The sequence below is a fragment of the Rana temporaria genome, chromosome 9 (genome assembly GCF_905171775.1).
Source record: "Rana temporaria chromosome 9, aRanTem1.1, whole genome shotgun sequence".
NCBI classification, from domain to species: domain Eukaryota; kingdom Metazoa; phylum Chordata; class Amphibia; order Anura; family Ranidae; genus Rana; species Rana temporaria.
Genome location: NC_053497.1, coordinates 2,207,078 through 2,469,424, shown reverse-complemented (window position 1 = coordinate 2,469,424; position 262,347 = coordinate 2,207,078). Strand labels below are relative to the sequence as shown.

Sequence of the window (262,347 nt, the reverse complement as noted above, 5' to 3'; positions counted from 1 at the left end):
TCATTTAGGGTTTCAATTAAAATAATTGTATATAATATAACAATATAATATCATATAGCATTGTATAACATATAATATTATATTTTTTACAGGGATACAGATAATATAAAATAATATAATATCATATAGGATAATATTAGTATAATATGATATCAGGTTACAATTAATATAATGTAATTAATTATAACAAAATAATATCATATGGCATAATATTATCATAATAATATAATATAATATAATCTCATATCATACAGGGTCACAATGAATATAATTTAATATAATATAACAATACAATATCATATACTGTAGCATAGTGATATAAAATAATGATACAAATTAAATAGTATATTATAATAATGTTATATCATATCATATAGGGAATAATTAGAAGCAGGGTACCATGGTGACCCCCCCCCCATCCCCCCTCAGGGGGCTCCTATGACACCCAGCACTCACATACCTCTGAGGTTGGGCTTCACAGGAATGTACTTGGAACGCTGAGGACATCTTGTGGTAAGAAGTGAGTACTGCAGACAGAAGAATATTGAAATGACGATAAAATGTTCCGTATTGGGTGAGATTTTGGCGATTGGGGTCACATATAATAAGAGAAGACGGTATTCTGGTAACCGGTTAAGCCCCAGGTAGGCGGAGCCGCGGTGAGAAGGCCGGATTGTATAAGATTTCACCGGCTGCGCTCATTCTTGCAGCCGCCATTCATGTTGGGCTTTCTTATGGCGCGCCGCGCACATTGATACACGATCAGGAGGATTATTTCTCCTATAAATTCCCGGGAATGATAATTATTTCCATGGTAATGAATCCTCGGAGGCGGCTCTCCATCTCTGGGGGGGGGGGCTGAGGAACTTTCTATAGAAGAGCTTTGGGGGGGGGGGGGGCAGAGGACACTATAGAGTGCAAGAGACTGCATGGGGGACACAGGAGGCACTGGGGTCACTACATGAGTCAGGATGTTTGGGGGTGCACTGGAGTCGAGGGACGCACTGGGGTCACTAGATGACACTGGATGCTCTGGGGTGCACTGGAGTTATGGGGTGCACCGGGGTCACTAGATGACTCAGTGATCTGGGGTGAATTGGGGTCACTAGATGACTCAGAATGTTTTGGGGTGCCCTGGGTCACTAGACAACTCAGGGTGATCTGGGGTGCACTGGAGTCATGGGGTGCACTGGAGTCACTAAATGACCTAGGATGTTTTGGGGTGCCCTGGAGTCGAGGGACGCACTGGGGTCACTAGATGACCCAAGATGCTCTGGTGTGTTCTGGAGTCATGGGGTGCACTAGGGTCCTTAGATGACTCAGGGTGATCTGGGGTGCACTGGGGTCACTAGATGAGTGAGAATGTTTTGGGGTGCATAGGGGTCGAGGGATGATCTGGGGTCACTAGATGACACTGGATGCTCTGGGGTGCATTGGAGTCATGGGGTGCACTGGGGTCACTAGATAATTCAGGGTGATCTGGGGTGCACTGGGGTCACTAGATGACTCAAGATGATCTGGGGTGCACTGGAGTCATGGGGTGCACTGGGGTCACTAGATAATTCAGGGTGATCTGGGGTGCACTGGGGTCACTAGATGACTCAAGATGATCTGGGGTGCACTGGAGTCATGGGGTGCACTGGGGTCACTAGATGAGTGAGGATGTTTTGGGGTGCACTGGGGTCACTAGATGAGTAAGGATGTTTTGGGGTGCACTGGAGCCGAGGGACGCACTGGGGTCACTAGATGACTCCGGGTGATCTGGGATGCATTGGGGTCACTAGATGACTCAGAATGTTTTGGGGTGCCCTGGGGTCACTAGATGACCCAGGATGATCTGTGGTACACTGGAGTTGAGGGACGCACTGGGGTCACTAGATGATTTAGGATGATCTGGGGTGCACTGAGGTCACTAGATAACTCAGGATGATCTTGAGTGAGGGACGCACTGGGGTCACTAGATGACCCTTGATGCTCTGGGGTGTTCTGGAGTCATGGGGTGCACTGGGGTCACTAGATGACTCAGGGTGATCTGGGGTGCACTAGAGTCATGGGGTGCACTGGGGTCACTAGATGATTTAGGATGTTTTGGGGTGCACTGGGGTCACTAGACGACTCAGGGTGATCTGGGGTGCACTGGAGTCAACAAGGGATGCACTGGGGTCACTAGATGACTCAGGATGTTTTGGCGTGCACTGGGGTCACTAGATGATTCAGGGTGATCTGGTGGTGCATTGGGGTTACTAGATGACACTGGAGTCATGGGGTGCATTGGGGTCACTACATGAGTGAGGATGTTTGGGGTGCACTGGAGTCGAGGGACGCACTGAGGTCACTAGATGACTCAGGATGATCTTGAGTGAGGGACGCACTGGGGTGCACTGGGGTCACTAGATGACCCTTGATGCTCTGGGGTGTTCTGGAGTGATGGGGTGCACTGGGGTCAGTAGATGATTTAAGATGTTTTGGGGTGCACTGGGGTCACTAGACGACTCAGGGTGATCTGGGATGCACTGGGGTCACTAGATGATTTAGGGTGATCTGGGGTTGCATTGGGGTCACTAGATGAGTGAGAATGTTTTGGGGTGCATAGGGGTCAAGGGACGATCTGGGGTCACTAGATGACACTGGATGCTCTGGGGTGCACTGGAGTCATGGGGTGCACTGGGGTCACTAGATGATTCAGGGTGATCTGGGGTGCACTGGGGCCACTAGATGAGTGAGAATGTTTTGGGGTGCATAGGGGTCAAGGGACAATCTGGGGTCACTAGATGACACTGGATGCTCTGGGGTGCACTGGAGTCATGGGGTGCACTGGAGTTGAGGGACACACTGGGGTCACTAGGTGACTTAGGATGATCTGGGGTGCACTGAAGTCACTAAATGACCTAGGATGTTTTGGGGTGCATTGGAGTCATGGGGTGCACTGGGGTCACTAGATGAGTGAGGATGTTTTGGGGTGCACTGGAGCCGAGGGACGCACTGGGGTCACTAGATGAGTGAGGATGTTTTTGGGGTGCACAGGGGTCATGAGATGCACTGGGGTCACTTTATACAATGTAAAGCGCTGTGTAAACTGCTGGCGTTCTATAAATCCGTATAATAATAATAATAATAATATGTCCTGGGTGGAGAGGGGGGTTTTTCTTCCCTTAATAAAGGTTCAGAGTGAAGAGTCTCAGAGATCACCCATCCCCCTTCCCCGATCGCAGTGAAATATTACCCCCCCCCCTTCTCGGGGGTCCCCGGGCTCCGCACTGTACATGACCCAGGCCGTCTCTGTAATTAGATATTCTCGGTGTCCATCCTCCACATCTGGTGCTCCGATGACATCACACGGGGCGCAGGTCCGTGAAATCTGCGTGTTCTCCGCGTGAATCCCCCGTACACCGCGTGCGCCGGGGGAGGGGGGGTAGGATCAAGTCACGAACATTGCAGATGGAACCCCCCCCCCCCGTGTGACATGGGGGGGTTTTCTCGGGGCTCTGAGGATCTTTTGGGGAAAAATAAATAAAAATAGGAAATGTTTTCACCTTGAATTCTCCTGCAGCCTCTTTGCAGCCACTTCCTGTCTCCGGCGGCGTTTCTCAGGCGGGGATTCCTGATGGTGACACCGGAGGGGCGTGTCTGTGGAATTTGTTTAACCCCTTCAATCCCGGGGGACACTTTCACCCCCCCCCCTTCCTGCCCAGGACAATTCTCAGCTTCCAGCGCTCTCACACTTTGCATGACAATCACTCTGTCATGTGACACAAAGGACATTGTTATCATTCTTTTCACACAAGTAGAGATTCTTTGGGGGTATTTAGTCACCTCCGGGGGAAGGGCCGGGGGGTTTTATTTTTTGCTAAACAAACAAAATAGGCTGCACTGATGAAGCTGATAGGCTGCACTAATAGGCAGCACTGATGGGCACTGATAGGCATTGATAGGCTGCACTGATAGGCAGCGCTGATTTTCCACACAAATATATTTTAACAATAATGTCACCACCCAGGACTGCGCCCGAAGTTCCGTTTATTAGAGGTTCTCCATCATCGGCGCTCAGCATCTGTGAGGAACCAATCATATCGCTGGAATCCCCGAGATTCACAACAAATCTTCTCCTTCCCGAGAGAAGAAAAATACAAACCGCACTCCATGTCCAATCCGACCGATATTCATAGCAACAGCAGAAATCCCGAGGACATTCATTTCTAGCAACATTGGGAGCCGGAGATACATTCCATCATAGATAGAGAGAGATAGAGAGAGAGATAGATAGATAGATAGATAGATAGATAGATAGATAGATAGATAGATAGATAGATAGATAGATAGATAGATAGATAGATAGATAGAGAGATAGATAGATAGATAGATAGATAGATAGATAGATAGATAGATAGATAGATAGATAGATAGAGAGATAGATAGATAGATAGATAGATAGATAGATAGATAGATAGATAGATAGATAGATAGATAGATAGATAGATAGATAGATAGAGAGAGAGAGAGATAGATAGATAGATAGATAGATAGATAGATAGATAGATAGATAGATAGAGAGATAGATAGATAGATAGATAGATAGATAGATAGATAGATAGATAGATAGATAGATAGAGAGATAGATAGATAGATAGATAGATAGATAGATAGATAGATAGATAGATAGATAGATAGATAGATAGATAGATAGAGAGATAGATAGAGAGATAGATAGATAGATAGATAGATAGATAGATAGATAGATAGATAGATAGATAGATAGATAGATAGATAGATAGATAGAGAGAGATAGATAGATAGATAGATAGAGATAGAGAGAGATAGACAGACAGACAGACAGACATAGAGATAGATAGACAGACAGACAGACAGATAAGATAGATAGATAGATAGATAGATAGATAGATAGATAGATAGATAGATAGATAGATAGATAGATAGATAGATAGATAGATAGATAGATAGAGAGATAGATAGATAGATAGATAGATAGATAGATAGATAGAGAGATAGATAGATAGATAGATAGATAGATAGATAGAGAGATAGATAGATAGATAGATAGATAGATAGATAGATAGATAGATAGATAGATAGAGATAGATAGATAGATAGATAGATAGATAGAGATAGAGAGAGATAGACAGACAGACAGACAGACATAGAGATAGATAGACAGACAGATAAGATAGATAGATAGATAGATAGACAGATAGAGAGAGATAGATCAGTCTTTCTCTGGTCTCTCTAAGACCCCTCACATGTCGTTCTGAGGAGAGACTGATGTAGCAACCAGTGTGTTGTTGTGGATTTGTACTGTCCTCAGTTGTCAGAGAGAGACTGATGTAGTAGCCAGTGAGTGTTGTGGATATAGACTGTCCTCAGTTGTTGGAGAGAGACTGATGTAGCAGCCGGTGTGTGTTATTGTGGATTTGGACTGTCCTCAGTTGTTGGAGAGAGACTGATGTAGTAGCCGGTGTGTGTTATTGTGGATTTGGACTGTGCTCAGTGGTCGGAGAGAAACTTATGTAGTAGTGGGTGTGTGTGTTGTGGATTTGGACTGAGTTCAGTTGTTGGAGAGAGACTGATGTAGTAGCTGGTGTGTTGTTGTGGATTAAGACTGTACTTAGTGGTTGGAGAGAGACTGATGTAGTAGCCAGTGTGTGTTGTCTATTAGGACTGTGCTCAGTGGTCAGAGAGAGACTGATGTAGTAGCTGGTGTGTTGTCTATTAGGACTGTACTTAGTGGTTGGAGAGAGACTGATGTAGTAGCCAGTGTGTGTTGTCTATTAGGACTGTGCTCAGTGGTCAGAGAGAGACTTATGTAGTAGCCACTCCTGCTTGAGTGGGTATAGCGTACCTGGACAGGCCTCTCTCACTGACGTGGCAGCCAGAGTATCGCTCGAACCTTTGAGGATAAGTCTCTGCCACAGACTCTCCTGGAATGGACTCAGGGAGAAACCTCTGCCACAGGCCCTCCTGATTGTGATTACGGAGATAAACCTCCTTGGTAGAATTACGCCTGGATCTCCTTCAAGTTGCTTTCAGGTTCCGACTGACAGGTGACCAGCCTCCCAGTGTCCAGATACCTCGATCCCCGGTGGTTTGTCGAGACCCTATTGGATTGTCAGCCTCTCATTGGCTCTCCTCAGATGGACTCCCCACCGAACAGCTATACCGCTTGGGATCTTCAGGATTGGGAACCTAGTCGACCACTGGGCTCCCTGCCACGGCTCAAATGTTCTGGACCAACATGTTCCCAGGAACCAGGAACTCCGCGTGGCACGTACGCCCCGGCCAGGTAGGCCATAACGCTAAGGGGCCGTGGTGCAGACACCCTAAAGGTTGGTGCCGCACTTGAAGGAGAAGACCCAGAACTAATGGCGTCTGCCCCATAAATACCCTCCCCCAGCATGCACAGCGAGGCTCAACCCTCCTGATTGGCTGCTGGGGAAGAGCACCAAAACCTTGGAACACCCCAGTACAACAGAATGAGCCCACAGCACAGGCAAGCTGAGACATAGACCCAATTTGAACATATCAAATAGCACCAGTACTTTGAAGTAACCAGGCGATACATGGATATAGACCGGCCTCAGTTGTCGGAGAGAGACTGATGTAGTAGCCGTGTGTGTTGTGTATTTGGACTGTGCTCAGTGGTCAGAGAGAGACTTATGTAGTAGCCGGTGTGTGTTGTGGGTATAGGCTGAGCTCAGTTGTCAAAGAGAGACTGATGTAGTAGCTGGTGTGTTGTTGTGGATTTGGGCTTTACTCAGTGGTTGGAGAAAGACTGATGTAGTAGCTGATGTGTGTTGTGGATTTGGACTGTGCTCAATGGTTGGAGAGAAACTGATATAGTAGTCAGGTGGGTGTTGTGGATTTTGGCTGGGCTCACTGGTTGGAGAGAGACTGGTGTAGTAGTCGGTGTGTGTTGTGGATTTGGACTGGGCTCAGTGGTCGGAGAGAGAGACTGATATAGTAGCCGGTGAGTGTTGTGGATATAGACTGTCCTGGTCTGGGAGAGACTGATTTAGTAGCCAGGTGGGTGTTGTGGGTATAGGCTGTCCTCAGTGGTCTGAGAGAGACTGATGTAGTAGCTGGTGAGTGTTGTGGATATAGACTGTCCTCAGTGGTCTGAGAGAGACTGATGTAGTAGCCGGTGAGTGTTGTGGATGTTGACTGGGCTCAATGGTCTGAGAGAGACTGATGTAGTAGCTGGTGGGTGTTGTGGGTATAGGCTGAGCTCAGTGGTCAGAGAGAGACTGATGTAGTAGCCGGTGAGTGTTGTGGATATAGACTGTCCTCAGTGGTCTGAGAGAGACTAATGTAGTAGCCAGGTGGGTGTTGTGGGTATAGGCAGAGCTCAGTGGTCAGAGAGAGACTGATGTAGTAGCCGGTGTGTGTTGTGGATTTGGACTGTGCTCAGTGGTGGTCAGAGAGAGACTGATGTAGTAGCCGGTGTGTGTTGTGGATTTTGGCTGGGCTCAGTGGTCAGAGAGAGACTGATGTAGTAGCCGGTGTGTGTTGTGGATTTTGGCTGGGCTCAGTGGTCAGAGAGAGACTGATGTAGTAGCCGGTGAGTGTTGTGGATGTTGACTGGGCTCAGTGGTTGAAGAGAGAGTGATGTAGTAACCAGGTGGGTGTTGTGGGTATAGGCAGAGCTCAGTGGTCAGAGAGAGACTGATGTAGTAGCCGGTGAGTGTTGTGGATTTGGACTGTGCTCAGTGGTGGTCGGAGAGAGACTGATGTAGTAGTGGGTGTGTGTTGTGGATTTTGGCTGGGCTCAGTGGTCAGAGAGAGACTGATGTAGTAGCCGGTGAGTGTTGTGGATTTGGACTGTGCTCAGTGGTGGTCGGAGAGAGACTGATGTAGTAGCCAGTGTGTGTTGTTGTGGACTGTGCTCAGTGGTGGTCAGAGAGAGACTGATATAGTAGCCAGGTGGGTGTTGTGGGTATAGGCTGAGCTCAGTGGTCAGAGAGAGACTGATGTAGTAGCCGGTGAGTGTTGTGGATTTGGACTGTGCTCAGTGGTGGTCGGAGAGAGACTGATGTAGTAGTGGGTGTGCGGCTCCGCCACATGTCCCCCACCCCCCCACTTCCCAGCTGGCAGTGCACAGGAGGGCGGAGCCTAATGAAACCAGTGAAATAAGGAAGTGCAGACCAGCCATGGTTATCATCAATTGGTAACATTTTATTTCTTTACTGGGATAAACAGGGGACAGAAGTCGTCTGCCCAAAGTACAACAGAACAGAAAGCATTACATGTACAGAGAAGGACTATTGAAACACAGACATTATTAGTATTATATTCTTTTTTTCATGTTTTTTTTTTTAAATACAACTCAATTATAGCGTCATTTTTTTTTTTTTTTTAAACCATCTCATAAAATAAAAAGAAGGATCTAGTGCAAAAAGGTTCTAGAACATTGAGCACAGTGTATAAAACGACATAAGGAGGAGGTCCTCAGGAGGAGGAAACGTCCACCTCATCCTTATGGCAGAGTCTGAACTGATAAGAAAAGAAGAGGGGAAGAGGGGGTGGGGTGGGGAGGGGAGGGGAGGGGGGGGCACAGGTCAGGACCAAGGGGGGGGGGAGAAAAAAGTAGAAAGACTGTTAACCCTTCCCCCGCTGGACGGGGGGCTCCTCACCGCCACGCACGCTTGTCTCCAGCGGGGAAATGGTCAACAGAAGAGCGTTTTTTTGTGTTTTTTTTATCGTGTTTATTTTTTCATATCAATATATTTTTTTTTTTTTAAAACTTCTCACTTTGTGAAAAGATTATCCCCCCCCCCCTCCCCCCCCGTTTTGTCTGACTGTAAAAGACACCTAAAATCCTCACAACATCTTGAGAAGGGTTCAGGCACAAATCAGCCTTCAAGACAGCGCTGGGCAATGTGCAATGGACCATGCCTGGATCTACGGAACCGTTCTTAGCTCCCCAGCAACCCTCTGCCCTTATTAACAAAGCTCGTACTACCAAACTGATCTTAGCTCTCCAACAACCCTCAGCTCGTACTACCAAACTGATCTTAGCTTCCCAACAACCCTCAGCTCGTACTACCAAACTGATCTTAGCTCCCCAACAACCCTCAGCTTGTACTACCAAACTGATCTTAGCTCCCCAACAACCCTCAGCTCGTACTACCAAACTGATCTTAGCTTCCCAACAACCCTCAGCTTGTACTACCAAACTGATCTTAGCTCTCCAACAACCCTCAGCTCGTACTACCAAACTGATCTTAGCCTCCCAACAACCCTCAGCTTGTACTACCAAACTGATCTTAGCTCCCCAACAACCCTCAGCTCGTACTACCAAACTGATCTTAGCTCCCCAACAACCCTCAGCTCGTACTACCAAATGGATCTTAGCTCCCCAGCAATCCTCAGCCCCTACTACCAAGCTGATCTTAGCTCCCCAACAACCCTCAGAACCTACTACCAAACTGATCTTAGCTCCCCAACAACCCTCAGAACCTACTACCAAACTGATCTTAGCTCCCCAACACCCTTCAGCCCTTACTACCAAGCTGATCTTAGCTCCCCAACAACCCTCAGCCCTTACTACCAAACTGCTCCTAGCTCTCCAACAGCCCACAGCCCCTACATTTTTTTTGGCCAAGGATGATGGGATTTGTCCGCCCTTTCCCCCCTGGCAGAATAGTTTTTTGCAATGATTCCGAGTATCACTACACACTTGTAGACTCTAAAAACATCTTAAGGAACACAGGTAAAGTGGATGTAAACCCAAAGTCACCATGTTTGTTTTTTGGCATCTTAGTGCATCTTAGTGTTTGCCTAATTCACAACCATAACCGGCGGCACACAACGTACAGTCCGGTGTGAAGTAATACTCGGTATTGCTCAGTATTTGTCCTCTCGGCGGGAGAAAATGACGGCATGGGCTAACGTGTAAGTTCCACATACAAAGCAGAGGAAGATACTTTGGAGGCTTCCAGATAATGTCTATGGCTGGAATGCATCAGTTGACCTTGGTAACGGGTGTGGATGTCTAGAACTCAACCCTCAACCATGGCGAAGATCCAGAAGAACGGCAGGTTGGATGCTGGTTTAGACAATGCCACCCAATGTGTTATCTGGAGAAACGAGAGGGAGCTTCACACCCAAAAGAAGAAGACCAAGCATTTGTTTATTCTATCAAACTAGTCCAATAAAATTCCGCAGGAGTAGATCGCTGATTTTAAGGACCGGTTACAAATTGTATTGGAATAAACATAATGCTTGGACTCTTTTATGTCTTTTTGGTTCCAATCGGAAGCTTTTCTGTAGAACCTACATGAGCAACCCAATGCATTCAACTTCACAGTAACCCATCTGGGCGGACCTTCTTTGGGGATCCAACACCTCACCGTCTCACTATTTTGTCTACCCAACGTTACAGGATTGTTCTAAATCATCTTAAATTCATCCAATCCAATCCATTTTGGGCCACTTTCATCCCAATCCACACAATCAGAACAATTTTGGACCACTTTCATCCCAAATCCACCCAATCTAACCAATTCTGGGCCACTTCCAAAATCCACCCAATTCTGGGCCACTTTCATCCTAACCCCACCCAATTTTGGACCACTTTCATCCCAAATCCACACAATTAGAACAATTTTGGACCACTTTCATCCCAAATCCACCCAATCTACCCAATTTTGGACCACTTTCATCCCAAATCCACCCAATCTACCCAATTTTGGACCACTTTCATCCAAAATCCATCCAAACTAACCAATTCTGGGCCACTTCCAAAATCCACCCAATTCTGGGCCACTTTCATCCTAACCCCACCCAATTTTGGACCACTTTCATCCCAAATCCACACAATTAGAACAATTTTGGACCACTTTCATCCCAAATCCACCCAATCTAACCAATTCTGGGCCACTTCCAAAATCCACCCAATTCTGGGCCACTTTCATCCTAACCCCACCCAATTTTGGACCACTTTCATCCCAAATCCACACAATTAGAACAATTTTGGACCACTTTCATCCCAAATCCACCCAATCTACCCAATTTTGGACCACTTTCATCCCAAATCCACCCAATCTAACCAATTTTGGGCCACTTCCATCCAAAATCCATCCAAACCAACCAATTTTGGGCCACTTTCATCCAAAATCCATCCACACCAACCCATTTTGGGCCACTTCCATCCAAACCAACCAATTTTGGGCCACTTTCATCCCAAATCCACCCAAATTTGGACCACTTTAATCCCAACCAATTTTGGATCACTTCCATCCCAAATCCACCCAATCTAACCAATTGTGAGCCACCTTCATCCCAAATCCACACAATCAGAACAATTTTGGACCACTTTCATCCCAAATCCACCCAATCTAACCAATTTTAGGCCACTTTTATCCCAAATCCATCCAATTTGGGGCCACTTTCATCCCGAATTCACCCAATCCAACCAATTTTAGACCACTTTATCTCAAATCCACCCAATCTAACCAATTTTGGCCCACTTTCATCCCAAATTCACCAAATCCAACCAATTTCAATCCCAAATCCACCCAATCCCATCCCAAATCCACCCAATCTAACCAATTTTGGGCCACTTTCATCTCAAAACCACCCAATTTTGGGCCCATTTCATCCCAAATCCCCCCAATCTAACCAATTTTGGGCCACTTTCATCCCAAATTCACCCAATCTAGCCAATTTTGGGCCACTTTCATCCCAAATTCACCCCATCTAGCCAATTTTGGACCACTTTCATCCCAAATTCACCCAAACTAATCAATTTTGAGCCACTTTTATCCCAAATCCACCCAATCCAATAAAATTCTGGGCCACTTCCATCCAAAATCCATCCAAACCAACCAATTTTGGGCCGCTTTCTTCCCAAATCCACCCAATTCAACCAATTTTGGGCCACTTTTATAAAACATTGTTGTTAAGAAGGCCTTAAATTGATGGCTGCCCAACCAAAAGTAACATAATCGGGAAGCTACAGAATGATCACCTCTGCTGTGTAGTATCTCTTGCACTTTAGGCATCCGTACCCTTATGCCGCGTACACACCATCACTTTATGTGATGAAAAAAAATGACGTTTTTAAAAACGTCACTTTAATTGACTGTGTGTGGGGGAAAACGTCGTTTTATGTCTTGTAAAAAACGACCAAAAAAAATTGAAGCATGCTTCAATTTTATGTGTCGTTTTTCAAAAGTGCACTTTTTACTTCACAGAAATTGACCGTGTGTAGCAAAAAACGTCGTTTTCTAAGACGTTTTTTCATCCACGCATGCCCAGAAGCTACTTATGAAGCAAGCTTCAATGGAAAAAGTGGTGAGAACGTAACCTCGCTTTGCAAGATCATTGTGAGAAAACGATGGTGTGTAGGCAACTTCGTCTTTGAAAATTGAAGTTTCAAAAACGTCATTTTTTACTTCACAGAAAGTGTCGTTTTTTTTCATCACATAAAGTGATGGTGTGTACGCGGCATTAGACCTTTGCCCTGACACGGCAGGGGACATGACTACACATGTGCAAAGCCACATTTACACCAAAATGACTTTGGTTTACTTCGTATATCCTTTGTGCACACTGATGGCTCGAGAGGCCTTTTTTTTTCAGTTTTTGTTTTGCATACGTTAAAATATATACATAATACGTCTCTCTGACAATACAAGATGCATCGTTCCTATTATGAAATAGCTTTCAGTAGTAACTGACTACTTGTGATCAGATTCTTCCCAATCGTGAAGGAAAACAGACTAGGGAAGATGTAGCATTGTACGGTAATGGCACAGGCTGGCCTTTTGTAAGCACTTGAAAGTTCAACACATCTACCTAGAGCTGAAACGTGGGTAGGCAATACTTTACGAGACAAGGGCAATGTCCTGATGTCAAGTGGTACCTGACCCTGTATAGAGAACCCTCTAGAACAGGGGTCTCAATCTGGCGGCCCTCCAGCTGTTGCGAAGCGTGACTCCCACAGGTAGAGGCATGGTGGGACTTGTAGTTTCACCACAGCTGGAGGGCCGCCAGTTTGAGACCCCTGCTCTAGAACCACCACTTTTCTGTTACTCAGTTGTGTCCATCTCTTTATTTTCAAACAACGCCAACTCTAGAAGCTCCATAAGTGCATCTTAATTATTACTGAGGGTGAAACTGTTGGGTTTGTATTAGTTGGAACTGGAGCCATGGATGCAACGTGTCCCGGTAGACTAGTCTGTGAAGGTTCTCAGTGATCCAGGTCATGGTGTAGCTAGTTTAGTTCATTGCATTCAACTGGACATGTTCTGTATTGTTGAAGATGTTTTGCCACTTATTAAGAAGCTTCCTCAGGTCAAATGTTAAAATGGTCTTCAACATTGCAGAAGAAGTCCAGATGATGGCGACACGCTACTTCTAGCTGGCAGTACGGCATTGAGGTCATATTGATGAAGCCTGGAGATGATAACATTACCTCCAAAAAAAAAATGACGTTGTAGAATTCAGAACTTTTCTTTTTTTCATTTTTGGATACAGTGAAGAAGCGGTAGACCCTTCATCAGCTTTTTGTTGCCCCCGTTAGGACAATATCCTCTCACTTCCAGCCTCCAAGGCAACCAACGAGAACTTCACAGACGATAAGAACATGGTGGAGACTCCACCCCTTTCCGATGATGTACCTCGGCACCGCAGATGTTTTGGAACTACATTTCCCATGATGCACTCTGCAGTGTAGTTGAGCATCATGGGAAATGTAGTTCCAAAACATCTGAAGTGCCAAGGTTCTCCACCACTGGGTTAGGGAAACCTTTGGCATTTTCACCTTGGGTGCTGAAGGACCTCATCCCGGACCAGCCCCCGAGGAGCCGCCGGCTCCCGTCCAATGAAGACAAGCGTGAGGTTAGGCTGAATACAAGGTTCTTCCAGACCAGGGGTCTCCAAACCTTCTAAACAAAGGGCCAGATTACTGTCCTTCAGCATTTAGGAGGGCCGAAACTGCGGGCAGTGGGAGGAAAAAAATAATACCCCATTGTTTATTTGACTGAGAGTAATTGCTCCCCATCATTGGCGTAACTGGGAGGAATTGTGCCCCATTACTGGTGCTATTGGACCCCATTGTTTGTGTCATTCAGGAGAATTGTACCCCATCAATAATGGTTTTGGGCCCCAATTGTTGGTGTCATTGGGAGGAATTGTGCCCCATTGTTGGTGTCATTGGGAGGAATTGTGCCCGATTGTTGGTGTCAGTGGAGGAATTGTGCCCCCTTCATTGTTGTCAGTGGGAAGAATTGTGCCCCATTGTTGGTGTCAGTGGAGGAATTGTGCTCCATTGTTCATGTCATTGGGAGGAATTGTGCCCCATCATTGTTGTCAGTGGGAGGAATGGTGCCTCATTGTTGGTGTCAGTGGAGGAATTGTGCCCTCTTCATTGGTGTCAGTGGGAGGAATTGTGCCCCCTTCATTGGTGCCAGTGGGGGGAATTAGGCCCCATTGTTGGTGTCAGTAGGAGGAATTGTGTCCCATTGTTGGTGTCAGTGGAGGAATTGTGTCCCATTGTTCATGTCATTGGGAGGAATTGTGCCCCTTCATTGGTGCCAGTGGGAAGAATTGTGCCCCATTGTTGGTGTCAGTTTTCCCCAATCACTGATGTGTTTGGGCCCCATTATTTGTGTCATCCAGAGGAATTGTACACCATCACTAATGGCTTTGGGCCCCAATTGTTGGTGTCAGTTGGAGGAATTGTGCCCCATTGTTGGTATCAGTGGATGAAATAGTGCCAAGGGCCGGATAAAAGCAAGCAAAGGGCCGCATCTGGCCCGCGGGCCGCAGTTTGGAGGGCGCTGTTCCGGACTAAACATTGTAGCGGAGTCATTTCCTCCTCGGATCGCTCTGTTTACGGGGAGTCTCTGCGTCTTCCCCCCTCTAACGGGGACATTCGGAGTTTATTTCCCAGATGTTGGGGGTCACCGGGACACACAGCTGGGGGGTCACAGCCTCTAACGGAGAGTCCTGGTGATATCGGCAACGGCTACAAAATGTACAACCCGGGGAGGAACCGCACACCAGGGAGCCGGCCCAGGGTCGGATGTTATTCTGGATTGTTCCTGGGATTTTCCCTTCCTGTCTGACATGACACTCGGGGGACGAACGCGCGCTGCCAATAACATCAGCTGTAGATTGTAGCCGCTCTTCTCGCCTTACATCATTACATCTGTTCCGTCTCTTACTAACGTTTCCTCATTTATTTCATCCGTCCTCCTCCAAACAAATCATACAATCCAGCCAACAAATACTCATCATGTGCGAAAGCAGGGCTTGTGTCCTTCCCCTCCCCCCCTCATTACACACCTTATTGTATACATAGTGATGTCATCACTGGGTCTCTGTGCTTCTCTATGCAATTCAGGATATATAGCATAAGAGAGTACTGTTCCTGTCTTATATCAACGTCTGCTGTTCCCTGAGCTCCCATAGCTTGACTGCCACTCCCACCAGATCCACCCTTCCATAGTTTGACTGCCACTCCCACCAGATCCACCCTTCCATAGATTGACTGCCACTCCCACCAGATCCACCCTTCCATAGCATGACTACCACTCCCACCAGAGCCACCCTTCCATAGCGTGACTACCACTCCCACCAGATCCACCCTTCCATAGCATGACTACCACTCCCACCAGATCCACCCTTCCATAGCTTCATTGCCACTCCCACCAGACCCACCCTTCCATAGCTTGACTGCCACTCCCACCAGGTCCACCCTTCCATAGCTTGACTTCCACTCCCACCAGATCCACCCTTCCATATCATGACTGCCACTCCCACCAGATCCACCCTTCCATAGCATGACTACCACTCCCACCGAGTCCACCCATTCATATCATGACTGCCACTCCCACCATATCCACCCTTCCATAGCGTGACTACCACTCCCACCAGATCCACCCTTCCATAGCGTGACTACCAGTGCCACCAGATCCACCCTTCCATAGCATGACTACCACTCCCACCAGATCCACCCTTCCATAGCATGACTGCCAGTGCCACCAGATCCACCCTTCCTTAGCATGACTGGCACTCCCACCAGGCCCTACCTATCCTTAGATCAAATGCCAGTCCCACCCTTCCTTAGCTTGACTGCCAGTGACATCAGGTTCCATCGTTCCTTAGACTGACTGCCAGTCCAACCAGGTTCCTCCCTTCCTTAGCTTGACTCCAGTACCACCGGCTTCCACTCTTCCTTGGCTTGACTCCAGCCTAACCAGGTCCCTCCCTTCGTTAGCTTTACTGTCAATGCCATCAGGTCCCATCCTTCCTTAGACTGATTGCCAGTTCCACCACAGTTCACCCTTCCTTGGCTTTACTGCCAGTGCCCCCAGGTCCCATCCTTTCTTAGATTGACTGCTAGTGCCACCAGATCCCATCCTTCATTGGCTTTACTGCCAGTGCCACCAGATCCCATCCTTCCTTAGATTGATTGGCAGTCCCATCACAGTCCACCCTTCCTTAGCTTGACTGCCAGTGCCACCAGACCCTATTCTTTCTTAACTTGACTGCCAGTGCCACCAGGTCCCATCCTTTCTTAGATTGACTGCCAATGCCAACAGGTCCCATTTTTTCTTAGACTGACTGCCAGTGCCACCAGATCCTATCTTTTCTTAACTTGACTGCCAGTGCCACCAGGTCCCATGGTTTCTTAGATTAACTGCCAGTGCCACCAGGTCCCATGCTTTCTTAGATTGACTGCCAGTGCCACCAGGTCCCATCCTTTCTTAGATTGACTGCCAGTGCCCCCAGGTCCAATCCTTTCTTAGATTGACTGCCAGTGAAACCAGGTCCCATCCTTTCTTAGATTGACTGCCAATGCCCCCAGGTCCCATCCTTTCTTAGATTGACTGCCAATGCCACCAGGTCCCATCCTTTCTTAGATTGACTGCCAGTGCCACCAGGTCCAATCCTTTCTTAGATTGACTGCCAGTGCCACCAGGTCCCATCCTTTCCTAGATTGACTGCCAGTGCCACCAGGTCCCATCCTTTCTTAGATTGACTGCCAGTGCCACCAGGTCCCATCCTTTCTTAGATTGACTGCCAGTGCCACCAGGTCCAATCCTTTCTTAGATTGACTGCCAGTGCCACCAGGTCCCATCCTTTCTTAGATTGACTGCCAGTGCCACCACATTCCACCCTTCCTTAGCTTGACTCCAGTCTATCCAGGTCCTTGGCTTTACTGCCAGTGCCACCAGATCTCATTCTTCCTTAGATTGGTTGCCAGACCCATCAGGTCCCATGCCGCCTACATGCACTCACTCAAACCTAGCTCCTGGTAACATTAGTCGACCACGCTTAGCACGACTGTTCTATAGATGCCACTGAAAGCCTATGTGACAGGGTGACAACACAAGAACCCAAATGGCCGACAATCATCACCTTAAAAAAGAGGAAGTGCCTAAACAAGCCCCTTCAAGGCAGGATCCCCAGTTATTGCTACAAAGAAAACGCACATTTCTAATCTGAAATGATAGGAACGTGTAATGCTTCCAAAGGGTTTGACGGGTTAGGTTTCCATCCATAATGTAAACTTTACTAGAGGACCCCTATAGAGAAGTAGGCCGGTTTCCATATGGGCGGAATTCCCCTGAAACCAACACAGATGTACGACTGCTATCCAACTTCGTGCTGCTGAGGCAATCCAAGAATGCATTCCTATTCGTCACCGGAGGGCCGTAACACCACCGCGTGAGATACAGGTTAAAGGGGCTGTAAAGGTTTGTTTTTTATTTTCGAAATGGGTTCCTTTAATCTCTCATTTTCTTTGTCTGAATTTCTCACTTCCTCAGTAAGCTTGCCCCCATTCGAGTCGTTCTGGCTGGGGGGGGTTAGTCAGCGTGCTCGCTCCCTCCCTTGGGACTACATCCACTTCCTGTTCCTCCTCGGTAAGCTTGCTCTCATCATCCGAGCCGTTCTGGCTGGGGGGGTTAGTCAGCGTGCTCGCCCCCTCCCTTGGGACTGCATCCACTTCCTGTTCCTCCTCAGTAAGCTTGCCCCCATCATCCGAGTCGTTCTGGCTGGGTGGGTTAGTCAGCGTGCTCGCCCCCTCCCTTGGGACTACATCCACTTCCTGTTCCTCCTCGGTAAGCTTGCCCCATCATCCAAGCCGTTCTGGCTGGGGGGTTAGTCAGCGTGCTCGCCCCCTCCCTTGGGACTACATCCACTTCCTGTTCCTCCTCGGTAAGCTTGCCCCCATCATCCAAGCCGTTCTGGCTGGGGGGGTTAGTCACCGTGCTCGCCTCCTCCCTTGGGACTACATCCATGAACACAGAGTCTCCCTGCAGGGATGTAGTCCCAGGGGAGGGGACCAGCACGCTGACTAACCCCCCAGCCAGAACGGCTCTGATGATGGGGGCAAGCTTACTGAGGAGGGACAGGAAGTGGATGTAGTCCCAAGGGAGGGGACGAGCACGCTGACTAACCCCCCAGTTATACAGGTCATTGGTCCCTGATCGTTAATTGTACCACCACAAGTCCAATTATCGACCCCATAGAGTAATGACTTGACTGGCTGGTCAACCTATAACAGTAGGTGGCTAACTAAAGGCGGGATCACCGGGGATTCTTTAATAAAAAGGACTTTTAGGTGAAATTAGAGATTATATAAGATTTGAGTGTTTGGGCTTACATCTACTTCAAATGAAATTCGTCATGAGACAGAAATATGGCGGCCTGGTCTCCTCCTGCAAACGCTGGTTGCTCAGCTCTCATGCTGACCCTTTAGGTTTTTAATGTTTTCTAGATCTCCGCCGATCAGGTAAATTGGAGACAAGTCAGAGAAGTCCCGATCTACATGAGTGAAGTGAAACCAGAGGGTCAGCAGGCCGGCCTTTTCAGAAGAGACCTCAACTATAGCAGCTCCCATATTTCTCTCATGACAGTTGTCCTTCAACCCCCCCCCCCCCGGAACTCCAAACCACATCCCTTTAACGTCTACTGTTTGCACTTAAGGTCCCTTCAGAAGTGACTTGTAGTTCCTTAATTGGCGAGTAGAAGTGGATGTACCTCCTGCCTCATGGTTCTGGAACCGTTGCCACTTGGCAAAGCCAAAGGCGTGAGACCAGTGGAGCTTCTCCTCTTGTTCTCTCTTAGGTGACCACTAACACTGAATGACCACCAATGTAAGGAGCATCCATCTCATTGACCATCAATGTAAGGAACATTCTTCCCACTGATCACCAATGTAAGGAACATTCTTCCCACTGATCACCAATGTAAGGAACATTATTCCCACTGATCACCAATGTAAGGAACATTCTTCTCACTGATCACCAATGTAAGGGACATTCTTCCCACTGATCACCAATGTAAGGGACATTCTTCTCACTGATCACCAATGTAAGGGACATTCTTCTCACTGATCACCAATGTAAGGGACATTCTTCTCACTGATCACCAATGTAAGGGACATTCTTCTCACTGATCACCAATGTAAGGGACATTCTTCTCACTGATCACCAATGTAAGGAACATTCTTCTCACTGATCACCAATGTAAGGGACATTCTTCCCACTGATCACCAATGTAAGGGACATTCTTCTCACTGATCACCAATGTAAGGAACATTCTTCCTACTGATCACCAATGTAAGGGACATTCTTCTCACTGATCACCAATGTAAGGGACATTCTTCCCACTGATCACCAATGTAAGGAACATTCTTCTCACTGATCACCAATGTAAGGGACATTCTTCTCACTGATCACCAATGTAAGGGACATTCTTCTCACTGATCACCAATGTAAGGAACATTCTTCTCACTGATCACCAATGTAAGGGACATTCTTCTCACCGATCACCAATGTAAGGGACATTCTTCCCACTGATCACCAATGTAAGGGACATTCTTCCCACTGATCACCAATGTAAGGGATATTCTTCTCACTGATCACCAATGTAAGGAACATTCTTCTCACTGATCACCAATGTAAGGAACATTCTTCTCACTGATCACCAATGTAAGGGACATTCTTCTCACTGATCACCAATGTAAGGGACATTCTTCCCACTGATCACCAATGTAAGGAACATTCTTCCCACTGATCACCAATGTAAGGGACATTCTTCCCACTGATCACCAATGTAAAGGACATTCTTCCCACTGATCACCAATGTAAGGGACATTCTTCTCACTGATCACCAATGTAAGGAACATTCTTCTCACTGATCACCAATGTAAGGAACATTCTTCCCACTGATCACCAATGTAAGGACATTCTTCCCACTGATCACCAATGTAAGGGACATTCTTCTCACTGATCACCAATGTAAGGGACATTCTTCTCACTGATCACCAATGTAAGGGACATTCTTCCCACTGATCACCAATGTAAGGAACATTCTTCCCACTGATCACCAATGTAAGGGACATTCTTCTCACTGATTACCAATGTAAGGGACATTCTTCCCACTGATCACCAATGTAAGGAACATTCTTCCCACTGATCACCAATGTAAGGGACATTCTTCCCACTGATCACCAATGTAAGGGACATTCTTCTCACTGATCACCAATGTAAGGAACATTCTTCCCACTGATCACCAATGTAAGGGACATTCTTCCCACTGATCACCAATGTAAGGGACATTCTTCCCACTGATCACCAATGTAAGGGACATTCTTCCCACTGATCACCAATGTAAGGAACATTCTTCTCACTGATCACCAATGTAAGGGACATTCTTCTCACTGATCACCAATGTAAGGGACATTCTTCTCACTGATCACCAATGTAAGGAGCATCATTTTCATTGACCATCAATGGAAAGAGCCTTCTTCCCACTAACCTCCAATGTTTTGAGGCTCTACACTGACCACCATTGCAGCTGACATTCCTTTCAATGACAGCCCGTTTAGGGGGGCTTCTCTTGCTGACCAGCATTGTGTTGTGGATAATATACCCAGAGCTGTCAATATAATCATTTTTTATGAGGGGTTCACTGAGACTTGGCAAGGGTTCCTCCTGGGTTTGAAGGCTGATAAAGACTGATATCCCTGTGCTCAAAATGGTAGCCTCCAATGGGGCCAGCCAGATTATATAATAGTAAAACCCAAGTTTGCTCATTTTAGCCCTACTATGCACAAAATAAAACAGGCCTTGTGGAGCATAGAGAGCATATGAATGAAAATACACCATTCCATGTGGATCAATGGACACAACTTAAATACTTATTTTCCATTTTTGACCATTTGAAAAATTCCACCAAAATAGATATTTTGCATTTGGGTAGATAATGAGAGGACTGAATCACACACCAGCTTTTTATATCTCACAGAGACGGGAAAGTATTTCTACTTGAGGTCCCAGGTCTGCCCACTTCCTGATCTTTTCAATAATGGAGACTAATTTGGAAGAAAAACTTATTTCAATTTGACTCTAAGGAAGGGCCTTCAAGACCAGGAACCGGGCATGGGGATCTACCAACCTGAGACCCATATTGACCTAAGAAGCAAGTGTGTAATTAAGCCCACCAAAATGCCCCCCTCATTTTAGGTGGAAAGCCCACCAATATGCCCTTTTCGATTTAGGTGGAAAGCCCATAAACATGCCCTTCTCATTTTAGGTGGAAAGCCCACCAGCATGCCCTTCTCATTTTAGGTGGAAAGCCCACCAGCATGCCCTTCTCATTTTAGATGGAAAGCCCACCAACATGCCTTTCTCGATTTAGGTGGAAAGCCCATAAAGATGCCCTTCTCATTTTAGGCGGACAACCCACCAACATTCCCTCCTCATTTAAGGTGGACAACCCACCAACATGCCCTTCTCGTTTTAGGCGGACAACCCACCAACATTCCCTCCTCATTTAAGGTGGACAGTCCACCAACATGCCCTTCTCGTTTTAGGTGGACAACCCACCAACATGCCCTTCTCGTTTTAGGTGGACAACCAACCAACATTCCCTCCTCATTTAAGGTGGACAGCCCACCAACATGCCCTTCTCGTTTTAGGTGGACAACCCACCAACATGCCCTTCTCGTTTTAGGTGGAAAGCCCATCAACATTCGCTCCTCATTTAAGGTGGACAGTCCACCAACATTCTCCTCTCATTTTAGGTGGAAAGCTCACCAACATTCCCTTCATATTTTAGACAGCCCATCAACATCCCCTCCTCATTTTAGGTGGAAAGCTCACCAACATTCCCTCCATATTTTTAGGTGGACAACCCACCAACATCCCCTCCTCATTTTAGGTGGACAGTCCACCAACATTCCCTCCTCATTGTAGGTGGACAATCCATCAACATGCCCTTCTCGTTTTAGGTGGACAACCAACCAACATTCCCTCCTCATTTAAGGTGGACAGCCCACCAACATGCCCTTCTCGTTTTAGGTGGACAACCCACCAACATGCCCTTCTCGTTTTAGGTGGAAAGCCCATCAACATTCGCTCCTCATTTAAGGTGGACTGTCCACCAACATTCTCCTCTCATTTTAGGTGGAAAGCTCACCAACATTCCCTTCATATTTTAGACAGCCCATCAACATCCCCTCCTCATTTTAGGTGGAAAGCTCACCAACATTCCCTCCATATTTTTAGGTGGACAACCCACCAACATCCCCTCCTCATTTTAGGTGGACAGTCCACCAACATTCCCTCCTCATTGTAGGTGGACAATCCATCAACACGCCCTTCTCATTTTAGGTGGACAACCCACAAACATCCCCTCATTTTAGGTGGACAACCCACAAACATTCCCTCCTCATTAAAGGTGGACAGTCCACCAACATTCCCCTCTCATTTTAGGTGGAAAGCTCACCAACACTCCCTTTGTATTTTAGACAGCCCACCAACATCCCCTTCTCATTTTAGGTGGACAACCCACCAACATCCCCTCCTCATTTTAGGTGGACAGTCCACCAACATGCCCTTCTCGTTTTAGGCGGACAACCCATCAACACGCCCTTCTCGTTTTAGGTGGAAAGCCCATTAACATCCTCTTTTCATTTTAGGTGGACAGTCCACCAATATGACCTCCTCATTTTAGGTGGACTGACCCTTAAAACCATATTTGGACAGCATAGAGCTCCTCGTCTTAGCTTCCCTTTAGCATCCTCTAGCTGTTCAATTTGAGTTTTGGGGGTCACCCACAGCCTAGGTCTACCATGGTGGTCCTGGGTTCTGTAGATATTCGTAAAAAGCAACATTCTGTATAAGATCTGAGTTTCAAACGTCCCCTGACACACAGACGTTACGCTGTATGACGGTACCTAAAATGTTGATTATCTCAAACAGAATTAATAAATAGAATCCCATAAAATAGATTTTTTTTTTATACATGTGTGATATATTTATTTTTGAAATTTTTTGCACATTCTGATTTTGTGGCTCGTGATGCCTGTCGATTTTGTAACCAGCGATTACTGGAACTTTCCCGCTGCTAGATGTATGGTCATAACATCTACACAGGAAACCTTTTTTTTTTCGGCACATCTCCTTTTTGCTTGTAAACCTGCCGTGACCATGTTAGAATTTCATTTTCGTTGTTCATGTTAGAACGCTGCCGCCACTTGGCCAGACTCTGCTTAATAAAAACGGGCCGGCTTTTCAAACAGCGTGACCAAGAATACATTCAGGGCAGCGATAAAGCACTTAGCGTCTACTATAAGTAAGGCTCACTGGTAGTTACCGTAGTTACCAGCGGGCTCTTCCTACTGTGAATTTCACTAACCACGGAGTGCCGCGTATTAGCTGGCCAGGCGTTTTTTTTTCTCCACACTTTGTCTTAACGATACCGGACCACCCCAATCTTACTCTGCCTCACATTTCGCAACTGTTTTAACACAAGCATCATTTCAAGGCCACTGACACAGAACCCTTCTCAAAGTTGTGTCTCACCGGCCCTCTAACCCGCAGGACTCGTCGTGTTTTCACCATGCTGTGTCATGGTTGACTGCTCCTGCCGAGGGCGATCTTTCCCTTTTGCCTTCAGGTCGCAGGAAAAGGGCCAAACCCTTTTTTTTTTATAGAAAGACTTATTCCAACCTTCTGAGTTCTCAGAAAGCACTTCTGCTCGTTCACTCTTCACGTGCCGATGTTTCATCCATGCCTTGCATGGCCTCCAAGCTCGGCATGGCCTCCAAGCCCACCCCGTTTTGCACAGCCGAGAAAGAGGCCATGGTGTGGAGCAGCATCAGCACCAACACGCACAGCTTTAGTCTGGTGTTTCCGAGACGAGATCCCGCTGAGACCGGCAGCAGAGACGGTTTATGATGGTGATGGTACGGATGCAAGTGATGGTGTCTATGGTGGGGGTGCTGGTAGTGGCGACTGCGGTGTTGGTAGTACATGGATTGGGGGTTCGAAGATTTGGATGTGTTGTGGGCACCGCTTCCCGTATTCTTGCAGGAATTCCATCGGACATCACAACAAACCGCATCTGTGTTAGACATATGGTTTTCTAGCAGATCTGCTGCAAATAGAAAAGATAAATAAAAAAAATATTCAGTAAACATCAAGATATCATCAGAGATATTTTCTAAAGTAATGTTCAGAAAAATATGCTATACGGCCAAATATTCTGTGAACACCCGTCCATCTCACTTATATGACTTCCATAAAAAAAAATATATGGGTATTATTTTGGATCCCCCCCCCCCTATTGTAGTTATAACATCCCCCACTCTACTGCTCATTTGTGGGTCAGGCACCGGTGCTGAATGAGACAACCTGGCTCACATGTTGGGCCTCACGTTGGGCGCCAAAAAAAGAAAAAGAGACCTGGCTCACAATCGGCATCCCAATTCACCCCTGAGGTATTCAGGGCTCTGTGCAGGACACTCATGTTCCTCCAAACAAAACCGGTCACACCATGTCTTTATGGAGCTAGCTTTGTACACAGGGGGGCACAGTCATGATGGAACAGAAAAAGGGTCTTCACCAAACTGTTACCACAAGGTTGGAAGAGCACAATTGTCTTTGTATGATGGAGTATTACCAGGACCCTTTACTGGACTGCTAAGAATGTCTGCTCTGATTAACATCTATAACTCAAACTTGCTGAACACCTTTGGGATGAGAAGGTACGGATGTTGGATGAGAAGACCTTATACCAAAGGTCTTCCAAAAGTACGGTTGAGGTCACGGCTTTCTGCATGACATGCAAGTTCCTCTATGACCTCAAACATATTTAACACCTTTGGGATGAGACAGCCTCCAAGTCCCTTATAAATACATCCATAATAGAAGCCAACTATAAAGTGTTGCTTAGATGCTATATGGTGCCGGCTAGACTAGCCACATTTGTTCATGGGGCCGCCCCTACCTGTTTCCGGGGATGTGGTCTGGTGGGGACTGCCTATCACATCTGGTGGTCATGCCCCAAGGTCAGGAGATTTTGGATTCGGGTATATAATTTCATCTACTCATTGACCCAGTTGAACATGACTAAATCTGCAAAACAGGCTCTATTGGGCGACAGGGTGGTGGGGGCCTCTAAAGCCCAAAGGCGATTGCTTATGTTTATTTTTATATCAGCTAAAATTACGATAGCTAGAAATTGGCGCTCCGCCTCCTTGCCGCTCGAACAACTTAAAAGGAAACTGTCATGGTTAATGTTAAATGAGAGATTGACAGCACTGATTCAGGACAAGCTGGAGATTTTCAATAAGGTTTGGGATCCATGGCTGGCTTATTTAACTAACGATCTCAGATCGCTGGAGATGTGAGCCGCGGCTGTGGTTTCGTTTGGCGGACTCCTGGGGGCTGGCCGGTCGCTCTCTACTCTACTCTCTCTTTTCTCTTCTCTTTCTTTTCTTTTTCTTATACGCTTTTGCCCATTTCTTTACACTTCCACCTTTCTCACGGAAGATTTTCAACACGGGTCTTCCCGTCCGGATAGCAAAACTGGTGGTTGGTTGGAAGTGGGGTCTCCAGGTCTGGGATCCTTGACGGGAGGGTCGTGGACTTACTAAGGTTGGGTCATTGAATAATTGGGGGGGATTATATTCTGTGTTATACCCTGGAGTATTTTGTTATGTATTCTTTTTATTTGTCATGACAATGATGCCAAACATTGTATGGTGTTCTGTACTATGATTGAGACCTCTCAGGGGTTCATTGATACTTTCAGGATTTGTGGCGATGCTTCTGTATTGTTGTAGTATTCTTTCTTTCAATAAAAACTATTGAAATATAACACCTTTGGGATGGGAAGACATCCCAAATATGTTCCGTAGCGTTAAGGGCAGGTACTGATGCTAGATGAGAAGACTTTATACCAAAGGAATTCCAAAAGTAGGGTTGAGGTCAGGGCTTTCTGCAGAACTGTCAAGTTCCTCCATGACCTCAAACCTACTAAACACCAAATCCCAAAGCTGTAGGGCAGGTACTAATGTTGGATAAGAAGATTGGATCCCAAAGGGCTACCAAAAGTAGGGTTGTGGCTGAGGCTCTGTGCAGGACACTTGAGTTGCTCCACACCAAACTACCCTGAAGTTAAGCTATATGTATACTCTGTCCCATGATGCTGAGCTGTATACTCTGTCCTGTGGTTCTGAGCTGTATACTCTGTCCCATGATGCTGAGCTGTATACTCTGTCCCATGATGCTGAGCTGTATACTCTGTCCTGTGATGCTGGGGCTGTATACTCTGTCCCGTGATGCTGAGGCTGTATACTCTGTCCTGTGATGCTGAGCTGTATACTCTGTCCTGTGATGCTGAGGCTGTATACTCTGTCCTGTGATGCTGAGCTGTATACTCTGTCCCGTGATACTGAGCTGTATACTCTGTCCCATGATGCTGAGCTGTATACTCTGTCCTGTGATACTGAGCTGTATACTCTGTCCCATGATGCTGAGCTGTATACTCTGTCCCGTGATACTGAGCTGTATACTCTGTCCCATGATGCTGAGCTGTATACTCTGTCCTGTGATACTGAGCTGTATACTCTGTCCCATGATGCTGAGCTGTATACTCTGTCCTGTGATGCTGAGCTGTATACTCTGTCCTGTGATGCTGAGGCTGTATACTCTGTCCTGTGATGCTGAGCTGTATACTCTGTCCTGTGATGCTGAGCTGTATACTCTGTCCCGTGATACTGAGCTGTATACTCTGTCCCGTGATACTGAGCTGTATACTCTGTCCTGTGATGCTGAGGCTGTATACTCTGTCCTGTGATGCTGAGCTGTATACTCTGTCCCGTGATACTGAGCTGTATACTCTGTCCCATGATGCTGAGCTGTATACTCTGTCCTGTGATACTGAGCTGTATACTCTGTCCCATGATGCTGAGCTGTATACTCTGTCCCGTGATACTGAGCTGTATACTCTGTCCCATGATGCTGAGCTGTATACTCTGTCCTGTGATGCTGGGGCTGTATACTCTGTCCCGTGATGCTGAGGCTGTATACTCTGTCCTGTGATGCTGAGCTGTATACTCTGTCCTGTGATGCTGAGGCTGTATACTCTGTCCTGTGATGCTGAGCTGTATACTCTGTCCTGTGATGCTGAGCTGTATACTCTGTCCCGTGATACTGAGCTGTATACTCTGTCCCGTGATACTGAGCTGTATACTCTGTCCCATGATGCTGAGCTGTATACTCTGTCCTGTGATACTGAGCTGTATACTCTGTCCCATGATGCTGAGCTGTATACTCTGTCCTGTGATGCTGAGCTGTATACTCTGGCCCGTGATGCTGAGGCTGTATACTCTGTCCTGTGATGCTGAGCTGTATACTCTGTCCCGTGATGCTGAGCTGTATACTCTGTCCTGTGATGCTGAGGCTGTATACTCTGTCCTGTGATGCTGAGCTGTATACTCTGTCCCATGATGCTGAGCTGTATACTCTGTCCCATGATGCTGAGCTGTATACTCTGTCCTGTGATGCTGAGCTGTATACTCTGTCCCATGATGCTGAGGCTGTATACTCTGTCCTGTGATGCTGAGCTGTATACTCTGTCCTGTGATGCTGAGGCTGTATACTCTGTCCTGTGATGCTGAGCTGTATACTCTGTCCCATGGTGCTGAGCTGTATCATCTGTCCCATGATGCTGAGCTGTATACTCTGTCCCATGATGCTGAGCTGTATACTCTGTCCCGTGATGCTGAGGCTGTATACTCTGTCCTGTGATGCTGAGCTGTATACTCTGTCCTGTGATGCTGAGGCTGTATACTCTGTCCTGTGATGCTGAGCTGTATACTCTGTCCTGTGATGCTGAGGCTGTATACTCTGTCCTGTGATGCTGAGCTGTATACTCTGTCCCGTGATACTGAGCTGTATACTCTGTCCTGTGATGCTGGGGCTATATACTCTGTCATTTGATTCTGAGCTGTATACTCTGTCCCGTGATTACTTAGCTGTATACTCTGTCCTATGATGCTGAGCTGTACACTCTGGGCCAGATTCACATAGATTAGCGGATCTTTAGATCCGTGTAATCTATGTGATTTACGATCCGCTGGTGCACTTTTGCGAGGCTAGTGCTGTATTCACAAAGCACTTACCTCGAAACTTGCACCGGCGGATCGTAACTCCCCCGGCGGAATTCAAATTCCGCGGCCAGGGGGAGTGTAGTATTTAAATCAGGCGCGTCCCCGCGCCAATTTAAATGCGCATGCGCCGCCGGCTAAATTTCCCGGCGTGCATTGCTCACACTGACGTCGCTAGGACGTCAGTGCTTTCGGCGTGAGCGTCAGGAAGAATTCTGAATCGGCGTACGCAAACGACGTTAAAATGTAAAACTCGGCGCGGGAACAACGGCCATACTACATAGGAATCGCTGCAGTTACCCCTGTTATAGCAGGGGTAACTATCCGCCGGAAAAAGCTGAACGCAAACAACGTAAAAAAAAACGACGGGCGGGCGTTCGTTACTGAATCGGCGGTTCTCCTCATTTGCATATCCGACGCATAAAAAACTGAGGCGACACCTAGCGGCCGGCGGGAGATTGCAGCCTAAGATCCGACGGTATAAGTCACTTACACCAGTCGGATCTTAGGGAGATCTATGCGGAACTGATTCTTATGAATCAGTTGCATAGATCCGACCGTCGGATCTCAGAGATACGACGGCGGATCAGGAGATCCGCCGTCGTATCTCTTTGTGAATCTGGCCCTCTGTCCTGTGATGCTGAGCTGTATACTCTGTCCCGTGATGCTGAGCTGTATACTCTGTCCTGTGATGCTAAACTGTATACTCTGTCCCGTGATGCTGAGCTGTATACTCTGTCCCGTGATGCTGAGCTGTATACTCTGTCCTGTGATGCTAAACTGTATACTCTGTCCCGTGATGCTGAGCTGTATACTCTGTCCCGTGATGCTGAGCTGTATACTCTGTCCCATGATGCTGAGCTGTATACTCTGTCCTGTGATGCTGAGCTGTATACTCTGTCCCGTGATGCTGAGCTGTATACTCTGTCCTGTGATGCTGAACTGTATACTCTGTCCTTTGATTCTGAGCTGTATACTATGTCCTGTGATGCTGAGCTGTATACTCTGTCCCGTGATGCTGGGGCTGTATAATCTGTCCTGTGATGCTGAGCTGTATAATCTGTCCTGTGATGCTGAGCTGTATACTCTGTCCTGTGATACTGAGCTGTATACTCTGTCCTGTGATGCTGAGCTGTATACTCTGTCCTGTGATGCTGAGCTGTATACTCTGTCCTGTGATACTGAGCTGTATACTCTGTCCTGTGATGCTGGGGCTGTATACTCTGTCCTGTGATACTGAGCTGTATACTCTGTCCCGTGATACTGAGCTGTATACTCTGTCCCGTGATGCTGGGGCTGTATACTCTGTCCTGCGATGCTGAGCTGTATACTCTGTCCTGTGATGCTGGGGCTGTATACTCTGTCCTGCGATGCTGAGCTGTATACTCTGTCCTGTGATGCTGAGCTGTATACTCTGTCCTGTGATACTGAGCTGTATACTCTGTCCTGTGATGCTGAGCTGTATACTCTGTCCTGTGATACTGAGCTGTATACTCTGTCCTGTGATACTGAGCTCTATACTCTGTCATGTGATGCTAAGCTTTATACTCCTGACACTATGATTGAAAGTTAGTGGAATAGAAGGGACGGAGTGGGTGGATTCTATAAGGGGTGTGGCTTATGAGAAGTGGGATGGGTCAAAGGGGAGGGGCGGGGTCTGGCGCCCCCATGCTAAAACTTCACCAGCCGCCACTGTGTTTGACAAATACAAACTGAGAACCCCCCCCCCCCCCCCCCGAATAAAAACCCTCTAACTGATCTTTGAAGCCCCTCCATCAACACGGCCAAATGGTCCGCTCCACCCTGTACCCAGACAAGCCTGGAAGCAGAAGATGGATGTCTATGTGGGTTCTGCTGATAAAAATACAAGTTCGGTATTCTGTTCTAGTAGCCAATTTATTTATTTTTGATAAACGATAGAATCTGTGGGCTCGGAATCTGTGGGCTCGGAATCTGTTCCCCTCTGGGAATCTGTGGGCTCAGAATCTGTGGGCTCGGAATCTGTGGGCTCAGAATATGTTCCCCTCTGGGAATCTGTGGGCTCGAAATCTGTGGGCTCGGAATCTGTAGGCTCGGAATCTGTTCCCCTCTGGGAATCTGTGGGCTCAGAATCTGTGGGCTCGGAATCTGTGGGCTCGGAATCTGTGGGCTCGGAATCTGTGGGCTCGAAATCTGTGGGCTCGAAATCTGTGGGCTCGGGATCTGTGGGCTCGGAATCTGTTCCCCTCTGGGAATCTGTGGGCTCGGAATCTGTGCCTCTGAATCTGTTCCCCTCTGGGAATCTGTGGGCTCGGAATCTGTGGGCTCGGAATCTGTTCCCCTCTGGGAATCTGTGGGCTCGGAATCTGTTCCCCTCTAGAAATCTGTGGGCTCGGAATCTGTGGGCTCGGAATCTGTTCCCCTCTGGGAATCTGTGGGCTCGGAATCTGTGGGCTCGGAATCTGTTCCCCTCTGGGAATCTGTGGCCTCGGAATCTGTGGGCTCGGAATCTGTGGGCTCGGAATCTGTGGGCTCGGAATCTGTTCCCCTCTGGGAATCTGTGGGCTCGGAATCTGTGGGCTCGGAATCTGTTCCCCTCTGGGAATCTGTGGGCTCAGAATCTGTGGGCTCGGAATCTGTTCCCCTCTGGGAATCTGTGGGCTCGGAATCTGTTCCCCTCTCGGAATCTGTGGGCTCGGAATCTGTTCCCCTCTGGGAACCTTCCCTCGTATACTCTTACCTGAACAGATGAAGCCAGGTAACCCTCCATAGATCAGGTCGTCATTGTCAGGTAGTATGAAGGGACAGCGGGTTTGCACCTCCAGGCAGTACTGCTTGCACGGTATGCCGTTGCGACACTGCCGTTGTGTGACGTTGAAATACTCTGAGCACAGCCAGGCTTTGTAGACGGCCTAAGGAGAAAGGAGAACAGAGGGGGTGTCATGAGGACCGAATAATAATTATTTCCACTTTTGACAAATGATAATGTTGTAAGCATCAATGAGTCTTTTCTGTAAGCAGAATTCATACACGTTATGGCCAAACCCTTGTGGACCCCTGACCATCACACCATGTGACCTGACTGGGCATTCCATTGAAAAACCATTGTCTCGAATATCTTCCCTCACCCATTGCTATGCAGTTTTGCCCGTGGTGGAATTACCATTCTTCACACTTCTGGGAAGACTTTACACAAGGTTTTGGAGGGTGTGGGAATTTGTCAGGCCAGGTACTGATTTTGGATGAGAAGACTTGGCTCAAAATTTGCATTCCAATTCACCCCAAAGGTGTTCAGTAGGGTTGAGGTCGGGGGGCTCTGTGCAGGAGACTTGAGTTCCTCTATGATCCCAAACCTACTGAACACCTCGGTGGTCCTCATCCCAAAGGTGTTCCGTAGGGTTAAGGCCGTAGGGTTAAGGGCGTGGTCAGTGTTGCCAACCGTCCGTAAAAACAGGCACTTTTTTCCCCGTACGTAAATGTCCGTGGTTGCGGGAACGTGCCAGTAAAAATAGCCGAGATCGGTTCGGCTTGGAACTACGCATGGAGATTGGAGGCAGGGGGCGATGGTGGCTGCAGTTGCACCGCAGAGGGGGATGGAGGCAGGAGCCAATGGAGGCAGGGGGAGATTGGAGGCAGGGGGTGTTAGTGGCAGGGGGAGATTGGAGGCAGGGGGTGTTAGTGGCACCGCAGAGGGGGATGGTGGCACCGCAGAGGGTGGGGGATGAAGACAGGGGTTGTTGGTGGCACCGCAGATGGGGATGGTGGCACCGCAGAGGGTGGGGGATGAAGACAGGGGTTGTTGGTGGCACCGCAGATGGGGATGGAGGCAGGGGATGATGGAGGCAGGGGAGATTGGAGGCAGGGGGAGATTGTGGCATCGCAGGGGGGGGGGTGAAGGCAGAGGGTGTTGGTGGCAGAGGGGGGTGAAGGCAGGGGGTGTTGGTGGCACCGCAGGTGGGGATGGAGGCAGGGGATGATGGAGGCAGGGGGTGATTGGCGGCAGGGAGAGATTGGAGGCAGGGGAGATTAGAGGCAGGGGGAGATTGTGGCATCGCAGAGGGGGGGGGGGGGGGTGGAGGCAGGGGGTGATGTGACTAAATAATTTGCACTTATTATATCGAAAATAACAAAAATATGTTTTTTTACCTTAATATCTCCCTAAAATCACTTTTCTATTTGCCCAGCGCACTTGTTTGTACCTAAATACTGAAATTTGCACCTAAAAATGTAATTTAGTAACTTTTGTGAAATGTCAGTAAAAATGTGGCTGCGCCAGTAAATTTTCGGGTGTCGTGCCAGTACATTTCAATCTGGTAGGTTGGCAACACTGGGCGTGGTCCTCACCTCGGTGGTCCTCATCCCAAAGGTGTTCCGTAGGGTTAATTAAGGGCATGTACTGTTGGATGTTTGATGAGAAGACTTTATACCAAGGGTCGTCCAAAAGTAAGGTTGAGGTCGGGGCTCTGTGAGGGACACTTGAGTTCCTCTATGATTTATCCAAAACCTACTGAACACCTCGGGATGAGTGGTCCTCATCTTGGTGGTCACCCAAGAGAAGGGTTGAGGTCGGGGCTCTGTGAGGGACACTTGAGTTCCTCTATGATCCCAAACCTACTGAACACCTCAGGGATGAGTGGTCCTCATTCCAAAGGTGTTCTGTAGGGTTAAGGGCGTGTCCTGTTGGATGTTTGATGAGAAGACTTTATACCAAAGGTCGTCCAAAAGTATGGTTGAGGTCAGGGCTCTGTGCAGGACGCCCAAGTTCCTCCACCCAGGTCACACCATGTCTTCATAGAGTTGGCTTTGTACACAGAGGGGGGGGGGGGGGCACAGTCATGATGGAACAGAAAAGGGTCTTCACCAAACTGTTACCACAAGGTTGGAAGAGTATAATTGTCTCCAATGTCTTTGTATGATGGAGGATCACCGGGACCCTTCACTGGAGCGCAAAGAATGTCCGCTGTGATCGACATCTATAATATCCTCTGAGCCGCGAATCCATTATCTCCGGGCGCAATTCCCGGCGCCATCCAAAGATTTTTTATGGCATATAAAACCACAATAGAGCCCCGCGGTGGTTGCGGTGTGATGGGAACTCTCTATCCACTCGCAGTGCGAAGGTTCTATGGACTCGACCATCATTCTGTGGCAGTTCATTGAATTTTAAAGGTCCGTATCTCTTCCTAAGTATCCAAAGTATCAGTCATGGCCGATCATTATCACCGTATCCGAGCGTCACAAATCAGAGACAATCATATTACATCCTCAAAGCAAACTCCTCCATACATCCATCCATCCTTCCCCTCACCCATCCTTCCCCTCCTCCATCCATCCATCCTTCCCCTCCCCCATCCTTCCCCTCCTCCATCCATCCATCCTTCCACTCCCCCATCCATCCATCCTTCCTTCCCCTCACCCGTCCATCCATCCTTACTTCCCCTCACCCATCCATCCATCCTTCCCCTCCCCCATCCATCCATGCACTCCCCTATCCATCCATCCTTCCACTCCCCCATCCATCCTTCTCCTCACCCATCCATCCATCCTTCCCCTCCCCCATCCTTCCCCTCCTCCATCCATCCATCCTTCCCCTCACCCATCCTTCCCCTCCTCCATCCATCCATCCTTCCCCTCCCCCGTCCATCCATCCTTCCTTCCCCTCACCCGTCCATCCATCCTTACTTCCCCTCACCCATCCATCCATCCTTCCCCTCCCCCATCCATCCATGCACTCCCCTATCCATCCATCCTTCCACTCCCCCATCCATCCTTCTCCTCACCCATCCATCCATCCTTCCCCTCACCCATCCTTCCCCTCCTCCATCCATCCATCCTTCCCCTCCCCCGTCCATCCATCCTTCCTTCCCCTCACCCATCCATCCATCCTTCCCCCATCCATCCCTCCACTCCCCCATCCATCCTTCCACTCCCCCATCCATCCTTCCACTCTCCCATCCATTCTTCCACTCTCCCATCCATCCATCCTTCCCCCATCCATCCATTCTTCCACTCCCCCAACCATCCTTCCACTCTCCCATCCATCCTTCCACTCCCCCATCCATCCATCCTTCCCCCATCCATCCCTCCACTCCCCCATCCACCCTTCCACTCCCCCATCCATCCTTCCACTCCCCCATCCATCCCTCCACTCCCCCATCCATCCTTCCCCTCTCCCATCCATCCATCCATCCACTCCCCCATCCATCCTTCCACTCCCCCAACCATCCTTCCACTCCCCCATCCATCCTTCCACTCCCCCAACCATCCTTCCACTCCCCCATCCATCCTTCCACTCCCCCATCCATCCATCCTTCCCCCATCCATCCTCCACTCCCCCATCCACCCTTCCACTCTCCCATCCATCCTTCCACTCCCCCATCCATCCTTCCACTCCCCCATCCATCCATCCTTCCCCTCCCCCATCCATCCTTCCACTCCCCATCCATCCATCATTCCCCTCACCCATCCTTCCCCTCCTCCATCCATACATCCTTCCCCTCACCCATCCTTCCCCTCCTCCATCCATCCATCCTTCCACTCCCCCATCCCTCCCTCCACTCCCCTATCCATCCATCCCCCCCATCCATCCTTCCCCTCCCCCATCCACCCTTCCACTCCCCCATCCATCCTTCCACTCCCCCATCCATCCTTCCACTCCCCCATCCATCCTTCCACTCCCCCATCCATCCATCATTCCCCTCACCCATCCTTCCCCTCCTCCATCCATACATCCTTCCCCTCACCCATCCTTCCCCTCCTCCATCCATCCATCCTTCCACTCCCCCATCCCTCCCTCCACTCCCCTATCCATCCATCCCCCCCATCCATCCTTCCCCTCCCCCATCCACCCTTCCACTCCCCCATCCATCCTTCCACTCCCCCATCCATCCTTCCACTCCCCCATCCCTCCCTCCACTCCCCTATCCATCCATCCCCCCCATCCATCCTTCCCCTCCCCCATCCACCCTTCCACTCCCCCAACCATCCTTCCACTCCCCCATCCATCCTTCCACTCCCCCATCCATCCATCCTTCCCCTCCCCCATCCATCCTTCCACTCCCCCATCCATCCTTCCACTCCCCCATCCATCCATCCTTCCCCTCACCCATCCTTCCCCTCCTCCATCCATCCATCCTTCCACTCCCCCATCCCTCCCTCCACTCCCCCATCCATCCACTCCCCCATCCATCCCTCCACTCCTCCATCCATCCTTCCACTCCCCCATCCATCCATCCTTCCACTCCCCCATCCATCCATCCCCTCCCCCATCCATCCTTCCACTCCCCCATCCATCCATTCCCCCATCCATCCATTCCCCCATCCATCCCTCCACTCCCCCATCCATCCCTCCACTCCCCCATCCATCCACTCCCCCATCCATCCTTCCACTCCCCCATCCATCCATCCTTCCACTCCCCCATCCATCCACTTCCCCATCCATCCCTCCACTCCCCCATCCATCCTTCCACTCCCCCATCCATCCTTCCACTCCCCCATCCATCCTCCCCCCATCCATCCATCCCTCCACTCCCCCATCCATCCATCCTTCCCCCATCCATCCTTCTACTCCCCCATCCATCCCTCCACTCCCCCATCCATCCATCCCTCCACTCCTCTATCCATCCTTCCCCCATCCATCCATCCATCATTCCACTCCTCCATCCATTCTTCTAATCCCCATCCATCCATCCTTCCCCTCCCCCATCCATTCATCCTTCCACTCACCCACCCATCCTTCTCCTTCCCTTATCCATCCTTCCCCTCCCCCATCCATCCATCCTTCCCCTCCACCATCCATCCCTCCTTCCACTCCCCTATCCATCCATCTTTCCACTCTCCGATCCATCTGTCCTTCCCCTCCCCCACACAGTACAGAGCCCCCCTCAGCACAGGCCTTTCCCCCAGTGCAGGACCCCCCTCAGTACAAAGCCCCTCCCCCCACACAGTACAGAGCCCCCCTCAGCACAGGGCCCTTTTCAGTACAGGGCCCCCCAAAGCACAGCCCCCCCCCCTTAGCACAGAGCCCCCCTCAGTACAGAGCCCCTCAATGCACAGCCCCCCCCCCCCACACAGAGCACCTCTCAGTACAGAGTCATTCAGGACAGAGTCAATAACCCAGAACAAGCATGTAGCCAGTGAGGTCACCAGTGATTTGTTGTGGAAGTGAATAGATCAGTTGGAAGGTCAGGCAGCTAGCATGTTTCCAGGTAGTTGTAAGTATATAGAGGTCATCCCCGGCCAGTTTATGGATTCCCCTCCCCCTCCCATAGAAAAAAAACAAAACAACAGAAAATAATAATTCCATCCTCCATCACTGTGATAAAAAGAGATGTATAGCGACACCTAATGGACATGTTACTAACTGCACCCCCAGATCTATTTCACACGACATTTCATCCTGACATGAATTAGAACCCCCCAAGAGGACTTCAGTACCAGGCCGACGTGGACCCGCCCCCGAGGAGTATGACATCACATAGGTGGGGGCCTAATGACAAGTACCTCTTTCTAACCAGCGGGGGGTCTCTGTCCCATCCACACAACACCTCCCAACTTTCTGAGATGGGAACAAGGGACACCTATTGGCAAAAGTATTTAGGCATAGGACACACCCCCTGCCACGCCCCCTTAAAGGGGAAAAAATAGTTAAACCCACAAGTGTTATTTTTTTTATTAACACTATTATTCCTTTATATTGGCAAGTTTGGCACATTGGCAAGTTTAAAGCACCACCTCCCCCCCGCCATGCTCAGTGGCGAACGCATACGTAGGTTGCGCACACGCAGGGTTGGACTGGGACAAAAATTTGGCCCTGGACTTCATCCCGAACTGGCCCACTTTAATTTTGCAAACGCGCACAAAAACGTGTGAAGAGGTGAAGTGGGAGGGCTAATGTCATGCAGGAACATTGCTACAGCCTCATTGGCTGGAATTTTAGAAGCCGCATTGCTGTACAGCCATTGGCTGCCTTTCAGCAATGCAACAGTGCTGAGGCTGAGTTGGGTTGTGCATTACGAAGTGATGTGATGGGCAGTGCAGATGACAGATCTCTCCCATGCTTGCCGGACATGGCCAACCCTGATGGCCACCTAGGTCCCCCCCCTCACTGTCCATTAGCCGCTCTGCTTTATTTCTATTATAGGCAGTACACAGTGGTGACTCTAGGAACAATATATATGGGAGACACATGAGATACCACAGTCAAAGAAGAAAAACCTTGGACAAAAATGTGGCCACACACAAGGACAAAACGGGGCTAAACTTTAACTATAGCAAGCCATTCTAGATCTAAGCTAAATTAATAAGGCCCTCACCATTACAAATTGTCAGCATTGTCAAACTGAACTCCCTATAATGTGTGGACCCCTCATTCAGCTGCTATAAATCTCAATGTATATACAGTACCTTCAATAATGATACATTAAATATCATGAATAGAAGTCTCCCTGAAAAGCTCCACAGAAATATCCTTCCACATCCACCAAGAATCAGTTTAGCAGTATCCCATCAATAAAATGTACACATCACCCAGCACCGGGCATATAAGGTGCTCTCATGTCAGTGTACATATCACCCAGCACTGTGCATATATGGTGCTCTCATGTCAGTGTACATATCACCCAGCACTGGGCATATATGGTGCTCTCATGTCAGTGTACATATCACCCAGCACTGGGCATATATGGTGCTCTCATGTCAGTGTACATATCACCCAGCACTGGGCATATATGGTGCTCTCATGTCAGTGTACATATCACCCAGCACTGGGCATATATGGTGCTCTCATGTCAGTGTACACATCACCCAGCACTGGGCATATATGGTGCTCTCATGTCAGTGTACATATCACCCAGCACTGGGCATATATGGTGCTCTCATGTCAGTGTACATATCACCCAGCACTGGGCATATATGGTGCTCTCATGTCAGTGTACATATCACCCAGCACTGGGCATATATGGTGCTCTCATGTCAGTGTACATATCACCCAGCACTGGGCATATATGGTGCTCTCATGTCAGTGTACATATCACCCAGCACTGGGCATATATGGTGCTCTCATGTCAGTGTACACATCACCCAGCACTGGGCATATATGGTGCTCTCATGTCAGTGTACATATCACCCAGCACTGGGCATATATGGTGCTCTCATGTCAGTGTACATATCACCCAGCACTGGGCATATATGGTGCTCTCATGTCAGTGTACATATCACCCAGCACTGGGCATATAAGGTGCTCTCATGTCAGTGTACATATCACCCAGCACTGGGCATATATGGTGCTCTCATGTCAGTGTACATATCACCCAGCACTGGGCATATATGGTGCTCTCATGTCAGTGTACACATCACCCAGCACCGGGCATATAAGGTGCTCTCATGTCAGTGTACATATCACCCAGCACTGGGCATATATGGTGCTCTCATGTCAGTGTACATATCACCCAGCACCGGGCATATATGGTGCTCTCATGTCAGTGTACATATCACCCAGCACTGGGCATATATGGTGCTCTCATGTCAGTGTACACATCACCCAGCACTGGGCATATATGGTGCTCTCATGTCAGTGTACATATCACCCAGCACTGGGCATATAAGGTGCTCTCATGTCAGTGTACATATCACCCAGCACTGGGCATATAAGGTGCTCTCATGTCAGTGTACATATCACCCAGCACTGGGCATATATGGTGCTCTCATGTCAGTGTACATATCACCCAGCACTGGGCATATAAGGTGCTCTCATGTCAGTGTACATATCACCCAGCACTGGGCATACAAGGTGCTCTCATGTCAGTGTACATATCACCCAGCACTGGGCATATATGGTGCTCTCATGTCAGTGTACATATCACCCAGCACTGGGCATATATGGTGCTCTCATGTCAGTGTACACATCACCCAGCACTGGGCATATATGGTGCTCTCATGTCAGTGTACATATCACCCAGCACTGGGCATACAAGGTGCTCTCATGTCAGTGTACATATCACCCAGCACTGGGCATATATGGTGCTCTCATGTCAGTGTACATATCACCCAGCACTGGGCATATAAGGTGCTCTCATGTCAGTGTACATATCACCCAGCACTGGGCATATATGGTGCTCTCATGTCAGTGTACATATCACCCAGCACTGGGCATATATGGTGCTCTCATGTCAGTGTACATATCACCCAGCACTGGGCATATATGGTGCTCTCATGTCAGTGTACATATCACCCAGCACTGGGCATATATGGTGCTCTCATGTCAGTGTACATATCACCCAGCACTGGGCATATAAGGTGCTCTCATGTCAGTGTACATGAGGAAAATAAAATGAGTACATACTAATACCGCTCTTATTAGACTTGTCAGTAGAAAGCAGATACTTTATTCCTGTTCTTATATCAATTTACTGCAACCTAACATGACAGCATGGAGTAATAGATCATTGGAGAAATAAATAGCTTAAACATATAGCACATCCATAGATAGCCAGGCAATGCTGTTTGTGACTTGACTAAAGTCCCGATGTGTTTCTTATCAATGGCATAAGATACTGTGGCTCTACTATAGTGATAAAATAATGTTATCTCTCCACATTCTGAATACTGACCCCCAGGTAATGACTCTGGACCCTCAGATCAGCCACACCAGAGGGGCAATACAGCAAAACGTGCAAACTAAGAGAAGGGGAGAGAGAAGCTGCCAAAGACTCTAATCGTAAATCAGAAGTACAAATTAACCCCTTCAGTCACTATGGAGGGTAACTGACTGCACTTTTACTAAGTTAACCCCCTAAGGCAGTGATGGCGAACCTTGGCACCCCAGATGTTTTGGAACTACATTTCCCATGATACTCAGCTACTCTGAAGAGTGCATGAGCATCATGGGAAATGTAGTTCCAAAACATCTGGGGTGCCAAGGTTCGCCATCACTGCCCTAAGGAATCACAGCTTTCAGAACTAGTTTTGTTTAATATTACAGAGCTTACCACCAAAGCCGATCCTCACACTCTTCAGTGATCTATTACCTTGTACATTGATGTCCCCTCCGGCTCACTTGTCATATTTCCCGCTGCTTTCCGTTTGTTTCCCCATTGGCCAATACCGTGCTGTAGTTTGGGAGCCAGTATGGGCATGCCTGAAGTCACCTGACATAGTGACAGCTTCCTGCAGATCCCGAACAGCAACAGGGAGCAGGGAAAACAGCAGTGGGGACACAACAGGCATAGGAAGTTCTGCTCTCCTCTCGGCTCACTCAGTCAGCACTCAGGCAGTGCGGAAAAGTCGGGCGCGGGCAGCAGAAGAAGAGGATCACACACAGCACTCCCTCTCTGAGAGCATGTCACCGAACCAAGAGGAGCAGGTGGGTGGAGCTAAGCACTCGGCGCGGAGGAGGAGAAAGTTAAGTCCTGCTCTGCTGTGAATGCTGGGCCGCCTCAGCCTCCTTCTGTGTCTGACGTCACTGGTTGTCAGACGCCAGGCGGCAGGTGTGGCTAGCAACCAGCTAGGAAATCTAGCTTGAGACACCCAATTTGTGCCTGTATCAGCTCCACGGTGGCCGGGTGAAGATGCGGGGCTGTGGGTATCCGTTACACAAAAAAATAAAAATAAATAAGAGGCATTTCTGTTACTGAAACTGGCCCACAGAGCCATCGGCCCACCGGGAATCTCCCGGTAGTCCCGATGGCCAGTCCATCACTGCGCACACGTATGTAAAACGGTGTTCCAACCACACATGTGAGGCATCGCCGCGAACGTTAGAGCGAGAGCGATAATTCTACCACTAGACCTCCTCTGTAACTCTAAACTGGAAACAGTGACAGTCAGGTGTAGTTCCCTTTGTGGCCAGTAGAGGGGGCACTGTGCACATGCTGAGTAGTACTGGAGTGACAGTCAGCTGTAGTTCCCTTTGTGGCCAGTAGAGGGGGCACTGTGCACATGCTGAGTAGTACTGGAGTGACAGGTGTAGTTCCCTATGTGGCCAGTAGAGGGGGCACTGTGCACATGCTGAGTAGTACTGGAGTGACAGTCAGGTGTAGTTCCCTTTGTGGCCAGTAGAGGGGGGCACTGTGCACATGCTGAGTAGTACTGGAGTGACAGTCAGCTGTAGTTCCCTTTGTGGCCAGTAGAGGGGGCACTGTGCACATGCTGAGTAGTACTGCAGTGACAGTTAGTTGTAGTTCCCTTTGTGGCCAATAGAGGGGGCACTGTGCACATGCTGAGTAGTACTGGAGTGACAGTCAGTTGTAGTTCCCTTTGTGGCCAATAGAGGGGGCACTGTGCACATGCTGAGTAGTACTGGAGTGACAGTCAGCTGTAGTTCCCTAAGTGGCCAGTAGAGGGGGGCACTGTGCACATGCTGAGTAGTACTGGAGTGACAGTCAGCTGTAGTTCCCTATGTGGCCAGTAGAGGGGTCACTGCACATGCTGAGTAGTACTGGAGTGACAGTCAGGTGTAGTTCCCTTTGTGGCCAGTAGATGGGGCACTGTGCACATGCTGAGTAGTACTGGAGTGACAGTCAGGTGTAGTTCCCTTTGTGGACAGTAGAGGGGGCACTGTGCACATGCTGAGTAGTACTGGAGTGACAGGTGTAGTTCCCTATGTGGCCAGTAGAGGGGGCGCTGTGCACATGCTGAGTAGTACTGGAGTGACAGTCAGGTGCAGTTCCCTTTGTGGCCAGTAGAGGGGGCACTGTGCACATGCTGAGTAGTACTGGAGTGACAGTCAGGTGTAGTTCCCTATGTGGCCAGTAGAGGGGGCACTGTGCACATGCTGAGTAGTACTGGAGTGACAGTCAGGTGTAGTTCCCTTTGTGGCCAGTAGAGGGGGCACTGTGCACATGCTGAGTAGTACTGGAGTGACAGTCAGGTGTAGTTCCCTTTGTGGCCAGTAGAGGGGGCACTGTGCACATGCTGAGTAGTACTGGAGTGACAGTCAGGTGTAGTTCCCTTTGTGGACAGTAGAGGGGGCACTGTGCACATGCTGAGTAGTACTGGAGTGACAGTCAGGTGTAGTTCCCTATGTGGCCAGTAGAGGGGGCGCTGTGCACATGCTGAGTAGTACTGGAGTGACAGTCAGGTGCAGTTCCCTTTGTGGCCAGTAGAGGGGGCACTGTGCACATGCTGAGTAGTACTGGAGTGACAGTCAGGTGTAGTTCCCTATGTGGCCAGTAGAGGGGGCACTGTGCACATGCTGAGTAGTACTGGAGTGACAGTCAGGTGTAGTTCCCTTTGTGGCCAGTAGAGGGGGCACTGTGCACATGCTGAGTAGTACTGGAGTGACAGTCAGGTGTAGTTCCCTATGTGGCCACTATAGGGGGCACTGTGCACATGCTGAGTAGTACTGGAGTGACAGGTGTAGTTCCCTATGTGGCCAGTAGAGGGGGCACTGTGCACACAGTCAGTGATCTCCCTCATACAATCTTCTACCATTGTGGGAACATTTGGGAATCGGCAACACATGTTAACCCTTTCACTGCCAGAGCCGTGTTTAGGCCTGAGAATTACCCCCCTCCCCCCCCCCCAACATTATTTATGTTTCCTGAAAGCAGACACCCTGGAGAATAAAATAGCCGCAGGTCCAATTTTTTTTTACGTCACGCGATTTTCACGCCAACGGATTATGAAACACGAAATTTCACAAGAAATACATTGAGAGTTAACCACTTGACGTCCGCACTACAGCCGATTAAAGGGCCAATCACAGAGGTCCCTTCCCAGGGGATCAACCGGCTTCTGTCTCCTAAGTGACAACCGGTGCCACCCATCAGTGCTGCCAATTAGTGCCCATAAGTGCCTCATCATCAGTGCCACCTGTCAGTGCCGCCTCATCAGTGCCCGCTATCACTGCCTATCAGTGCCACCTCTCTATGCCACCTATCAGGTCCATCAGTGCCGCCACATTAGTGACCATCAGTACCACCCGTCAGTTCCGTCTACAAGTGCCAGCTATCACTGCCCCTCAGTGCCGCCTATCAGTGCCACCTCATTAGTGGCCATCAGCGCCACCCATCAGTTCCGTCTATTAATGCCTGTCAGTGCCAGCTATCACTGCCCATCAGTGCTGCCAATTAGTGCCCATAAGTGCCTCATCAGTGCCACCTGTCAGTGCCGCCTCATCAGTGCCCGCTATCACTGCCTATCAGTGCCACCTCTCTATGCCACCTATTGGGTCCATCTCATCAGTGCCGCCACATTAGTGACCATCAGTACCACCCGTCAGTTCCGTCTATAAGTGCCAGCTATCACTGCCCCTCAGTGCCACCTATCAGTGCCACCACATCAGTGCCACCCATCAGTGTCGCCTCATTAGTGGCCATCAGCGCCACCCATCAGTTCCGTCTATTAATGCCTGTCAGTGCCAGCTATCAATGCCCATCAGTGCTGCCAATTAGTGCCCATAAGTGCCTCATCAGTGCCACCTGTCAGTTCCGCCTCATCAGTGCCCGCTATCACTGCCCATCAGTGCTGCCTATCAGTGCCACCTCTCTATGCCACCTATCAGGTCCATCTCATCAGTGCCCGCTATCACTGCCCCTCATTGCCGCCTCATCAGTGCCACCCATCAGTGTCGCCTCATTAGTGGCCATCAGCGCCACCCATCAGTTCCGTCTATTAATGCCTGTCAGTGCCAGCTATCAATGCCTATCAGTGCTGCCAATTAGTGCCCATAAGTGCCTCATCAGTGCCACCTGTCAGTGCCGCCTCATCAGTGCCCGCTATCACTGCCTATCAGTGCCACCTCTCTATGCCACCTATTGGGTCCATCTCATCAGTGCCGCCACATTAGTGACCATCAGTACCACCCGTCAGTTCCGTCTATAAGTGCCAGCTATCACTGCCCCTCAGTGCCACCTATCAGTGCCACCACATCAGTGCCACCCATCAGTGTCGCCTCATTAGTGGCCATCAGCGCCACCCATCAGTTCTGTCTATTAATGCCTGTCCGTGCCAGCTATCACTGCCCATCAGTGCCGCCTATCAGTGCCCATTATTGCCAGCTATCACAGCCACAGTGCCCCCTAATCAGTGCCCATCAGTGAAGGAGAAAAATAACCTGTTTGCTAAATTTCCCATTTGTTTAGCTAAAAATAACCCCCCTCCCCCCTCGAAAGTCCCGCGCCGCGAATGCGCTGGCTTCTCACCCGGCTTCTCGGCTCATTCATTGGTTGATTGAAAGCAGCGCAGCCGTTGGCTGGCGCTGCCTGTCAATCACATCCAATGACGCGGCGCGCCAGGGGGCGGGGCCGAGTGATACAGCGAGCGGCTATGGCCGCCGGCTGTATCGCGTTAGTGCGCCTGCAAGAACTCATCACCAGGCGAGCTCCTATGAAGGTGGGGGGAGGAGCCGAGACAGCCGCCGAGGGACCCCAGAAGAGGAGGATCGGGGGGCCACTCTGTGCAAAACGAGCCGCACAGCGGAGGTAAGTATAACAGTGCAGTGTCACATGACCGAGTAATTGTCATTCAAAGTGTAACAGCGCTGAAAGCTGAAAACTGGCCTGGGCAGGACGGGGGGCGACACAAATGCAATATATTACCCAATTTATATAAAAGATGAGGTTGTGCCCATTTATATATATATAGAGGCCCAGATTCTCAAAGGGCTTACGACGGCGCAGCGCCATGTACGCGGTCGTAAGTCCTAATCTGGGGCGTCGTATCTATGCGCCCGATTCTTAGAATCAGTTACGCATAGCATAGATATCCCTTAGATCTGACAGGCGCCGCTAGGTGTCGCCTCCGTCGTTTTCCCCGTCGTCTATGCAAATTAGCTATTTACGCGAGATTCCCGAACGTACGCGCGGCAGACGCAGTGAAGTTACAACGTTTCCGTAGCTTCTGCGACACGTAAAGTTGCCCCTGCTATATGAGGCGCAACCAATGTTAAGCATGGCCGTCGTTCCCGCGTCGAAATTTTAAAATTTACGTCGTTTGCGTAAGTCGTCCGTGAATAGGGCTGGACGCCATTTACGTTCACGTCGAAACCAATGACGTCCTTGCGACGTCATTTAGCGCAATGCACGTCGGGAAATTTTAAGGACGGCGCATGCGCAGTACGATCGGCGCGGGAACGCGCCTAATTTAAATGCTCCACGCCCCCTACCCGGATCCTTTGAATTAGGCGGGAGGATTTACGCTACGCCGCCGCAACTTTACAGGCAAGTGCTTTGTGAATCAAGCACTTGCCCGTAAAACTTGCGGCGGCGTGACGTAAACGAGATACGTTACGCCCGCCAAGTTTTACGCCCATCTACGAGAATCTGGCCCATAGTTTTTTTTTATATTGTGTTTAAAAAATTGCTGCGCAAATAAAGTGCGACAAAAAAAAAAATCGCCGCGACCGCCATTTTATTCTCTGGGGTCTCTGCTAAAAAAATATAAAAAAAAAAGAACGCTTTGTACATTCGACCCGTTCAGAGTAAATCTGCTGGAGGAAATCGGCGTCACCTTTTACAGATCGCGTCGAATGTAACCAAAACGTAAAAAAAAACGACTCCTTTTACCAAACCGGCGCGATATCCGCGATCTATAGGAGAGAACGCGCGTGATCGGTAATTAGATTTATGAGTTGTATGCGGCGCACATGGCGGGATGTATATCATTATGCCGTCACTCTGACATGTAATTAACGTCCGCCGCCAATGTGAGGCCGTTACACGCTAATGTAGATGAGACGACGCGTGATGGCGGGGGAGGGGAGTTGTACGTTCAGGTTTCTTAATCACAGCAACTCTCTGGGGGGGGGGGGGGGGGGGGGGGGCCTCGGAGAGGGACGGGGGAGGGAGACAGGACAAGCGCCGTCAGTAACATGAAGGTCCCGCCTCCTGGGCCGGCATTGGACCCGTGTTCTGTCTATCATAGAAGCCGGTCCAGGAGGCGGGACTTTGTATTAAAGAGGGCGCCGAGTAAAGAGGAGATTCTCGCTGAGTGTAATCTGACGGCGCTCGTCCCTGAAATGGGCATTGATCAGGCTGCATTGATGGGAATGGGGAGGCTACAGATGGGCATTGATCAGGCTGCATTGATGGGAATGGGGAGGCTACAGATGGGCATTGATCGGGCTGCATTGATGGGCACTGACCCTTATTTTGCTTCAAAGTTCTTTATTTAAAATAAATTAAAAAAAATCCTGAAACGTTCCTCTTAAAATGAAATGTTATATGCCGATAAATACGGTAATTGTCATTATTATTACTAAAAAGGTATTATTATCAATATTATTATTTTTAGATAAACTTATTATTAAAATATATATTACACACACAGACACCACATTATTATTATTATTATTATTATTAATAATATATTATTATTGGTATTATTATTATTGATACTATTAATATGTATTTTTAATAATAATAATAATAATTAATATATTATTAAATTAATATATTATGAAAAATACATATTATTAATACCAATAGAAATATATTTTTAATAATAATAATAATAATAATAATAACAACAACAACAATAATATATATTTAATAATTATAATATTATTACTATAACCTTTTTAATAATAACAATAATATATTTTTAATAATAATAATAATAATAATAATAATAATGTATACATATAATTTAATCTAAAAATAATAATATTGATAGTAATACTTTTTAAGTAATAACATATATATATATATATATATATATATATATATATATATATATATATATATATATATATATATATATATATATATATATAATTGTCATTATTACTACTTAAAAGGTATTATTGTCAATAATACTATTTTTAGATAAACGTATTATTAAAAAAAAAAAAAAAAAAAAACAATATATATATATATATATATACACACACATACACCACATTATTATTATTATTATTATTATTATTATTATTATTATTACAAATATATTATTATTGTTATTAATATTAAAAAGGTATTACTAATAATATTATAATTATTAAATATATATTATTATTATTATTATTAAAAATATATTTTTATTGGTATTATTATTATTGATATTATTAATATGTATTTTAAATAATATTAATAATTAATATATTATTAAATTAATATATTATGAAAAATACATATTATTAATACCAATACAATATATTTTTAATAATAATAATAATAATAATAATAATAATAATAATAATAATAATATTATATATTTAATAATTATATTATTAGTAATACCTTTTTAATAATAACAATAATATATTTTTAATTTTAATAATAATGTGTGTGTATATATATATTTTTATTGGTATTATTATTATTGATATTATTAGTATGTATTTTTAATAATATTAATAATTAATATATTATTAAATTAATATATTATGAAAAATACATATTATTAATACCAATACAAATATATTTTTAATAATAATAATAATAATAATAATAATAATAATAATAATATATATTTAATAATTATAATATTATTAGTAATACCTTTTTAATAATAACAATAATATATTTTTAATAATAATAATAATAATAATAATAATGTGTATATATATAATTATATATTTTAATAATAATTTTATCTAAAAATAATAATATTGATAAAAATAGTTTTTTAGTGTTAGGCCCCATACACACGATAGAATCCATCCGCAGATAAATCCCAGCAAATGGGTTTCTGCGCATAGATTCTATGGTGTGTACACGCCAGCGGATCTTTTTCCGCGGATAAATCTCCCCTGGGATGGATTCCAGCAGATCGGATATTTGCTGAGCTGCACAACAAATCCATCTGCTGGAATCCATTCCAACGGATGGATCCGCTCGTCTGTACAGACTCACCGGATCCATCCGTCCAAAGGGATCCCCCGCATGCGTCGCAATGATTCAACGCATGCGTGGAATTCCTTATATGACAGCGTCGCGCCCGTCGCCGCGTCATAATCGCGGCGACGGCGTGACACGTCATCGCCAGAGGATTTCGGCGCGGATTTCAATGCGATGGTGAGTACACTCCATCGCATGAGAAATCCGCTGAAATCCTCTCGTGTGTATGGGGCCTAAGTGTCATGTGTGATGGAATGTCCTCTTGTGGTCTCCATCCGAAGCCCATGTGACGGGGTGACAACACAGGAGGACAATTGGGGGATGGGGACAGAGCGTTGTCACCTGATAACAGGAACACAAAGATTATCAGGGAGATAAAATGAAAATAAAAAAATGTAAATGAATAAAAATGGATTTTGAAATAAATGAGAGTTTGTATGAGATTTTACTGATTGGTTGTACCGCATAATGTACAGGGCTGCATGCGCGTGCGTTGTACGTGGAGACGCGGCGCTGGAGCGGTTTATTCCTTAGCATTAAATGCGTCTAAACCACAATAAAATAACAAAAAAATAATAAAATCCTGCCGTGGAGTTCGGGTTTCACCTGGTAATTTCGGAAATCACACCGGCAGACTTTGGCAGCGCGATCCGGAGGGCACTAATTACACCGGCTGCGGGGTGCCGCAGGGGGATTCACCGCCGGGACGCTCCTCGGGGAGCCGCAGATCGCTGACTAATGAGAGGGGAGCCCAGACGAAGAAAAAAAAAAAAAACGAACAACCTCACCACGTAAATTACAGGCCGCGTTAGCCAGGAACGGTCACCATGGCAACCACGGACCCAGTCAGGATACGCAGAAAAAAAAAAAAAGTTATAACCGCATTGAGATCCGCGGGAAACGCACAGTGTCCAGGTGATGGGCGCAAAGCCAGACCTGCCAATCAGCAATTAGACTTGGTTGACCCTTACAGGTGCGAAAAGCGTAGAGGGCAGGCCATTCATTTCAATGGGGGAGGGCTACCATACGCAACGCGGAACGCAGAAAATTAATCGGCGCATTTGCAGGTGCGCAGGGCGATTCCGTTAACCATTAACCGCACCACCGTCCATCTGCTACACGGCAGCACGTTTCTCTACGAGTTGAGAACATTTCCAGCACACAGTAATGTGAACCTAGCCCTAGCGTAACGACAAACAATACATAAGAAAAAAAACATTAAATCAGAAAGAGTTCAGCATGGCGCCTGGTCTTCGTTAGGGATGGCTAAAATTAAAAAAAAAAAGGTTTTAATGTCCCCAAAATTTGGGGAAATAGAATGAGATTTTAATTTTGACGAAACGCGTTGGGCTCATGGGTGAAGGCAAAATCGAGGTGGTTTTTGGTGGTTTGTAAGGCTGCAATGGGCTTTAAACGGCATCTGGGAGTTATGGAGGCTCCTTTTTACACCTTTTTATGGAAGACACCTTTTCGTGTCCTCCATGGCATGAAGGTTTGCCCCACCTCTTCACACCAAGTTGGGGGGGGGGGGGGGGGTCTTTCCTGGATCCCTTGTCCAAAGTGCCTGAGGAACAAAAAAGACGCTTGCTCACAGAAAAAGAAGGTCCGTGTTTGCGCCGCGGTTCTTTGCTCTTCTTAGAGGACCTTCTTTTTCTGCATATAATCTTCTTCATTGCTTCAGAACCTTGGACAAGGGAACCAAGGCCTCTGGTGGTCCCAAACTTTATTGGCAGCACAAGATCAAGAGGACCTTATTTTTCTGCCCATAAGTGTCTTTTTCAATCTTCAGGAACCTTGGACAAGGGATGCAAGCCCTCCAAGGCCTCCTCTGGTGGTCGCAAACTTTCTTGGCAGCCCAAGACCTCTAGACCCACAGACAAGTCCTCCACGGCATGAAGGTTTTCCCAAACTGTTAACACCAAGGTGGATGGCTTCTCTTTGCCAGATCCCTTGTCCAAGAGGACCTTCTTTTTCTGCACATAAGTGTCTTTCTCAATCTCCAGGAACCTTGGACAAGGGATCCAAGCCCGCCAAGGCCTCCTCCTCAGCACAAGACCTCTATACCCACAGACAAGTCCTCCATGGCATGAAGATTTGCCCCCCACATGTTCACAGCAAGATGGGGGGTCATCTTCGTTGGATCCCTTCTCCAAGGTGCCTGAGGAATGCAAAAGGCGCAGAAACGAAAGTCTTTGATTGGGCTGCGTTTTTTTTCGCCCTTCCTAGATTGCGGGAGGAAGGTGCTTTTACCACCCATGAGATATTTAATATTGGCACCAAGAGGGGGCATCAAAAAGCTGGTGATCCTAAAAAGTCTTCTCCATCAGGGTCTTCTTCTATGTCTGGTCCACCGAACAACACTTTAAGCGAGAAAACGCTGTACAGAACCACTACAGTCACGATTCTTGCCGCGCCGTGTCCTCCAATGAACATATGAACATTTCTGTTTTATTCTTTTCCAAGCAAATTTCACTCCCAACAGCTCAATGTGCAAATTTGCATCTCCATTTCAGCAAAATTTTCATTAAATTAGCAATTATGGTCACTTTTTGAAAATAATCTCCTCCCCCCAGAGATTGAACCCTATGAAACCTCCTCCTATGTGGACACGACCATGCTCGGATTCCAAAGACCAAACACCGGAGGAGCGCCTTCTCCTGGTAACATTAATGAAAGTTTTTCATTCCACAGGCACCTTGGACAAGAGGGTTTCAAACCGTCCAAGGTGGTCCCAAACTTTCTTGGCAGCCCAAGACCTCTAGGGCCACAATCAAGTCCTCCATGAAGGTTTTCCCCACCTGTTCTCACCAAGGTGGGTGGGTTCTATTTGCCAGATCCCTTAGGACCTTCTTTTTCTGCACATAAGTGTCTTTTTCAATCTTCAGGAACCTTGGACAAGGGATCCAAGCCCACCAAGGCGTCCTCTGGTGATCCCAAACTTTCTTGGCAGCCCAAGACCTCTAGGGCCACAATCAAGTCCTCCATGAAGGTTTTCCCCACCTGTTCTCACCAAGGTGGGTGGGTTCTATTTGCCAGATCCCTTAGGACCTTCTTTTTCTGCACATAAGTGTCTTTTTCAATCTTCAGGAACCTTGGACAAGGGATCCAAGCCCACCAAGGCGTCCTCTGGTGATCTCAAACTTTCTTGGCAGCCCAAGACCTCTAGACCCACAGACAAGTCCTCCAGGGCATGAAGGTTTTCCCTGCCTGTTCACACCAAGGTGGGGGTCATCTTTGTCAGATCCCTTGTCCAAAGTACTTGAGAAACGAAAAAAAAAAAAAAAAACGCTTACTCACAGAAAAAAGAAGGTACGTGCTTGCCCCACGGTTCTTTGCTCTTCTTTGAGGACCTTCTTTTTCTGCATATGTGTCTTTTTTATTGTTTCGGAACCTTGGACAAGGCCTCCTCTGGTGGTCCCAAACTTTCTTGGCAACCTCTAGGCCCACAGACAAGTCCTCCATGGCATGAAGGTTTTCCCCTCACCTGTTCACACCAAGGTGGGTGGGTTCTCTTTGCCAGATCCCTTGTCCAAGAGGACCTTCTTTTTCAATCTTCAGGAACCTTGGACAAGGGATCCAAGCCCGCCAAGGCATCCTCTGGTGATCCCAAACTTTCTTGGCAGCCCAAGACCTCTAGGCCCTCAGACAAGTCCTCCACAACATAAAGGTTTGCCCCACCAGTTCACACCAAGGTGGAGGGTCGTCTTTGTTGGATCCCTTGTTCAAAGTGCCTGAGGAACGAAAAAAGATGCGTATTCACAGAAAAAGAAGGTACGTGCTTGCCCAACGGTTCTTTGATCTTCTTAGATAGCCTTGTTTTTTCAGCACATAAGCGTCTTTTTCATTCCTTTGGAACCTTGGACAAACGATCCAAGTCCTCTTTTGGTGGTCCCAAACTTTCTTGGCAGCCCAAGACCTCTAGGCCCTCAGACAAGTCCTCCACGGCATGAAGGTTTTGCCCCACCTGTTCACACCAAGGTGGAGGGTCGTCTTTGTTGGATCCCTTGTTCAAAGTGCCTGAGGAACAAAAAAGACGCGTATTCACAGAAACAGAAGGTCTATGATTGCGCCTTGCTTTTTGTTCTTCCTAGAGGACCTTCTTTTTCTGCACATAAGTGTCTTTTTCATTCCTTAGGAACTTTGGAAAAGGGATCCAAGGCCTCCTCTGGTGGTCCAAAACTTTATTGGCAGAATAATACCTCTAAGCCCACAGACGAGTCCTCCACTCATGAAGGTTTGCCCCTCCACTGTTCATACCAGGGTGGGGGGGTCGTCTTTGCTGGATCCCTTCTCCAAGGTGCCTGAGGAATGTAAAACACGCAGAAAAGGATAGTCCGTGCTTGGGCTGCCGTTCCTCGCAGTTATTTTTGTCACTTTTTGAATAAATCTACTCCCTACCTGAGACTGAACCTTGTGAAATCTCTTCCGATGTGGAGGCGGTCAGTGCCATCTAAATAGCTTCATGGGCCCCAGGGCAAAGTAACGCACCTGGGCCCCTACCAGCCTACATCATGTTCCCCTTTCACAGTGCCCATATACTGTACTACTGTACATCAGGTTCCCCATCACAGTACCCCCTTACATCAGGTGTCCCCCATCACAGTGTCCCCATACATCAGGTGTCCCCCATCACAGTGTTCCCATACATCAGTGGTCCCCATAACAGTGTCCCCATACATCAGTTGTCCCCATACCAGTGTCCCCCATACATCAGTTTTCCCCATCACATTGTCCCCTTACATCAGTTTTCCCCATAACAGTCTCCCCATACATCAGTTGTCCCCCATACATCAGGTTTCCCCATCACATTATCCCCATACAGCAGTGGTCCCCATAACAGTGTCCCCATACATCAGGTGTCCCCATAACATCAGGATCCCCATCACAGTGTCCCCATACATCAGGTGTCCCCATAACATCAGGATCCCCATCACAGTGTCCCCATACATCAGGTGCCCACATTCATGTCCCCATTCATCAGTTGCCCCTATAACAGTGTCCCCATACATCAGGTGTCCACATACATCAGGTGCTCACAGCATCCCCATACATCAAGTGCCCACATTACAGTTGTCCCCATACATCAGGTGCTCACAGCAATGTCCCCATACATCAGGTGTCCACATACATCAGGTGCTCACAGCATCCCCATACATCAGTGGTCCCCATACATTAGTTTTCCCCATACATCAGTGGTCCCCATACATCAGTGGTTCCCATACATCAGGTGCCCACATCACAGTGTCCCCATACATCAGTGGTCCCCATACATCAGTGGTTCCCATACATCAGGTGCCCACTTCACAGTGTCACCATACATCAGTGGTCCCCATACATCAGGTGCTCACAGCAGTGTCCCCATACATAAGTTGTCCCCATAACATCAGGTTCCCCCTCACAGTGTCCCCATACATCAGGCGCCCACATCCATGTCCCCATACATCAGTGGTCCCCATAACAGTGTCCCCATACATGAGGTGCCCACAACACAGTGTCCCCTACATCAGTGGTCCCCATAACAGTGTCCCCATAACATTATCCCCATACATCAGTGGTCCCCATACATCAGTTATCCCCATAACAGTGTCCCCATACATCAAGTTCCCCCATCACAGTGTCCCCTACATCAGGTTCCCTGCCCCTTACAGCAGAGTTGTCCCCCCCCCCCCCATCCTTCCCCCTTGTACTCACAGTTCACAAATGCTGTTCCCACCTGCAATGAAGGCAGCTCCTCCTTTTTCTGCCACACTGAGACTGAGGTGAGTTCTCAGTCTCAGCGCCGGGCCTCTTCTGCCTCCTGCAGGAGGGAGGAGAAAGTTGAACCCTCTCTTCAGCCGAAGCCAGCCGCTGCTCCTTACATCGTAGTTACCCCTGTCAAAGAAGAGCGGCACCAGTGCACCTTCCCAACAAAAACCCCCCTTTTTTCCCCGGCCCTTATCATACCCCCCCCCCCCATGAACCAGGGGCCCCCGGGCAGTGCCCATTCATTAATATGGCCCCGGACATGGCCACGCATGGATTCCACAGACCAAACCCTGGAGGAGCGCCTTCTCCTGGTAACATTCATGAAGGTTTCCTTATTATTCATGGCTCCAGTGACAGATAAATGGACTATGAAGGACTTAAATATCTGAGTAATAAACCCATCACTGCCATACTGTAGTAAAAAAAAAGCGCGGTCTCATAGCAACGATACTGCTGGAGCCTTTAAAACCACCAAATGGACCAATGGGAGTCGTGAATAAATAGATGTCCTAGCAAAAAAAAACATTGATGATGGCATAACGAGGCGTTTCTCACTCTGAGGGGCACTAAGAATCGGAGGTAATGGAGCCCTAATTAAATATTAAACTGAAGGAAGATGGATTGCCGAGAGGTTTGGTCCGCAACTTTTCTTAGAGAGACGTAAACCCGATCCGACCCACCCACCAGTACAGATCCCCTCGAGTACAGGCTTCCCCCCAGTATAGATTTCCCTGTACAGAGCTCCAGATCTCCCACCCAGTATATATATATATCCCCCTCTCCCACTACAAATTACTCCTGCAACCAGTACAGTTTCCCCCAGTACAGATCTCTCCCCAGCACAGATCTCCATCCACCAGTACAGATATCCCCCCAGTACACCTCCCACCTCAGTACAGCTCCCTCCAGTAGATTTCCCACCACAAATCTCCCACCCAGTATATATATCCCCCTCCCCGCAACCAATATAGCTCCCCCAGTACAGATCTCCCCCTGTAGGCATCCCACCTCAGTACAGATATACCCCCAGTACAGCGCCCCCAGTAGAGATCTCCCCCCTGTACACTTCCCACCTCAGTACAGATCTTCCCCCAGTACAGATCTCCCCCCGTATGCCTCCCACCTCAGTACAGTTATACCCCCAGTACAGATCTCCCCCCTGTACACTTCCCACCTCAGTACAGATCTCCCCTATTACAGATCTTCCGCCAGTACCGATCTCCCCCTGTATGCATCCCACCTCAGTACAGATATACCCCCAGTACAGCGCCCCCAGTACAGATCTCCCCCCTGTGCACTTCCCACCTCGGTACAGATCTCCCCCCAGTACAGATCTCCCCCTGTATGCCTCCCACCTCAGTACAGTTATACCCCCAGTACAGATCTCCCCCTGTATGCCTCCCACCACAGTACAGATATACCCCCAGCACAGCTCCCCCCAGTACAGATCTCCCCCTGTACACTTCCCACCTCAGTACAGATATACCCCCAGTACAGATCTCCCCCTGTACACTTCCCACCTCAGTACAGATCTCCCCCCAGTACAAATCTTCCCCCAGTACAGATCTCCCCCTGTATGCCTCCCACCTCAGTACAGATATACCCCCAGTACAGCTCCCCCTTGTACACTTCCCACCTCAGTACAGCGCCCCCCAGTACAGATCTCCCCCTGTACACTTCCCACCTCAGTACAGATCTCCCCCAGTACAGATCTCCCCCTGTATGTCTCCCACCTCAGTACAGTTATACCCCCAGTACAGATCTCCTCCCTGTATGTCTCCCACCTAAGTACAGTTATACCCCCAGTACAGATCTCCCCCTGTATGTCTCCCACCTCAGTACAGTTATACCCCCAGTACAGATCTCCCCCCCTGTACACTTCGCACCTCAGTACAGATCTTCCCCCAGTACAGATCTTCCCCCGTATGCCTCCCACCTCAGTACAGATATACCCCCAGTACAGATCTCCCCCCTGTACACTTCGCACCTCAGTACAGATCTTCCCCCAGTACAGATCTCCCCCTGTATGCCTCCCACCCCAGTACAGATATACCCCCAGTACAGCTCCCCCCTGTACACTTCCCACCTCAGTACAGATATACCCCCAGTACAGCTCCCCCTGTACACTTCCCACCTCAGTACAGATATACCCCCAGTACAGATCTCCCCCCCTGTATACTTCCCACCTCAGTACAGATATACCCCCAGTACAAATCTTCCCCCAGTACAGATCTCCCCCTGTATGCCTCCCACCCCAGTACAGATATACCCCCAGTACAGCTCCCCCCTGTACACTTCCCACCTCAGTACAGATATACCCCCAGTACAGCTCCCCCTGTACACTTCCCACCTCAGTACAGCTATACCCCCAGTACAGATCTCCCCCTGTACACTTCCCACCTCAGTACAGATATACCCCCAGTACAGATCTCCCCCCTGTACACTTCCCACCTCAGTACAGATCTCCCCCCAGTACAGATCTCCCCCCTCAGTACAGATCTCCCCCAGTACAGATCTCCCCCTGTACACTTCCCACCATCAGTACAGATATACCCCCAGTACAGATCTCCCCCCTCAGTACAGATCTCCCCCAGTACAGATCTCCCCCTGTACACTTCCCACCTCAGTACAGATATACCCCCAGTACAGATCTCCCCCTGTACACTTCCCACCTCAGTACAGATATACCCCCAGTACAGATCTCCCCCCTGTACACTTCCCACCTCAGTACAGATATACCCCCAGTACAGATCTCCCCCCTGTACACTTCCCACCTCAGTACAGATCTCCCCCCAGTACAGATCTCCCTGTTTGTTCACTAAGGTTCTCTAACAAACCTCTGAGGGCTTCACAGAACAGCTGTATTTATAACTGAGACGAAATTATAAAAAGGTGGACTCTATTTACTAATTAGGTGACTTCTGAAGGCAATTGGTTCCACTAGATTTTAGTCATCAGAGAAAAGGCGGCTAAATACAAATGCCCCCCCCCCCCCACTTTTCACAGATTTATTTGTATCATTTATAATTTTCCTTCCACTTCACAATTATGTGACACTTTGTGTTGGTCTCTCACATAAAATCCCAATAAAATACATTTACGTTTTTGGTTGTAACAAGATGTGTGAAATTTCAAGGGGTATGAATACTTTTTCAAGGTATCTCAGTGAATTCTTCTACAGAATATCGCAGTGTATATACAGCATATCCCCCCCCCCCCCTTTGTTTTTTCGCATTCTCAAAGCAAGCTTTTCCGTCTGTAACAAAAAAGCGCGCGGTCACGGGCTAAACCCCCCCCCCCCCCAGGGCAGAGCTCAGCCGCAGGATCTGGAGATTGGCTGTCACCTAATCCAGAGGACTCTGCGCGTTCGTCGCGTGAATCACTTCCAACAATCGTTACATTGAAAACTTTGACATGAAATGCAACCGCATCCACCGGGCGCCGACATGACTACATGGCCTCAACGCAGGACTACAAAGCCCAGCAGTGGGCCCCCGTCCACAACAATACATGGCCAACCGCGAACGGCACACCAGGAGAAGGTGAAGAATCGCGTGCGCGCACCCGCGGCATACACATATAACAATGCGGGGAACAGCGGTGAATCCACCCGCCATCCACCATACAGAGACGCACACAGCTGTTCTATTATAGAGGATCAGCAAAGTTCACATATACAACAGGAAGCAGATAGAAAACACAGCGATAAAAGCGACAATAAACACGCCGCGCATGCAAAACAAACAAACAGAAGAAAGAGGAAAGAAATAGACATTGAAATAACGATACAATCGATTTCTACGCAGGATTCCGGGGGTTAATGTTAATTTTTCATTGCCAGTAACACGAAGAGGAAGCATTGCGATGAGACGCTTGTTGGATATCCCATTCCCAAACCATGGCCAATAATATTGAGTTGCCCCCCACTAGGGCCATTATTGTGAAGTTGTCTGTCCACCATGACCAATAATATTGAGTTGTCCATCCGCCATGACCAATAATATGAGGTTGTGTGTCCGCCATGACCAATAATATAGTTGCCCCCCACCATGGCCATTCTTATGAAGTTGCCCCCCACCATGGCCATTATTATGAAGTTGCCTCCCACCATGACCATTAATATTGAGTTGTCCGTCCGCCATGACCAATAATATGAGGTTGTGTGTCCACCATGGCCATTAATATTGAGTTGTCCATCCGCCATGACCATTAATATGAAGTTGCCCCCCCCCCCCACCATGACTATTAACATAAAGATGTCCATCCACCATGGCCATTAATATGAGGTTGTATGTCCACCATGGCCAAAAATATGAAGTTGCCCCCCACCATGGCCATTATTATGAAGTTGCCTCCCACCATTGCCATTATTATGAAGTTGCCTCCCACCATGGCCATTATTATGAAGTTGCCCCCCACCATGGCCATTATTATGAAGTTGCCTCCCACCATGGCCATTATTATGAAGTTGCCTCCCACCATGGACATTATTATGAAGTTGCCCCCCACCATGGCCATTATTATGAAGTTGCCCCCCACCATGGCCATTATTATGAAGTTGCCTCCCACCATGGACATTATTATGAAGTTGCCCCCCCCCACCATGGCCATTATTATGAAGTTGCCTCCCACCATGGCCATTATTATGAAGTTGCCTCCCACCATGGCCATTATTATGAAGTTGCCTCCCACCATGGCCATTATTATGAAGTTGCCTCCCACCATGGACATTATTATAAAGTTGCACCCCACCATGGACATTATTGTAAAGTTGTCCGTCCGCCATGACCAATAATATGAGGTTGTATGTCCACCATGGCCATTAATATGAGGTTGTATGCCAACCATGGCCAAAAATATAAAGTTGCCCCCCACCATGGCCATTATTATAAAGTTGTCTGTCCACCATGGCTATAAATATGAAGATGTTTGTCCACCATGGCCAAAAATATGAAGTTTCCCCCACCATGGACATTATTGTGAAGTTGTCTGTCCACCATGGCCATTAATATGAAGTGGCCCCCGCCATGGCCATTATTATGACGTTGTGTGTCCACCATGGGCCCCAACGGCTGCCCAGTAAAAAAATGTGGAGAGTGACGGGTTAGAACTGCCCATGCCCAGTTTGCGGAAATTACAGAGAAGATCCGGTCCTCCACGAGTGCGGGGGGTTGCTGATGTAAGGAGGGAGTGAGTGCAAAAATGTAAGGGGGCACTGATATAAAGGTTCCCCCTCCTATATTAGTAACCCCCCCTTACCTTAGTGTATTTACTCTACGGAAGGTGGTCACATCAGAGTTCCCCTTTACATCAGAGTCTGCAGGATTCCCCCTTACAATGCAAGGGGGAACTCAGTCTGCGGACCCTGATGTAAGAAGGAAAGAGAAAGCAGTGGACTCTGATACAAGGTGGTCTCTGGTCACCAGAGCCCCCCTCCACATCAGAGTTCCCCCCTTAGATCATATTCTGCAGCGTTCCCCTTTACATAAGAGTTCCCTTTCACTGTAAGGGGGAATCCTGCAGACTCTGATGTAAGAAGAAACTCTGTGCTGCCTGGGTTATAGTAACCTGACCTTCATGTCAATGAAGACATTTTTTTTTTTTTTTTACCTTTGTTTAACTTAAACACATTGCTAATAGCACTAGCTATATGTTTATAGTTTAAATACTGACATTTGCATTGTTCGGCACTGAAAACTATAATTTTAGGTACTTTTTTTTGCAGTGGCAGTAAAAAATGTGGTTCTGCCAGTAAATGTTATGATTTTTGTCAGTAAATTCTCGTGTGTGATTGTGTAGACAGGGCCCCAGTGCACTGTATATTGCCCGGGGGCCTATAATGCTCTTAAGATGACACTGCCCCGCCATGGCCATTATTATGACGTTGTCTGTCCTCCATGGCCATTAATATGAAGTTACCCCCCACCATGACCATTATCATGACGTTGTCTGTCCTCCATGGCCATTAATATGAAGTGGCCCCCGCCATGGCCATTATTATGACGTTGTGTGTCCACCATGGCCATTAAAATGAAGTGGCCCCCGCCATGGCCATTATTATGAAGATGTTTGTCCACCATGACCATTAATATGAAGTTACCCCCCACCATGTACATTATTGTGAAGTTGTCTGTCCACCAGTAGCTAGAAGTAGCTAGAGTCGCAGACTTTGAGTCACTTTTGACACCCACATGACAATGGATGCACAAATAAGTTCAGTAGTCAGCAGATCCCACCATCTACTGCGCCTTCTACGTAGACTTGTTCCCTTTATCCCGAAAGAACACACTGCTGTCATGGTGGGAACAATACTCAACTCCAGACTCGACTACGCAAACGCCCTTTACCTCGGACTCCCAAAGTACCAAATCACTCGTCTACAAGTCGTTCAAAATACGGCGGGAAGACTTGTGACTGGGAAAAAACCCTGGGAATCAATCCCTCCCTCCCTGAGATCCCTTCATTGGTTGCCAGTAAAAGACAGAATTACATTTAAGGCACTTTGTCTGACGCATAAATGTGTTTAAGGAAGTGCCCCCCAATATCAATGCGAAAAATTTAAATGCCACAACCCCCATCGCGTTTTACAAACCACCAACCAAAAACTACTCCAGATACCCAAGGCCAGATACAAGTCCAAAGGAGAACGAAGATTTGCGGTCCAAGGACCTAGACTGTTGAACGCTCTACCAATCAGCATCCGAATGGAGGTGAATCACCAGGCCTTCAGGAAAAAACTCAAAACCCATCTATTCTGAAGGCAAAAATACAGTAGAGAATGGATACTAAGCGCCCTGAGGCGATTCACTTCGCATGTGCTGCGCTATACAAGTTTCTCACTCACTCACTCACCATGGCTATAAATATGAAGACGTCTGTCCACCATGGCCATTAATATGAAGTTGTTGATCCACCATGACCACTAATATGAAGTTGCCCCCCCACCATGGCTATTAACATGAATATGTCCATCCACCATGGCCATTAATATGAAGTTGCCCCCCACCATGGCCATTAATATGAAGTTGCCCCACACCATGGCCATTAATATGGAGTTGTCTGTCCACCATGGCCATCAATATGAGGTTGTATGTCCACCATGGCCAATAATATTAAGTTGTTCTCACCATGGACATCATTGTGAAGTTGTCTGTCCACCATGGCCATTAAGATCATTAAGATGAAGATGTTTGTCCACCATGACCACTATTATGAAGTTGCCCCCCCCACCATGGCTATTAACATAAATATGTCCATCCACCATGGCCATTATTATGAAGTTGTCTGTCCACCATGGCTATAAATATGAAGACGTCTGTCCGCCATGGCCATTAAGATGAAGATGTTGAGCCACCATGACCACTAATATGAAGTTGCCCCCCCCCCACCATGGCTATTAACATGAAGATGTGCATCCACCATGGCCATTAATATAAAGTTGTTTGTCCACCAGTTAGTTGGAGGAATATGGCCCCATCACTGGTATTAGTTGGAGGAATATGGCCCCATCACTGGTATTAGTTGGAGGAATATGGCCCCATCACTGGTATTAGTTGGAGGAATGTGGTGCCATCACTGGTATTAGTTGGAGGAATATGGCCCCATCACTGGTATTAGTTGGAGGAATATGGCCCCATCACTGGTATTAGTTGGAGGAATATGGCCCCCATCACTGGTATTAGTTGGAGGAATGTGGCCCCTTCACTGGTATTAGTTGGAGGAATATGGCCCCATCACTGGTATTAGTTGGAGGAATATGGCCCCATCACTGGTATTAGTTGGAGGAATGTGGCCCCTTCACTGGTATTAGTTGGAGGAATATGGCCCCATCACTGGTATTAGTTGGAGGAATATGGCCCCATCACTGGTATTAGTTGGAGGAATGTGGCGCCATCACTGGTATTAGTTGGAGGAATATGGCCCCATCACTGGTATTAGTTGGAGGAATATGGCCCCATCACTGGTATTAGTTGGAGGAATATGACCCCATCACTGGTATTAGTTGGAGGAATATGGCCCCATCACTGGTATTAGTTGGAGGAATATGACCCCATCACTGGTATTAGTTGGCGGAATATGGCCCCATCACTGGTATTAGTTGGAGGAATGTGGCACCATCACTGGTATTAGTTGGAGGAATATGGCCCCATCACTGGCATTAGTTGGAGGAATGTGGCCCCATCACTGGTATTAGTTGGAGGAATATGGCCCCATCACTGGCATTAGTTGGAGGAATATGGCCCCATCACTGGAATTAGTTGGAGGAATATGGCCCCATCACTGGTATTAGTTGGAGGAATATGACCCCATCACTGGTATTAGTTGGAGGAATATGGCCCCATCACTGGTATTAGTTGGAGGAATATGACCCCATCACTGGTATTAGTTGGAGGAATATGGCCCCATCACTGGTATTAGTTGGAGGAATATGACCCCATCACTGGTATTAGTTGGCGGAATATGGCCCCATCACTGGTTAATACCAGTGATGGTGCCACATTCCTCCAACTAATGTTGGAGGAATGTGGCACCATCACTGGTATTAGTTGGAGGAATATGGCCCCATCACTGGAATTAGTTGGAAGAATATGGCCCCATCACTGGCATTAGTTGGAGGAATATGGCCCCATCACTGGTATTAGTTGGAGAAATATGGCTCCATCACTGGTATTAGTTGGAGGAATATGGCCCCATCACTGGTATTAGTTGGAGGAATGTGGCCCCATCACTGGTATTAGTTGGAGGAATATGGCCCCATCACTTGTATTAGTTGGAGGAATATGGCCCCATCACTGGTATTAGTTGGAGGAATATGGCCCCATCACTGGCATTAGTTGGAGGAATATGACCCCATCACTGGTATTAGTTGGAGGAATATGGCCCCATCACTGGTATTAGTTGGAGGAATATGGCCCCATCACTGGTATTAGTTGGAGGAATATGGCCCCATCACTGGTATTATATGGAGGAATATGGCCCCATCACTGGTATTAGTTGGAGGAATATGGCCCCATCACTGGCATTAGTTGGAGGAATATGGCCCCATCACTGGCATTAGTTGGAGGAATATGGCCCCATCACTGATATTAGTTGGAGGAATATGGCCCCATCACTGGTATTAGTTGAAGGAATATGGCCCCATCACTGGTATTAGATGGAGGAATATGGCCCCATCACTGGTATTAGTTGGAGGAATGTGGCCCCATCACTGGTATTAGTTGGAGGAATATGGCCCCATCACTGGTATTAGTTGGAGGAATGTGGCTCCATCACTGGTATTAGTTGGAGGAATATGGCCCCATCACTGGTATTAGTTGAAGGAATATGGCCCCATCACTGGTATTAGATGGAGGAATATGGCCCCATCACTGGTATTAGTTGGAGGAATATGGCCCCATCACTGGCATTAGTTGGAGGAATATGGCCCTATCACTGATATTAGTTGGAGGAATATGGCCCCATCACTGGTATTAGTTGAAGGAATATGGCCCCATCACTGGTATTAGATGGAGGAATATGGCCCCATCACTTGTATTAGTTGGAGGAATGTGGCCCCATCACTGGCATTAGTTGGAGGAATATGGCCCCATCACTGGTATTAGTTGGAGGAATGTGGCTCCATCACTGGTATTAGTTGGAGGAATATGGCCCCATCACTGGTATTAGTTGGAGGAATGTGGCTCCATCACTGGTATTAGTTGGAGGAATATGGCCCCATCACTGGTATTAGTTGGAGGAATATGGCCCCATCACTGGTATTAGTTGGAGGAATATGGCTCCATCACTGGTATTAGATGGAGGAATATGGCCCCATCACTGGTATTAGTTGGAGGAATATGGCCCCATCACTGGTATTAGTTGGAGGAATATAGCCCCATCACTGGTATTAGTTGGAGGAATATGGCCCCATCACTGGTATTAGATGGAGGAATATGGCCCCATCACTGGTATTAGTTGGAGGAATGTGGCCCCATCACTGGTATTAGTTGGAGGAATATGGCCCCATCACTGGCATTAGTTGGAGAAATATGGCTCCATCACTGGTATTAGTTGGAGGAATATGGCCCCATCACTGGTATTAGTTGGAGGAATGTGGCCCCATCACTGGTATTAGTTGGAGGAGTCAAAGGGTCGCAGTTTGCAGTTTGGAGACCACTGGTCCATATCGTAGGTGTGACCGTTGGGTTCCTACAAAGAATACCCAACCTTCCATCGATTACCGAGCCCACCACTTACGCCGTTCCATTGTTTCATCTTCTGACGAAGGCCCCCGAAGTACATCGGATCTATAAACTCTCGTTGGGATAAACTTCTCTCTGAATTCGAACATCGTAAAAGTCGCTCTCCAGTTCTGGACTCCTCCTCCTTCTCCACCACAACAAGGTGGACACGTTTCTTCGATGTGTAGAAGCCGCCGGCTCAATATTCCTATTCTCTACATTCCCCCCTCCCCCACCATACGGATAATAAAAATAATACAAAATAACTACAAAGCAAACCTTGCGGGGGGGTTCATCCATCCTCGGCATCATCGGCCGGCAGACAGATGGGATTCGCGGCACACGTATGTTATCTGAGACACGGGGAGGGGGAGGGGGGGTGGACTCATTTCAACTTTGGCTCATTTGCGCCGCCGCGCTTTCACAGGTATCAGGTTTTTTTTTCCATCTAATGTTCTGCCGGCACATGATGCGTAATTAACCCTCAGCACCAGAAAACGCGCGGCGGTCACCACACCAGCGCACACACACACACCTCGCCGCTCTGCGCCCGTGGGATAGTGAGTCACTACGGATCCCAATCACACACACACATCCTCCGAGTGTCACCGGTATTTCCCTCGTCATCCCGCTCACCCCCCCCCCCCCCTCATCACTACACAACGCTCACAGACACAGGGCCTGTTGCCATGGAAACTCCGGGATGTGGTGCCACAACTGCCGCGTCTCAGGGAAACCGGGAGGGAAGAGATAAATACCGAAATACCAAATAAAAAGGGGGGGGGGAGGAGAGGAGAGAGGGGGCGACCGGACAGCCGGAACCCCCCCCTCCCTCCGAGACACCGGGAACCCCACCTGTGACATTCAACCTGTACGGCAACAATAGGAAACGGTAAAAAAAAAAAACGTCACTGCAAAGTGCGCCAGCGCGCCGTACATGTGCAAAGTGGTGCCGTTCATTGTAAATGAATCCCCAATGCACCTCCGCATGGCAACGGCGCTGCGATGGGCCACAGTGCATAGGGGCGGGTGCACTGTGCTACACTGCAAAAAAGTGACTGTGCCTAGGCTGAGATGATGCCATCGGGCTGCTGCAGGCAGGAGGGAGTATGTCCTTAGTCTCACTTCCACCAGTGACTTTTCCCAGGCTGAGATGATGCCATCAGTCTGCTGCAGGCAGGAGGAAGCATTTCCTCAGTCTTCCCTTCCCCGGTGTCTTTGCCTAGTCTGAGGTGACGTCATCAGTCTGCTGAAGGCAGGAGGAAGCATTTTCTCACTCTTCCTTCGCCCATTGACTTGGCTGAAAGGGGTGGAGCGTCTCTTGGAGGGGATCATTCTTCCATTGGGGGGGTCTGTTGGGGGGTGGAGTGTCTCCCGGGGGGTATCATTCTTCTGTTGGGGGGTGGAGCGTCTCCCGGGGAGGAACATTCTTCTGTTGGGGGGTGGAGTGTCTCCCGGGGGTATCATTCTTCTGTTGGGGGGGTGGAATGTCTCCCGGGGGGGAACATTCTTCTGTTGGGGGGGTGGAGTGTCTCTCCTGGGGGGTATCATTCTTCTGTTGGGGGGTGGAGCGTCTCCCGGGGGATCATTCTTCTGTTGGGGGGGTGGAGCGTCTCCCGGGGGGGATCATTCTTCTGTTGGGGGGTAAAGTGTCTCCCGGGGGGGGATCATTCTTCTGTTGGGGGGTGGAGTGTCTCCCGGGGGGGATCTTTCTATTGTTGGGGGGTGGAGCGTCTCCCGGGGGGGATCAGTCTTCTGTTGGGGGGTTGAGTTTCTCCCGGGGGGGATCATTCTTCTGTTGGGGGGTGGAGCGTCTCCCGGGGGATCATTCTTCTGTTGGGGGGGTGGAGCATCTCTCGGGGGGGGATCATTCTTCTGTTGGGGTGGTGGAGCGTCTCCCGGGGGGGAACATTCTTCTGTTGGGGGGTGGAGCGTCTCCCGGGGGATCATTCTTCTGTTGGGGGGGTGGAGCGTCTCCCGGGGGGATCATTCTTCTGTTGGGGGGTGGAGCATCTCCCGGGGGGGATCAGTCTTCTGTTGGGGGGTGAAGCGTCTCCCGGGGGGGATCATTCTTCTGTTGGGGGTGGAGCATCTCCCGGGGGGGATCATTCTTCTGTTGGGGGTGGAGCATCTCCCGGGGGGGGATCAGTCTTCTGTTGGGGGGTGAAGCGTCTCCCTGGGGGTGGAGCGTCTCCCGGGGGGGGGGATCATTCTTCTGTGGGGGGGGGGGGTGGAGCGTCTCCCGGGGGGATCATTCTTCTGTTGGGGGTGGAGCGTCTCCAGGGGGGGATCATTCTTCTGTTGGGGGGTGGAGCGTCTCCTGGGGGGATTATTCTTCTGTTGGGGGGGTGGAGCGTCTCCCGGGGGGGTCATTCTTCTGTTGGGGGGTGGAGCGTCTCCCGGGGGGATCATTCTTCTGTTGGGGGGGTGGAGCGTCTCTCGGGGGGGATCAGTCTTCTGTTGGGGGTGGAGCGTCTCCCGGGGGGGGGATCATTCTTCTGTTGGGGGGTGGAGCGTCTCCCGGGGGGATCATTCTTCTGTTGGGGGGGTTGGAGCGTCTCCCGGGGGGGATCATTCTTCTGTTGGGGGGTGGAGCGTCTCCCGGGGGGATTATTCTTCTGTTGGGGGGGTGGAGCGTCTCCCGGGGGGGTCATTCTTCTGTTGGGGGGGGGGGAGCGTCTCCCGGGGGGATCATTCTTCTGTTGGGGGGGTGGAGCGTCTCTCGGGGGGGATCATTCTTCTGTTGGGGGGTGGAGCGTCTCCCGGGGGGGATCATTCTTCTGTTGGGAGGCAGGAGCATCTCCCGGGGGTATCATTCTTCTGTTGGGGGGTGGAGCGTCTCCCGGGGGGGAAGGGATCATTCTTCTGTTGGGGGGTGGAGCGTCTTCCGGGGGGGATCATGCTTCTGTTGGGGGGCAGGAGCATCTCCCGGGGGTATCATTCTTCTGTTGGGGGGTAAAGCGTCTCCCGGGGGGGGGTCATTCTTCTGTTGGGGGGCAGGAGCATCTCTCGGGGGTATCATTCTTCTGTTGGGGGGGTGGAGCGTCTCCCGGGGGATCATTCTTCTGTTGGGGGGGTGGAGCGTCTCCCGGGGGGGATCATTCTTCTGTTGGGGGTGGAGCGTCTCCCGGGGGGATCATTCTTCTGTTGGGGGGGGTGGAATGTCTCTCGGGGGGGATCATTCTTCTGTTGGGGGGTGGAGCGTCTCCCGGGGGGGTCATTCTTCTGTTGGGGGGGGGGTGGAGCGTCTCCCGGGGGGGATTATTCTTCTGTTGGGGGGTGGAGCGTCTCCCAGGGGGTCATTCTTCTGTTGGGGGGGTGGAGCGTCTCCCGGGGGGGATCATTCTTCTGTTGGGGGTGGAGCGTCTCCCGGGGGGATCATCCTTCTGTTGGGGGGGTGGAGTGTCTCCTGGGGGTATCATTCTTCTGTTGGGGGGGTGGAGCATCTCCCGGGGGGTATCATTCTTCTGTGGGGGGGGGTGGAGCGTCTCCCGGGGGTATCATTCTTCTGTTGGGGGGTGGAGTGTCTCCCGGGGGGGATCATTCTTCTGTTGGGGGGTGGAGCGTCTCCCGGGGGGGGCAGTCTTCTGTTGGGGGGTGGAGCGTCTCCCAGGGGGTATCATTCTTCTGTTGGGGGGGTGGAGCGTCTCCCGGGGGGGTCATTCTTCTGTTGGGGGGGGGTGGAATGTCTCCCGGGGGGGATCATTCTTCTGTTGGGGGGTGGAGTGTCTCCCGGGGGGGATCATTCTTCTGTTGGGGGGGTGGAGTGTCTCCCGGGGGGGGTCATTCTTCTGTTGGGGGGTGGAGCGTCTCCCGGGGTGAAGGGGATCATTCTTCTGTTGGGGGGTGGAGCGTCTCCCGGGGGGGGATCATTCTTCTGTTGGGGGGGTGGAGCGTCTTCCAGGGGGATCATTCTTCTGTTGGGGGGGTGGAGCGTCTCCCGGGGGGATCATTCTTCTGTTGGGGGGTGTAGCGTCTTCAGGGGGAGTCGTTCTTCTGTTGGGGGGGTGGAGCGTCTCCTGGGGGGGGGGTCATTCTTCTGTTGGGGGGGGTGGAGTGTCTCCCGGGGGGTACCATTCTTCTGTTGGGGGGGTGGAGCGTCTCCGGGGGGGGTCATTCTTCTGTTGGGGGGTGGAGCGTCTCCCGGGGGGATCATTCTTCTGTTGGGGGGGTGGAGCGTCTCTCGGGGGGGATCAGTCTTCTGTTGGGGGTGGAGCGTCTCCCGGGGGGGGGATCATTCTTCTGTTGGGGGGTGGAGCGTCTCCCGGGGGGATCATTCTTCTGTTGGGGGGTTGGAGCGTCTCCCGGGGGGGATCATTCTTCTGTTGGGGGGTGGAGCGTCTCCTGGGGGGGTTATTCTTCTGTTGGGGGGGTGGAGCGTCTCCCGGGGGGGTCATTCTTCTGTTGGGGGGTGGAGCGTCTCCCGGGGGGATCATTCTTCTGTTGGGGGGGTGGAGCGTCTCTCGGGGGGGATCATTCTTCTGTTGGGGGGTGGAGCGTCTCCCGGGGGGGATCATTCTTCTGTTGGGAGGCAGGAGCATCTCCCGGGGGTATCATTCTTCTGTTGGGGGGTGGAGCGTCTCCCGGGGGGGAAGGGATCATTCTTCTGTTGGGGGGGGGAGCGTCTTCCGGGGGGGATCATGCTTCTGTTGGGGGGCAGGAGCATCTCCCGGGGGTATCATTCTTCTGTTGGGGGGTAAAGCGTCTCCCGGGGGGGGGTCATTCTTCTGTTGGGGGGCAGGAGCATCTCTCGGGGGTATCATTCTTCTGTTGGGGGGGTGGAGCGTCTCCCGGGGGATCATTCTTCTGTTGGGGGGGTGGAGCGTCTCCCGGGGGGGATCATTCTTCTGTTGGGGGTGGAGCGTCTCCCGGGGGGATCATTCTTCTGTTGGGGGGGGTGGAATGTCTCTCGGGGGGGGATCATTCTTCTGTTGGGGGGTGGAGCGTCTCCCGGGGGGGTCATTCTTCTGTTGGGGGGGGGTGGAGCGTCTCCCGGGGGGGATTATTCTTCTGTTGGGGGGTGGAGCGTCTCCCAGGGGGTCATTCTTCTGTTGGGGGGGTGGAGCGTCTCCCGGGGGGGATCATTCTTCTGTTGGGGGTGGAGCGTCTCCCGGGGGGATCATCCTTCTGTTGGGGGGGTGGAGTGTCTCCTGGGGGTATCATTCTTCTGTTGGGGGGGTGGAGCATCTCCCGGGGGGTATCATTCTTCTGTGGGGGGGGTGGAGCGTCTCCCGGGGGTATCATTCTTCTGTTGGGGGGTGGAGTGTCTCCCGGGGGGGATCATTCTTCTGTTGGGGGGTGGAGCGTCTCCCGGGGGGATCATTCTTCTGTTGGGGGGTGGAGCGTCTCCCAGGGGGTATCATTCTTCTGTTGGGGGGGTGGAGCGTCTCCCGGGGGGGTCATTCTTCTGTTGGGGGGGGGGGGAATGTCTCCCGGGGGGGATCATTCTTCTGTTGGGGGGTGGAGTGTCTCCCGGGGGGGATCATTCTTCTGTTGGGGGGGTGGAGTGTCTCCCGGGGGGGTCATTCTTCTGTTGGGGGGTGGAGCGTCTCCCGGGGTGAAGGGGATCATTCTTCTGTTGGGGGGTGGAGCGTCTCCCGGGGGGGGATCATTCTTCTGTTGGGGGGGTGGAGCGTCTTCCAGGGGGATCATTCTTCTGTTGGGGGGTGGAGCGTCTCCCGGGGGGGTCATTCTTCTGTTGGGGGGTGTAGCGTCTTCAGGGGGAGTCGTTCTTCTGTTGGGGGGGTGGAGCGTCTCCTGGGGGGGGGGTCATTCTTCTGTTGGGGGGGGTGGAGTGTCTCCCGGGGGGTACCATTCTTCTGTTGGGGGGGTGGAGCGTCTCCTGGGGGGATCATTCTTCTGTTGGGGGGGGTGGAGCGTCTCCTGGGGGGATCATTCTTCTGTTGGGGGGTGGAATGTCTCCCGGGGGGATCATTCTCCTGTTGGGGGGTCGAGCGTCTCCCGGGGGGGTCATTCTTCTGTTGGGGGGGTGGAGCGTCTCCTGGGGGGATCATTCTTCTGTTGGGGGGGTGGAGCGTCTCCCGGGGGGATCATTCTTCTGTTGGGGGGGGTGGAATGTCTCTCGGGGGGGATCATTCTTCTGTTGGGGGGTGGAGCGTCTCCCGGGAGGGATCATTCTTCTGTTGGGGGGTGGAGCGTCTCCCGGGGGGGTCATTCTTCTGTTGGGGGGGGGTGGAGCGTCTCCCGGGGGGGATCATTCTTCTGTTGGGGGGGTGGAGCGTCTCCCGGGGGATCATTCTTCTGTTGGGGGGGTGGAGCGTCTCCCGGGGGGGATCATTCTTCTGTTGGGGGGTGGAGCGTCTCACAGGGGGAAACATTCTTCTGTTGGGGGGGTGGAATGTGGCCCCTCATATCCCCAAAGGGTGACAGATAACCGTCAGTGAAAGGAACGTTACAGAAGGCCCCCCGAGACCTAAAGGGTCCGTCCCCCTTTATCAGGGCCGTCCTTAATACTGATTGGACCCCGGGCAAACATTTCTCGCCCCCCCCCCCCCCAATCCACTTACCAGCAATTTGTGGGCAGTGAGGGTTCAAGGGGCAGCTGCTTTGGCTCCACAACAATGACTGGGCCCGGGGGAAGCTTCCCCTTTTGCCCCTCCATTAAAGACAGCCCCTGACTTTTTGTGTGGCCCCTCCCAAGCCTGCCAAAAAAAAAACGCTAGGTAGGCGACCCACAATCTTCACCCCCCGCCGCCGCCTAGGTGGCAGGCCAGACATTGGGCACACCCCTCACAGCTTTGCACTCCGGCTCATTCAGCGCGCAGCTTTACGCGTTTCAGCTTCCCATTCATTCCAATGCGAGAAATGCTCAGAGGAAGTCCCTGACCCTTTTGAGAAATGACGACAAGACGAAACGCGTCGGTGCGTATAAAAACACCCCTCCTGAATAAGAGCGCCCCCCCCCACTCTGGCCAGTAACACACTTCCTGTATTAGAGCAACCCCACTCTGGCCAGTAACACCCCTCCTGTATTAGAGCGCCCCCCACTCTGGCCAGTAACACCCCTCCTGTATTAGAGCGCCCCCCCACTCTGACCAGTAACACACCTCCTGTATTGGAGCGCCCCCCCACTCTGACCAGTAACACACCTCCTGTATTAGAGCGCCCCCCACTCTGGCCAGTAACACACTTCCTGTATTAGAGCGCCCCCCACTCTGACCAGTAACACAATTCCTGTATTAGAGCGCCCCCCACTCTGGCCAGTAACACCCCTCCTGTATTAGAGCGCCCCCCACTCTGGCCAGTAACACCCCTCCTGTATTAGAGCGCCCCCCACTCTGGCCAGTAACACCCCTCCTGTATTAGAGCGCCCCCCACTCTGGCCAGTAACACCCCTCCTGTATTAGAGCGCCCCCACTCTGGCCAGTAACACCCCTCCTGTATTAGAGCGCCCCCCACTCTGACCAGTAACACACCTCCTGTATTAGAGCGCCCCCCACTCTGCCCAGTAACACACCTCCTGTATTAGAGCGCCCCCCACTCTGACCAGTAACACCCCTCCTGTATTAGAGCGCCCCCACTCTGGCCAGTAACACCCCTCTTGTATTAGAGCGCCCCCCACTCTGCCCAGTAACACCCCTCCTGTATTAGAGCGCCCCCCACTCTGCCCAGTAACACCCTCCTGTATTAGAGCGCCCCCCACTCTGACCAGGAACACCCCTCCTGTATTAGAGCGCCCCCACTCTGGCCAGTAACTCCCCTCCTGTATTAGAGCGCCCCCCACTCTGGCCAGTAACACACTTCCTGTATTAGAGCGCCCCCCACTCTGACCAGTAACACACCTCCTGTATTAGAGCGCCCCCCATTCTGACCAGTAGCACACCTCCTGTATTAGAGCGCCCCCACTCTGACCAGTAACACCCCTCCTGTATTAGAGCGCCCCCCACTCTGACCAGTAACGCACCTCCTGTATTACAGCGCCCCCCACTCTGACCAGTAACACCCCTCCTGTATTAGAGCGCCCCCACTCTGCCCAGTAACACACCTCCTGTATTACAGCGCCCCCCACTCTGACCAGTAACACACCTCCTGTATTAGAGCGCCCCCCACTCTGACCAGTAACACCCCTCCTGTATTACAGCGCCCCCCACTCTGACCAGTAACACCCCTCCTGTATTAGAGCGCCCCCACTCTGCCCAGTAACACACCTCCTGTATTAGAGCGCCCCCCCACTCTGACCAGTAACACACCTCCTGTATTACAGCGCCCCCCACTCTGACCAGTAACACACCTCCTGTATTAGAGCGCCCCCCACTCTGACCAGTAACACCCCTCCTGTATTAGAGCGCCCCCCACTCTGACCAGTAACACACCTCCTGTATTAGAGCGCCCCCCACTCTGACCAGTAACACCCCTCCTGTATTACAGCGCCCCCCACTCTGACCAGTAACACCCCTCCTGTATTAGAGCGCCCCCACTCTGCCCAGTAACACACCTCCTGTATTAGAGCGCCCCCCACTCTGCCCAGTAACACCCCTCCTGTATTAGAGCGCCCCCACTCTGCCCAGTAACACACCTCCTGTATTACAGCGCCCCCCACTCTGACCAGTAACACCCCTCCTGTATTAGAGCGCCCCCCACTCTGCCCAGTAACACCCCTCCTGTATTAGAGCGCCCCCCACTCTGACCAGTAACACTCCTCCTGTATTAGAGTGCCCCCCACTCTGACCAGTAACACACCTCCTGTATTAGAGCGCCCCACTCTGGTCAGTAACACTCCTCCTGTATTAGAGCGCCCTCACTCTGGACAGTAACACACCTCCTGTATTAGAGCGCCCCCCACTCTGCCCAGTAACACACCTCCTGTATTAGAGCGCCCCCCACTCTGACCAGTAACACACCTCCTGTATTACAGCGCCCCCCACTCTGACCAGTAACACCCCTCCTGTATTAGAGCGCCCCCCACTCTGACCAGTAACACACCTCCTGTATTAGAGCGCCCCCCACTCTGACCAGTAACACCCCTCCTGTATTAGAGCGCCCCCCACTCTGACCAGTAACACCCCTCCTGTATTAGAGCGCCCCCACTCTGCCCAGTAACACACCTCCTGTATTAGAGCGCCCCCCACTCTGCCCAGTAACACCCCTCCTGTATTAGAGCGCCCCCACTCTGCCCAGTAACACACCTCCTGTATTACAGCGCCCCCCACTCTGACCAGTAACACCCCTCCTGTATTAGAGCGCCCCCCACTCTGCCCAGTAACACACCTCCTGTATTAGAGCGCCCCCCACTCTGACCAGTAACACTCCTCCTGTATTAGAGTGCCCCCACTCTGACCAGTAACACACCTCCTGTATTACAGCGCCCCCACTCTGACCAGTAACACACCTCCTGTATTACAGCGCCCCCCACTCTGGCCAGTGCAGTGACAGTTTTTTCCTTTTGGGATAAAGGATTTACATCAATCAATAAAAGCTGATAATTCTAAGCACCCCTGTCAGTGGGAAATGGTTTGTCTCGTCCCTCTTACTGATACATCTGCAGGAGAGCTTGTTCTGTTGAAAAACAACAGACTTACAAAGACTAAAAAAGGAAAACGAATGCAGCCGTCACATCCTAGGACTGGAAATGCAGTTTGCTTTTGGGTGTAATACCCCTTTAAACCCCTCCCCCGTCCTGCGGCGGTCCGAGTTCTGTGGCGGGCTGTGCCCTGCGTGCGATCCGCCTCGTCTGTTTTAGTTCTATGACCAGAAAGAACAACTGGGAGAAGGACTGGGAATGGAGCAGTGACTGGAGCTGAAGGAGGATTAAAAACGGACTAAAGAGGGATTAACTCCCCGCCATTTCCCGTCTGAGGCCGCACTCGCGTTCTACGCATTTCTGCATTAAAGCCGAACTCCGGACGTAGAAACTTCAACAGACACAAAGGATAGAAATCCACTCCGTGTGCAACAAATGCCTTCCAAACCCAGATATTACCTTCCAAAAGTAGCAGTGACATCATCATTGGGCTGTGCAGAGAGCAGAGCTGTGGGAGGGGCCCAACAGGCTCCACCTACTACAGGAAGGGGCAGAGACAAGACCAGTCCCCCTGCACAAGGAGAGAGATCAAAGCTGTGGGAGGGGCCCAGCAGGCTCCACCTACTACTGGAGGGGGCGGAGACAAGACCAGTCCCCCTGCACAAGGAGAGAGAGAGAACAGAGCTGTGGGAGTGGCCCAGCAGGCTCCACCTACTACAGGAGGGGGCGGAGACAAGACCAGTCCCCCTGCACAAGGTAGAGAGAGCAAAGCTGTGGGAGGGGCCCAGCAGGCTCCACCTACTACAGGAGGGGGCGGAGACAAGACCAGTCACCCTGCACAAGGTAGAGAGATCAAAGCTGTGGGAGGGGTCCAGCGGGCTCCACCCACTACAGGAGGGGGCAGAGACAAGACCAGTCCCCCTGCACAAGGAGAGAGAGAGAACAGAGCTGTGGGAGTGGCTCAGCAGGCTCCACCTACTACTGGAGGGGGCGGAGACAAGACCAGTCCCCCTGCACAAGGTAGAGAGATCAAAGCTGTGGGAGGGGTCCAGCGGGCTCCACCCACTACAGGAAGGGGCAGAGACAAGACCAGTCCCCCTGCACAAGGAGAGAGATCAAAGCTGTGGGAGGGGCCCAGCAGGCTCCACCTACTACTGGAGGGGGCGGAGACAAGACCAGTCCCCCTGCACAAGGAGAGAGAGAGAACAGAGCTGTGGGAGTGGCCCAGCAGGCTCCACCTACTACAGGAGGGGGCGGAGACAAGACCAGTCACCCTGCACAAGGTAGAGAGATCAAAGCTGTGGGAGGGGTCCAGCGGGCTCCACCCACTACAGGAGGGGGCAGAGACAAGACCAGTCACCCTGCACAAGGAGAGAGAGCAGAGCTGTGGGAGGGGCCTGGCAGGCTTATTTATTTGTAACAATTAATTCTAAAGAACTGCAACAGAGAAGTACAGCCGGGATATGAATGTGATTGGCCGTTGTCTCTGTGATACATTGTATTTATTTGTAAATATTCATTCTGAAGAACTCCAATAGAAATGTATAGAGAGGGGATACGGCGTGTGATTTGCTGGTGCGTCGTCTTCTGCGATACATTGTTTTTATTTGCAACAATTTATTCTAATTATTACTATTCGGTTTCAGAGGGAGGAGCCCCGGGACAGATGGAAAGGGCCCGGGGCCCGGTGGTCGGGGGGGGGGGGGGCCCTTCAAGGTTTCCAGCACCGGGGCTCTGAAAGTTCTAGTTACGGCTCTGCTGCGATACATTGGCCCAGATTCAAAAAGCACCTGCGTCTGCGTAACCATAGTTACGCAGCGCAATTGCTTACTTGCGCCGGCGTTTCGAATGCTCCTGATTCAGGAACCTCGTTACGCCGACTGCAGCCTAAGATATGACTGGCATAAGGCTCTTATGCCCGCATATCTTAGGCTGCATTCTTACGATGGCCGCTAGGTGGCGTTCCCGTTGTTGCATACAAATTGCATACTAACGACGATTCACAACGTACGAGCCCTGCGTACGCAGTTTACGTCGTTTGCGTACGCCGGTTTTTGCGTAAGGCTGCCCCTGCTATTAGCAGGGGCAGCCAATGCTACGTATACCCGTCGTTCCCGCGTCACGTTTTTGAAAAATTACGTCGTTTGCGTAAGTGAATCGTGAATGGCGCTGGACGCCATTCACGTTCACTTTGAAGAAAATGACCTCCTTGCGACGTCATTTACCGCAATGCACGTCGGGGAAAGTTTCCCGACGGAGCATGCGCACTATGCTCGGCGCGGGAACGCGCCTAATTTAAATGATCCCCGCCCCCTACGGGATCATTTAAATTGCGCGCTCTTACGCCGGGCATTTTGCCGGAGCGCCCACGCAATTTACGGAGCTACTGCTCCGTGAATCGCGGGTAGCGCAGAAATTTTGCGGGGGGCGCAGGGCAAAAACGGTGCCCTGCGCCTACGTAAAAAAAGCGCAAGGCTACCTGAATCTGGGCCAATTGTTTTTATTTGTAAATATTCAGTTTAAAGAACTACAATAGAAATGTATAGAGATGGGATACGGCGTGTGATTGGCTGGTGCGTCTTCTGCGATACATTGTTTTTATTTGCAACAATTATTACTATTCGGTTTCAGTGGGAGGAGCCCCGGGACTGATGGAAAGGGCCCGGGGTCCGGTGGTCAGGGGGGGGGGGGGCCCTTTGTGGTTTCCACCAGGGGTCTGAAAGTTCTACTTACACCTCTGCTGCGATACATTGGGCCAGATTCAGGTAGATCGCCGCATCTTTGCGGCGGCGTAACGTATCTCATTTAGGTTACGCCGCCGCAAGTTTTACGGGCAAGTGCTTGATTCACAAAGAACTTGCCTGTAAAGTTGCGGCGGCGTAGCGTAAATCCCCCGGTGCAAGCCCGCCTAATTCAAATGATCCGGCTAGGGGGCGTGGATCATTCAAATTAGGCGCGTTCCCGCGCCGAACGTACTGCGCATGCGCCGTCCCTAAAATTTCCCGACGTGCATTGCGCGAAATGACGTCGCAAGGACGTCATTGGCTTCGACGTTAACGTAAATGGCGTCCAGCGCCATTCACGGACGATTTACGCAAACAACGTACATTTTTAAATTTCGATGCGGGAACGACGGCCATACTTAACATTGGTTGCCCCTCATATAGCAGGGGCAACTTTACGCATCGCAAAAGATACGGAAACGTCGTAACTTCACTGCGTCGACCGCGCGTACGTTCGGGAATTTCGCATATTTTGCTAATTTGCATAGACGACGGGGAAAACGACGGAGGCGACACCTAGCGGCGGAAAAAAAAAACTGCATTTAAGATCCGACAGCGTAAGAGCCTTACGCCTGTCAGATTTAATGGAAATCTATGCGTAACTGATTCTAAGAATCAGGCGCATAGATACGACGGCCCAGATTAGGACTTACGATGGCGCACATGGCGCTGCGCCGTCGTAAGTCCTCTGAGAATCCGGGCCAACGTTTTTATTTGCAACAATTATTACTATTCGGTTTCAGTGGGAGGAGCCCCGGGACTGATGGAAAGGGCCCGGGGCCCGGTGGTCAGGGGGGGCCCCTTCGTGGTTTCCAGCACCGGGGGCCCTGAAGGTTCTAGTTACCCTTCTGCTGCGATACATTGTTTTTATTTGTAAATATTTAGTTTAAAGAACTCCAATAGAAATGTATAGAGACGGGATATGAATGTGATTGGCCGGTGCGTCTTCTTCTGCGATACATTGTTTTTATTTGTAACAATTTGAAGGAACTCTGACAGAAACGTAAAGAGACGGGATACGGCGTGCGATTGGCCGGTGCGTCTTCAGCGATACATTGTTTTTTTTTTTTTTATTCGTAACGATTCATTCTCTGGGGGTCGGGATCGGCCGCCCGCTCTGCACATTCCAGCGAATCGCCGGATTTAATCGTTTAACCGTCACCGCGCGGCGTCCGCCCGTCCGCCCGCCATCGCGTCTAATATCCGCTTCCCTGTTTGTTTTTTGTTTTCGGCTCAGACAGGAAATGATTGATTCTTCCTCAGGTGGGAAACAACGACCGGGGGGGGGGGGGTCCCCCGAGCGACAGGGGCCACAAATTTACAGGGGGGGGGGCTATCCGCAGTACGCCTACCATCATCACACTGCGGTCTGTTGTCTGCACAGGAAAATATGCCGAGGAGGGGGATGGGGGGGCACAGGTACTTCCCACGGCAAACGCCGAATAACGGGGGGGGGGGGGAGGGGCATCCCAGACACGAGCCACTGGGAGATAAACAGCCTACGGCGACGGGAGCTGCTAGGAAATCACAGGGCGACTCGGGAGGGGGAAGCCCAAAACGCGAGAGCGAAGGATTCGCCGCGTTTCCTTCTCTTTAACTGCTGCAGGGACAAAGCCAGGAGCCCCCTCCCCCTCCTCCCCTCCCCCCCCCCCCTCTCTCCCTCGCGTGAAAGGGGGGAATCCACCATTGCAACCTGCTGCTAGATTACTGGGAATCCCTTCGCTCGTGTTTACGGCGAGGGAGGGAGCAGCCGAGACTCTCTCCGAGAAAGCCGAGCGCGGTAAACAAAAAATAAAAACGAGATTATGATAATGGCGAGGACGGAGGACGCGCGCGGGCGACAATGCGGGGAAAATCGTCTAAATACGCGTCGCCTTATTTAACCTCACCCCCCCCTCCTCCTCCCCCACCCCGATTTCACGTAGCTAAGAAAATGAAGGACGCGCTCGCGCTGAACGGCTCCCGCGCGCACACCGCGTGAGAACCTGCGCTGCGACACGTCGGTATAAAGCATTACAGCGAGCGTTTTTTTTTTTCAATTGACGGAATTCTACGCAATGCGGCGCATGTGAAAACGCGTTCTGCGGTCTGCGCTGCAAATAAAATGCGGCGCGTCTACGTTTTATCGCAATGCACAGGCCGCAATAAAGAGCGCCCATCCCCCTCCCCCCATGCATTCTGAAGGGGATTGTAGGGCCTGACTCCAGAGTCGCACGATTGCCAGAGCGACTTCGGAGCGCGACTTTAATCCGAGTTTCACGCTCAGCCCGGGATTCACGCGACCGCGACTTGAGAGTCGCATGACAAGCCACGCCCCATTTGCAGCATTGGGACATTCTAATAGGAGCGACTTGAGAGTCGCAAGACAAGCCACGCCCCGATCGCGGCAATGGAACGTTCTAATAGGAGCGACTTGAGAGTCGCATGACAAGCCACGCCCCATTCGCGGCAATGGAACATTCTAATAGGAGCTCCGACTTGGAAAGGGGTTCCTGGCCGACTTTTGGTGCGACTTCAATGCGAATCGCACTGATTTCTGTTAAAGAATTCATATGCAAGGCGCGATGGACGCGAGTCACTGGCGGAGGAGAGACTGAGGAAATGCTTCTTCCTGCCTGCGGCAGATTGATGGCATTGTCATAGTCCAGGCAAAGTCTATGGGGGAGGGCAGACTGACAAAAGGCTCGCTCCTGCCTGCAGCAGACTGATGACATCATCTCAGCCTAGGCAAAGTCACTATAGGGAGACTGAGGAAATGCTTCCTCGTGCCTGCAGCAGTAAATGCTTCCTTCTGCCTGCAGCAGAAAAAGCTTCCTTCTGCCTCAAGCAGACTGATGGCATCCTCTCAGTCTAGGCAAAGTTCCTAGGAGAGGGGAGACTGAGGAAATGCTTCCTCCTGCCTGTGGCAGATTGATAACATCATCTCAGCCTAGGCAAACTCACTGGTATAAGGGGAAGACTGAGGAAATGCTTCTTTCTGCCTGCGGCAGTAAATGCTTCCTCCTGCCTGCGGCAGACTGATGGCATCATCTTAGTCTAGGCAAAGTCACTGGGAAAGGGGAGACTGAGGAAATGCTCATGCCTGCCTGTGGCAGATTGATGACATAATCTCAGCCTAGGTCTAGGCAAAGTCACTGGTGGTAGGGAGACTGAGGAAATGTTTCTTCCTGCCTGCAGCAGTAAATGCTTCCTTCTGCCTCAAGCAGACTGATGGCATCATCTTAGTCTAGACAAAGTCACTGGTGATGGGGAGACTGAGAAAAGGCTCGCTCCTGCCTGTAGCTGACTGATGGCATCATCTCAGCCCAGGAAAAGTCACTGGTGGTGGGGGGACTGAGGAAATGCTTCCACCACACTGATGACATCATCTCAGCCTAGGCAACGTCTCTGACTGGAGCTGAAGCCATTGTTCAGTTTCACATGAACTCAGGTAGATGGACTTCTGTACAACCACCCAGGGCCGTATTTAAAGCAGGGAAAATGGGGCCCTGTCATTGTTGGGGGGCCTCAAGCAGCTGCCTCATACTGGCCAATCATCCCAGTTTTTAAATTCCCTTGAGGTTTTAGTCCTGTGCTGTGTCCCGGTATCTCAGTGTGAAGTGCTGCTACTAATGCTGCCCAGCTCTGCCCTATTGTTGTGTACAGATGACTCACCTGCAGACCCTGTGTTTACATGTAAATAACCGGCATTCATATGTAAATAAAGGGCGGCAATCATATGTATATCAGGCCCCTCTGCAGTGAAGAGACGATGTGCTGTAACCTCTAGCAACCAATCAGTGAGCAGTATTACTGTACAGTAATCTTTAGCAACCAATCAGTGAGCAGTATTACTGTACAGTAATCTTTAGCAACCAATCAACAAGAAGAAATCATGTGCTGAAACCTCTAGTAACTAATCATTGAGCTGTAATGTGTGCTGTAACTTCCAGCAACCAGTCAGTAAGGGGTAATGATTATATGATTAAACCTCGAGCAACCAATCAGTAAGGGGCGATGATATGCTGAAACCTCTAGCAACCAATCAACAAGAAGAAATGATGTGCTGAAACCTCTAGCAACTAACCAGTGAGCTATAATGTGTGCTGTAACCTCTAGCAACCAGTCAGTAAGTGGTAATGATATGTTGTAACCTCTAGCAACCAATCAGTGAGCAGTATTACTGTACAGTAATCTCTAGCAACCAATCAACAAGAAGAAATCATGTGCTGAAACCTCTAGCAACCAATCACTGAGCTGTAATGTGTGCTGTAACTTCTAGCAACCAGTCAGTAAGGGGTAATGATATGCTTAAACCTTGAGCAACCAATCAGTAAGGGGTAATGATATGTTGTAACCTCTAGCAACCAATAAGTGAGCATTATTACGGTACAGTAATCTCTAGCAACCAAACAAGAAGAAATCATGTGCTGAAACCTCTAGCAACTAACCAGTGAGCTGTAATGTGTGCTGTAACTTCTAGCAACCAATCAGTAAGGGGTAATGATTATATGATTAAACCTCGAGCAACCAATCAGTAAGGGGCGATGATATGCTGAAACCTCTAGCAACCAATCAACAAGAAGAAATCATGTGCTGAAACCTCCAGCAACTAACCAGTGAGCTGTAATGTGTGCTGTAACCTCTAGCAACCAGTCAGTAAGGGGTAATGATATGTTGTAACCTCTAACAACCAATCAGTGAGCAGTATTACTGTACAGTAATCTCTAGCAACCAATCAACAAGAAGAAATCATGTGCTGAAACCTCTAGCAACTAATCAGTGAGCTGTAATGTGTGCTGAAACCTCTAGCAACCAGTCAGTAAGTGGTACTAATATGCTGAAACCTCTAGCAACCAGTCAGTAAGGGGTAATGATATGCTGAAACCTCTAGCAACCAGTCAGTAAGTGGTAATGATATGCTGAAACCTCTAGCAACCAATCAGTAAGGGGTAATGATATGTTGTAACCTCTAGCAACCAATCAGTGAGCAGTATTACTGTACAGTAATCTCTAGCAACCAATCAACAAGAAGAAATCATGTGCTGAAACCTCTAGCAACCAATCACTGAGCTGTAATGTGTGCTGTAACTTCTAGCAACCAGTCAGTAAGGGGTAATGATATGCTTAAACCTTGAGCAACCAATCAGTAAGGGGTAATGATATGTTGTAACCTCTAGCAACCAATAAGTGAGCATTATTACGGTACAGTAATCTCTAGCAACCAATCAACAAGAAGAAATCATGTGCTGAAACCTCTAGCAACTAACCAGTGAGCTGTAATGTGTGCTGTAACTTCTAGCAACCAATCAGTAAGGGGTAATGATTATATGATTAAACCTCGAGCAACCAATCAGTAAGGGGCGATGATATGCTGAAACCTCTAGCAACCAATCAACAAGAAATCATGTGCTGAAACCTCCAGCAACTAACCAGTGAGCTGTAATGTGTGCTGTAACCTCTAGCAACCAGTCAGTAAGGGGTAATGATATGTTGTAACCTCTAGCAACCAATCAGTGAGCAGTATTACTGTACAGTAATCTCTAGCAACCAATCAACAAGAAGAAATCATGTGCTGAAACCTCTAGCAACTAATCACTGAGCTGTAATGTGTGCTGTAACCTCTAGCAACCAGTCAGTAAGTGGTACTAATATGCTGAAACCTCTAGCAACCAGTCAGTAAGGGGTAATGATATGCTGAAACCTCTAGCAACCAGTCAGTAAGTGGTACTAATATGCTGAAACCTCTAGCAACCAGTCAGTAAGGGGTAATGATATGCTGAAACCTCTAGCAACCAGTCAGTAAGTGGTAATGATATGCTGAAACCTCTAGCAACCGATCGCAATCACTGCCTGATCTGATCCAGTAAACTGATTTTAAGTCTAGCTGATATTTATTGTATGTCTCAGGGCAGGTGGAGAGATTTTTTTTGCCCAGGGTCCCGTAAACATTTAAGATGGCCCTGCAACCACTCTGCCCTTACATAGCCAGTCTATCTGAATCTGGCTAATGGTGTGACCGGTTTGGTGTGGAGGAACTTGAGTGTCCTGCACAGAGCCCTGACCTCAACCCTACTTTTGGAAGACCTTTGGTCTTGACATCCAACAATAGGACCTGTTCTTAACCCCACAGAACTCCTTTAGGATGAAACGGAATGAGCCAGATCTTCTCAAACAACATTTCCATAAAGACCCGGTGTGACCAGTTTGGTGGAGGAACTTGAGTGCCCTGCACAGAGCCCTGACCTCAACCCTAACTGAACGCCTTTGGAATGAATAGGAACGCCGATGGTAAACCAGGTCTTTTTTCGTTGCCCAACATGTGAGTCAGGTCTTCTCATCCAAGATCAGTACAGTGGAACCTCGGATGACGAGGATAATCCGTTCCAGGAGAAGCTCGTAATCCAAAGCACTGGCATATCAAAGCGAGTTTCCCCATTGAAGTCAATGGAAACAAAAATAATGTGTTCCGCATTGACTTCAATGGCATGCGGCCAGAGGTGGGGGGCGCCGGAGAGCATCGGAGACACTCGGAAAGGCCCGAGGACACCTCGGCTGAACTTGGAAGACCTCGGAAAGGCCTGAGGACACCTCGGCCGAACTTGGAAGACCTCGGAAAGGCCTGAGGACACCTCGGCCGAACTTGGAAGACCTCGGAAAGGCCCGAGGACACCTCGGCCGAACTTGGAAGATCTCGGAAAGGCCCGAGGACACCTCGGCCGAACTTGGAAAACCTCGGAAAGTCCCGGGAATGGAGTAATTCCGAGATTTTCCGAGCATTCCGGAACGGCGCTGTTCGGCTCTGCTCGGCTCCATCGGCCCCCCACCTCAGGCGGTATTGCACACCGCTTTAGATTAAATCCTGCTCGTTTTACAAGGCAACACTCGCAAGCTGAGTCAGGATTTAAAAAATACAGCGCTTGTATTGCGAAGCGCTTATTAACCGCGTTACTCGCAATCTGAGGTTCCACTGTACCTGACTTAACAAATAGGCACAAAATCGCCAAAGACACCCTCCAAAATCTTGTGGAAGGCCTTCCCAGAAGAGTGGAGGATGTTATAGCCATAAAAGGGGCCAACTCCATATTAGTGGCCATGGGAAGGGTGTAACTCCATATTGGAGGTCATGGGGTGGGGGGGTTGTAACTCCATATTGGAGGTCATGGGGTGGGGGGGTTGTAACTCCATATTGGAGGTCATGGGGTGGGGGGGTTGTAACTCCATATTGGAGGTCATGGGAAGGGTGTAACTCCATATTGGAGGTCATGGGGTGGGGGTGGGGGGTTGTAACTCCATATTGGAGGTCATGGGAAAGGGTGTAACTCCATATTGGAGGTCATGGGGTGGGGGGGGGGTTGTAACTCCATATTGGAGGTCATGGGAAGGGTGTAACTCCATATTGGAGGTCATGGGGTGGGGGAGGGGGGGGGTGTTGTAACTCCATATTGGAGGCCATGGTTTTGGAATGGGATGTCCAACAAGCTCGCAGTAGTGTGATGGTCAGGTTTCCAAACTTTTACACTCTATAAAAAGACACGATGTGACCTGGAGACATGGCGTGCCTTGGGGAACTTGAGTGTCCTGCACAGAGCCCTGACCTCAACCCTACTGATCAACTTTGGGATGAATTGGATCGTCAGTGGTGAACCAGGTCTTTTTTTCGTTGCCCAACATGTGAGCCAGGTCTTCTCATCCAAGATCATTACCTGACTTCACAAATGGGCACAAATTGCCACAGACACCTTCCAAAATCTTGTGGAAAGCCTTCCAAGAAGAGGGGAGGATGTTATAGCCACAAAGGAGGGCAACTCCATATTAATGGCCATGGGGGAGAGGGGGGGGCAACTCCATATTGGAGGCCATGGTTTTGGAATGAGACGTCCAACAAGCCCATAGTAGTGTGATGGTCAGGTTTCCAAACTTTTACACTCTATAAAAAGACATGATGTGACCTGAAGACATGGTGTGACCTGAGGAACTTGAGTGTCCTGCACAGAGCCCTGACCTCATCCCTACTGAACAGCATTGGGATGAATTGGAACTCCGATGGTGAGCCAGGTCTACTCATCCAACAACAGTACCTGACCTGGACCCTAGCATTGGGATGAATTGGAACTCCGATGGTGAGTAGTGTTGCTCACGAATATTCGCATTGCGAATATTCGACTCGAATATAGCATATTCGAGAAATCGCGCTATATTTCGAAATTCGCGGTGAATATTCGCAATTCCGAATATTCGATTTTTTACAATTTTTTTTTTGAATCAGATCACATCCTAGATATCTCCATCGACGTCTAAAAGCATTGCTGGTATAATTAGAGACCCTGGGCCGAGTAGCTGAAGCGTTCATTGAATTTTCCAGAAAGATCGCAATGCGATTATTCGGCAAACGCAATATCGCGCGATTATTTTCCTCGCCCCGATCTTCCGCATCAGAGCGATTTTTACAGTTTCATTTTTAAAACAGATCACATCCTAGTGATCTCCATAGACGTCTGAAAGCATTGCTGGTATGATTAGAGCCATTGGGCCGAGTAGCTGAAGCGATCATTTTATATTGCCGAATAATCGCAATGCGAATATTCGGCAATAGGAATATTGCGCGATTATTTGCTCCGCCCTTTTGCATCAGAGCCAATCAGAGTTCTCCTTCCACACTCGTCACAGGTTAGCAACCAATAGGAACCTGCCTGCATGGACATTATATAAGCTCACTCCCAGCACCATTTCATTGCAGATTCAGAAGCTTGCTATAGAGTGTGGAGGCTGTTTCTGTGTTCCTGGTTTCCTGTGTCTTTGTTCTTGATTGATTTAGATCATCACCAGCATTGCTATTTAGTGATTCCAGTGGATCTTTTCCAGTATATCAACTGCTTTTTTCAAAGCAATAGACCCAAGAGCTTTTTTCAAAGCTACGTTTTGTGCTGTTTTGTGCTGTTTTTTTCATTTGTGTTACTGTTTGATCCTGCAATCCTCCCTGTTCAGTTATATTTGCAAGAGATTTCAGAACACATATTGATCTGAGCTTTATAAAAGAGCTTTTCTAAAAGCTAAGTTTTGTTCATCTTGTGTTACTGTCAGATCTTGCAGGTTCACTGTTCAGTGATATTTGATAGGCATCTCAGTTCAAATTTTGTTTAGTTTTCCCTAAAGAGCTTTTATAAAAGCTAAGTTTTGTGTTCAGTTTAGTTAAATTTTGTGTAGTAAGTGTACACACTGTTAGTGTACATTTATTTCATCTAGCTTAGCTTAGTGTGTGTTTAGTGTCTGTGTTTAAAAAAAAAAAAAAAAAAAAAAGTTAGTGTTTGTTTAGTGCTTTTTTTTTTTTTTTTTAATTTTGTAGTCCTTGTCTGGTGTACTACTTTTCTTATAGTTTAGTAGCTGTCTGTGTACGTCTTTGTCTGCGTGCCTGTCTTGTAAAAAAAACACAAAAACACATTTTGTTCACATTTTCCCCCCCAATAAAGTTTAACCCCCCCACACACATATCAGCAATTATGAGCGGCATCCGTGGCCGTGGCAGTAGGGGTAGGGGAGTTACTCCCAGTGCTGGATCGCTGCCAGCACGGGGTACCTCTCGTGCCCCTACTAGTGGTAGAGGATCGGGTGCAAGGGGAGTACGCCTGATCCGGGAGTTCTTCCCATCGGGCAGCCGCCCGATATTGCCATCTCAGGCTCAAGTAGTGGTGGACTACATGGGGCACAGCAGTGCCACTGAGTCGTCGGTCCCGACTCACAGTAGTACCACCATTACACCGTTGCCTGTACTACCCCCCCCCAGCCCCCAAGAGTCCAGCATCTTACTGTTCGACAGCGACAGTGATAGGGATCTCTTGGGGGAGGCCATGCATCAGGCAGACCTCCAGCTCTGTCCTGATGGTCAGGACCTTTTTGAAGGGATGGATGAGGAGGATGGGATACCTGCTGGCAGTATCCCAGAGACATCCCTTCAAACTGGTGCTGCTGTTTTGGTGCAGGAAACAGCAGCACCTAGTCAGACCCAGGCGTGGGTGAGGGGACAGCGGAGCCAGGCTAGAGGCTCCATGTCACGTGGTTCCCTCAGACCAACACATCTCAGCCCTTGGTCTGACATCTCTGGGGGCGAAGAGGGTGACCCATCATGGTTGCCATCTGACGCGTCGGCTCACTACGTCAGTGACGACGGGGAAGGTAGGCACCCTGGTGAAACGGTGCGCCAGGTCACCACCAGGGAGACCATCGTCAGGGTCTCCACTGGTGATGGCAGCAGGAGGTGTCAGGAGGAGGAGCAGCAGCAGCAGCAGCAGCAGCAGGCAGCTCCACCTGTGCGCACCGAATCCCAGCAGGTGCAAGTAAGCGTCACCCCATCTGACAGGAGGGCGGTGCTGAAGTCACCTGTCTGGAATTTCTTTACCCTGGTGGCAGACAACCCTACCGTGGCCATCTGCCGGATTTGTAAAGTGAGGGTGAAGAGAGGGAAGTGTTTGGCTCGGGTGGGTACCACAGCCCTGAACCAGCACCTCAGGATAAACCACTGGGCGTTGTATGAGGAGATGAAGCGTGGTGGTGGTAGCAGCGCCACCACCACAAGTGAGCAGGGTACAGCAGCCCCTGCCACATCTTCATCTGTTTCCAGCAGGTCATGCCCCCCCGCTCCCTCTAGTAGAGGTACTGGTACCGGCAGCCAGACCTCTACTTCCACAGCACCCTCCACGTCTGTGTCCCGCACTGCCGTCCGGCGCCAGGCGTCGATTTCAGACGCCTTTGACCGCACCACTCCCTTCCCCCCTGGAGACCGACGTGTGCGTTCCCTCAATGGGCTCCTGGCAAGGGTTATTGCCCAACATCTGCTGCCCTTCAACATAGTTGACAGCAACCCCTTCAGGCAGATGTTGGGCAGGCCCAACCCCAATGGCGTGTCCCCAGCCGCCATTTCTTTGCCAGGACTGGTGTCCCTGCCCTACACCAGCACATTGTTCAGAATGTAACCCTGTCGCTGGATCACGCTGTCAGCGACAGGGTTCATCTGACAATGGATGGCTGGACCAGCAGGCATGGGCAGGGACGCTACATCAGCTTCACGGCCCATTGGGTTTCCCTCCGAGGCGTCGGTGAGGGATCGTCGGCAACCGATCTTGTGGTGCCGCCCCGGGGTGTCCAGGGGAGAACTGCTGGTCTCCCTCAAGCCACTGTCTCCGCAGCTGCTGAGCCTCCCAGCAAGCGCCCCCGTAGCTACTCAAGTGTGGGGCACGTGCGCTGTCAGGCCGTGCTCCAGCTTGTTAGTTTAGGGGACCGGAGACACACTGCAGAAGAAGTGCTGAAAGCACTTCAAGCTCAGGTCCAGAAGTGGCTGACACCCCGAAGGCTCCAGCCAGGTATGGTTGTCTGCGATAACGGCAGCAACCTACTCGCCGCCCTCCATGCTGGCAGTCTGACGCACGTGCCCTGTCTGGCACATGTCCTCAACCTGGTGGTGCAGAAGTTCCTGCGCACTTATCCAGGGTTGAGTGACATTGTGGCAAAGGCGCGTAGGATTGCCAGCCACTTCAGGCGCTCCCCAACCGCTACCGCGTCCCTGTCCAAATTGCAGCGGAAGTACAATCTGCCCCTTCACAGGCTGATTGTGGACAGTGTGACGCGGTGGAACTCCACCCTCCACATGCTGAAGAGGTTGTGGGAGCAGCAAAGGGCGGTGAGGGAGTACCTGATGGAACTAGGCACTCAGAGGGCTTCACCACAACTCCCTTTCATCGCCTGTGCGCAGTGGGGGCAGATAAACCAGGTCTGCCAAGTGTTGTCCTCCTTCGAGCAGGCGACCAAGATGGTCAGCAGTGAGCAAATTGGCCTCAATAGCGTGCTGCCAATACTGTTCATGCTGGAGAGGACACTAGATCGCCTGCTCGAGGCTGGGGAGAGTGCCTTGGTGGAGCAGGAGGAGTCAGCAATGCTCCACCGAGACCAGGGCCAGGACCAGGAGGAGGAGGAGGAGGAGGAGGATGATGATGAAGAGGAGGAGGAGGTGGTTGCTGGTGTCGTCCCGGAGTCAGGGCCTGGTCAGGAGGGAGAGCCGGTGTTGGGGGCACCGATAGTCCGGGGGTTGGGCATGTCTGAGTTTGACCAGCAGCGCCTCAGGGAAGAAGAGTCGCACCTCATTCACCTGGCCAGCATTGAGGAGTCACAGCGGGCTGTGCTCTTCCCCATGGCTGCCCACATGCTCAGATGCCTCAGGAGGGACCCCCGGGTTAAGACCATCAAGACGAGGGATGATTTCTGGATGGCCACCCTTTTGGATCCCAGGTGCAAGGGGAAACTGGAGCAGTTCATCCCAGCCAGCCGGAGGCAGCACCGGATGGAGGAACTGCAGGCAGCCATTGTCAGACGGTTGGAGCAGGCAACTCCCCGGCCTCCAGTTGTCCCCCCTCATCTCACCCAGCAGGTGGCTGCACCCAGCTGCAGCCGAGCAGGGGACCTAATGGAAGAGATGAGGATGTTCTTCCAAACCGAGCGACCCAGTACCACCACCAGCAGCAGCAGCAGCAGTCACCACCAGCGGCTGGCCCACATGGTGGCAGACTACATGGCGTCCGTCGGTGCTTCTGACAGTATGAGCACCGACGACCCCATGGAGTACTGGGTTGCCAGATTGGACACCTGCCGCGAGCTCGCTCAGTATGCGCTGGAGTTATTGTCTTGCCCCCCCTCCAGCGTACTATCTGAGCGGACATTCAGCGCGGCAGGTGGGGTGGTCACGGACAAGAGGACCCGTCTGTCCACAGAGTCCGTGGACAGACTCACATTCATAAAGATGAATGAGTCCTGGATCGGCGGTGACTTTCTGGCACCCGTCGTCGGTTCAGGGCGCTGAAGGGTCCCTTGCCATGCATTCCCTGATGAAGCCCCGGACCTGATGTATTTACAGTGCTGAATATAACTATTTCAACATCAGAGAAAATCAATGTTAATATTTGGTACAGTAGGCTTTCTTTGCAATTACAGCGGTCAAAAATTTCTTTTATTTTTACACCAGCTTTGCACACACTGGAGGAGGGATTTTGGCCCACTCCTCCACACAGATCTTCTCTACATCAGTCATGTTTCTGGGCTATCGCTGAGAAACACGGAGTTTGAGCTCCCTCCAAAGATTCTCTATTGGGTTTAGGTCTGGAGACTGGCTAGGCCACGCCAGAACCTTGATATGCTCCTTACAGAGCCAATCCTTGGTTATCCTGGCTGTGTGCTTTGGGTCATTCTCATGTTGGAAGACCCAGCCTCGACCCATCTTCAAAGCTCTAACTCAGGGAAGGAGGTTGTTGCCCAAAATCTTGCAATACATGGCCCCGGTCATCCTCTCCTTAATACAGTGCAGTCACCCTGTCCCATGTGCAGAAAAACACCACCAAAGCATGATGCTACCACCCCCATGCTTCACATTAGGGATGGCGTTCTTGGCATGGTACTCATCATTATTCTTCCTCCGAACACGGTTAGTGAAATTATGATCAAAAAATTATATTATAGTCTCATCTGACCACATGATTTTCTCCCATGACTCCTTTGGATCAGTCAAGACAATTATGTCAGCAGTTATTTCACACCCTATATACTCTTATTAAGACTGCTGTACATCATGGCAACTCCTGCCCATGTGATATGACTCTGTATCAACTACTACTGTTAATACTACTACTGATGCTTCTGCTGCTGCTGCCGCCCAGTCAATACACCTATGTCAGCAGTTATTTCACACTCTATATACTCTTATTAAGACTGCTGTACATCATGGCAACTCCTGCCCATGTGATATGACTCTGTATCAACTACTACTGTTAATACTACTACTGCTGCTTCTGCTGCTGCTGCCGCCCAGTCAATACACCTATGTCAGCAGTTATTTCACACTCTATATACTCTTATTAAGACTGCTGTACATCATGGCAACTCCTGCCCATGTGATATGACTCTGTATCAACTACTACTGTTAATACTACTACTGCTGCTTCTGCTGCTGCTGCTGCCGCCCAGTCAATACACCTATGTCAGCAGTTATTTCACACTCTATATACTCTTATTAAGACTGCTGTACATCATGGCAACTCCTGCCCATGTAATATGACTCTGTATCAACTACTACTGTTAATACTACTACTGATGCTTCTGCTGCTGCTGCCGCCCAGTCAATACACCTATGTCAGCAGTTATTTCACACTCTATATACTCTTATTAAGACTGCTGTACATCATGGCAACTCCTGCCCATGTGATATGACTCTGTATCAACTACTACTGTTAATACTACTACTGCTGCTTCTGCTGCTGCTGCCGCCCAGTCAATACACCTATGTCAGCAGTTATTTCACACTCTATATACTCTTATTAAGACTGCTGTACATCATGGCAACTCCTGCCCATGTGATATGACTCTGTATCAACTACTACTGTTAATACTACTACTGCTGCTTCTGCTGCTGCTGCCGCCCAGTCAATACACCTATGTCAGCAGTTATTTCACACTCTATATACTCTTATTAAGACTGCTGTACATCATGGCAACTCCTGCCCATGTGATATGACTCTGTATCAACTACTACTGTTAATACTACTACTGCTGCTTCTGCTGTTGCTGCTGCCGCCCAGTCAATACACCTATGTCAGCAGTTGTTTCACACTCTATATACTCTTATTCCTACTGCTGTTCATCATGGCAACTCCTGCCCAAGTGATATGACTCTGTATCAACTACTACTGCTAATACTACTACTGCTGCTGCTGCTGCTGCTGCTGCTCAGTCAAGACAACTATGTCAAAAGTAATTTCCCACTCTATATACTCCTATTACCACTGCTGTTCATCATGGCACCTCCTGCCCAAGTGATATGACTCTGTATCTACTACTACTACTACTACTGCTGCTGCTGCTGCTCTGTCAAGACACCTATGTAAAAAGTTAATTCCCACTCTATATATACTCCTATTACCACTGCTGTTCACTGATACCACTGATAGTTAATTTATCCCTTAACTACCCCCATTTGTGAGGGTCGGGGTTTTCCTTTAAAGTCCCATGCAAATCAATGGAAAATGTATGTTCCCACATAACTTCTGTACGCCTGGAGATATTTCAATAATACCCGCTATACATATTACTTATATGCCAAATAAAAATATATAACAGTTAAATTAACCCTTACCAACACCCTTATATAAAAGATGGGTATATTTATATTACTATGATTTTCCTCCCCAAAAGGTTAAGATAGGAAGACCGGGCAACGCCGGGTATTCAGCTAGTAATAGTATAAAATGTTTTCGGTTATTATTAAGCTAGATGTGTTGATGTTGATGTTGATGTGTTAGATGTGAAGTTAGATGTGAAGTTAGATGTGTTTAAAAAACTAACAATTTCAATAAGAAATGAAACCTTTGCAAAATATAACATTTTTTATTAAAAAAAAAAAAAAAAAATTAGGACATTAACTTCTGAAGCTCTGTCACCTCATCCATGTTTTTCGCCAGTTGTTGCACCAGTTGTTGATTTTGGCGCATCAAAAACAGTATCTGCTGCTCATTTGCCATTACTCTCTTCGTGAGGTTTTTCATGGCAGCTTGCTTCACCTCTAGCTTTTTTAGAACTGTTAGGATATAAGAAAAAAACATTTGGATTTCAAAGACCGTTACGAAAGATTATTTTCAGCCATAAAAATAATAAAGTCTGACTTAAGAGACTCTATGAAAGAGGATCTGGCAGAGGCAATTCTCTTCCTTAGAACTCTACATTGCATTTATTTGCATTTGCTAAGCCTAGAACTACATTTCAAGATTAATATAAACCATTTCTAGGTTTTTCATATTTTTTTTTTTGGGTTCATTATAGATAAGCTTTGTTTTGGTTCTAAAACAGCCAAATAATGTGGTCTGTATTTTTGAACTGTTAAAGATCATGTTCCTGATGTTTAAGCCTGCTGCTACTATCCAGTCACTTGATTGTTTTCATTGTGTTTGTCTTTTGCTTAAACTGTGCAATACAGTAGACTGTTGGCTTCCCAGCCAGTAGTCCTGTGGTAGTTTGCGTTTCTTTCCCTCAAGGAATCTATAAAATACATTCGCATATTAATACAGAGGAGTCGGAGTCGGGGAGTCGGGGAGTCGGAGTCTGAAGTACATAAAACTGAGGAGTCGGAGTCGAAAAATTTATCTACCGACTCCACAGCCCTGCTTTAAATGCTGTCCATTTTTAGAGCTACATTTTATTGTTGAAATTTTATTAATATATGTGCACATATTTACCCTCCTGATTGACGGTATAATTAACCGTCTCATCCTGCTCCTCTTCCTCGTCACCCACTACTCCACCAGAAGTTTCGGGGGGGGGGTGCAGCTCCTCCTCTTGCTCCTCCACAGGAACTGGGGGTGGTGATGTGGATGGCCCTGGCTGCTCCTCCTCATCCCTCTCCTCCTCTTCCACATCCTCCTCCTGCTCCTCCTCTGCGGCCTGTCGCCTTGTGCGCTTGGGGCGCACAGTTGGTAGCGGAGCTCCTATAATAACACAATGTTCATATATTATAAAAATGTTTTCTAATGACGTATGCAAATTCTGTGTACTCTACTGTATTGTATATGAATACAAATTAATTTATATAGACAGTTAACCAATGGGACAATGTTATATTAAAGGGTCTTGTGGGCACTACAGGGGACTGAGCGTGAGCTGGGCTGCCACCATGGTAAAATGAGCTGTTTTTGTCTCCTTTGTTTTGTTCAGACGATCTCATGTTAAAAAAAAGTACTTGATGGAGTACACAGGATTACTATAACAACCCCACGCCTAACACAGGAATTTAGTGGGAATCTATATATATAAAACTCAACGTGTGTGTGCATGTATGTATGTATGTTCCACCATCACGTCCAAACGGCTAAAGATATTTACATGAAACTTGGCACACAGGTTACTTATATGTCAGCCACAAATATAGGATTGGTGGTTTAACCCATACCCACCCCCATTTGCCTTGGTCAGGGTTTTTCTTTAAAGTCCCATTCAACTCTATGGGAAATACATGTTATTTCATAACAGCTGTAGATATTTCGATAACACTTGGTCACATGTTATCTATACGTCCACTTAAAGTATAGGATCGTTAATTTATCCCTTAACTAACCCCATTGGTGAGGGTCGGGCTTTTTGTTTAAAGTCCCATGCAAAGCAATGGGAAAAGTATGTTCCCACATAACTTCTGTGTTCCTGTCTGCTGTCCCATGTTTTTTTCCAACAGTACTATGAATACCTTGGCTGGTGGTGATATATGTTACAACAACATGGCGTCTTGGTTAACAACATCTGACCTTACATTAATTACATATGACCTTCCATAACTGTCCCCAAGGGACCCGGGCTGGCTCAACGCGATTGCCACTGCGCTGACAAGCCATTCACCTCTGCAGCTAGGGGTTCGGATCCCGCTCTCGGCTACATGTGAATTGAGTTTGGTGGTCTCAGCTCGGCCCCCGGTGGGTGTGCTATGCGAGGTAAGCCTGCGCTTAGTATGCCCACCTCCCTCCCACAAAAACCACCACACTTACACACGCACTCGCAATTGGGTTAACATGCACGCACTCTGACCATGCGGTCTCTAAAAAGAGAGGCGAAGGACTAACGGGGCTGGTTGAGCGGGCAAATCCTCTCACTCCCTTATAGGGAGTCCCTCTGCCCCGTGGGGCTTCGAAGCGGAGCAGGTAGGACGGTCTGTGTGGGAGGACCCCCTCACACCCGCCATTGCCACCCGGGGCATGGAGAAAGGTGGCAGATTACCTCTGGGGGAGGCCTGCCTACTCCCAACTCCTGCAGTCCGGCTCCTCTCTCGAGTACACGCACAAAATACACTTTAGGGAAAAAAAAACATAACTGTGACCAATAACTTACCAGGATGATATTTATTCCGGATACGCCTGACCCGGTTCATCTGGCGCCTCTTCAGGTCGGACCACTTTTTGAGGATCGCCATGCGAGTGTGTTCTTCGCCTAGTTCCTCAATCAGGGAGCTTATAACTCCCTGTTTTTCTTGCTGCCTCCGCAGCTCATCGTATCCTGTTTCCAGGAACTTCTGCAAGATGAAGAACAAAGTATATTGTAATACTTTTGTTGACAGCCTTATGGATATATGACATAAATGTATGCTATTCAACAATTGGAAGCATTCTCGCCTTATTAATCAATGACAGGGGTAACATGACAGATTTTATATACTGCCATTTCCGTCGCCACCTTTTTTACATAAATATAGCAGCCATTATCATTTGCATAATTATGAATATATACTAACTTTTAAACTAGACTAAAATGCAGTTGAAGATAATGAAATAACAGTGGTCAAAATACTTACACAAATCAGCAACTTTTCCTCAGATACAGTGAAATTACTTCCAACCATCTTGCTCTGCGATTGCGTTGCGATCATAAAGTTGGAAACTGGCAAGGGTCCAGGAAATGGTCGCGTGTTGTTCGCGTGTTGATTGCGCTGCTTGGACCGAGATGGGTCCATATGGCTTCGGCTGTATGGACCACAGTAACTCTTTTCCCTGTCAGGAGCCTAACGCCCCGGGGGGTCAGAGACGGGACCTTTTCGGAGGACCACTGACGTATGCAACCGTCGCAGTTTTTTGTGATGTCACTCTTTAGGTGTGTGCAAATTTTTCCTTGCACCGGGTGGAGTTTTTGGGTTGTGTTTTGCACGCCACAGGCTTTTCAACAGAAAATAACCAGCTGGAGGCAGAATGGTTGCAAAACACTACGGGTTTGTTACCTAACTCTGGGTTTCAAGACCAGTCCACCTCCAGCTGTTGCAAAACTACTACTCCCATCAGCCACGGTCTGTCAGTGCATGCTAAGAATTTTACTTTTGCTGCATCTAGGGTGCCACAGTTTAGAGACCCGTGCATAAAGGCCTGAAAAATGTGGGCCTGCAGAACTTACAATACTAGAAGTGCCAGCATTCCCAGGCATGCTGGAAGTTGTAGTTCTGCAACATCTAAAGGGCAATATGTATTCGAACGTCCTTGGGCCTTGAGGACACTGAAGTCAGGACGTTCGCATACGTCCTATGTCCAAAAAAATTTTAAATTCATTATGCTAAATAACAAGGAAAAGTGCCTAAATACACATTTGCCAACCAGGGTGTCTGCAGCTGTCCAGGCATGCTGGGACTTGTAGTTTTGTAAAAGCAGGAGACACATTTTTGGTTAAATACTAATATCTGATCATATATACTAACTTTTAAACTAGACTTAAATGCAGTTGAAGATGATGAAATAACAGTGGTCAAAATACTTACACAAATCAGCAACTTTTCCTCAGACTTTGAGAAATTGCTTCCCACCATGTTGCTGTAATATTGGGAAACTGGCAAGGCTCCAGGAAATGGTCGCGTGTTGTTCGCGCAATTGCGCATGCGCGATCGAAAAATCGCAATCGCAATATGTATTTTGGTTAAAATATCATACATATTCGATTTCAGAGTGCTGCTACAGCAGTTTTCGAAATATCTGCAATAAATTTCGCATTCGCATGTTGCGATATTTCGATAAAATATCAGGAATATTCTGAGCCAATCAGAGCGCTCCTCCAGCATATCTCGAAATTGCGCAATAAATATCGCATTCGCATGTTGCGATATTTCGATAAAATATCAGGAATATTCTGAGCCAATCAGAGCGCTCCTCCAGCATATCTCGAAATTGCGCAATAAATATCGCAATCGCATGTTGCGATATTTCGATAAAATATCACGAATATTCTGAGCCAATCAGAGCGCTCCTCCAGCATATCTCGAAATTGCGCAATAAATATCGCATTCGCATGTTGCGATATTTCGATAAAATATCACGAATATTCTGAGCCAATCAGAGCGCTCCTCCAGCATATCTCGAAATTGCGCAATAAATATCGCATTCGCATGTTGCGATATTTCGATAAAATATCACGAATATTCTAAGCCAATCAGAGCGCTCCTACCGCAGTTATTAAAAAATCGCAATTATTTTCGCATTCGCAATAGCGAAAAATCGCATTCAATTAATTTCGATAAAATATCACGAATATTCGAATTTAGCGAATATATCTCGAATATTCGAATATATATTCGAGATATATCGCGAAATCGAATATGGCATATTCTGCTCAACACTAATGGTGAGTCAGGTCTACTCATCCAACAGCAGTACCCGACCTCAACCCTACTATACAGTATTGGGATGAATTGGAACTCCGATGGTGAGTCAGGTCTTCTCATCCAACAACAGTACCTGATCTCAACCCTACTGAACAGCATTGGGATGAATTGGAACTCCGATGGTGAGCCAGGTCTACTCATCCAACAACAGTACCCGACCTCGACCCTACTGAAAAGCATTGGGATGAATTGGAACTCTGATGGTGAGTCAGGTCTACTCATCCAACAACAGTACCCGACCTCGACCCTACTGAAAAGCATTGGGATGAATTGGAACTCCGATGGTGAGCCAGGTCTACTCATCCAACAACAGTACCTGATCTCAACCCTACTGAACAGCATTGGGATGAATTGGAACTCCGATGGTGAGTCAGGTCTACTCATCCAACAACAGTACCCGACCTCGACCCTACTGAAAAGCATTGGGATGAATTGGAACTCCGATGGTGAGTCAGGTCTACTCATCCAACAACAGTACCTGACCTCGACCCTACTGAACACCTTTGGGATGAATTGGAACGCCGATGGTGAGTCAGGTCTACTCATCCAACAACAGTACCCGACCTCAACCCTACTGAACAGCATTGGGGTGAATTGGAACTCCGATGGTGAGCCAGGTCTTCTCATCCAACAACAGTACCTGACCTCGACCCTAGCATTGGGATGAATTGGAACTCCGATGGTAAGCCAGGTCTACTCATCCAACAACAGTACCCGACCTCAACCCTACTGAACAGCATTGTGATGAATTGGAACTCCGATAGTGAGCCAGGTCTACTCATCCAACAGCAGTACCCAACCTCATCCCTACTGAACACCTTTGGGATGAATTGGAACGCCGATGGTGAGTCAGGTCTTCTCATCCAACAACAGTACCTGACCTCGACCCTAGCATTGGGATGAATTGGAACTCCGATAGTGAGCCAGGTCTACTCACCCAACAGCAGTACCCAACCTCGACCCTACTGAACACCTTTGGGATGAATTGGAACGCCGATGGTGAGTCAGGTCTTCTCATCCAACAACAGTACCCGACCTCAACCCTACTGAACAGCATTGGGGTGAATTGGAACTCCGATGGTGAGCCAGGTCTTCTCATCCAACAACAGTACCTGACCTCGACCCTAGCATTGGGATGAATTGGAACTCCGATGGTAAGCCAGGTCTACTCATCCAACAACAGTACCCAACCTCAACCCTACTGAACAGCATTGTGATGAATTGGAACTCCGATAGTGAGCCAGGTCTACTCATCCAACAGCAGTACCCAACCTCATCCCTACTGAACACCTTTGGGATGAATTGGAACGCCGATGGTGAGTCAGGTCTTCTCATCCAACAACAGTACCTGACCTCAACCCTACTGAACACCTTTGGGATGAATTGGAACGCCGATGGTGAGCCAGGTATACTCATCCAACAACAGAGCCCTGACCTCAACCCTACTGAACAGCATTGGGATGAATTGGAACTCCGATGGTGAGCCAAGTCTTCTCATCCAACAACAGTACCTGACCTTAACCCTACTGAACAGCATTGGGATGAATTGGAATACCGATGGTACTTGACCTCACAAATGGGCCTACAATTGGCCAAGGTAAGGGGGCAACTCCAAATTATTTGTCATGCTGGGGGGACAACTCCTTTATGATGGATATTACAAATTGGGGTGACTCTGTCACTAGCATGAAAATCAAGTCACCCCCCAACAAAGGGGGACGATGTAGGTCAATAGAACGGGTAGTGGGAGAGGACCTCATTATCTTTGGGATATTTTAGGTCTAGCCAAGGATGTATTTTCCGGGATGGGAAGAGATGCCGCGATGGCTCTCTGGGGCTTTAGGGGGTTAATAAATGAGTAAAGAAGAATTCCGCAGACGCATTACTCAAAGTCTGAAGAGGTCGTCCTTTCGGGGGCTCCTCTCTGTGCTGCTCCCCCATCTCCTCCTGAGCGAGGGGCTCTCCTGGGATGTCTGTTAGTGAATTAATAATGACAGTGTGCTGGGTTCTGGAGATCTGTTACACGGCTCCCCCCCCCCACCCCCCGCCTCCCCCTGCAGAGAGAGCCGCAGCCGGAAAGGTTCCCTCATTATTTCCATGGAAACAGGCAGGAACTGAGACGCTAAGAGACATCTTGATGGGGACTGAATGAGGCCATCAAGGGCTTTCCTTAACCCATTCTAACTCCGGCTCGTGCGTGGAGGTAACCTGGCTTTTCCCAAACCATTGCACCAAGGTGACAGCTACCTGCTTTCAACCCGTCCCTCCCCCACCCCCTCTCACCTTCTCCTCAAAACCCCCATGATTTTTTTTGATACTTACCTTTTTTGTAATGTTAACTGGCCAGTCATGTGACAAGGTCCTCCTCACCTCTTATCTGGAGCTGGGTGGCCCTCAAAGTGTTGCTGATGGGAGGGCGATAGCACCCTTCCTTGCACTTCATTGTGATGTCAGTACAGGGCGCAGTGGTAAAGCCCCCTTAGGGCCGGGTCCATGACACCCTGCACTTACAGGAAGTGGTTGAATGTAACTGGTTGTCATTGAACCTGAAACAGGCCTGGTGCTGGGAAGGGGAAGTCACCAGGGATCCTGGGAAAGCAGAGCTACTAAGTATACAAACTTGAAATGTACTTTCAGCCATCGCTACAAATGCCAACAGCCCTGAAAGGCATCGTTATTGTCTGGGTCAATATCTATAACAGCAATAATTGCATCTTCCAGCTAGGGTTCTGTGGAATCCTTGAGTTCCTCCAGAGGAGGCTAGGGGTTCCTTAAGTTGCGGTTAACTGACCTCCAATGTGATGATGCCTGCATAGTTCCAGGTTTACCACCACTTGGCATGACTGTAGTGGTGGCATCGTGACCACAACCAACGTAAGAGGCATCTTCCCAATGACCACAACCAGTGTAAGAGGCTTTTTCCTAATGACCACCACCAACGTAAGAGGCATTTTCCCAACGACCACCACCAATGTAAGAGGCATCTTCCCAATGACCACAACCAGTGAAAGAGGCTTTTACCTAATGACCACCACCAACATAAGAGGCATTTTCCCAACGACCACCACCAACCTAAGGGGCATTTTTCCAATAACCACCACCAACCTAAGGGGCATTTTCCCAACAACCCCAACCTACCCTCGACCCCAAAGACCCAAACAACCGGAGGCCCATAACAGGTCTAAATGTTTTCTCCAAGGTAATGGGGAAAGTAGTTGTACAACAGCTGCAACTGCATTTAGACACCCATAAATTACTCGATCTGTTTCAATCAGGTTTCCGTCCAGGTCACGGAACAGAAACGGCGCTGATCAAAATATGGGATGACGCTCTAGAGGCCGCAGACGAAGGAGAATCTTGTCTCTTGATACTGCTGGACCTAAGCGTGGCTTTTGACACTGTAGACCACGGACTACTACTGGCTAGGCTAGCTGAAGTAGCCGGAGTCGCTGAAGGTGTTTTACCCTGGTTCTCCTCCTTCTTGGAAAACCGATCACAAACAGTGAAACTGGGGTCTTTCACTTCTGAAAACGTACAGTATCATGCGGAGTCCCCCAAGGATCTCCCTTATCACCTGTATTGTTTAATATCTATCTTCGGCCTCTCTTTGAGATCATCAGTAACCAGAAGTCACTTTACCACTCCTATGCAGACGACACACAACTGTATTTCCGCATCTGCAACAAAAAGGATCATTCTCTTGGACTAGAGAAATGCCTCCCTCTAATAGATAACTGGATGACAAACAGTTATCTTAAACTCAACAGTTCGAAAACAGAACTTCTCCTGTTTCACGCTAACCGGAAAAATCACCCCGCGTCAACATGGACTCCCCCACCCATTCTGGGTAAAACTATCACCCCTAGCACCAAAGTCAAAAGTCTTGGGGACATTTTCGACTCCTACATGACAATGGAGGCACAAATAGGGTCAGTAGTCAGTGGATCCCACCATCTGCTGCGCCTACTATGCAGACTCACACCCTTTATCCCGAAAGAGGACATAGCAGTCGTGGTGGGAACAATCATCAATTCCAGACTCGACTACGCAAATGCCCTCTATCTAGGACTCCCCAAATACCAAATCACTCGTCTGCAAGTCGTTCAAAATACGGCCGCTCGACTAGTGACCGGAAAAAAAGAAGATTTGCAGTCCAGGGACCTCGCCTGTGGAATGCACTACCAACCACCATCCGACTGGAGTCGGACCACTTGGCCTTCAGGAGAAAGATTAAAACCCATCTCTTCTGAGGTCAAGGGGTTCCTTACCCATGAAATGGATACAGCGCCCAGAGGCGATTCAGTTTGCATGTGTTGCGCTTTACAAGTCTCTCTCTCACTCACTCACTCACTCACTCTCACTCTCAACGTAAGAGGCATTTTTCCAATGACCACTACCACCCTAAGGTTCATTTTCCCAAAGACCACCACCAACGTAAGAGGCTTTTTCCCAATAACAACCACCACCAACCTAAGGGCCATTTTCCCAAAAACCACCACCAACCTAAGGGGCATTTTCCCAAAGACCCCAACCAACGTAAGAGCCGTTTTCCCAATGACCACCACCAACATAAGAGGCCTTTTCCCAAAGACCACCACCAACGTAAGAGCCGTTTTCCCAATGACCACCACCAACATAAGAGGCCTTTTCCCAAAGACCACCACCAACGTAAGAGCCGTTTTCCCAATGACCACCACCAACGTAAGAGCCATTTTCCCAATGATCACCACCAACGTAAGAGGCATTTTCCCAATGACCACCACCAACCTAAGGGGCATTTTCCCAATGACCACCACCAACGTAAGAGGCATTTTCCCGTTGACCACCACCAACCTAATGGGCATTTTTCCAAAGACCACCACCAACATAAGAGGCTTTTTCCCAAAGACCACCACCAATGTACGAGGCATTTTCCCAATGATCACCACCAATGTAAGGCCTAGTACACACGGGAGGATTTTTCCGCGGATACGGTCCAGTGGACCGTTTCCACGGATAAATCCTCTCGAGGATTTGCGCGGATTTTGATGTGATGGAGTGTACTCACCATCGAATCGAAATCCGCGCCGAAATCCTCTGGCGATGACGTGTCGCGCCGTCGCCGCGATGATGACGCGGCGACGTGCGCGACACAGTCATATAAGGAATTCCACGCATGCGTCGAATCATTACGACGCATGCGGGGGATCCCTTTGGACGAATGGATCCGGTAAGTCTGTACAGACGAGCGGATCCATCCGTTGGAATGGATTCCAGCAGATGGATTTGTTGTGCAGCTCAGCAAATATCCGATCTGCTGGAATCCATCCCAGAGGAGATTTCTCCGCGGAAACAGATCCGCTGGAGTGTACACACCATAGGATCTATCCGCAGAAACCCATTTGCTGGGATTTATCTGCGGATGGATTCTATCGTGTGTATGGGGCCTAAGAGTCAGCCTCCCAATGATCACCGAACATCTTTTATAGTATGCCTACAGTCTCTGACCATCTCCTGGCCCTGGTCATACACGGCACAATCCCGCACCGCACATTCTGGTCATACACGGCACAATCCCGCACCGCACATTCTGGTCATACACGGCACAATCCCGCACCGCACATTCTGGTCATACACGGCACAATCCTGTACATTCTGGTCATACACGGCACAATCCCGCACCACACATTCTGGTCATACACGGCACAATCCTGTACATTCTGGTCATACACGGCACAATCCCGCACCACACATTCTGGTCATACACGGCACAATCCCGCACCGCACATTCTGGTCATACACGGCACAATCCCGCACCGCAAATTCTGGTCATACACGGACGGCACAATCCCGCACCACACATTCTGGTCATACACGGCACAATCCAGCACATTCTGGTCATACACGGTACAATCCAGCACATTCTGGTCATACACGGCACAATCCAGCACATTCTGGTCATACACGGCACAATCCCGCACATTCTGGTCATACGCGGCACAATCCCGCACCGCACATTCTGGTCATACACGGCACAATCCCGCACATTCTGGTCATACATGGCACAATCCCGCACCGCACATTCTGGTCATACACGGTACAATCCCGCACCGCACATTCTGGTCATACACAGCACAATCCCGCACCGCACATTCTGGTCATACACGGCACAATCCAGCACATTCTGGTCATACACGGCACAATCCCGCACATTCTGGTCATACGCGGCACAATCCCGCACCGCACATTCTGGTCATACACGGTACAATCCCGCACCGCACATTCTGGTCATACACGGCACAATCCCGCACATTCTGGTCATACACGGCACAATCCCGCACATTCTGGTCATACACGGCACAATCCCGCACATTCTGGTCATACACGGCACAATCCCGCACATTCTGGTCATACGCGGCACAATCCCGCACCGCACATTCTGGTCATACACGGCACAATCCCGCACCACACATTCTGGTCATACACGGCACAATCCAGCACATTCTGGTCATACACGGCACAATCCCGCACATTCTGGTCATACATGGCACAATCCCGCACCGCACATTCTGGTCATACACGGCACAATCCCGCACCACACATTCTGGTCATACACAGCACAATCCCGCACCGCACATTCTGGTCATACACGGCACAATCCCACACCGCACTTTCTGGTCATACACAGCACAATCCCGCACCGCACATTCTGGTCATACACGGCACAATCCCACACCGTACTTTCTGGTCATACACGGTACAATCCCGCACCGCACATTCTGGTCATACACGGCACAATCCCGCACCGCACATTCTGGTCATACACGGCACAATCCAGCACATTCTGGTCATACACGGCACAATCCCGCACATTCTGGTCATACACGGCACAATCCCGCACCGCACATTCTGGTCATACACGGCACAATCCCGCACCACACATTCTGGTCATACACGGCACAATCCCGCACCGCACTTTCTGGTCATACATGGCACAATCCCGCACCGCACATTCTGGTCATACACGGCACAATCCCGCACCGCACATTCTGGTCATACACAGCACAATCCCGCACCGCACATTCTGGTCATACACGGCACAATCCCGCACCGCACATTCTGGTCATACACGGCACAATCCCGCACATTCTGGTCATACACGGTACAATCCGGCACCACACATTCTGGTCATACACGGCACAATCCCGCACCGCACATTCTGGTCATACACGGCACAATCCCGCACCACACATTCTGGTCATACGCGGCACAATCCCGCACATTCTGGTCATACACGGCACAATCCCACACCGCACATTCTGGTCATACACGGCACAATCCCGCACCGCACATTCTGGTCATACACGGCACAATCCCGCACCGCACATTCTGGTCATACACGGCACAATCCCACACCTCACATTCTGGTCACACACGGCACAATCCCGCACCGCACATTCTGGTCATACACGGCACAATCCCGCACCGCACATTCTGGTCATACACGGCACAATCCCGCACCACACATTCTGGTCATACACGGCACAATCCCGCACCGCACATTCTGGTCATACACGGCACAATCCCGCACATTCTGGTCATACACGGTACAATCCGGCACCACACATTCTGGTCATACACGGCACAATCCCGCACCGCACATTCTGGTCATACACGGCACAATCCCGCACCACACATTCTGGTCATACGCGGCACAATCCCGCACATTCTGGTCATACACGGCACAATCCCACACCGCACATTCTGGTCATACACGGCACAATCCCGCACCGCACATTCTGGTCATACACGGCACAATCCCGCACCGCACATTCTGGTCATACACGGCACAATCCCACACCTCACATTCTGGTCACACACGGCACAATCCCGCACCGCACATTCTGGTCATACACGGCACAATCCCGCACCGCACATTCTGGTCATACACGGCACAATCCCGCACCACACATTCTGGTCATACACGGCACAATCCCGCACCGCACATTCTGGTCATACACGGCACAATCCGGCACATTCTGGTCATACACGGCACAATCCCGCACCGCACATTCTGGTCATACACGGCACAATCCCGCACCGCACATTCTGGTCATACACGGCACAATCCCGCACCGCACATTCTGGTCATACACGGCACAATCCCGCACCACACATTCTGGTCATACACGGCACAATCCCGCACCGCACATTCTGGTCATACACGGCACAATCCTGCACATTCTGGTCATACACGGCACAATCCCGCACATTCTGGTCATACACGGCACAATCCCGCACCGCACATTCTGGTCATACACGGCACAATCCCGCACATTCTGGTCATACACGGCACAATCCCGCACCGCACATTCTGGTCATACACGGCACAATCCCGCACCGCACATTCTGGTCATACACGGCACAATCCCGCACCGCACATTCTGGTCATACACGGCACAATCCCGCACCGCACATTCTGGTCATACACGGCACAATCCCGCACCGCACATTCTGGTCATACACGGCACAATCCTGCACATTCTGGTCATACACGGCACAATCCCGCACATTCTGGTCATACACGGCACAATCCCGCACTGCACATTCTGGTCATACACGGCACAATCCCGCACCGCACATTCTGGTCATACACGGCACAATCCGGCACATTCTGGTCATACACGGCACAATCCCGCACATTCTGGTCATACACGGCACAATCCGGCACCGCACATTCTGGTCATACACGGCACAATCCGGCACCGCACATTCTGGTCATACACGGCACAATCCCGCACCACACATTCTGGTCATACACGGCACAATCCCGCACATTCTGGTCATACACGGCACAATCCCGCACTTTCTGGTCATACACGGCACAATCCCGCACCGCACATTCTGGTCATACACGGCACAATCCCGCACCGCACATTCTGGTCATACACGGTACAATCCGGCACCACACATTCTGGTCATACACGGCACAATCCCGCACCGCACATTCTGGTCATACGCGGCACAATCCCGCACATTCTGGTCATACACGGCACAATCCCACACCGCACATTCTGGTCATACACGGCACAATCCCGCACCGCACATTCTGGTCATACACGGCACAATCCCGCACCGCACATTCTGGTCATACACGGCACAATCCCGCACCGCACTTTCTGATCATACGCGGCACAATCCCGCACATTCTGGTCATACATGGCACAATCCCGCACCGCACATTCTGGTCATTCACGGCACAATCCGGCACATTCTGGTCATACACGGCACAATCCGGCACATTCTGGTCATACACGGCACAATCCCGCACATTCTGGTCATACACGGCACAATCCCGCACCGCACTTTCTGATCATACGCGGCACAATCCCGCACATTCTGGTCATACATGGCACAATCCCGCACCGCACATTCTGGTCATTCACGGCACAATCCGGCACATTCTGGTCATACACGGCACAATCCGGCACCGCACATTCTGGTCATACACGGCACAATCCCGCACATTCTGGTCATACACGGCACAATCCCGCACATTGTGGTCATACACGGCACAATCCCGCACCGCACATTCTGGTCATACACGGCACAATCCCGCACCGCACATTCTGGTCATACACGGACGGCACAATCCCGCACCGCACATTCTGGTCATACACGGCACAATCCCGCACCGCACATTCTGGTCATACACGGCACAATCCCGCACCGCACATTCTGGTCATACACGACACAATCCCGCACCGCACATTCTGGTCATACACGGCACAATCCGGCACATTCTGGTCATACACGGCACAATTCCGCCCCGCACATTCTGGTCATACACGGCACAATCCCGCACATTCTGGTCATACACGGCACAATCCCGCACATTCTGGTCATACACAGCACAATCCCGCACATTCTGGTCATACACGGCACAATCCCGCACATTCTGGTCATACACGGCACAATCCCGCACCGCACATTCTGGTCATACACGGCACAATCCCGCACATTCTGGTCATACACGGCACAATCCCGCACATTCTGGTCATACACGGCACAATCCCGCACCGCACATTCTGGTCATACACGGCACAATCCTGCACTTTCTGGTCATACACGGCACAATCCCGCACATTCTGGTCATACACGGCACAATCCTGCACTTTCTGGTCATACACGGCACAATCCCGCACCGCACATTCTGGTCATACACGGCACAATCCCGCACCGCACATTCTGGTCATACACGGCACAATCCCGCACCGCACATTCTGGTCATACACGGCACAATCCCGCACATTCTGGTCATACACGGCACAATCCCGCACCGCACATTCTGGTCATACACGGCACAATCCCGCACATTCTGGTCATACACGGCACAATCCCGCACATTCTGGTCATACACGGCACAATCCTGCACTTTCTGGTCATACACGGCACAATCCCGCACCGCACATTCTGGTCATACACGGCACAATCCCGCACCGCACATTCTGGTCATACACGGCACAATCCCGCACCGCACATTCTGGTCATACACAGCACAATCCCGCACCGCACATTCTGGTCATACACGGCACAATCCCGCACATTCTGGTCATACACGGCACAATCCCGCACCGCACATTCTGGTCATACACGGCACAATCCCGCACCGCACATTCTGGTCATACACGGCACAATCCCGCACCGCACATTCTGGTCATACACAGCACAATCCCGCACCGCACATTCTGGTCATACACAGCACAATCCCGCACCGCACATTCTGGTCATACACGGCACAATCCCGCACATTCTGGTCATACACGGCACAATCCCGCACATTCTGGTCATACACGGCACAATCCCGCACCGCACATTCTGGTAATACACGGCACAATCCCGCACATTCTGGTCATACACGGCACAATCCTGCACATTCTGGTCATACACGGCACAATCCCGCACCGCACTTTCTGGTCATACACGGCACAATCCGGCACTCCGGAATACCATTCCTTTCTGATCTCCATGATAATCTATACAAATTAATGAGACAACGTCGGGGTCCAATCGCCACGGAAGCCGGCAGATCTCTCTACCCTTCCACAATATTTCAACGCTGCCATTCATATAAATTATTTTCGGCAGGCCGCGGTTCTGCACCGCTTGAGCCCATGCATTACACCGCATGAAAAAAAGAAGAAGAGCGCGGCGTCTCACACGTTATACCTTAGTGAGCTGTGACAGGACCAATAGAAGAACATTAGCAAAGGAGCCGAAGGGAAATGATCCGTGTCTGATGCAGAAAGTCTAGAAGACAAGGATAATACATTCCCCATCCATCTTTACAAGCGCGCTAAGAAGGGAGTTGTGGCCGAAACAGACGCGCCGCAGCGATTAAAATACAGAGCGATCGATCGGCAAAGTTCCAGGTGTGAAGAGGACCCGAGCCGATCCGCAGGCAGCACTACACACACATTGGCCGGCCTGGGAGCTGCTTTACTAGCGCGCAGCGGGAGCCTTCCATCACGCCGGTACTATGGATTTATTTATTTTTTTGCCGCAGACAGGCTTGCTTTAACCACTTCCCTACCGGAGCCGACTCTGACACTTCTCTCCGACATGTAAAAATACCCCAAAAAATTTTTTTTGCTAAAAAATTACTCAGAACCCCAAAAATGATGGGCTAGATTCAGCATTGATTTACGCCGGCGTATCTATAGGTACGCCGCGTAAATTCAAAGCTGCGCCGGCGTATCTTTTTTCTGTATTCAGAAAGCAAGATACGGCGACATTAGCCTAAGGTACACCGTCGTATCTTAGGGTGCATATATGCGCTGGCCGCTAGGTGGCGCTTCCATCGTTTTCGGGGTAGAATATGCAAATGACCTAAATACGCCGATTCACAAATTTACGTACGCCCGGCGCTATTTTTTTACGTTGTTTGCGTAAGGCTTTTCCGGCGCAACGTTGCTCCTGCTTCTATGAGGCGTACGCAATGTTAAGTATGGACGTCGTTGCCGCGTCGAATTTTGCATTTTTTACGTCGTTTGCGTAAGTCGTTCGCGAATAGGGCTGGACATAATTTACGTTCACGTCGAAACCAATGACGTCCTTGCGGCGTACTTTGGAGCAATGCACACTGGGAAATTCCAACGGACGGCGCATGCGCCGTTCGGGAAAAACGTCAATCACGTCGGGTCACCAAGAATTAACATAAAACACGCCCCCTCATTATCATTTGATTTACGCGCGTTTACGCCGGCCCCATTTACGCTACGCCGCCGTAACTTAGAAGGCAAGTGCTTTGTGAATACAGCACTTGCCTCTCTAACTTACGGCGGCGTAGCGTAAATACGATACGCTGCGCCGCCGTAACAATGCGCGCCCCTACCTGAATCTAGCCCTACATATATATTTTTAGCAGAGGCCCTATAAAATAAAATAATGGGCGTTGCAATTTTTTTTTACGTCACACAGCGATTTTTCAAATGCAATTTGTTGGGAAAAAATCCACTTTAATAAATTTTAATGCAAAAAAAAAAAAAAAAACACAATACAGAACCCAATTTACGATGTTACACAGAGTACCCGACGTGTCACGCTTTAAAATTGCATACGCTCGGGTAATGGCACCAAACAGTACTTAAAAATTCTCCATGCCTAAAAAATAAATAAAAAATCATATAAATAGATATATATCTATATATTTATTTACTGTATTTGCCGGCGTAAGAGACATTTTCCCAATAACCACAACCAGTGTAAGAGGCTTTTTCCTAATGACCACCACCAACCTAAGGGGCATTTTCCCAAAGACCACCACCAATGTAAGAGGCTTTTTCCCAATAACAACCACCACCAACCCAAGGGGCATTTTCCCAAAGACCACCACCAACGTAAGAGGCTTTTTCCCAATAACAACCACCACCAACCCAAGGGGCATTTTCCCAAAGACCACCACCAACGTAAGAGGCTTTTTCCCAATAACAACCACCACCAACCCAAGGGGCATTTTCCCAATGATCACCACCAATGTAAGAGGCTTTTTCCCAATAACAACCACCACCAACCCAAGGGGCATTTTCCCAATGATCACCACCAATGTAAGAGACAGCCTCCCAATGATCACCGAACATCTTTTATAGTATGCCTACAGTCTCTGACCATCTCCTGGCCCTGGTCATACACGGCACTATAGGCAATGGCTAAAAAATAAATAAAAAATCATATAAATAGATATATATCTATATATTTATTTACCGTATTTGCCGGCGTATAAGACGACCCCCTAATTTTCTAGCCAAAATGTTGGTTTTGGGATATACTCACCGTATAAGACTACCCCCTTCCTAATAGTCATGCCTCGCCTCACGGTGCCACCACTACATGCCAGACTGTGCCCCATTACATTACATTACCCCTCCATTGTGCTGTTCTCCCCGTCCGCGCTCCGCTCCGTGTCCCCCCTCGCTGTGCCCTTACCTTATCCACATGCAGAATCGCGGCCGTACTGTACGTTTTTCAAAAGCCGCGCCTCCGACGTCTTCTGTTCCGTGATAGGCGGACACTAAACACAGGACGAGAGGGCCTCCGTGATAGGCGGACACTAAACACAGGACGAGAGGCCCTCCGTGATAGGCGGACACTAAACACAGGACGAGAGGCCCTCCGTGATAGGCGGACACTAAACACAGGACGAGAGGCCCTCCGTGATAGGCGGACACTAAACACAGGACGAGAGGGCCTCCGTGATAGGCGGACACTAAACACAGGACGAGAGGCCCTCCGTGATAGGCGGACACTAAACACAGGACGAGAGGCCCTCCGTGATAGGCGGACACTAAACACAGGACGAGAGGGCCTCCGTGATAGGCGGACACTAAACACAGGACGAGAGGCCCTCCGTGATAGGCGGACACTAAACACAGGACGAGAGGCCCTCCGTGATAGGCGGACACTAAACACAGGACGAGAGGCCCTCCGTGATAGGCGGACACTAAACACAGGACGAGAGGGCCTCCGTGATAGGCGGACACTAAACACAGGACGAGAGGCCCTCCGTGATAGGCGGACACTAAACACAGGACGAGAGGGCCTCCGTGATAGGCGGACACTAAACACAGGACGAGAGGCCCTCCGTGATAGGCGGACACTAAACACAGGACGAGAGGCCCTCCGTGATAGGCGGACACTAAACACAGGACGAGAGGCCCTCCGTGATAGGCGGACACTAAACACAGGACGAGAGGCCCTCCGTGATAGGCGGACACTAAACACAGGACGAGAGGGCCTCCGTGATAGGCGGACACTAAACACAGGACGAGAGGCCCTCCGTGATAGGCGGACACTAAACACAGGACGAGAGGGCCTCCGTGATAGGCGGACACTAAACACAGGACGAGAGGGCCTCCGTGATAGGCGGACACTGAACACAGGACGAGAGGGCCTCCGTGATAGGCGGACACTAAACACAGGACGAGAGGGCCTCCGTGATAGGCGGACACTGAACACAGGACGAGAGGACCTCCGTGATAGGCGGACACTAAACACAGGACGAGAGGGCCTCCGTGATAGGCGGACACTAAACACAGGACGAGAGGGCCTCCGTGATAGGCGGACACTAAACACAGGACGAGAGGGCCTCCGTGATAGGCGGACACTGAACACAGTGCCTCCTGGGAAGCTGAGTGTTCCGCCTATCACGGAACAGAAGACGTAGGAGGCGCGGCTTTTGAAAAAACATACGGCCGCGATTCTGCATGTCTTTAGGATAAGGTAAGGTTAGGTTACCGGCGTATAAGACGACCCCCGACTTTCAAGAAGATTTTAAGGGGTTAGAAAGTCATCTTATACGCCGGAAAATACGGTATATATATTTTTTTTTAGCAGAGACCCTATAGAATAAAATGATGGGTGCTGCAATTTTTTTAACGTCACACAGCGATTTTTCAAATGCAATTTGTTGGGAAAAAATCCACTTTAATTAATTTTAATGCGAAAAAAAAAGCAAAACCACAATACCAAATACCTTTGCTTGCTTTTATCCGGCCCTTGGGGCACTATTTCAGGGCCGATCCTAGGCAGGTTGCACAGGGTGCTTTGCACCCATGCGCCTGCAGAGGTAGGGGCGCCAAAGTGGCAGAGTTCTCCCCTCCCTCCTTCTCTCCTGTACTATGTCTGCAGTCTCTGACCGTCTCCTGTAGCATGTCTGCAGTCTCTGACCATCTCCTGTACTATGTCTGCAGTCTCTGACCATCTCCTGTACTATGTCTGCAGTCTCTGACCATCTCCTGTACTATGTCTGCAGTCTCTGATAATCTCCTGTACTATGTCTGCAGTCTCTGACCATCTCCTGTACTATGTCTGCAGTCTCTGACCATCTCCTGTACTATGTCTGCAGTCTCTGATCATCTCCTGTACTATGTCTGCAGTCTCTGACCATCTCCTGTACTATGTCTGCAGTCTCTGATAATCTCCTGTACTATGTCTGCAGTCTCTGACCATCTCCTGTACTATGTCTGCAGTCTCTGATCATCTCCTGTACCATGTTTGCAGTCTCTGATCGTCTCCTGTACCATGTCTGCAGTCTCTGACCGTCTCCTGTATCATGTCTGTAGTCTCTGACCATCTCCTGTACTATGTCTGCAGTCTCTGATAATCTCCTGTACTATGTCTGCAGTCTCTGACCATCTCCTGTACTATGTCTGCAGTCTCTGACCATCTCCTGTACTATGTCTGCAGTCTCTGACCATCTCCTGTACTATGTCTGCAGTCTCTGACCATCTCCTGTATTATGTCTGCAGTCTCTGACCATCTCCTGTACTGTGTCTGCAGTCTCTGACCGTCTCCTGTATCATGTCTGCAGTCTCTGACCATCTCCTGTACTATGTCTGCAGTCTCTGACCGTCTCCTGTATCATGTCTGTAGTCTCTGACCATCTCCTGTACTATGTCTGCAGTCTCTGATAATCTCCTGTACTATGTCTGCAGTCTCTGATAATCTCCTGTACTATGTCTGCAGTCTCTGACCATCTCCTGTATCATGTCTGTAGTCTCTGACCATCTCCTGTATTATGTCTGCAGTCTCTGACCATCTCCTGTACTATGTCTGCAGTCTCTGACCATCTCCTGTATCATGTCTGCAGTCTCTGACCATCTCCTGTACTATGTCTGGGGGTCTTTGTAACAGACCCTCTAACAGAAGCCCCCTCTGTGTCCATCAGAGAGACGCCCCCCTCCAGGTCCCAATAAAGCTTCTCTTCCTGTATTTTGTTTATTGTTAAGAGATCATGTAAGGATCCCAGGATAATGAAGACTTTGTGGGGGGGGGGGGGGGGGGCATCTCTGTGGTTGAGTCATTGCCATAGAAACATTTGTAAAGGGGAGGAGTTAGTAAAATGACCACGTCCATGTGGGGGCGCCAGAAATATTACTGCACCCGGGCGCCTGAGACCGTAGGATCGGCCCTGCACTATTTCATCCACTGATACCAACAATAGGGCTAAATTCTTCCCCACTGATACCAGTGAAGGGGGCACAATTCCTCCCAATGAAACCAACAATTGGGCCCAATGACACCAATGATGGGGCACAATTCTTCCCACTGACATCAACAACTGGGCTCAATGAAACCAATGATGGGGCACGTTTCAACCCAAAGACACCAATGATGAGGCACTGCTTTTCCCTCTGACGCTGGGACATTTTCTACTCCCAATGGCCACAGTCCGGCCCCCCCCTAAAGTCTGAAGGACAGAAAACGTTCACTTTGTTTAGAAAGTTTGGGGACCCCTGGTCTAGGGGTTGAGAGTCTGTAAAAAGTATTTGGTCCCCGGAGATCCAGCCTTACATGACTATGGTATTAACCTCGGCTTATGCTATTAACTAGGGTTGTCCCGATACCACTTTTTTAGGACAAGTACCGATACTTTTTTTCAAGTACTCGCCAATACCGATACTTTTTTTTAAAGTGTCCCGACATGTAGCCATGTCCCCCAAAAATATATGCAGCCATGTCCCCCCACATATATGCAGCCATGTCCCCCCACATATGCAGCCATGTCCCCCCACAAATGCAGCCATGTCCCCCCCATATGCAGACATGTCCCCCCACAGATGCAGCTATGTCCCCCACATATCCAGCCATGTCCCCCCATATCCAGCCATGTCCCCCCCCATATCCAGCCATGTCCCCCCCCATATCCAGCCATGTCCCCCCACAGATGCAGCCATGTCCCCCACATATCCAGCCATGTCCCCCCATATCCAGCCATGTCCCCCCCATATCCAGCCATGTCCCCCCACAGATGCAGCCATGTCCCCCACATATCCAGCCATGTCCCCCCATATCCAGCCATGTCCCCCCCCATATCCAGCCATGTCCCCCCCCATATCCAGCCATGTCCCCCCACAGATGCAGCCATGTCCCCCACATATCCAGCCATGTCCCCCCATATCCAGCCATGTCCCCCCCATATCCAGCCATGTCCCCCCACAGATGCAGCCATGTCCCCCACATATCCAGCCATGTCCCCCCCATATCCAGCCATGTCCCCCCCCCATATCCAGCCATGTCCCCCCCCATATACAGCCATGTCCCCCCCCCATATCCAGCCATGTCTCCCATATGCAGCCATGTCTCCCCCCATATCAAGCCATGTCTCCCCCCATATCAAGCCATGTCTCCCCCCCATATACAGCCATGTCTCCCATATGCAGCCATTGTCTCCCCCCATATCAAGCCATGTCCCCCCCCATATCCAGCCATGTCCCCCCCATATACAGCCATGTCCCCCCCCCCATATCCAGCCATGTCTCCCATATGCAGCCATGTCTCCCCCCATATGAAGCCATGTCTCCCCCCCATATACAGCCATGTCGTCCCCCCATATACAGCCATGTCCCCCATATGAAGCCATGTCCCCCCCCCCCATATGCAGCCATGTCTCCCCCCCATATGCAGCCATGTCTCCCCCCCATATCCAGCCATGTCCCCCATATGCAGCCATGTCTCCCCCCATATACAGCCATGTCCCCCATATGCAGCCATGTCTCCCCCCATATCCAGCCATGTCCCCCCCTATTATTTTTTTTTTTTTTACACTGTCCCTTTTTGTTTGCACTTTTGTTCCTAATAGAAATAAGATCCTTTTTTGCTACAAAATTACTTAGCCCCCCCCCCCGAAATATTATATATATATATAGATATATATATATATATATATATATATATATTATATAACTTTTTTTTCAGCAGAGACCCTAGAGAATAAAATCATGGGTGTTGCAATGTTTTCCATCACACGGTATTTGCGCAATTTTTGGGGAAAAAATACACAAAAAAAAAACAGAATATATAACCCATTTTTTTTTTTTTGTAAAATATAAAAGGTGATGTTACGCGGAGTACCCAACATGTCACGCTTTAAAACTGCTTACACTCATTCAGTACTTCAAAATTTTCATAGGCAATGCTTTAAAAAAAAAAAAAAATTTTTATTTGTTATTATTAATATTTTACATTGTCCCTTTTTGTACTTTGCACTTTTGTTCCTAAGAGAAATAAGGATGACAGGTCCTCTTTATGGAGAGATTAGGGGTCTATAAGATCCTTTTTTGCTACAAAATTACTTAGCACCCCCCAAAATATTTTCTATGTTTTATATATATATATATCCCTTTGGAGGAAAAAAAAAAAACAGATAGAGACGTTGTCTTGTGCCTCTGCCTTAAACAGATTTAGAGAGCTATGCTTCCTCCTGCCTGCAGCAGACTGATGTCATCATCTCAGCCTAGGTAAAGCCAGAGTCAGGAGAGACTAAGGAAATGATTCTTCCTGCCTGCTACAGTGACTGGAAGAGGGGAGACTGAGAAAATGCTTCCTCCTTCCTGCAGCAGACTAATGACATCATCTCAGCCTAGGTAAATTCACTGAGAGAGAGGAGACTGAGGGAATGCTTCTTCCTGCCTGCAGCAGACCGATGACATCATCTCAGTCTAGGTAAAGCCACAGTCCTCGGTCCTCTCTCCCCCATTCCTCCTCCTCCTCCTCGGTCCTCTCTTCCCCCTCCTCCTCCTCTTTGGTCCTCTCTCCACCTTCCTCCTCCTCGGTCCTCTCTCCTTCCTCCTTGGTCCTCTCTCCCCCCTTCTCCTCCTCTTTGGTCCTCTCTCCCCCTTCCTCGGTCCTCTCTCCCCCCTCCTCCTCGGTCCTCTCTCCCCCCTCCTCCTCGGTCCTCTCTCCCCCTTCCTCATCAATCCTCTCTCCCACTTCCTCCTCCTCGGCCCTCATCCTCGGTCCTCTCTCCCCCCTCCTCGGTCCTCTCTCCCTCCTCCTCGGTCCTCTCTCCCTCCTCCTCCTTGTTCCTCTCTCTCTCCTCCTCCTTGGTTCTCTCCCCCCTTCCTCCTCCTCGGTCCTCTCTCCCCCCTCCTCGTTCCTCTCTCCCCCTCCTCCTTGGTTCTCTCCCCCCTCCTCATCAATCCTCTCTCCCCCTTCCCCCTCCTCGGTCCTCTCTCCCCCCTCCTCGGTCCTCTCTCCCCCCTTCCTCGGTCCTCTCTCCCCCCCCTCCTCCTCGGTCCTCTCTCCCCCTCCTCCTCAATCCTCTCTCCCACTTCCTCCTCCTCGGTCCTCTCTCCCCCTTCCTCCTCCTCTTTGGTCCTCTCTCCCCCTTCCTCGGTCCTCTCTCCCCCCTCCTCCTCGGTCCTCTCTCCCCCCTCCTCCTCGGTCCTCTCTCCCCCTTCCTCATCAATCCTCTCTCCCACTTCCTCCTCCTCGGCCCTCCTCCTCGGTCCTCTCTCCCCCCTCCTCGGTCCTCTCTCCCTCCTCCTCGGTCCTCTCTCCCTCCTCCTCCTTGTTCCTCTCTCTCTCCTCCTCCTTGGTTCTCTCCCCCCTTCCTCCTCCTCGGTCCTCTCTCCCCCCTCCTCGTTCCTCTCTCCCCCTCCTCCTTGGTTCTCTCCCCCCTCCTCATCAATCCTCTCTCCCCCTTCCCCCTCCTCGGTCCTCTCTCCCCCCTCCTCGGTCCTCTCTCCCCCCTTCCTCGGTCCTCTCTCCCCCCTCCTCCTCGGTCCTCTCTCCCCCTCCTCCTCAATCCTCTCTCCCACTTCCTCCTCCTCGGTCCTCTCTCCCCCTTCCTCCTCCTCTTTGGTCCTCTCTCCCCCTTCCTCGGTCATCTCTCCCCCCTCCTCCTCGGTCCTCTCTCCCCCCTCCTCCTCAATCCTCTCTCCCACTTCCTCCTCCTCGGCCCTCTATCCCTCCTCCTCGGTCCTCTCTCCCTCCTCCTCAGTCCCCTCTCCCTCCTCCTCCTTGTTCCTCTCTCTCTCCTCCTCCTTGGTCCTCTCCCCCTTCCTCCTCCTCGGTCCTCTCTCCCCCCCTCCTCCTCAATCCTCTCTCCCACTTCCTCCTCCTCGGCCCTCTATCCCTCCTCCTCGGTCCTCTCTCCCTCCTCCTCGGTCCCCTCTCCCTCCTCCTCCTTGTTCCTCTCTCTCTCCTCCTCCTTGGTCCTCTCCCCCTTCCTCCTCCTCGGTCCTCTCTCCCCCCTCCTCCTCAATCCTCTCTCCCACTTCCTCCTCCTCGGCCCTCTATCCCTCCTCCTCGGTCCTCTCTCCCTCCTCCTCGGTCCCCTCTTCCTCTTCCTCCTTGTTCCTCTCTCTCTCCTCCTCCTTGGTCCTCTCCCCCTTCCTCCTCCTCGGTCCTCTCTCCCCCCTCCTCGTTCCTCTCTCCCCCTCCTCCTTGGTTCTCTCCCCCCTCCTCCTCAATCCTCTCTCCCCCTTCCTCCTCCTCGGTCCTCTCTCCCCCCTTCCTCCTCCTCTTTGGTCCTCTCTCCCCCTTCCTCGGTCCTCTCTCCCCCCTCCTCCTCGGTCCTCTCTCCCCCCTCCTCCTCAATCCTCTCTCCCACTTCCTCCTCCTCGGCCCTCTATCCCTCCTCCTCGGTCCTCTCTCCCTCCTCCTCGGTCCCCTCTCCCTCCTCCTCCTTGTTCCTCTCTCTCTCCTCCTCCTTGGTCCTCTCCCCCTTCCTCCTCCTCGGTCCTCTCTCCCCCCTCCTCCTCAATCCTCTCTCCCACTTCCTCCTCCTCGGCCCTCTATCCCTCCTCCTCGGTCCTCTCTCCCTCCTCCTCGGTCCCCTCTTCCTCTTCCTCCTTGTTCCTCTCTCTCTCCTCCTCCTTGGTCCTCTCCCCCTTCCTCCTCCTCGGTCCTCTCTCCCCCCTCCTCCTCAATCCTCTCTCCCACTTCCTCCTCCTCGGCCCTCTATCCCTCCTCCTCGGTCCTCTCTCCCTCCTCCTCGGTCCCCTCTCCCTCCTCCTCCTTGTTCCTCTCTCTCTCCTCCTCCTTGGTCCTCTCCCCCTTCCTCCTCCTCGGTCCTCTCTCCCCCCTCCTCCTCGGTCCTCTCTCCCCCCTCCTCCTCAATCCTCTCTCCCACTTCCTCCTCCTCGTTCCTCTCTCCCCCTCCCTCCTCCTCTTTGGTCCTCTCTCCCCCTTCCTCCTCCTCCTCTGTCCTCTCTCCCCCCTCCTCCTCGGTCCTCTCTCCACCTTCCTCCTCCTCGGTCCTCTCTCCCCCTCCTCCTCGTTCCTCTCTCCCCCCTCCTCCTCGTTCCTCTCTCCCCCCTCCTCCTCGTTCCTCTCTTCCCCCTCGGTCCTCTCTCCCCCCCTCCTCGTTCCTCTCTCCCCCCTCCTCCTTGGTTCTCTCCCCCTTCCTCCTCCTCGGTCCTCTCTCCCCCTCCTCCTCGTTCCTCTCTCCCCCCTCCTCCTCGTTCCTCTCTCCCCCCTCCTCCTCGTTCCTCTCTTCCCCCTCGGTCCTCTCTCCCCCCCTCCTCGTTCCTCTCTCCCCCCTCCTCCTTGGTTCTCTCCCCCTTCCTCCTCCTCGGTCCTCTCCCCCCCCCTCCCCCCCACTCACTGCCCTTGAGATGATAAGGATGCTGCATGAGGAGCTCACCAGAAGCACGTCACGGGTCAATCTACCATGAGAGGCGCTCTCCTCCTCATCCTGCATATTCATGCTTTCATTCCTGGATGACGCTCGGCCCGCATTCTCCACCAAATCCATCCCAGGAATACGAGTGCGATCCATCGGGGGACCTTCAGTGCGTCTTCCCCGGATTACACATCAATTATTCCTCCCAATACAGGAGCTGTACGAGCCAGGGAGAGACGGATTCCGAGACGCCACCTGCACCCCAATTCACCCCGAAATAAAGAGGGCCGCTCGGTACAACCCCCATCAATACATTCCTGACATGTCGCAGATATGTTCCGCCTTTTATCATTAAGAAGCTGTCCTTCAGCTCCAGTACAGTGACTTTACCTAGGCTGAGATGATGTCATCAGTCTGCTGCAGGCAGGAGGAAGCATTTACTCAGTCTCTCCCCCACCCCCCTCCTCCCCAGTGACTTTGCTTAGGCTGAGTTGATGTCATTGGTCTGCTTTAGGCAGCAGGGAGCATTTCCTCAGCCCCCCCTTGTGACGTTGCCTAGGGTTAGATGATGCCATCAGTCTGCTGCAGGCAGAAGGAAGCATTTCCTCAGTCCCCCCGCCCCCCCCTTTGTGACGTTGCCTAGGGTTAGATGATGCCATCAGTCTGCTGCAGGCAGAAGGAAGCATTTCCTCAGCCCCCCCCCCCCCAGTGATTTTGCTTAGGCTGAGTTGATGTCATTGGCAGTGGCGTAGCGTGGGTTGCCTAAATTTTGCGCCCGGGGTGGTGGCCCCCCTTGCACCCCCCACGCTACGCCACTGGTCATTGGTCTGCTTAGCATTTCCTCAGTCCCCCCCCCCCAGTGATTTTGCTTAGACTGAGTTGATCTCATTGGTCTGCTTTAGGCAGCAGGAAGCATTTCTGCAGGCAGGAGGAAGCATTTCCTCAGTCCCCCCCCCCCCCAGTGATTTTGCTTAGGCTGAGTTGATGTCATTGGCAGTGGCGTAGCCTGGGTTGTCGGCGCCTGGGGCGAGGCAAGTAATTTGCGCCCCCCTGACCCATGGACTTGCCTATTTTCAGCTTAGCTCTAATCTGGTCACATGACCCACTGTGTGAGACAGCGGTGGCTGTAGGGAAGAGGAGAGCATGCTTGATAATGACTGGTAAAGCCTGGAGTGGTGACATCATGCATATGTTCCTATGTCCCATCTGTTGTTGGCGCTCCCTCTTCTCCACACTCGTGACAGCGCCCCTCCAAATTTTGCGCCCGGGGCGGTGGCTCCCCTTGCACCCCCCATGCTACGCCACTGGTCATTGGTCTGCTTAGGCAGCAGGAAGCATTTCCCCAGTCCCCCCCGCCCCCCCCCTTTGTGACGTTGCCTAGGGTGAGAATGATGCCATCAGTCTGCTGCAGGCAGGAGGAAGCATTTCCTCAGTCCCCCCCCCCCCCCCCAGTGATTTTTCTTAGACTGAGTTGATGTCATTGGTCTGCTTTAGGCAGCGGGAAGCATTTCTGCAGGCAGGAGGAAGCATTTTCTCAGTCCCCCCCCCCCCCCCCAACCATTGAGTAAGGGGCTATTTTTCCACTCGGGTCCCATTGACCATGGAAGGCTTTGAAAGAATTTACCGGGGCTCTAGAACCAATGATAGTATACAGAAAATACAGCGCCGCCCTATAGGTGAGCCGCTAACACTGCAAAGAGACAAATAGCAAACAAAAAAAGGGAAAACAAAAAAGTGTAGCGCTACCGTATTTATCGGCGTATACCGCGCACTTTTTTGCCCTGAAAATCAGGGCAAAATCGTGGGTGCGCGGTATACGCCGATACCCGCTTTCCCGCGCCGACATGAATACTGCGTCGACATATACCGAGCGCAGTACACTCAGGTATAGTCGGGCAGTCTCGGCAACTTCCGCGCTCACGTCCTGGACGTACAGGACATCAGAGCGGGTAGCCGAGCATTGCCGACAATACACGAGTGTCAGAGCGCAGTACACTCGTGTATTGTCGGCGATGCTCGGTGTCGGCGCAGTATTCAAAACTCGGCGCGGGAAACGAGCGAGGACGCCGCAGAAGGACACCGGACCCGCCGAAAAGGACACCGGACCCGCCGCAGAAGGACACCCGAAGCCACAGAAGGACACCCGAAGCCGCAGAAGGACGCCGGACCCGCCGAAGAGGACACCCGAAGCCGCAGAAGGACGCCGGACCCGACGAGGCCGCCGATGGACGCCGCGCAAGACACCAAAACTGTAAGTACAAAAAAAAACTTTTTTTCCACAGGATTCGGGGTCACTTTAGGGGTGCGCGGTATACGCGTGAGCGCGTTATACCGCGATAAATACGGTAATTAAGTCAGTTGGCATAAAACTTCAAATTACAAATATGACAATAAAAGTGAAGTGAAAATGTCCACATAAATACATAAATATATAAATAAATGTCTGTATGTGAAAAACACGAAGGGCTAGATTCAGGTAGCTGCACTTGATGTTACGGCGGCGCAGCGTATCGTATTTACGATACGCCGCCGTAACTTACAGGAGCAAGTGCAGTATTCACAAAGCACTTGCTCGGTAAGTTGCGGCGGCGTAGCGTAAATGGGGCCGGTGTAAGCGCGCGTAATTCAAATGTGGAAGGGGGGGCGTGTTTTATGTAAATATATGATGACCTGACGTGATTGACGTGTTTTACGAACGGCGCATGCGCCGTCCGTGTACATATCCCAGTGTGCATTGCTCCCAAGTACGCCGCAACGACGTATTGGTTTCGACGTGAACGTACATTACGTAAAAAACTACCGCCGGGCGCACGTACGTTTGTGAATCGACGTAACCAGGTAATTTGCATACTCTACGCCGAAAACAACGGAAGCGCCCCTAGTGGCCAACGTAATATTGCACACAATTCTACGCCGCCGCATTCAAGTTACGTCGGCGTAGGAAGCCTATTTTTGGAGCGTATGTGCCTTTGAGAATCGGCGTAACGATACGCCGACGCAGATTTGAAATTACGGCGGTGTATCTCCAAATAGCTTCTTGAATCTAGCCCAAATATTGTAAAAAATACAAATCTGACTCTAGAATCGTCCGGCAATAATATTGGTGAATTCCAAAGCCTGGTGATAACTTCAAAGAGGCGCTGGTGTTGAAGGAGCGTTGAAATGAATTAACGTGAAGAGAAACCACCGCCGATAGGTAAGGGGCTTACCAGAGAGTTTGAACCCAGGAGAACCGACGTTTAGATGGGTCGACGTGTGGTAAAACCACGATGGAACCCGGGCAATCCTGTATGTGCCTCCAATGGCTGTAGCAAGAGTGACCAAACGTCAGAGGAATGGAGTATACCACAGACGAATATAGCCCGATGGTCTCACAGGACATGATGGTCCAAAAAAAAAAAATCCCTGGATGTGTACCATAGATTAGGAAGAAGAAAAAAAACATCCAAAGTAGAAGCAACAGTGAGGCCCCTCCAAACGCGTTTCGTCCCAAGGACATCATCCTTGGGACGAAACGTGTCGGGAGAACCCCACTGTTGCTACTACTTTGCACAAAGAGCTTGTTACATCCATCTACATGTAAGTGTTCTTGCTACATTCAATTTTCAACATTCATCACAGAGTTATGCTACGTGGATGTTTTTTTTCTTCCTAATCTATGGTACACACCCTTCCATCCACATCCGGGATTTTTTTTTTTGGACCATCATGTCCTGTGAGACCATCGGGTAACCAGCTATCTTCGCCTGTGGTATACTCCATTCCTCTGCCGTTTGGTCGCTCTTGCTACAGCCACTGGAGACACATACAGGATTGCCCAGGTTGCATCGTGGTTTTACCACACGTTGACCCATCTGAACGTCGGTTCTCCTGGGTTCAAACTCTCTGGTAAGCCCCTTACCTATCGGCGGTGGTTTCTCTTCACGTTAATTCATTTCAACGCTCCTTCGACTCCGGCGCCTCTTTGAAGTTATCACCAGGCTAGGAGCGTTGAAATGAATTAACGTGAAGAGAAACCACCGCCGATAGGTAAGGGGCTTACCAGAGAGTTTGAACCCAGGAGAACCGACGTTCAGATGGGTCAACGTGTGGTAAAACCACGATGCAACCTGGGCAATCCTGTATGTGTGTCCAGTGGCTGTAGCAAGGGCGACCAAACGGCAGAGGAATGGAGTATATTCAGGTGCAGGAACTTCTCCCTTCCAAGCCACACTATACTCCGCCCCCTACCCACCTCCGAGCAACAATAGAACCCCCCTGAAAAAAAAGAATCCAATCCGGCAACAATTGATTCCCCAGTAGCCATCATCAATAGACCCTACAGCAGCCAGCATCAAAGACCCCTCCCTCAACAGTACATACCTCCTAGCAATGACTGACTCCCCCCAGCAACAATAGATCCACCACAAGCAACAGAAGAACTCCCCAGCAACAATAAACCCCCTTCCTTCGTAAAAATAGATCCCCCTCCAGCAACAATATATCCCCCAGCAGCCAACATCAATAGATTCTCCAGCACACCACAGCACCTCCTTCCATTACATACATTCAGTTTGGAAGGTCCCGGAACTGCGTTCCCCCGCGTTCCTGCTGAATAAAAAGCCCTGAGTATACTACAGACGAAGATAGTTGGTTACCCGATGGTCTCACAGGACATGATGGTCCAAAAAAAATCCTGGATGTGCATGGAATGGTGTGTGCCATAGATTAGGAAGAAGAATAAAAACATCTAAAGTAGTAGCAACAGTGGGGTCCTCCCGACGCGTTTTCGACCCAAGGACGAAACACGTCGGGCGGACCCTACTGTTGCTACTACTTTGCACAAAGAGCTTGTTACATCCATCAACATGTATGTGTTCTTGCTACATTAAATTTTCAACATTCTTCACATAGTTATGCTATGTGGATGTTTTTTTTTCTTCCTAATCTATGGTACACACCCTTCCATCCACATCCGGGATTTTTGTTTGGGACCATCAAGTCCTGTGAGACCATCAGGTAACCAGCTATCTTCGTCATATTTGTAATTTGAAGTTTTACGCCAACCTAACTTAATTAGCGCTCCACTTTTTTGTTTTCTAGAACCAATGAGATTGAGGACCTGTGGTGTAACCGATCCATACCCCATAAATACCGGGCAAAAATCAAATTCTCACCGGTTACAGAAATATCTGTTGTACCACTAAAGGAAGATTCAGTGGTAGTCGGCCTTCTCGTTGAAGTAGTACAGAAAATTGGGTAGAGTTTGGCCTTCAATCGCCGTGCACAGCTGAAGAGTCCGGCACCACATGGGGACAATCGTACTTTTTTCCTCCTGGATACATGGGGCCCTTCCAATTCATCCCTTGTGATTAGATATCCTGCACGGCCGTATTGCAGCTGAAGAACCTCTTGCCCGGTGTAGGACTGCACATTTTCTACTCATGGTTGGTGACCTACTGGTGTGCCAGGCCATGGAGAGTATGTCTAAGGACGGGAGAATCTGACCTCTTAGGAACTATAACCAGATCGATAATGACGGCGGGGAGAGCCGAAAGAACTCAAGAGGACCCCGAGTACCAATGTAACGCACAGCAGAACCTCCCGAAAACAAGACTCGGCGTGTCTGGAGTCCATTACAAATCCCGAAGATAAGAGATGTATTCTTTATTTGTGGGCAGTGGCGGCTGGTGCTCAAATATTTTTTTTGGGGGGGGGGGGGGGGGGGCGCAAACAAACTAAAAAAAAAAAAAAACATCAATTGCCGCTACTGTGCCCATTAAATGCAGCCACTGTGCCCATCAAACGCCGCTAGTTTGCCCCCTCAAATGATGCCAGTTTCCCCCCAAATTCAGCAAGTTCCCCCCCCAAATGCAGCCAGTTTTCCCCCAAATGCAGCCAGTTTTCCCCCAAATGCAGCCAGTTTCCCCCCAAATGCAGCCAGTTTCCCCCAATGCAGCCAGTTTTCCCCCCAATGCAGCCAGTTTCCCCTCAAATGCATCCAGTTTCAGCAAGTTCCCCCCCCCCAAATGCAGCCAGTTTTCCCCCAAATGCAGCCAGTTTCCCCCCAAATTCAGCCAGTTTCCCCCCAATGCAGCCAGTTTTCCCCCCAATGCAGCCAGTTTCCCCTCAAATGCATCCAGTTTCAGCAAGTTCCCCCCCCCCCAAATGCAGCCAGTTTTCCCCCAAATGCAGCCAGTTTCCCACCAAATGCAGCCAGTTTCCCCTCAAATGCATCCAGTTTCAGCAAGTTCCCCCCCCCCAAATGCAGCCAGTTTTCCCCCAAATGCAGCCAGTTTCCCCCCCAATGCAGCCAGTTTCCCCCCAAATTCAGCAAATTCCCCCCCCCCCAATTCAGCCAGTTCCCCCCCCCCCCAATGCAGCCAGTTTCCCCTCAAATGCATCCAGTTTCAGCAAGTTCCCCCCCCCCAATTCAGCCAGTTTTCCCCCAAATGCAGCCAGTTTCCCCCCCCAATGCAGCCAGTTTCCCCCCAAATTCAGCAAGTCCCCCCCCCAAATTTAGCCAGTTCCCCCCCCCAATGCAGCCAGTTTCCCCTCAAATGCAGCCAGTTTCCCCCCAAATTCAGCCAGTCTCCCCCCCCCCAATGCAGCCAGTTTTCCCCCAAATGCAGCCAGTTTCCCACCAAATTCAGACAGTTTCCCCCCAAATTCAGCCAGTTTCCCCCCCAATGCAGCCAGTTTCCCCCCAAATTCAGCCAGTTTTCCCCCCAATGCAGCCAGTTTCCCCCCAAATTCAGCCAGTCCCCCCAAAGGCAGCCAGTTTCCCACCAAATTCAGACAGTTTCCCCCCAAATTCAGCCAGTTTCCCCCCCAATGCAGCCAGTTTCCCCCCAAATTCAGCCAGTTTCCCCCCCAATGCAGCCAGTTTCCCCCCAAATTCAGCCAGTTTTCCCCCCAATGCAGCCAGTTTTCCCCCCAATGCAGCCAGTTTCCCCCCAAATTCAGCCAGTCCCCCCAAAGGCAGCCAGTTTACCCTCAAATGCAGCCAGTTTGTCCCCAAATGATGCCAGTTTCCCCATCAACTTCAGCTGGTTCCCCCCAAGTTTAGCCAGTTTTCCCCCAAATGCAGCCAGTTTCTCCCAAATGCAGCCGGTTCCCCCCAAGTTCAGCCAGTTTCCCCCCAAATTCAGCCAGTTTCCCCACCAAATGCAGCCATCGGAGGCCCGGATGAAGAGCATAGAGATTTCCGGTGACCAGATGGGACCGTTGGAGGCCCGGGCGCGACATTATGACGTCACGCCCAGGTACCCGGAAGCAAACAAAGCCGCAATCGCGGCTGAAAGCATGTGTTCAGTGATTTTTTTTCCCCGATCTCAAGCTTACCAGAGCCTGGAGGAGAGACGTGAGGTCTTATTGACCCCGCCTCTCTCTATAAAGAGGACCTGTCACTAACAATTCCTATTACAAGGGATGTTTACATTCCTTGTAATAGGAAAAAAAAAAGTAAAAACAAAGGGGTAGATTCAGGTAGGGGCGCACACTGATACGGCCGCGCAGCATATCGTCTTTACGCTATGCCGCTGTAAATTACAGGAGCAAGCGCTGTATTCACGAAGCACTTGCTCCATAAGTTGCGGCGGCGTAGCGTAAAAGGGGCCGGCGTAAGCGCGCGTAATTCAAATGATCTGGTAGGGGGCGTGGATCATTTAAATTAGGCGTGTTCCCGCGCCGAACATACTGCGCATGCGCCGTCCCTAAAATTACCCGACGTGCATTGCGGTAAATGACGTCGCAAGGACTTTATTTGTTTTGCGAACGTAAATGGTGTCCAGCGCCATTGACGGACGACTTACGCAAACAACGTAAAATTTTCAAACCGCGACGCGGGAACGACGTCCATACTTAACATTGGCTGCGCCTCCTAATAGCAGGAGCAGCCTTACGCCGAAAAAGCCTTAACGCAAACGACGTAAAAAACGAACGCCGGGCGCACGTACGTTTGTGAATCGGCGTATCTAGGAAATTAGCATATTCTACGCCGACAACAACAACGGAAGCGCCCCTAGCGGCCAAAGTTATATTGCACACAATTCTACGCCGCCGCAATCAAGTTACGTCGGTGGAGGAAGCCTATTTTTTCAGCATAACTGCCTTTGTGAATCGGCGTAACGCTACTCGGGCGCGGAATTCAAATTACGGCGGCGCAAAAGGTATCTGAATCTACCCCAAAGTGTAAAATTAAGTAAAATAAAAAATAAAATGTAATTTTTTTTTTTTTTTTTTTTAAAAGCCCCTGTCCCCAGTAGCTCAGAAGCGAATGCGCACGTAAGTCCCGCCCACATATGTAAACGTCGTTCAAACCACACGTGTGAGGTATGGCCGCGTGCTTTAGAGCGAGAGCGATAATTCTTGCACTAGACCTGCTCTGTAACTCTAAACTGGAAACCTGTAAAAAAAAAAAAATTAAAGCGTCGCCTATGGAGATTTTTTAGTACCGAAGTTTGGCGCCGTTCCACGAGCGTGCGCAATTTTAAAGCGTGACATGTTGGGTATCTATTTACTCGGCTTAACATCATCCTACATGTTATATACAAAAAAAAATTGGGCTAACTTTACTGTTTTGTTATTTTTTTAATTCAATTTATGTTTTAGTACATCGATCGAGCCGCTAAAAAAAAAACCCCGCGTGCCGCAGCGGTAACCACGGGGAAGCCCCTTTCATTCCAACAGGACGACTGCTAATTTACAGCTTTATTTCCAATTCCGCATATGGCGGCAATAACTCGTCTTTTTTTTTTTACGTTACGTTTGTTTGTCGCCGCCGCTCCTTGGCACAGGTGACGCGCCGCCGTCTAATTATATATTTTTGCTGCGAATCACAGGACCCGCAACATCAGGCGTCTCCAAATCAAAACATTCCCGATTGGCCATATGCTCGCACCTAAAGCAAAGAAACGCGGATTTACATAAGACGAAGTATATGTTTACCGGATTGTCAACATTCCTGGCGAGGAACGCGAACGCACAAAAATCGCCGTCTCTGTTTTCCCCCCTTCAACAGGCAGGAAACGTTCGGTTACAACGTAGCAAACGCTTCCTCCAGCGGGGCTGGCTCCAGCTTTCGGGGGATACATGGAAACCCTTGGGGGGGGACGCCACCAATTAGACTATGGCGTTTGTGTGGAGGAGCGGGGGGACGCATTTTTAGGCGTTGACAGCCCATTAACCACTTAAGGACCGCCTAACGCAGATATACGTCGGCAGAATGGCACGGCTGGGCACAATCACGTACCTGTACGTGATTGTATAATGCCCAGCCGTGGGTCGTGGGCGCGCCGCAGGACTCGCGGACCCGATTGACGCTGGAGTCCCGCGATCGGTCCCCGGAGCTGAAGAACGGGGAGAGCTGTGTGTAAACACTCCTTCCCCGTTCTTCACTGTGGCGCCGTCATTGATCGTGTGTTCCCTTATATAGGGAAACACAATCGATGACGTCACACCTACTGCCACACCCCCCTACAGTTAGAAACACAAATGAGGTCACACTTAACCCCTTCAGCACCCCCTTGTGGTTAACTCCCAAACTGCAACTGTCATTTTCACAGTAATCGGTGCATTTTTATAGCATTTTTTGCTGTGAAAATGACAATGGTCCCAAAAATGTGTCCGAAGTGTCCGCCATAATGTCGCAGTCACGAAAAAAATCGCTGATCGCCGCCATTAGTAGTAAAAAAATAAATAAAAATAAAAATGCAATAAAACAATCCCCTATTTTGTAAACGCTATAAATTTTGCGCAAACCAATCAATAAACGCTTATTGCGATTTTTTTATACCAAAAATATGTAGAAGAATACGTATTGGCCTAAACTGAGGAAAAAAAATAGTTTTTTTATATATTTTTGGGGGATATTTATTATAGAAAAAAGTAAAAAATATTGTTTTTTTTTCAAAATTGTCGCTCTATTTTTGTTTATAGCGCAAAAAATAAAAACCGCAGAGGTGATCAAATACCACCAAAAGAAAGCTCTATTTATGGGAAAAAAAGGACGCCAATTTTGTTTGGGAGCCGCGTCGCACAACCGCGCAATTGTCAGATAAAGCGACACAGTGCCGAATCGCAAAAAGGGGCCTGGTCCTTTAGTTGCATTTTGGTCCAGGTCTTAAGTGGTTAATAGGCTGCCGTAATGCAGCGCACAGTAAAAGGCGATATAAAATGCATTAGCCCGCTGTATGAATGTAAATGGAGCCCTTCCCTTCTATCCATCCCTCTTCCATTCCATTTATATATATATACTTAAATTTTTTTCCCCTAACTTTCCCCTTAGAATGCCAAGAGGACATATTCTTTTCCCAACAAGATCGGGCCCAGGAGGTGAAAAGGGGGGGGTCTGTAACTCCCTCAGGAGGTGAAAAGGGGGGGTCTGTAACCCCCTCAGGAGGTAAAAGGGGGTCCGTAACCCACTCAGGAGGTGAAAAGGGGGGGGTCTGTAACTCCCTCAGGAGGTGAAAAGGGGGGGTCTGTAACCCCCTCAGGAGGTGAAAAGGGGTCCGTAACCCACTCAGGAGGTGAAAGGGGGGTCTTCTAACCCCTCAGGAGGTAAAAGGGGGTCCGTAACCCACTCAGGAGGTGAAAGGGGGGTCTTCTAACCCCTTCAGGAGGTGAAAGGGGGGTCTGTAACCCCCTCAGGAGGTGAAAGAGGGGTCTGTAACCCACTCAGGAGGTGAAAGGGGGGGTCTTCTAACCCGCTCAGGAGGTGAAATGGGGGTCTGTAACCCACTCAGGAGGTGAAAGGAGGGTCTGTAACCCCCTCAGGAAGGGAAAGAGGGCTCTGTAACCCCCTCAGGAAGTGAAAGAGGGCTCTGTAACCCCTTCAGGAAGTGAAAGGGGGTCTGTAACCCCTCAGGAGGTGAAAGGGGGGGTCTGTAACCCCCTCATGAGATGAATGGAGGGGTCTGTAGCACCCTTAGGAGGTTAAAGGGGGTCTGTAATCCGCTCAGGAGGTGAAATGGGGTCTTCGAGCCCCCTCGGGAGGTGAAAGAAGGGTCTGTAACCCCCTCATGAGATGAATGGAGGGGTTAAAGGGGGTCTGTAATCCGCTCAGAAGGTGAAATGGGGTCTTCGGGGTCTTAGGAGGTGTATAAAGCTCACTGCAAGCTTAAAGACTAAGTTCGCCTTTTTTCTAAATTCCAGCTCCCCTGTGTACCAATATAGCAATTAATGTAATTATTTTGCAAAAAATAAAACAGCTTTTTATTAATTCTACTCACACTTACCTCACTCTTTTCATGGCTGATTAAACACACTGCTCCATTACTTCTGCCTTACTTCCTGGTCAGACTTTAGGTCATGACACAGGAAGGAGTTAACCAGCTGATCTCATTATTACCACACCCCCTGCATCATCCACCCTCAGCTGGTCAACTCCTTCCTGTGACATCACCTCTAGTCTGACCAGGAAGTAAGGCAGAAGTAATGGAGCAGTGTGTTTATTCAGCTATGAAGAGAGTGAGGTCACCCGGTATAGAGAAAATGGAAAGCTGTTTTATTTTTGCAAAAGAAGAACATTAATTGCTATACAGGTACACAGGGGAGCCGGAATTTAGAGAAAATAAAAAGTGAACTTAGCATTTAAAGCCAACCATAAACCACCTTAAAGCGGAGCTCCACCCAAAAATGAAACTTCCGATTTTTGGATTGCCCCCCCTCCGGTGTCACATTTGGCACATTTCAAAGGGGAGGGGGGAGCAGATACCTGTGTAATCCAGGTATTTGCTTCCACTTCCAGGCCAAGACCGCTGCAGTATCCACGGCTATTCCTCTCACTGACACCAATGATGGGACACTATTCCTCTCACTGACACCAATGATGGGACACTATTCCTCTCACTGACACCAATGATGGGACACTATTCCTTCCACTGACACCAATGACGGGACACTATTCCTCCCACTGACACCAATGACGGGACACTATTCCTCCCACTGACACCAATGACGGGACACTATTCCTCCCACTGATACCAATGATTGGACACTATGGGGGGGGGGCTTCTCAGCCAATGAAAGGGGCTCACTCACAAAGAACACCGCCATGAATGAAGAATGGTCCATAAACCTCCTCCGAGAGCCACTTAGTTATGACTTTGGCCTTATGCCAAGGAGCTCCACTCTTCTTGGATGGTAAGGAGCTCCATCATGCTGGAGAAGCCATTGTTCCTCACCAGATTCTTCTTGGGCGGTTGGGAGAACCTAACCATCCAAGAAGAGTTTGGTGAGAAACAATGGCTTCTCCAGCATGATGGGGCACCTAACCATCCAAGAAGAGTCTGGTGAGGAACAATGGCTTCTCCAGCATGATGGAGCTCCTTACCATCCAAGAAGAGTCTGGTGAGGAACAATGACTTCTCCAGCATGATGGAGCTCCTTACCATCCAAGAAGAGTCTGGTGAGGAACAATGGCTTCTCCAGCATGATGGAGCTCCTTACCATCCAAGAAGAGTCTGGTGAGGAACAATGACTTCTCCAGCATGACGGGGCACCTAACCATAAGGCCAAAGTCATAACTAAGTGGCTCGGGGGAACAAAATATGGAAATTTGGGGTCCAAGGCCAGGAAACTCCCCAGACCTTAATCCCATTGAGAACTTGTGGTCAATCCTCAAGAGGCGGGAGAACAAAAAAACACCCACATAGTGACAAACTCCAAGCCTTGATTATGGAAGAACGGAAGGCGGGCATCAGTCAGGACGCGGCCCAGAAGTTGAGTGACGCCATGCTGGGGGGTAATTACAGAGGTTATGGAAAAGAAGGGTCGTCACTGCAAATATTGACTCTTCACGTCATTGTCAATAAAAGCCTCGGACCCTTCTGGAATGTTTGTCATTACACTTCCGTATCCCAGAGGAACATTCGACCCATATTCTCAGAAGAGTTACGACGGAGTATCTCAGGAAACTCCGTCGTATCTCTCTTTTTTGGCCCGCGTATCTATGCGAGTGATTCCTAGAATCATTTTCGGATAGATACGGCGAAGATCCGACAGGTGTAAGTCACTTACACTGTCGGATCTCAAATGTAATTCGCCGCCGGCCGCTAGGTGGCGTTTACATTCAGGTCTCATTTGTTTATGCAAATGAGCCTGATACGCCGATTCCCGAACGAAACCGTCGCTTACGTCGTTTGCGTAAGCGTAAGGTTACCCCTGCTATATGAGGGGTAACCTTACGCCAGTCCCACGTATGCCATGTTAAGTATGGCGTCGGGTCCGCGTCGTCTTTTCCCGTCGGGTACGTCGTTTCCCTAAGTCGCTCTTGAATACGACTTTACGTCAATGACGCACACGTCGGCGTCATTGACGTTTTCCGCCGAGAACTGGAGCATGCGCACTGGGCTATTTTTAGCCCGGCGCATGCGCAGTTCGATCGGAACGGGGGCGCGCTTAATTTTAAATATAACTCGCCCCCTTTTAAATACGCGGGGATACGCCGGGCCTTTTACACTACGCCGCCGTAAACTACGGAGCAAGTGCTTGAGGAATACGGCACTTGCTCCAGTAATTTGCGGCGGCGTAGTGTAAATGACTTACGCTATGGCCATGGGAAAAGTACGAGAATCTGGCCCAATGTGTTTTTGTGTCATTGATAAAACTTGTGGCCCCGGCTGTACTGCGGGAGTATGAGGAGGTAGGTGATCATCGTTCCGTACGGCTTCTCCTCGCTGACCTTCCCGTAGGAAGGAGGAAGGACTTGACCTCCAGCATCAGGTTCCTCAATCTGGAACAATGAGTCTATTTATAGTACAGCCGAGGGAAGCTGAACAATGGTGTTATGTTCCACCACCACCACCCTCCGAAGTCCTCGCCATGCCACCGGCACGCTGGGTTATGTGGGTACACCGGGCGGTAACCAGGACAGGACACTGAGCAGGTAGGTGGGTTATGTGAGTACGCCGGGCGGTAACCAGGACAGGACACTGAGCAGGTAGGTGGGTTATGTGAGTACGCCGGGCGGTTACCAGGACAGGACACTGAGCAGGTAGGTGGGTTATGTGAGTACGCCGGGTGGTAACCAGGACAGGACACTGAGCAGGTAGGTGGGTTATGTGGGTACACCGGGCGGTAACCAGGACAGGACACTGAGCAGGTAGGTGGGCTATGTGAGTATGCCGGGTGGTAACCAGGACAGGACACTGAGCAGGTAGGTGGGTTATGTGAGTACCTCGGGTGGTAACCAGGACAGGACACTGAGCAGGTAGGTGGGTTATGTGAGTACGCCGGGCGGTAACCAGGACAGGACACTGAGCAGGTAGGTGGGTTATGTCAGTACCTCGGGTGGTAACCAGGACAGGACACCTAGAGGGTAGGTTGGTTGAATAGGGACAGCGGGTGGTAACCAGGAAAAGACACTAAGCAGGTAGTTTGGTCATGTGGGTACACCGGATGGTAACCAGGAAAGGACACTGAGCGGGTATCTTGGTTATATAGGGACACCAGGTGGTAACCAGGACAGAACACTAAGAAGGTAGGTGAGTTATGTGGGTACACCAGGACAGGACACTAAGCGGGTAGGTGGGTCACGTGACTACACCAGGACAGGACACTAAGCAGGTAGGTTGGTTATATAAGGACACTGGGTGGTAACCAGGACAGGATGCCAAACGGGTAGCTTGGTTATATAGGGACACTGGGCATTAACCAGGACAGAACACAGGTAGGTGGGTCATGTGGGTACACCGGGTGGTAACCAGGAGAGGACACTAAGTAGGTAGGTTTGTTATATAACGACACTGGGTGGTAACCAGGAAAAGACAGGTAGATCGGTTATGTAGGTATACCGGATGGTAACCAGGACATGACGCTAAGCGGGTAGCTTGGTATATAGGGATACCGGGCAGTAACTGGGACAGAACACTAAGCAGGTAGGTGGGTTATAGGACACTGGGTGGTAACCAGGACAGGACGCTAAGCGGGTAGGTGGGTCATGTGACTACACCGGGTGGTAACCAGAACACTAAGCATGTAGGTGGGTTACGTGGGTACACCGGGTGGTAACCAGGACAGGACACTGAGCAGGTAGGATGGTTATAGAAGGACACTGGGTGGTAACCAGGACAGGGCACTAAGCAGGTTGGTTGGTCATGTAGGCACACCGAATAGTAACCAGGATAGGACACTGAGCTGGTAGGTTGGTGTTATGTAGGTATACAGGGTGGTAACCAGGACAGGACACTAAGTGGGTAGGTTGGTCATGTGGGTACACCAGATGGTAACCAGGACAGGGCACTAAGCAGGTAGGTTGTTTATATAAGGTCACTGGGTGGTAACCAGGACAGGACACTAAACGGGTAGGCAGGTCATGCGACTACACCGGGTGGTAACCAAGAGAGGACATTAAGCAGGTAGGTGGGTTATATAGGGACACTGGGTGGTAACCAGGAAAAGACACTAAGCAGGTAGGTTGGTCTTTACATGTTCATTAGGGTGAGGTTTCCCCTTTAAGTTTCAGAAAAAGCCACTCCCACCGTAAGCTTGAATGTAACTTTCAGCTGGTGTGTAAAAAAAAAAAGATGGCGGCCACCTAATTCCGGCAGAGTCTCACGTCCGGTAAAGTCTCTGACGGCGTTATACCTTTTGTCTGGACTCCTTTATCATCGGACATAAATGAAGCGCCTGCGTTTTATTATCCTTATCGGTGTGTTTTGATGAATTACTCGCGCCGGTCAGCTGGGGCCAATCAAACGCTGCGCTGACCTTATCTTCCCTTTCCCCTCCCCCCGTCGTAGACACCCCGGCTCTATTTTATATCGGTCTCCTCCTGACCCGCCGCAGACAAATTGTCTAAAGTGCTCCTAGAAGAGGAGATTACGCTGAGAGCCGATCGCCGCGAGGACCTCTTAGGCTCCGTTCACGCGCCTGCGCGCCGGGAACACGCGGAAAAAAAAAATCGCTCGGGAACGGCGCTTTAGCAAACGCACAGGAATGCCGTTAATTCTTAATTATTTCATTAATTCGCTGATTCTTAATGGCGCCCCCCCCCCCCAAAGGGCGCGCATTTTTTCGCAGGCGCCAAATCGCAGCGCGATTTTTACAAAAGGGATTTCTTTCCCCCTAAATAATTCCCCCTGGTTATCCTGCCAAGGAGGTCACTTCCCCTTATAGGGTGACAACGCTCTTCTTCACCCCCCCTCCCTCCCGTTTCTCTGCGTGCCAGGAAGAAGCATGATTCTGCGCAACAGAAACGCGTTGCCCTTCAGCAGACCATAAAGGGCCCATTCAGTCGGTCGGTCAGACCCGTCCTCCAATCTGAGTCGCTTGTCTGCTGCTTGTGAATCCCCCCCCTCTTTGGAGCTGCGTGCAGCGTGGGGGGACGGTTCTGATCGCCCATCTGAATGAGCCCCAAATATTAATGGGACCCCCAGGCATCTGCTAACGCACGTGTTTTTGCCCGCGTCCAACCGCTTGATGCTGAAGTACTATGCGATTCAGTGCGGTGCGTGGCTGAGAGACTGGTTTTCGCATGTGTCTCTGGCACATAGGTCAGAGCGTTGACAATAATGGGCTGCCATACACGCAATGTGTGGAAACGTGCACGTGCGTGTGCGTCGCACCTTTATGGCGTGCACTCAGCCTAGAGGTGAAGAAAATGATGCGTTATCAGGGGGTTTGCGGCTGCCTCTCCCGGATTGTGCAGCAGCCCTGTGAAGACGCACATGCTACGCGTCATCGGGGGTGCCGGCTTCCTCTCCCAAGTTGTGCAGTGGCCCCCCCACAACACACCTTAACGTCTGAAATACAGCAACGCAACGGGGCCCCCAACTATGACTTCCTGAAATACAGCAACGCAACGGGGCCCCCAACTATGACTTTCTTCCCAGAAGGTTGATGGTCAGCATCTCCCCTCCCCGATATTTGATTTAATTGTTAATTTCCTGATCTTCTATTATTTGATACATTATACTGCAGGTCTGAAATTCGGTGCGCACCAACGCAACATGAGGGCCCCAACTATGGCTTCCTTCCCAGATGTTCTGGATCTCTCCAATATTTCATTTCATTTTTTTCCCCATATTTTTTATTTGATACATTTTATTGCAGGTCTGGTTTTTGTTCCATTGATGCATGGCCACCTTAACCTGAAACATGCAGTAATATGGCACGCACCAACGCAACATGAGGGCCCCAACTATGGCCTCCTTCCCAGCAGTTGATGTTCTGTATCTCCCTGATAGTTGATTTCATTGTTTATTTGCCAATCTTCTGTTATTCTATACATTTTATTGCAGGTCTGTTTTTTGTTTCATTGATGCATGGGCACCTTAACCTGAAACACCTAAAATACTACGTACACCAACGTAACATGAAGGCCCCAACTATAGCCTCCTTCCCAGCAGTTGATGTTCTGTATCTCCCCCTGATATTATGATTCCATTGTTTTTTTCCAGATCTACTATTATTAGATACATTGTATTGCCGGTCTGGTTTTTGTTCTATTAACACGTGGCCACCTTAAACCTGGAACGCCTGAAATACGGTGCGCACCAACGTAACACGACGGGCCCCAACTATGGCTTCCTTCTCAGCAGTTGATGTTCTGTATCTCTCCTCCACGATATTTGATTTCATTCTTTATTTCCCCATATTTTTTATTTAAAACATTTTATTGCAGGTGTGGTTTTTGTTCCATTGATGCATGGGCACTTTAACCTGAAACGCCAGAAATACGGCGCGCACCAACGCAACATGAGGGCCCCAACTATGGCCTCCTTCCCAGCAGTTGATGTTCTGTATCTCTCCTCCTCAATATTTAATTTATTCACCCATATTTTTTATTTGATACATTTTATTGCAGGTCTGGTTTTTGTTCCATTGATGCATGGCCACCTTAACCTGAAACATGCAGTAATATGGCGCGCACCAACGCAACATGAGGGCCCCAACTATGGCCTCCTTCCCAGCAGTTGATATTTGATTTCATCGTTGATTTTCTGATCTTCTATTATTAGATACATTGTATTACCGGTCCAGTTTTAGTTTCATTGACGCTCGGTTACCTTAACGCAACGCACATTAACCCCTAAAATACACCAACACAACATGAGGGCCCCAACTATGGCTTCCTTCTCAGCAGTTGATGTTCTATCTCTCCTCCCCCGATATTCAATTTCCTTTTTCATTTCCCCATATTTTTTATTTGATACATTTTATTGCAGGTCTGGTTTTTGTTCCATTGATGCATGGCCACCTTAACCTGAAACGCCTGAAATACGGCGCGCACCAACGCAACACGAGGGGCCCCAACTATGTTCCCAGCAGTTGATGTTCTGTATCTCCCCGATATCTGATTTCATTGTTTATTTCCCGATCTTCTATTATTAGATACATTGTATTGCCGATCCGCTTTTAGTTTTATTGACGTTCATTGACGCACATTAACGCCTGAAATTCGGCGCGCACCAACGCAACACGAGGAGGCCCAACTACGGCCTTCTTCACCAGCGGTTGATGTTCTGTGTCTCACCTCTCCGATATTTCATTCGATCATTTATTTCCCGTTCTGCTATAATTTGATACATTGTATCCGAAATACGATCGTTATTTCCTGAATGTATCGTTTTTTTTTTTTTGTTTTTTTTTCCCCGGCCATTTGTGTCTCTGTCTCCCCACCCCCCCCCCCCCCTTCCTCTGCTACAGATAGCAGGCTCTGCTGATTGCCATGCAGGAGTTGGCGTCTGCAGTCTCTGGCAGGCGGTTGCAGTTGCCATGGTTTCTGTTGTAGTAGGCAGCCGCCCGGGTGGCCCATTACAGAAAGAGGCTGGTAAGAGGGGCCAGAGGTCAGCCAATCACGGGGGGGCGCGTCCGCACGGGCCCAAAGAATCGCAGATTGTGCAAATGTCAATTGAGGAAATTAAAGTTTTATTAGCAGAGTCATGGGGGGGGGGGGGGCACTCATTACAAAGTCACCCGGACGGCCGGCACTATGTTGTTTTTTTTTTCTCTGTAATACGGCACCAGATCCGGTTACCATTCGCAAGGCGCAACACAGCGGGGGAGGACTGGAACGGCGTCCTTTGATTTTGCGGCACACTGTCACAAAGCTGCAGCAAGTCAGACAGAGCCCTAGCCTTCTTTTCTGGCTGGAGGACCCCCGGCATCACCTAGCCCTTTCCTCCCCAGCCCACCCCTTTTTATCAGTTCTTTCAATCATGGAGGCTCGGCATCACATGTGGGCGTTGCCTATATGCAAATACCAGCCTTGCCTAGGAACGCCCCCCCACTCCTCCGGACTGACACCCACCCATCACGGCATTTTTACAGTCGCATAACTCCGCCCACTGCAGGCACCAAGACTGGTGGGTCTGGAGAGGAGGGGCTGGGATGTTTTCAGGAAGCTATCTACAGCCCACCTGCTGGCCACGCCCACCAGCCATGATCTGCCTGCATTGCGTAGAGAAGCACAGAGATCCAGTGATGACATTACCAGGTGAAAAAAAAAAAAGTATGGAATGAAAAGGGAAAGGTTGCCCATGTGTCAAGGTGACAACACAGGAACAGCATTGGGAGATGGGGGCAGAGCGTTGTCACCCTATAACAGGATCAGGAGCTCATGCGATAGGGTGACAACACAAGAGCAGAATTGGGAGACGGGGGGCAGAGTGTTGTCACCCTATAACAGGATCAGGAGCCCATGTGACAGGGTGACAACGCAGGAGAAGAATTGGGAGATGGGGGCAGAGCGTTGTCACCCAATAACAGGATCAGGAGCCCATGTGACAGGGTGACAACGCAAGAGCAGGATTGGGAGACGGGGGCAGAGTGTTGTCACCCTATAACAGGATCAGGAATTCATGTGACAGGGTGACAACGCAGGAGAAGAATTGGGAGATGGGGGCAGAGCGTTGTCACCCAATAACAGGATCAGGAGCCCATGTGACAGGGTGATAACGCAGGAGAAGAATTGGGTGACGGGGACAGAGTGTTGTCACCCTATAACAGGATCAGGAGCCCATGTGACAGGGTGACAACGCAAGAGCAGGATTGGGAGATGGGGACAGAGCATTGTCACCCTATAACAGGATCAGGAGCCCATGTGACAGGGTGACAACGCAGGAGAAGAATTGGGAGATGGGGACAGAGCGTTGTCACCCTATAACAGGATCAGGAGCCCATGTGACAGGGTGACAACGCAAGAGCAGGATTGGGAGATGGGGACAGAGCATTGTCACCCTATAACAGGATCAGGAGCCCATGTGACAGGGTGACAACACAGGAGAAGAATTGGGAGACGGGGGCAGAGTGTTGTCACCCTATAACAGGATCAGGAGCCCATGTGACAGGGTGACAACGCAGGAGCAGGATTGGGAGACGGGGACAGAGCGTTGTCACCCTATATCAGGAGCCCATGTGTCAAGGTGACAACGCAGGAGCAGCATTGGGAGACAGGGGCAGAGCGTTGTTACCCTATAACAGGATCAGGAGCCCATGTGACAGGGTGACAACACAGGAGCAGGATTGGGAGATGGGGGCAGAGCGTTGTCACCCTATAACAGGATCAGGAGCCCATGTGACAGGGTGACAACACAGGAGAAGAATTGGGAGACGGGGGCAGAGTGTTGTCACCCTATAACAGGATCAGGAGCCCATGTGACAGGGTGACAACACAGGAGAAGAATTGGGAGACAGGGACAGAGCGTTGTCACCCAATAACAGGATCAGGAGCCCATGTGACAGGGTGACAAAGCAGGAGAAGAATTGGGAGACGGGGACAGAGCGTTGTCACCCTATAACAGGATAAGGAGCCCATGTGTCAAGGTGACAACGCAGGAGCAGCATTGGGAGACAGGCAGGGCCATCTTTAATATGGTTTGGGCCCAGGGCAAACATTTTTTTTGGGCCCCCCTCCAGCTTATTTTGGGCCTGGCTGGTTCACATGTATGTTTTGGCAGTCCCCATTTGTGCAGGTACAGCAGCCCATTGATTTGAATGGGCTGCCATGCCTTCGTTTCCTGCAGAAAAAAGGTGCATTCAGCATTTTAAAAATACAGTTGCCTGAAATCCATTCTGCTTTTGCACCATGCTACTTACCTGCAGTTCTTGCACCATGCTACTTACCTGCAGTTCCTGCACACACAAACGCACTGTGTTTTTAAAAGCGTGACCTAAACATCTAAAAATGCAGCAAGTTTGACAGTGCGGGAACTGCAGATAAGTCACAGCAGACAGCAGTGCTTGATGGGCATAGCGTGCCGTGTGCGCAGCCTATTACATGAGGCATGCACTTTTCTTTGCAGGAAACGCAGGCATGGCCGGCCCATTCAAATGAATGGGCTGCTGTGCCTGCGCAAATGTGGGCCGCCAAAACACATACATGTGACCCAGCCAGGCCCAAAAAAAGCCCATCAAGCAGTTAAATACAGACAGTAATGTCATGTGCTCTGAGGCTTTACTCAGCCTGGACTGCAGGTCTGGTCTGTGATTTAAAGAGTTCCTCTATTTTAACATGGCATGGCATGGGGTCCCCATGGTGCTAAAGCAGAATGGACAGACGGTGCTGTGACCCCATGCCATGCCATGTGTAAAATAGAGGAACTTTTTAAAACACTGACCAGACCTGCAGTGAATCATCAAATATTATAAAGACTTTGGGCACACTCTACAGAAAACTTCTATTTACAATATAGATTAGCAAACAGTGACATAACTTGAGGAGCAGGACATGAAGAAGTCAGCCTCAGGAAGAGCAAACTGGGGATGTTATAAAATCACATTCTAATTCACTTTTATATGCAAGCAGCACCCAGTGGCAGGAAGGGAGAAGTGCACGTCTAAAGGGAAGCCAGGGGTGCTGTACATTTTAAAACACTGGGAAGGGAAGCAGTACTGTCACTGGCTGCGTGCCGCTGATGATTTTCAGCATGATTTGTGGGCAGCACAGGGAGGCAGGGCCGCCATCAGGAATTATGGAGCCACTTACACAGCTTCAGGCATGGGCCCCCCTGGAGCAGAGAACCGGGATGGGGGGTGCTGCCGCCTGAAATTGAGAAGCAGGGGGGGGGCTGCCGCAAATTTAGAAGCGGGGGGCCCTTTACAAAAAAAGAAATAAAGAAAGAAATAAAGAAAAATATATATAAAAAAGGGGTGTAGCCATCCGGGGCCCTGGGGACCTCTGGGCCCTTTTAATAAAAATAAAAAAGAAATAAAAAATATATTTTTAAAAAGGGGGTTGCCATTGCCATCTGGGGCCCTGGGGACCTCTGGACCCTTTAATATTTTTTTTTAATAAAAATAAATTACAAAAAAAAGGAGGTTGCCATCCGGGACCTCTGGGCCCTTTAATAAAAAAAATATATATACAGAAACATTTATAAAAAAAAAGGGGGGGTTGCCATCCAGGGCCCTGGGGACCTCTGGGCCCTTAAATAAAAAAAAAATAAAAAAAATATATAAACAAAAATAAAAAAATAAACATTTAAAAAAAAGATAAAGGGTGTTTGCCACATGGGGACCTCTGAGCCCTTTAATAAAAAATATATATATATATATATGTTTTTATAAAAAAAAGGGGGTTGCCATCCGGGGCCCTGGGGACCTCTGGGTCCTATAATAATAATAACAAATATATATATATATATATATATATAAAGATTTTTTTTAATAAAAAAGGGGGTTGTCATCCGGGGCCCTGGGGAACTATGGGCCCCTGGGGACCCCCAGACCTCTAAAAAAAAAATTGGCCCTTTAATAAAAAATAAAATAAAAATATATTAAAAAATTGTCCCTTTAATAAAAATATATAATTTTTTTTTTTATTTAAAAATAAATAAAAAAAAGGGGGGGGGTTGCCATCCTGGGCCCTGGGGGCCTCCGGACCCCTAAAAAAAAAAAAAAAAAAAAATTTTCAAAGGGGGATGCTTTGGGCCCCCAACAGTGACAGGGCCCAGGGCACCTGCCCCATTTGCCCTGCGGTAAAGACGGCCCTGGAGACAGGGGCAGAGCGTTGTTACCCTATAACAGGATCAGGAGCCCATGTGACAGGGGGTGACAACACAGGAGCAGGATTGGGAGATGGGGACAGAGCGTTGTCACCCTATAACAGGATCAGGAGCCCATGTGACAGGGTGACAATACAGGAGCAGGATTGGGAGACGGGGGCAGAGTGTTGTCACCCAATAACAGGATCAGGAGCCCATGTGACAGGGTGACAACGCAGGAGAAGAATTGGGAGACGGGGACAGAGCGTTGTCACCCAATAACAGGATCAGGAGCCCATGTGACAGGGTGACAACACAGGAGAAGAATTGGGAGACAGGGACAGAGCGTTGTCACCCAATAACAGGATCAGGAACCCATGTGACAGGGTGACAATACAGGAGCAGAATTGGGAGACAGGGGCAGAGCGTTGTCACCCAATAACAGGATCAGGAGCCCATGTGACAGGGTGACAACGCAGGAACAGGATTGGGAGACGGTGACAACGCTCTGTCCCCGTCTCCCAATTCTCCTGCATTGTCACCCTGTCACATGGGCTTCTGACGGGGACTACAAGCACCAACACACATTGCACAAGCATAGTCCACCAATGACATCATCAGGAAGCTGGAATGCTGCCAGACAGGAAGTTGTTAAAGAGGATGCAGGAGATCAGCAGCACCGAAATGTAACAAAGGGAGAAAGAAAAGTGAAACAATGTGCCTTGTTTCTGGTAGACGGAGCGCAGAGCATTGGGGGCCTCATCTCCCAGGACCCCCCCACACACATTTCCTTTATGTCACCCGATCCTCTGTATGGGGGGAGGGGGGGATAATCAGAGAAAACCCCTCTGCAGCCTGAGCTTCCCCAGACTCCCTGCAGGTGATTGCTGTACAATGTGCCGGGTGCAATCTGCTGCGGCACAAACCACGCCGCCTGGTGCAGCTTCCTGTCGCTGGGAGGAAAGCTGGAAATAAGGAAAACGCAGGAGATAGTCAATGAGGTTCAGAGTGAGGAGACACTGCAGTGTGGCCGGGGGCAGAGTGAGGAGACACTGCAGTGTGGCCGGGGGCAGAGTGAGGACACACTGCAGTGTGGCCGGGGGCAGAGTGAGGGGACACTGCAGTGTGGCCCGGGGGCAGAGAGAGGAGACACTGCAGTGTGGCCGGGGGCAGAGTGAGGAGACACTGCAGTGTGGCCGGGGGCAGAGTGAGGAGACACTGCAGTGTGGCCGGGGGCAGAGGGAGGAGACACTGCAGTGTGGCCGGGGGCAGAGTGAGGAGACACTGCAGTGTGGCCGGGGGCAGAGTGAGGAGACACTGCAGTGTGGCCGGGGGCAGAGTGAGGAGACACTGCAGTGTGGCCGGGGGCAGAGTGAGGAGACACTGCAGTGTGGCTGGGGGCAGAGTGAGGAGACACTGCAGTGTGGCCGGGGGCAGAGTGAGGAGACACTGCAGTGTGGCCCGGGGGCAGAGTGAGGAGACACTGCAGTGTGGCCGGGGGCAGAGTGAGGGGACACTGCAGTGTGGCCCGGGGGCAGAGAGAGGAGACACTGCAGTGTGGCCGGGGGCAGAGTGAGGAGACACTGCAGTGTGGCCGGGGGCAGAGTGAGGAGACACTGCAGTGTGGCCGGGGGCAGAGTGAGGAGACACTGCAGTGTGGCCGGGGGCAGAGTGAGGAGACACTGCAGTGTGGCCGGGGGCAGAGTGAGGAGACACTGCAGTGTGGCCGGGGGCAGAGTGAGGAGACACTGCAGTGTGGCCGGGGGCAGAGTGAGGAGACACTGCAGTGTGGCCGGGGGCAGAGTGAGGAGACACTGCAGTGTGGCCGGGGGCAGAGTGAGGAGACACTGCAGTGTGGCCGGGGGCAGAGTGAGGAGACACTGCAGTGTGGCTGGGGGCAGAGTGAGGAGACACTGCAGTGTGGCTGGGGGCAGAGTGAGGGGACACTGCAGTGTGGCCGGGGGCAGAGAGAGGAGACACTGCAGTGTGGCCGGGGGCAGAGAGAGGAGACACTGCAGTGTGGCCGGGGGCAGAGTGAGGAGACACTGCAGTGTGGCCAGGGGCAGAGTGAGGAGACACTGCAGTGTGGCTGGGGGCAGAGTGAGGAGACACTGCAGTGTGGCTGGGGGCAGAGTGAGGAGACACTGCAGTGTGGCTGGGGGCAGAGTGAGGAGACACTGCAGTGTGGTCGGGGGCAGAGTGAGGAGACACTGCAGTGTGGCCGGGGGCAGAGAGAGGAGACACTGCAGTGTGGCCGGGGACAGAGTGAGGAGACACTGCAGTGTGGCCGGGGGCAGAGTGAGGAGACACTGCAGTGTGGCCGGGGGCAGAGTGAGGAGACACTGCAGTGTGGCCGGGGGCAGAGTGAGGAGACACTGCAGTGTGGCCGGGGGCAGAGTGAGGAGACACTGCAGTGTGGCCGGGGGCAGAGTGAGGAGACACTGCAGTGTGGCCGGGGGCAGAGAGAGGAGACACTGCAGTGTGGCCGGGGACAGAGTGAGGAGACACTGCAGTGTGGCCGGGGGCAGAGTGAGGAGACACTGCAGTGTGGCCGGGGGCAGAGTGAGGAGACACTGCAGTGTGGCCGGGGGCAGAGTGAGGAGACACTGCAGTGTGGCCGGGGGACAGAGTGAGGAGACACTGCAGTGTGGCCGGGGGCAGAGTGAGGAGCAGGAGGTGCAATGCAGTGTGCAATCTACAACCCCCTCCGTCCATTCACCCCTCCTCCGTCCCCACTTCACCGAGAGAGGATCCCAACCACTCCATCCATTCACCCCTCCTATATCCCACTTCACCGAGAGAGGAACCCAACCACTCCATCCATTCACCCCTCCTCCATTCCTATCCCCACTTCACTGAGAGAGGAACCCAACCACTCCATCCATTCACCCCTCCTCCATCCCCATCCCCACTTCTTCGAGAGAGGAACCCAACCACTCCATCCATGCGCCTCCATCCCCATCCCCACTTCACTGAGGGAGGAACCCAACCACTCCATCTATACTCCTCCATCCCCATTTCACTAAGAGAGGAACCCAACCACTCCATCCATACATCCTCCATCCCTATCCCCACTTCACTTAGAGAAGAGCCCAACCACTCCATCCATACTCCTCCATCCCCACTTCTCAGAGGAAAGAACTCAACCACTCCATCTATACCCCTCCATCACCATGCCCACTTCACCAAGAGAGGAACCCAACCATACCATCCATTCACCTAGCCTCCATTCCCATACCCATCCCTGCTTCACCGAGAGAGGAACCAAACCATACCATCCATAAACCTCCTTCCCTGCTTCACTGATGAACCCAACCATTCTGTCCATACTCCTCCATTCCCATCCCTGCTTCAATGATAGAGGAACCCAACCACTCCATCCATACACCTCCATCCCCATTCCCCATCCTCAATTCACTGAGAGAGGAACCATTCTGTCCATACACCTCAATCTCCACATCACTGATAGAGAAACCAAACCATACACCTCCATCCCTACCCCTGCTTCACTGAGAGAAAATGAAACCCAACCATGTCCCTACATCTCCCCTCCAACCCCACTTCACTTATATGGAAACCCGACCATTCATTCCATACACCTCCCCTCCATCCCCATCCTCACTTTACTGATAGAGGAACCCAACCATTGCATCAATACACCTCCCCTTCATCCCCATTCCTGCTTTACTGAGAGAGGAACCCAACCATTCCATCCATATACCTCCATCCCTATCCCCGCTTTACTGATAGAGGAACCCAACCATTCTGTCAATATACCTTTTGGCTGTTGGCATGGGTCATCATTGGCACCCTAACTGGCTCGGCGGCTACACAGCCCTATACACAACAAACTGCAAAGCTCTGTGTGTTCTGATACCTTCCTATCAAAACCAGCTTTCACCTCCATGAATGAGCCTTCCCCCCACTTAGATCAATGAGCCTTTGCCCCCCATATCCATCATTGAGCCTTCCCTCCCCATCTCCTTGAAGGAGCCTTCCCTCCCCACCTCTATCAATGAGCCTTCCCTCCCCGCCTCCATCAATGAGTCTTCCCTCCCCACCTCCATCAATGAGCCTTCCCTCCCCACCTCTATCAATGAGCCTTCCCTCCCCGCCTCCATCAATGAGTCTTCCCTCCCTACCTCCATCAATGAGTCTTCCCTCCCCACCTCCATCAATGAGTCTTCCCTCCCCACCTCCATCAATGAGCCTTCCCTCCCCACCTCCATCAATGAGCCTTCCCTCCCCACCTCCATCAATGAGTCTTCCCTCCCCACCTCCATCAATGAGCCTTTCCTCCCCCACCTCCATCAATGAGCCTTCCCTCCCCATCTCCATCAATGAGCATTCCCTCCCCACCTCCATCAATGAGCCTTCCCTCCCCACCTCCATCAATGAGCATTCCCTCCCCACCTCCATCAATGAGCCTTCCCTCCCCACCTCCATGAACGAGCCTTCCCTCCCCACCTCTATCAATGAGCCTTCCTACCCCACCTCCATCAATGAGCCTTCCCTCCCCACCTCCATCAATGAGCCTTCCCTCCCCACCTCCATCAATGAGCGTTCCCCTCCCCACCTCCATCAATGTGCCTTTCCTCCCCACCTCCATCAATGAGCCTTCCCTCCCCACCTCCATCAATGAGCCTTCCCTCCCCACCTCCATCAATGAGCCTTCCCTCCCCACCTCCATCAATGAGCCTTCCCTCCCCACCTCCATCAATGAGTCTTCCCTCCCCACCTCCATCAATGAGCCTTCCCTCCCCACCTCCATCAATGAGCATTCCCTCCCCATCTCCATCAATGAGCCTTCCCTCCCCACCTCCATGAACGAGCCTTCCCTCCCCACCTCTATCAATGAGCCTTTCCTCCCCACCTCCATCAATGAGCCTTCCCTCCCCACCTCCATCAATGAGCCTTCGCTCCCCACCTCCATCAATGAGCCTTCGCTCCCCACCTCCATCAATGAGCGTTCCCCTCCCCACCTCCATCAATGAGCCTTCCCTCTCCACCTCCATCAATGAGCCTTCCCTCTCCACCTCCATCAATGAGCCTTCCCTCCCTACCTCCATCAATGAGCCTTCCCTCCCCACCTCCATCAATGAGTCTTCCCTCCCCACCTCCATCAATGAGCCTTCCCTCCCCACCTCCATCAATGAGCATTCCCTCCCCATCTCCATCAATGAGCCTTCCCTCCCCACCTCCATGAACGAGCCTTCCCTCCCCACCTCTATCAATGAGCCTTTCCTCCCCACCTCCATCAATGAGCCTTCCCTCCCCACCTCCATCAATGAGCCTTCGCTCCCCACCTCCATCAATGAGCCTTCGCTCCCCACCTCCATCAATGAGCGTTCCCCTCCCCACCTCCATCAATGAGCCTTCCCTCTCCACCTCCATCAATGAGCCTTCCCTCTCCACCTCCATCAATGAGCCTTCCCTCCCTACCTCCATCAATGAGCCTTCCCTCCCCACCTCCATCACTGAGCCTTCTCTCCCCATCTCAATCAATGATCCTTCCCTTCCCACATCCATCAATGATCCTTCCCTTCCCACATCCATCAATGGGCCTTCCCTCTCCACCTCAATCAATGACCATTTCCTCCCCACCTCCATCAATAAGCCTTCCCTCTCCACCTCCACCGATGAGCCTTCCCACATCCATTAATGAGCCTTCCCTCCCCACCTCCATCAATGCGCCTTCGCTCCCCACCTCCATCAATGAGCGTTCCCCTCCCCACCTCCATCAATGAGCCTTCCCTCTCCACCTCCATCAATGAGCCTTCCCTCTCCACCTCCATCAATGAGCCTTCCCTCCCTACCTCCATCAATGAGCCTTCCCTCCCCACCTCCATCACTGAGCCTTCTCTCCCCATCTCAATCAATGATCCTTCCCTTCCCACATCCATCAATGATCCTTTCCTTCCCACATCCATCAATGGGCCTTCCCTCTCCACCTCAATCAATGACCATTTCCTCCCCACCTCCATCAATAAGCCTTCCCTCTCCACCTCCACCGATGAGCCTTCCCACATCCATTAATGAGCCTTCCCTCCCCACCTCCATCAATGAGCCTTCGCTCCCCACCTCCATCAATGAGCGTTCCCCTCCCCACCTCCATCAATGAGCCTTCCCTCTCCACCTCCATCAATGAGCCTTCCCTCTCCACCTCCATCAATGAGCCTTCCCTCCCTACCTCCATCAATGAGCCTTCCCTCCCCACCTCCATCACTGAGCCTTCTCTCCCCATCTCAATCAATGATCCTTCCCTTCCCACATCCATCAATGATCCTTCCCTTCCCACATCCATCAATGGGCCTTCCCTCCCCACCTCCATGAACGAGCATTCCCTCCCCACCTCTATCAATGAGCCTTCCCTTCCCACATTCATCAATGAGCCTTCCCTTCTCACCTCCATCAATGAGCCTTTCCTCTCCATCTTCATGAATGAGCCTTCCTATCCCACCTCCATCAAGGAGTCTTCCCTTCCAACATCCATGAATGAGCCTTCCCTTCCCACCTTCATCAAAGAGCCTTCCCTTCCCACATCCATGAATGAGCTTTCCCCCGCCTCCATCAATGAACCTTGCCTCTCCACCTCCATCAATGAGCCTTCCCCCTCAACTTCATCAATGAGCCTTCCCTCCCCACCTCCATCAATGAGCCTTCCCTCCCCCACCTCCATCAATGAGCCTTCCTACCCCACCTCCATCAATGAGCCTTCCCTCCCCACCTCCATCAATGACCCTTCCCTCCCTACCTCCATCAATGAGCCTTCCCTCTCCACCTCAATTAATGAGCCTTCCCTCCCCACCTCCATCAATGAGCCTTCCTACCCCACCTCCATCAATGAGCCTTCCCTCCATACCCCCATCAATGAGCTTTCCCTCCCCACCTCCATCAATGAGCCTTCCCTCCTCACCTCAATTAATGAACCTTCACTTCCCACCTCCATTAATGATCCTTCCCTCCCCACCTCCATCAATGAGTCTTCCCTCTCCACCTCCATCAATGAGCCTTCCCTCCTCACCTCAATTAATGAGCCTTCCCTCTCCACCTCCATCAATGAGCCTTCCCTCTCCACCTCCATCAATGAGCCTTCCCTCCCCACCTCCATCAATGAGCCTTCCCTCCTCACCTCAATTAATGAGCCTTCCCTCTCCACCTCCATCAATGAGCCTTCCCTCTCCACCTCCATCAATGAGCCTTCCCTCTCCACCTCCATCAATGAGTCTTCCCTCCCCACCTCCATCAATGAGCCTTCCCATCCCCACGTCCATCAATGAGTCTTCCCTTCCCACCTCCATCAATGAGTCTTCCCTCTCCACCTTCATCAATGAGCCTTCCCTCTCCAACTCCATCAATGAGCCTTCCCTCCCCCACCTCCATCAATGAGCCTTCCCTCCCCACCTCCATCAATGAGCCTTCCCTCCCCACCTCCATCAATGAGCCTTCCCTCCCCACCTCCATCAATGAGCCTTCCCTCCCCACCTCCATCAATGAGCCGGAGTCACGTGGGCAGGTTACATTCTAGATAGGACAGTCAGATGTTTGGTCCTTCTGTACCTCCTGTGGTAACTTATAGGCTTATAAATTTGGACACTGCTGTGGATTTTGTTTTCTCCACATACAGCAAAGTATAGGCCTCCAGAATAGTAGCTGTTATTGTCCCTGAAGAAGCCCACACGGGCAAAACATGTTGGGAATTACTGCTATTCCATGATGTACGTAACCATAAGGAGATTATGTACCGATTGTGTGTTTTAATATGAAGAGTTTTTAACATTTGTAATAAAGAATGAAATGTTATATAGTTCATTATTGTCTACATCCATGCACCTCTAAAAGTCCTGGGACACGGTCATCTAGCACTCAGGGCGAAGATGACAAAGTATGACCCCCCCCCCCCCCAAAAAACAACTGAGCACTAATCTGAACTCTTGCCCTCAAAGAACACTCCTCCTAGTTCAAATCCTCCCCCCTCTAAATTTCCCCTTCTAACACAACCCCCCCCCCCCAAATTCCCCCTTCTAGCACAAATTCTCCCGCCTCCTAACACAAATATTTTCCCTTCCAAATTTTCAAACCTTGTAGCACAACCACCCCCCCCCCCCCCAAGAAAAAATATTCCTCTTCCTAGCACAAATTGTATCCGCTCCCCAAATCCCCTCTCCAAGACAAATCCCCCCCCCAGCACAAATGCCCTTAACACACAAATCCCCCCCCCAGCACAAATGGCCTTAACACACAAATCCCCCCCCCCCAGCACAAATGGCCTTAACACACAAATCCCCCCCAGCACAAATGGCCTTAACACACAAATCCCCCCCCCCCCAGCACAAATGGCCTTGTCACACTGCCGGTCAAATCCTCCCTCGGACTTCAAATCCAGTTCCCCTCCATTGTGTCCCCAGTACAATTCCCCCCTTCCTTCCCAAAATGTACAATGCTACAGGGGCGGGGACTCCTCCCTCACATGAGTTCACTGCACCAGGGGCAGCTTCCCCTCCTGCCCACCCCTGGCAATACTCACCTCCGCTCCAGTGCTTGCATGCTTTCAGGTTTACCACTGTGTAATCCAGTGCCAGTCCTCTTCAGGGTTGAAGGTCAGCAGGGCCGCCATCAGGGGGGGAAGGGCAGTACACCTGTAAGGGGCCCGGATGGCAACCCCCCTTTTTTTAGGGATCCGGAGCTTCCCAGGGGCCCCGGAGGCCCACAGGGCCCCAGATGGCAACCCCCCTTTTTTTATTTATTTTTAAAAAAATATATATATATTTTTTTAATATATTTTTATTTCATTTTTTATTAAAGGGACAATTTTTTTTTTAGTTGTCCGGAGGTTTCTAGGGGCCGGAGACCCCCAGGGCCCCAGATGGCAACCCCCCCTTTTTTAATTTATTTTTTTATAAAAAAAAAATATTTTTTTTTAATATATTTTTATTTATTTTTTTTATTAAAGGGACAATTTTTTTTTTTAGGGGTCCGGAGATCCCCAGGGCCCCAGATGACAACCCCCTTTTTTATATATTTTTTTATTTCTTTTATTTTTTATTTTTATATATATATTTTTTTATAAATGTTTATTTATTTTTTTTATATATTTTTTTTATACATTTTTTATCAAAGGGCCCAGATGTTTCTTTTTTTATTATTATTATTAAAGGGCCCAGAGGTCCCCAGGGCCCCAGATGGCAACCCCCCTTTAAAAAAAAATATATATATATATTTTTTATTTATTTTTTTCTTTTTATTAAAGGGCCCAGAGGTCCCCAGAGCCCCGGATGGCTACCCCCTTTTTTTATATATATTTTTCTTTATTTTGTAAAGGCCCCCCCCCGCTTCTCAATTTGCGTCAGTCCCCCCCCCTGCTTCTCAATTTCAGGCGGCAGCACCCCCCCCCCCCCCCCGGTTCTCTGCTCCAGGAGGGCCCAATGCCTGAAGCTGTGTAAGGGGCCCCCATAATTCCTGATGGCGGCCCTGAAGGTCAGGATCATTCAACCCCTTTTCTGTAAGCCCAGGCCATCATGGACATTCTGCCCATCCACTCCCCGCCAAGATCCCAGTTCCATACTGCAGAGACCGGCACTGATGCTCCATGCGGGAATAAAAAACGGCCCACCACAGCCGCTGAGAGAGGAAGATGAAGACTTGAGAACACCATGTGACCCGCAGGAAGAACCCAAGAAGAAAAGGTATATGTGAAAGAAGTTCGGGAGGGGCCAGGGGGGTCCTTTATTTTTTTTTAGAGGATCGGACACTCCGGGAAGTGTTCATTTTCTAAACTGATATAAACATGAAGATCTGATCTCCCGTGTGCAGACCTCCGCCGTGAGGACGCGGATCAGCAACGCGTCGGGTATGAACTTCACTCTCCTCAGACCTCCTGATTTTGGGGTCATTGGAAACGCAAATTGCTGCAGGTGAGCGCACTTCCGTAGGCATAAGCAGGACTGCTATTAGAAATCACAGCTAGGGGGAAGGAGGGGCAATTGCCCCCTGGGCTGCTCCGATTCCCTGTAAGAAGGCTGCACAGACGTGCCTAAAGGATTCCCGGTACAAATAAATATTCCCCGCTGGTGACCGGCTGCTGAGTGAGGGATGAGGACAGAACGCATGACCCCAACCTCACCATGGATGTCCGAGCAGAGGCCGGTTCCATGCCCCACCAGAGACTCTCCTCCCCCAGCCAGCCCAGAACGAGCTGCTCCACCTCCCACCTTCAGCCCCCCCCCAGCCGCCTCCTGCTGGCCAGGTTGGGGACCCGGAGTCAGTGCAGTAGGCGCTGTCCAGCCCGACCTGCCTGGTGAGAAGTGAGTACCTGCAGCAGAGCTTCAGCCTGGGATGGGGGTCAGGAGGAGGCAGGAAAGAGGGAGAGTAGGAGGGGGGCCGAGATGCTGCACCATGGGCTTCTGGGTTATACTTACCCCCTGGGCCTAAAGTTGCCATGCAGCCTACCTGACAGGGCCCCCCCCCCCCCTCCCGGCCGAAAAGTGACAGAGGACATAGATCTATCAGTCCTTTTCTTTGCAGGACAGATTAATGAACAGGAAACGTTCTTGAGCCTTCCTGCTTATTTACAGTTTACTATGCTTCAGTGATGAATGGACACAGGAGTGATTGGTACTGACCACTCATTCAGGAAAGGAAGGGGCCAGTAAATGACATATTAACCGGCCCTTCCCCCACTCTTTTGGGGTCCCTCGGCGGCTGTCTCGGCTCCTCCCCGCAAGAGCCAACCCCCCTCTGGGAAGCTCTCTCCCAAGGGTTAGCTTGCGGGCGCGCTCCCCTGTGATACAGTGGCAGCTATAGCCGCCAAGTGTATCACTCGGCCACGCCCCCTGGCGCACCGCGTCATTGATTTGATTGACAGCAGCGGGAGCCAATGGCTGCGCTGCTATCAATCTCCAATGAAGAGCTGCCTCAAGCTGGGGGAAACCATCGCGGGATCGCGCTCACAGAGTTTCGTGCCTCAGGTAAGTAAAACGGGGGGGGGGGGGGGTGGCTGGGGGCCCCCGAGAGTGTAAGGTGTTTTTTCACCTTAAATTGTCGCACTTTTTTTGTTTATAGCGCAAAAAAAAAAAAAAACGCAGAGGCGATCAAATTCCACCGAAAGTAAGCTCTGTTTGTGGGGAAAAAAGGACGCCAATTTTGTTTGGGAGCCACGTCGCACGACCGCGCAATTGTCTGTTAAAGCGGCGCAGCGCGGCATAGCGAAAAGGGGCCTGGTCCGGGGCTGAAGTGGTTAGCAATACGCACTTTAGCGGGCAAATACCGCCTGTGATAACGCGACTCATCGGAATTGGGGTTGTGTGAAGGCGGCCTAAACAAAGACAACGCAAATGGGCTGCTTCCCATTTTCAGGTACGTTGGCGACCTCCTGAGCGCTCCGACAAATTCCCACAGCGGCGTAATTGGCGTTTTGGCTTGTAAAGCCTCTAATAGGATTTATATCGAGGCGACTAAGCTGGTCAACAACCACGTGCCAAAATATACCGACCGGTAATCTGGTAACTATGGCTTTCCTGAAATATGGTAGCCGTGTAAATTGCTGCCAAGTCATTTATATTTTTTTTTTAGGTGTGAAAAGCTTAAAAAAAGCAAAAATTCAACTACAGCTACAAAGCGTGGCTGGAATTTTATTACATTGTATTTAATTGCTTGTATAAACATTGTATCAACATTACCGAGGAGGAGATATTCCGAGCACACTTTCATTACACGCAAAAGGAAAATAAATAATCAAGCCAACAGGGGAAAATGTAGCAAAAAAAGAGCATAATACACTTAACCACTTCTATACAAAAAAATAAAAAAGATACAAAAAACACTTAACCACTCGCTGACCAGACTTTTCTGACACTTCGGGCCAGATTCACGAACAATTACGGCGGCGTAACATATCCCCTTTACGTTGCTCCGCCGCAAGTGCTTGATTCACAAAGCACTTGCGTGTAAACTTGCGGCGGCGTAGCGTAAAGCCGTCCGGCGCAAGCCCGCCTAATTCAAATGGGGCGTGTACCATTTAAATTAGGCGCGTTCCCGCACCAAACGTTCTGCGCATGCGCGAAATTACGGCGCCCCAACGTGTTTTTTGAACGGCGACGTGCGTTACGTCCTTTCGGAATCCACGGACGTCTTACGCAAAAAAAAAATAATTGAAATTCGACGCGGGAACGACAGCCATACTTTAACATGGGCTGTCCATTGTTGTACCACCTAAACCGTAACTTTGCGACGCGAAAAGCCGACTAGCGACGACGTAAGAGAATGCGACGAACGCGCGTACCTTCGTGGATCGCCGTAAACAGCTAATTAGCATACCCGATGCGGAAAACGACGCGATCTCCACCCAGAGGCCGCCGAAGTATTGCATCCTAAGATCCGAAGGCGTCTGTCGCCTGTCGGATCTTAGCCAAATGCCGTCGTATATTTGTTTGTGAATTACAAATAAAGATACGACGCTGCAAATTTGAAAGTACGCCGGAGTATCAGCATATACACCGGCGTACTTTTTCTGTGAATCTGGCCCTTCTTGTTTACAGGTTTAAATCTGTATTTTTTGTTAGAAAATGACTTATAGCCGGATTCAGAGAGAGTTACGCCGGCGTATCAGAAGGTACGCCGGCGTAACTCTGAATCTACGCCGTCGTAAATTTTAAGCGCATTCTGGAAACCAGATACGCTTAAATTAGGCTAAGATACGAGCGGCGTAAGTCTCCTACGCCGTTGTATCTTAGGGTGCATATTTACGCTGGCCGCTAGGTGGCGCTTCCATTGTTTTCGGCGTCGAATATGCAAATGAGCAAGATACGGCGATTCACGAACGTGCGTACGCCCGTATCTTACGCAAACGACGTAAAAAGATACGCTTGTTCCGACGTCCATACTTTGCATGGGCTACGCCACCTAGAGACCAGCTTTATCTTTATGCCGGCATATGTCTTCCGTAAACGGCGTAACTAATTGCGACGGGCGTACGCACGTTCGTGAATCGGCGTTTACGTGGGGTCATGGTTTATTTACATAAAACACACCCACCTCAACGCAATTTCAATTAGGCGGGCTTACGCCGGCCCGTTAACGCTACGCCGCCGTAACTTAGGACGCAAGTGCTTTGTGAATACAGCGCTTGCCTCTCTAACTTACGGCGGTGTAGCGTATAAGAGATACGCTACGCCTGCCTAACGTTAGGCACAGGTACGTGAATCTAGCTATTAGAACTCCCAAACATTACGGCCCGGATTCACACACAGCGGCGCACATTTATGCCGCCGTAGCGTATCTCCATTACGCTACGCCGACGCAGCGCAGAGAGGCAAGCACTGAATTCACAAAGCACTCGCTCCCAAAACTGCGCTGGGTTTCCTAGGCGTAAGCCGCCGTAGGTGGAAGTGGGCGTGAGCCATGCAAATGAGGCGTGACCCCATGTAAATGAAGGACTGATGGTCATAAAGTTAGGAATAACATTCGGCGCATGCGCCGTCCCGTGGACGTATCCCTGTCCGCATGCTCAGAATCACGTCAAAACAACTGCCTAAGATACGCCGGATCACTGCCTACGACGTGAACGTAACCTACGCCCAGCCCTATTCACGTACAACGTAAACGACGTAAAATACGATGGCTGTGTTCCCTGGTCCATACCTTTGCATGACTTGCGCCTCCTATATGGGGAATAATTTTACGCCAGACGTAGGACTTACGCAAGCCGCGTATATTATGCGCCGGGCACAAGTACGTTCGTGAATCGGCGTTTCTCCCTCATTTGCATATGTGCATAGAAAATAAATGGGAGTAACATTTGCGTCCAGCGTAAATATGCGCCCACGATACGCTGGCGTAGACAAGTTATGTCGGTCGCATGAAGCCTATTTTCAGGCGTATCTTAGTTTGTGGGCACGGCGCATAGATACGACGGCGCATATTTACACTTACACGGCGTATCTGGAGATACGTCGGCGCAAGTGCTTTGTGAATCCGGGCCTATATATATATATATATATATATATTTTTTTTTTTTTTAGCAGAGACCCTAGGGAATAAAATGGCGATCGTTGCAATTTTTTTTTATGTCACCGCCCCCATCCCCCCCCCCCCCGCGCAGCTATTACCTTTTGTACCACCTCCCCCTCCCTATTGATCAGGGGTCTCCAAACTTTCTAAACAAAAGGCCAGTTTATTGTCTTTAGGGGGCCGGACTGCGACCACCGGGAGTAGAAAAGATCCCAATGTCAGTAGGAACAAACAGTTCCCCGTCTTTGGTGTCAGTGGGAACAATTGTGCCCCATCATTGATGTCATTGGGCCCTATTGTTGGTTTTACTGGGAGAAATTGTGCCCCATCATTGGTGTTAGTGGGAACAATTGTGCCCCATCATTGGGACCTATTGTTGGTATCACTGGGAGAAATTGTGCCCCATTGTTGTCGTCATTGGAAGGAATTGAGCCCTTTTGTTGGTGTCATTGGGTTCCATTGTTGGTATCACTGGGAGGAATAGTGTCCCATCATTGGTATCAGTGGGAGGAATAGTGTCCCATCATTGGTATCAGTGGGAGGAATAGTGTCCCATCATTGGTGTCAGTGGGAGGAATAGTGTCCCATCATTGGTGTCAGTGGGAGGAATAGTGTCCCATCATTGGTGTCAGTGGGAGGAATAGTGTCCCATCATTGGTATCAGTGGGATGAATAGTGTCCCATCATTGGTGTCAGTGGGAGGAATAGTGTCCCATCATTGGTGTCAGTGGGAGGAATAGTGTCCCATCATTGGTGTCAGTGGGAGGAATAGTGCCCCATCATTGGTGTCAGTGGGAGGAAGAGTGTCCCATCATTGGTATCAGTGGGAGGAATAGTGTCCCATCATTGGTGTCAGTGGGAGGAATAGTGCCCCATCATTGGTGTCAGTGGGAGGAAGAGTGTCCCATCATTGGTATCAGTGGGATGAATAGTGTCCCATCAATGGTGTCAGTGAGGGGGATCATGCCCCATTGTTGGTATTAGTGGATAAAACAGTGCCCCAAGGGCCAGATACAAGCAAGCAAGGGGCCACATCTGGCCCCAGGGCCGCAGGTTGGAGACCACTGCTTTAGATTGTAAGCTCCACAAGCAGGGCCCTCCAGTCCCTTCTGTATTGGACTGCATTGTAATTGTACTGCCCCCTCCCCCCTACATTGTAAAGCACTGCGCAAACTGTTGTCGCTAAATATATCCTGTATAATAATATAATATAATGTCACACGGTATTTGCGCAAGGTGGTTTTGCAAATACAATTTTTCTGGGGGGCGGGGAATACACTTTAACCACTTAAGGACCGGAAGGATTTGCCCGCTTAGTGACCGGGCCATTTTTTTGCGATTTGGCGCTGCGTCGCTTTAACTGACAATTGCGCGGTCGTGCGACGCAGCTCCCAAACAAAATCTGCGTCCTTTTTTTCCCACAAGTAGAGCTTTCTTTTGGTGGTATTTGATCACCTCTGCGGTTTTCATTTTTTGCGCTATAAACAAGAGCGACATTTTAAAAAAAATACGTTTTACCTTTTTGCTATAATAAATACCCCCCCCCAAAAAAAATATTCTTCCTCGGTTTAGGCCGATACGTATTCTTCTACATATTTTTGGTAGAAAAAAAATGTTGTAAAATAAGCGTATGTTGATTGGTTTGCGCAAAAGTTATAGCGTCTACAAAATAGGAGATAGATGGCTCCAGCGTCGCACCCTGGGGTGTGTGCCCCCGTGTAACTCTTAAAGCAGCCGACATACACCTACGGGGGTTCACCCAGGAGAGCCAACTGGCCCCAGTATAATGACGGCGGTGGTCTTAAAGCGGTTAACCACTTAAGGACCGGGGCCTGTTTTTCAGACTCGGTGTTTACAGGTTGGACCACGTAGCCAGGTTTAGGAAGCATCCAGGAATGTGGGATAAGGTACTACATGTACGTTGTCACACAGGAGACATAACTGCATAGGTGTGCGCAGCCTATTACATTAAGGTGTGCACCCCAAAGCTCAAACACGCGCATGTGTGTGTGTGTGTCTACATATATTTGACCCCAGCACATTGATCTCCCTGCCGACACAGTGAAAGAGAATTGCGTAAATACTTCTCTCATGGCAGAGCTGGTAAGAGGGAGATCTTTCCCAACTGCCTGCTGGCACACAGAATGCTAATGCTAATGCACAATGGGTGATTAGGATGTGCCCAGGCACACCGGCACACCCTGTGCACACACCTATGCATAACTGTAAAAAAAAATATATATATATCGTATACTGTATACTCGAGTATAAGCCGACCCGAGGCACCAAATTTTACCACAAAAAAAAGGGAAAACATATTAACTCGAGTATAAGCCTGGGGGTGGGGGGGGGGGGAATGCAGAAGCTACTGTAAGTGAAAAAGAGGGTCAACAATGCCCATATGCAGCCTCACTGTGCCCATTTTTCAGCCTCACTGTGCCCACCTGTCTCATCAGTGCCCATCTGCAGCCTCACTGTGCCCATCTGCAGCCTCACTGTGCCCATTTGCAGCCTCACTGTTCCCACCTGTCTCATCAGTGCCCATCTGCAGCCTCACTGTGCCCATTTGCAGCCTTACTGTGCCCATTTGCAGCCTCACTGTGCCCACCTGTCTCATCAGTGCCCATCTGCAGCCTTACTGTGTCCCCGTTTGCAGCCTCACTGTGCACGTCGTCAACCCATCAAATACATCAACTCCACTAGCCACCGCGCCTGCGCGGCCTTCATTTAACGCACGATAATCCCCTATCACACACCAAGAAAGACGTTCTCGTGGACACGCTCTGGTTTTACTGAGGCTGGCAACCCTGATGGGCAGGGTCGTCTTAATAGCATCATGGGCCCCTGGGCAAATTAATGCTCTGGGGCCCCTACAATGATGACAGTGCAGGTAAACAGACATCAAGTAGGTAGGAGGCAGACTGCCCCCCCTGTGTATCTATCACTCTCAGTGCCATCATGGGGCCCCCAATTTCGGGGCAGAGTGGGCTCAAGGACCAGTTGCTTTGGGTAAAGTGCATGCAGCTGGGGCCACTGGGCTGTGCCCAGGTGTGCCCTCTCATTAAGACAGCCCTGCTGATGGGGCCCCCTAGAGGCATGGGGCCCTCGGGCAGTGCCCGGGTGCCCGAATGGTCAGTCCACCTCTGACGCTGAAAACAGACGCCATGACAATACGGGGTATTGAGGTTTTATTACAATTCACTATATAATATATAACGAGTATCCTTCCAACAATTCCAGAGCTGGAACCTCACCGAGATCCGAGTTGCTGGCCAGAGACCAGCCTGGCGTCCATCATGAACAGCTGGGCTGATGTACGGAACGCCGGTGCCCGGAATATTTTCATATCCTACCATACAGTTTGCATCGTCCCCAATGATCTCAGGAGACACCGGGCCAGAAAAGCCGGGAATTGGGGAAATAAAGCCACATACCCGTTACAATGTTTTTTTGGAAGGATTGTCTGCCCCGAAATACAACAATTTCCTTCCCGGAATGTCCCGAAACGTCTTTACAAGAGATCATTTATAGGATTTATGAAGATCTGTGCTGGGAAAAATATGTGGGCTGCTGCTGTTGACCTCCTCCTAAAAATGCTAGTTGGTTGGCTTTCTGTGGGGTTAGTGTTGGGGTTACAGGGAGGGTTAGTCTTGGGGTTAGAGGAAGGGGTTAGTCTTGAGGTTATAGGGAGGGTTAGTGTTGGGGTCACAGGGAGGGTCAGTGTTGGGGTAACAAGAGGGGTTAGTGTTGGGGTTACAAAGAGGGTTAGCATTGGGGTTACAGAGAGGGTTAGCATTGGGGTTACAGAGAGGGTTAGCATTGGGGTTACAGGAAGGGTTAGTCTTGGGGTTATAGGGAGGGTTAGTGTTGGGGTTACAGAGAGGGTTAGTGTTGGGGTTATAGGGAGGGTTAGTGTTGGGGTTACAGAGAGGGTTAGCATTGGGGTTACAGGGAGGGTTAGTGTTGGGGTTATAGGGAGGGTTAGTGTTGGGGTTACAGAGAGGGTTAGCATTGGGGTTACAGGAAGGGTTAGTCTTGGGGTTATAGGGAGGGTTAGTGTTGGGGTTACAGAGAGGGTTAGCATTGGGGTTACAGGGAGGGTTAGTGTTGGGGTCACAGGGAGGGTCAGTGTTGGGGTTACAAGAGGGGTTACTGTTGGGGTTACAGAGAGGGTGTTGGGGTTACAGAGAGGGTTAGCATTGGGGTTACAGGGAGGGTTAGTGTTGGGGTTACAGGAGGGGTTAGTATTGGGTTACAGAGGGGTTAGTGTTGTTGTTACAGGGGGATAGTGTTGGGGTTACAGGAGAGGTTAGTGTTTGGGTTACAGGAGGCAAAAGTGTTTGGGTTACAAGAGGGGTTAGTGTTGGTGTTACAGGGGGATAGTGTTGGGGTTACAGGGGGGTTAGTGTTGGTGTTACAAGAGGGGTTAGTGTTGGGGTTACGGGGGGGTTAGTGTTGGGGTTACAAGAGGGGTTAGTGTTGGGGTTACAGGGGGGTTAGTGTTGGGGTTACAGGAGGGGTTAGTGTTGGGGTTACAGGAGGGGTTAGTGTTGGGGTTAGAGGGGGGTTAGTGTGTTGGGGTTACAGGAGGGGTTAATGTTGGGGTTAGAGGGGGGTTAGTGTGTTGGGGTTACAGGAGGGGTTAATGTTGGGTTACAGGAGGGGATAGTGTTGGAGTTACAGGAGGGGTTAGTGTTGGGGTTACAGGAGGGGATAGTGTTGGGGTTACAGGAGGGGGATAGTGTTGGGGTTACAGAAAGAGTGTTGGGGTTATAAAAGGGGTTAGTGTTGGTGTTACAGGGGGGGGTTAGTGTTAGGGTTACAAGAGGGTAAGTGTTAGGGTTACAGGGGGGTAAGTGTTGGGGTTAGGAGTGGGGGATGTGTACTTGAAGGGGAGTATTTGTGCTAGGAGGTGTGATTGTTTTTTGGGGGGGAAGGGGGGATTTGAGGGATGGGGGCAAAGATTTGTTCCAGGAGGGGGGATTTCAGCAGGGGGGCAGATTTGTACTGGGACGAGAGGGATCTAGAGTGGGGGGAGAAGATGTGTACTTGAAGGAGGGTATTTGTGCTAGGGGGATTTCAGGGATGGGGGCAAAGATTTGTACCGGGGAGGGGGGATTTCAGCAGGGGGGGCGGATTGGTACTGGGATAAAGGGGGATCTGGAGTGGGGGGAGAAGATGTGTACTTGAAGGGGACATTTTAGGGGTAAAGGATGTGTGATTGTTTTGGGGAGGGGGGCATTTGTGCTGGGGGGGGGGGGATTGGGGGATAAAGGGGGGGGGGGCAAAGATTTATACTGGGAGGAGGGATTTCAGCAGGGGGCGAATTTGCATTGGAATGAGGGGGAATTTATTCTTAGGGGTAATTATGCAGTTTTTTTTAGGGGGGCATCTTAATGGGGGCTCAGTTTGGCAGGTTTGCCCTGGACTCTGTGGCCCAGATTCACGCCGCGGTAGAGTAACCAATGAACGCTACGCCAACGCAGCGCAGAGAGGCAAGCAATGAATTCAGAAAGCCAGTGCTCCCAACGCTGCGCCAGCGTAGCGTGGGATTCGAAGGCGTAAGCCGGCGTAGGTGGAAGTGGGCATGACCCATGCAAATGAGGCGTGACCCCATGCAAATGATGGTCCGAGCGCCAGACAGATACGTATCACGAACTGCGCATGCGCCGTGACGTGGACGCATTCCCCTACGCCTGCTCACAACCACGTCGGAACAACTGCCTAAACTACGCCGGATCACTGCGTACGGCGAGAACGTAACCTACGCCCAGCCAAACACACGTCCAACGTAAAATACGCTGGCTTGTGTTCCCTGGTGCAGACCTTTGCATGTCTGTTGGTGGATTGCACCTCCTTTATGGGGAATAACTTTACGCCGGACATACAACTTACGCGCACCTCGTGTAGCCTGCGTCGGGCGCACGCAGGTTTGTGAATCGCCGTATTTCCCTCATTTGCATGTTTGAATGGCTAATCAATAGGAGCGGCACCATGCACCCAGCCTAAATGTGCGCCCACCCTACGCTGGCGTAAGCAAGCTACGTCGGCGGGATGTAGTCTGGTTTTAGGCGCATATCTGTTTGTGGGTCTGGCACACAGATACGACGGCGCACATTTGCACTTACGTCGGCATAAGTGCTTTGTGAATCCGGGCCGAAATGTCCTTGTCCTGGCACTTCCCCTGCCCTTCAATTGCCCTAAAAGAGAGCAGCACCTGGACCTATAAAGGGGTCCCGGAATCCACCAGTTGGGGACACTAAATCCCAAAACTATATATTTTCAAAGCACCCGGACCTATAAAGGGGTCCCATCAGACATCTTGAGGGAACGAAATCCTGAAAGGCCTCCTGTCTTCCCCCCAATACAGATCACTAAATATTTTTCAAGCAATCATAAGGAGCTTTCCAAACTCTCCATCCACTCATCCTATTCATAGATCCTCGGGGCCCCAGTGTGCTTGTGGGCCCTGCAGTAGTCACATGCATGAACAAATTTGTACTGTCGATAGAATTGATCGTTAGGTGCCTTGCAGTCTCTCACAGTCCACAAAATGCAACTGGGGTCTGACAATGGACACCCCTTCACTTCCGGCCCAAATGGTGTCAAGAAGTAATTAAGGAAGCCATAAAGTGACGAAGGTCACCATTGACTGACGCCATGTAGACCAGGAGAACAGTTAGGACATGATAACTTCTGCACCTCACCTGACCTCCTGGATCTATGAAGGGGTCCCATCAGACATCTTGAGGCCACTAAATCCCAAAAGGCCCCTGTCAATTGCCGTGCTTGCCCTTAATGCACTTTAAGCGCATCGGAAACCTTCTGTGTAAGACCGCGCTATATCAAGATACCTCTCAACTCAACTCAACTAAATCCCAAAAGGCCCCCATGCCAGGAGAACAGTTAGGACATGATAACTTCCACACCCCACCTGACCTCCTGGATCTATGGAGGGGTCCCATCAGGCATCTTGAGGACCCTAAATCCCAAAAGGCCCCAATGCCAGGAGAACAGTTAGGACATGATAACTTCCACACCTCACCTGACCTCCTGGATCTATGAAGGGGTCCCATCAGGCATCTTGAGGACCCTAGATCCTAAAAGCCCCCCATGCCTGCCTCGAATACAGAGTACTAAATATTTTTCAAGCAATCATAAAGAGCTTTCCAAACTTGCCATCATCTCATCCTATTTCCAGTATTTATCCACTTCCAGCATCCGGTGTCAAGAAGAAATTACGGAAGCCAAGAAGTGAAGAAGGTCACCATTGACTGACACCATGTAGACCAGGAGAACAGTCAGGACATGATAACTTCTGCACCTCACCTGACCCCCTGGATTTATGGAGGGGTCCCATCAGACATCTAGTGCCACTAAATCCCAAAAGGCCCCCATGCCTGCCTCCAATACAGAGTACTAAATATTTTCCAAGCAACCATAAAGAGCTTTCCAAACTTGCCATCAACTTAGGAAGCCATTAAGTGATGACTGGCCCCATGTAGACCAGGAGAACAGTTAGGACATGATAACTTCTGCACCTAAACTGACCTCCTGGATCTATGAAGGGGTCCCATCAGACATCTTGAGGCCACTAAATCCCAAAATGCCCCTGTCAATGCCATGCTTGCCCTTAATGCACTTTAAGCGCATCTGGACCCTTTGGGGTAAGACTGCGCTATATCAAGATACCTCTCAAATCAACTCAACTAAATCCCAAAAGGCCCCCATGCCTGCCTCCAACACAGAGTACTAAATATTTTCCAAGCAACCATAAAGAGCTTTCCAAACTTTCCATCCACTCATCCTATTTCCAGTATTTATCCACTTCCAGTGTCAAGAAGAAATTAAGGAAGCCATGAAGGTCACCATTGACTGACACCATGTAGACCAGGAGAACAGTTAGGACATGATAACTTCTGCACCTCACCTGACCTCCTGGATCTATGGAGGGGTCTCATTAGACATCTAGCGCCACTAAATCCCAAAAGCCCCCCATGCCTGCCTCCAACACAGAGTACTAAATATTTTCCAAGCAACCATCAAGAGCTTTCCAAACTTGCCATCAACTTAGGAAGCCATTAAGTGATGAATGTCACCATTGACTGACACCATGTAGACCAGGAGAACAGTTAGGACATGATAACTTCTGAACCTCATCTGACCTCCTGGATCTATGAAGGGGTCCCATCAGACATCTTGAGGCCACTAAATCCCGAAATGCCCCTGTCAATGCCATGCTTGTCCTTAATGCACTTTAAGCGTGTTCGGGACCCTTTGGGGTAAGACTGCGCTATATCAAGATACCTCTCAACTCAACTAAATCACAAAAGGCCCCCATGCCTGCCTCCGACACAGAGTACTAAATATTTTCCAAGCAACCATAAAGAGCTTTCCAAACTTGCCATCCACTCATCCTATTTCCAGTATTTCCAGTGTCAAGAAGAAATTAAGGAAGCCATTAAGGTCACCATTGACTGGACCCATGTAGACCAGGAGAACAGTTAGGACATGATAACTTCTGCACCTCACCTGACCCCCTGGATCTATGAAGGGGTCCCATCAGACATCTAGCGCCACTAAATCCCAAAAGCCCCCCATGCCTGCCTCCAACACAGAGTACTAAATATTTTCCAAGCAACCATAAAGAGCTTTCCAAACTTGCCATCAACTTAGGAAGCCATTAAGTGATGACTGGCCCCATGTAGACCAGGAGAACAGTCAGGACATGATAACTTCTGCACCTCACCTGACCCCCTGGATCTATGAAGGGGTCACATCAGACATCTTGAGGCCACTAAATCCCAAAAGGCCCCCATGCCTGCCTCCAACACAGTGTATTAAATATTTTCCAAGCAACCATAAAGAGCTTTCCAAACTTGCCATTCATAAACCCTGTGGGCCCCACAGCAGTCTCATGCTCCTGCTTGGCCTTGCACAGGCCCCCCACCCCAGGTCCCCCTTCTTACCTTGCATTCTCCCACACAGGACCTGACAGAGTATTCCCCGGATTGCAGGTACTTCTCCAACACAAAATCAAACTCCTCATATTTTTCCTGAGCATGTTGGTCCAGTCTCTGGTAGGCTTGGATGCAGTTGCTGCACACCTCGTCGTCGGTGAGGGAGGACGAGGCCGCAGCGGTCTCCATGAAGTCCTCCATCAGGTTCTCCAGACTGCAGTTCAAGCTGTCCGGGTTGGACATCCCCAGCAGCAGGTCCAGGATGGTGTAAGTATCACAAAAGGACAGAGTGAAATTGTTAAAATAAGCCTTCAAAAAGTTCCTCTTTTGGTTGTAGGAAGTGGAGGAAGGGGAATGGGACCTGGGGGAGGAAGGACCCCCAGAGCCCCGGTGTCTTTGCAGTTTGGTGCAGGCAGTGTCCAGGTGGGAGACCCTGGCACCAGTGCAATGCGGAGATTGAGCAGCAGATTTGGTCAAATTGCTTAGGAAGTTGTCCCAGCACCCCCTGGCACCCCCAGGGAAGCCTTGCGCGGAGAGCCAGCTGGAGTTGCCTTGGTGGCTGTAGGAGAAGTTGCCCCTTGGCCTCGCCCCCGCGGAGACCAGCCAGAGGTGATTAGACAGCAGGACGGTGAAGAAGAGCAGAGAGGCAAGGGACAATCGCCATCTCTGAGCCCTCTCGGAGTCGGCACACGGTTTGTCGATGCGTCGGGGTTCCCAGCAGATCTTTATGACGGCCTCATCTTCCCTTGGATGCATCCAAGCCCCCCTGATCATATTTCAGGGGGGTGGGAGAATTCGGGTGCTGTCAGTCTCTGCCCACCCCCCCTTACCCCCTCCTCTTCTCCTAGGTTGGTGGGTTCCCTGCACCAGCAATGTCACCTGCCTCTAGTGAGGGGGCCTGCAGAGTGGGGCATCATCAGGGGGAGGGGGGGGGGGGATGGGTGGACAGATAAGGGATGATGGTGGGCCAACTAGAGATTGGTGATGGGCCAATGGAGGGTGATGGACCAGCAAGAGGTCGCTGGAGGCTGGAGAGATGGACCAATGGAGGGATAAGGGTCCAGCAGGAGATGGGCCAATGGAGGAGGATGGTGGACCAGCAAGGGATGGCTGCTTGAGGGATGCTGGAGGGATGGGAAGGTGGATGGATCAAGGATGGGGAGTTGGTAGAGAGATGGAGAGATGCTGGAGAGGAGGACCAGCAAGGGATGGATGGAGGCTGGAGAGGAGGACCAGCAAGGGATGGAGGACCAGCAAGGGATGGAAGACCAGCAAGGGATGGCTGCTTGAGGGATGGCTGCTTGAGGGATGGATGGAGGCTGAAGAGGAGGACCAGCAAGGGATGGAGGACCAGCAAGGGATGGAGGACCAGCAAGGGATGGAGGACCAGCAAGGGATGGCTGCTTGAGGGATGGCTGCTTGAGGGATGCTGGAGAGGAGGACCAGCAAGGGATGGATGGAGGCTGGAGAGATGGGCCAATATAGGAAGGAGGACCAGCAAGGGATGGAGGACCAGCAAGGGATGGATGGTTAAGGGACTTAGAGAGATGGAAGGATGAAGGCTGGGGAGATGATGGAGAGAAGGGCCAGGGATGATGGGGAGATGGACCAATAAAGGATGGAGGACCAGCAAGGGATGGCTGGATGCTGGAGAGGAGGACCAGCAAGGGATGGCTGGTTGAGGGACCTAGAGAGATAGAAGGATGAAGGATGGGGGGATGATGGGGAGATGGAAGGATGGGGGGATGATTGAGAGATGGAAGGATGGGGGGATGGGGGATGATGGAGAGAAGGACCAATAAAGGATGGAGAGATGGAGCAGGGATGATGGGGAGATGGAAGGATAAAGGACGGAGGAATGGGAGCTCCCCTCCCCTACCCGCCCCTGCCCGGGCTCCTCAATAGTCGGCCATCGCAGGCAATACCGGCAGAACCAAGAGAATAAAAAAGGACCCCCCTCCCTGTAAAAAGAGTCACCCCCGGGGCAAAGTCCATCAAGGAGAAGTCCTCAGGGGATGCAGGGGACAAGCCATGCACGTCCCCCCACCCTCCCCCCTATGAACCTACAGCAGATCCAGGTGTGAGCAGAGCATCCCCCTGTGACCATCCGCCAGAGCATCTCCGGCCACCGGGCTGCGCAGTGTGGAAGGGGCCCTCTTATTGTTTTCTCTTCCTCTTCTGGTGGGCACTGTTCTTCTGCTCCAGGGGCATCCTGAGGCTGAGGCTGACCCTTCCCATGCCTCCTCTTCCTCCCCTGGTGCTCCCAGGCCGAGAGCTCTTCCCCCTCTTTTTTATTTTATTTTTTTATCTCCCAATATTTAATCTGTCGCCATCTTCAGCCGAGGAGAGAACACCTTGAGAAATTGATCGGAGGGGGGCGCCGGCACGAGCAAACGCGCGGCCCCGGGAGCATCGGGAGCGCGCACAGTCTCCCCCTGTCCCCCCCCCCCTCCTTGCCTTATGCAACTGTTTCTTTCTTTATATGATTATTAAAAGGAGTCCCCTCCCCCCTCCCCACCCCCTTCCCTCCCCCTCCTTCTGCTTTCATTCACTATGTAGCAGGCTGCTTTCATTCATCTCCTCCATTCAGCTTGTACATCCCTCTCCCCAACACCCCCCCATTTCATGAGTCAGCTTCTACAATCATCAGCTGCAAGACCTGCCATCCACCTCCATAGGACCATATGGGGGAGAAAGATTCATGAGACCCCCAGCAGCCTCACAGGGGGCCACAGCTGTAAGGTTCTCATCAATCTCAGCAATATGCATTAAAAACCAGGCTGTACATGTGTGGCATGTGTCTGCTGGGGGACAGGTACAGGCTGCTCATCTGCTTCAAGACCTGAAATCCACCTCTATAGGACCCTGTGGGGCCACCAATCACCTCCATAGGACCCCATGGGGAAGAAAGATTCCTGAGACCCCCAGCAGCCATCACAGGGGGCCACAGCTGCAAGGTTCTCATCAATCTCAGCAATATGCATTAAAAACCAGGCTGTACATGTGTGGCATGTGTCTGCTGGGGGACAGGTACAGGCTGCTCATCTGCTTCAAGACCTGAAATCCACCTCTATAGGACCCTGTGGGGCCACCAATCACCTCCATAGGACCCCATGGGGAAGAAAGATTCCTGAGACCCCCAGCAGCCATCACAGGGGGCCACAGCTGCAAGGTTCTCATCAATCTCAGCAATATGCATTAAAAACCAGGCTGTACATGTGTGGCATGTGTCTGCTGGGGGACAGGTACAGGCTGCTCATCTGCTGCAAGACCTGACATCCACCTCTATAGGACCCTGTGGGGCCACCATCCACCTCCATAGGACCCTATGGGGGAGAAAGATTCCTGAGACCCCCAGCAGCCATCACAGGGGGCCACAGCTGCAACCTTTGCATCAATCTCAGCAATATGCATTAAAAACCAGACTGTACATGTGTGGCATGTGTCTGCTGGGGGACAGGTACAGGCTGCTCATCTGCTTCAAGACCTGAAATCCACCTCTATAGGACCCTGTGGGGCCACCATCCACCTCCATAGGACCCTATGGGGGAGAAAGATTCCTGAGACCCCCAGCAGCCATCACAAGGGGCCACAGCTGTAAGGTTTGCATCAATCTCAGCAATATGCATTAAAAACCAGGCTGTACATGTGTGGCATGTGTCTGCTGGGGGACAGGTACAGGCTGCTTATCTGCTGCAAGACCTGACATCCACCTCTATAGGACCCTATGGGGGGGGAGAGAAAGATTCCTGAGACCCCCAGCAGCCATCACAGGGGGCCACAGCTGCAAGGTTTGCATCAATCTCAGCATAATGCATTAAAAACCAGACTGTACATGTGTGGCATGTGTCTGCTGGGGGACAGGTACAGGCTGCTCATCTGCTGCAAGGCCTGACATCCACCTCTATAGGACCCTGTGGAGCCACCATCCACCTCCATAGGACCCCATGGGGGAGAAAGATTCCTGAGACCCCCAGCAGCCATCACAGGGGGCCACAGCTGCAACCTTTGCATCAATCTCAGCAATATGCATTAAAAACCAGGCTGTACATGTGTGGCATGTGTCTGCTGGGGGACAGGTACAGGCTGCTTATCTGCTGCAAGACCTGACATCCACCTCTATAGGACCCTATGGGGGGGGGGGGAGAAAGATTCCTGAGACCCCCAGCAGCCATCACAGGGGGCCACAGCTGCAAGGTTTGCATCAATCTCAGCATAATGCATTAAAATCCAGGCTGTACATGTGTAGCATGTGTCTGCTGGGGGACAGGTACAGGCTGCTCATCTGCTGCAAGGCCTGACATCCACCTCTATAGGACCCCATGGGGGAGAAAGCTTCCTGAGACCCCCAGCAACCATCACAGGGGTCCACGGGTCCACAGCTGCAACCTTTGCATCAATCTCAGCAATATGCATTAAAAACCAGGCTGTACATGTGTAGCATGTGTCTGCTGGGGGACAGGTATAGGCTTCTTTAGGTGATGAGACTGGTCATCAGCTCTAGACCTACCACCCACCTTCATAGGACCCTATGGGGGGGGGACCTTCTTGAGACCCCCAGCAGCCATCACAGGGATCCAGAGCTGCAAGGTTTGCATCAATCTCAGTAATGTGCATTAAAAACCAGGCTGTACATGTGTGGCATGTGTCTACTGGGGGACAGCTAGAGGTTCCTTCAGCTGATGAGACTGGTCATCAGTTGCAAGATCTTCCATCCACCTCCATAGGACCCTGTGGGGCCATCATCCACCTATATAGGGTCCTATGGGGGGGGGGGGATTTTTGAGACCCCCAGCAGCCCTCACAGGGATCCACAGCTGCAAGGTTTGCATCAATCTCAACATAATGCATTAAAAACCAGACTGTACATGTGTAGCATGTGTCTGCTGGGGGACAGGTACAGGCTGCTCATCTGCTGCAAGATCTGCCATCCAACTCCATAGGAGTCTATGGGGGGAGAAACCTTCCTGAGACCCCCCAGCAGCCATCACAGGGGTCCACAGCTGCAAGGTTCTCATCAATCTCAGCAATATGCATTAAAAACCAGGCTGTACATGTGTAGCATGTGTCTGCTGGGGGACAGCTAGAGGTTCCTTCAGCTGATATGTCTGGTCATCAGGTACAAGACCTGCCATCCACCTCTATAGGACCATGTGGGGTCATCACCCACCTATATAGGACCTTATGGGGGGGGGGGGTGGAGACATCTTTCATCCATTCATTCCTTCCATAGGACCCTGTGGGGCCATCATCCACCTCCATAGGACCCTGTGGGGCCATCGTCCGCCTCCATAGGACCCTGTGGGGTCATCATCCGCCTCCATAGGACCCTGTGGGGTCATCACCCGCCTCCATAGGACCCTGTGGGGTCATCACCCGCCTCCATAGGACCCTGTGGGGTCATCATCCGCCTCCATAGGACCCTGTGGGGTCATCATCTGCCTCCATAGGACCCTGTGGGGTCATCATCCGCCTCCATAGGACCCTGTGGGGCCATCATCCACCACCATAGGACCCTGTGGGGTCATCATCCACTTCCATAGGACCCTGTGGGGTCATTATCCGCCTCCATAGGACCCTGTGGGGTCATCATCCACCTCCATAGGACCCTGTGGGGTCATTATCCACCTTCATAGGACCCTGTAGGGTCATCATCCACCTCCATAGGACCCTGTAGGGTCATCATCCACCTCCATAGGACCCTGTGGGGTCATCATCCACCTCCATAGGACCCTGTGGAGTCATCATCCACCTCCATAGGACCCTGTGGGGTCATCACCCACCTCCATAGGACTGTGTGGGGGTCATCATCCACCTCCATAGGACCATGTGGGGTCATCATCCACCTCCATAAGACCCTGTGGGGTCATCACCCACCTCCATAGGACCCTGTGGGGCCATCATCCACCTCCATAGGACCCTGTGGGGTCATCATCCACCTTCATAAGACCCTGTGGGGTCATCACCCACCTCCATAGGACCCTGTGGGGTCATCGTCCACCTCCATAGGACCCTGTGGGGTCATCGTCCACCTCCATAGGACCCTGTGGGGTCATCGTCCACCTCCATAGGACCCTGTGGGGTCATCACCCACCTCCATAAGACCCTGTGGGGTCATCACCCACCTCCATAGGACCCTGTGGGGCCATCATCCGCCTCCATAGGACCCTGTGGGGTCATCACTCACCTCCATAGGAACCTGTGGGGTCATCATCCACCTCCATAGGACCCTACGGGGAGAGAATCCATCCAGAGACCCCCCAAACCCCCCCCCCCCCTCCCAAGGTTTGCATCAATCTCTGGATTATGAATTAAAAACCAGGCTGTACATGTGTAGCATGCGTCTGCTGGGGGACATCTCCAGGCCATGGGGGCTCTATGAGGATTCCTAGGAACGAGCCTTCCACACATTCCTCATTCCATGAGCACAGATCTTCTCTGGAGGTTCTATTTAATTATTAACGAGAAACTTTGTAACAACAAAAGTGTAGCAAAATAATTGTAGCAGAAAATTGTAGCAGAAAATTGTAGCAGAAAATTGTGGCAGAAAATTGTGGCAGAAAATTGTAGCAAGTACTAATCTCTTCACTTGTGTTGTTTGAGAATATTTGGCATCTCCAGCAATGAAAGTTCTGTAGCTTACCTGACCTCAGATGTGGCGTCCGCATTCATTTTCACTCTTTTTCTTTCCCTTGGTGACCCCGCAGATAATACACTTCTTGTCCTTTAGGGTGACAACTGTACTTTTGTCCCTCTATGACAGGGAGTGTGTTAGGACTACATAACACCTCCCCCTCTTCTCCATAACAGATAGGCCCCGTACACACGACAGAATTCACCGAGAAACTCGGTCAAAACCCGGATTCTGCCGAGAAACTCTGTCGTCTGTACAGTTTTGGCTCGATGGAGCCGCCGAGGAGCTCGACGAGAAAATAGAGAACATGTTCTCTATTTTCTCGTTGTTCTATGGGAGAAGCCGTCCCGCCGAGCTCCTCGGCGGCTTCATCCCAGAACTCGACGAGGAACTCGACGTGCTTGGCACGTCGAGTTTCTCTGTCGTGTGTACGGGGCCTCAGAGTTTTTTTTTGTAGTCCACAGAGATAGCATGGAACAATGCTAACTGATAACAGTCCAGAGATACAGGAAGTTATCAGAGCACAGGATTTGTGGCGGGACCAACAGCTATTTTGACTTGTGGGACTAAAGGATAAGTTCACTTTTACAACAATTAAAAATAAATGCACATTTTTTTGCAGGTAAAAAAGTGGGGGCGCTCTAATACAGGTGTGTTATTGGTCAGAGTGGGGGGCGCTCTAATACAGGAGGGGTGTTACTGGTCAGAGTGGGGGCGCTCTAATACAGGAGGGGAGTTACTGGGCAGAGTGGGGGCGCTCTAATACAGGAGGTGTGTTACTGTCCAGAGTGGGGGGCGCTCTAATACAGGAGGTGTGTTACTGGGCAGAGTGGGGGCGCTCTAATACAGGAGGTGTGTTACTGGGCAGAGTGGGGGCTCTAATACAGGAGGGGAGTTACTGGGCAGAGTGGGGCGCTCTAATAGAGGAGGGGTGTTACTTGCCAGAGTGGGGGCGCTCTAATACAGGAGGTGTGTTACTGTCCAGAGTGGGGTTGCTCTAATACAGGAGGGGGAGTTACTGGGTAGAGTGGGGGTGCTCTAATACAGGAGGGGAGTTACTGGGCAGAGTGGGGCGCTCTAATACAGGAGGGGTGTTACTGGGCAGAGTGGGGGTGCTCTAATACAGGAGGTGTGTTACTGGGCAGAGTGGGGGCGCTCTAATACAGGAGGGGTGTTACTGGGCAGAGTGGGGGTGCTCTAATACAGGAGGTGTGTTACTGGGCAGAGTGGGGGCTCTAATACAGGAGGGGAGTTACTGGGCAGAGTGGGGGTGCTCTAATACAGGAGGTGTGTTACTGGGCAGAGTGGGGGCGCTCTAATACAGGAGGTGTGTTACTGTCCAGAGTGGGGGCGCTCTAATACAGGAGGTGTGTTACTGTCCAGAGTGGGGGCGCTCTAATACAGGAGGGGTGTTACTGGGCAGAGTGGGGGTGCTCTAATACAGGAGGTGTGTTACTGGGCAGAGTGGGGGCGCTCTAATACAGGAGGTGTGTTACTGGGCAGAGTGGGGGCACTCTAATACTGGAGGGGTGTTACTGGTCAGAGTGGGGGCGCTCTAATACAGGAGGTGTGTTACTGGGCAGAGTGGGGGCTCTAATACAGGAGGGGTGTTACTGGGCAGAGTGGGGGTGCTCTAATACAGGAGGTGTGTTACTGGGCAGAGTGGGGGCTCTAATACAGGAGGTGTGTTACTGGTCAGAGTGGGGGGCGCTCTAATACAGGAAGGGAGTTACTGGGCAGAGTGGGGGCGCTCTAATACAGGAGGTGTGTTACTGTCCAGAGTGGGGTTGCTCTAATACAGGAGGGGAGTTACTGGGCAGAGTGGGGCGCTCTAATACATGAGGGGTGTTACTGGTCAGAGTGGGGGCGCTCTAATACAGGAGGGGTGTTACTGGTCAGAGGGGGGTGGGCGCTCTAATATAGGAGGGGTGTTACTGGTCAGAGTGGGGGCACTCTAATACAGGAGGGGAGTTACTGGGCAGAGTGGGGCGCTCTAATACAGGAGGGGAGTTACTGGGCAGAGTGGGGCGCTCTAATACAGGAGGGGTGTTACTGGTCAGAGTGGGGGCGCTCTAATTTTTTTTCCAGTAACAAAAAGGCAAAGAAGAGCCATTCTGTATGAGTTACAAATCGCTGATACTGCGCAGCGCAGACCGCAGACCGACCTCTGCGCCGCTGACGAGCCATATATATAGATAATCAGCCTGATCTGCCCTGCGGAGAATTGACCGAAGTCTGGATAATATGTCAGTAAAAATTGACTGGGTTAAACTGATATGGAGCAGCCTGGTCTTCATCAGGTGTTAGCACCCCATTTTATGACATCTGATGAAGACCAGGTTGCCCCATATCAGTTAAATCGGTCAAACTGACTGACGTAAGAAGTATCAATGGCCTGGAAATCTATGGAAACCCTGACCTTGAACCTGTTTTATTCCCCTCCCCCTTTTGGTATGATAAATATACCATTGGAAGAGTTGATGGCCCATGCGCCCGCCCTCGAGTCCATACCTCCAAAGCATTGTCCTGCCTGCATACAAGAACGGAAAGGGTTCCTCTGGGGTACAAAGGTTGATAAAGTCTGGTATCGGAGGACCCAGTGGCGGCCCGTCCATACGGGGCGCTGGGGTGCTGCCCCCCTAATCTACGTGTAGGACACTGGACACATGAATGCCAATGGAGTTTTTTTTTTAAGCACCTGATTAGAATTTGAGGCTCTAATTGGCTTAAAAAAAGGGTGGGCTTGGGGCGCAGAGCACTTCGCCCCGAGTCCAACCAGTTCTGTGACATTAGCGAATTAATTTACGCTATAGTCACACTGATCCCCCTCCTGTCCTGAGACCCGTCACCCGATTGGCTGAAAGGACAGGTGTTCTTCCTACTGGACGCCTAGGAGGAGGAAGGAGACGCACGGCGGGAAGCCGCTGTGGTGCAGATGAGGAGGAGACGCGATAGAAGCACTGCACCCTGAGCCCACCCAGTTGTGTGACAATAGCGAATTGAATACTTGCTATTGTTTTCCTGATTCTCCTCTTGGCCAATCAGGAAATGGGGGTCTTAGGACTCCTGGCCAATGGGGTCTCAGGACCCACTTCCTGTTCGGGAGAAGAAGCAACGGCCCTGGAGCGAGGAGCGAGATCCTTGACATCTGCCTCGTAAAGTAACAAGGCCTCTACCCCGTCCATCTCCCGCGCAGGGGGGTGATCGCTGACATGTTGTCCGTCTCCCGTGCGGATGATTGCCGCCATCCCATCTGTCTCCGGCGGGGGGTGGCTGCCTTCCCATCCATCTCCCATGGGGGGGGTGTGGCATTGGATTGCTGCCAAGCAAAATCACCAGCCACACACCAACCAAGACCTCCTCCACATCCCCAAGTCTTTAGGAAAAAAATTAAGACCCGCCTCTTCTGAAGGATTAGGGCGTCACTGGATTTGTAGCGCCATATAAGTTATTCACTCACCACTGGGAAGGCTAGAGGAGTTGTGGATGGATCAAGGATGAAGAGATGGTGGCCATATGGAGAGATGATGGAGAGATGGTGGCCATATGGACAGATGATAGAGAGATGGTGGCCATATGGGCAGATGATGGAGAGATGGTGGCCATATGGACAGACGATGGAGAGATGGTGGCCATATGGACAGACGATGGAGAGATGGTGGCCATATGGACAGATGGTGGCCATATGGACAGATGATGGAGAGATGGTGGCCATATGGGCAGATGATGGAGAGATGGTGGCCATATGGACAGATGATGGAGAGATGGTGACCATATGGACAGATGATGGAGAGATGGTGGCCATATGGACAGATGATAGAGAGATGGTGGCCATATGGACAGACGATGGAGAGATGGTGGCCATATGGACAGATGATGGAGAGATGGTGGCCATATGGACAGACAATGGAGAGATGGTGGCCATATGGACAGATGATAGAGAGATGGTGGCCATATGGACAGACGATGGAGAGATGGTGGCCATATGGACAGATGATGGAGAGATGGTGGCCATATGGACAGACGATGGAGAGATGGTGGCCATATGGACAGATGATGGAGAGATGGTGGCCATATGGACAGATGATGGAAAGATGGTGGCCATATGGACAGATGATGAAAAGATGGTGGCCATATGGACAGATGATGGAGAGATGGTGGCCATATGGACAGATGATAGAGAGATGGTGGCCATATGGACAGATGATGGAGAGATGGTGGCCATATGGACAGATGATGGAGAGATGGTGGCCATATGGACAGATGATGAAAAGATGGTGGCCATATGGACAGATGATGGAGAGATGGTGGCCATATGGACAAATGATGGAGAGATGGTGGCCATATGGACAGACGATGGAGAGATGGTGGCCATATGGACAGATGATGGAGAGATGGTGGCCATATGGACATATGATGAAAAGATGGTGGCCATATGGACAGATGATGGAGAGATGGTGGCCATATGGACAGATGATGGAAAGATGGTGGCCATATGGACAAATGATGGAGAAATGGTGGCCATATGGACAGATGATGGAAAGATGGTGGCCATATGGACAAATGATGGAGAAATGGTGGCCATATGGACAGATGATGGAGAGATGGTGGCCATATGGACAGATGATGGAGAGATGGTGGCCATATGGACAGATGATGGAGAGATGGTGGAGATATGGACAGATGCTAGTAGGACCAGTAAAGGAAGGACAGACGATGGAGAGATGGTGGAAAGATAGGTGGACAAAGAATGAAAAGATGGTCAGATAAAGGACAGATCTGTCTAGTCAGTGGCGGTGCGTCCAAAGAGGGCGCAGGAGCACCGCCTCCTCTCTCCTGCACCAGTCACTCAACAATAGATAGATCTGGTTACCGGTCACCTGATTGGCTGAAGCCACAGGCTCTGTGACACAGCGTCACTGTGTCATAGAAGATGGAAGATGACGGGAGAAGACATCGAGGACTCGGAGGATAGCTTTGACCGAGACAGGTAAGTGCAGGGCGGGCAGACTGGCGGCATTTGATCTGGCAAACTGGCAGCACACTGGCAGCAATTGATGGGGCAACCTGGCAGCACACTGGCGGCAATTGATGGGGCAACCTGGCAGCACACTGGCGGCAATTGATGGGGCAACCTGGCAGCACACTGGCGGCGATTGATGTGTACACTGGCAGCACATCTGGTAGCACACTGGCGGCGATTGATGGGGCAAACTGGCAGCACACTGGTGGCAATTGATGGGCACACTGGTGGCAATTAATGGGGCACACTGCCAGCATACTGGTGGCGATTGATGGGCACACTGGCAGCACATCTGGTGGCATTTGATGGGTCAAACGGGCAGCACGCTGGCGACAATTGATGGGGCAAACTGGCAGCACACTGGCGGCAATTGATGGGCCCACTGGCGGCAACTGATGGGCACACTGGCAGCAATTGATGGGGCACACTGGTAGCACACTGGCGGAAATTGATGGGCACACTGGCAGCACACTGATGGGCACACTAGCAGCAATTGATGGGGCACACTGGTAGCACACTGGCGGCAATTGATGGGAACACTGGAAGCACACTGGCGGCAATTGATGGGCAAACTGGCAGAAATTGATGGGCACACTGGCAGCACACTGGCAGCAATTGATGGGCACAGTCGCCACTGGATCTGGTTGGGGTTCCCTCCCCTTGATATAATAATTTTTAGAAGGGGTTTCCTGAGAGTTGAGCAAGTTTTTCCAGGGTTCCTCTGGGGTACAAAGGTTGATAAAGTCTGTAGGCCCGGATTCACATACATCGGCGCATATTTATGCCGCCGTAGCGTATCTAATAAACGCTACGCCGACGCAGCGCAGAGAGGCAAGCACCGAATTCACAAAGCACTACCTTCCAAACTGCGCTGGGTTTCCTCGGCATAATCCAGCGCAGCTGGAAGTGGGCGTGAGCCATGCTAATGAGGCGTGACCCCATGCAAATGATGGGCTGAGCGCCAGATAGATACGAATAACGAACGGCGCATGCGCCGTCCCGTGGACGCATCCCAGTGCGCATGCTCAGAATCACGTCGGAACGAATGCCTAAGATACGACGGATCACTGCCTACGGCGTGAACGTAACCTACGCCCAGCCCTATTCACGTCCAACGTAAACGACGTAAAATACGGCGGCTTGAGTTCCCTGCTCCATACCTTTGCATGGGTTGCGCCTCCTATATGGGGAATAACTTTACGCCGGACGTACGACTTACGCAAACCACGTATTTTATGCGTCGGGCGCAAGTACGTTCGTAAATCGGCGTATCTCCCTCATTTGCATATGTGCATAGAAAATCCATGGGAGCGGCAAATGTGTCCAGCGTAAATATGCGCCCACGATACGCCGGCGTAGGCAAGTTACGTTGGTCGGATGAAGCCTATTTTCAGGCGTATCTAGTTTTCTGGGCACGGCGCGCAGATACGACGGCGCATATTTGCACTTACGCGGCGTATACGAGATACGTTGGCGCAAGGGCTTTGTGAATCCGGGCCTGTAGGGTCTGGTATGGGAAGAAGTCCAGAGGAGCTTTTCCTCCACATTGCAGGGATGGAGCTGTCCAGGAGGAAGGTGCTGAATTCTCCTCCCCCCCCTCCAGTCTTCTCCTTCATAGACTTCCACTTTCTCAGATCAGACAGGTACAGCGGGGGAGGAGGAGAGCGGGAAATCCCCGGAGTTTGATAATTAAAGAGCATTTCTTAGAACTGACAGTCCCGGGAAGAGCGGAGCTTGGCTTGATTGGACTGGGAATGTGAGACGAGAGGCGCAATTAACATAAAGCTTTGCATCCCAGTAATGGACGGCGACAAAGTGTGGCCGGCGCCAGAACCCCCGTCTTCTTCCCGACGGTCCGATATTCCACTGGCCAGGCCAGGATTTTTATCATGGGGGGCCCGAGGTGCCCAGAACCTTTCCACAATGTATTTTCTTATTTTCCAGGTTCTGGCCTCGTTATAGCGTGCAAATAATCAAATATTAAATAATTGTAAAAATGAAGGAATAAAAAATGAAAATAAAATAATAGTTTCAATTATCAAAGGAAGAATATAATACATTTTATAATACAACCTGCTGAGTCCCTCCTCTACTCTCTCTCCTTGTGCAGCTTGACTGGTCTTGTCTCCGCCCCTTCCTGTCATTTTCTGTAGTGGGTGGAGCCTGCTGAGTCCCTCCTCTACTCTCTCTCCTTAGGCAGAGGGACTGGTCTTGTCTCCGCCCTCTCCTGTAGTTTCCTGTTGTGGGTGGAGCCTGCTGAGTCCCTCCTCTACTCTCTCTCCTTGTGCAGGGGGACTGGTCTTGTCTCCGCCCCCTCCTGTCGTTTTCTGTAGTGGGTGGAGCCTGCTGAGTCCCTCCTCTACTCTCCTTGTGCAGGGTGACTGATCTTGTCTCCGCCCCTCCTGTAGTTTTCTGTTGTGGGTGGAGCCTGCTGAGTCCATCCTCTACTCTCTCTCCTTGTGCAGGGTGGCTGATCTTGTCTCCGCCCTTCCCGTAGTTTTCTGTAGTGGGTGGAGCCTGCTGAATCCCTCCTCTACTCTCCTTGTGCAGGGTGGCTGATCTTGTCTCCGCCCTTCCCGTAGTTTTCTGTAGTGGGTGGAGCCTGCTGAGTCCCTCCTCTACTCTCTCTCCTTGTGCAGGGTGACTGGTCTTGTCTCCGCCCCTCCTGTAGTTTTCTGTTGTGGGTGGAGCCTGCTGAGTCCCTCCTCTACTCTCTCTCCTTGTGCAGGGTGACTGGTCTTGTCTCCGCCCCCTCCTGTCATTTTCTGTAGTGGGTGGAGCCTTCTGAGTCCCTCCTCTACTCTCCTTGTGCAGGGTGGCTGATCTTGTCTCCGCCCCTCCCGTAGTTTTCTGTAGTGGGTGGAGCCTGCTGAGTCCCTCCTCTACTCTCCTTGTGCAGGGTGGCTGATCTTGTCTCCGCCCCTCCCGTAGTTTTCTGTAGTGGGTGGAGCCTGCTGAGTCCCTCCTCTACTCTCCTTGTGCAGGGTGGCTGATCTTGTCTCTGCCCCTCCCGTAGTTTTCTGTAGTTGGTGGAGCCTGCTGAGCCCCTCCTCTACTCTCTCTCCTTGTGCAGGGTGACTGGTCTTGTCTCCGCCCCTCCCGTAGTTTTCTGTAGTGGGTGGAGCCTGCTGAGTCCCTCCTCTACTCTCTCTCCTTGTTCAGGGTGACTGGTCTTGTCTCCGCCCCTCCCGTAGTTTTCTGTTGTGGGTGGAGCCTGCTGAGTCCCTCCTCTACTCTCTCTCCTTGTGCAGGGTGACTGGTCTTGTCTCCGCCCCTCCTGTAGTTTTCTGTTGTGGGTGGAGCCTGCTGAGTCCCTCCTCTACTCTCTCTCCTTGTGCAGGGTGACTGGTCTTGTCTCCGCCCCTCCTGTAGTTTTCTGTTGTGGGTGGAGCCTGCTGAGTCCCTCCTCTACTCTCTCTCCTTGTGCAGAGTGACTGGTCTTGTCTCCGCCCCCTCCTGCAGTTTTCTGCAGGCAACCTGCAGGAGGTGTAGGGGTAGTAGAATTTATTTTGAGTTGTTAATTGGTCGTGGTTTATGGTAATAGAAAAAAAATATACAGCTAAAGTTTCAAAAATGATATTTTCCTTTATAATTTTGTCCTTTAATAATTATTTTTCAGTATGCTAACATTTGGTGACAGTATGGCCACCTGCTGGCTGGGCAATCTCAAATCATGTAACGAATGCTGCCAAGTCAGAGTCAAAGGCGATGTTAGGTTCGACGCGTTTTGCTGAAATTGGGCTTCTTCAGGATCCATTTGGTGTTCACGACATATTGTGAACCTAAAATGGCGGATAAAGCGGGAGGTTGGTGGAAAGTCTACCCCACAGTATTATACCAACCAAATGATATCAAGAAAGATGATAATCCTCCTCCTCAGGAAGCGAGCCCATAGGCCAGGGTAATGGGGGGAGGGACCTTGAGTAGGAAACCCGCCAGCCATCCACATGGATTCCCATTATTACATTGCAGGCCGATCCGGCGGCACTTGTTGAGATTTTGGCTGTACACAGGGCCGGCGTACTTCTGTGATCCATGTGGATGGCTGGCAGGTTTCCTACTCAAGGTTATCATCCCCCCCCCCATCCTATGGGATTCAATCAGGCTATCCTTGCTTGAACACTTCCTGCCCTGACCTTGGCCTGTCCCTGGATTTGCTATGTGTCCTATTCATCTGGATAAATCTACGTTGCTGACCCCTGCTTGTATCCTGACCATTCCCTGCCTGTCGTCTACGCCTGTATCTGACCGTCTGTTGCTGACCTGGCTTACCTTGATCTTGCTTGAACACTTCCTGCCCTGGCCTTGGCTTGTCATTGGATCTGCTCTGTCTCCTATTCATCTTCCTAAATCTTTGTTGCTGACCCGTGCTTGTATCCTGACCATTCCCTGCCTGCATCTGTATCTGACTGTCTGTTGCTGACCTGGCTTACCTTGACCTTGCTTGAACACTTCTTGCCTGACCTTGGCCTGTCCCTGGATTTGCTCTGTCTCCTAATAAACTGCCTGATTTTATGTTGCTGACCCCTGCTTGTATCCTGACCATTCCCTGCCTGCTGTCTATGCCTGTATCTGACTATCTGTTGCTGACCTGGCTTACCTTGATCTTGCTTGAACACTCCCTTCCCTGGCCCTGGGATTCAAATCAGGCTATCCTTGCTTGAACACTTCCTGCCCTGGCCTTGGCCTGTCCCTGGATTTACTATGTCTCCTATTCAACTGCATGAATCTACGTTGCTGACCCCTGCTTGTGTCCCGACCATTCCCTGCCTGCCATCCATGCCCTTTATCTGACCGTCTTTTGCTGACCTGGCTTACCTTGACCTTGCTTAAACACTTCCTGCCCGACCTTGGCCTGTCCCTGGATTTACTATGTCTCCTAATAAACTGCCTGATTCTACGTTGCTGACCCCTGCTTGTATCCTGACCTTTCCCTGCCTGCTGTCTATACCTGTATCTGACCGTCTGTTGCTGACCTGGCATATCTTGACCTTGCTTGAACACTTCCCGCCCTCGCCGTTGCTTGTCACTGGATTTGCTCTGTCTCTTATTCATCTTCCTAAATCTTTGTTGCTGATCCGTGCTTGTATCCTGACCAATCCCTGCCTGCCGTCTATAAAACTGACCGTCTGTTGCTGACCTGGCTTACCTTGATCTTGCTTGAAAACTTCCTGCCCTGACCTTGGCTTGTCACTGGATTTGCTCTGTCTCCTATTTATCTTCCTAAATCTTTGAGGCTGACCCGTGCTTGTATCCTGACCATTCCCTGCCTGTCGTCTACGCCTGTATCTGACCGTCTGTTGCTGACCTGGCTTACCTTGATCTTGCTTGAACACTTCCTGCCCTGGCCTTGGTCTGTCCCTGGATTTACTATGTCTCCTATTCAACTGCATGAATCTACGTTGCCAACCCCTACTTGTATCCTGACCATTCCCTGCCTGCCATCCATGCCCTTTATCTGACCGTCTTTTGCTGGCCTGACTTACCTTGACCTTGCTTGAACACTTCCTGCCCTGACCTTGGCCTGTCCCTGGATTTGCTCTGTCTCCTAATAAACTGCCCGATTCTACGTTGCCAACCCCTGCTTGTATCCTGACCATTCCCTGCCTGCTTTCTATGCCTGTATCTGACTATCTGTTGCTGACCTGGCATTTCTGACCTTGCTTGAATGCTTCCTGTACTGGTCTTGGCTTGTCCCTGGATTTTCTCTGTCTCCTGTTCATCTGCCTGAATCTACATTGCTGACCCCTGCTTGTATCCTGACCATTCTCTGCCTGCTGTCTATGCCTGTATCTGACCATCTGTTGCTGACCTGGCTTGTCTGACCTTGCTTGAATGCTTCCTGTACTGGTCTTGGCTTGGTCTTGGCTTGTCCCTGGATTTTCTCTGTCTCCTGTTCATCTGCCTGAATCTACGTTACTGACCCCTGCTTGTATCCTGACTATTCTCTGCCTGCCATCTATGCCTGTATCTGACCATCTGTTGCTGACCTGGGTTGTCTGACCTCGCATCCATTGATTCTCCAGTTCTACTCTGCATGCTAACTGGTCTCTGCTGGGACTTTACCTGCTGAGCATTACCTTTCCTGCCACACCTGCCTGCTGCCCATCAAGCATCTGCCGCCCGCTGTCTGCCCAGCCCTGTGTCTGCTGACTTTGCTGCCATCCAGTGACCTGACCTGTCTCTGGGGACGCACCTATTACCTGCTGCCGAGGCTGACGGAACATCTTACAGGCCCTCATACCTGACCACGCTCTCGCAGCCACTGTCACCACAATGGTGGCCCCAGAGCCAGGGCTGTACGAGAGGCCACCCTCTACACGTCAGGCTCTGCCACAAGGTAGGTGACGGGGCCCGAGGGAGTATGTCATCAATGTATCACTTGTAGAAGAAAAGAGCTGAAGTGACTATTTCATTACCATCTCACCTGCCTGGATAGCCGGAGTCTCCGTTATACAATGAAGACATTACAAGCCCAGGATGTATGGCGGAGTCTATATGAAGGTGTATAGAGGCGAGAGCCGCCGTGCCATGGAATATGGATTCCAATTTCTCATCCTAAAGGAACTGTCAGATGATAGCAGGACTGGTGAAACGAGAGATAGGGAGAGAGAGAAGAGGAGAGGGAGAGAGAGAGAGGGGGGAGAGAGAGGGGAGAAAAAAAAGAGGGGAGAGAGAGGGAGAAGAGGGAGTGAGATAGAGAGAGAGAGAGATAGAGAGAGGAGGAGGAGAGAGTTAGAGGGAGATAGAGGGGGAGAGGGAGAGTAGGAATGAGAGCAGAGAGAGGAGGAGGAGAGAGAGGGGGGGTGGGAGAGAGGGGGAGCGAGAGAGAACAAGGAGGAGGAGAGAGAAAGGAGAGAGAGAATGAGGAGGAGGAGGAGAGAGAGAGGTGGAGAAGAGAGAGAGGAGAGGGAGATGATGGAAAGAGAGAGAGCGAAGGGGGGAGAAAGAGGGGGAAAAGAGAGGGGGAGAGGGGGAGAGAGAGAGGGAGAGAGAGAAGGAGGAGAGAGAGGGGGAGAGGGGGCAGAGAGGTAGAGAGGGGAGATGGGGAGAAGGAGAGAGAGAGGGGGGAGAGGGAGACAAGAAAGGGGAGCGGGAAGGGAGAGGGGGGAGAGAGGGGGAGGGAGAGAAGAAAAGGGAGGGGGAAGAGAGAGAGAGAGGGGAGAGAGGGGGAAGGAGCGAGGATAGAGAGAGAGGGGAGAGAGGGGGAGATAGAGAGGGGAGAGAGAGAGGGGGGAGATAGAGAGGGGAGAGAGAGAGGGGGAGGGAGAGAAGAAAAGGGAGGGGGAAGGGGGAGAGAGAGAGGGAAGAGAGAGAGGGGAGGGAGAGAGGATAGAGAGAGAGGGGAGAGAGGGGAGAGAGAGAGGGGGAGGGAGAGAAGAAAAGGGAGGGGGAAGAGAGAGAGGAGAGAGAGGAGAGAGAGAGAGAGGGGGGGAGAGGGAGGGGGAGGGAGAGGGAGAGAGGGGAGAGAGAGAGGGGGAGGGAGAGAAGAAAAGGGAGGGGGAAGAGAGAGAGGAGAGAGAGGAGAGAGAGAGGGGAGAGAGAGAGGGGAGAGAGAGAGGGGAGAGAGGGGAGATAGAGAGAGGGGGGAGAGGGAGGGGGGAGGGAGAGAGAGGAGAGAGAGGAGAGAGAGAGAGGGGGGGGAGAGGGAGGGGGGAGGGAGAGGGAGGGGGGAAGGGAGAGGGAGAGAGCACAGCCCCCCATCCAGCTATTATTAGCCTCAAAGAACTCCTGGCTGCCTTGTTAAATAACATGAAGAGTCTTCTACATCCCTCCTGTAGTCATGGATTGCCCACAGCCAGACCTGAAGAGGTAGAGAAATCAGCACACAGAGGGCCGGATTCAGATACATTGCAGTATCTGTCGGCGCGGCGTAACGTATCTCACATACGGTACGCCGCCGTAACTTAGGGCGCAAGTTCCGTATGCAGAAAGAACTTGCGCTCTTAGTTACGGCGGCGTAACGTATGTTTGTCGGCATAAGCCCGCCTAATTCAAATGGGGATGATGTGGGCGTGTTTTATGTAAATTCACTGTGACCCCACGTATTTTACGTATTTTTCGAAATGCTCGAAATTACACCGCGAGTCGTCATTGCTTTAGACGTGAGCGTAACTTACGTACAGCCCTATTCGCGAACGACTAAGGCCTTGTACACACGGTCGGACCAAACCGATGAGACTGGTCCGTCGGTTCGTTTTCAGCGGTTCACCTCTGAAGTGGCCATATGGCCTGATATGCGTACACACCATCAGTCCAAAATCCGAGCGGGTCAGAACGCGGTGACGTAAAACACACGACGTGCTGAATAAAACGAAGTTCAATGCTTCCAAGCATGCGTCGACTTGATTCTGAGCATGCGCGGGTTTTGAACCGATGCTTTTCTGTACTAACCATCGGTTTGGTCCGGTTTGTTGTCTGAATTATATGAGCCATGAGAGAGTTCAGGTAACACAGAAGTTACTCATCATCTACATCTATCTTGTGTTATCGCCACATATTGGGAATAAGTGGGGTTGCCAGTGACATGAGGATCACATGACTTTAAGGTTAGTGTTAGGGTTAGTGTTAGGGTTAGTGTTATGGGCCGTACAGACGACCGAACATGTCTGCTGAAACTGGTCCGCGGGCCAGTTTCAGCAAACATGTTCGGTCGTGTGTAGGCCCGAGCGGACAGGATTCCAGCAAACATTTGCCCGCCGGGCCTTTTCCCAGCGGGCAAATATTTCTGGACTTGTTTTAAAACCGTCCGCTGGAATCCTGCCCGCTCGGACATGTACGGTCGTCTGTACAGACCTACCGTACATGTCCGAGCGCCCGCCGTCCCTCGCATGCGTCGAATGACTTCGACGCATGCGTGGAAGCATTTAACTGGCAGGCCCGCCCACGTCGCCGCGTCATCGTCGCCGCGACGCCGCGGACACGCCCCGCGTATTGTTTACGCGCGCATTTCTGTACGATGGTTAGTACAGCCATCGTACAGAAATCCCCGGGCAGACATGTACGGTGAAAACCGGTTTCATCGTACATGTTTGCCCGTGTGTACGCGGCCTTAGGGTTAGGGTTAGTGTTAGGGTTAGTGTTAGGGTTAGGGTTAGGGTTAGTGTTAGGGTTAGTGTTAGTGTTAGGGTTAGTGTTAGGGTTAGTGTTAGGGTTAGGGTTAGGGTTAGGGTTAGTGTTAGGGTTAGTGTTAGGGTTAGTGTTAGGGTTAGGGTTAGGGTTAGGGTTAGTGTTAGGGTTAGTGTTAGGGTTAGGGTTAGTGTTAGGGTTAGTGTTAGGGTTAGTGTTAGGGTTAGGGTTAGTGTTAGGGTTAGGGTTAGGGTTAGGGTTAGGGTTAGTGTTAGGGTTAGGGTTAGGGTTAGGGTTAGTGTTAGGGTTAGTGTTAGTGTTAGGGTTAGTGTTAGGGTTAGGGTTAGGCCTCGTACACACGACCGGATCTATCCGCTGGGATTGATCCGCGGATCAGTTCCAGCTGACAAATCCGGTCGTCTGTACGGCCTAGCGGATATTTATCCGCGGAGATTCCTCCGGCCAATCGATTTCAAGCGGATAGAAATTTCTTAGCATGCTAAGAAATCTATCCGCTTGAATCGGGTCCAGCGGATTGATCCGGTCGTCTGTACAGACTCACCGGATCAATCCGTCCGCTCCTCTCCCTCGCATGCGTCGTAATGATTCGACGCATGCGTGGAAATACTTACCTTGCAGCGTCGCGCACGTCGCCGCGTCATCGTCGCGGCGACGGCTCGACACGTCACCGCGGATGGATTCCGCGCGGATTTCGATTTGATGGTGAGTACAAGTCATCAGATCCAAATCCGCCAGAGGATTTATCCACTGGGAACGGTCCGGCGGACCGTTTCCAGAGGATATCCTCTGGTGTGTACGGGGCCTACGTGTTAGGGTAAGTGTTAGTGTTAGGGTTAGTGTTAGGGATAGTGTTAGGGTTAGGGATAGTGTTAGGGTTAGGGTTAGTGTTAGGGTTAGGGTTAGTATTAGGGTTAGGGTTAGTGTTAGTGTTAGGGTAAGTGTTAGGGTTAGGGTTAGTGTTAAGGTTAGTGTTAGGGTTAGGGTTAGTGTTAGGGTTAGGGTTAGTGTTAAGGTTAGTGTTAGGGTTAGGGTTAGGGTTAGTGTTAGGGTTAGGGTTAGTGTTAGGGTTAGGGTTAGTGTTAAGGTTAGTGTTAGGGTTAGGGTTAGTGTTAAGGTTAGTGTTAGGGTTAGGGTTAGGGTTAGGGTTAGTGTTAGGGTTAGGGTTAGTGTTAAGGTTAGTGTTAGGGTTAGGGATAGTGTTAGGGTTAGGGTTAGTGTTAGGGTTAGGGTTAGTATTAGGGTTAGGGTTAGTGTTAGTGTTAGGGTAAGTGTTAGGGTTAGGGTTAGTGTTAAGGTTAGTGTTAGGGTTAGTGTTAGGGTTAGGGTTAGTGTTAGGGTTAGGGTTAGTGTTAAGGTTAGGGTTAGGGTTAGGGTTAGTGTTAGGGTTAGTGTTAGGGTTAGGGTTAGTGTTAGGGTTAGTGTTAGGGTTAGTGTTAGTGTTAGGGTTAGGGTTAGGGTTAGTGTTAGTGTAAGGACTATACGGTTCGGGGTAAGAGTTAAGATTAGTAATTAGGCTTGTGTTAGATTTATGCCCTGTACACACGGTCGGTTTTCCCCGCAGGAAAACTGTCAGGAGAGCATTTGGCCGGGAATCTGATGGGAAAATAAAGAACCTGCTCTCCATTTTCCCGTCGGGATTCCCGCTGGTGTGCACAGGGCTTCATCGTTAGTGTGGATTAGAATTCACGTTAGATTTAGTATTGGGGGTTAAAGGGATATTAAAGTCTTGTTTTTTATTTATTTTTTCTTAATAATAAACCTGTCACACTTACCTGCTCTGTAATGGTTTTGCACTGAGCAGCCGGGATCCTCCTCTTTTAGGGTCCCACGCTGGAACTCCTGGCCCCTCCCTCCTGTCTTATTTACCAATAAAATGATCCATAACGGGTTTTCCTGAATAGAAGGACGACATTATTGTATCTAAATCTTCCTTCTAATAAATCCCTTTGTTTCTCCATCCCTCATAATGTACAATGTATATTTGTCGGAACTACAACAAGCTTTATTGATGCCAGGTTGGGTCACACAGGTATTCTCTACCCCATCAGACGTGACAAGGCCACTGACGCGTTTCACCCAATGGACTTAATCGTACGCCTATGTGGTTGTATGCACATCTACCTATATATGAAATATTTCCTGGCATGTTTGCGAAATGCATCAGGTTTAGTTTTGGCTCCCACTGCGGTCAATCACAGCCAGCGAGCCAATCAGGAGACATTTTGGACAATTTCATGCTCCCAACTTTCTGAATTCCTGCCAGGACTTCCAAAGGTTCTTACAGAATCCCTGCCAATACATTTAAAGGAATACGAGTCACTGCCAGGCAGGGGCGGACTGACCATTGGGGCTCTTGGGCACGGCCTGAGGGCCTCATGCCACTAGGGGGCCCCATCAGGGTTGCCAGGCTCAATAAAACCAGGGACAGTGTGTAAAAATCTGTGTGTTTTTTACATCTGTCCCTGATATGTCCGAAACCGACATGCTTTTGATGTGAAAATCCAGAGATTTTAACTGCCCCGCCTCTGCAATGCCTCCTGGCATGTTGGCCATCTGTAAGCCCGGCAGTGGCGGCTGGTGCTCAAAATTTTTGGGGGGGGGCGCAAAAAAAAAAACATTGCAGCCTCACTGTGCCCATAAAATGCAGTCACTGTAGCATCAATTGTCACCACTGTGCCATCAATTGTCACCACTGTGCCATGCCATCAAACGCAGTCACTATGCCATCAATTCGCACTACTGTGCCATGCCATCAAACGCAGTCACTGTGCCATCAATTGTCACCACTGTGCCATGCCATCAAACGCAGCCACTGTGCCCCTCAATTGTCGCCACTGTGCCCTTTAATTGTCGCCACTGTGCCCATTGTTGCCACTGTGCATGTCACTGTGCACTTTAATTGTTGCCACCACTGTACCCATTGTCGCCTCTGTGCCCATTGTCGCCGCTGTGCCCTGTAAAATACCCCCCCGCCCGGCACTTAACTCTCTCCTTTTACGTCCCTCGATGTCTTCTCCCACCCTCGATGACGCTTCAACCAATCAGGTTACCGATAACCAGAACCGGTGAACCTGATTGGCTGAGACGGCCGTCAGTCTTATCCAAGGAACGCGCCGCCGGTACGTCCCGAGGATAAGCTTCCGGGAGCCGAGGGCTGTACTCGGAAAGCCTATCAGAGCCGCTGGCTTCCGCACAGCCAACCAGCTGCCATTATTCAGGTAGTCGGCGCTCACCGTCCGGCCATCTGAATAGTTGCGGCAGCGGCCGGCAACAATAACATAGATTCATGTAATGCATGAATCTATGTTATTCAGTGGCGGTGGGGAGCCAGAGGGGGGCGGCGCTCCAGCGCCCTCTATAGAAGCACCGCCACTGAAGCCCGGGGGCCCCATAGTCTTCTATTGCCCGGGGGCCCCATGAGTTGTCAGTCCGCCCCTGCTGCCAGCACTTCCAATGGTACTCTTGGAATCAGAGATGCGCCTGTGTGCCCATCACCCCCTAATGGCGCACCAAACGCTCCACAAATGGGCAAAAGTCACACCAAATTGGAAACGCTGTAATCCTGACTTCTGAAGATCCGCAGTTTGGAACTCACATTTTTTTCACGTTCTTTTACTTAACTCTATAAACAAAGGAATTGTAAAAAGAAAAATCGCCAAATTGCGCTGGATGAATGCAGCAAAGTCGGCATCCAATAAAAGGTACAGGCGCTACTTGGGTGCGTTTTTGGAGCGGAGGGCTTCCCGTTCAATTGAATGTCGTCACTCCAGAAACACAGCAAACAATGGCCAACAAAAAAAAGAACGCTCTCGCGGGAATGTGAATGTGAACGGAGTTTAACACAGACCCAAAAACATCGGAGCGAACGCGTTCATTCTGCAATAACGTTGTACAATTTTATGCGAATATCTATTTGTAAATCTGGAGCGCGGCGCACGCGTCTTTTTATTTTGGGCAGGGAGCCTAGAGCAGTGTTTCTCCAGTCCTCAAGGTTCCCCCCGACAGGTCATGTTTTTAGAATTTCCATTATTTTGCACAGGTGATTTGATCGGTTTCACTGCCTTAGTAATTATCACAGCCATTTCATCGGAGGGAAATCCTGAAAACATGACCTGTCGGCAGGGCCGCCATCGGGAATTTTGGGGGCCCCTTACACAGCTTCAGGCATGGGCCCCCTGGAGAACCGGGGGGGGGGGTGCTGCCGCCTGAAATTGAGAAGCGTGGGGGCTGCTGCGAATTGAGAAGCGGGGGGGGGGGGGGGGATTTTACATTAAAAAAGAAGAAAAATATATAATAAAAATTAAAAAAAAAAGGGGGGTAGCCATATGGGGCCCTGGGGACCTCAGGGCCCTTTAATAAAAAAATTAAAATAAACAAAAATAAACATTTATGAAAAAAAGAAAAGAAAAGTGGGGGGTTGTCACAAGGGGGCCCTGGGGACCTCTGACCCCTTTAATAAAAAATAAAAAAAAAAATATATATATATATATAAAAATGTTTCTTTTTTATAAAAAAAAGGGGGGTTGTCATCTGGGGGCCCTGGGGACCTCTGGTTAATAAAAAAATGTATATATATATATAAAAATAAATATAAAAAAATATATATATATATTTATTTTTATATAAAAAATAAATACATTTTTTTTTATAAAAAAAAAATACATTTTTTTTTTTTTTAAGGGGGTTGCCATCCGGGCCCCTTACAGGTGTACTGCCTGTACCCCCCTGATGATGGCCCTGGGGACCTCTGGGTCCTTTAATAAAAAAATTACAAATAAAAAAATAAACAAAAATAAATAAATAGACATTTATGAAAAAAAAAAGAAGTGGGGGGTTGTCACATGGGGCCCTGGGGACCTCTGAGCCCTTTAATAAAAAAATATATATATTAAAAAAAAAAAATATATATATATATATATATATATATATAAAATGTTTTTTTTTTTTATAAAAAAGGGGGGTTGCCATCCGGGGGCCCTGGGGTCCTCTGGGCCCTTTAATAATAATAATAATAATATTAATAAAAAAAAAATATATATATATATTTTTTTTATAAAAAATAAATACATTTTCTTTAAGGGGGTTGCCATCCGGGCCCCTTACAGGTGTACTGCCTGTACCCCCCTGATGACGGCCCCGTCTGTCGGGGGCGCCTTGAGGACAGTAGTTGAGAAACACTGGCCCTAGAGGACATCAATATTTTTTGTGAACACCGAATCAAGTTCCCGAGAAGTCATCATCATCATCATCACACACTGCCAATACCCTGCAATGCACGACGTACTATGGAGCTGTTCATTTGTAATGGTGCGCCTCCCTCTAGTGGAATATTTGCTAACTGCAGTTTGAAAGTCGTAATATTCAGAATAACCATTTTGTAGACCGGAGGTTTTCTGACACTTTTTACTTACAAGCAAAAAAATCTGCATTTTTTTTTTTGCTATTTGATCCCCTGCTGATTTTGTAGGTTTGCCGCCCCCCCCCCCCCCCCCCCCCCCACTGACAAAGAAACGATCAGTCTATAATTTTATTGGTCGGTTTATTATAACAGCGAGAGACCATAACGAAAATATCCAGAAAAAAACATTTCAAAAAAGCTATACATTGATTTGCATTTTAACCACTTCAGCCCCCCCGGACCGTTATGCAGCTTAAAGACCGGGCCACTTTTTACGATTCGGCACTGGGTCACTTAAAACTGCCAATTGCGCGGTCTTGCGACGCGGCTCCCAAACAAAAATGGCGTCCCTTTTTCCCCACAAATAGAGCTTTCTTTTGGTGGTATTTGATCCCCTCTGCGGTTTTTATTTTTTGCGCTATAAACAAAAATAGAGCGACAATTTTGAAAAAAAATGCAATATTTTTTACTTTTTGCTATAATAAATATCCCCCAAAAAATATATAAAAAACATTTTTTCCTCAGTTTAGTCCGATACGTATTCTTCTACAAAAAGGGCTAGATTCAGCAATGATTTACGCCGGCGTATCTTCTTTCTGTATTCAAAAAGCTCGATACGCCGAAATTAGCCTAAGATACGACTGGCATAAGTCTCTTAAACCGTCGTATCTTAGGGTGCATATGTACGCTGGCCGCTAGGTGGCGCTTCCGTTGTTTTCGGCGTAGAATATGCAAATGACCTAGATACGCCGATTCACAAACGTACGTGCGCCCGGCGGTATTTTTTTACGTAGTTTGCGTAAGGCTTTTCCGGCGTAACGTTGCTCCTGCTTCTATGAGGCGTACGCAATGTTAAGTATGGCCGTCATTCCCGTGTCGAATTTTGAATTTTTTACGTCGTTTGCGTAAGTCGTTCGCGAATAGGGTTTGCGTAAATTACGTCCACGTCAAAAGCATGGAATTTCGAGCATGCGCACTGGGATTCTTTCACGAACGGCGCATGCACCGTTCGTTAAAGACGTCATTTACGTGGGGTCAAGTTTTATTTACATAAAACACGCCCACCTCTAGCAAATTTGAATTTGGCGTGCTTACGCCGGCTGATTTACGCTACGCCGCCGCAACTTACGGAACAAGTGCTTTGTGAATACTGCACTTGCCCGTGTAAGTTGCGGCGGCGTAAATAACATACGCTACGCCCGTACAAACTTACGGCGGGCTACTTGAATCTAGGCCATATTTGGTAAAAAATCGCAATAAGCGTTTATTGATTGTTTTTTTTTCGCAAAATTTATAGGCCCGGATTCACAGACGACTTACGCCGACGTATCTGTTGATACGCGGCGTAAGTTCAAGGATGCGCCGTCGTATCTATGCGCTGTATTCAGGAAACCAGATACGCCTGAATTTTGGCATGATACGACCGAGGTAAGTCTCCTACGCCGTCGTATCTTGGGCGCATATTTACGCTGGCCGCTAGGGGCGCTTCCATTGATTTACGCGATGAATATGTAAATGAGCTAGATACGCCGATTCACGAACGTACTTGCGCCCGTCGCAGTAAGATACGCCGTATGCGTAAGGCGTACGTCCGGCGTAACTTTACCCCTCATAAAGCAGGGGTAAGTCATGTTAAGGTATGGGCGCGGGAACAGCCGTCGTATTTTGCGTCGTTTACGTAAGTCGTACGTGAATGGGGCTGGGCGTAAGTTACGTTCACGTCGAAAGCATTGAGCCGACGTATCTTAGGGAGTATTTGCGACGTGATTCTGAGCATGCGCGCGCATGCGCCGTTCGATCGGCCCTTCATATATATGGGGTCACGGTTAATTATAATACAACACGCCCACTGCCTTGCTACTTTAAATTAGGCGGGCTTACGCCGGCCAATTTACGTTACGCCGGCGTACACATGGGAGCGAGTGCTTTGTGAATACGGTACGAGCCTCTCTATGTTACGTCGGCGTAGCGCATATCAGAAGCGCTACGCCGCTCTAAAGATACGCCGCCGTACGTGAATCCCGACCATAGCGTCTACCAAATAGGGGATAGTTTTATTGCATTTTTATTAATATTTTTTTTTTTTACTAGTAATGGCGGCGATCAGCGATTTTTATCGTGACTGCGACATTGTGGCAGACACATCGGACACTTTTGACGCTATTTTGGGACCATTGTCATTTTTACAGAGATCAGTGCTTTAAAAATGCACTGATTACTGTAAAAATGACACTGGCAGTGAAGGGGTTAACCAGGAGGGGGCGCTGTAGGGGTTAATGCAGATGAGGCACCAAGTGAGTTTAATCTCCACCTTAATCAGCCTCAGAACCTGTGTACTTCATATCTACATTCTCCCCCCACTTCAATTCTTTGGTCCCCAAAGAGGCGGGGATATCTAACTAACCAGACATTAATGGAGAAAAGGAGGTGATCGGGTTTAAAGGGATGAGGTGACAACCCTACTCAGTCTGGGGCTCCATACGAGATCTCCCCTCGTGGAGGTTCAATGATCAGGAGAACGGCGAGGAATCCGCCCAGAACTACACGGGAGAATCTTGTCACTGATCTCAGCCGGGACCATCGTCACCAAGAAAACAATCGGTAACACACTACACCGGGAGGGACTGAAATCCTGAAGCCCACGCAAGGTCCCCCTGATCAGGAAATCACATGTACAGCCCGTCTGATGTCAGTTAGGGGGTTCAATACTTTTCCCCCCATGTCCTTCCTTGGTACAAAATCCTTTGTTGGGAATGACGGCTTCAAGACGCTCCTGTATGGAGGAACGAGTCGCATGTGTTGTATGGAAGAACGAGTCGCATGCGTTGTATGGAGGAACGAGTCGCCTGTGTTGTATGGAGGAACAAGTCGCATGTGTTGTATGGAGGAACGAGTCGCATGTGTTGTATGGAAGAACGAGTCGCCTGTGTTGTATGGAGGAACGAGTCGCATGTGTTGTATGGAGGAACGAGTCGCATGCGTTGTATGGAGGAACGAGTCGCATGTGTTGTATGGAGGAACGAGTCGCATGCGTTGTATGGAGGAACGAGTCGCATGCGTGGTATGGAGGAACGAGTCGCATGCGTTGTATGGAGGAACGAGTCGCATGCGTTGTATGGAGGAACGAGTCGCATGCGTTGTATGGAGGAACGAGTCGCATGTGTTGTATGGAGGAACGAGTCGCATGTGTTGTATGGAGGAACGAGTCGTATGTGTTGTATGGAGGAACGAGTCGCATGTGTTGTATGGAGGAACGAGTCGCATGCGTTGTATGGAGGAACGAGTCGCATGTGTTGTATGGAGGAACGAGTCGCATGCGTTGTATGGAGGAAGGAGTCGTATGTGTTGTATGGAGGAACGAGTCGCATGTGTTGTATGGAGGAACGAGTCGTATGTGTTGTATGGAGGAACGAGTCGCATGTGTTGTATGGAGGAACGAGTCGTATGTGTTGTATGGAGGAACGAGTCGCATGCGTTGTATGGAGGAACGAGTCGCATGTGTTGTATGGAGGAACGAGTCGTATGTGTTGTATGGAGGAACGAGTCGCATGTGTTGTATGGAGGAAGGAGTCGCATGCGTTGTATGGAGGAACGAGTCGCATGTGTTGTATGGAGGAAGGAGTCGCATGTGTTGTATGGAGGAAGGAGTCGCATGTGTTGTATGGAGGAACGAGTCGCATGCGTTGTATGGAGGAAGGAGTCGTATGTGTTGTATGGAGGAACGAGTCGCATGCGTTGTATGGAGGAAGGAGTCGTATGTGTTGTATGGAGGAACGAGTCGCATGTGTTGTATGGAGGAACGAGTCGCATGTGTTGTATGGAGGAAGGAGTCGCATGTGTTGTATGGAGGAACGAGTCGTATGTGTTGTATGGAGGAACGAGTCGCATGTGTTGTATGGAGGAACGAGTCGTATGTGTTGTATGGAGGAACGAGTCGCATGCGTTGTATGGAGGAACGAGTCGTATGTGTTGTATGGAGGAACGAGTCGCATGCGTTGTATGGAGGAACGAGTCGCATGTGTTGTATGGAGGAACGAGTCGTATGTGTTGTATGGAGGAACGAGTCGCATGTGTTGTATGGAGGAAGGAGTCGCATGTGTTGTATGGAGGAACGAGTCGTATGTGTTGTATGGAGGAACGAGTCGCATGTGTTGTATGGAGGAAGGAGTCGCATGCGTTGTATGGAGGAACGAGTCGCACGTGTTGTATGGAGGAACGAGTCGCACGTGTTGTATGGAGGAAGGAGTCGCATGTGTTGTATGGAGGAAGGAGTCGCATGTGTTGCTCGGGTGTGATTTTGGTTCCTCAGATCTTGAAGGTTTCTCTTCTATGAACTCCGATCTTTAGTCCTTTCCATAGATTTTCTATTGGATTCCAGTCCTGTGATTGGCCGTTCTAGCAGCTTTATTTTCTTTCTCCTTGGCTTTGTGTTTGGGATGATTGTCCTCCTGAGATCTCCTCCCTCTATTCTGCAATGCTGATCTCTGCCTGATATTTATTATATGGTAACAATACAGTACTAATTATTATTATTATTATTACAATTAGGATTTTTTCATTACAGCAGCCTCCCCTTCAGTCTTGCACAGGTGTACCTGCTCCTCCCCTTCATTATTGCACAGGTGTAACGACTCCTCCCCTTCAGTCTTGCACAGGTGTATCGTCTCCTCCCCCTTCAGTTTTGCACAGGTGTATCGGCTCCTCCTCTTCAGTTTTGCACAGGTGTATAAGCTCCTCCCCCTTCAGTCTTGCACAGGTGTATCAGCTCCTCCCCCTTCAGTCTTGCACAGGTGTATCAGCTCCTCCCCCTTCAGTCTTGCACAGGTGTATCAGCTCCTCCCCCTTCAGTCTTGCACAGGTGTACCTGCTCCTCCCCCTTCAGTCTTGCACAGGTGTACCGGCTCCTCCCCCTTCAGTCTTGCACAGGTGTACTGACACCTCCCCTTCAGTCTTGCACAGGTGTACCGGCTCCTCCCACTTCAATCTTGCACAGGTGTATCGGCTCCTCCCCTTCAGTCTTGCACAGGTGTATCGGCTCCTCCCCTTCAGTCTTGCACAAGTGTATCGGCTCCTCCCCCTTCAGTCTTGCACAGGTGTATCAGCTCCTCCCCCTTCAGTCTTGCACAGGTGTATCAGCTCCTCCCCCTTCAGTCTTGCACAGGTGTACCTGCTCCTCCCCCTTCAGTCTTGCACAGGTGTACCGGCTCCTCCCCCTTCAGTCTTGCACAGGTGTACTGACACCTCCCCTTCAGTCTTGCACAGGTGTACCGGCTCCTCCCACTTCAATCTTGCACAGGTGTATCGGCTCCTCCCCTTCAGTCTTGCACAGGTGTATCGGCTCCTCCCCTTCAGTCTCGCACAGGTGTACCTCCTCTTCTAGACTTTAATAGCTTCCTCTGATCTCACTGCACACTGTGAGCTTCTCACCGTGTGCATCAGAAGCTGCAGCAAGTCAGATAGAGCCCCGCCCCATTACCTGGCTGGAGGACAACCAGCATCATCTAGCTCTTTCCTCTCCAGCCTGACTGTCACTTGCCCCGCCCCTTTCATTCATTGGATGTCAGTTCTTTCAATCACGGAGGCTCAGCGTCACATGGGGGCGTTACCTATGCAAATACAGCCCGCCTAGGAACGCCCACTCCTCCAGACTGACACCCACCCATCAAGGCAATATGATATTTGCATAACTCCTCCCACTGCTTGCACAGGCTGTTGAGAGGAGTACTGAGGGAGGGCACTGTGATGTTCATCGAAAGCTATGTACCGCCCCCTGCAAGTTTACCATCAGGAAGAGGACAGGGCAGCCCACAGCGCTGGAAGTTTACCATCAGGAAGAGGACAGGGCAGCCCACAGCGCTGGAAGTTTACCATCAGGAAGAGGACAGGGCAGCCCACAGCGCTGGAAGCTCAGCAGCAGGAAGAGGACAGGGCAGCCCACAGCGCTGGAAGCTCAGCAGCAGGAAGAGGACAGGACAGCCCACAGCGCTGGAAGCTCAGCAGCAGGAAGAGGACAGGGCAGCCCACAGTGCTGGAAGCTCAGCAGCAGGAAGAGGACAGGACAGCCCACAGCGCTGGAAGCTCAGCAGCAGGAAGAGGACAGGGCAACCCACAGTGCTGGAAGTTCAGCAGCAGGAAGAGGACAGGGCATCCCACAGTGCTGGAAGCTCAGCCACAGGAAGAGGACAGGGCATCCCACAGTGCTGGAAGCTCAGCCACAGGAAGAGGACAGGGCATCCCACAGTGCTGGAAGTTCAGCCACAGGAAGACACAGGGCAGCCCACAGTGCTGGAAGTTCAGCAGCAGGAAGAGGACAGGGCATCCCACAGCGCTGGAAGTTCAGTAGCAGGAAGAGGACAGGGCAGCCCACAGCGCTGGAAGCTCAGCAGCAGGAAGAGGACAGGGCAGCCCACAGCGCTGGAAGCTCAGCAGCAGGAAGACACAGGGCAGCCCACAGTACTGGAAGTTCAGCAGCAGGAAGAGGACAGGGTAGCCCACAGCGCTGGAAGCTCAGCAGCAGGAAGAGGACAGGGCAGCCCACAGTGCTGGAAGTTCAGCCGCAGGAAGAGGACAGAGCAGCCCACAGCGCTGGAAGCTCAGCAGCAGGAAGAGGACAGGGCAGCCCACAGTGCTGGAAGTTTAGTAGCAGGAAGAGGACAGGGCAGCCTGCAGTGCTGGAAGCTCAGCAGCAGGAAGAGGACAGGGCATCCCACAGCGCTGGAAGCTCAGCAGCAGGAAGAGGACAGGGCAACCCACAGTGCTGGAAGTTCAGCAGCAGGAAGAGGACAGGGCAGCCCACAGTGCTGGAAGTTCAGCAGCAGGAAGAGGACAGGGCAGCCCACAGTGCTGGAAGCCCAGCAGCAGGAAGAGGACAGGGCAGCCCACAGTGCTGGAAGCTCAGCCGCAGGAAGAGGACAGGGCATCCCACAGTGCTGAAAGTTCAGCAACAGGAAGAGGACAGGGCAGCCCACAGTGCTGGAAGCTCAGCAGCAGGAAGAGGACAGGGCAGCCCACAGTGCTGGAAGTTCAACAGCAGGAAGAGGACAGGGCAGCCCACAGTGCTGGAAGCTCAGCAGCAGGAAGAGAACAGGGAAGTCCACAGCGCTGGAAGTTCAGCAGCAGGAAGAGGACAGGGCATCCCACAGTGCTGGAAGTTCAGCCGCAGGAAGAGGACAGGGCAGCCCACAGTGCTGGAAGCCCAGCAGCAGGAAGAGGACAGGGCAGCCCACAGTGCTGGAAGCTCAGCCGCAGGAAGAGGACAGGGCATCCCACAGTGCTGAAAGTTCAGCAACAGGAAGAGGACAGGGCAGCCCACAGTGCTGGAAGCTCAGCAGCAGGAAGAGGACAGGGCAGCCCACAGTGCTGGAAGTTCAACAGCAGGAAGAGGACAGGGCAGCCCACAGTGCTGGAAGCTCAGCAGCAGGAAGAGAACAGGGAAGTCCACAGCGCTGGAAGTTCAGCAGCAGGAAGAGGACAGGGCATCCCACAGTGCTGGAAGTTCAGCCGCAGGAAGAGGACATGGCAGCCCACAGTGCTGGAAGTTCAGCAGCAGGAAGAGAACAGGGAAGTCCACAGCGCTGGAAGTTCAGCAGCAGGAAGAGGACAGGGCAGCCCACAGTGCTGGAAGTTCAGCAGCAGGAAGAGAACAGGGAAGTCCACAGCGCTGGAAGTTCAGCAGCAGGAAGAGGACAGGGCATCCCACAGTGCTGGAAGTTCAGCCGCAGGAAGAAGACAGGGCAGTCCACAGTGCTTGACGTTTAGCAGCAGGAAGAGGACAGGGCAGCCCACAGTGCTGGAAGTTCAGCAGCCAGAAGAGGACAGGGCAACCCACAGTGCTGGAAGTTCAGCAGCAGGAAGGGGACAGGGCATCCCACAGTGCTGAAAGTTCAGCAACAGGAAGAGGACAGGGCAGCCCACAGTGCTGGAAGCTCAGCAGCAGGAAGAGGACAGGGCAGCCCACAGTGCTGGAAGCTCAGCAGCAGGAAGAGGACAGGGCAGCCCACGGTGCTGGAAGCTCAGCAGCAGGAAGAGAACAGGGAAGTCCACAGTGCTGGAAGTTCAGCAGCAGGAAGAGGACAGGGCAGCCCACAGTGCTGGAAGCCTAGCAGCAGGAAGAGGACAGGGCATCCCACAGCGCTGGAAGTTCAGCAGCAGGAAGAGGACAGGGAAGTCCACAGTGCTGGAAGCTCAGCAGCAGGAAGAGGACAGGGCAGCCCACAGCGCTGGAAGCTCAGCAGCAGGAAGAGGACAGGGCAGCCCACATCGCTGGAAGCTCAGCAGCAGGAAGAGGGCATGGCAGTCCACAGCGCTGGAAGCCTAGCAGCAGGAAGAGGACAGGGCAGCCCACAGTGCTGGAAGTTCAGCAGCAGGAAGAGGACAGGGCAGCCCACAGTGCTGGAAGTTCAGCAGCAGGAAGAGGACAGGGCAGCCCACAGCGCTGGAAGCTCAGCAGCAGGAAGAGGACAGGGCAGCCCACAGTGCTGGAAGTTCAGCAGCAGGAAGAGGACAGGGCAGCCCACAGTGCTGGAAGCTCAGCAGCAGGAAGAGGACAGGGCAGCCCACAGCACTGGAAGCTCAGCAGCAGGAAGAGGGCATGGCAGTCCACAGCGCTGGAAGCCTAGCAGCAGGAAGAGGACAGGGCATCCCACAGCGCTGGAAGTTCAGCAGCAGGAAGAGGACAGGGAAGTCCACAGTGCTGGAAGCTCAGCAGCAGGAAGAGGACAGGGCAGCCCACAGTGCTGGAAGTTCAGCAGCAGGAAGAGGACAGGGCAGCCCACAGTGCTGTAAGCTCAGCAGCAGGAAGAGGACAGGGCAGCCCACAGTGCTGGAAGTTCAGCAGCAGGAAGAGGACAGGGCAGCCCACAGTGCTGGAAGCTCAGCAGCAGGAAGAGGACAGGGCATCCCACAGTGCTGGAAGCTCAGCAGCAGGAAGAGGACAGTGCATCCCACAGTGCTGGAAGTTCAGCAGCAGGAAGAGGACAGGGAAGTCCACAGTGCTGGAAGCTCAGCAGCAGGAAGAGGACAGGGCAGCCCACAGCGCTGGAAGCTCAGCAGCAGGAAGAGGACAGGGCAGCCCACATCGCTGGAAGCTCAGCAGCAGGAAGAGGGCATGGCAGTCCACAGCGCTGGAAGCCTAGCAGCAGGAAGAGGACAGGGCAGCCCACAGTGCTGGAAGTTCAGCAGCAGGAAGAGGACAGTGCATCCCACAGTGCTGGAAGTTCAGCAGCAGGAAGAGGACAGGGCAGCCCACAGTGCTGGAAGCTCAGCAGCAGGAAGAGGACATGGCAGCCCACAGAGCTGGAAGTTCAGCAGCAGGAAGAGGACAGGGCAACACACAGTGCTGGAAGTTCAGCCACAGGAAGAGGACAGGGCAGCCCACAGTGCTGGAAGTTCAGCAGCAGGAAGAGGACAGGGCAGCCCACAGCGCTGGAAGTTCAGCAGCAGGAAGACACAGGGCAGCCCACAGTGCTGGAAGTTCAGCAGCAGGAAGAGGACAGGGCATCCCACAGTGCTGGAAGTTCAGTAGCAGGAAGAGGACCGGACAGAGTATGAAAGATAGGATATGGTTCAAGGATTAGGAAATGCCGATCCCAACTGATTACATTGGGCCAGATTCAGAAAGAATATACGTCGGCGTATCTCCAGATACGCCGCCGTAATTTCAAATGTGCGCCGTCGCATCTTTACGCCGATTCACAAAGCGAGATACGCCCAAAAACATGGCTTTAGCCGTCCGACGTAACTTGCCTACGCCAGCGTATCGTGGGCGCATAGTTACGCTGGACGCTTTCGGCGTTCCCATTATAAATATGCAAATGAGCTAGGTACGCCGATTCACGAACGTACTTGCGCCCGGCGTATTACTATATGCTGTTTACGACCGGCGTACGACCGGCGTAACTTTACCCCTCATAAAGCAGGGGTAAGTCATATTAAGGTATGGACGTCGGGAAACGTCGGAACAGCGTCGTATTTTATGCCGGCCAATTTACGCAACGCCGCCGCAACTTACGGAGCAAGTGCTTTGTGAATACTGCACTTGCCTGTCTAAGTTGCGGCGGCGTAGCGTAAATAGGATACGCTACGCCCGCACAAAGATGCGCCCGGGTACGTGAATCTGGCCCATTGTATTGACATTGGCCTGGATTCAAGAAGCAATTGCGCCTGTGTAACCATAGTTACGCAGCGCAATTGCTTACTTGCCCCGGCGTAACGAATGCTCCTGATTCAGGAACCTCGTTACGCCGACTGCAGCCTAAGATATGCGCGGCATAAGGCTCTTATGCCCGCATATCTTAGGCTGCATTCTTGCGATGGCCGCTAGGTGGCGTTCCCGTTGTGCTCAGCGTATAGTATGCAAATTGCATACTAACGCCGATTCACAACGTTGCGCGAGCCCTGCGTACGCAATTTACGTAGTTTCCGTACGGCGGTTTTTGCGTATGGCTGCCCCTGCTATTAGCAGGGGCAGCCAATGTTACGTATACCCGTCGTTCCCGCGTCGCGAAATTTGAAATTTACGTAGTTTGCGTAAGCGATTCGTGAATGGCGCTGGACGCCATTCACGTTCACTTTGAAGCAAATGACGTCCTTGGGACGTCATTTGCCGCAATGCACGTCGGGAAAGTTTCCCGACGGAGCATGCGCTCTACGATCGGCGTGGGAACGCGCCTAATTTAAATGATTCCCGCCCCCTACGGGATCATTTAAATTGCGCGCGCTTACGCCGGGCATTTTGCCGGCGCGCCCACGCAATTTACGGAGCTACTGCTCCGTGAATCAAGGGCAGCGTAGTCAATTTGCGGGGGCGCAGGCAAAAACGCTGCCCTGCGCCTCCGTAAAAAAAGCGCAATTCTACTTGAATCCAGCCCACTAGTTACAAATGATGTTGATAAAGCCCTTTGATCTGTAACATCCACCAGAGGGCAGCATTGCCCAGGTGAACTCTGCCTCGCTTGATGCCAACAAGCAGTCACACCTATTCCCAGGATCAGCGGTGTGATTGTGCTGGAGGCCCACCTGGTATTGACATTCGATGTACGCCGCGAGCCAGGATGAGAGGAGGTTTAGTTCTGGCACAGGAGGCCGGCTGGCATATGCCAGGTATTTATAGAAGGATTTGGCTTCCTCTTGGCATCATCGCATGGATTAAGCTTCATGTCGCTGCGGATAAACTAAGAGAAGAGAGGCGAGGCAGACGGGGGAGAACTGACAAAGGAAAATGTAAAACCAAATAAAAAAGAAAAAGGTGCCGCTTGCTAGGCTTACGGTACATAGGGGAGGAGCCTCGATTTAAATCTGCCAGCTGGGAGGCGAAGCGGGGAACCTGGAAGACAATTGTGAGATTATAATAGAGGGCGACGGTTGTATTGGAAAGTGGAAACCAAGGTGTTTTCCAGTTCCTCTCATTTATTTATTCTAAAAGCGGGTCAGTATTCTCTCTCTGGAATCCTGGGGTTTCTGTGGTCATATGGGGGTTCTCTGGTCATATGGGGGTTCTCTGGTCATATGGGGGTCCTCTGGTCATCAGGTAATTCTTCGGAGGTCATCAAGAGTTCCTACAGAGGTCATTAGGGGTCCCTCCACTCATTAGGAGTTCCTCCAAAGGTCATTAACATTCCTCTAGTCTTTAAAAGGTTCCTCTCGTCATTAAGGGTTCCTCCAGGCGGATATTAGAGCTTCTCTGGTCATTAAGGGTTCCCCACAGAGGTTATTAGGGTTCCCCAGTCTTTAGGAATTTCTCCAGCGGTCATTAGGGGTTCCTCTGGATATTAAGGTTTCCTCCAGAATTCATTAGTGATTTTTTCTGGTTATTAGGTGTCCCTCCACTTATTAAGGGTTCCTCCAAAGGTCATTAGCATTCCTTCAGCCTTTAAGGGTTCCTCTCATAATTAAGGGTTCCTCCAGTCTTTAGGAATTTCTCCAGAGGTCATTAGAGGTTCCTCCAGTCATTCGGGTTTTCTCCAGTCTTTTGGGTCTTTATAAATCCCACTCATTAGGGGTTCCTCTAAAGGTCATTAGCATTTATCCAGTCTGTACAGGTTCCTCTAGTCATTAAGGGTTCCTCCAGAGGTCATTAGGGTTCCTCCAGTCTTTAGGGGTTCCTCCAGTGGTCATTAAGGTTTTTTTCCAGTCAATAGGGCTTCCTCTAATCAGTTAGGGTTACCCCAGAGGTCATTAGGGGTTCCTCCTGTCATGTGGAGTTCCTTCAGAGGTCATTAGGGGTTTCTCCAGTCATTAGGTTATTCTCCAGGGGTCATTAGGGGTCCTACTAGTAATTAAGGGTTCCTCCAGAGGTCATTAGAGTTTCTCTGGTCATTAGCTGTTTCTCCATTCATTAAGAGTTCCTTTAGAGGTAATTCAGGATTTTTCCAGTCATTAGGGGTTCCTATAATTATTAAGGGTTCCTCCAAAGGTCATTAGTGTTCTTCCAGTCATTAGGAGGTCCTTCAGAGGTCATTAGGGGTTCCTCCAGTCTTTAAGTGTTCCTCCAGAGGTCATTATGGATTTCTCCAGTCATTAGGGGTTCCTATAATCATTAAGGGTTCCTCCAAAGGTCATTAGTGTTCCTCCAGGAGGTCCTTCAGAGGTCATTAGGGGTTTCTCCAGTCATTAGGTGTTCCTCCAGGGGTCATTAGGGTCCCCTCTAGTTATTAAGGGTTTCTGCAGAGGTCATTAGAGTTTATCTGGTCATTAGGGGTTCCCCCTAGTCATTAACAGTTCTTCCAGAGGTCATTAGGGGTTTCTCCGGTTATTAAGAGTTCCTACAGAGGTCATTAGGGGTTTATCCAGTCATCAGGGGTTTCTCCAGAAGTGGTTAGGGGTTCCTCTTGTCATTAAGGTTTCCTCCAGAGGTTATTAGTCATTTTTTCTGGTTATTAGGTGTCCCTCCACTCATTAAGGTTTCCATCAAGGGTCATTAGCGTTCCTCCAGTCTTTAAAGGTTCCTCTAGTCATTAAGGGTTCCTCCAGAGGCCATTAGGGTTCCTCCAGTCTTTAGGAATTTCTCCAGAGGTCATTAGGGGTTCCTCTGGACATTAAGGGTTCCTACAGAGGTCATCAGGGGTTCCTCCAGTCATTAGGGGGGTTCTCCAGTCTTTAGGGGCTTTATGAGTCCCACTCATTAGGGGTTCCTCCAAAGTCCATTAGCATTCCTCCAGTCTTTAAAGGTTCCTCTAGTCATTAAGGGTTCCTCCAATGGTCATTAGGCTTCCTCCAGTCTTTAGGGGTTCCTCCAGTTGTCATTAAGGGGTTCTCCAGTCAGTAGTGTTTCCTCTAATCAGTTAAGGTTCCCCCAGAGGTCATTAGGGGTTCCTCCTGTCATTTGGAGTTCCTTTAGAGACCATTAGGGGTTTCTCAAGTAATTAGGTGTTCCTCTAGTCATTAAGGGTTCCTCCAGAGGTCATTAGGGTTCCTCCAGTCTTTAGGGGTTCCTCCAGTGGTCATTAATGGGTTCTCCAGTCATTAGGGGTTCCTATAATCATTTAGGGTTCCCTCAGAGGTCATTAGGGGTTCATCCTGTCAGGAGTTCCTTCAGAGGTCAATAGGGGTTTCTCCAGTCATTAGGTTATTCTCCAGGGGTCATTAGGGGTCCTTCTAGTTACTAAGGTTTCCTCCAGTCTTTAGGAAATTCTCCAGAGGTCATTATGGGTTCCTCTGGATATTAAGGGTTCCTACAGAGGTCATTAGGGGTTCCTCCAGTCATTAGGGTTTTCTCCAGTCTTTAGGGGCTTTATGAGTCCCACTTATTAGGGGTTCCTCCAAAGGCCATTAGCATTCCTCCAGTCTTTAAAGGTTCCTCTAGTCATTAAGGGTTCCTCCAGTGGTTATTAGAGTTCCTCCAGTCTTTAGGGGTTCCTCCAGTGGTCATTTAGAATGTTTCCAGTCAATAGGGGTTCCTCTGATCAGTTAGGGGTTTTTCAAGTCATTAGGTGTTCCTCTAGTCATTAAGGGTTCATCTAGAGGTCATTAGGGTTCCTCTCGTCTTTAGGGGTTCCTCCAGAGGTCATTAAGGGGTTCTCCAGTCATTAGGGGTTCCTATAATCATTTAGGGTTCCCCCATAAGTCATTAGCGGTTCATCCTGTCAGGAGTTTCTTCAGAGGTCATTAGGGGTTTCTCCAGTCATTAGGTTATTCTCCAGGGGTTATTATGGGTCTTTCTAGTTACTAAGGGTTCCTCCAGTCTTTAGGAATTTCTCCAGAGGTCATTAGGGGTTCCTTTGGATATTAAGGGTTCCTATAGAGGCCATTAGGGGTTCCTCCAGTCATTAGGGTTTTCTCCAGTCTTTAGGGGCTTTATGAGTCCCACTTATTAGGGGTTCCTCCAAAAGCCATTAGCATTCCTCCAGTCTTTAAAGGTTCCTCTAGTCATTAAGGGTTCCTCCAGTGGTTATTAGGATTCCTCCAGTCTTTAGGGGTACCTCCAGTGGTCATTAAGAATTTGTCCAGTCAAAAGGAGTTCCTCTGATAAGTTAGGGGTTTCTCAAGTCATTAGGTGTTCCTCTAGTCATTAAGAGTTCCTCTAGAGTCCATTAGGATTCCTCCATTCTTTAGTGGTGCTTCCGGAGGTCATTAAGGGTTTCTTCAGTCATTAGGGGTTCCTATAATCATTCAGGGGTCATTAGGGGTTCATCCTGTCATTAGGAGTTTCTTCAGAGGTCATTATGGGGTTTCTCCAGTCATTCGGTTATTCTACAGGGGTCATTAGGGGTCCTTCTAGTTTTTAAGGGTTCCTCCAGAGTACATTAGAGTTTCTCTGGTCATTAGGGGTTCCCCCTAGTCATTAACAGTTCTTTCAGAGGTCATTAGGGGGTTTCTTCGGTTATTAAGAGTTCTTGCAGAGGTTATTAGGGGTTTCCCCAGTCATTAGGGGTCCATTCACTCATTAAGGGTTCCTCCAAAGGTCATTAACGTTCCTCCAGTCATTAGGAGGTCCTTCAGAGATCATTAGGGGTTTCTCCAGTCATTAGGTGTTCCTCCAGGAGTCATTAGGGTCCTTCTAGTTATTAACGGTTCCTCCAGAGGATATTAGAGCTTCTCTGTTCATTAGGGGTTCCCCTAGTCATTAACATGTTCTTCCAGAGGTCATTAGGGGTTCCTCCAGAAGTGGTTAGGGGTTCCTCTAGTCAGGTTTTCTCCAGAGGTCATTAGTGCTGTTTTCTGGATTTGAGTGGTCCCTCCACTCATTAAGGGTTCCTCCAGAGGTCATTAGGGTTTTTTCAAGTCATTAGGCTATTCTCCAGGGTTCTCCAGGTCCCTCTAGTTATTACGGGTTCCTCCAGAGGATATTAGAGTTTCTCTCGTCATTAGGGGTTCCCCTAGTCATTAACAGTTCTTCCAGAGGTCATCAGGGGTTCCTCCAGAAGAGGTTAGGGGTTCCTCTAGTCATTACGTTTTTTTCCAGAGGTCATTAGTGTTGTTTTCTGGTTATTAGGGGTCCCTCCACTCATTAGGGGTCCCTCCACTCATTAAGGGTTCCTCCAAGGGTCATTAGCATTCCTCCAGTCTTTAACGGTTCCTCTAGTCATTAAGGGTTCCTCCAGAGGTCATTAAGGGTTCCTCCAGAGGTCATTAGGGTTTATGCAGTCTTTAGGAATTTCTCCAGAGTTCATTTGGGGTTCCTCCAGTCTTTTTTTATTTATTTTTTCCTCCAGTCTTTAGGTGATTTATGAGTCCCACTTAAGGCTTCCTCCATTCTTTAGGGGTTCCACCAGTGGCAATGAAGGGTTTCTCCAGTCAATAGGGGTTCCTCTAATCAGTTAGGGTTTTTTCAAGTCATTAGGCTATTCTCCAGGGTTCTCCAGGGTTCTCCAGGTCCCTCTAGTTATTACGGGTTCCTCCAGAGGATATTAGAGTTTCTCTCATCATTAGGGGTTCCCCTAGTCATTAACAGTTCTTCCAGAGGTCATCAGGGGTTCCTCCAGAAGAGGTTAGGGGTTCCTCTAGTCATTACGTTTTTTTCCAGAGGTCATTAGTGTTGTTTTCTGGTTATTAGGGGTCCCTCCACTCATTAGGGGTCCCTCCACTCATTAGGGGTCCCTCCACTCATTAGGGGTCCATCCACTCATTGGGGGTCCCTCCACTTATTGGGGGTCCCTCCACTCATTAGGGGTCCCTCCACTCATTGGAGGTCCCTCCACTCATTAGGTGTCCCTCCACTCATGAGGTGTCCCTCCACTCATTGGGGGTCCCTCCACTCATTAGGTGTCCCTCCACTCATTGGGGGTCCCTCCACTCATTAGGTGTCCCTCCACTCATTGGGGGTCCCTCCACTCATTAGGGGTTCCTCCACTCATTAGGTGTCCCTCCACTCATTGGGGGTCCCTCCACTCATTAGGTGTCCCTCCACTCATTAGGGGTCCCTCCTCTCATTGGGGGTCCCTCTACTCATTAGGGGTTCCTCCACTCATTGGGGGTCCCTCCACTCATTAGGGATCCCTCCACTCATTGGGGGTCCCTCCACTCATTAGGTGTCCCTCCACTCATTGGGGGTTCCTCCACTTATTGGGGGTCCCTCCACTCATTAGGTGTCCCTCCACTCATTGGGGGTCACTCCACTCATTAGGGGTCCCTCCACTCATTGGGGGTCCCTCCACTCATTAGGGGTTCCTCCAAAGGTCATTAGCATTCCTCCAGTCTTTAAAGGGTCCTCTCGTCATTAAGGGTTCCTCTAAAAGTCATTAGGAGTTTCTCTGGTCATTAGGGGTTCATAGAGCTTCACCGATCCCTTGCCTGGCAGTGCCTGTTTATTTCTGGAGCTGGGACCCCACATCAGTCTCCATTCCATTATTACTATTAGTATTCATTTGATTTTGATCAAAAAAAATGTACACAATGAAGTGACCGTTTCGGCGCACATTACAAGGACATGGTCCTCTGGTGTCACCACCAGGAAACCTGTCCTGAGAAACGCCGTACAGCCATCACTGGAGTGTATGGAGACAGGAAGTGGCTGCAAAGAGGCTGCAGGAGATCAGCAGCACTGAAATGCAACAATGGATTAACAAATAGGGAAACAATGATTTGTTTTTGATCATCCAGTTAGAGTGTACATCTACTTCAAGGTGGACAATAAATGAAGCATCATGCGAATAGCGAAGGTCTGACTAATAATAATCAGGTTAAGGGTGGAAATTCACCGACAGCTTCCCTCGTCACCAAATCAGCAGCCAAGGAAGATTCAGCCGTGAATCGTCAATAGCGTGGAGCCGGTACAGTCAATAAAGAGATGTCCCCCATCCCATCACCAGGGAATGGGGAACATATCATAGAGGCTGTGTATGGGAAACCCAAGAAATGGAAATAGGAGTCAGCAAAGATGCCCAGTTTGGACAGCATTGTATAAGGATTAGCAATTCTGAAAAAAATTTGGTGCCAAATTTCCTTTCCAGAGCCAACCATCAAGAAGCGCCTAATTTTTACTATAAGCGTAATTTATTATTATTATTATTATTATTTGTATTATTATTATGTTATTATTAATAGTATCCTCCTTCTTCTGCGTATTATTATTATTAATAATTATTAATAATAATAATAATAATAATACATTATTTTTATTGGTCTTCTTATTATTTGTATTGTATTGTACCATTAAGAAGCACCAAAGTTTTAATATAAGCCTCATTTATTATTATTATTATTATTATTATTATTATTATTATTACTATTTTTATTATTATTATGTCATTATTAATAGTATTCTTCTTCCTATTCTTCTTCTTCTTAATAATAATAATTATTTTTATTATTAATAGTATTCTTATTATTTGTATTATTGTTTTTATTAATATTGTTATTATTATTAATACTAATAAGAAGAAGAATAACAATAATAATATTTTTTCATTATTATTATTATTATGAAGAATAATACTAATAATAATACCATAATACTACTACTAATAATAATAATAACATAATAATAATAATAATAGTACTAATAATAATAACAATAATTTTTATATTTTTGTTCTCCTTTATAATATATATAACTAAATTGTTATGGTCTCTAATGATCTCACTGTAAAGCACTTATATATATTTATGGGTATGTTTATTTTTTCCTGTTCTGGATATGTCTGTACCTTTCTGGTCCATCATGGACATCTGTCTTTTTTATTTTATTCTCTACAAAAATAATAAAATCACGATTAAACAATATTCGAAAGACATGCTGGTAGGTTAATTGGCTTCTGCCTAAATTGGCCCTAGTATATGGAAGTGAGTTAGGGACCTTATATTGTAAGCGCCTTGAGGGTAGGGACTGATATGAATGTACATTGAATATGTAAAGCGCTGCGTAAATTGACAGCACTATATAAGTATCTAAGTAATAATAATAATATTAATAATATGTGTATTATTATTATTTTTATTTTTAATTATGTTTTTTTATTATTATTATTATTATTATTATTATTATTATTATTATTATGATTATTATGAATAATAATCATAATAATAATAATAATAATAATAATAATAATAATAATAATAATACCACTACTAATAATAATAATAAAAACATATTAATAATAATATTAATAGTAGTACTAATAATAATATCAATATTATTTAAATTTTTGCTCTTCAGTATAATATAACCAAATTGTTATGGTCTCTAGTGACCTCACTGTAAAGCACTTATATTTATGGGTATGTTTATTTTTTCCTGTTCTGGATATGTCTGTACCTTTCTGGTCCATCATGGACATCTGTCTTTTGTACTTTATTCTCTGAAAAACGTAATAAAATCCTGATTAAACAATATTAATAATATGTTTATTATTTTTATTTTTAATTATGTTTTATTATTATTAATTGTTATTATTATGAAGAGGAATACTCATAATAATACCATACTACTACTACTTATAACAATAATAACATAATAATAATAGTACTAATAATAATATCAATATTATTTAGATTTTTGCTCTTCAGTATAATATAACCAAATTGTTATGGTCTCTACTGATTATTATACATACATTTATTTATATATATATATATATATATATATATATATATATATATATATATATATATATATATATATATATATATATATATATGTGTTTATTATTATTATTTTTAATTATTATTATTATTATTATTATATGTACATTTTATTTATATATATATATTTATTTTTATTTATATATTTTGGATAAGATTTAGCAACAATGTTAATTTCGGTGTAAAGTTCACTTTAGTGCAAACAGCTGAATTCCACCCCCAGCCTCCCTGGAATGCTGGACATGTGACCCCCCCTTCCATGACAGAGCGCCCCCCCCCCCCATGCCATAGAAGACAAGTGGGAGAGGGCTGCGCTCTAATAGACACATTTGTCAAATTCACATCTGTATACTTAAAGCTGACCGAGAGGTTGGCCGGGAGTGTGAATGACACAAAACTTCTGCTCGGCCACACAGGCTTTGTTTTCATAAACAAATGACGTTGGTTACCTTGAAAATCATTGCGACCCAACTCCGATATCACGCCCCGGGATGTTTACCCCCCTTCGGCGGCCGTACCTGTACACCCCTTATGGACCAGAGCGGTTCTGTACAGCTTTGATTGAGGCCCATTGATTTGGCAAGAACTTTTTGCCGAGACTTTAAGGGCCCGTTTCATTTTTTTTGCGGTGTGATGGGGCCCGCTCACACTGGTGTTAAAAGATGGCGTTTGAGGCGCGTTTATAATGCTCCTCAAACACAAGGTCAAGCAGTCTGAAATTCATAATATGTGTATTCAAAAAACGAAGCTACAGTACATGTCAGGTTTGGAAGGAGTTGAAGCGTCTCTCAACTCATTCAAGGCTATGGTAAGGCGCAATAAACGCACTGGCGCAAGTTCGTATTGCATTTGTGGTGCATTGACCTTGTTCACGACAACAAGAGAAAAAAAATAGGCATCTGGGGTACGTTTTTAATGCGCATAGGGAGTTTTTGGGAAAGTTTTAGGAGTTCCTCCAGATATTAAGGGTTCCTCCAGAGGTCATTAGATGTTCCTCTGGTCATTAGGGATTCCTCCAGAGGTCATTAGGGGTTTCTCCAGTCATTAGACGTTCCTCTGGTCATTAGGGGTTCCTCCAAAGGTCATTATGGTTTCTCCAGTCATTGAAAGTTCCTCTAGTCAAAAGGAGGTCCTCCAGATGTCGTTAGTGGTTCCTCCTTTTATTAGGGATTTTTCCTGTCATTGGGGGTTTCTTCAGAGGTCATTTGGGGTTTCTCCAGTCACTAGATGTTTCACTAGTGGTCATTAGGGGTACCTCTAGTCATTAAGGGTACCTCTAGAGGTCCATAAGGGTTCCTCCACTCAGTAGGGGTTCCTCCAAAGGTCATTATGGTTCCTCCAGTCATTGAAGGTTCCTTTAGTCAATAAGGATTCCTCCAGAGGTCATTAGGGTTCCTCCAGTCATTATGGGTCTCTCTAGTCATTAAAGGTTTCTCTAGAGGTCACTAGGGATGCTGCTAGTCATTAGGGGTTCCTCCAGAGGTCATTAGGGGTTCCTCTGGTCATTAGCGGTTCCTCCACTCAATAGGGGTTTAAAGTTCATCATGGTTCCTCCAGTCATTAAAGGTTCCTTTAGTCAATAAGGATTCCTACAGAGGTCGTTAGGGTTTCCTCCAGTCATTAGGGGTTTCCCTAGTCATTAAAGGTTTCTCTAGAGGTCATTAGGGATGCTGCTAGTCATTAGGGCTTCCTCCAGAGGTAATAAGGGGTTCCTCTGGTCATTAGAGGTTCCTCCACTCAGTAGTGGTTTTGTACAAAGGTCATTATGGCTCCTCCAGTCATTGGAGGTTCCTCTAGTCGATAAGGATTCCACCAATCATTAGTAATTCCTCCTGTGATTAGGGATTCCTGCTGTCATTGGGGGTTTCTTCAGAGGTCATTAGGGGTTTCCCCCATCATTAGAAGTTCCGCCAAGTGTCATTGGGGTCCCTCTAGTACCTCCAGAGTTCATTAGAGGTTTCTTTGTTCATTGGAGGTTCCTCCAAAAGTCATTAGGTTTATTTCAGTCGTTAGGGGTTCCTCTGGTCATTAGGGGTTCCTCCGGTCATTAGGGGTTCCTCCGGTCATTAGGGGTCCCTCTGGTCATTAAGAGTACCTTCAGAGGTCATTAGAGGTTTCTTTGTTCATTAGATGTTCCTCCAAAAGTCATTAGGTTTATTTCAGTCGTTAGGGGTTCCTCTGGTCATTAGGGGTTCCTCTGGTCATTAGGGGTCCCTCTGGTCATTAGGGGTTCCTCTGGTCATTAGGGGTCCCTCTGGTCATTAAGAGTACCTTCAGAGGTCATTAGAGGTTTCTTTGTTCATTAGGGGTTCTTACCTTTATAATCTGGTGGTCCCAGACAAATCCCCCTGAGGAAGCCATTTGGGCGAAACATGTAGGGACAGAACATTTTCCTGTGACCACCATTCTTGCTCCTGGGATACCAGCGACCGACCATTTGCAATATATGCTCTAATAACCAATTATAATTGAACCCTATTGTCTCGTTTTTGTATGAATAAAGGAACAAACCTTTTATATGTATTCTTCTCATGTATTAATTATTTCTAGCACCGCTATAATCCCAACTCCTTTCCTCTGCTACATCCCATGGAAAACAATTTTTGTTATTCCTGTTCCACAACTGCAAGGAATCCCTGTTGATCCTGCCAGAAATCCTGTGAGCTGATAACTTCCTGTGCTCTCTGCCTGTGCTGAACATTACACCGGGCACCCTGTGTAATATAAAAGGGGGGTGACTGAACTGGCTCCCTGTATAATGTCACGGGCTGGTGTTTGTCTTTATACACAGAGTCCCCCGTTGTCCCCGCAGTGGTCCACGTGTCGTGTCGTTGGCTCATATGGACTGTCAGGTCTACTTTATAAACAGAGGGGCAGATTCAGGTAGCTTTTACGGCGGTGTATCTCCAGATACGCCGCCGTAATTTGAAATCTGCGCCGGCGTATCGTTACGCCGATTCTCAAAGGCAGATACGCTTAAAAAACAGGCTTCCTCCGCCGACGTAACTTGAATGCGGCGGCGTATAATTGTGTGCAATATTACGTTGACCGCTAGGGGCGCTTCCGTTGTTTTCGGCGTAGAATATGCAAATTACCTAGTTATGTAGATTCACGAAGGTACGTGCGCCCGGCGGTAGTTTTTTACGTCGTTTGCGTTAAGGCTTTTTTGGCGTAACGTTGCTCCTGCTATTAGGAGGCGCAGCCAATGTTAAGTATGGACGTCGTTCCCGCTTCGAAATTTGAATTTTTTACCTCGTTTGCGTAAGTCGTTCGCGAATAGGGCTGGACGTAATTTACGTTCACGTCGAAACCAATACGGTGTTGCGGCGTACTTGAGAGCAATGCACACTGGGATATGTACACGGACGGCGCATGCGCCGTTCGTAAAACACGTCAATCACACATTAGCATAAAACACGCCCCCCCTTCCACATTTGAATTACGCGGGCTTACGCCGGCCCCATTTACGCTACGCCGCCGCAACTTACGGAGCAAGTGCTTTGTGAATACTGCACTTGCTCCTGTAAGTTGCGTCGGTGTAGCGTAAATACAATACGCTGCGCCGCCGTAACTAGGCACGCAGGTACCTGAATCTGCCCCAGACTCACTGCTGGAAAGACTCCTGTGTTAGACTGCAAGCATCCTTCTATTCTGAGTTGTGGCGAATGACTATAGAAATATTACAAGTTTCTGGTGATTTTTACCATTCCATGCTATAAATAAATGGAAAATTCATCTTAGGGGAAGATTCTTGGTGAAGTGAATGGTGGGGGTGTCTTTTTTTTTTCTTCCCGTGACCTGAAAGAAATGATGAACTTCCACCCCAGGCATGCCAACCTCCCCGATCCAGGCCGGGCTCACTGACCTTATGTCAGTTTCCTGGGTTAATGTTCCACTGACCGGCGCAGAGAATGCAGATAACGCTTATCATATCCAAATAACATGTCTGCAATCCCACCGACTCAGCACCGGCTCATCCCCACTGATTACCACACACATTCCTCAGATCTGTGTAGTCTGCTCCATAGGAAATGGGAGACAATGGAAAGATAGGGCTGGAAGAACCCTCAGATTGTCCTATCGGTGTCACCACCCCAAAAAAATGCTTTGATGGTTAGACGGGGTGTCTGGATTCCATATTGGACCCCTTAGATTGTCCTATCGGTGTCACCTCCCCAATACTAATGCTATGCTGTGAACATGTGCTTCTGTATCTCTCATTGTTTACCTCCATGGAGGCTTCGTACCCTGTTTATGTACCTGAGGAATTCTAATATACCTTTCCTGTTAACAAAAAAAAAAAAAAAGGTTTGGTGTTTGGATGAGGTGTCTGGATTCTGGTCTGGAACCTTCATATTGTCCTACTGGTGTCACCTCCCTAATATTAATGCTCTGGTCTTTGGATGGGGTGTCTGGATTCTGGTCTGGAACCTTCATATTGTCCTACTGGTGTCACCTCCCTAATATTAATGCTCTGGTCTTTGGATGGGGTGTCTGTATTCTGGGGTGGAACCCTCATATTGTCCTATCGGTGTCATCTCCCCAATACTAATGCTCTGGTATTTGGACGGGGTGTCCGGATTTTGGAGTTGAACCCTCAGATTGTCCTTTTGGTGTCACCTCCTTAATATTAATGCTCTGGTATTTGGACAGGGTGTCTGGATTCTGGGGTGGAACCCTCAGATTGTCCTATCGGTGTCATCTCCCTAATACTAAAGCTTTGGTGTTTGGATGAGTTGTCTTGGATTCTGGGCTGTAAGAACCCTGAGATTGCCCTATGGATGTCACCTCACCAAAAATAATGCTTTGATGGTTAGACGGGGTGTCTACATTTCAGATTGGACCCCTTAGATTGTCCTATCGTTGTCACCTCCCCAATAGTAATGCCATTCTGTGAATATGTGCTTCTGTATCCCTCATTGTTTGCCTCTATGGAAGCTTTGTACCTTGTTTATGTACCTGTGGAATTCTAATAAACCCTTTCTGTTAAAAAAACAAGCTTTGACATTTGGACGGGGTGTCTGGATTCTGGGGTGGAACCTTCAGATTGTCCTATCGGTGTCACCTCCCCAATGCTAATGCTTTGATATTTGGATGAGGTGTCCGGATTTTGGACTTGAACCCTCAGATTGTCCTATCGGTGTCACCTCCCTAATATTGATGCTTTGATGGATGGTTGGACGGGGTGTCTGGATTCTGGGCTGGAACCCTAAAATTGTCCTATCAGTGTCCTCTCCCCCAAAATAATGCTTTGGTGTTTGGACATGGTGTCTGGATTCTGTATCTCTCATTGTTTGCCTCTATGGAAGCTTTGTACCTTGTTTATGTACCTGAGGAATTCTAATAAACCTTTTTGGTAAAAAAAAAAAAAAAAAGCTTTGGTGTTTGGATGAGGGCGTCTGGATTCTGGGGTTGAACCCTCAGATTGTCCTATTGGTGTCACCTCCTCAATATTAAAGCTTTGATATTTGGATGGGGTGTCTGGATTCTGGGCTAGAAGTACCCTCAGATTGTGCTATCGGTGTCACCTCCCTAATATTAATACTCTGGTGTTTGGACGGGGTGTCTGGATTTTGGACTTGAACCCCCAGATTGTCCTATTGGTGTCAGCTCCTTAATACTAATGCTTTGGTATTTGGATGGGGTGTCTGGATTCTGGGGTGGAACCCTCAGATTGTCCTATCAGTGTCACCTCCCCAAAAATAATGCTTTGATGGTTGGACAGGGTGTCTGGATTCTGGGGTGGAACCCTCAGATTGTGCTATCGTTGTCACCTCCCTAATACTAATGCTCTGGTATTTGGACGGGGTGTCCGGATTTTGAACTTGAACCCCCAGATTGTCCCTTTGGTGTCACCTCCCTAATATTAATGCTCTGGTATTTGGACGAGGTTTTTGGATTCTGGGGTGGAACCCTCAGATTGTCCTATCGGTGTCACCTCACCAAAAATAATGCTTTGGTGTTTGGACGGGGTGTCTGGATTCTGGTTTGGAACATCAGATTGACATATCGGTGTCACCTCCCCAATATTAATGCTTTGGTGTTGGGATGGGGTGTCTGGATTCTGGGGTGGAGCCCTCAGATTGTCCTATCGGTGTCACCTCCTCAATATTAAAGCTTTGATATTTGGATGGGGTGTCTGGATTCTGGGCTAGAACCCTCAGATTGTCCTATTGTTGTCACCTCCCTAATATTAATACTTTGGTGTTGGGATGGGGTGTCTGAATCCTGGGCTTGAAACAAACTTGTTGATCTTGCCAGAGATCTTGTGATATGGTAACTTCCTGTGCTGCACCCAGTTACATTGTTCCCAGCTATCTCCGAGGAATACAGAACACCTCCCCCTGTTATGGAGAAGAGGAGAGTGGGGGGTTTCCGTAGTCCTGTCATAGGGTGTCAACACCACTCTCCATGGACAGAGAAGAGCAGGGGGGAATGACAACTCATAGGGCCCCCGGTCAATAGGAGATTATGGGCCCCCGGGCAATAGGAGATTATGGTTCCCCTGGGCAATAGGAGATTATGGGGCCCCTGGGCAATAGGAGATTATGGTTCCCCTGGGTAATAGGATATAATGGGCCCCCGGGCAATAGGAGATTATGGTTCCCCTGGGTAATAGGAGATTATGGGGCCCCTGGGCAATAGGAGATTATGGTTCCCCTGGGTAATAGGAGATTATGGGGCCCCTGGGTAATAGGAGATAATGGGCCCCTGGGCAATAGGAGATTATGGGCCCCCGGGCAATAGGAGATTATGGTTCCCCTGGGTAATAGGAGATTATGGGCCCCCGGGCAATAGGAGATTATGGTTCCCCTGGGCAATAGGAAATTATGGGTCCTCTGGGCAATAGGAGATTATGGGGCCCCCAGGCAATAGATTATGCGGCCACACAGTATACACACACACATACACAGTATACATACACCCACTGAAAAGGTACTGAAGGCGGGGCCGCTATAATCTTGGGATTTTTAGATCAAAAGGATGTCGGTAAGGGACATTTCAGGGACAGGGAGCCAGGTCAGTAGGGGGAACCTGTTCTACACAGGGTGATTAGGTGATTAGGGTGTGCCTGGGCACACCTGGCACACCCTGTGCGCACACCTATGGTTTTCACCAAAATGATAAATTTAAACCACTAAGTCCCAAATTATTTAAAAGATTTCAGTTTCCCGAATACTGGGTTCTATTTGTAAAGCTCATTTTATAAACTGGATTTCCACTTTGGAGAAAACACGACAGCTGGTGTAGTTTATGATAAGAAATAAACAGAAGATACATGTGGTGTCAGTGACAGCTGGGAGAGGATATGAGCAGGAAATCATTGGACTGACGTAAGGAAGAAATAATGAGCTTGTGATGTTCTACAGAGACCCCCAAGGAGAACCAATGGGTGGAAGGTCTTCATGGCTTGGCGGAGGAACCGGTCAGAGAAGGGTTAAGATAAATTATAGGTGGAGGTGTGGAGGTCTTACCAAATTGATGGCTGAAGGTCAAACAGGCAGGATGGAGCCTCAAGGGTTGTTTCTGTGAAGACTTCTGGGTATTTATTTTGGAAAATTCAAGTAAGGAGGGAGGTTAACCCATCCACCACCCCAAAGACCTCTTGACCCACCACAGCTTAGGGGGTCTTTACAGATCAGTGAATAGTTGATCTAATACAAAACTGTAGAGCCCACCTGGGAAAGGGTCCCCCATGAAAAAGTAAAAATGTGACAATTTGGTAATGTCTTCGGTGTGGACATGGGAAATTGGACCGGTGGATGAAAGCCGGATGAGTAAGATGGAGCTTCAAGGGTTCTTCCTTGTGAAGGCTTCTGGGTATTCATTTTGTAAAACTTAAGTAAGGAGCAAAGTTTCCCCTCCCACCACCCCTAAGAATTAAAACAAAACTTGTGGGGGTGGCCTTTGGGGTTTGAGGTAGGGTGCGTCCTCTGGCTTGGTTATTGGTGGCTTTCCAAAGACCAGGTTACCTGGGAAAAAGTAGAAGTGTGCCAATTGGTAACGTCTTCGGCATGACTGAGGACATGGGAGGTTAGAATAGTCAGTGGATCAAAGTTGGATGAGTAAGATGGAGATCCAGGGGTATTTCTGTGAAGGCTTCTGGATATTCATTTTGAAAAATGAAATGAAGGAAGTTTGGGGAAACTTTCTTCGTTGAAAAAAGAAGAACGTTTCCCACCCACCACCCCAAAGACCCCGTGGTTCTCCAAGAACTTTGATCCTCTGGGAAAAAGTAGACGTGTGTGAATTTGGTAGTGTCTTCGGCATGGCTGATCACATGGGCAATTGGATTGGCGGTTGAAGGTCAGATGGGTATGATGAAGCTTAAAGGGATGTTCCTTGTGAAGGCTTCTAGGTATTCGTTTCGAAAAATTCAAGTAACGAAGCAAGTTTCCCCACCCATGACCCCAAAGACCTCCTGACCGACGACAGTAGAAGTGTGTGAATTTGGTAACATTTTCGGCATGGCTGAGGACATGGGAGGTTAGAATAGTCGATCAAAGTTGGTTGAGTAAGATGGAGATCCAGGGGTATTTCTGTGAAGGCTTCTGGATATTCATTTTGAGAAATTCAAGTAATGAAGGAAGTTTCCCCACCCACCACCCCAAAGACCCCCTGACCGACGACAGTAGAAGTGTGTGAATTTGGTAACGTCTTCGGCATGGCTGAGGACATGGGAGGTTAGAATAGTCGATCAAAGTTGGTTGAGTAAGATGGAGATCCAGGGGTATTTCTGTGAAGGCTTCTGGTTATTCATTTTGAAAAATTCAAGTAATGATGGAAGTTTCCCCACCCACCACCCCAAAGACCCCCAGACTCTTCACAGCTTAGCGGGTCAGGTTGTCTTTACAGGTCAGAGAATAGTTGAATTGAAACAAAATTGGGGGCCCATCTTGGGTGGGGTGCTTCCCCTTGCTTGGCTGTTGGTGGATCTCCAGAGTTCCTGATATAAAGTAAAAATGTGTGAATTTGGTAATGTCTTTGGCATGGCTGAGGATGTGGGTGATTGAACTGGTGGTGGAAAGACCTCCCAATCAACCAGATCTTAGGGGGTCATGGGGACTTTGCAGGTCAGAGAATAGTTGAATTATAACAAGCCTGGGGGGCCTATACAGGGTAAGGTGCTTCCACTTGCTTGGTTATTGGTAGTTCTTCAAAAACGTTGATATTCTGGGAAAAAGTGTGTGAATTTGGTAATGTCTTCGGCATGGCTGAGCACATGGGCAATTGGATTGGCGGTTGAAGGTCAGATGGGTATGATGGAGCTTCAAGGGATGTTCCTTGTGAAGGCTTCTAGGTATTCGTTTTGAAAAATTCAAGTAATGAAGCAAGTTTCCCCACCCACGAAACCCAAAGACCTCCTGACCCACCACAGTAGAAGTGTGTGAATTTGGTAACGTCTTCGGCATGGCTGAGGACATGGGAGGTTAGAATAGTCGATCAAAGTTGGATGAGTCAGATGGAGATCCAGGGGTATTTCTGTGAAGGCTTCTGGTTATTCATTTTGAAAAATTCAAGTAATGATGGAAGTTTCCCCACCCACCACCCCAAAGACCCCCAGACTCTTCACAGCTTAGCGGGTCAGGGTGTCTTTATAGGTCAGAGAATAGTTGAATTGAAACAAAATTGGGGGCCCATCTTGGGTGGGGGGCTTCCCCTTGCTTGGCTGTTGGTGGATCTCCAGAGTTCCTGATATAAAGGAAAAATGTGTGAATTTGGTAATATCTTTGGCATGGCTGAGGATGTGGGTGATTGGATTGGCGGTTGAAGGTCAGATGGGTATGATGGAGCTTCAAGGGATGTTCCTTGTGAAGGCTTCTAGGTATTCGTTTTAAAACATTCAAGTAATGAAGCAAGTTACCCCACCCACCACCTCAAAGACCTGCTGACCGACGACAGTAGAAGTGTGTGAATTTGGTAACATCTTTGGCATCTTCCCATCACTGCCACCTATCAATGCCTACGACTGCCACCTATCAATGCCCACCAGTTGTGCCAATCAGAGCCTCATCAGTGCCACCTAGCAGTGCTGCCTATCAGTGTAACCTACTAGTGCTGATCAGTGCCCATTATTGCCACCCATCAGTGCCCATCGCTGACACCCACCAGTGCCCATCACTGCCACCTATCAGTGCCCACGAGTGCCACCTATCAATGCCCACCAGTGGTGCCAATCAGTGTCTCATCAGTGCCACCTAGTAGTGCTGCCTATCAGTTTAACTTATCAGTGCCGATCAGTGCCCATAATTGCCACCCATCAGCAGGGCTGTCTTAATGAGAGGGCACACCTGGGCACTGCCCAGGGGCCCCAGCTGCATGGGGGGCCCCTGCACTTTGCCCAAAGCAGCTGGTCCTTGAGCCCACGCTGCCCCAAAATTGGGGGCCCCAAGATGGCACAGAGAGTGATAGATACACAGGGGAGGCAGTCTGCCTCTTACCTACTTGATGTCTGTTTACCTGCACTGTCATCGTTGTAGGGGCCCCAGCGCATTTCTTTGCCCAGGGGCCCATGATGCTATTAAGACGGCCCTGCCCATCAGTGCCCATCGCTGACACCCACCAGTGCCCATCACTGTCGCCTATCAATGCCCAAGAGTGCCACCTATCAATGCCCACCAGTGGTGACAATCAGTGCCTCATCAGTGCCACCTAGCAGTGCTGCCTATCAGTGTAACCTACCAGTGCCGATCAGTGTCCATCATTGCCACCCATCAGTGCCCATCACCTGCCACCCACCAGTGCCCATCACTGCCACCTATCAGTGCCCAAGTATAGGGGGGAGGGGGGTACGGGGAGTGTAGAGGGGAGGGGGGTACGGGCCCCTTACAGGTGTAACGCAAATAAAAAAAAGCGGGAGGGTCTGTAAGGGGCCCTGGGGACCATTGGGTCACTTACAGGTGTAAGGTAAAAAAATAAATAACTTAAAAAAAAAAAAAACAGGAGGGGGACCAACCGGGCCTCTTACAGGTGTAATGCCTGTACTCCCCCTGATGGCGGCCCTGCTGCCACCTATCAGTGCCACTTCCTAGTACAATTCTCAGTACCCACAAGTGCCACCTATCAATGCCCACCAGTAGTGCCAATCAGTGCCTCATCAGTGCCCCATCTAGCAGTGTTGCCTATCAGTGTAACCTACCAGTGCTGATCATTGCCAACCCATCATTGTCCATCACTGACACCCACCAGTGCCCATCACTGCCACCCAGGGCAGCCATCACAAATTTTGGGACCCCTTACACAGCTTTTTAGGCGGGGAACCGGGGGGGGGGGGGTGCTGGCAGGCAAAATAGAGCAAGTGTAATCTCTTCTCTGCTGACGCAAGATAATAAGCGGGGGGGGGGGTCACCTCTCAGTGCCCACCCTTGCCGCCTTATCGGGGCCCATCAGTGCCCATCAGTGCCGCCTCATCAGTGCCCATCAATGCAGCCTCATCAGTGGCCATCAGTGCAGCCTCATCAGCCCACATCAATGAAGGAGAAAAATTACCCGTTTGCAAAATGTTATAACAAAATATTTGCAGGAATCTGTTAACAATGGAAATGAGGGCCACATAACACACGATGACGTCAGACGGGGGGGGGGGGGGAGGAGATAGAGTTACCTTTTCATGCACCTTCTGCTCCGCCCTTTTCCCAGGAACAGGATCAGCTCTTTCTGAACATTTTGTGGATCGCCGGACCCTTTTTTTACGACCCGATAGCCGGGATTCCGGTTATTGCCGCTGATGTGACTTTGCTGATCTTTTGCTTTCCTGATCTATCGATATCGTTTTACATCCCGGATGGCGCAGAGTGCGGAGCGTCCTCTTTATTGTTATTGATTTGAAGCTTTCTGGCTCCGGCTGTGCGGGACGATGACATGAAATTTTTATTCCGTACGAGAAATGTCTTCTTCCCTTCTATAGAACGGCACAAAGTTCCGGTAACACCAACTTCTCTTAACGCACATTGGGCCAGATTCTTGAAGTTCTGCGGCGGCGTAACGTATCCGATTTACGTTACGCCGCCGCAACTTAGACGGGCAAGTGCTGTATTCTCAAAGCACTTGCTCCGTAAGTTGCGGCGGCGTAGCGTAAATCGGCGTGTTTTATGTAAATGAACTGTGAGCCGACGTGATTGACATTTTTCACGGACGGCGCATGCGCCGTCTGTGGAAATCTTGCTCCTAATACGCCGCAAGGACGTATTGGTTTTGACGTGGACGTAAATTACGTCCAGCCCCATTCATGGACGAGTTACGCAAACGACGCAAAATTTTAAAATTTCGACGCGGGAACGGCGGCCATATTAAACATTGTTACGCCGCACTTATGCCACCATATAGCAGGGGCAACTGTACGCCAGGAAAAGCCTAACGTAAACGGCGTAACTTTACTGCGTCGGCCGGGCGTACGTTCGGGAATTGGCGTATCTACCTAATTTGCATACTCAACGCGGAATTCGACGGAAGCGCCACCTAGCGGCCAGCGTAAAAATGCAGCCTAAGATACGACGGCGTAAGAGACTTACGCCTGTCGGATCTAACAAGCTATCTATGCGTAACTGATTCTAAGAATCAGGCGCATAGATACGACGGTGCAACGCAGAGATACAACGGTGTATCTGGAGATACGCCGTTGTATCTCGGTTGTGAATCTGGGCCTATATTGTCAAAAGTTTTGGGACGCCGGCCTTTACACGCACATGAACTTTAATGGCATCCCAGTCTTAGTCCGTAGGGTTCAATATTGAGTTGGCTCCGCACTTTGCATCTATAACAGCTTCACCTCTTCTGGGAAGGCCGTCCACAAGGTTTAGGAGGGTGTCTATGGGAGTATTTGACCGTTCTTCCAGTGGACGAGAAGGCCTAGCTTGCAGACTCCACCCTAATTTGTTCTATCGGGGTGGAAGTCAGGACCAGTCAAGTTCCTCCACCCCAATCTCGCTCATCCATGTCTTTATGGACCTTGCTGTGTGCACTGGTGTGCAGTCATGTTGGAACAGGAAGGGGCCGTCACCCAAACTCCTCCCACAAAGTTGGGAGCATGAAATTGTCCAAAACGTCTTGGTATGCTGACGCCTTAAGAGTTCCCTTCACTGGAACTAAGGGGGCCAACCCAACCCCTGAAAAACAACCCCCCACCATAATACCCCCTCCACCCCACACCATAATCCCCCCTCCACCAAATGATTTGGACCAGAGCACAAAGCAAGGTCCATAAAGACGTGGATGATGAGTTTGGGGTGGAGGAACTTGACTGTCCTGACCTCAACCTGATAGAAAACCTTTGTTCAGGGGTTGGGCTTGGCCCCTTAGTTCCAGTGAAGGGTCCTGACCTCAACCCGATAGAACACCTTTGGATGAATTACAGCAGAGACTGCGAGCCAGGTCTTCTCGCCAAACATCAGCGCCTGACCTCACAAATGCTCTTCTGGAAGAATGGTTAAACGTTTCCATAGACACCCTCCTAAACCTTGTGGACGGCCTTCCCAGAAGAGATGAAGCTGTTATAGCTGCAAAGGGCGGAGCCAACTCAATATTGAACCCTGCGGACTAAGACTGGGATGCCATTAAACTTTATGTGTGTGTAATGGCAGGTGTCCCAATACTTTTGACCATATAGTGTAGATGTGCCCTGTTGACTTCAAATTGTAAGGACAGGTCCACTTGATATTTTGACTTTGCCCTCCGTCCTTGTTCTCGGTGGAGAGGCCCTCAGAAAATACGATACGATGTGGAGAGTTGTCTCGGTTGTCAGTGGCAGACGATCTCTTCTCTTCTTCGAACCTCCGGTAGAGTTACCGATCCATACCGCGGGTCCAGACCGAGGCAGATTAGATGTCAGTCACCATTAAATAAGCCATTTAACACGACTGAACACGGGACGACGCTCTCTCTCTCTCTGACCAATGGGGGCCCAGGCACTTAAATATGGAATACAAGACACCGACATTGGATACGGCTCTTCCATTATTCAAGAACGAGGGTCAGTGTTCAACCCCCTGAGATCCGAACATCAAGGACAATCCACCAAGGAAATGCACTCTACAACCATCAATGTTCAGCTTGCTATAGAATACTGGTCTCCAAACCGAGACCCACAGGCGAGACCGGGCCCTTTGCTTACCTTTACCTGGTCGTTAGGACACTATTCCTCCCACTGATACCAATGACGGGACACTATTCCCCCCACTGACACCAATGATGGGACACTATTCCTCCCACTGATACCAATGATGGGACACTATTCCTCCCACTGATACCAATGACGGGACACTATTCCTCCCACTGACACCAATGATGGGACACTATTCCTCCCACTGACACCAATGATGGGACACTATTCCTCCCACTGACACCAATGATGGGACACTATTCCTCCCACTGACACCAATGATGGGTCACTATTCCTCCCACTGACACCAATGATCGGGCACTATTCCTCCCACTGACACCAATGATGGGACACTATTCCTCCCACTGACACCAATGATGGGACACTATTCCTCCCACTGACACCAATGATGGGACACTATTCCTCCCCACTGATACCAATGATGGGACACTATTCTACACACTGACACCAATGATGAGACACGATTCCTCCCAGTGACACCAATGATGGGACACTATTCCTCCCACTGACACCAATGATGGGACACTATTCCTCCCACTGACACCAATGATGGGACACTATTCCTCCCACTGATACTAATGATGGGTCACTATTCCTCCCACTGATCCAGGAACCCAATAGCTGGAAGGGTCCAGGCGGTCTATAGCGCGAAGGGTCCAGGCGGTCTATAGCGGGAAGGTTCCAGGCGCCCAATAGCGGGAAGGGTCCAGGCGGTCTATAGCGGGAAGAGTCCAGGCGCCCAATAGCGGGAAGGGTCCAGCCGCCCAATAGTGGGAAGGGTCCAGGCGGTCTATAGCGGGAAGGTTCCAGGCGCCCAATAACGGGAAGGGTCCAGGCGGTCTATAGCGGGAAGGGTTCAGGCCCCCAATAGCGGGAAGGGTCCAGGCGCCCAATAGTGTGAAGGGTCCAGGCGGTCTATAGCGGGAAGGGTCCAGGCGGTCTATAGCGGCATTGGGTCCATGCGCCCAATAGCGGCAAGGGTCCAGGTGGTCTCTAGCGGGAAGGGTCCAGGCGGTCTATAGCGGGAAGGGTCCAGGCGATCTATAGCGGGAAGGGTCCAGGCGGTCTATAGCGGGAAGGGTCCAGGCGGTCTATAGCGGGAAGTGTCCAGGCGGTCTATAGCGGGAAGGGTCCAGGCGGTCTATAGCGGGAAGGGTCCAGGCGGTCTATAGCGGGAAGGGTCCAGGCGGTCTATAGCGGGAAGGGTCCAGGCGGTCTATAGCGGGAAGGGTCCAGGCGGTCTATAGCGGGAAGGGTCCAGGCGGTCTATAGCGGGAAGGGTCCAGGCGGTCTATAGCGGGAAGGGTCCAGGTGGACTATAACGGGAAGGGTCCAGGCGGTCTATAGCGGGAAGGGTCCAGGCGGTCTATAGCAGGAAGGGTCCAGGCGGTCTATAGCGGGAAGGGTCCAGGTGGACTATAGCGGGAAGGGTCCAGGCGGTCTATAGCGGGAAGGGTCCAGGCGGTCTATAGCGGGAAGGGTCCAGGCGGTCTATAGCGGGAAGGGTCCAGGCGGTCTATAGCGGGAAGGGTCCAGGCGCCCAATAGCGGGAAGGGTCCAGGCGGTCTATAGCGGGAAGGGTCCAGGCGGTCTATAGCGGGATGGGTCCAGGCGGTCTATAGCGGGAAGGGTCCAGGCGGTCTATAGCGGGAAGGGTCCAGGCGGTCTATAGCGGGAAGGGACCAGGCGGTCTATAGCGGGAAGGGTCCAGGCGGTCTATAGCGGGAAGGGTCCAGGCGGTCTATAGCGGGAAGGGTCCAGGCGGTCTATAGCGGGAAGGCTCCAGGCGGTCTATAGCGGGAAGGGTCCAGGCGATCTATAGCGGGAAGGGTCCATGCGGTCTATAGCCGGAAGGGTCCAGGCGGTCTATAGCGGGAAGGGACCAGGCGGTCTATGGCGGGAAGGGTCCAGGCGGTCTATAGCGGGAAGGGTCCAGGCGGTCTATAGCGGGAAGGGTCCAGGCGATCTATAGCGGGAAGGGTCCAGGCGGTCTATGGCGGGAAGGGTCCAGGCGGTCTATAGCGGGAAGGGTCCAGGCGGTCTATAGCGGGAAGGGTCCAGGCGGTCTATAGCCGCCATAGATATCTTATAGTAAATAAGACAAATGGTTTTTAGTTTTATAAAATTGATAATGAAATGACCGGTGACAACGTTCCTCCATGGTGAAGGGAGACGTCGCCGGTATCGATCGTCTTGTACATTGAAGTAGTAGCAGATCAGGAAAGGACAATGCCCCCCCCCCTCTGATATTCTCTATAATGAATGTCAATGTATAACAAAGAGGGAGCCAGTGATAAGGAGGAGACATAAGGTGTAGAATGTTATCTCTCTCACCTGTCTGCTGATTTCATCCCGAGTAAATGTTTGTCCCGCGGTGTCACATGTGTACAGCGAGGAATCGCCTCCATTATTGTGCTGATAACGCAGATCCATAAAAACTAAACCAACAGACACACATGATGAGAGGGAGTCCCGGCCATTCCAAGCTGACATCGTGATTTACAAAGCTTGGATAAACAATAGTTTACATCATGTATATAGCCATGGGGGGGGGGGGGGGGGGCACAAGGTGCCAAAAGGTGAATGGGGCTCATTAGACATGGTAAAACCACAGTCATTTAGGACCGTGTCCCACTGGTGATCCTACTGGTGGTCCCAAAACCCAAGGAATGCCAATTATTTTGGACCATGTCTGACCAGTGATCCTGGTGGTGCTTTCAGTCCTCAGGTATTGTCATTAAACTGGTGTTTGCAATACCCAAGGGTTGCCATTATGCTCTAGGCAATAGTAGGCACAGTCTGGTGGAGGTATCTCTGACCCAACAGAACCTGCCTAGTTCCACCTCAGTAGGGACATTATGGTGGAGGTACAGTATCTCTTGCCCAACAGAACCTGCCTAGTTCCACCTCAGTAGGCACAGTCTGGTGGAGGTATCTCTTGCCCAACAGAACCTGCCTAGTTCCACCTCAGTAGGGACATTATGGTGGAGGTACAGTATCTCTTGCCCAACAGAACCTGCCTAGTTCCACCTCAGTAGGCACAGTCTGGTGGAGGTATCTCTTGCCCAACAGAACCTGCCTAGTTCCACCGCAGTAGGCGCAGTCTGGTGGAGGTATCTCTGACCCAACAGAACCTGTCTAGTTCCACCTCAGTAGGCACAGTCTGGTGGAGGTATCTCTGGCCCAACAGAACCTGTCTAGTTCCACCTCAGTAGGCACAATCTGGTGGAAGTATCTCCGGCCCAACAGAACCTGCCTAGTTCCACCTCAGTAGGCACAGTCTGGTGGAATGACCTTGTCCCGACACTGCCCCATGATGACCACCAATGGTGTTGCTTCCACTGACTACCAATGAATAATAAAAAAGGGAGGGTTTTATTTTTCTAGAGGCCCCCCCCCCGCTAACTAGGACTACAAAATGAAATTTCTCCCGCAGCCACGCTCCGCGGGAAGCCACGGTGCGCCTGTGTTCCCAGCGCCACAGATAGATGATTATTATTATTTGTAGACGATTTCATTATTTCCTCAGAAGGAAGCCACGTCTGTCTTTCTTATTTCTTGTGACCTCACATCATGTGATCAAAGTGAAAGTAATGGGGGTGGGGGAGGGGCCGCGAGTTAATGAATGGCGTAATCCCATCATAGCGATTTTCTTTCTTCTTAGCAGATGTAAGCTTTTGTCTTAATGGTTCCAATTATCAGAGCTAATTACTGCTGATTGCTCCCAGAAGAGAGTGTAAGAGATACAAATAGCGCGGCGGCTTGAAGGAAGAGTTTGACATGAAACAGAACTTGTTACCAGACAGACGCCCCCCCCCCCTCCCCCCCCCCCAATATAAAGCCAATCACTCTACAAATGGACGCATTTCGAGTTCTACTTTCTGCATTTCATCCATTGACCCAAATGATCGTCACCAGTAGATGGTCTTCAGGGCCACCATCAGGAATTATGGGGCCTCTTACACAGCTTCAGGCATGGGCCCCCTGGAGTAGAGAATCGGGGGGGGTGTATGCTGCCGCCTGAAAATGAGAAGCGGGGGGGCCTGCCGCGAATTGAGAAGCGGGGGGGGGGGGGGTGCCGCCCCTGAAATTGAGATTTTTATAAAAAAAAAGGGGGGGGTTGACATCCAGGGCCCTGGGCCCTTTAATAATAAAAATATATATTTTTTTTTATTAAAAAAAAATACAAACAAGGGGGGGGGGTAGCCATCCGGAACCCTGGGGACCTCTGGGCCCTTTAATAAAAAGAAAAAAGAAAAAAAAGAAACCTCTGGGCCCTTTAAAAAAAATATATATATATAAAAAAATAAAAAAATTAAAATTTGTAAAAAAAAAGGGGGGTTGCCATCCGGGGGGCCCTGGGGACCTCTGGGCCATTTAAAAAAAAATATATATATATATATATAAAAAATAAAAATAACAATAACATGTAAAAAAAAAGGGGGGGGTTGTCATCTGGGGCCCTGGGGACCCATGGGCCCCTTACAGGTGTACTGCCTGTACCCCCCTGATGGTCTTCATTCTAATGAGTTACGTCCTCAATCACCTAAACACTTTCTTCTTACTGTGATACACTTGGTGGCAGGGGAGGGCTGGGCCGGGGGGCAGGGTGGAAATTGCCGCTCTAACTTATGTACAAAATGGTTGGCAGCCTCTGCCCTCTACCATTTTTCTTTTTTATTCTGCACTAGGAAGTTTGGGCCGGGGGGCACAGCCACATCGGCTGACCACTAGCTGTTGCATTCCGGGAGTTGTGGTCCACGCTCAAGCTTCCCGGTTGGTGGAAAACAGAGCAGCGCAGAGGAAACTACAACTCCCTGGGACCAGATTCTTGGAATCAGGCAGAGGCAGTGCATGCCAGGGAGTTGGATGCAGGGCTGGGCGCTGGCTGCAACTTGACCCCAGGACCAGGAGCATTACCCCCCCCCCCCCCCAGGTACTGATGTTGGATAAGAAGACCTGGCTCACCATCAGCTTTACAATTCATCCCAAAGGTGTTCAGTGGGGTTGAGGTCAGGGCTCAACCCATGCAGGTTGTCTTTTGAGAACTCAGGAGACATCTCTCCTCCATGTTTTTCCATTACCTCTGTCTGCCAATCCAATTATGAAACCAAGGGTCATGCCCCACCCACCAAACCAACCTGAATGTCTTCCAAAAGTAGAGGTCAGGGCTCAATCTTCTGGGAAGACTTTCCTCAAGCTTTTGGAGGGTGTCTGCGGGAAATGGTGTCCATTTGTGAGGTCAGCTACTGATGTTGGATGAGAAGACCTGACTCACCATCGGCATTCCAACTTAACCCAAAGGTGTTCAGTAGGGATGAGGTCAGGGCTCTGTGCAGGACACTTATGTTTCTCCATGACCTCAAACCTACTAAACACCTTTAGAAAAATAAGATCTGATCCCAAAAGGGCAGATACTGATGTTGGATGAGAATACCCAATCCCAAAGGTCTTGCAAAAGTAGGGTTGAGGTCAGGACTCTGTGCAGGATGCTTGCGTTCCTCCATGACCCTAAACCTACTGAACACTTTAGGATAGGAAGATCTGATCCCAAAAGGGGGTCTGTAGGGTTGAGGGCAGGTACTGATGTTGGATGAGAAGAGTAAGGTTGACATCAGGGCTCAGTGCAGGACAATCTAGTTCCTCCACACATCACACCTACATGAGCTTAAAGGCCTGACTCACAATCAGCGTTCCAATTCATCCCAAAGGTGTTCAGTAGGGTCAAGGTCAGGGCTCTGTGCAGGACACTCGCGTTCCTCCATGACCTCAAACCTATTGAACACCTTTAGGAAAAGAAGATCTGATCCCAAAAGGGCAGGTACTGATGTTGGATGAGAAGATCCTACCCTAAAGGTCTTGCAAAAGTAGGGTTCAGGTCAGGGCTCTGTGCAGGACACTCAAGCTTCTCCATGACCTCCAACCCACTGAACACCTTTAGGAAAAGACAACCTGATCCCAAGGGTATTCAGTAGGGTTGAGTTCAGGTACCAATGTTGGGTAAGAAGACCTGATCCCATAGGTGTTTAGTAGGGCTGAGGTCAGGTACCGCCCCCACCACCCCCCCTTTTTATTTTTTCGCCTGACATTAGCAACTCGCAGCAGGAGAGAGAAGAGAAGACTTGAGTTGACTTTGTTCTGTTCGTCAGCACCAACCCCCCCATCCCGCGCTTATCATCTCGCGGTAGGAGAGAGGAGGCCCCCCCCTCTGCTCCAGGGGGGCCCTGACTAAAGCGGTGTACGGGGCCCCAATATTGTTAATGACTGCAGACAATGAACAAGCAGTGCTATTTAGTATGACTTTGGTACTTTCGCCTCCCAGGGTGGGTGAGGGGAGAACAGACATATGTGATCCCTCCATAAACCTCTGTGAGTGGTTAATAATTCACGCAAATCAATACAACTGTAAATTTACTCTCATACAAACTATGACAGTGTAACGGAAGAGAGACTTTCCAAATGTATCAACAAAGCTTAACATTAGACCTCTGAAGACCCAAATCTGACCTTCCTGTCAATCAGGAGAACCCGCCTCTTCTTCGTTTTATATCTCAATCACCCCGCCCCCATCCAACCGATGACTGGAAGGGAGGAGCAAAATGGCACTTACCAAAACACAGAGAAAATCGGGGGATGTGAGTGCAATTTTACCACCTTGGTGAAGCATTGTGGTGAATTGTGAAGGTGGGTCAAGGGTGTTGTGGGTTCTTACTGGCTCCGGAGGATTTCAGAAGCTCGTTCAACTATTCATCACCAATGTAAGGAACATTCTTCTCACTGATCACCAATGTAAGGAACATTCTTCTCACTGATCACCAATGTAAGGGACATTCTTCCCACTGATCACCAATGTAAGGGACATTCTTCTCACTGATCACCAATGTAAGGAACATTCTTCTCACTGATCACCAATGTAAGGGACATTCTTCCCACTGATCACCAATGTAAGGGACAGTCTTCCCACTGATCACCAATGTAAGGAACATTCTTCTCACTGATCACCAATGTAAGGAACATTCTTCCCACTGATCACCAATGTAAGGGACATTCTTCTCACTGACCACCAATGTAAGGGACATTCTTCTCACTGATCACCAATGTAAGGGACATTCTTCCCACTGATCACCAATGTAAGGGACATTCTTCTCACTGATCACCAATGTAAGGGACATTCTTCCCACTGATCACCAATGTAAGGACATTCTTCCCACTGATCACCAATGTAAGGGACATTCTTCCCACTGATCACCAATGTAAGGGACATTCTTCCCACTGATCACCAATGTAAGGAACATTCTTCTCACTGACCACCAATGTAAGGGACATTCTTCTCACTGATCACCAATGTAAGGGACATTCTTCTCACTGATCACCAATGTAAGGGACATTCTTCCCAATTTTGTTTATTAAAAGTCTTGCAAACAAAAAGCATAAAATCACTATAAGATATACATAAATATACACATATTTACATAAATGAAAATAAATATAGCAAATCTGCTCTCAAACAAAACACTTTACAGCAAAGCAAAAATTATGTAATCACCGGGAAAATAAATCTTAATACAACTCACACCACTACACCAGACAAACCTGCAAGGTCAAGAACCAAACCCACACCCATTATGCATGCAGCCCTTCTAAGAAACGTCCAACACCATGCATCCACGTATTTCTACCTCAATTACCCGCCGGCGCGTTACCATATCGGTTTCAAAAAGTACCGCAACTCCGCTGCAGGGCTCAGCCGCAAGAGACCAAAAGGAGGGACCGCATCTCCACTCCCTTTTTTCCAGATGGACATCGGCCAAAGTATGGAGCCAGGTCTCTTGCAAAAATAAAATCTCGGCATCAAACTCACTGAGCAAAAATAAGGCCATATCACGAGCTCTTGCAGATTTAATGCTGGCGACATTAATGGTTGCCACCTTTATCGGAGGGGGAACTGCCATCAGGATGATTGGGGTAGTCGTTTCTTGACCTTCACCACACTCTCATCACCAGAAACCGCTCTCTTCAAGCAACGTGACTCCCCCTCATCCATAGATGAAAAAGAGGAAGACAAGGACATCTCATCACCCGACAACACATTAAAGGTGTTACCAAGGGGAACCCCTCTTGGATCCGACTCTGAGGAAGAGACGACCGGTTTCCTAGTCTTTCTCTTCTTTTTTTTCCTCCTCCTGATCTTCTCCCACCCCTCCTCATCCGAATCCCCATCAACAGAATATGAGACATGGGGTATGGACACCCTTCCATCAGCCCCACCCCCATCCAGCACCCCCACATTCCCCTGACCACGCTTGCGCTGCCGAGGGACAGGGACTGGAGGCTGAGTGGGAAGATCTGCTAAACCTGCCCCCCAGCAGCCTCCGCCAGTCTGGAGGATCTACGAATAGATGGATTAGGGACAGGAGGGACCACATCTCTAGGGGGAACAGAAACAGGTGTCACAGACACAGAAGGAACAGACTCAGGGACCACAGAAACAGGTGTCACAGACACAGGAGGAACAGACTCAGGGACCACAGAAACAAGTGTCACAGACACAGGAGGGACAACAACAGTTTCAGTGGCCTCATCCTCCTTATCCAGCCTCTGCAGCTCAGCCTCCAACCCTGGCAGGTTATGTAATGCCTCCGGGCATTGACTGTAGGGGTGACCAAGTTTTTGGCACAAATTGCACCGAATGTCAGTACAGTCTTTAGCCAAATGGCCAAGCTCCTGGCACAAAGAACATTTCTTGCGGGTGCAGGTGGAGGCGAAATGGCCCTTGTCACCACATTTATTGCACACCTTAGGCTGACCCTGGTAAAAAATGGTCAGCCTATCCCTCCCCAGAAAGGCTGAACAGGGCAGATGTTGAACAACATTTCCCTGCACCCCCAATTTTAGTGACACTGTCCAGGCCCCTGTCCATATCCCATGCTGATCAAGGACCTTCCGCAGTGGAGCGAGGACCTCACCATATCGGCGTAACCATACTATCAAATCAGCCTCTGGGATGGATTCATTACGCACAAGGATCGTCACTGATTTTATTAGAGGCTGCCTGGAAACCACCTTTGGCATCCAACCATTCCACTGCGGAAGGTCCCTGCGCCCCCTAAAACGTTCCCAAAACAAATCCAGACCCTCAGGTTTTACAAAAGACAAATCAAATTCCCAACTCCCAACAGGACAAATCAAAGCAAAAATGTCTGCGACTTTGAACCCCATTTCCAGGATCAACTCTGCCACCCTCCCCCTTACTGGTGGGGTCCCCTCCCACTTCAACTGGACCACATTTCTCCGCTTATACCCACCAACCATCCCACCACTAAACCCCCCCAAATTGTGACCACCAACATTTGCACCATTCCCCCCACCCTCCTTGGTGCGATTCCCCAAAACCGACGCGTAGCTCCCAGCAGATAAACCATTGGTTTGTTTTGAACCATCTGACACATTTGCAGCGGATATCGATTGCACAGATTTGGTCTGAACAATCGGTGAGTCTTTCCTCTGCTGAGCAGGGGGAGGAATGTCATTTTTATTTTTCCCAGCAGTATTAACCCCTTCACCACCCACCACATCCATTGTTTTATCATTACTGTCATTCTTAGTACTTGCTGGAATATTCACAGTTCCTGCAGTCTTCCCAGCAGTGTCAGTTCCCACTGCTGTGCTTGTAGAAGCTTCAGCTGGTCGGTTCTCTTCTGTCAGGACAGGGTTGTCATCAGGGGATAGTGCAGGCTGGTCTGACACTGCAACAGGTGAAACCTCCATTGCTTCTTCCACTGCACATGGTGCAATATGCTGATCCCCTCCCCCACCACAGGGAGGCTCAGGTGAGGCAATCTCATTGCTAGTAACAGGCATACCTTGTACAGAGGAACTACAGGTCCCAGCAGAAACTCCAGGCAGCGCTTTGCACAAGGCCTTCCTTTTTTGCTCCTCAGTCAGGACACCGTCCACCACAGCAGGTTGGGCAGACATGTTGGAAGACAGTGAGGTGTGCTGACATTTCTCCACCTGTACTGGCTTGGCTTCAGGGACTTCTGTATTAGCAGGCTTGTTTGCTCCCAGGGGTGACTCCATCTCCTGGATACATTTCAGGGTGCCATGCTCACTCTCAAAACCCTGGCTGGTTGCCGTTGGCGATTCCAAGCCCTGACATGGAGGGAGAGGTGCAGAGGCAGATGGACCCGCGTCATCCATTATCTGAGGCTGGTCCCTGGAACTTGCTGTCTGGCTGGCAAATCTCCTCTCATTATCAAACTTTTCTCCACTTTTATCTTTCAGCTTTTCCAATAATAAAGATTGTTCCTTTACCTTTTCCTCCAATTCCTGCAACTCAGGCTTCATGGCCAAACGATTTTTACTCCAGGCCTGGAAATATTAGATTTTGAAGGATTTGTGTTCAGCCTTCAAAATTTTAAGTTTTTCTTCAGCTCTTCCAATCGCCCTAAAACGATCAATGCTCTTCTGACTGAAGACATTTGCATCTACAGCAGGGCCTGGACCTACAGACAGATCCTCCACCTCCTCCTCACTAGGCCCCGTATCATCAGGGGGATCCGTCCCGGGGCCTCCCCCAGGATCAGGCATTATTCCTGGGCCAAGCTAGCAGGCAAGGCCCAGGCTTGAAAAAGGTTGGATCTCTCAGAGAGCTCCTTGGGTGTGTCCTCCTCCTTCTTCCCACTGATCACCAATGCAAGGAACATTCTTCTGGTGACCACCAATGTAAGGGACATTCTCCCCACTGATCACCAATGTAAGGGACATTCTTCTCACTGATCACCAATGTAAGGGACATTCTTCCCACTGATTACCAATGTAAGGAACATTCTTCCCACTGATCACCAATGTAAGGGACATTCTTCTCACTGATCACCAATGTAAGGAACATTCTTCTCACTGATCACCAATGTAAGGGACATTCTTCCCACTGATCACCAATGTAAGGGACATTCTTCCCACTGATCACCAATGTAAGGGACATTCTTCTCACTGATCACCAATGTAAGGGACATTCTTCTCACTGATCACCAATGTAAGGAACATTCTTCTCACTGATCACCAATGTAAGGGACATTCTTCTCACTGATGATCACCAATGTAAGGGACATTCTTCTCACTGATCACCAATGTAAGGAACATTCTTCTCACTGATCACCAATGTAAGGGACATTCTTCCCACTGATCACCAATGTAAGGGACATTCTTCCCACTGATCACCAATGTAAGGGACATTCTTCTCACTGATCACCAATGTAAGGGACATTCTTCCCACTGATCACCAATGTAAGGGACATTCTTCCCACTGATCACCAATGGAAGGAACATTCTTCTCACTGATCACCAATGTAAGGGACATTCTTCTCACTGATCACCAATGTAAGGGACATTCTTCTCACTGATCACCAATGTAAGGGACATTCTTCTCACTGATCACCAATGTAAGAGACATTCTTCCCACTGATCACCAATGTAAGGGACATTCTTCCCACTGATCACCAATGTAAGAGACATTCTTCCCACTGATCACCAATGTAAGGAACATTCTTCTCACTGATCACCAATGTAAGGGACATTCTTCTCACTGATCACCAATGTAAGGGACATTCTTCTCACTGATCACCAATGTAAGGGACATTCTTCTCACTGATCACCAATGTAAGGAACATTCTTCCCACTGATCACCAATGTAAGGGACATTCTTCTCTTAAGGTCATTAGGAACAGTATTGCTCCCATAGCCCTGCCTTGGACATGATGACGCAAGACAGGGCCGTCTTTAAGGCAGGGCAAAAGGGGAAGCTGCCCCCGGGCCCAGTCATTGTTGTGGGGCCCAAGTCAGCTGCCACTCGAGCCCACACACTGCCTGAAAATAGTTGACACGTGGATTTTGGGAGGGCCCAAGAAGATGTTTGCCCAGGGTCCAATCAATATTAATGACGGCCCTGACTCAAGGGACAGTCCACCGCCTGAGTGTAAGGAGAAGAGCGCCGCCTGCCAGGCACAGTGGTGACAATTGATGGCACAGTGGCTGCGTTTGATGGCACGGTGGTGACAATTGATGGGCACAGTGGTGATAAATGATGGCACAGTGGCTGTGTGTGATGGGATGCCACAGTGGTGACAATTGATGGGCACAGTGGCTGCATTTGATGGGCACAGTGGCTGCATTTGATGGCACAGTGGCTGCGTTTGATGGCATGGCACAGTGGTGACAATTGATGGGCACAGTGGCTGCGTTTGATGGCACAGTGGCTGCGTTTGATGGCACAGTGGCTGCGTTTGATGGCACAGTGGTGACAATTGATGGGCACAGTGGCTGCGTTTGATGGCACAGTGGCTGCGTTTGATGGCATGGCACAGTGGTGACAATTGATGGACACAATGGTGACAATTGATGGGCATAGTGGTGGCTATTGATGGCACAGTGGCTGCGTTTGATGGGCACAGTGAGGCTGCAAAAATTTTGAGCACCAGCCGCCACTGAATTGAGTATTTAACCCTTGCAATGCAGGGGCAGCCCCACTGGACGGGAGGATGTTTTCCTCTCCCGGAGATACTGTAGGCTTTAAAAGATACCATGCTGGCAAGGATGCTAACACAGGGAGCCTCACTTTGCTTCCTGCCCGGGGCCCCAGTTTGCCTAGAACACGCCCCCCCTCCCCCCCAGCACCGCCAGCTTGTATGTTATTTCCTAACCCCGTGTTGCTTTTAACAGTTTCAGTTCAGCGATTAATTGCCCGTCGGTCCACGCCATGAAAAATCTCCACATTTGCCTTGAAAAGAAAACAAGCTTTCTCTCTAATAATCTCATTAGCACTCAGCGGAGAAAATAAACAGGATATGGTTGGTTACAGGATGGCAATGAGCGTCTCAGGCCACTAGGTGGCGCTGCACACCACCATTGTCATCACAGAAGGCTCACCTTGGGATAGTACATGGCTCCTCCACTACTGGTGGGGGGGGGGGGGGGGGGTGACAACTTGGTTTATTAGGTGGCTGGACCTCCTTTCTAAACAGACTGTCATGCCTGCCTCAGACATGTCAGAGTTCACTCCTGAAATCTACGACTGTTTATAGAAATGACACCTGTGAGGTACGAGGAGGACATGAGAGGTTAATGGCCGTGTCACCGAGGCGGAGAATCGCCAGGCGGACCATAAATTGACGCTTCTCGCACCGCCGTATGATGCCACGGCAGCTATTATGGGTTACCAAGCTCATATACTGGACCTTTCAGGGCGATACATAGACACAGGGCCGGCGCTACCACTGGGCAAACTAGGCAGCCGCCCAGGGCACCCTGCTGCCTAGGGGCGCCCGGCCACTAGAGTTCCTACTCTCTTCTCTCTGCAGCAAGCCACTAAGTCTCAGAATCAGCAGGCAGACGCCGCTCCGTTCGCACATAGGCCCGGATTCAAGAAGCAATTGCGCCTGTGTAACCATAAGTTACACAGCGCAATTGCTTACTTGCCCCGGCGTAGCGAATGCTCCTAATTCAGGAACCTCGATACGCCGACTGCAGCCTAAGATATGCGCGGCATAAGGCTCTTATGCCCGCATATCTTAGGCTGCATACTTGCGATGGCCGCTAGGTGGCGTTCCCGTAGTGGTCAGCATAGAGTATGCAAATTGCATACTAACGCTGATTCACAACGTTACGTGAGCCCTGCGTACGCAATTTACGTAGTTTCCGTACGGCGGTTTTCGCGCAAGGCTGCCCCTGCTATTAGCAGGGGCAGCCAATGTTACGTATACCCGTCGTTCCAGCGTCGCGAAATTTGAAAGTTACGTAGTTTGCGTAAGTGAATCGTGAATGGCGCTGGACGCCATTCACGTTCACTTTGAAGCAAATGACGTTCTTGCGACGTCATTTGCCGCAATGCACGTCGGGAAAGTTTCCCGACGGAGCATGCGCTCTACACTCGGCAGCCTCACCAGCGCCCATCAAATACAGCCTCACCAGGGCCCATCAAATGCACGGAGCATGCGCTCTACGCTCGGCGCGGGAACGCGCCTAATTTAAATGATTCCCGCCCCCTACGGGATCATTTAAATTGCGCGCGCTTACGCCGGGCATTTTGCCGGCGTGCCCACGCAATTTACGGAGCTACTGCGCCTCCGTAAAAAATGCGCAAATCTACTTGAATCCGGGCCAGTGTGTCAGAGGCGCGGCGGAGGACTGTATCTGTGTCCCGACTCCCGAATGAATGGAAGCAAGCAACCATTTATTGATGGGCGCTGGTGAGGCTGAATTGATGGGCACTGGTGAGGCTGTATTTGATGGGCGCTGGTGAGGCTGCATTTGATGGGCGCTGGTGAGGCTGCATTTGATGGGCGCTGGTGAGGCTGCATTGATGGGCGCTGGTGAGGCTGAATTGATGGGCGCTGGTGAGGCTGAATTGATGGGCACTGGTGAGGCTGAATTGATGGGCGCTGGTGAGGCTGCATTTGATGGGCGCTGGTTGGCTGCATTTGATGTACGCTTCATTAAAAAGGTGGGGTATACATGGGCAGGGCAAAGGTGGAGTCAGGGGTGGGGCCAGGGGGGGCTTCAGAATAAGGTTTGGCCTAGCACCAGCCCTGCATAGACATGTATCTTTCTGAAAGGTCCAGGATGAGCTGCCATTGCATCATAAGGTCTTCCAGAAGTCGGGTTGAGGTCAGGGCTCTGTGCAGGACACTTGAGTTCCTCCGTGACCTCAAACCTGCTGAACACCTCTGGGATGGGAAGATACTAGACCCGGACCATTATGCAGGTAAAGGACCGGGGCCCTTTTTGCGATTCGTCACTGCGTCGCTTTAACTGACAATTGTGCGGTCGTGCGACGTGGCCCCCAAACAAAATTGGCGTCCTTTTTTCCCCACAAATAGAGATTTCTTTTGGTGGTATTTGATCACCTCTGCGGTTTTGATTCTTTGCGCTATAAACAAAAATAGAGCGACAATTTTGAAAAAAAAAAACGCAATATTTTTTACTTTTTGCTATAATAAATATCCCCCAAAAATATATATATAAAAAAAATATTTTTTCCCTTAATTTAGGGCGATACGTATTCTTGTACATATTTTTGGTAAAAAAAAATCGCAATAAGCGTTTATCGATTGGTTTGCGCAAAAGTTATAGCGTCTACAAAATAGGAGATAGTTTTATGTCATTTTTTTAAATATTTTATTTTTTACTAGTAATGGCGGTGATCAGCGATTTTTTTCGCGACTGCGACATTGCGGCGGACACATCGGACAATTTTGACACATTTTTGGGACCATTGTCATTTTCACAGCAAAAAGTGCTATAAAAATGCACTGATTACTGTGAAAATGACAATGGCAGTGAAGGGGTTAACCACTAGGGGGCGCTAAGGGGTTAAGTATACCCTAAGGAAGTGATTCTTACTGTAGGGGGCGGGGCTGTAGGTGTGACGTCACTGATTGTTGTTCCCTATATCAGGGAACAGACGATCACTGACACTGCCACAGAGAAGAACGGAGAAGGTGTGTTTACACTCCCCGTTCTTCAGCTCCTGTGACCGATCGCGGGACACCGGCGGCGATCGGGTCCGCGTGTCCAACGGGCGCGGTCACGGAGCTTCAGACCGGTTTTGCGAGCACGCCGGCGGTGGCGCGCGCCTGACCCACGGCTGGACACCTGTAGCTAGATTCAGGTAGCCCCACGCAACTTTAAGGCGGCGTAGCGTATCGTATTTACGCTACGCCGCCTTAAGTCAGAGAGGCAAGTACTGTATTCTCAAAGTACTTGCCTCCTAACTTACGGCGGCGTAGCGTAAATGCGGTGGGCGCAAGCGCACCTAATTCAAAATAAGCTGAGGGGGCGTGTTTTATGATAATTTTGTTTGACCTGACGTGTTTGACGTTTTTTTGGAACGGCGCATCCGCCGTCCGCCTACATTTCCCAGTGTGCATTGCGGCTAAGTACGCCGCACGGTCCTATTGATTTTGACGTGGACGTAAATGACATAAATCCCTATTCACGGACGACTTACGCAAACGACGTAAAATTTTCGCATTTCGAAGCGGGAACGACGGCCATACTTAACATTACTATTCCAACTATTTGATGGAATAACTTTAGGCCTGATAAAGCGTTACGTAAACGGCGTATCTGTACTGCGTCAGCCGGGCGTACGTTCGTGAATAGGCGTATCTAGTGATTTACATATTCTACGCCGAGCGCAATGGAAGCGCCACCTAGCGGCCAGCCTAAAAATTGCACCCTAAGATAGGACGGCACAAGCCGTCGTATCTTAGATAGGTTTAAGTGTATCTCTGTTTCAGAATACACTTAAACTTAGGTGGGCGCCGAATCCGAGTTAGGTCGGCGTATCTACTGATACGCCGACCTAACTCTTTATGAATCTAGCTATTAAAGGGCAACGTACCTGTACGTGCCTGTGCCCAGCCGTGCCATTCTGCCGACGTATATCGGCGTTAGGTGGTCCTTAAGTGGCTAATGAGCAGGTACTGATGTTGGATGAGAAGCCATTGTACCAAAGGTCTTTCCGAAAAGTAGAGTTAAGGTCAGGGCTCTGTGCAGGACACCCAAGGACCTCCATGTCCTCAAAACTACAGAACACCTTTGGGATTGTCGCCACTGTGCCCATTGTCACTACTGTGCCCATTGATGCCACTGTGCCTTTTGTCGCCTCTGTGCCCATTGTCGCCGCTGTGCCCTGTAAAATGCACTTACCTTAATCCTTCGACATCCCTCGATGTCTTCTTCTCCCGCCTTGGTGACGCTTCAGCCAATCAGGTTACCGATAACCAGAATCGGCGAACCTGATTGGCTGAGACGGCCGTCAGTCTTATCCAAGGAACGCACCCCCCATACTTTCCGAGGATAAGACATCCGGGAGGACGAGAGCTGTACTCGGAAAGCCGCTGGCTCTGATAGGTACTTCCGCACAGCCAACCAGCTGCCATTATTCAAGGTCCGGCCATCTGAATAGACCAGCGGCAGCTGGCAATGCATGAATGTATGTTATTTTTAGTGGCGGTGCGGAGCCACCAGAGGGGGCGGCGCTCCAGCGCCCTCTATGGACGGACCGCCACTGGTGAGAAGACCTCATACCAAAGGCTGTGTACAGTACACTTGAGTTCCCCCATGACCTCATACCTGCTGAACACCTTTGGGATGGATAGATACTAATGAACAGGTACTGATGTTGGATGAAAAGATATTGTACCAAAGGTCTTTCCGAAAGTAGGGTTAAGGCCAGGGCTCTTTGCAGAACACCCAAGGACCTCCATGGCCTCAAAACTACCAAACACCTTTGGAATGAGAAGACCTTCTCCCAAAGGTCTTTCAAAAATATGGTTGAGGTCAGAGCTCCATGCAGGAGACTAGAGTTCCTCTATGACCTCAAACCTACTAAATGCCTTTGGAATGAGAAGACTTCATACCAAAGGTGTTCCGTAGGGTTAAGGGCAGGTACTTATGTTGGGTGAGAAGACCTCATCCCAAAGGCCTTCCAAAATAGGGTTGAGGTCAGAGCTCTATGCAGGAAACGCAAGTTACTCCATGGCCTCAAACCTACTAAATGCCTTTGTAATGAGAAGACCTCATCCCAAAGTAGGGTTAGGGCTCTATGCAGAACATCCAAGTTTTTCATGGCCTCAAACCTACTGAATACTTTTGGGATGAGAAGACCTCATACCAAAGGTGTTCCGTAGGGTGAAGGGCAGGTACTTATGTTGGGTGAGAAGATCTTATACCAAAGGTCTTCCAAAAGTAGGGTTGAGGTCAGGGCTCTGTGCAGAACGCTCAAGTAACTCCATGGCCTCAAACCTCCTGAACACCTTTGGGAGGAGAAGACCTCATCCCAAAGTTCCTAAAGTTTTTAAATCTACAGCTTTCATTATTACAATCCGTAGTGATCCTGCCACTTCCTATTGTAGGGTGACAACACTATCCATGTCTCCCAATTGTGCTTTTGGGTTGTCACTCTGTCACAATGAGACTACAGTGGGCCTTTCTACACACAGACATGGTCCACTGTTGCCACCATCAGGGAATCCATCCTGAGAAATGCCATGGAGCCATGGCTGGATATATGTAGACGGGAAATGGCTACAAAGGGGGGACTTTGGGATCCTAACGTAAGGGGAGGAGATATGTGTTGGGATGAACTCATGTGTGGGACTTATGTCATTCCAGCTGACTAATCAAAATTGCTGATAAATGTAAGAAGATGGAAGCACCGGCAGCGAAGGGCAGCATTGCAGTGCTGGTGGGGGGGGGGGGGGGGGCGCTGTGCTGGGTACGTTTGCTGCAATATACTGTACATACTAGCACATTATGGAGGACAAAAGCTCCTGGGGGCCCCAAATGTCTCATTACGCTTTGCGGATCTCTGGGGTGGCTCGTTGTTTTTTTGTGGGAAATGGAAATTGTCAGAGCGTTGAAGCGAAGAATAATCCATTAAGGAAAGTGCCACCAAGCACAGGATTGTTCCTCCACTTAGCCGTGTGTTTATTTCTTCCTGAGACTAACTCAGTGTGACAAAACAAGAAACGCGCACAGTATCGCTCCATTACCATCCCCCGCCTGGCAGGAGTTCACCTTGGTTCATGTTTGGTCTCCGGCATACATCTGTACGAGGGGTAAGAACATGGAGCACACGGAGGAGGACGCCACTTCAGGTGTTGGTGTGAAACTGAAGAAGTGTTAGTGGAAAGCTGGACCGGGGGCTTGAAAATGGATCGGAGATGAAATCCCAGGAGGCAGCTGGTACAAGTGACACCCCTGGCAGGTGGCATGGGCTCATCCAAGGCACTGAGTCTAAATGATAACTTAGTCTTCAGTAGAGCAACCCATGAGGACTGATGGGTCGGTGATCCTTTTGACCCCCCGGGCTGCTTTGCTGAAAGCTGACACCAGGTCGGGGGCCCGTAGGATCACTTCACCAAGGACTAGGGTGGCTACGATATGAAGACAGGGTGTGAGTAATAAGAGGTCAGTATCTAGTCAGAGGGTGAGGTAGACAGGAGGCAAGAGAGCAGTTGGTATCCAGGCAGAGGTTGAGGCAGGCAGCAGTCAAGTGGGGAGCCAGTATCCAGGCAAAGGTCAAGGCAGGCAACAGGCAAGAGCGTAGTTGATATCTAGGCTAAGGCCGAGAAAGGTGGCAGGCAAGAGAGTAGTCTGCATCCAGGTGGAGGTTGAGCCATGTGGCAGGCAAGAGAGTATTTGGTATTCAAGTAGAGGTTGAGGCAGGCAGTGGGCAAGAGGGGAGCCAATATCCAGGCAAAAGTCAAAGCAGGCAGCATCCAAGAGGATAGTTGATATCTAGGTCAAGGCTGAGGAAGGTGGCAGGCAAGAGAGTAGTTGGTATGCAAGTAGAGATTAAGGCAGACAGCAGGCAAGAGGGGAGCCAGTATCCAGGCAGAGGTCAAGGCAGGCAGCATATAAGAGGGTAGCTGATATCTGGGCCAAGGAAGGTGGCAGGCAAGAGAGTAGTCGATATCCAGGCAGAGGTTGGGGCAGGTGGCAGGAAAGAGGGGAGCCAGTATCCAGGCAAAGGTCAAGGCAGGCAGAATGCAAGAGGGTAGTTAATATCTAGGCCAAGGCAGAGGAAGGTGGAAGGCAAGAGAACAATCAGTATCCAGGTGCAGGTTGGGGCAGGTGACAGGCAAGAGAGTAGTTGGTATGCAAGCAGAGGTTGACACAGGTGGCAGGCAAGAGGAGGCCAGTATCCAGGCAGAGGTCAAGGCAGGCAGCAAGCAATGGGGTTTTTCATATCTAGGCCAAGGCAGAGAAAGGTGGCAGGCAAGAGAGTAGTCTTTATCTAGGCAGAGGTTGAGGCAGGTGGCAGGAAAAAGAGTAGATGATATGCAAGCAGAGGTTGAAGCAAACAGCAGGCAAAAGGGGGGACCAAGAATCCAGGCAGAGGTCTTAGCAGGTAGCAGGCAAGAGGGTAGTTGATAGCTAGGCCAAGGCAGAGGAAGGTGGCAGGCAAGAGAGTAGTTGGTATGCAAGCAGAGGTTGAGACAGGTGGCAGGCAAGAGGGGAGCCAGTATCCAGGCAGAGGTCAAGGCAGGCAGCAAGCATGAGGGTAGTTGATATCTAGGCTAAGGCCGAGGAAGGTGGCAGGCAAGAGAGTAGTCAATATCCAGGCAGAGGTAGAAGTAGGCAGCAGGCAAGAGAGTTGTCAGTATCTAGGCAGAGGTTGAGGCAGGTGGCAGGCAAGAGGGGAGCCAGTATCCAAGCAGAGGTCAAGGCAGGCAGCAAGTAAGAGGGCAGCTCATATCTAGGCCAAGGCTGAGGAAGGTGGCAGGCAATAGAGTAGTCAGTATCCAGGCAGATGTTGAAGTAGGCAGCAGGCAAGAGAGTAGTCGGTATCCAGGCAGAGGTTGAGGCAGGCAAGAGAGGGCTAGTATTCAGGCAGAGGTTGAGGCAGGTGACAGGCAAGAGAGTAGATTGCATGCAAGCAGAGGTTGAGGCAAGCAGCAGGCAAGAGGGGAGCCAGTATCCAAGTAGAGGTCAAGGCAGGCAGCAGGCAAGGGGGTAGTTGATATCTGGGTCGAGGAAGGTGGCAGGCAAAAGAGTAGTTGGTATCCAGGCAGAGGTTGAGGCAAGTAGCAGTCAAGAGGGGAGCCAGTATACAGGCAAAGCTCAAGGCAGGCAGCAAGTAAAAGGGCAGCTCATATCTAGGCCAAGGCCGAGAAAGGTGGCAGGCAAGAGAGTAGTCAGTATCCAGGCAGAGGCTGAGGCAGGTGACAGGCAAGAGGGGAGCCAGTATCCAGGCAGAGGTCAAGGCAGGCAGCAGGTAGAAGTAGGCAGCAGGCAAGAGAGTAGCGGGTATCTAGGCAGAGGTTGAGGCAGGTGGCAGGAAAGAGAGTAGTTGGTATCCAAGTAGAGATTGAGGCAGGCAGCAGGCAAGAGGGGAGCCAGTATCCAAGTAGAGGTCAAGGCAGGCAGCAAGTAAGAGTGCAGCTCATACCTAGGCCAAGGAAGGTGGCAGGCAAGAGAGTAGTCGGTATGCAGGCAGAGGTTGAGGCAGGCGGCAGACAAGAGGGGAGCCAGTATCCAGGCAGAGTAGTCGGTATCCAGGCAGAGGTCAAGGCAGGCAGCAAGCAAGAGGATAGTTGATATCTGGGCCAAGGCTGAGGAAGGTGGCAGGCAAGAGAGTAGTTGGTATGCAAGCAGAGGTCAAGGCAGGCAGCACTTGTTATACTTTTTTTTGATACATTATCATTTTTTAATGACTGTAGATGCTGTCTGGGGCACTATGATGCCACTATGATATCACTATGATGTCACTATGATGTCACTGTGATGTCACTTTCCATGGATTTGAACACAACAGGCACAACAATATGAAAACCAGTCTACAAACAAACAATGACCCTGCAGGACACACAACACGCCTAGAAATCAGAACTGCGAATGTCTTCCGATAAGTAAAGCCCACCGGCCACAGAAAACGTCCCGCCGCCGCGAATATCTGGAGGTGACGCTTTACAAGGGAAAGGAGATCAATACGTTTGATAAAAAAGAAAGAAATCTTTTCCGAATTGGGAGATGAGATTTGATGGGGGGAGGGTAATAAGCTGCAGCTGGAGAGCCGACATCTGTACAACGTCCCCATAATCAGCGCCGAGGACCGAGCCGCTCGTCTGCTGCCCCGGGGGGGTCACAGGCCGCCCCCCCACTTCTCCCCCGGAGGTCCTTCTGGACTCACTAAATAATTAATTGGATACAAAGTTTTTTATTCTTTTTTTATTTTATCCCTTAAGTCACATTCAATGTAAGTGCAAGGAAGAGAGAAGAGAAGGGAAGGGAAGAGAGGAGAAGAGAAGAGAAGGGAAGGGAAGGGAAGGGAAGAGAGAAGAGAAGGGAAGGGAAGGGAGAAGAGAAGAGAAGGGAAGGGAGAAGAGAAGAGAAGGGAAGGGAAGGGAGGAGAGAAGATAAGGGAAGGGAGGAGAGAAGAGAAGAGAAGAGAAGGGAAGAGAATGGAAGAGAAGGGAAGGGAGGAGAGAAGAGAAGAGAAGGGAAGGGATGAGAGAAGAGAAGGGAGAAGAGAAAATAAGAGAAGGGAGAAGAGAAGAGAAGGGAAGGAAGGGAGAAGAGAAGGGAAGGGAGGAGAGAAGAGAAGGGAAGGAAGGGAGAAGAGAAGGGAAGGGAGGAGAGAAGAGAAGAGAAGGGAAGTGAAGAGAGAAGAGAAGAGAAGGGAGGAGAGAAGAGAAGAGAAGAGAAGGGAAGGGAAGGGAAGGGAAGGCAGGAGAGAAGAGAAGGGAGGAGAGGAGAGAAGAGAAGGGAGGAGAGAAGAGAAGAGAAAAGAATGGAAGGGAGGAGATAAGAGAAGGGAAGGGAGGAGAGAAGAGAAGAGAAGGGAAGAGAATGGAAGAGAAGAGAAGGGAAGGGAGGAGAGAAGAGAAGAGAAGGGAAGGGAAGGGAGGAGAGAAGAGAAGGGAAGGGAGGAGAGAAGAGAAGTGAAGAGAGGAGAGGAGGGAAGAGAAGGGAAGGGAAGAGAGGAGGAGAGAAGAGAGGAGAAGAGAAGAGAAGAGAGGGGAAGGGAGGAGAGAGGAGAAGAGAAGGGAAGAGAAGGGAAGGGAGGAGAGAAGAGAAGAGAAGAGAAGAGAAGGGAAGGGAGGAGAGAAGAGAATGGAAGGGAAGGGAAGAGAGGAGGAGAGAAGAGAAGAGAAGAGAGAAGAGAAGGGGAGAGAAGAGAAGGGAAGGGAGGAGAGAAGAGAAGAGAAGAGAAGGGAAGGGAGGAGAGAAGAGAAGGGAAGGGAAGGGAAGAGAGGAGGAGAGAAGAGAAGAGAAGAGAAGAGAAGAGAAGTGAGAAGAGAAGGGAAGGGAGGAGAGAGGAGAAGAGAAGGGAAGAGAAGGGAAGGGAGGAGAGAAGAGAAGAGAAGAGAAGAGAAGGGAAGGGAGGAGAGAAGAGAAGAGAAGAGAAGGGAAGGGAAGGGAGGAGAGAGGAGAAGAGAAGGGAAGGGAGGAGAGAAGAGAAGAGAAGATAAGTGAAGGGAAGGGAAGGGAAGGGAGGAGAGAAGAGAAGAGAAGAGAAGGGAAGGGAAGTTAGAAGAGAAGAGAAGGGAAGGAAGGAGAGAAGAGAAGAGAAGGGAAGGGAAGTGAGAATAGAAGAGAAGGGAAGGGAAGTGAGAAGAGAAGAGAAGGGAAGGGAAGGGAAGTGAGAAGAGAAGAGAAGGGAAGGGAAGTGAGAAGAGAAGAGAAGGGAAGGGAAGGGAGGAGAGAAGAGAAGGGAAGGGAGGAGAGAAGAGAAGAGAAGAGAAGAGAAGAGAAGAGAAGGGAGGGAAGGAGAGAAGAGAAGAGAAGGGACGGGAAGGGAAGTGAGAAGAGAAGAGAAGGGAAGGGAAGGGAAGGGAGGAGAGAAGAGAAGATAAGTGAAGGGAAGGGAAGGGAAGGGAGGAGATAAGAGAAGAGAAGAGAAGAGAAGGGAAGAGAAGAGAAGAGAAGGGAAGAGAAGAGAAGAGAAGGGAAGAGAAGAGAAGAGAAGAGAAGAGAAGAGAAGAGAAGAGAAGAGAAGAGAAGAGAAGGGAGGGAAGGAGAGAAGAGAAGAGAAGGGAAGGGAAAGGAAGTGAGAAGAGAAGAGAAGGGAAGGGAAGGGAGGAGAGAAGAGAAGATAAGTGAAGGGAAGGGAGGAGATAAGAGAAGGGAAGAGAAGAGAAGAGAAGGGAAGGGAAGAGAAGAGAAGAGAAGAGAAGAGAAGAGAAGAGAAGAGAAGGGAAGGGAAGAGAAGGGAAGGGAAGAGAGAAGAGAAGAGAAGAGAAGAGAAGGGAAGGGAAGAGAAGAGAAGAGAAGAGAAGAGAAGAGAAGGGAAGGGAAAGGAAGTGAGAAGAGAAGAGAAGGGAAGGGAAGGGAGGAGAGAAGAGAAGATAAGTGAAGGGAAGGGAGGAGATAAGAGAAGAGAAGAGAAGAGAAGAGAAGGGAAGGGAAGAGAGAAGAGAAGAGAAGGGAGGAGATAAGAGAAGAGAAGAGAAGAGAAGAGAAGAGAAGAGAAGAGAAGGGAAGGGAAGAGAAGAGAAGAGAAGAGAAGAGAAGAGAAGAGAAGGGAAGGGAAGAGAGAAGAGAAGAGAAGAGAAGAGAAGGGAAGGGAAAGGAGGAGATAAGAGAAGAGAAGAATTCCCAATATACAGCAATGGGAACGTTTTTCCAGAAAAGCTCCAACTTTTATTATTATTAAAGATCTGTCTTTGTGCTCAAGTCAGTGACTTTGCCTAGGCTGAGATGATGTCATCAGTCTGCCGCAGGCAGGAGGAAACATTTTCTCAGTCCCCCCCTCCCCCAGTGATCAGACTGTACATTGTAACTTTGTGGGAGACTGCAGCAGGAGGCTGATCTGTGTCAGACATTTGTGAACACAGCCAAGAACTTCACTGAAGTGAATGCAGGAGAGGCTGAGAAAAGGCCGCAGGCGATCAGCAGCACTGAACACTACAAAGGAACACGGATATCATTTCTTTTTATAGACGGAGGGAATGAAATGTCACCCGGGGTTCACAGGCCCCCCCCTGACCTCTCCTTCCATTGGACGGTAATAATTCAATGAAAAGAATGAATGTTCTGTCCCCGGTAATCGCTGTCATGAGGACATCTGCGGCTGACGTCCCTCCCCCCCCCCCCCTCGTGTTCCCGGCGCTGTCAGTGGCAGCACACAGGATGTCCCGGCCGAGGACTCCGGCAAATATTTACTTCCAGACAGGAAACCAGAAATATGGAGAGACCTGCAAATCCTCACCGGCAGGATGAGCTTTATTACCAGATGAAGGGCCTCATCACTCAACCGCGTCCAGGAGACTCCGCCCACCTCTGGAGGAGCGCATCGCACGGAACACGCCAAACCAGGGGCATTCCCGTCAAATGCAGCCACTGTGCCCATCAAACGCAGCCACTGTGCCCATCAAAAACGCAGCCACTGTGCCCGTCAAACGCAGCCACTGTGCCCATCAAAAACGCAGCCACTGTGCCCATCAAACGCAGCCACTGTGCCCATCAAAGACGCAGCCACTGTGCCCATCAAATGCAGCCACTGTGCCCATCAAAAACGCAGCCACTGTGCCCGTCAAACGCAGCCACTGTGCCCATCAAAAACGCAGCCACTGTGCCCATCAAAAACGCAGCCACTGTGCCCATCAAACGCAGCCACTGTGCCCATCAAAGACGCAGCCACTGTGCCCATCAAATGCAGCCACTGTGCCCATCAAATGCAGCCACTGTGCCCATCAAACGCAGTCACTGTGCCCATCAAACACAGCCACTGTGCCCATCAAATGCAGCCACTGTGCCCATCAAACGCAGCCACTGTGCCCATCAAACGCAGCCACTGTGCCCATCAAACGCAGCCACTGTGCCCATCAAACGCAGCCACTGTGCCCGTCAAACACAGCCACTGTGCCCATCAAAAGCAGCCACCGTGCCCATCAAACGCAGCCACTGTTCCCATCAAAAATGCAGCCACTGTGCCCATCAAACGCAGCCACTGTGCCCGTCAAACGCAGCCACTGTGCCCATCAAACGCAGCCACTGTGCCCATCAAACGCAGCCACTGTGCCCATCAAATGCAGCCACTGTGCCCGTCAAATGCAGCCACTGTGCCCATCAAATGCAGCCACTGTGCCCATCAAAAATGCAGCCACTGTGCCCATCAAAAACGCAGCCACTGTGCCATTCAAAAACGCAGCCACTGTGCCCATCAAACGCAGCCACTGTGCCCGTCAAACACAGCCACTGTGCCCATCAAAAGCAGCCACCGTGCCCATCAAACGCAGCCACTGTTCCCATCAAAAACGCAGCCACTGTGCCCATCAAACGCAGCCACTGTGCCCGTCAAACGCAGCCACTGTGCCCATCAACCGCAGCCACTGTGCCCGTCAAACACAGCCACTGTGCCCATCAAAAGCAGCCACCGTGCCCATCAAACGCAGCCACTGTTCCCATCAAAAACGCAGCCACTGTGCCCATCAAACGCACCCACTGTGCCCATCAAATGCAGCCACTGTGTCCATCAAAAATGCAGCCACTGTGCCCATCAAACGCAGCCACTGTGCCATTCAAAAACGCAGCCACTGTGCCCATCAAACGCAGCCACTGTGCCCGTCAAACACAGCCACTGTGCCCATCAAAAGCAGCCACCGTGCCCATCAAACGCAGCCACTGTTCCCATCAAAAATGCAGCCACTGTGCCCATCAAACGCAGCCACTGTGCCCGTCAAACGCAGCCACTGTGCCCATCAAAAATGCAGCCACTGTGCCCATCAAACGCAACCAACTGTGCCCATCAAATGCAGCCACTGTGCCCATCAAATGCAGCCACTGTGCCCATCAAAAACGCAGCCACTGTGTCATCAAACGCAGCCACTGTGCCCATCAAACGCAGCCACTGTGCCCATCAAAAACGCAGCCACTGTGCCCATCAAACGCAGCCACTGTGCCCATCAAACGCAGCCACTGTGCCCACCAAACGCAGCCACTGTGCCCATCAAATGCAGCCACTGTGCCCATCAAAAACGCAGCCACTGTGCCCATCAAACGCAGCCACTGTGCCCGTCAAACGCAGCCACTGTGCCCATCAAACGCAGCCACTGTGCCCATCAAAAATGCAGCCACTGTGCCCATCAAACGCAACCAACTGTGCCCCTCAAACGCAGCCACTGTGCCCATCAAATGCAGCCACTGTGCCCATCAAAAACGCAGCCACTGTGTCATCAAACGCAGCCACTGTGCCCATCAAACGCAGCCACTGTGCCCATCAAAAACGCAGCCACTGTGCCCATCAAACGCAGCCACTGTGCCCACCAAACGCAGCCACTGTGCCCATCAAATGCAGCCACTGTGCCCATCAAAAACGCAGCCACTGTGCCCATCAAACGCAGCCACTGTGCCCGTCAAACGCAGCCACTGTGCCCATCAAAAACACAGCAACTAAGCCCATTAAAAACGCAGCCACTGTGCCCATCAAAAATGCCTCCACTGTGCCCATCAAATGCAGCCACTGTGCCCATCAAAAACGCAGCAACTAAGCCCATTAAAAACGCAGCCACTGTGCCCATCAAAAATGCAGCCACTGTGCCCACAAAACGTAGCCACTGTGCCCATCAAACGCAGCCACTGTGCCCATCAAATGCAGCCACTGTGCCCATCAAATGCAGCCACTGTGCCCATCAAACGCAGCCACTGTGCCCATCAAAAATGCAGCCACTGTGCCCATCAAACGTAGCCACTGTGCCCATCAAACGCAGCCATTCCTCTATATAGATCTTTATATCACTAGAGGGGTCTTCATCAGGAGGAAGGAGGTCCTGATTCCTCTATATAGAACCTTTATATCACTAGAGGAGTCTTCATCAGGAGGAAGGAGGCCCTGATTCCTCTATATAGATCTTTATTTCACTAGAGGGGTCTTCATCAGGGGAAAAGAGGTCCTGATTCCTCTATATAGATCTTTATATCACTAGAGAGGTCTTCATCAGGAGGAAGGAGGTCCTGATTCCTCTATATAGATCTTTATATCACTAGAGAGGTCTTCATCAGGAGGAAGGAGGTCCTGATTCCTCTATATAGATCTTTATATCACTAGAGGGGTCTTCATCAGGAGGAAGGAGGTCCTGATTCCTCTATATAGATCTTTATATCACTAGAGGGGTCACCAGCAGGAGGAAGGAGGTCCTGATTCCTCTATATAGATCTTTATATCACTAGGAGGGGTCTTCATCAGGAGGAAGGAGGTCCTGATTCCTCTATATAGATCTTTATATCACTAGAGGGGTCTTCATCAGGAGGAAGGGGGTCCTGATCCCTCTATAGATCTTTATATCACTAGAGGGGTCTTCATCAGGGGGAAGGAGGTCCCGATTCAATTGATAAATGCCTTGGGTCAAACGTAGACAGCTGTCCACCATAAACCTTCATAAAACATTCACCACAAATGCCGTTACCCTCTATAACCAGATAGTAATACAACGTTAACACAAGACCCGGTGCCCCGTACATGGTGTGCAATGGCCAGCTGAAGGAGCTTGTTTTTTCCGGCTGACAACGCTGCCGGTAATTGCGAGGCATTGGCTTAGCGTTGTCAGCCTTCACCAGGAAGTGACGCCACTTTCTTGGATCTCCCAGGTAAAGAAACAAATTGTAACAAAGTCACAAAAAAAACACTTTGCTTAACCGCTTGCCGACCGGCTCACGACTATATACAGAGGCAGAATGTCACGGATAGGCAAATCGACATACATTTGCGTCAGTTTGAATTTGCCGCGTGTGCGTCCCTGTTGCGAGCTACGTGACCGTGTCCGCTGGTGTCCCGCGAACGTGTCACGGAGCTGCAGAATGGGGAAAGGCAAGTGTAAACACATCGGCCCAGATTAACAAAGCACTTACGCCGACGTATCTCGAGATACGCCGCATAAGTGCAAATATGCGCCGTCGTATCTGTGCGCCGTGCCCACAAATTAAGATACGCCAGAAAATAGGCTTCATCCGACCTACGTAACTTGCCTACGCTGGCGGAGAGTGGGCGCATATTTATGCTGGGCGCACTTGGCGCTCCCATTCATTTTCTATTCGTATATGCAAATGAGATACGTTGATTCACGAACGTACATGCGCCCGGCGCATAATATACGCGGTTTGCATAAGTCGTACATCCGGCGCAAAGTTATTCCCCATATATGAGGCGCAACCCATGCAAAGGTATGGAGCAGTGAACTCAAGCCGTCGTATTTTACGTCGTTTACATTGTACGTGAATATGGCTGGGCGTAGGTTACGTTCACGCCGTAGGCAGTGATCCGGCGTATCTTAGGCATTCGTTCCGACGTGATTATGAGCATGCGCACTGGGATGCGTCCACCACGGGACGGCGCATGCGCCGTTCGTTATTCGTATCTATCTGGCGCTTGGCCCATCATTTGCATGGGGTCACGCCTCATTAGCATGGCTCACGCCCACTTCCACTTACGACGAATTACGTCTAAAAAACCCAGCGCAGATTTGGCAGCACTGGCTTTGTGAATCCAGTGCTTACCTCTCTGCGCTGCGCCGGCGTAGAGTAAAATAGATACGCTACGGCGACATAAATATGCACCGATGTATGTGAATCCGGGCCAACATCTGCCCGTTCTTCCTAGTGACACTGATCGTCTGTTACCTCTCATCAGGAGCAGCGATCAGTGACGTGTCACTTGTAGCCACGCCCCCTAACAGTTAGAATCACTCCCTAGGACACACTTAACCCTTTCCTCGCCCCCCTAGTGGTTAACCCCTTCCCTGCCAGTCACATTTACACAGTAATCAGTGCATTTTTATAGCACTGCTCGCTGCATAAATGTGAATGGTTCCCAATATAGCGCCAAAAGTGTCCGATGTGTCCGCCATAATGTCGCAGTCACGATAAAAATCACAGATCGCCGCCATTACTAGTAAAAAAAAAAATATATATATATATATATATTAATAAAAATGCCATAAAATTATCTCCTATTTTGTAGATGCTATAACTTTTGCGCAAACCGATCAAAAAAAAAAACATTATTGCGATTTTGTTTTAAACAAAAATCTGTAGAAGAATATGTAGAAAAAGTAATATTTTTTTAGGGATATTTATTATAATAAAATAATTTTTTTTTTCAAAATTGTTGCTCTATTTTTGTTTATAGCGCAAAAAAAAAAAAAAAACGCAGAGGTGATCAAATACCACCAAACTAAAGATCTATTTCTGAGAAAAAAAAGGACGTCGATTTTGTTTTGGGAGCCACGTCGCACGACCGCGCAATTGTCAGTTAACCACTTAAGACCCGGACCATTATGCAGGTAAAGGACCTGGCCAGTTTTTGCGATTCGGCACTGCCTCGCTTTAACTAACAATTGTGCGGTCGTGCGACGTGGCTCCCAAACAAAACTGGTGTATTTTTTTCAAATCCTCCAGGGGGGGGGAGGGCTGAAGCCGTTAAGAAAACTGTATAGAGTGAGACGTGGGGGCCAATATATAATGGGAAATGGGTTTTGGGTTTCCCTTTAATGGATTTGTATCCATATGAGGCTCATCATGTCGGAGGCATCAGGTCTCGTGTTTACGGCGTATTTCCCTTTTTTCGCTTTTTCAGACGCAGTAAATGTTTTTCGGTAATGCTTCCTCTAGGTTATGAAATCCAATAGCAGACAACATAACGAGCGGATGTGAGACGCATTACAGGCGGCCATTAAAGAGATGAATCCCTTGAAGAGCGGCTCTCAGGAGGTTATCTCCTCCACCATGGATGGCAGGCGGGAGGGATGGAGGGGGATGGAGGAGAGGGATGGAGGAGAGGGATGGAGGAGAGGAATGGAGAGGGATGGAGGAGAGGGATGGAGAGGGATGGAGGAGAGGAATGGAGGAGAGGGGTGGAGAAGAGGGATGGAGGAGAGGAATGGAGGAGAGGGATGGAGGAGAGGGATGGAGGAGAGGAATGGCAGGCGGGAGGGATGGAGAGGGATGGAGGAGAGGGATGGAGGAGAGGGATGGAGGAGAGGGATGGAGGAGAGGGATGGAGGAGAGGAATGGCAGGCGGGAGGGATGGAGAGGGATGGAGGAGAGGAATGGAGGAGAGGGATGGAGGAGAGGGGTAAAGGAGAGGAATGGAGAGGGATGGAGGAGAGGGATGGAGAGGGGTGGAGGAGAGGGATGGAGGAGACGGATGGAGGAGAGGGATGGAGGAGAGGGATGGAGGAGAGGGATGGAGGAGAGGAATGGAGGAGAGGGATGGAGAGGGATGGAGAAGAGGAATGGAGGAGAGGGATGGAGGAGAGGGATGGAGGAGAGGGATGGAGGAGAGGAATGGCAGGCGGGGGAATGGAGAGGGGTGGAGGAGAGGGATGGAGGAGAGGAATGGAGGAGAGGGATGGAGGAGAGGAATGGCAGGCGGGGGAATGGAGAGGGGTGGAGGAGAGGGATGGAGGAGAGGAATGGAGGAGAGGGATGGAGGAGAGGGATGGAGGAGAGGGATGGAGGAGAGGAATGGAGGAGAGGGGTAAAGGAGAGTAATGGAGAGGGGTGGAGGAGAGGGATGGAGGAGAGGGATGGAGGAGAGGAATGGAGGAGAGGGATGGAGGAGAGGGATGGAGGAGAGGGATGGAGGAGAGGGATGGAGGAGAGGAATAGAGAAGAGGGATGGAGGGGAGGGATGGAGGAGAGGGGTAAAGGAGAGGAATGGAGAGGGATGGAGGAGAGGAATGGAGGAAAGGAATGGAGGAGAGGAATGGAGGAGAGGGGTGGAGGAGAGGAACGGAGGAGAGGAACGGAGGAGAGGGATGGAGAGGGGTGGAGGAGAGGGATGGAGGAGAGGGATGGAGGAGAGGGGTGGAGGAGAGGAACGGAGGAGAGGGACGGAGGAGAGGGACGGAGGAGAGGGATGGAGAGGGATGGAGGAGAGGAATGGAGAGGAATGGAGAGGGATGGAGGAGAGGGACGGAGGAGAGGAACGGAGGAGAGGGATGGGCGGAGGACGGATGGAGGAGAGGGATGGAGGAGAGGGATGAGGAGAGGGAGGAGGAGAGGAATGGAGGAGAGGGATGGAGAGGGATGGAGAAGAGGAATGGAGGAGAGGGATGGAGGAGAGGGATGGAGGAGAGGAATGGAGAGGAATGGAGAGGGGTGGAGGAGAGGGATGGAGGAGAGGAATGGAGGAGAGGGATGGAGGAGAGGAATGGCAGGCGGGGGGGACTGGAGAGGGGAGGAGGAGAGGGAGGAGGAGGAATGGAGGAGAGGGATGGAGGAGAGGGATGGAGGAGAGGGATGGAGGAGAGGAATGGAGGAGAGGGGTAAAGGAGAGTAATGGAGAGGGGTGGAGGAGAGGGATGGAGGAGGAGGGATGGAGGAGAGGGAATGGAGGAGCGGGATGGCGGAGGACGATGGAGGAGAGGGAGGGAGGAGAGGGATGGAGGAGAGGAATAGAGAAGAGGGATGGAGGGGAGGGATGGAGGAGAGGGGTAAAGGAGAGGAATGGAGAGGGATGGAGGAGAGGAATGGAGGAAAGGAATGGAGGAGAGGAATGGAGGAGAGGGATGGAGGAGAGGGATGGAGGAGAGGAATGGAGGAGAGGGGTGGAGGAGAGGAACGGAGGAGAGGAACGGAGGAGAGGGATGGAGAGGGGTGGAGGAGAGGGATGGAGGAGAGGGATGGAGGAGAGGGGTGGAGGAGAGGAACGGAGGAGAGGGACGGAGGAGAGGGACGGAGGAGAGGGATGGAGAGGGATGGAGGAGAGGAATGGAGAGGAATGGAGAGGGAGGGAGGAGAGGGATAGAGAGGTATGGAGGAGAGGAATGGTGAGGGATGGAGGAGAGGGATGGAGGAGAGGGATGGAGGGGAGGGATGGAGTAGAGGAATGGATTAGAAGAAAGGAGGAGAGGGATGGAGGAGAGGGATGGAGGAGAGGGATGGAGGAGAGGAATGGAGGAGAGAGATGGAGAAGAGGAATGGAGGAGAGGAATGGGGGAGAGGGATGGAGGAGAGGGATGGAGGTGAGGGATGGAGGAGAGGGATGGAAGTGAGGGATGGAGGAGAGGGACGGAGGAGAGGAATGGAGATGAATGGAGGAGAGGGATGGAGGAGAGGGATGGAGGAGAGGAATGGTGGAGAGGGATGGAGGAGAGTGATGGAGGAGAGGGATGGAGTAGAGGAATGGAGGAGAGGGACGGAGGAGAGGAACGGAGGAGAGGGATGGAGGAGAGGGATGGAGAAGAGAAATGGAGGAGAGGGATGGAGGAGATGGATGGAGGAGAGGAATGGAGGAGAGGAATGGAGGAGAGTGATGGAGGAGAGGGATGGAGGAGAGGAATGGAGAGGAATGGAGGAGAAGAATGGAGGAGAGTGATGGAGGAGAGGGATGGAGGAGAGGGATGGAGGAGAGGGATGGAGAAGAGGGATGGTGGAGAGGGATGGAGGAGAGGGATGGAGGAGAGGGATGGAGGAGAGCAATGGAGGAGAGGGATGGAGGAGAGGGATGGAGGAGAGGGATGGAGGAGAGGGATGGAGGAGGGGGGTGGAGGAGAGGGATGGAGGAGAGGGATGGAGAGGGATGGAGGAGAGGGATGGAGGAGAGGGATGGAGGAGAGGAATGGAGGAGAGGGATGGAGGAGAGGGATGGAGGAGAGGAATGGAGAGGAATGGAGGAGAGGAATGGAGGAGAGTGATGGAGGAGAGGAATGGAGGAGAGGATGGAGAAGAGGGATGGTGGAGAGGGATGGAGGAGAGGGATGGAGGAGAGCAATGGAGGAGAGGGATGGAGGAGAGGGATGGAGGAGAGGGATGGAGGAGAGGGATGGAGGAGAGGGATGGAGAGGGGGGGTGGAGGAGAGGGATGGAGGAGAGGGGTGGAGGAGAGGGATGGAGGAGAGGGATGGAGGAGAGGGATGGAGGAGAGGAATGGAGGAGAGGGATGGAGGAGAGGAATGGAGGAGAGGGAGTAATGGAGAGGAGTGGAGGAGAGGGATGGAGGAGAGGGAATGGAGGAGAGGGATGGAGGAGAGGGATGGAGGAGAGGGATGGAGGAGAGGGATGGAGGAGAGGAATGGAGAGGGGGGGTGGAGGAGAGGGATGGAGGAGAGGGATGGAGGAGAGGGATGGAGGAGAGGGATGGAGGAGAGGAATGGAGGAGAGGGATGGAGGAGAGGAATGGAGGAGAGGGATGGAGGAGAGGAATGGAGGAGAGGGATGGAGGAGAGGAATGGCAAGTGGGAGAAATGGTGGAGAGGAATGGAGGAGAGGGATGGAGGAGAGGGATGGAGGAGAGGAATGGAGGAGAGGGATGGAGAAGCGGAATGGAGGAGAGGGATGGAGGAGAGGAAAGGAGGAAAGGGATGGAGGAGAGGAATGGAGGAGAGGAATGGAGGAGAGGGATGGAGGAGAGGGATGGAGGAGAGGAATGGAGGAGAGGGATGGCAGGCGGGAGGAATGGAGAGGGGTGGAGGAGAGAAATGGAGGAGAGGAATGGAGGAGAGGAATGGAGGAGAGGGATGGAGGAGAGCAATGGAGGAGAGGGATGGAGGAGAGAAATGGAGGAGAGGGATGGAGGAGAGGAAAGGAGGAAAGGGATGGAGGAGAGGAATGGAGGAGAGGGATGGAGGAGAGGGATGGCAGGCGGGAGGAATGGAGAGGGGTGGAGGAGAGAAATGGAGGAGAGGGATGGAGGAGAGGGATGGAGGAGAGGAATGGAGGAGAGGGATCGAGGAGAGGGATGGAGGAGAGGGATGGAGGAGAGGGATAGAGGAGAGGGATGGAGGAGAGGGATGGAGGAGAGGAATGGAGGAGTGGGATGGAGGAGAGAAATGGAGGAGAGGGATGGAGGAGAGGAAAGGAGGAAAGGGATGGAGGAGAGGAATGGAGGAGAGGAATGGTGGAGAGGAATGGAGGAGAGGGATGGAGGAGAGGGATGGAGGAGAGGAATGGTGGAGAGGAATGAAGGAGAGGGATGGAGGAGAGGGATGGAGAGGGATGGAGGAGAGGAATGGAGGAGAGGGATGGAGAAGATGAATGGAGGAGAGGGATGGAGGAGAGGGATGGAGGAGAGGAATGGAGGAGAGGGATGGAGGAGAGTGATGGAGGAGAGGGATGGAGAGGGATGGAGGAGAGGAATGGAGGAGAGGGATGGAGAAGATGAATGGAGGAGAGGGATGGAGGAGAGGGAATGGTGGAGAGGAATGGAGGAGAGGGATGGCAGGCAGGAGGAATAGAGAGGGGTGGAGGAGAGGGATGGAGGAGAGGGATGGCAGGCGGGGGGAATGGAGAGGGGGGGTGGAGGAGAGAAATGGAGAGGAATGGAGGAGAGGGATGGAGAAGATGAATGGAGGAGAGGGATGGAGGAGAGGGATGGAGGAGAGGAATGGTGGAGAGGGGTGGAGGAGAGTGATGGAGGAGAGGGATGGAGGAGAGGGATGGAGGAGAGGAATGGTGGAGAGGAATGGAGGAGAGGGATGGAGGAGAGGGATGGAGGAGAGGAATGGAGGAGAGGGATGGAGGAGAGGAATGGAGGAGAGGGATGGAGGAGAGGGATGGAGGAGAGGGATGGCAGGCGGGGGGAATGGAGAGGGGGGGGTGGAGGAGAGAAATGGAAGCCGCACATTAACAGGACTGATGGTTTAAATAACATTTACAAGCCCAGTGCTGACTTCATGTCTGACCTCTCACCCCCCCCCCCATCGGGTAAGTCAGCTCCCAGATTTGTAAATCCTGTCTAAACAAAGTCAAGCGGTAAGACTTTTAATGAATGACTTTCCCTGGGCCGACTTCTGCTGCCCATCCATCAATTTAATGCGGGGCATTCCATGAGAAGGAGGCTGGGAATAGAGATGAGAGTGATGTTGGGTTCCTGGGAGGAGGCACCATCCATCATACCTGCCATGGTACTCCGGCCTGCCAGCTTGTTCCTACAGAAAACGGGACCCCCCCCCCCCCCCCCCATGGAGTGGATCTGTCATTTGTGTGGCATTGGGCAATTAGTTTTCTACCATAGCTTGTCCTGAAGGCATGCACTATATGGACATCTGAACATCTCACCTACCTACATGGACCTCCAGCATCGCCGCATAGTGAAGGACTCGACTTAAGTCACTGTCAGGGGCAGGTGAACTGAGCTCCTCCTCCAGGCTCCGACCTCGCCTGCCACCTGTCCTTCAGTACGGGGCCAGTTGCATGTGACATCACGCGGAGGCGGAGCCACCAAGCAACGCAAGGGTGAGCCCGCGTCTTCTCTCCTCACACCGTAACACGCACTCTGCCCTGACACCGACGCACTGACACTGTGTGTGCAGTGAGCTGTAAAAAAAAGCCCTTTTTGTACCCTGCTATATTATATATTTATATATATAGATTGACCAGCCAGTACCCTTAGGTCAGCCAGGCCAGCAACGAGTACCCTGAGGCCAGCAAGCATCCTGAGACCAGCCAGCACCCTGAGACCAGCCAGGCCATCACCCTGAGACCAGCCAGGCCATCACCCTGAGACCAGCCAGCATCCTGAGACCAGCCAGCACTCTGAGACCAGCCAGCATCCTGAGACCAGCCAGCACCCTGAGACCAGCCAGCATCCTGAGACCAGCCAGCATCCTGAGACCAGCCAGCACCCTGAGACCAGCCAGCACCCTGAGACCAGCCAGCCAGCACCCTGAAACCAGCCAGGCCAGCACCCTGAGACCAGCCAGCCAGCACCCTGAGACCAGCCAGGCCAGCACCCTGAGACCAGCCAGGCCATCACCCTAAGACCATGAACACCATGAGGCCAGCCAGCACCCTGAGGCCAGCCAGCACCCTGAGGCCAGCCACCCAGCACCCTGAGACCAGCCAGCCAGCACCCTGAGACCAGCCAGGCCAGCACCCTGAGACCAGCCAGGCCAGCACCCTGAGAACAGCCAGCACCCTGATGCCAGCCAGCCAGCCAGCACCCTGAGACCAGCCAGACCAGCACCCTGAGACCAGCCAGGCCAGCACCCTGAGACCAGCCAGGCCAGTACCCTGAGAACAGCGAGGCCAGCACAGAGTACCATGAGGCCAGCCAGCCAGGCCAGCACCGAGACCAGCCAGGCCAGCACCGAGACCAGCCAGGCCAGCACCGAGACCAGCCAGGCCAGCACCGAGACCAGCCAGGCCAGCACCGAGACCAGCCAGGCCAGTACCGAGACCAGTCAGGCCAGCACCGAGACCAGCCAGGCCAGTACCGAGACCAGTCAGGCCAGCACCAGTATTTTCTGTGAAATATATATGCATTTGAGGGTATCATTAAGGGGGGGTGTCACAGTCATGATGGAACAGCAAAGGGTCTTCACCAAACTGTTACCACAAGGTTGGAAGGGCTCAATTGTCTAAAATGTCTTTGTATGATGGTGTATTATCAATTCAGGACCCTTCGCTGGAGACACCCAAACTCAGGGTGGAACAGAAAAAGGGTCTTCAACAAATTGTTAGCACAAGGTTGGAACAGCACTGATGTTGGAGAAGACCAGGCTTTCCATCAGCGTTAAATTCATCCCAAAGGTGTTCAGTTGGGTTGAGTTCGGGGCTTGGTATAGGACACTGGATATCCTCCATGACCTCAACCCTACTGAACACCTTAGGGATGAGAAGACCTCATGCCAAAGGCATTCTGTAATAGTAAGGGCAGGTACTGATGATGAAGGAGAAGACCTTATATCAAAGGTCTTCCAAAAGTAGGGTTGAGGTCAGGGCTCTGTGCAGGACACTTGAGTTCCTCCACACCAAACTGGTCACACCATGTCTTTATGGAGCTGGCTTTGTACACGGGGACAGAGCTGGGTGCACACCTCAAAGCTCACACTTGTATTCCTCTACACCAAACTGGTCAAACCATGTCTTTGGGAGCTGCCTTTGTACACGGGTGGGGGGGGGGGGGGTACAGTCACGGTGGAACAGAAAAGGGTCTTCACCAAGATGTGACTAGGGTGACTAGAAATGCAGAGGTATGTTCCTGACACTGAGGAAGACACTTGGCTGAAACGTCTTCAGCATTACAGAAAATGTCGCGTTGAATGTGACCAACTACGACTCGGTTCAAAGGGTCGGGTCTTGACTTTTACCACAGCGGTGATACTTTCTCTGGGAACTTTTCATAAATGTATTCTAAGTGGGTAATTGTTCTGTTTCCTTTGAGTCTCACATTCCTTTGTAGAGGAACGTCTTTCCAGACTCTCACCTATCGGGGGCCTTTGACAAGCAGCCCAGAGGCTGAAGACTCTACAGGTTATCACAATTGCTTCTTGGTGAAAGTCAAACACGTCTCTTCTGATGGTTATCTGTGACACAAGACCAGCATAGAATCCATCAGCATTCCAAACAGAGTCTGCACACCGAAGAGATCATTAGGATAAGTGGAATGTGCTCCTCAGATGATGTCAGGGATGCCCATACATGGCCAGATGTTTGGAGGCAATTCCTTTGATTGAAGCGTTGTTTGCAACCAGAGGATGAGGCCGTGTCCGGGGTTCACCGGAGGGCAAAAAAAGGAGCATTTCTGGATGTTGTGGAGTCATTTTGACTAAAAAGATTTGCTTCAAATTTTTTTTTTTTTTGCTATTGGCAAAATTGTTTAGAATTTTTTTATCGTCATTTAGAAGCAGTTTTTTTTATGGGGTATTTGGATGGTTTAATTTATTTAATTAATGTTCCTTGTATTTAATTTTTATTTATTTTTTTGCACATTTGATTATTTGTGTATCATTGTTTTTTATATATATATATATATATATATATATATATATATATATATATATATATATATATATATATATATATATATTTTTTTTTTATTTAAATTATGAGGTTAATAAGCAGCCATTTTTTGGCGCTAGAATAGATCCAGGATACCATGAACAATAATACCAATTTGAATGGACTTTCTCCAGATCAACTTTATCAACTTCTTCAGCTCAAATCCAGTGCCCACCACCTTCTCCAGCTTAAATGTAGTGCCCAGCACCTTTCCAGCTCAATCTTACTATTCACTGCCTTCTCCAGATCAACTTCATTGCCCACCACCTTTCCAGCTCAACTCAGTACTCACCACCTTCACCAGACCAATGTCACTGCTCAACACCTTCTCCAGATCAACTTTACTGCTTGTCACTTCTCCAGGGCATCTTCACTGCCCACTACCTACTCCAGACCAACTTCAATGCCTATCACCTTCTCCAGATCAACGTCATTGCCCACCACCTTCTCCAGATCAACGTCATTGCCCACCAC

At 50.1% G+C, this 262,347-nt stretch overlaps 1 protein-coding gene across 1 annotated transcript; it reads right to left on the bottom strand.

The window, feature by feature from the left end:
* Window positions 1-22,263: 22,263 nt before the first annotated feature.
* FAM155B (family with sequence similarity 155 member B) lies at window positions 22,264-165,384 on the bottom strand. The gene is made up of 3 exons (XM_040322658.1): window positions 164,373-165,384; window positions 31,152-31,323; window positions 22,264-24,414 (listed from the first exon to the last, which is right to left on the bottom strand). The coding sequence occupies exons 1-3, from the start codon at window positions 165,135-165,137 to the stop codon at window positions 24,020-24,022; spliced, it is 1,332 nt and encodes a 443-aa protein (XP_040178592.1). The 5' UTR covers window positions 165,138-165,384; the 3' UTR covers window positions 22,264-24,019.
* Window positions 165,385-262,347: the final 96,963 nt, after the last annotated feature.

Excerpts from the sequence above, each read along its gene's own strand:
- FAM155B (XM_040322658.1), bottom strand. The coding sequence starts at position 165,137 with ATGATCAGGGGGGCTTGGATGCATCCAAGGGAAGATGAGGCCGTCATA. Across the intron at positions 31,324-164,372 it reads CCTGTGTGGGAGAATGCAAG|GCCGTCTACAAAGCCTGGCT; the intron begins GTAAGAAGGGGG and ends CTTTCTCCTTAG. Across the intron at positions 24,415-31,151 it reads ACCTGGCTTCATCTGTTCAG|CAGATCTGCTAGAAAACCAT; the intron begins GTAAGAGTATAC and ends TTCTATTTGCAG.